Source organism: Phasianus colchicus, chromosome 11 (genome assembly GCF_987193195.1).
Source record: "Phasianus colchicus chromosome 11, bPhaCol1.hap1.1, whole genome shotgun sequence".
Classification (NCBI taxonomy): Eukaryota; Metazoa; Chordata; class Aves; order Galliformes; family Phasianidae; genus Phasianus; species Phasianus colchicus.
Window position 1 is genome coordinate 15,834,371 of NC_143446.1, and position 242,225 is coordinate 16,076,595.

Here is a 242,225-nt window from a genome sequence, read left to right on the forward strand (position 1 = left end):
TGCACATCTGCAAGCAGAATTTGATAGCTGAGTATTTTGCTGTCAGTAGTAAAGTGTATGTGAAGGTGTTTGCACTTACTCTCCTCTGTGGATTCATAACTCCCGTTACTCCTTCCACCTTTCTTTGGCATCATGTCATTTTTCAGCAATAATGTATTTTAAAATTTAACAAAGCTAAAATATGCCTGGCAGGTTATTAATTTATTTTTGCTCATCCTTTAGGCTGCATTTTTTTTACCTTTTTGCAAGAAGATCCTTACATATCTTTGGACCAAAAATATATAGTAGGGAAGTTTATACAGTAAGAAAGTTTATGGCCACTTCGTTTTGCAAGGGGATTTTACCTGTGCCTCGGGTAGGGACAAATAAACAACTGTGTTCACTATAATATCACTCCGTGCAACTTTCTCTTGCCACTAGTTAGGCCTTAATACGCTTAGAAGGTTGCTCTTCTAATTTGAACTGTGTGAGACTTTGGCTGGAGGCTACTTCTGTGTCCCAGTGATAAAAGAAGACATAAAACAAGCTGGTGCCTGATCATTCTCCCTGGCTGTCAGTGAATCATGTTTAATAGCATCTCCATTGCAGTTTTGGCCAATTTGCTTGCAATGGCATCCTTTTCCATGGGCTTACTGCTCAGTAGGCCCTGAAGCAATCTATGAATAACTTCCCAACAGATGCTGTTTATGAATTGAAGCAAATGGCTTCCCTGTTTCTCTTTTTTCTCACTTCAATAATTTTCAGTTACATTACGATGAATATTTATAGTCCTATAGCAGTGCATAAAAATGGGAACAAGCAGACCCGTGCATTGTTTCATACGTGAGTGCTGTTCTAATGGGTTTTGGCTCAATGGTTTTAATAATGTTGTGTTGATGGACTGAAAAGAGAATGCAAATTGTAGATCAGTCACTTCCATTCACTGTTTTAGCAGACCGGGCATTGATGGAAGACTATATTAGGAACATGTATAGTGTATCTTATCTTCTGGAAATAATACACCCCCTAATACAAGCCTACAATACCTTTCTGCTCAGCTTTATCCCCAGTGAGTGATCCCAGCCACACTGCTAAACACAGGATCCTTTGCTACCACAGCTGGTGCTTACTAGATTTATCAGACTCTGGATAAAATGTCATGTGATTTATGGTAAAATTATGTTCAGAGGTAGGAATAGTCAGTGTTACATCATTCCTACAAAGTAAGATGGAAAAACTGATTTGTAATCAACCATCTTTCTTTAGCAGAACAGCTCAAAATTCTTGTTCAATCCTGAAAAGGCCACTTTCCAACATTTTATAGTTCTGTAACAGTTCTTTAATGTTGTTTTGCCAAGAAAAGTGAGAGATTTACAACTGTGTATGCTTATTGAGTTTTTTCCAAGAGAACAGTTCTCAGCATTGCTTCATTCATCTTCAAGTGTCTGATCTACTTTGTCATTTCTATTAAACAATGAAGGCTAAAGAAATAATGCTTTTACTATTGCAGTAATTCCAGGATTAATAAACCCATTAAATTACTGGATACACTTGTACAAGCATACTTTGCAGACACATATACCATATGCAAACTTAAATACAGAATGTGTTAAAATATTTCATTATCCATTGCTTTATAATAAATTCATTTATGCTATACAAGTAACAGGAAATACGAATGACCACATGCACTATTCTCACTACACATCTTTAACACAGCGTTTTATTCTCTGGTACAGAAGTTGGAAGCAGGAAACAGAATGACCAATTTCTTGTAAGCTAATGTGATGGCACACATGTGATTTAAAAATCCGTCGTTAATAGGGCACACTAAAAAAATACGACTATTGCGCCTATGAAACTCAGACCATGTGGTTTCATCACTTTGGACTCCCCATAAATGAATGAAAAGCATTTACCGTGTTAACTTATATTGTCAATTGCCATCTCAGGAAAGTAAACTCAGACATGCACTGAGTCCTGAGTTCTAGGTCATTAAGTAGCAAAATAAACTACTACTTCTTTAATATTCTGAAGTCTCTTGTAAAAGGCACTGATAGCTGACGGTTGGCATTTCTAATTCACAGGATACTGTGACATTTTAAAATGTGTACTTGTTCCATTTCTCATAAAATCAATACCTTGGCAAGCTGTCAGATGGGGTCATTCAGGTTTCCAGATTTGGATGTCAGGGTGAGGTCAGGCTCCCTGCCCTGGGTGATGGGCTCAGTCTTGTGGCTCCAGCCTTATCTCTTCAGCTCCTGACCAGCTCTCCAGGCTGTGCCATGTCCTGCTTTATAAGTTATTGGCACTTTCTTTCTGCTCCTTTTGAACCATGACAGTGCAATGTGTGTCCTTCTCACATCTTTGTTTTTTCTGGCCTTCTCTATGTGACACCCTACATACTGTATAGAATCATAAATGAGTCTTCCCTTGAGATTAGATCTAATGAAGAAATATACAAAGCCCACAGTAATACAAAGGCCTAATTTGAATGTTCCAGCATCTTTTAAAAATAAAAAAAAAAAAGTCATTAAAATGTTGACCAGGTATTTACAGAAATGCCTTCTCGCCATCAATCATACAAAATACTTTTTTATTTAATTACTCAATATAACTTATCTTCCTCTATAGCTCATTTCCACAGCTCCCTGCATCTTGGACAGGTTATTGATCAGAAGCGTACAGAGAGGATCTTTTAAAAGCGGTCTTTTAATAATAATCACCTATGCACATAATCAAGGAGCTGTCTAATGTAAGCACCGGTAGAAATCCGATCAATGTGAGCATTACAGCATTAGGCATTAAATAAATTGTTTCAGCTTATAATTTTGGTAGCTTTGACATCATTTCAATATCTGTTCTTTTTGGAGTTCTGTCGTGGAGGAAATGCTATCTTCATACATCACTGTCAGCTAAGAAATTTTGCTGGGGAAGGAAGTAAAGTAAGCGGAGTAAACAGTTTTCCTCTGGAAGCTGGAGACTGAGCTAAATCCCAGCCCTAGTTTCCAGCTCCCATAACAGTGATTTAATACCTCTAAAGTCCCCAGAGAAAGCAGTGAAAAAGATCCGCCCCAAACATTTGACAGAGAAAGCTGATAGCACGTTACAGAAGCGTCAGTCAACCGGGCGGCAGGAAGCAGCAATTAGCTGTGCTCAAAACAAAGATTGGGGCTGTATCTGAGATGTGTATTTTTCAGTTTCACCAAACAGATTTTGAATGCTAAAAATATTGCTACTAGTCAAGTTTTCATTTTAATAAAGAAGTCTTGTATATTTTTTAACCAAGGAACAAAGACCAGTGCTCTAGAGCCAATGCCTGTCCTTGTGAACCTCAGCTAGGAGTGGTAAACAAACACTTTCTCAGGTTAATCATAAAGAATTGATTTTTTTTTTTTTTTTTTTTTTTTCAGTACAAACACCCAAAGCAGCATCTTGACAATGAACTGCTGGGGTTGGGCACGAGTGACATTCAGATCACCCAGCAGGCATCCTCCTGGCTCTCCCAATGACCACCCCTGCTGCCTGCAAGCATCCCTGTGATGGGAAGAATGGGGCCCACAGAGATGCAAGGGAGAAGGGTGCTCTTCCCCAGAGAGGATACCCATATAAATGCACGTTTATTCCTTCAAAGGGATTTAATGGTTTGCATGCAGTTGTGAACAGCTTTAAAGCTTAGTTTTTCTAATGAGTTGTTTATTACTGTGGACCTTCAATTTGCCACACACTGAGCAGGCTATAAATATTGCTCCTCTATAAATTATTGATAAAATCAACCTCTTTTATCACTTTCTTGCCTGATGTAAACTATTTTGAGCTTTATGGCCTACAGATGCTTTTAACCACTTCTGCTACCCTTGCACACACAAACCAAATATTTGCTTTTATGCTACTGTGGAAATGATTTTGCTGTGGCTACAGTAAATTTCCTCTGATTTTTTACAGTGGATACCAATAACCAATACCAAAGTAGCTTTGTTATTGCCTAACAAAAGGCTAGCATGCTTTAGCTTTAAAAATCATCTCTCTCCTATTGTTCTTTTCATCTCAGGCTTGTTTTCTTCTGTAGTTAATTATTTTCTAATAGACAAAATAAACCCCATTAGTACTAACAAGAGAGAGTCAGATTAAGGGCTCACAAAGGCTTGCATCTCAATGTTAACATTATTGTGTGAGCAGAAATTTATCAATTTGGAATTAAAAATTAATCACCAAAAGTCTTTTAGCAGCATGATTCACAGTCAAACCAAAATACCAGAGTGTTTATTTTATTCCATAGAGAAGACAGATGTCTTTATCTTAATTCTGTGGGAATTACACTGGATAATAGAAAGGAGTGTGACTTTAACAAAGCTAAATTTGAACCATCACATGTGATCATTTTATCCCTTTTTATTTCTTTCTTCTTTTTGCCTTTCTCGGTGTGACATGACTCAGACAAAAATAGCAGGATAATGTCACAGATGGATTTTACACCAATCACCAGCTATTGCTTATCCAAATGATGTTTTAATACAAACACAGATCTACTCATTCTGTTTTATCACTGTCAAATTTTGTTTCAAATTTAATAAATGGAGAGGTGTGAGCAGATGTGTCATTGACAGCTTGCTTCCTTTGCTGGGTTCTGTGGCAAGCCAGAGGATGTCAGTCACACCTGCTTTTAGAATATCTAGTTCTGCATCTTTTTCACCCAGTCTGGTGCTCTGTGAGCTGTTAAGTCTGGCACAAACTGGCACAACTCTTGTTACTGTCCCAGCTGTGCTCTGGTAAAGCCCATGTGTAAGACTGATTGCCAAAATTGGATCAATGGGAGCCTGCAGCTTCTGGGATGTCTGAGCCACCAAAGAAAGTGAATTTCTTGTTGGATGGAGGCATATCAAGCATATTGCTGTACAGAGGGATTTGGATAGGAAGGGTGGTTAGATCTGAGCAGGGATCCTGCTGAATTGGGTAGTTTATGTCTGTGGGAACCAGGCTGAGAGAAATCCCAGGGAAGAAACCATGTTTGTATAATAACAGCAGAGGCCACAAAACACTGTGAAATAAATAAATTCATAAACATAAAGTGAAAAAAATACTCTCTCAATCACAGTTTTTATATGATTTATGTCTTTAATTTATTTAAATCAGTGACCCTTCAAATGCAGACACAAAATTAGAAGCTCAGCAAAAAATTCAATTGCCATAAGGAAATACTGAGCTATTATTTTCTCCTCCTGTGGCTCACGCTCCATGTTGCATGAATTTATCTCAAAATGAAGCACAACGAGGGCTCATCTAGCTAGAGTATTATTGGTCTGTGTTTTGGGTACCAGGCTCAACACACTGTAGACACAGATGTGAAAGAGACAATTTTCTCCCTCTCTCCCCCAGTCTTTTCAGAGAGTATTTGGTTTCAGATACATAAATCTGTAAGCATTTCATAGCAATTTTGTGACCAAATATACGCTCCATATTACTTAGGAGATTTTTCAGTAAACCAGGAATGAGTCAGTGTCCTTGTATTAATCAGATGGTCATGGTTTCAAAGCTGCTGATATCCGTGTCACATGGCCCAAAGGGCTCCACAAACAGCAAGCCTGCTCTGCAAGGAACTGAAACGAAGGTTTTTTTCTGTAGTTTTTTTTTCCCCATTGGTTACAGTGGGATTTGGTTCAAGCTCAATAAATTCAACAACAAGCACTGGATCTTCAGCTGGTATAAATTTCACACGTTGCTACAAAAGCAGCCGCTGCCTTTCACAGTGGGAATTTTCCTGGTATCTTGGGTATACACATTTCACAAGCGATGAAGTTGAAGTGTCCACCTCTATAACTTTGAAAAAGATGCTTTGCTTATTTCCATGCTTTGCTGGTGTCCGCACTCAGAGAAGCAGTTTTCTCCTCCTTTTTACTGTCCTTGTCATTGACTGGTAAAATTATTATTTGTGCAGACATTTTCCAGAAATATGTGACCAAATTGTGCCCGCAGCACAATGAGAAAAACATGTTCCATGTGTCAGGATGAGGCAAAAAATGCACAGCATGAGATGTACTTGATTTTCTTTTAGGAAATTATAGTATTTTTAACAATCTGGCCCTCCTTGCCAAAATAATCCAACCCTCTTTCAATGTTTGTCAGGAAAGCTACACCAATATATCAATCTTTAATTATGGAAAACTGTGTTTGAGTACAGAAAAAAAGAGAACATTTAATTCTCTTTAAGACACTGGTTTCTTTTGCAGTCTCTAGGAATTAGATCAACCTGCTGGCTCCAAAGTGGCCACTTACTCAGAATACAGGTGGTGCAGGAAAAACTTGATGGGGTACAGTTTACCTGTGGGAGTATGGTGCAAATGAAACTCTTCCATCAGTGACTGCCTTAACAGAGAGCCAGCTCACCTTCACAGATTTGGAGTTATGCAAGCACTCATCAGAAAAAATCTTTTATCTCAGATAGAATGGGGTTTGTTCAACTCACAAGCATATTTACTCCTTAGGAAGGTATCTTTAGGATTAGACTCTTTGAAGAGCAGCAAAAACAAGTCGTGCTTTCTAAAGACATTTTATATTGTATGTAAAAACTCCTTCTGAAATTTGGCCCTTTAAATTATTTTATAAGAGAGATTGTTGGTTTGTTTGTTTTTATTCTTTATTGCCTCAGAAACTTTTCTGCATTTTCCTTCTGAAGATGCAACATTTCTAGGCTTTCTGACTGCTTGATCCTGCTCCACTGCCTGCTGCCATGCTGCTGTGTGACAGCTCCTTCAGAGCTTTGATAGTGATGGACGACAAGCACGGCACCCAGCTGTTTCTCTAGGAGTGTTTCAGCTGCGTTTAGATGCAGACTTGATCTGCTTTAGGCATGGACACTCACCACATTTGTGTCTCATTGACAGAATCCCCTAACAGAGAGCTTGTGCCAGGTTTTTCTGGGCCCTTAGAAGACAAATAATGCCAGAATGACCACCAATGCAGCATATTATGAGAGAGAGGGACTCATGGTCTACTACTCATGGCAAAATCAAGTCCCACTCAGCCTTTCTAAAGCAAGTATGAGTCGGTAGAATGATTTTATACAAGGTCAACTCATTACATTTTGCAGCTGTGACTTAATAGTAGGATTTCAGAAGCTGCATTTACAATACCATCATCAAACCACAACTCCAAGAGGAGTCTATAATCCTTTCCCACTATCATCTCCATTGATCTCAAAAGGAAACACCCTCTTGCCATACTCCGTGGATTATGGAGCCCTCTAATGTTAGGAAGCTGCACTGGGTGAAATGTGTCAGCTCCACTAAAACGTAGGATAGTTTATGAATGAAGGATGTGCATTATGTACGCTAGCCCTGTATGCACACTTTCAAATTGTACTCCTGTTTACACTCTGAAATCCGCTGACTCCAGAGGTACATAATCAAGACAGAGCTCAGCACTGTATCTTTAGGAGACTCATATTTTTCTTATCATAAATGTTCTTGCTGCAGCACTGACATACATTGTTCCATCAACTTCTGATTAGAAAATGAGGTAAATAAGCACTCTACATTGCATTACAGTTTTCTTCAGAATAGACGCAAAGCAGATTTCTGGAAAAGGACAGTGAGTTAAAGTTAAAAATGAAATCCTTGCATTAAAGCTGCGCGAAATATGTGGTTTCCAAAGAAACCAACAATGCAGAAAGAGAGCCATGTCACCAAGCTTCAAACATTGCCCACTTGCTAAAAGTCAAAGCTACGCTAACAGTAAAGAGCTTAGCGTGTAGCAATGAAGAAATCTGTATTAAAAGGCATAAAAAGCTGCTCTAATTTTCCATGGCCCTACATAAGCCTAGTAATACTCATTAGCGTCTAAATAAATTTGTTAAACCTTCTCAGCATTGAGAAAATATGACTTCTTTTAATTTGGATTTGTTTGCAGCTAAAGCTTTCATATGCTCTAACTTTCATGGGAGTGACAATAACCTATACTTGAGGATTAAGGAAACACATATATTCCACATCTAATCAAAGTCACTGATACTGTAATCTACCACCTTTCTCAAAGCAATCAAATGGACAAATCTGTGTCCCTTAGGTAAACAAGTTTGCCTGTGACAGCCACATCCTGGATTTCATAATTAAGTGAAAAATTAGATGAACCCAAGTGAAGTTGTGAGTTGATGCAGCTCGATTGTAACAACAAGGCCATTAATAGTTATTAATGATAACTGGGATAAACTGTCAGATATCATCCATGTGTAACCAGGTAGACATGAACGGATGATTAATAAATGTGTCCTAAAGAAAAGGAATCCTCGGCTGAGACTTCGGTGAACTTGCAAGCTGTGAGAGCAGATAGAACAAAATGCAGAAACAGGTCGTTTGTTTTAATTCTGGATATACTCTATTTTAACACAGACCCCAGCATCACACAGTGCAGTGCCATAGAAACAGCAAAGTTACCGGTTTTAGAAGTAAGTAACAATGAAACGTCCCTCTTGGCTCAGAAGCCTTTATTCACCCCTGACTAATTTCATTACACTGCTCAAGCTGACATACTGATTAAAAGAAAGTCATTCCATTTACTGTTCCTTTTAATCATTAGGTAAACATAATAGGCAGCGCTGGGTACATTTGGTAAATACGGAGTAGTTCAGTTATTGCTCCTCAGGTGCTGATAGCACTATCACACTGGATTATCTCCCCTGTTATCAGCACCCCATTCCGCCATATAGCAACTTCTTGAAATTGCAACGTTGTAAACAGGAGGCCTTTGGGTGTTTGCTTTCTCTTTTTCAAATATACATAACTGCTCAGTAATACCAGGATGGTTAAATTATCCATACAGCTAAATGACTTTGAATTAGATTTTTTCCTTAACTACACCAATGCCCCGTATCCACTGATATCTGTAGAACAAAGACACCATTTTTTTTTTTTTTTCTATTGAATTTGCAGGCTAAGGTGAATCTAACAGTGTTTGCAGAGCACACTCTTCTTCTGGTGAAGGGCTGGCCCAGTCTCCCCACATGGCCACCCATTTGGTGGCTGCCAAAGAGTCCTCTCCTGAATCACTGCTGTCAACCCTTCTGAAGCTTAACGCGTTCAAATGACCTGCATGACACTGTTTTCAAGGCTGGTGAAGGCATTGCCACAGCAGGGTGGGGCTTGCAGAGCACTGATACAGATCTAGTTCTTCTCAAGCCATGGGAGCTTTATGATTGTTTTACATGAGAATGGAATTAGAGAGCACTTCTCCAAACCTCTTCTGTGCAAAAAACTGCAGAACATGTTTTAAACAATAGGAATGATGTAATGTGGATAGGCAAAGCCTAGCTGGAGCCTGATGGGCCTCCTTCCTTCTACCCTTCTTTTGGCCATGCAGAACCACTCCTTTTCTTGCCTTTGCCCTATCAATAACTGAACCTGCAAACTCAGGAACAGCAGTGCACAGAGATGGGAAGGCCTTATAGCAAGCTGCAGTTTTCCATAGGTGCCCATCCTTTCCCTCAGATCCACAGAAATACAGAGCCATGCTATGGTGCCTTATAGGGTACTACACAGAAAGACATATGTCTAATTCCTGGTTAACTCCACTAACAAGGCTGTCCTGTCACTCTGCAAGAAACAGCCTTCAAATGTCCTTCAGGTAGGAGTCTCAAAAAGCTCCAAATTTACAATTATTGGGTTTTTTTTTCAGTCAGTTCCTGTCATATTTGTTATCACAATTACTATTATTGGCATTTTGGCCATAGCTGCTCACTCATTTTTCACAGAGCGAGGGTAAAATTGGAACCCAATTAATTTTTCCAGTTGTAGTCTCGCAACTCTGAAAACAAAAGAATCCAGAAGTTGTCACCAGCCTGCCCATTATTTTGTTTGCTGCACAGCTCTTTCCCTCCTGAGCAGTTGCATCAAGATGAGCTTATATCTGATGCCTTGTTGTCATTTCTCTTTGTTTCCTCTTTGCGAGACGCTGATGGCTCATTGCAGATTGGAGAAGGCTCCCGGCACGGCAGCTGTCTGGACAAGCTGCAGGAACAGGTTAGCAGGAATAAAACCTCCCCGAGACACAGGCTTAATACGGTTTGCATGGCTTTCACTCTTTGGCTTGCAATCACTCTGACATCAAAGAAGTGTTTTACGAGATCTTACATTCAGAGCGTTGTAGAGAAAAGTATTTGTTCCCTTCAGCTACTCCCAGGAACAGCCTGACAACAGTTGGTACAGGGGAGGCGTTTTACCCTTCTGAGTCCCTTAAAGCAGCAACATCTTGCAAGACTGGAGTACAATTATAGGTGCCACAATTTTTTTTGCTATCATCCTCCCTGGCCTGTCTATTCCAGTTTAATACACGTCCTCACCACTGTGATTTTCCATGGGCATAATTAATATTTTGCCTTCTGAATGCAGCAAGAGGCATTTGTTGGTCTGTTGAGAGGCTGAGCCAGAACACACTGCTTCTCTCTTGGTAACATTTTAATATTCTCAGGGAACGCTGATCTATTTGTTACAGTTTTGTTCAAATAACACATCAGTCAAAACCAATATGAGTGTTTTCATATGAATCTTTCCAATGTCCTTGTTTTAGGCGTGGATTTTCTTCAGTAGCTTTTTCTTTACTTATTCATGTATTATCAAGGACATTGCAGATGGAGAAGAATAAAGTCAAGCAGGCAAACCTGCAGGTTGCTGAGAGGCTCTCATCCTAATAGCAATTTACAGTGAGATGCAGAAACTGAGGATAAAAATCTGGCCATGAGCAATGACCAAACTCGCAGTCTCCAGGACATCAGCATTTCCTCCAGTGGCTCTCTTGTAAGAGCAGAGGTTCACTTTTATTTTTGTCTAAGTCTTGTTTCCAATTAATTCTTTATCAACTCTTTCAACCTTACTAAGAACTTTATCCACTTTTTCTCTCCCCCTAAAGAATGAAACTTCATTAAGACTGACTATGAATTCTACAGAAATATCCTGATTTAAACAAAACCTCTGCTGGATAGCTTTTTTCTTTTGTTTTTTGGGTTTTTTTTTTTTTGTTTGTTTGTTTGTTTGTTTGTTTGTTTGTTTTGTTTTGTTTTGTTTTGTTTTCTGTACAGAAGACAGTAAGCACTGCTTTTATATCAGTGCTGACAAAATGTAGCCTTCAGGCCCATATCTGAGTCTCCTTTTGCTTGATTTATTACAGATTTTTCTCTTATCAGGTGAATAGCTTCATCATTTGATTTCATTGTTGGTTTCTTTCCAGGTGCCAAAAGTAGTGAGTATTTAAATATATATCTGAAGTGCAGCAGGAAATTGAAAATTGATTCTCTACAGCATTTATTTGAGTTGTGGTTCAAGTTCTTGCTTCAGGTTAGTGAGAGCAGAGCTAAAACAGTCTCAGTGGAATGCCAGCTAGGCAGACAGTCTGGAGTTGTTTTGGTGGCATCTTTGAAGAGAAATTCAGAAACTGCATTTTTTAAAGAAGTTTCTTGTTTACTGCTGGCACTTCTAAATAAGCAAGGAAGGTAAAAAGAGACCTAGAAGGATTCTGAATTACTTGTGTAATGTGCAGGCACCTTTCAGTGGAAGCAGAGGTGATAAGTTGGCAAATATGATTGATGATCAGATTACAACTCCTAATGGTTTTCTTTAGCTTAGTGCTGTGGAGCGACTGCAGGTTCTGACACAGGTCAGAATTCTTTTGTTTGATTTCATACACATAGACATAAAGCAAGTGTCTTCTGCCCAAAGCACACACCTACAAAAACTGCAACAGGAGTTAGTCTGGTGAGGACAAAAAGCCAAGATGTCACAAGATGGCAGTCCGTTAGTGAAGCCTGAACATCCACCAGCCAGGCAGACAGTATGGCTGCTCCCACAAGCATCCATTCACTGCTAACCCATGTTGGAGTCTTGTGGCTCAGTCTCTGCCATGAAAGTGAATTTACTCTCCTTCAGCTTTCCAAACAATTCCCCAGGCTGCTAAGTACAGCTGCAGCACACGAGTGCGCTCCAGGAAGCTAAGTGCCTCCAATGAAAGTAAGTGGCAAGACATAAAGTCATATTTACACCAATGTTTCCATCAATCTGATATACTAACAGCAATGTACTTACTCAAAATGGTAACCTTTGTCACTCTATCAGTGAGTGGTTGGAGCTGCACTTGGGTGTCACACACTTTAGTGATGATATTCACAGCAAAACCAATGAAACTGGTCTTGAGTAAAACGCTTGCAAGTTAGACCATTCTCGGCCTCTGTTTGAGTTCTCTAGAGCAGCACGTCCAGTGGTGGCCCATAAAATGCTGCTCAGACTCCAGGACTGTGAGATGTGAGACAGCTCTAACCACCTTTATGCTCTGGCAGGAAAGAGAGTACAATAATGATTCACTGTTACAGGCCAATTCAATACAGATTGATTTGGGTTCTGTTCCATTTTGTTTAAAATGTATTTCCACACAAATGAGTTTGGTATGTTCCAACTTCCTAAATAATAACTCCACCAAAATTTTGTAATAAATAATTTTAAATTGCCCTCAAAAATCTACTGGAATTAGAAACAAATCAGCAGATTCTCTGTTCAGCAGGAGCAATAAATCCTTTGACTATCACAGCGTACAGTGTTTACATTTGCCTAGGGGCTCTAAAACATTATGAGATGAAATGATTTTCCTGTTCCTTGGTGTCTGGCTGCCATAGAATTTAAGTGTTTCATGAATTTAATTGTGAAGAGAACAGTTTAACATTTTTCAGCCCCCTGTGGGAAGTGGAAGGAGGAGCCAAATGGATATTATGCTGCCTGGGAAATGATTCATATTTAACATCTTGCTATGGCGACTCTATCAGCTGAGATTGAGAAGGCCAGCAAATGACCCCAACTCCGTTAAAGCAATGTAAACTGTCAGAAGGCAGTTTTGGTACTGTAAGTAGGGCTTAGTTTTCTACTCATGGTGAAATTTCATTCCAGGTTGCATAAATATCTTTATTTATGCAACATTAAGCTAATTTTCAGCATTTTCCTGAAAGTCTATTAGTCGCTTTCAGGCTCTCTGAAAGGTATCATACTTCATGGTGTGAGAATTCATCTGTCATACTTTGGAGAGAGAGTTTATGCCTCTAGCAGCCAAAAGCTTGTAAAAAAAGGGCTGCAGTCTTTTGCTGGTGCACAGATAGAAGAAACAAAAACTACCACTTTTGCTTAGATGTAAATTTAAATTTTTTTCATAGAAAAGATTTTTCTGATTTACTCTCATTACTAGAACCAAGGGAAACATATAACCTAAGTCTGCCATACCGTTTTTGTATAATGAAGAATATGGGGGAGAATCACTGCAAGCACTGGGGGAAAAAAGCAGACCTACTAGGTAAGCTTCCTTTAAACACATATCTGTTTATATTTTCATTTTCCGATCTCTGTTTTCTTACCTTGACCCTCTCTATTCATGTTCATGTTTTGCAAGCAACATGGAAAGATTTCTGTGCCATTATGTATGCTCATTTGTTCTGACTTCTCTACTTGCCGCACAGAATTCAGTATGACATGAACAACAATTTGATGTACAGAGCCTACAATGCCAACAAAATGTAGTATTTTATTCAGAAGCAAATGACAACAAAATCTTTGAAAACCTGAAAAGAAGGTGAGGTAGTAAAAGGGATGTGTGGGAGAAGAGGAATATAAAAAAGGATCAAAGCAGATAAATTTCAGCTAGCAAGTGATAACATACTCCTCAGTTTCCTAGAGTTAAATTTGTAGTTTCCACTATATTTTAGTGACAGATCCCGCGTAGCACATTTAGCCAAAATTGTCCCTTATAAATTTGTTTCCAAACAAACAAACAAACAAAAATAGAATTAAATATCTTATAAATTTTACAGTTGTGCTTGGGAGTGAAACAAAATCAGCTGTCAGATGAGGAGTTCTATTGACAATTTCAGTGAAGAACAAAATCAGTGGAGTGTAATGTTAATAATTCCTTCTTTGCTATGATAATTCAATCCCAGCATTCTGCACTGTGACATGCATGGCTTGCTTTGTTCATGATGTTACACACATTAATTCTTTGGACATAGTCATCTTCCTTTGCCACCAACACCGTACATGCTTTTTAGTATATACATGTGCTGAAAACGAGTGCTTCAAAGCTTCCTGATCAGCCCCACACCGCTCCACATGCATACCAAATGACATGGAGACAAATGAATTTGCTTCCAGGGACACAATTGCATGAAGCGTTTCTTTGGTTCATTAAAACGACTGCCTGGATACCCGCTCAATAAACGTTCTTTATCACTGAAAATTAGCAGTGATGTGAATGTGTCTCTTGAACTTCATTACTACAGTCGGGGTTACGAATGGCACAGGCTGAGTGTTGGGAATTGGAAGAAATAAAAGAGTAAATCTGAAAACAGAACAGACTGGAGGCTGGAGCACTCCTGCATCTCTCTTAGGGTGGAACTGCGCATTAGCAGATGGCAGCCTAAAAACAATATGTGCTGAGAGAGCTTGAGATGTATGGCAAGATTTTCAACACCTACGCAAACATTCAAAAGAGTATTGTCTGTCAGGAGTGGTGGAACAATTTACAAGTTGCTTTTGTGTGGATTTCTGAAGCTATTATCTACATAGGATCAGCTAGGAAATGTTGGAGGCAAATTCAAGGCAAATTTTTGCAGAATGGAATACGATAACTAGTCACAATATTAATCCATATGTTTTGATGTGAGTATTGTAAAACTCACACAAAGCAGCCCAGGCCCTTCCTATTGGCAGATCATGTAGCTAGGTTGTTTGTGCGAGGCAGCAGAAAATTGCAACTGAAGAGCAAATCGTGATCTTGCCATCTGCCTGGAAGGAATTATTATATAGGGTTGGCTGTCAATCAACCAACCTGTTTTGAAGCAAAAGCAGAACAGTATATGATTTTTTTCCATGTTCATTTCACGCACTAATTTCATATCTGGCAGCTCTTCTTTTCCAGCAGCAGTTCAGCAAACAGGGCTCTGGCCACAGCACTCTGCCCAGCCCTGCAAACAAGTAGATGAGCTGTGGAAGGGAATGCCTGGAGCATTTTTCTTAAATAATGGCAAGGCTGGTGGCAGTGACAGGGAGTTAAATCTTAAGGTATTGTGTTCTTCCAAGCGATGGCATCAGGGATCCGTTGGCTCCTGTATATCACATAGTCGTGTTGATTCTCACTTTCTTTTTTTGTTCCGTTGGAAGAATTTTCCCCAACTTCTTGTTTCCACCTCTTTAAGGGAGACTTTTGTGTTACTTTCCAACGCTGGTTTTTTTTCTTCTCAGTTTTACCATTTCTTTACCTTTTTCTCTTCCCCATCTCCCTCCCTGCCTTCTTTATCTTTTCAAGTCTACTGTATCTCATGCTAATATCATACTTAATTATAATCAGAATTGCCTTACAGAACACCTCTAATCCATGGTGCTCCAAGCATGCTAAAATAGAGGTGCGGAAGCCACACCAGCAAAACCCAGGACATTTTTTAAGAAATAAAGTGAAACATATTTTAAGATCACATTGTGAATCCATTATAAGAGCTGGCTTACAGGGTGCAGGCAGCAAAGAACCCTCTGAAATTGCTAACTGTTTTCCACCATCGGTTTACTTTGTGGTGAAGTGGAAGAAACACACAAGTTTGCAAACTAGTTGTTTGGTTAAATGCCCAGGTGCAGCACCAGGGCTGGTACCCCTCTGCAGCTGAGACCAATGTAGAGTAAATTGACTTCTAAGTGTTCAGAGTAGCACCTGCAGTTATGGAGCTTGCAAGTGATAGGCTGAAGAGCAGAACTGGCTCTTTGGATTTGTCTTTTGCATATCTACCAAGCACAGTTCTGTCTGTGAAATGAACTCTTTCTGAGGATGGGTTCTGAGTTGGGCAGAGATGAGCACTCTGTATACACTGGAGCACACAGAGATGGGACCTGGAGGCATCTCAGAGCAGAAAAGGGCACTGAGCTCATAGACAGAGTGGCTTCATTTGGGGTTCCCTATCACACAGCACAACCACCCTGGTGCACTTTCCAAATCACACTGATCGCATGTTATCACAGGGTTTTATTCTATCTGAAGAAATTTTGTGTGATGGCTTTTTGTTTGGTTGGGTTTTTTTGGTTTTTTTTTGGAGCTATTAGAGCACCTGGACCCAGTGCCAGACAGTGGCCCATTAGCAGCTGAGGTGTTTGGGCTCACAAAGCTTCCCTTGACCCAGCTGGGGTGCAGCTGCTGGGAATGAGGGCTGAGCTGATGAGTTTGCTTCAGGACTGAGGTAAAGAAACACGCTCACAAATTTACAGAAAGAAATTTCAGAGTTAGGGGGAGTCAGAAACAACACCTAAGCCAGCTTGAGAGCTCAGACCTCTGTATTTTAAGGTTGGTGATCTAGTTTTCTGGGGCTGGAGGAACAAGTTCTGGGTACTGCTGAAAATGTGTGCTTTTAGCTTTTGTGATGAGCTGGGGAAGATCCTCCTCACTCTGCGATCTTCTGGGAGGAACTGGGGGTGACCAGGGATGGGCCATGTGGTCAGCATGGTACCTGCCTGCCTCTCCTGCTGCTCTCAGTGGTCTGTCTTGCTGTAGCTGGGTGGGACAATGGAGACCTATTGTTTGTTAAGCTTTATTTAAAGTTAGCAATGTAGCGAAGCTGAAGGGAACAAAAGCACCCCAGTGACCGTGGCTGAACTCTCTGTGCTCTTTGCCTACCAGCATATAGCAATTGCTTTGTTCTGGTTGAATTGCTCTTATTTATGTTTTGAATTTAGAAGTTACTTACACCTTCCTGTAAAACTTGACTTTTAAGCAGTAAAAGTAAGCCCTAAACTTGTGCTTGGAGACTGCTATTTGATCCCTTGAAGCTGGCTAACCCACTACCAAGTGTTTTCTCTGACTACAGATGCACTAATTTTCAGTCCATGTACCCTGGCCCCTGATTTGGCTGCTGTATCTGGACCTTCATGGAACGTTCTAGTTGATCTGGAGGGGAACCTGCAGGCTAATTCTAGAAAGAGTTCTTTCCTAGAAATTGGTTATTTCTATAGTGCTTCATTTAATGGATTCAACTGGCTAATGTAAGAATGCAGGGGCTGAAGGATCTTGAGTTTATGCCATGGAGACATTGAGAATCAATGAGAGTGAGAGATTCTGAATGTTTCAGATCAACATGATCTCTCAGCTGCTGGATAGCTGGTAAAAAATAAAAATATTGTTACTTGACAGGTTCACTATGATCAGCGTCTCTCTAGGGCTGCTTTAACTTAGATTTTGTTATTGGGTTTTTTTTTTCTTTCTTGAAATTTTCTGAACTGAAACAAAATAACTGAAACAAAAATCTTATTATAAGGTAATTATGTTCACCTGCAATAGTGTGATGAACCTGATTGTGTTTTGGTGGTTGTGTTTACAATATACTATGTGCTATTTTTTTTGCTTATTTCGTTGCTTATCGATAATGTACTACATAGTTAATTCCTCTTAAATACTGATCTTGTTGGCTAAAGGCAAGTTATAGATAAGCATAGCAGAGATACAAAGTCATGAACCAGTGTTTGAGCACCTGATGAGAAGGCAGGGGAGCTCAGGTGCATGCAATGTACCTGAGTGATGGAAGGGATGGAGCCAGGATCCACCCCTTCCCAGACCTCATTTAGGGGTTGGCAGTGGAGGTAAGGAAGTTACTTGCTGTAGGTCGCTGCATACCTGAGGCCTTCTAAAGGTAAGCAGCTTCTTTCCTTTTTTTGGTACCTACAGCTGTTGCATTTGAATAAATCCTCACTTGCTGCAGCTTGGAGCCTTACTGCTCTGATGTCATTGCTGTGCTTTCCATTGCATTATGATAGGGGTTTTGATTTTGTGCATTGTTCTATATACTTTAAAAATAACTGGGATGCAGACTTCTTGATATAAATTTCCTTGACAAAGATAGATTCACTTCTTTTCTTTCTTTTTTATCTTAAGCTGGCACAAGACGTAAGAAGCAGAATCTTTGCCTTCCATGCATAGGAACTGTGAAAACTAGGCCTCTTCTTAACAAGGAAAAGTAGCACCTTAAAGGTAGGCTGAGGAAAAACAACTCTGAGAGTGTTCCTTTTGTGCTCTGCTCTCAGTTCTTCTCCCCCTTCCATCGCTATTTGCACTGGATTTTTAATTCTTTGTTGCTCTTCATTGAAAGTGACTTGCAGTGCTCCTGTGTTTGCTTTCTAATGGCTCCAGCTGTGTCATCTTGTTGGTTGAATCTTTTCTTTGTGTTTCAGAGAGGCTGAAAAACAATTTCTACTAAGCATGGCTGCTATGGCTGAGGAACAAGGAGGGGTGATACAAGGATGTGGTACAGACAGGATGATGGGAAGGAGCCACAAGGTATTCCTATACTTAGCAGAGCTTCTCCATTGAGCGCTGTGCCCTGATCTTAATGTATGCTTGAGCATGCCCCTATGCCTACATAGGTGGATTGGGAACAGAGCAGAATTCCTGGCATGCTGTATATGATGTGGTATGATAACATGTCAATCAGTTCCTGAGCTCACACAGGTAATGGTTTCCCTGCACATGCTGTTGTTCAGCTCTGCTTCTGCAGGCTTTGGGTGTGTGCAGTCTCATTGTTTGGCCAGTAGAGGCTGTGGTCACAGCCAGACAAATCACCAAACCTTTCTTTGATGTTCTTCCTTCATGAAAAATAGTGTAGCTTTCTAGCTGAGATTTTCATGCTCAGCATGGATACGCATGAGCAAAATCACTGCATCTTCTTTTCACTGGAAAAGCTAAAAGAGAAGAAAACCTGTCAATACAAACTAAATAATTTAATACTATCGCAGAAGACATGAGAAGGAAATGCATTCAGTTCAGACATCAAGATTAGAGCAGGCCCCTCACAAAAGAGGAATGAAAATAGTGGGGGCTTAAAAAGGAAAGTGCCTGGACAAAGTGTGGAGGTGAGGTTTTTTGGGGAGGGCTTATAGAAAGTACTGGAAAGGAAGTGAAGTACCACTGTGAGCATCTAACTGACTGCAAAGAGTTTGCATGTAACATCAAACATTGCTGCAGGCACTCGTGTTAAACAGAACTTATTCACATCTTTTTTTCTTGGCAAAGCTGTGTTTGCAGATGAGTTTTAGGAAGTCCCTAGGTCTCATCTTTTCCCTGCAAGAATCCTGCTTTAGTGTCTGTGTTCCCTGTTCTCCTGTGGGAAGAGGCCAAGAGCAAGAAATGCCCTGGCTGAGGGTTGCTTCTTAGCTGTTTTAACTCAGAGCTCATGGCTGCTTTTTCAGACTATTACATATGTGCATACTGATCATCATATGCCCAATTATTTCTTCATGTGGGCTGGCTTTCCTTGGAAGCTGCTGTGGTGATGAGGTGGGATAGGAAAACTTCTGTTCTGTTGGATTTTAAAGATAACTTCCATAATTGGAAGTGTCCACAAGGACATGAGAAAATAGTCTGCCATTTTCCTGCTAGTGAAGATAAGATAAAATGTACTGTTAGACTGCCTTGGCTCACCTGGAGTAGGAACATGTAGGTACTCATGAGCTGCAATGTGCACTGCTTGTCACCCGGGCAGCAGATGACACTTAGTTTGGTGTATAGGAAAGAGCTTTGTAGGGTGGGTGGAAGCAGCTGGGTGAGATGGAGAACACAATCTGTGAAAACCAAAGCTTCATTGTCCCAGGAGAACTAGAACTAATGAGCTTTGCATTTCAAAGGTGCTGAGCCTTCTTCAAACCCTGTAAAATAAGCTCTTGGGATTTGTTGTGTTAAATCTCTACATGGGGCAAAGGCGTCTGTGGAGGAGGAGAGGAACAGAGATGGCAGCATGAGAAAATAGAGGCCAGAGGCCCTTGTTTGGGTGCAAGTCCCAATCTGCTGTCTGTGTGAGTCTGCCCAAGTTGCATATGCTCTCCTTTTCTGTCTGCATGGAAACTTGTGATAAATAGAGGCTCGGGGAGTGAAGAGCATTTATTTTTATTTGCCTATTTTTGTCGTCCGCTTGGCATCTTTAGATGAATGGTGGAACCAGGAGGAAAAGGCTATTCTTCTTGTGAATACAATCATTGTTTGTGTAAGGCAGCCTGTCTCAAAGGCAGTTTGATGCCTGCTGACCCTTTGCAACCTACTTTCACCTTGGAAATATCGCCTGAGTGCAACAGTCTGCTTTTGGCAGCCCTGCTGGCAACCCCATGGAGTTTTTCAATCAGAGTAGTGGATAGGTAGTTTTCCATTGCTCTTTGTTTAGGGTAGCTCAAAACTCCTGGTCTCTGTTCTTTTTTTCTGTTTGCCATCAGGTGTCATAGTGGAGGTGGATGGGCCAAATGGGGGGGGAAGACCAGGCCAATGTGAGAAGAGCATTCACTGTAAATAGCATAAGTTAAAAACTGCACTGTCACCTTCATTGTCCCTGGCCTCTTCCATACCTAAAAAGCCTTTCTTCGTTCTGAGCTGAGCAGATGGCAAGCTTCTCCAAATGTCTGGAAGGAGATGGGGCAAGAATGCGTTTAGAACACCCTGCTTCCCTGTACTCCCACTTACAAGACGCTTTGGGACAAACAATATCTTGTTTATAGATCGATGCCTCTGGGTGAGCAACCTGCAATTCTCCCTGACCTGTGTTTGCTTTTTGCCATTTCCCCTCCCAGGCAGACACCATGCAACCCAGGGGCTGGTCTCCTCACTGCAGGTCCTGGGTCCATCCTATTGCAGTGCTGGATGGAGCTGCCATTATACTGGATGGATAGTGCAGCCTTTTGTTGCCTCTTCCTTCTAGAAAGGAATTTCCTTCAGCCTTTCTTTGTTATGACAAAGGATTTCGAAATGTGCAGACCGTTGACTCCTATCTTATTTTCCTGCATATTTTCTGTTTCTGGCCTTGTCAGTGTTAGCATCTCCAAATTCAATACACTATCCCATGGGTGCTTGTAAGGAAGCATCCCCTTCCTGTCAAAGTCAGTGATGCTTGATGCAAGGAGGCAAAAGTAAAGCCCCACAGTCCCAGGTGAAGAAGACAGTGTGCCCAGCTGAAGACAGAATAAGAGAAGCTTTTTCTTGTCTTACTGGTCCACTGAAAGTTAAAACTGGCAGCAAGAACACCAAAACAGGTGTGAGGATGCTACTGCAAGATTTGCCAAGGCTGCCCCTGTTCCCAGCTAATGCTGTTAGCCAGGGTGGGGAAGAGACTGTGCAACCTGTTTAATATTCTCTTCTGTTCCTCTGATCTCCCTCCTTCCCCACAAAAGCAACATGTCCCATGTTTCTGCAGAGCTTGTCCTGAGCAATAGCAGCATCTGTCAGGGGTTATGGTGGCATTAGCCTCATGGTGCTGGGAGTTAGCAGTGCCTGGCAGAGTGACAGTTCTGCTGTACCTTATGTAAATCTGTATCTTGCATAAATCTGTCTCTGCCTCCTCTGCCAAGGTGTGTGGTAACAATTTGTCTGATTCCTCCTGCTGTCCAGGGGGTCTTTTACTTTCCTAGAAGATCTTCTTGAGGCCCCGCTCCTGCCTCTTGCCTCACACCTCCCCATTCTATACCCTTCATCACCTTTCCAAGAAGGAATGCATCTTGGTAAATAGGTGCTTTTTTAAAATAAACTCCCATCACCTGCCCCTCAGGTACTGCAGAAAGCTTCCATCTTCCTGTAGAAAGAGGGAAGGTACTGAGCCTCCCTGTGGCTTTAGCAGCAAACCAGGGCTGCTGCAACCACCAGCTCTCTGCCCATCACCTCCTGCTGTGGTCTGGCCCAGGTTGGTTCTTTGGACATCAGTAATCAATGTGTCTTGGTTGCTTCTCTTAGCAGCAGCTTTTGGAAATATCTAGACCTTTCTGAAGCCAGCAACTGCTCCAGATCTTGGCCTTCTTCCAGTATCTAAGGAAATTCTTGGGGAAGATGAGAAAATATTTATTGAGGAGAATATTGTGTACCCAACCAAACCAGAGTTGTATATTTCCACACAAAAGTACCAGAAAGCATCTCTGGCCATTGTAGGGCTTGCCATAAGTGACCTACCAGGAGTTTTGTGGCAGTGGCAGCCTGGGGCGTTTCCCTCCTGTGTCACTTCATCCCACATCACTGTTGCTTTATTGTGGCAAAGCTGCTCTGAGCACTGTGCTGGAGACCTGTGGAAAGCAGTGCTGGTGGGGCCAAACTCTCAGTGCTTATTACCTAATGACACAGGGGCTCCAGGGGAGCGTGTGCACCACCGGGTAAACTTGTCACACCTCTCAGCAAGCGTCTCCACGGAGACATCTGTCCTTGGTGCAGAGAGTGAGGTGCTTGAGAAGAAAGGCACTTATTGCTGTTACTTGCTATTGTTGGTGTCAGGAGCGGGTAAGCAGTGAAGGTAGTAAAGCTTTTCTACAATAGGTTAAGTTGGAGGGAAAAAAAAAAAAAACAGTGTTGTATTACAGTGTGCATGCAGAGCTCTTAAAATGGAAGTTTGTTCTGTCTCCTTACCTTCCTCCTTTTGTAGACGGGCTTGAGAGGTATAAAGCAGAGTGAATGGCATTGAGGATGTAGAGTGGCTCTTTAAGAAATAATTACACATGGTACAAGAAGGAGAGGAAACCACGCCGTTCCTGTAAATGGCTGCTTCAGATGTGGACAATAAATAAAGTGTAACAAATAATTGTCACAAAAAACAGCTTCATCAAAGCAAGGCTCCTTCCTATTGTCCGCGAGGTACAGGGGCAGTGCTGGAAGAAAAAACTTCCCCTCCTCCCCACCCCCATCCCCCCCCACTTACAGCGAGGTGTAGCAAAGCTCTGCAAGCGTGCAGAGCTCACGCGCGTGTGTCAGAGGAGTGGCTGCTTCAGGGCTGCGACGCTGTCACCAACAAGTGTGGGGGGACGCCTGGGGACAGCGCAGCCCCAGCACTGTGCTGGGCGATCTGGAGCTGTGTCACTTTAAGGCATGTGATACTTTCCTGAGCAGGGATGCACTGAAATAGGCTCCGGTACTTCCAGCATCCTGTAGCAGTGTACGTACAGCTGCCCGACTCTGCACTGCCTGCACTGGAGTGAAGCTGCTCCGTCTTTAAATGCAAACTGCTCCTCGTCTTTAAGTAGCCTGGAAGCTGCAAATTGTCTCAAGATCGCTTCAGAGGTCTCATCAAGCAGAGGGTGATGCTAGGAGATGATTTAAAGGTGAAAATGAGAAGGTTTCCACCCGTCAAACCTCGGCCACTTTTCTGACGGCAGTGCCCGAGAGCTCAGATGTCGTCTTTACTCTGGGAACAGGATTTGTAACGAGATTTTTTTTTTTTTTTTCCCTTGTAATCCTGATAAAGAAGATTATTGGGAAGCTATTAGAAATCCCTTATTGTGGTGCAGATGGATTTTAAAAAGTGTTAGACCTTTCCAATGAACACTAATAGAGTGCTCTGCTCTTGGCTGGATTACTCAGGTAAGGAGCTTCTTTAGGATTTAGGATTCAGAAAGCAGATCTGAAACTCATCAGATAATAACAGGAGGAATACTTGCTGCTGTGTTTCTTAATAACGAGGAGATGATCTGTGCATAGAACTGTGTGTGTCATAAGTGCTGACAAATGAGAGTAAGAAGAAAGATTTATAGGAAATGCTGGGGCTTCAGCAAAGGTAGTGTATAGTAGAACAGTTTGGTAAAGGTTTGAAAAAGGTAGAGATGGAAAGCACCGAAAAAGAGAGTGGGTTAAGGAAGTCTGCTGTCCATGTGGTTTGGAACATGATAGCTGAAGGCTGACACGAGCATTTAGCAGACTGTGGAAGTTTGGCTTTGTTTTTTGTCCAGGATTTCAGAAGTTTGGTTTAAATAACCTAAATGCCTGAAACATTCCTGTGTGCATCCCTGTGATCTCTCCCTCGTGTAAAAAGCATGGGAGCACCAAATGTGGCATAAAGGCATTAATTCCTGCAGGCATGGGGAGCCTGCTGGGAGCACCCTGAGCTCAGGGGACAGAATGTGTTTTGCAAGGGAAGTGGGTCTGAGGAGAGGAGCAGAGTTCGCTGTATGCTGGAAGTAAATTGTCAGCAGTGGAACCAATTATATGCTGAGTAGTGCTTCAGATACTCCGAATGGGGGAAGGAAGAGTCTCATGCTGATCAAAACAATGTTTTGCTGTTTGCTATTAATTAGATTTGTCAGTTTATGTGGCTCTCTCCTGACAGTTAGTCTTAAAGCTACCCAGAGGCTATGTCTACTCCTTCAAAATTTGGGGGAAAAAATTTTCTTGCGTATATTTCATAGATGTTGAGTTTCTCTTTTCATGCTGCTGATTTTCCTGCTGCAGAACCCCCCAACAGAACACACAGAATTCTTACTTTCACCTTTATTTGTAAAGGCACGGTTTTTCTATGCGAGAGATTTTATCTCTAAGTCTTTCTTCCCCTGTGAAAACGATGTTCAGCTGATTGGATTATTAGACAGAAAATGGCATCGTGTCATTGGCTGAATAAGGAGAGTGCCTCAAGTTTGATTAATTTAGCAATATGAAATGCAGCAGAAGGTGTTGTTAAGGGAACTGGACGATGTGTAGCGTAGCTGAGCCTTGCAAGCCTTCAGATCCTTGCAGGCGTTGGGGAAGAGCTGAAGTTGAAAAGTCAGAGGAAAATTCAGGCAGCTAGTACAATAGTGAATACAGTGTAGAAATGCTTGATTGCCTGTTCTGGATGCCCAAGTATGTCAGCGCTGGGAGACAGAAACAAAGTGCTCTTTGCCTTGCCTGTAAGAGTTTCTGTAAAATTTTGACACACCTGCCTTGTGAAAAAGAGCAAAGCTTTTACAGAGAATGTATGAAATGCAGGATACAGCCAGGCTGTGCACACGCTGGTCAAACAAAAGAAAGCTGGTTGTACTTGGGGGTTAGAGGATAATTCTGAGAAACGGTTACTTTCTTTAGCAGACAGCATCATAATTAAGAATTAATGCTCGCAAAAGTAAAAAACAATAATCTGTTACCTTCTGGGGCAGAACGAACCTCCCAGTCTTCAGGGTGGAACGTTTTTGAAATGCTTTGATGCCTGATAACATCACATGCCTATCTATTAGGCATTTATATTAGTTTTGATGTTGTCTGGATATCAGTGTTTTTAACTGATTTTTCCTACAACTGTGAATTAGGTTTTGGACCAGCATGGGGAAAATTTCCCAGCCTTATTGTTGTGGGTTTTTTTTTTCCCCTGGTCCTCAGATCATTACAGTTTCATTTTTGTTACTGAATTATTAAAGTTCTCCTGGCTCCTGAATAGTGTTACAGCAACTGTCCTTTTTTGGACATGACCTTTGTTGTATGACAATTGCATCCTGCAGGGGGGGGGAATAGGCAGGCAACAAAAGATTTTGAACAAAAGAAGTAGAAAAGTAACAATACTGTTGTAATGGAAGCTGACTATTCTATGTGCTGCAAGGCAATGGATAATAATGTCTGTCTAATATTTTGTTTAGAGAATGGCAGTGGTCTCTGCAATGTCCTGGGTCCTGTATTTGTGGATAAGTGCCTGTGCAATGCTGCTCTGTCAGGGATCCCTCCATCACACTTTCCAGCAGCATCACCTGCACAGACCAGGTAGGACTGACAGCATTCCACAGATGATCCAAGATTGCAGGCTTTCTGCCATGCTCGTGTCTATCTTGATGAATGACTGAATAATCATAAAAACCCATTTTGTCATTTAACTTTTCTAGGTTGACTGCCTTTATGTTACAGAGCATGATTATTTTTTTTTTTTGGTCAAACATGTGTTGCACTTTGCCAATCTGTCAGAATATTTATTTTAAACGCTGTTTTCTAACAACTTCCCAACGTGGGAATCTCCTTTTGGAGAACAGTTTAGTTTCTGTCCTTATTTCTATCTCCTTCTCATGCAGTTCTGGAGTGAGCGTATAACTCAAAAAGGCATAGTGACAGTAGTTTTGGGTAACTTTATTTGCAGTATCAAACCCAAACAGAACAAGGTTTTGCTATTTGGAATGCTGGTACCCCATTTCCTCAGTCTCTATTGCTCACCAGAGGTTGTTTAAGAGAGAGCTTTTCTAAGATTCTCAAATTTATCTCTCAAAATCAATGGGGATGTGCAGCTCAGAAAAGAGTTTGGGCTTGTCTTCCCATGGAGTTAAACACATGTAAGGTTGGAGTTAGTCCCACAGGTCTGCGTTGAAGAGCTCAGACACATTTAGCACCGTGATCCACAGAGGCTGCACATTAGTTTTATTGCACTTCTGTTTTTTATTGGTAGAAATTGATCGTTAATTTTTCAACTGTTAGTTGTGCTTTGGAGAGAATGAGCCGTGTTTAAAAATTGAGGAGTTGGCATATTCTAGAGCAGTGTTATCTGGTTGAATTTAGATGGGCTCAGAGTGGTGTATTACTAATCCAGATCCACAGAATGGAGAGCTCTTAAGAGCTTAAGAAATTGAAGATGGCAAATGTTAACTTGCGATGATTCATCATTTAATATTTAATAAAGAAAATTTTGATTTTTTTTTTTAATCTTTCTTAATCTAATGACCTACCTTCAAAGAGAGCATGTCTTGAACTGCAGATTTTTAGCAACCCAAAGTTTTCCTGGCTATTTCCCTTGTGTAAGAGTCATAGATCATCCTTCTTGGCATAGTCCAGTTTGCCTGCAATAAAATATGCATAGTACAGAAGACTAGACATAAGTCTTCGATAGGTCAGTTCTGATAGTACTAGTTCATCTAATACCACCATCTTTACCAGCTGCCTTTGAAGTCTGAGTGGCACTTACAGAGAAATGATAGAAATATTTGTTATGACTCAATTGTGAGTATTACTCCTGGTTATTTGAATCTGTCCTCCAGCGAAGGCAATAAGAAAAAAGGGTGCAGCTAAGCAGATAGGTAAAGGGAAAATGTAATCTTGTTTTGCAAAATTGGTTGAAACAAAGTGACATTATGAGAAAAAATGAGCTGGACAGATTCAGAACTCTGCAACATTTGCCTAAGCTTGAAAAATCACCTCCTTTATGAGGCAAGAACAGTGAGACGTTGAGTGCATACCAAGCGTTGGGGAAATGCGAAATATGACAAAATCTTTCACTCAGAGATGAGATGCAGATAGAGTGAAGGTTTTACAGCTGCCTCATCACCTACTTAGAAACAGCCCAGCTTTCCCTCTTGCGAGCCTTTCTCAGCAGCATCTCCGCGCCCTACGTGAACAAGATTGATGGTGTTCTGATCCCAGGCAGCCAATTTCAGTCTCTCAAGAAATAATCCACTACACTGACAGATGAGTGGAATTTGACATGATGTTCACCTCTGATTCAGACTATGTGGCACCTGGGAAGTACCAGCAAGCAGGCGTCCTTTAGGGAAACTCTTCCAGATTTTGGGCAATTTCCGCTGTCACAACAGAAAATCAAGGGAGTGTTTTTTATAAGGCAGTGAATTTGCAGTCTATCAACTGAATGGAAAAGGTTGTATGTAAAAGGGATGGAAATATGTTAATTAGCAAACAGAGTGATTTTAATGTATTCAACTGCAGTCCCTGAGCACCCCCTATTTTTCATATTTATAATATTAGGAATGCGTCATTTACTTTTAGTTAGTCACTGTGTAAGTAAGATTAAAATGTTCAGCTAAATAAAAGTGAGTAAAAAATGGATGCAGATGAACCAATACATAATTTCAGTAATTTAATATTTGGTACATGAAATTTCAACTTATTGAATCAGCAAATATAGCTGTAATCAATAGCGTGCTCAGCATACCTTTTCCTTCAGCTTGTGATCTTCCATAGATAATGAGAAGCTCTAAAACAAGAACAGTTCAGAGCTGTTCAGCTCCATTGTGGGGTTACTTCGGTACAAGATGATGAAAAAGGTAAATTCCAGCCAGTCATGTGCTTCTCATACTTGATGAATAGAAGTCTCACTGAGCACAAGAAGGTGCAGTTAAAAGATAAAATCCTCATGGAGTGGATTTAGCATAATAAACTTGAACTGAACTCAGTGGATTAATGCAGTGACTACACCTATCTGTAGCGCTGCGGTCAATTCCATTTTGAAACACTGGAAATCAAGGGCAATATAGTTTACAATCAGATATTTCTGCTCTTTTCTATTCCCTTCCTGAAACTTTCTTAAGCAAGCATCCGAATGGATTGAAATAAATGTCTACGCACAATGTGCAATCATAGAAGTTTAAATCTTCCTTTCAGTCTAGAATGCAGTTTTATAATTCAGGTCTTTTATTCGGTTAGATGACTTGGCAGAAGGTACAAACCTGAAAACAAATGTGATAAACCATTTTACGTGGCGGTGTTGGTAATTGACTGGAGCTGTATTTTCTGTGAGATGTTGGCAGGAGAGCACAGGTAGTAAGAGGACAGTAAATATTGCTCGATGTTAAGATGGATTTTTCTGTGTTGTCTGTACCTGTCCCTGGATTCCTTCTTGTCTCATTAACAAAAAGTTTCAGTGCTCCTGTTAAGTACTTCAACTCATGGTGTTCCTTCTTAGTTGAGACAAAAGAGGGGGGCAGGGTGGGTTTTTGGGTTTTTCCAGCAGAATGTGAGGATCTTACTTGGAGTAAGCTAACTGAACACCTTTGCAGTGTGATTCCCCCTGGGTAATACACATCACTGTCTGCAGTGTTTTAATACATTTTTTTCATTTTCATGAAAACTGTTAGACAAAGGATGTACGAAAGCGTTCATGGGAAATATAACTTTGTGGGGGGGGGAAAAACCTTCATTTTTTTTAGAAGCATGTCATTTCTGTGTGATTTAATAAGAACTGGCAGTAATGAGAAGAATTCCACATTGGCCATTTTCAGCTGTAAGATGCAGACGGTTGTAGAGCTGTTGAATTGGCCTGAGGATTAGAGTGGACAGGTTGTGATTTGCAGAGTTAGCCAAGTGCCTGTGATAGTCCATTGATCATCTGATTGACAGTATTGACTCTGCCCCAGAGGCAGAGAGTAGATGCTGGCATTTGGCAGGAAAATGAGATATTTAAAAAGCAAAGGGGCTCAGGTTTTTTTTCCTAAATTAAAAATAATAATTTAAAAACCTGTATAGTGTGCAGTTCTTAGTGGATTTTCTGGCTTTGTTCCATAAATGAGGGATGTCTTGCACCCAGCGAGGCCCGTTAGCTGGCACTGAATCACAGTGGGCAATACTGGCCATGTGTTGCTTAAAAACACAGGAAAGCACACTGGAGCCTGTAAGTTCATGCAAGATAATTAGCTACATATAAAGGATGCTGGGTTAGTCTTGCATACAGCATAAAGATGTAAAGCAAACACAGGCAGAAACATGTACTTACTATAGCAGTGCTGACATTTGCAAATATGTTAATTAAAAATAAGTTTATTCCGAGGAAGAAGTCACAGACTGAATCAAGGATGGCTAGAATCTATATCTACTAAATATAAAAATATCTTTATTGTGGCAGTTATTAATGATGTACCCATTAGAAATAATCTCAAGGAATGTCTATACCACATATTGTGAGGAAGAAAATCTGATCTATCAAAGCAATTCTGCACAAGTTAACAACCAACATCAACCTAAGTGTTCTGAGCATCTTTCTTAGTAGACAGCATTTTATGGAAACTTGAGTTTGTGACAGTGAGCAGAAAATCTTTGTTCTGATCTTGGCCTTCCCACTGTTTTTTATGGCCTCTGGAGGAAACTGCATATTTTCCCATTTCGAAAGACTACTACTTTCATATGCTCTAAATATGTGGCTATTCAGTTCAAAACAGCCTGGGAAGAATGTTGGTCTGAATCTCATTCCCCAGCAAAGTGTAAATAGATTATTTTCTGCTTGCCAAATGAGATATGGAGGATGGATTTAACAGGGGTTTTTTGCTCTTGGTGTTGATAGAAGCAGATGTAGAACTAGGTAGTTAATGCATAGAAGTATATGGTTTGTGAGAATCATATTCCCACCATATGATTAATGGAATGCAAATTGTTGCCTTTATTATACAGTGTCCATAATGGCGTGCAATGACTCCACCTGTGTGCAGTAGATCAGCTCATGGATGTGAAATTTGGCAACTGGTGCTTCATGCTGTGTTAATTGGGAGAGACAAACTGATAGCTTTAACACCTGATTCAGTTCTCATTTATGTCAGTAAATGGGCTTAACGCTGTGTGTTTGTATACATCTTGCTTTGTTCAGAATCAGACAATCCCAAATACCCAGCTTGATATCCCACAGGTGCTTGTTGGAATTCTTTCTCTTTCAATGCTTTTCTGTTGTACACCTCTGGTCTTCACAATTTGTTCTAGAAAACGTGAAATTACCTACTGCAGTGTAAAGCAATCCGGCCTGGAGGTACTGACTGCATTTCCTGGTCCCACACAATATATTTGGATATAAGTGGATGAACACGCTTGTGGTTTGTGTAGGCAGAGAACTGATGTAATGAAGCCAGTGCCTCAGGCTGAGGTAGGGCTGCTGCCAGCATGATAACGCTGAGTTGCCTGCAAATCTTGTGCAATGCACTTCTTGACAGCAGCAGGCTGTATTAGAGGTGTTGCACTCTGATTTTTGAGGAGTCAAACATCCAAATAAGAGAAACATGGCTATAGGGGGTGTTTGCATCCAGAGACTTGGCTTTGTTTTTCTAGGGCCACTGAGCTGTTACTTTAATGGTCTTCTGTCCCTCAGATGGAGGAGAGAGTCTGCATCACTGCCGATGAGTATACAGCCCTTGATGGAAGGTGGATGGCAGGAAAGTGCCTCTCTCCTTCACCTGAGATGGGTGCATGGCTTGTTTGCAGGTGGAGGAAAGCTGTCACCGGTCACACTGCTGAGCTGCCTCGTTACTTCTGATCCAGGGAGGCAACACGGGCTGTGGGGAGCAGGTGTTGCAGCTCGATGGGCTGTGAAGAACAGCGTGACCAAGGCGCGTTGATGGCACTGGATACCCACTGTGCACAGTGTGGCTCCACGAGCTGCTGTGAGCATTGCTGTCCTGTTGTGTGACAGCAGGAGCCCAGGGTGCTGACAGTGGTATTGTAAGAGCAGAGCTGTCTCTTACAGGTGCAACTGATGCAGTTTCTCTGTGCTCAGGTTTGGTACCCCCTGCTCATGCAACCTCAAGTCCCCCCTCAGGCTTCTCTATGGGCGGTCATGCGGGCAGTAGTGTGGCACATCCCTCTGCAGGGCTGGAGCTGCCCCTCTGAATGCAGTACCTTCCTATTCTAGAGCTGCCCTGGGGCTCCATGAATCACAGAGGGGACTTCTTGAAGCTTTGTGCTATTTGTAGCTTGCTGTCACAGTTTTAAAGACCGTGAGAATTCATACTGTGGTGGTTGAGCTCTAAGGAAAAGTTGGCACCTACAAATATAACCCCCAAAGGCAATACAGTTTGCTCTGCACAGAAGTGTTTCTGCTGATAACATCAGAAGCTTGCCTTTAATGATTAGCCTACTTAAATCCAAGACTCATTTATATTTTAAAAGGCAATATCCAAGTGCATTTCCCCATAAGATAGGCGTCTCTTCTCCCATTACATTTCATATTGTTTTATCCTATCCTTCTTACAATCTTTGGATTTCTTTGCATGTTTTCTTTTCTGCACTGCTGTGAAATCAACCTTTGCTGCGAGCAAGATCTATTTTCCTGATGGGAATCAGCTTTTTTTGCCATTTCCAGATGCTCTGTATAGAACAGCTCACTCCAGCTGGAATTATTTTTTTTGCATGGTAGCAGTGCTGGAGACTTTTTCTCATTGTGCTCTAGGTAGGCACTGTTACGACTGCAGCACTGTTGGACTCCAAATTTATTAGACTCAGTCAATGATGCACAATGGAGAATTGGGGGTGTAAATTAAGCTGAATGAAGTCACAAAGCCCCCATGTATGTATTTGTGACTCATATTTCTATGCTCTATTTAGAAGATTATCTGACATCTCTCTCTCACGTTCTGTATTCCTTTCAGAACAGGAGTCTTTCTCTTTTCCTTTGCATTCAGTGAAAAAACAAGTCTTGCTGTCCTTGAAGGTCACTTCTCCAGTGATAAGATCACTGTGGCTACTATTTGATGATAATTGTTCATAGTATTCCATAATAATCCTTTTTTTCCTTTGTTAGGGTGAAAAAAACAAACAAACAAGAAAGCCAAAAACTAGATGTGCTTGGGAAGTGAGTTGGTGGCACAAAAGAAGGACCTTGCTAGTGTTTTGGTTAATGTGAATAAATCAGGATTTTAAGAATCAACTCCTAAATGCTTGCTGTGATCCCAGCACCTTGCACTCCAGTGGTAGACACCCATCTGCTCCTGAGCATTTCTGGAATTCAGTGCACTCTTATGGCTTAATCAGTAAAGGTTCTGCACTACCCAAGGGGCAGTGTTCTTCCAAGGCTTGGAACTCGCTCATTCCTTCAGAATCATCAAGTGAAGCAGGACATAATTTCTTCAATTATTTTCTAATTGTGGTCTCTTGACTTTGAACCTGGGAGAAGGCTGATCTACACCAGCAGTTCCCACTGAAGGTCATTCAGACTGAACTTATTGTAGAAATCGAGTCTTAATATTTTTCCCACAAGCTGTTGTATGTTATGCAATAGGCAGTTAAAACACATTAAATGGTAACCCTTGTTTTTAGGAGAGCTGCTGGTTCCAGTAAAAATGTTTGATCTGTCATTTGATGTGATCCAACACAACCCTATTGGATCAATAGTTCAGATTCTGTAGGCGACAAATCAAGAGCTTTCACTGTAAATCTACTAGATACAAGAGAGATTTTAACTAATTGTTAGTTAACTTGCAACTGAGTGAAAGCCATACAGATGGAGGACTTGATTGGGAAACACCTCAGATCACACACGATGCTTTGTTGGAAAGTGAGGAACTGGGCCTTTCAAGTTCTGGTGTACTGTTGATAACTTTTTTTTTTCAGTGACCTCATTAATGCTATTAAAAATGCCACTAAGTATTTTTGTCAAGCAAAGCTTCAGTGTAATTTTACTGTATTGTTAGGGATTTATTAATTATAATCTTTTCTCATGGAGTCTATTTATTTGATCGTGACATTAATTGGCTGCCAAAACAAACAAGAGTTAATTGTGTTTAATTAAGTGTTTGGGAGCAAGCAAGAATGGTTTATTTGGAAAATCAGTTTCATTGATTAGTATGTTTATTTTTTAATAAGACAAGAATAAATGAAGGGAACTTATTGTTTAGCACCTTTTTCCCCTAAATGCTGAAGAAAAATCATCAATAACAGCTATGACTTCAGACAGATTCAATACCAAAGCAAACTCAAAGAAGTTCTCATATGTTCCAGATGATACCACTCTTGTTTTAGTATGCAGAATCACTGAACATAAAGGAGGACTTCTGTTCCAAGAAATTGCTCTTATTTTTTTTTCTTAAATCAGCTTTCTCAGTCTGCTGTTGCAATAGAGGCCAGTAGTACTGGTCTTTACTAAAATCTTGCTTAAATCTATAAGCCAGTAGGTCTACACCAAAGCTCTTCACTGTGAGTGTCATAAACTCATGAAGAACTTTTTGGCTGCTTCCATGGGCTGCTTTTAAATTTGAGTGGTCAGTCACCTAAGAGGGCACCATCGTGCACAAAAATGAGAACTGAAGAGATGAGTTGAAGATAATGGAGGTCTACAAATGAGTTTGTAATTGGTTTCAGTGTGCCAGTGCATGATTTGACAAAGAATGATTGCATCTAAGCAGCTCTCACATCTGTAGTACAATTATTTCTGTAGTAATATTGTATTTTTGTGAGGCTTTAATGACCTGGGGAAAAAAGCTGTGTTTTAGAAACTGGCTTTCCATGGCTGAAACCTCAACCCTTTCTCTGCAAATTCAGCTGCCCAGGTGGTGTTTATCTTAAGTTTTTTTTGAGTTTCTCCAAAAATATGCAACTCCTTTAGTTTTAATTTAGCTTCTCTTGGTATTTCTATTATCTTTCTAGTTGGCAGGCAAGAAAATCCAATGTGCATCAAATGAAACCATTTGTCATGGATTAGTGCATGCAAATGCCTCGATGACAGCAATAGACAAAAGCCTGAGTGTGTCTGAATGCAACTTTGGAAGAGAAAATTAATGAGGCCCAAACACCACAGATAGCAGTCCCTAAATGAGTTGATTCAATGCCTAAGTGTAAGGCAACACGCAACGCTCTTCTGTTCATTTCCATAAGATTAAAAAAAAAACTGAGGAAACTTTAAGATGTTTGGTGTTCCCTATCTAATTGGAAAGGTGTCCATGGGGGCCTTCTGGTTTTCCCAAGGCTACACAATGGCAGAATGTTTACGGTCTGTTAATGCCCATCTGTACCTGCAATGGGAAAGAGGTATGGGTCTCATGGTGAAGCAGACACACAGAAGCCCTGTCAGTGATGCTCCACCATGTGCATCCCTGTTTGTCACAACAGGTTGAGTGCAGGTCAGCAGCTGAGTAGGGCACTGCAGTGACTCCAGAGGTGGCATTATTCTTCCTCTTCTTGACTGGAAACTTTCTGTATTTCCTTTATCCCTGAGAATAAAGTAATTGTTTAATGCTGGTGTTCCATTGATAACTGTCAACTCATTCAATTCTGTAAGTTATTAGATCTTTATATCCTGCTTGTATTTGTTACTCGAACTTCATTACGAGCCTACACTAGAATCTGTAGAGTGCTAAAAGATAAATGTGAGCTTTGCCAAGGCTTCTGCTTAAAGAATGGTATGAGGAAGTGTTGGGGAACACAATTGTTGAAAAGGGAATCTGAAGATGCCTGATTGGGTGCAGGCTGTGAACAGTGGGCATGTGGTGTTATCACCCCTAGGAGAGCACCAGGCAGAGAGGCAGTAACTCAGTGGAAGGTCCTGAGTGTAGCCAGACCAGCTGCTGTTCTCTAAGTTTTTAACCACATTCATTTTCCACCCACCCCCTCAATTCATTCTCTCTCTAAACGTCTCCATTTGAATCAGTTTCTTTTATGCATGCTCTTAAGGTGCTCACTTTCCTAGAAGGCTCTGTAAAATCTTCAGAGCTAATGCAGCTGGATGAGAGGTATGAGTAACAAAATAACACTTGAATCCATCCCAGTTAGAACAACATATGTATTTATCAAATAGTCTTAACCATTTTTATTTGGGGAAAAAAGATTTGACGTGAAAGATACTTTTTCATTTTCTGACATTGATACCAAATTTTGTTAACTGTATTTTCTAACGCAGGAAAATATGATCTATAACTTTTTTCACCCACAGGAAAGACTCTTTCTGTGAATCAGATTTTCCGATGGGGTAAGTTACATATTTTGTTCTTGTTCCTACAGCAGACTATATACAAAGGAAATTTACTATTGCAGCAGTTTATAGCTTTTGTTTGTATTTTTCCTTCTGTGTTTGGATTTGTGTATTAGTGCAGGAACCAGACCTTCATCCTTTACATCCCCAATTTTTTCTGTTGTTTTGATGTTGTATTAAGATCAAGACACCTCACTGAGGTCATGATATTGCCATAGAAATAAGCGTGCTGGTCAGGTTGGGTGAAGCAGGCTCTGGAAATCAACAAATGCTGGGGATAAAAATAGGCACAAATTAAAGGGAAAGGGATTTCTGTTTTCAACGTGAGTCATTTGATGGTTTCCCCTGGTAAAAGAGTTCCTTGACTTTTTAGATTGGATTTGAATTAGCTTTGAGCTGCAGTGTTTCATGATGATGTGCTTTGTACATGCAGTAGGGTATCAAGTGGTTTCTTTTTCAGTCATGCTCTTCTTCTGAGGCTCGGGTTGTGTAAGTCCCCCTTGAACTAAGTTCTTATGTAAATTGAATTATTCGCTTATGTTCTTGTTTTTTTTTCTAATCTTTTAGAGAAATAAGAGAGTCTATAGAGTCTAGAGATGGAAACAAACTACAAAGTAGCATCACAGTTATTCTGCAGTTCTTCTGATAAGGATTATGACTTTAGAGTGCTGCCCCCTGCCTCTGAGGGGCTGTGCACTTTAACAGGTGAGAAGGGGTAATCCCTTCGTCCTGGCAGAACATATGAATCAAAGTCTGTTTGTGATTTCATTTCAACTCTATATGCTTTCAAATTTAAATAGAACAAAAGTGTTTTCTCTGTTTAGGTACTAACTACATAGCACACTTTTATTAAAGTTTTGGAGGTCCTTCTGTAAGCTGTATCCTCCCTGCTTTTAAGGAAGGGCTTTAATGTCTGTGTTTCACATCAGAACCAAGTATATAAACAAAATTCTTATGTACTATATGGAAGAAAATCCATACGTTGACAGCACACGTAGATCTCCAGAGCATCAATGTTTGCTGTGGAGAGAGCACCCAAAGCAGCACCTGCTTTTGTTTGAGGTATTTCTTTCCCCTCTTGCCCAACCATGGGGCGGCTAAACCTCATGTGCAGGACTTCCGTAACATCTAGCATTGCATCACATGAGGATACTGAGAGATCTCCATCATGGATGTATTTTTGGTAGTGGAGGCACTGTTCTGTTCCTTAAGCAAGCTTCTGGTAATGTCTGGTGGCTGCAGGAGAGTCTGTCCTCCCAGCTGGTGCCCATCGCAGGCATACTGTCCCTGGGCATCCTCAGCATGGCTTGGTGAGCAAGTGCAAGCATTGCTATGAGCTCAGTGAGGATCATGGAGGCTTTTTGCTTTTTCTTTTCATGAAATCAAGTGTTTTAGTGTAAGCCAACTTCACAGCAGCTTAAACTTTCATGGTGGTTAAGCTATAATCTATCTGACTGCCCCAGCTGTGAGGTGTAAAGAGCCTTCACGTTCACTTACTCTAGCTCAATTGACAAACAAGTTGTAAAATGCAGTGAATTTTTTTCCTTGTGTTCCTGTTCTCAGCTGAAAAAGAGGCTCAGCACGTGCAGATGGGCAGTGTTCTATTTGCTTCCATGTGCAACTCTCCACTTTTTGCTTAACTGCTTCTTTCAGGAGATGAGTAGGCTGAGCTTGTCTTTGGACAAAAAGATTTGTTTTAAGTGTATTTATCTCTCTCCATGGCTGTGCTTTCTACCAGAGTGCAATGCTTCCAATCTCCTGCAGGCAGTGTAACACTGATTCTGCATAACTTAGAGTGTATTTTTATAACACGTCTGACTTGCAAATCTTGTTAACTGCATGCTGTTATCTCAAAATGCTTGCAGGCTGGCTACAGCAGCATAAAAACCTGTGGCAAGATAAATCTTATTTAAAAAAAAAAAAAAAAAAAGGAGGGAAAGAATCAGCCTACTTGCTGCAAGTAAACTTTACTCTCTTGGTTGCTTCCAAAGACATGGATTGCTCGGAGTTCAGGCTTGGAAGGTCCTCCCCAAGAGAATGATGCTGTAGAGGCTCCTACTTGGAAGATCACTAACAAAGGCTGGAGGTGTGGTGGGGACTACTGCTGAATGTCTTTTGACCAGTGTTACATTTCCTGGAAGGGTTTTGTACTGTCACAGAAGCATAGCAGGAATCCCACATCCCAGCTCATGTTGGGTTGGCCTGGGCTCTTCCACTGGATCTTTTTTCTCTCATACAGGATGGCAGCCAAGCTCCAGCTGATGGCTGCTACCTGGCTTGCAGAAGGTATTTAGAGGCTTCTGTTAGATCTTGAAAATCAAACTTGGACTTGATTTCATCTGTACTTCTGCATTAATGCAAAAGTAATTATTTTTAACATCTTGTGATTATGAGCTTCTGTGTGCATAAGGAATTGTAGCAGACTTTCATTTCTATTGTGACAATTGTTTATTTTCCTAGGCAGGAGGAATACATAGGGTAACACTGCATTTTGCAAACCAATATTTCCTTTGTGTGACTAAAGCAGTGTAAATAATTGAATTTTTTTATGTGACAGCCAAAGCAAGATATCAAATGCTGATTTGGCACAGTATTTACGTTCTGAAATTAGTTTAGAGCAATTTAATTGTTTTCCTTGCTAACTGGAAAAGAAAAAGAAAACAAAACCTGAAATAATTTGTCCAATTTCTAAACACGGAAAGAAAAGCAAAGAACAGCCAGATTAAATTATTATTTTTTTATGGAAAAAGAGAAGTCTAGAGCAGAAGGTTCTGCTTCTTTCCTTAAATTGTGTTTTGTATTGTATCTGATTCTAGATGCTCTTATTTTTATTGGTTTCCTTCTCTTCTTTCTCTCAAGAAGGAGTGCTGTTGTCTCACAACACAAACTCTGTGTGAGGTGGACATAGTTTCAGCTGTTCTGCTTCTGCACTGGGACATCAGGGTCTGAACTGTGGAAACTTAGGGGATGTTTAGATTGGATATCAGGAGGAAGTTCTTCACGGAAAGCGTGGTCAGGCATCAGAACAGGCTGTTCAGGATGGTGGTAGAACAGCCATCCTTGCAGGTATTTAGCAGACATGTGGACATGGTGCTTAGGGACGTGGTTAGTTAGACTTGCATGAGGCTGATTGTTGGACCTGATGACCTTGAAGATCTTTTCCAGCCTCAGTGATTCCATTCTACAATTTTGCTGTGGCTACTTTTGTAGGAGGCAAGAGCTGTGCCTTAGAGCCCTACTCCTGGCCTCTGCACTTCCACTTAGAACAGAAGCAGGAGCCAGTAGGGAGTGAAGGCACAGCTTGGGCAGGTTGATGTCTGTGATGCTATTGCAGTATTTAGCTGACTTCTGTCATCTCCAGACCTCTGCTAATTTAATGAGCTGGTTTCACTTGTCAGAGTGATGTAGTTATTTGTGCCTGAGATCAGTGCTCCTTCTTTACCAAACATATACCTGTAGCACTTATTTGGTGTCCTCAAAGAAATGCAAACTGGATTCTCACTTTAAGAGGTGGTGCTCCAGAGTTTTTATTTTTAGCTGAGGCTTTGTATTAGAAATGTCTTTCTCTAAGTGGTAGCATTGACTTTTTTCATTTTTATATAAACTCAACTTTGCTTTGCAAAGCACCACTGCTTTTCTTTTCAGGAGAAAATATGATTATCAGCACTGATGTTGTCTGTGCTATAATATTAATCACTGGATACAACAGTTGTTTAAACTGTACCTACTTAAGTTTATTTCACAAACATTTCTTGGGGGATGAGTGGAGGGTTGTGCGAGACGTAAGTGTCTACAGTGTATTTTAGATAAGAACCTCTGCAGTAGTTTAGTTAGGGACCATGTGCCACCTTCAGAGGAATTCCTGATTTTTGTCAAGAAAAAATAATCCCATTTTCATCAGGATCCAAATTTTGATACATCTAAATGAAAAGATCACTCAGTGTCTTTGTCAAGAATATCATGGTTAATGTTGTGGTTTGGACATATCTCTGGAAGCTGAGGGCTTCAGACTGAGGGCTGGAATCTATCTTTCACTGGGCTGTGGACTTTGTGTTTTTCATTTCCAAAGAAGAAAACCCACCTGTTCAGCACACGTAGAGCCAGCAGTTTGGCTGGGCAGCAGTACCAAGGGTAACATTTCTGTAGCTGTATGGCTTTGGAATGATACCTGGCTAGTTGTGCATAATGTGTGTTTGTGCTGCTACCCAGATCAATGGCAAGCCAATGTCAAATAGAGAATGTAGATTGGTTTCATAGGTAATTTATGTTTGTTAGAAAACAAAATGTCTGAGTGTTGGTTTGCTGCTTTTTATCATTATGTATGACTTGTATTTTCACACCGTTCTTGTATCATGACAAATTGAGATTAAGCAACAAACAGCCCTTGAAATCTGTCCATCTTTTTTTTTTTTTCTTCCAGTGATTTACAAAGGATGATAAATTATAGAGGATAGTGGATATTTAAACGAGCAAATACTTTGTTTGCAATTCAGTTTTGCAAAATATCTGTATGTGCAGTAGGTAATGGTGCCATCCTACTAAAACCCTGCTTAACACAGGACAGTAAGCCATGATGCAGAGGTGCAGATTCTTAATGTTGTCTTAGCATTTGTGACATGAAAGCGTGAGTCTTTATGCTGGACTGCATGTATTTCTTTTCTTGTTCCTTTTCTGTGGCATGTAAATGTCAGAAGAACAAAAATATGCATCTTGTAACGGGAAAAAGATGAGAAATTTCCATTTTGCTCTAGTGCTCTGAATACTTTGATATCTGTAACATAACTATTTCTCAGTAAACAACTGACCCAGTTTTGGATACCCTCTTCTCTCTGAAGTCTCTCTCCCTTCTCTAGCTGGAACTTGTGGAAAGATGCAGACTTTGTTCTGTTGCAAAGCCTCCTTATCCACGGCTATTCCAATCTCTTTTAATTTTAATTTCTTTACCTTTAAGCTCAGCTGGTTAGTTAGATATCAGTGCTCTCAAGGGCTGTGTTTTCTAAATGAAGCACTTAAAATTGTAAAGGATAAATGCATGAGGCGTGGAGCAATATGAGTTGTCTTGCTTTTCTTCTCACTTCTCAATAAATACTTTTCTTATTAAATCTTGAGTTATGGTTCCTGTAAGAACTTGTAAAATAGATATCAGTGCAACTGGAAAAAATGCCTAACGTGTGCTATGGCTGTTTCTATCAATATTTAGATATTTGGGTAAGTGCACGTTATGTTGTAAATGAAGCTTTGGTATATTGGTGGAAGGTAGTTGAGGTGTTTTAGTGTATGTACATATCCATACCTTAGCTATAAGCCAACTCACTTTCTGCTTTGTGCTCACTGCTATCACCTAGATTTCTTTTGTGGGTTTTTGGTGAGCTATACACTTAATATATATGGTAAGATCCAGAAGCCTCGAAACTATACAATCAATCCCCCCGGTGATATGCTGCTCAATGACACTCAGGAGGGTGCAGTTGCCCAGATGGTAGTCATGTGTGCAACAGCATCAAGAGGATGCTCAGTGCTCCTGGTGCTGTGCATCTGCCCTGCACTGTGCTTTTGGGTGCGGTGCAAAGATGTGCTATTCAGCAGCGAGTGAGGATTTGAGGTAGTAGCAGGTTTTCTTTACAGTAAGCTTGCCAAACATTTTGGTTTCATCACACTTCCTCTGGCAGTGATGGATGTATTAATTAGCATTTTTCTCATGTCGTTGTCTATAGCCTGAAAATGTCAAACTGCGAGCACATTTGTAGATTAAACTATTAGTGCTTTTCCAGGAATTATATATAGATGTGTATTGCCAATAAATGAATAATAATATTAAATCATTGTAGTTGGAGAACTATACATCTGCTCTTCATTCATTTTTCCCCTGCCACCAAGGCACACGCAGACAGTGCAGCGTCTCACCCAGCTGTCAGCATCTGAAGATGTGTTCTCATTTTGAAGTCTTTTTTTATAGGTATATAATGTGGGGGAGTGGAGGATATAAAGGTTCCATCAGTATGTGCTTCTGTAGCTTAATTTACATTTATTATTTTTCTTGGGGAAGGAAACTTCCACACCTGTGAGGAGAAAATGAGTTAGACTATAAAACATTATTTTTAATGGCAGCAGTGAAGATGTTCAGTGATTTGGGATGTTAGAGCAAGTCTGCTGGGAAGGGGCTTAGAAGGCCAGGAAGGGATATTGTGATCAAGGTGCGTAGTAAATTAATTTACCTCACACTCCTGCAATTTATGATGTAGATATCACCTCTACACACGAACAGATATGAGTATGGATGCGATATTGCTCTAGTGCTTATATCTTATTCCAGAACTTAAATAATTCAACACTCCTGCTTTAACCTTATTGAAATATTAAAACCTTGAGATCCTTTAGATTTGCTTTTGTTACAACTGTAACATTACATTTTCATGTCATCGTGACATTGGTTCATAATTGCAGCCCAGACAGATCTTTGGACATTTGGAGAGAAAGCAAAACTGGCTTTGACTGGTAAGCACGGAGAAATTTCAGCATGAGCACGGATACATATTGTAGAAATGCAGGAATTACGGATTCATGGATATCAGGAGGCTTTCCTCAAAACTAATTTGCTTGCTTATCCTTGCAACTCACATTCTGACTTTGTCACTTCCCATCTATGTAACAGTTCACAGTGGGTTTTTTTTTTCCAGAGCTGCAGCAGTTACACTTCACAATTAGATTTGACTGAGAAACAATTAAAAATAGCTGCTTTAAAGTATAATGAAAAGTCTGTCAGAGTTTTGATGGAGAGTGGAACAAATTAAAGATCCATCAATTGTTGTAGAAGGGGCTCTGTGTTGGAGGAGGTGGTGCAGGAAAGCAGAGCATGGAAAAGGCAGAGTTAGGTCCTAACATGGGCTGTGGGGCTGAGTGCTGATCTGCTGCATGTGATCTGGGGCAGTGCCCTGACAGGGCTGCTCTGGTCAGTCTGTATCTTAGGCTGAGAGCTGCCCTGACCCTCAGCAACTCCTTCCTATTAAAATCACTGCTGAACAGCTTCAGCGCTGTTAGGTTTTAAATATTGTTACCTCAAAAATAATCCTAATAAAAAAATTCCAATTAACATTAGTCACTGTGCTTAACTCAATTAAGCTGAGCTGATCCCCTCTGCTCGTGGGGCTGGTAAGCCCAGCATCACAGAGGAGAAGGCTCACTCTTCCTGGTGTCTCACATCCTTCTTGCAATCACTGCACAGCCATCAGCTTCTGGAGCTGGAGTCCCTTCGTTGCCTGCATTCTTCTAATTAAATACTTATCTCCAGGTCTTTTAAAAATTTCATAATTGGTGTATGTAGCTGGTTGTTTCCCCTAACGTCTGAAACCATTTTATGTACAACTTATCTGAATGTACAATCAGCTAAATTGATGCTAATTACCATTTGTGAGACTCCCATGAATTGTTCATTTTCTGAAGGGAGAGAAGTTCTCTTGACTGCTTTTTATGGGTAGAGGTCATGAATATCATTGTGCTAATCTTTTTTTGATTACAAGAACCTGATGACTTGGATTTCTTCTTCCTAAAGTATGGGCACAGGGCCTTTACCTGCAGTGTGACAATACAGTGCACACCAGGATGGCAGGGTCAATGTGCTAGAGTGATGCCAGATGAACAGTGCTTGTGGGAAGCAATTCTAGGCTCTCCTGATGTGTGAGAAGGAGACTGATTCCAGGAGCCAAGATAGGCTGCAGGGGGTGGTGGGGGAGAACAGTTGATGCTGTGAGGGTGGCAGTGCTTCTGAAAGCTGCTAAATGATGCAAACTTTAAAGCTCAGACTCCAAAACTGGCAAGGAAAAGGTGATGGAAGAAGTTGCTACTCCTGTAGAGAAGACAGAACTCCTTCCAAAACAGGCACTTGGCACTCTGTTGAGTTTTCATCGTAGTGTTACTCCATCAGCAAACATAGGTGCCAAGTAAGACGGCACTTTTTACAAGCCTTGCCCAGAAATCTGAGGGGCAGTGGAGAACTGTTTTCTGGGATTATAATATAAATGTGCGTAGAACTTCTTACAAAGTGAGTTTTACTCGTTGCTCTTATGAAAGATTTCATATGAGCTAAGTGATCCGTCACAGAAAGGAGTGAATGGTTAATAGAGGCACTTGATCTTAACCACTGCAAAATTAACCTCTTCCACTGAGGCAGAAAATCTGTATCAGGACAACCATTGTTCAGTGCCACGAGGGCGGCTGATACATAACTGTGTCTGCAGGCAGCAAAGAGGTGTCTGTCTAGTCAAGAACAGAAGGAAGAGGCAGCAGTTTTCCTCAATAAAGGAGGCCAAAACTACCGAACCACCTCACAGTGCAATATTCTAACCACAAATCAACCACAATCTGGGATTTAGCAGACTAGAGGCTTCAAATGACTAATGAAAACATCTGCAGATGTGCTGCTTTCTGTTTACAGTCCTTGTTTTAACAATGTAATTGTATTCACCACTTCATTTTGTCCGTAATGCAAATTTCAATCATGCCTGCACAAAAATCTGCTCCCACCTCTGCTATCTTTTGTCCATATCTTTTGGCTTTTGATGCTGACCACTGTATCCAGAGCGCTGTATTTTACTGAAGCTGAACTCGCTGTGCCAAATCTCACTTTTCAGTATCATCCCCTGAACAGCTCCATCCTCCCTATAGCAGTAGTGTCACTTTCAGCTCCTCAGCTGTGTCACCTAGACCACCTCTCTGTCATGCTGCATGGGCTGCCTGAGGTGTGATCATTCCAGCTTACGTGCTCAGTCAGAAGTTTACACTCTTGTCTCATGCTCTGATTGTTTCTACCTTTACACACCTGCTCTTCATGTTTTTATTCTGTCCTGATGTCTGTCTGTAAAGATGAAACAAGGACTCTCCTTAGTCTGTATCTTCTTGCTGTTCTTGAATTCTCTATTATGTCAACCATAAACTCCTTGTTTTCATTTTAATAGCCTTTTTGGTCTGTCCTCAGCAGATTTATTCCCTGCTTATTGTGTTGTGCGTGTTTTCATGTGTGTCTCATTGCTCAGGCTTTCATGCGGTTCATTCACATAGTGCTTTGTGCTCCCTTTTAAAGTACTAAGCCAGTTCAGTGTTGTTGTTGGGATACGGGATTAGATGTAACAATCAGTTTGGTATGCTAGAATAGTTTCTCTGATAGCGTACAGAAGGCTTTCTTTAGAAACTAACTGCAAATATCCGTAGTTTGGATAAGAGATTTTTCTTGAACTCGAGAGACTGTGTCTGATATATAAGGACCCCTCCTGGGACACTGGTTTAGATTTTTTATTAGGCACCTACTGTGAAAAAGTTTAAAAGATCAGGTGCATAAGGCTTTTATTTCAATGGGCCTTAGTCCTATGAATATCCTTTCATAAAAAGATAATTCTGGGCATATCCACACACTGCAAAAGACGACAGAGATGTCCTTGTTGGACCCTGTACAGGTTCCAGAGCCAAGATTGTTGCAGCAGAAGATATTAGCTAGATCTGATTGCTGTGTGTGTTTGGTGTCCTGCTGCCCTACCTGGGCTTCTATCTGTGTTGCTCCAGCATCACATCTGGGTTCTTTGCAATTCTACGTTTTGTGTTCTGTTGTTTAGTGTAGGCTGGTTTTAAGATGTGCTTGTTTTGAATACTTTTAATAATTAAAAGTTAATCAAAGATCATCTTAAAATCACGTGTGTGTTATGTGTTTCTCAGACTTTGATTAATAATTATTTAAAAAAAAAAGCTATTAAAATGTGTAGGTAATATTAAATTAACCAATATTAAGTTTTAACTTATACATACGAGTATGCAAAATGTGGAACAGCCCTGTTGTGTTAATGTGAGCCAAACTATGCTGCTCTGCAAGAAGGAAGGTGTTATTAAAATGAGGAATATGTGTATGGCTGGGCTATCAGCTTACAAACTGCAGCAGTAAACCTGAGGCTTGTGAGCTCTCAAAAATATTCTCTACAGAGAAGTGCATATATGTATTTGTTTATAATAATAGTCAGACTTAGGACGAGATGTCTGCTAGAGCTGCAGCCAGCGAGCACTTAATTAGCATCTAAGCCCTATGTTAGGGCCTTAAGGGTGACCTTCAGTAGAGGGGAGCAATCAGACACTTAATTTCCTAATTAGTGAGCGGGGCTAATGGATGCATGGCGACATCAATTCCACAAAAACTATTCTTGTTCCTCTTGAGTTCCTCAGACTCCTTTGCTTGTATTGATTGTATCTCTGCCCTGAAAAATGTATAGGCAGTGTGAAAGAAAGCTATTTTGGCTTGAGATGCTGTGAGATCAACACTGCTATAGTATAAAAAACTGATTTAAGTGATGTTCCAAAAAGAGGGCAAGACACTGTAGCTCATCTCTGCTGAAATATGTTGCTAATAACTATGTTCTGTTTAAAAATAATACTAATTAAAATGTGGAGCAGGGAATTCCCTCTGAGTTGGGAGGCTTAAATTACTGCAATCAATAGTACACATAATACTATCAGTAATACTTATTAAAGACAACTCTCTGAAAAGGAGAAACTCACATTTTTAATATCTGTGGTGACTAATCTATGTACATGTGCAGCATGCTCACAAAGCATCCCTTATTTGCCAAGGGTTGCTGGTGCTATGGCTCAGTGAGATGTGCTGGATTCAGTGGCCACAGGGAAATTATTTCCTTTGCAGCAGTGGGATACAGGGACCTGCTTTTCCTCCTTTCTAGCTTTCTGTTCCCTTTAGTAGCATAGCTCAAGTTTGTGTAGTGACCCAGAGCTAAGCAATTACCATGCATAAAAGTCCATGCATAGTCTTGCTAGAGTAAAATACTGGTGAGTGTGCCATGTAGGCATGTAATAAAGTGACATGATTATGAAATCAATTTGGTATGTGGCATCTTTTAGAACCCTTCACTCGTTTTTTTTACTGTGAAGAATGGTAAGTAAATCTCTGCTTGATCTTTCCATGTCATTAGCTACTTATGCTTTCCTGTGTCCATCCCCTTTGTTTGTACTTGCTGGAAATTAAGTGTTTAAATCTTTGTTCATTACCCTTGATTATTCCTGGTCCTCTTACTGCTCTCTCTCTCTATCCCATGTTATTCCCACTTTGCCTTTTTCAGAGTGAGGATCCTAAATTTTGTACTTCTAAAATTTATTTCTTCTCTAAAATATCTGTTTCCAAGATATTATTTTTCTAGCTCCCAATTCATATAACATTATGTCTGAACTCTAATTTTCCAAATTGATGCTATGTGCTTTAGAAGTATCATGGAGAAGACAGATCTGGCCATTGCAGTTTGAAATGGGATTGCATCAATTTCGTTAACTCTTGTTTAATTTAATGATTTTTTTCCTTCTTAAAAACAAAACAACAACAAAAACTGAAAAAAAAGTCAATTGAAATGCTGTTCAACAAATTAAAATAACAATTAACGTTGACCTTCAAAGTGAGGAAGGGAGAGTCGATGCCAGTATTCCCTCAGAGCCCCAGTGCTGTTTTTCTTCCTTTGATAATACCACCCAAGTGGAAGCAGCTTGGGCAGATTTGTGTGGGGAGGTGTAAAAGTTGTGGGAGTGTGGAAATAGAAAAATAAATTTATCTTCATCCTACTGCAATGTGTCATTGCAGCTGTTTATTTCAATAGCCGTTCCACATAAAATACTGACACAGAGCCAGCTTCTCCACTGCTCAGACTGGCAGGTAACAGGCCAATAAGCAACAGCAGCCCAAAAGCTGTCTGTATGGTCACATGTGGCTTAGCTGGATGCAAGTCCTGCTTAATTAGTTGACAAAAAGCCACTTCCTGTAAGGAGCACAAAATATGAAGGCACCTGCAAAGGAGCTTGAGGTGAGAGGATGTTCTTGACTCTCAAATGCAGGAGCATCCTCCCCCCACCCCCCCCTTTTTTTTTTCTTTTTCCATCTCCTCATCTCATTCCTGATGGAGCTGTGGGAGAAATGTTGAAAAGGATTCTCCTCTTCCTTGGCCATCTTCTCCATCTCAACTGCTTCTAGGAGCTACTTAGAAAAACAAAAGGTGAACTTCTCAGGTCTTTGCTTCTGCTACTGACTGTATGGAGGGTGACCTCCAACACTACCCTGACAAGCTAGCATCTCTGCCCTTGTAGGGTTGTCTGTTTTGGCTCTGATATAAATTAAAGCCATTAGTTCATTCCCAGGCCTCCTATGGCACCTGTGAGTTGTCACGCTGGAAAGCGACCTCGCCATCTGCTCCCAGCTTCCCTATCCCTGACCAAAGACTTCTAGCAGAGGTGTGTCTTTGGGCAGAAGGGTAAGAAAAGACTTTGGACAACTTCAAACCTTTTCATTATTTAAACGTGGATTCTTTAGTATTTATTAAAACATAGTAACTGTCAAATTTAAATAGAAAAATAGCTGTTGCAAATGCAAATTATTTCTAAAGTTCAACTGCTGCTAAATGAGATTCTGTTGCTCCTATACTTAGAAATGCTTAACATAAATTATGACCTAATTAACATTTGCATGGTAATCTAGACTTCCTACAGCTTATTCTGCTAATTAACACATGACAAATGATCAGAAATTAATATTTCATTGAAACATAACTTGTCCAAGAGAGCCCATTAATGTTGCAGAGAACATTTCATTTTCTTACAGTTTTATACCTGCAAAGTGTTTTCTTATAGTTAAGACTATTACATAATATTTGTCATTAAAATTATTTGTTATTAACAAAATAGGTGTGATAAGGATAACTGAAGGTGTTTCATCAAATTCTTCTCAGGTCTATTAAAAAGAAGTGCATGTCCTGATCACCTGGGTTAATTAGGATCTGGGGTAGCTAGGATTCTTCTGTAGTACCCTGCTGGACTTCAAACAGTCAGCTTCAAACAGATTGAAACAAGTGCAAAACCCATGTGCTGTTTTTCAGTTTTTGTTTATTTGTAATGTGGTAGCACCAAGGCATAGTATCCATTCTGTGCAAGGCAGCGTTATGAACAGATCTGCAGGTTAGCTCCAAGCAAGCCAATATCAGTACAGAGCACAGAGCAGTGCCACACAGAGATACCAGCTTGGCTCCTCGGCTGTTCCTGTATTTGCTGCTCACGTTATTTTTCCCTTTTTAATGCTTCAAAGCATCCTTGTGCTCATTGCTGCTGCAGCGGGGCCGTGTTTCCATCACCGCAGTGGGACCTGTGTCTTTCTCCTCACCTTTCTGGGGAGATAGTTGGCTCTCTGCAGGACACAGGGCTGGGAACTCCTGCTTTGAGGAGTTTCTCATCTGAAATGGGTGACGAAGTAGAAATTATGGCTAAAACGGGGAGAGGTCACTCTCCAGAAAGTTTATTTCCTTTTCCAGTGGATATAAAGAAAAGAGCCCAAAGATTTCAGAAATTAGTATAGGCTAAGGATAATTAACACTTACATAATAATTAGCTGCTAACTCATATGCCCAAGAAACTGAAGTTTTACATCAGGGCTGTAATTGGGATTACACAATCAATGCAGCACAAAAACCCAATGAGTTAGTTCCTTGAGTTCAAAGTGATTAAGTACTGGCCATTCCTACCATGTTTTGTCAAGCATTTCTACTTCTAAGCGCTGCTTACTCCGAATGTGAATAAGGACGTGTCTCCTTGGGCTAAAATACTAAGCTTGATTACCCTTTAAAAAAAAAAAAAAAAAAGTTAAATGGAAGCAGGTTGTTTCCTTCCTCGTGTATTCCTCTGCAAATAATACCAGTTAAAATGATAGATATGCTTTTGCAGGAATGTATGTCTCATCTTCAGTGTCTGATCATCAGACACATCCCTACAGACACCACTTGCTCCATTTCTTTTAGATAATACATCATTTGTTCACTAGGCAATAAATCCTTAGTGATTAATCAATCAAAATGCTTATTGGCTTCAGAAAGGAATCTCAGCTGCTTGCAAAAATGCAGGACCTGCTCTCTCAGGGAAGAGCAGAAACACATGTGCACATTAGACTAACATTTGCTTAGTTTAAAGTCAAATTAATTTAGCCTTGCCTGAAGCTCAGACAGAACTTAATCATATACAGAGGGCCTGTAATAAATCCTGCGTGACACCTGGTGTTTTCCAGTGAGCTCTGAAATGAGGGGGCACAGCAGACACGTGGGTCATGGACAAAGGCCTGGTGTTTATCAAGGACCAGTTGAACTCCAGTGTTTTGTATTTGCTTTTCTGCTCTTGCAGTGCATGCCCTTGTTGGAAGGAGTTCCTCGCTCGGTTCTGTTGCACATGGCTGCTTGTCACTGTGCTCAGACACAAGCACAGTGCAGAAACGTATCTGAAAACTGTTTCATAGGTATTTCTCAGCCAGCTGGTCTCCAGTGTATAACGTCACTGTCTAAGGCTTGAGCTTTATGGATATCATTTTATAGCAGCCCCAAATTAAGAGTGAATTTCTCAGAAGACCACAAAGAATTGGGGCTGTTTGTTTCTCCCTACAAACCACAAAATGCAGTGCGAGATAATGGGAGTTTCTGGGCAAGAGGAGGATGACTGGATGTCTGTCTGAATGGTGGCATTGTGTAGCACGGTTTGATTAACCAATCAGTGCTGCAATGCTGATGATCCCTACGCAGATTTTCTCCCTCTGCTTCCTTAGGTCAAACCTTAGTGAGTACTAGCTATAACCTATTGTGTAATTAACCATTATGGCTTTAGTATTGTAATGTTCTGGGTGTTAGCAGAGCCGTATCTTTGAAATCTTTTTTTTGTAAGGGTAACTGTTAGAAGAATTTCCTTCTTCCACAGATGGAAGTGCAGTCAGAGATTGGTAATATTGATCTGCCAGCAGTAATATATATTTTACAACAGAGCCTGCAAGATATCATCCCTTTGAAGTTCTTATTCTTGTTTAACTATTTTTCCTTTGTTCTCTTCTGTGTTCTGGCATTGATGCCCACAATGTAAGGGAGCTGAAAGAAAAGCCTGTCAGGAGTGTAGCAGTCAGTGCCTGTTTACGATTTTCTGTTCTGCATTAGGAACTCAAACACATTTGACCCTGAAGAAGACTTCCTTTAAGGCTTTTGATTCACCATGACAGGTTACTTGTGTCTGCATTATGCAGGTGGCATCATGGCATTTGCCCTCTACTATAGAGCTGGAGGAGAAAGTAATGGCGTAAAATTTCACGTCAATCACTTCAACTGCAGGTGGCCTTTCATTGCTTCAAAACCCTGAAGTGCATAATTTTCAGCGTTTCATGGAAAGCACTAAAAGGTTTCTAGTACATGACTTGTGCTTAATAGAAAATATAGTGACAGGTTGTATGTTGTCTTAAACTAATTAATAAACTGATTCTTTCAAGTTTGGGGACTCTCTGGGTCAATGCTGAAGCTACAGATATGATGCTCTTTCTTCAGAGAAACCTTGAGGAATTTGATTAAAATCAAGGTTTTCTTGGGATCTTGAATCTGTAACAGCCACTGAGTCTTTGTGATTTTCAATTTGGATTATGTTTTAGTGTTCTTCCAGGAAGGAGCAGCACCTGCCTCAGGTGCAGGATACATCCCTCTGATCTCTGGACTGCCTTGTAACCAAGGCAGAGTAGACACTGTTGAATGTCTTATAGGCCGATAATGTTCTCTATTTGGAAGTTGTGTTTTGGATAAATCCGTGTTTATCCAGGCTTATGTTGCACTGAGTAATTGAAACAATCTGATTCGTGCAAGTAATTGACACTAAAAGTCGGTGCCTCCCGTCTTTAAAATAATGGGAATATAAAAGAAATTATCTCGGATGTCTTCAATCTATGACAAAAGGTAAAGTTTGAGATGCAGGAGATATGGCGCATCGCTCATGGATCTGGGGATGGCAGATATGTCAGTCAGGCTCCTGCTTGCTTTACAGAAACAGCAAGTTCTTATCTCCAGTGGTCCTACATCCTCCAAATGTAGAGCTCACATGCTTCTATCCATCTCCAAAGTTTTTCCTTTGAAATTCTGAAGGACAACAGCATCTTGGGCTGCAGACTGAAGTGAATCTTTAGCCATCAGCTCTTGATTCACAATAATCACATAAACAGAAAAGATGCTCCAAGTTGGCTGCCTAACTTTGGTACTGTGGAGTTTGGGGACCTGTTCTTTTTGACATAGTTATTTCTTTTACCTGATAAATGCTTAGGAATTAACAGGAATGTTTAATTATTATTTTGGCTCCTTTAGGTGTGCAGGTAAGCACACACCTGCTTTGGGAAAGGCTTTTCTTCTTTCCAATTGTTTGAAGCAAAAAATACCTCCAGATAAACAGCAAGTCATTACCAGTTGTCTTTAAGAAGCACTGGTCAGTGTAGTAAGGAATGAGCTGCCCTTCCAATTCGGCTGTTTAAATGCAATTAAATGCTGTAACAAACTGCTAAATTGTCACAGTCATCTGCTAAAGGAGACACCTCTGGTTATTGAGGGCACTGCTCGTCTCCTCCTCCTCCCAGATAAAGGATCTTCCGACTGTCAGGTGTCAGTGATGCTGCTGATACTGGGCTGGGCAGAGAGTAGCACACTTTTTGTTATGTGTTTTTCTGTATTTTTCTACTTGAATTTGCTGCTCTGGGGTGTATTTTGTGTTTTCAGCTTCCTAAAGGAGGGCTTCAGCTTGTAACAGGTGAAGTGCTTCTACTCTGGGTCTGGCTGCGTGAACTTGCAGTCAGAAAGGTTTTGTTTTCTCTGCTCAAACTCACGCTTTGTTCTGAATGTCTCTGGTCACAGATCATTGCAGTCAGAGATAGTTAGACTGAGAGAGTGGGAAAAGTGTCTGTTTTGGTGATTTCAAAGTGAATTCATTATGGGATAGGATTTTCTCGCTGAGAATAGAGGTCATGCTACCTGAATTTGGTCTGTCTCTAGTACTGGACTATCTATTACTCTAAGTCAATTGATATTTTTGCTTCTTGTTTTGCTTCTGAAATGGAAAGAGCACACCTGAGTATGTTTCCAGCATTAATTCCTGTCACTAATTAGAGATGCTGAAGAAAGCCGTGATGGCTGTGATATTCTAGTTTGGGCTACTGCCTCTATTATTGATGTTAATTTTTCATCATGTACCAATTTAGTTGGGGGGGAAGTGTCCCTTTTCTGGATGGATGTTATCGAGCTCTTTTCTGTCTCCTCTCCAAAGCATCTGGGGCTCATGGAACATCTGCCTGCATTCTAGGCTGTTGCCAAATGAAAGTGGCTGTGCGCTGAATCACACGTTGAACGCTTTCTGACTTGTCTAGCTATATTGATGCTGGAAGGCAATGTTTTGGCCGCTGGGGCTGGTATCTACATTTAAAGCTGAAATGTCTGCTTCTCTGCTTGGAGATGAGGTTGTCCATCCACAGGAACTATGTGAGCATCAGAGAGCCCCTTGGGCCGTAATGAGCAGGGAGCATTGCTTTGCAGCGGGTCCCCTGGATACATAACCCAAACATCCTGCTGCAGTGCCCTGAAACGCAAATCTCATCCAACAGATTGTTGCAGAGCAGCCATGTGTATTAACTCTATTTATCAGATAATTAATTTTGGTCACAGAGAGCAGGGATGACCATAGTTTACAAAGTAGTTCAGGGCACATGGGAAAAGAATGATGCTGCAGTGTTGTGGGTTGCAAATGGGCAAGGCAAGTATGCTATAGTGTCTCAGTGGATGTACTAAATACATTAGGGAACCTGAAGGTCATCCTTATGGAAGCAAGAGAGTCCAGCTCACTTCCTTCTGAGTGCCTTTCTGCTATATTTTTTTGTTTTGATTTAATTTAGTGTTGCACAGCTCACTAAGAGATGTTATTGGCTCTCTGGCGGCAGTCATCTTTTAATAATCTTAACCAATGGGATCTTTATAGGCCAGCAAATGATTTTATAATAGTTTTAAGCCACAAATGCTGATTAGACCATGGGGTGTAGAACCCTATAAATATATAATCAGTCCCAGTGCTATTTCCTGTCTGAGTTTTGCTGCTGACTTCACTGCTGTCTCCCTGCTCCTTACTAGCTGAAGAGGAGCAAACACCAGCTGTGCCTTCCCCAGAGCCTTGAGAGTGCTGCTTTCTACCCTTCAGCAGCAGTGTGGGTGCAAGGCATGTGGGGCACAAGTACCATGATCCTGTTGCTCCCTATTCCCTCAGTATATCTTCAGGCTCAAGGTTATCCTTTTTGACAAAATGTGTACAGCATGCATAGCTTTGTCTAATTTTTTGTCACGGGAGTGCCTTCTGTTTATCAACAGCTTGATGATTACTGATATTACATTTCCTGCAGAACGTGTAGTGTCTCTTTAAATTTATTCTCCTTCCTTACAGTTTTTCTTCATTTTCTACAACGTTTGGCTAGAGGGAAGAGAAGGAGAATGAGCATTCACTTTTATTTTCCAGTTCAGGATCCCTTTCATTCCTGCCAGCAAAATACAAGTCACATTGCAAGCACTAGATAAATAGCTCCAGTTTTACCTCAGCACCAAGTGCAACTCTTTGCTCAGTTTTTTGCTGTTACAATGTTTGCTGTTATTCCAGTCCAATGAGGTCCTGCCATCTCTTCTCAGTAGATGCTTTCAAGAGGGTGAATTGTTATAGTAAGAGAGGGAAGGGACTGGTAACATTTCCTTCAGCACTGCTTAAGGTGCATTTGGAATGTGTTGTGTTGTTAACTTCCTTGCTTTGGTAGCTGAGATTGGTTGTACTGAGCATTGTGAGCAGTAGGGATGAGATGAGGTTTATGCTGACCATTGCTTAGCATGAGGAGCTTGATGTTGCTCTGAGGAATACATTCATCCAGGGAATGGCAGCCAAGGGGGATGCCCTGGGCAGGAGGAGTTGTGGCTCTGGCTGGAACAGTGTCCCTGCTGACTGTGACCTCCTGCCCTCTATGGATGGTGCATGACCACTCTCTGGCACTCCTTCCCAACAGGACATCAGGTTTTGGGCAAGGCTAGGAAATGGAACTTTCATTTGTTTTCATGCGAAGTTTCTTTTGTTCTCCCAGATTTTTGTATTCTATTTATTAATTTTGCAATGTCTTTTTACAAGTGAATAGTAGTTCAGTATTTCTGCTTCTCTTTCATGTTGTATCTCCTTTCATGTTCTTTTGAAAGTTGGTATTGGTTTGCATTGATCAAATCGCAGTTCCCTTTATTTAGAGCAAAATGTCTGCTTTGAGATGCAATGAAGGGTAAGTCTGACACTTGTACAAACATCATACATTAAGGCATGTCAATAGAAATGTAGTGCAGGATGTTGCTATCATCGTGTTGCAAAATGTGAAATACATCAAATGCATTTCAATACACAACATCTAAATATGTCTCTAAGTTTTCATTTTAAGAAGTATCTTATTGGAGTACTTTATATTCCACAATATCTTTGTTGAAGTTTTTATTGAAGTCAACAGAATCTGCAGAACAATATCAATTTTGACAAAGACTGGCACTTGGATACAAGAGCCGACAAACAATTTATGATGGGGGGGTGGAGAAAGGCCCTTTATGACACCATATTCCTTGCCAGAATCTCCAGTAGATTGGTGCTAAACACCCTTTTTATGCTTGGGAGCTCTTTCTCAATCAGCCTCTATTGTGGGAGGGAGGAAAAGGAAGAGTTATTCTTTCAATAAGCCCTTTTCTGATGGTCTGAAATCTCAGACACAATCAAGTCTTTATGTACCACAGAACTGACTGGTAGATGTCAACCTAAATAGGTTAGATGAATTATTAATGTACCTATTTCCTAGATTGACAATAATCAGTTGAAGAAGACAACTCTATTTTGATAAGTAGAGTGCTCCCTGACACAGCACCAAATCGAGGGTCTGTGCTGGGGTCCTTTAGTTTGGAGGGGAGAAGGCTGAGAGGCACGTGGCTGTGGGTTATCAGATGGCAAAAGACAAGAGACGCTGTTCACCAAACCCTTCAAATTAGGGGTGCCCAGTGAACCAGCATGATTTTTAAAAACATTTAATCTTGAACTTCTTCAGTGTTGGGCTGGAGATGCTGGGGAAGCACAAGGAAGTGGGATGGCATGAAGCAGTCACGACTTGTGCTCCCATCAAACAGCACCTTACTTTTCTGTTTCTGTGGGAGAGGAAACATCCGCCCCCAGGGCACTTCTTTTGGTAGTATGCCAATTTCTAAAAAGTCTTTTTTTAATTATTATTATTTTCCTGCCTTTTCCTCGTACATCCTGGCAGGCAGAGAGTATATGACTTTGAGCTGAGAAAGGATGCTTTGGCTGTTTCCCCACATTGGTGAATGTGCCTCTGTAATGATAGTTTGTATGAGAAAACCTTATCCCACTTTTCTAACTCTTCTCATTTTCTCACCTGCTAACAACAACACAGACTCAGCTCTGGTCATCACCTGGAGGCAGATTGCTGCTTTTGAAGAACTGAATGAAATCTTGGTGATACGGACAAATACTTTTGAGATTAGTTTGCAACTTGCTTAATTTGTTTCCCGAGTAGATTCGGCTCAGATTGTCCAATATGAAATATTAATCTTCTGCTTAGTCCTCTTCTTATCCGATGTCCAAGCTTGTGCAAGGTAGGCAGCTTTCTAGGGTGTAATACTATCAGGCCACTGCATGCATAATGCATTAAACCTATTTGTAAACAAACACAGGATGATGTTTACCAACATTTGCTACGTATACAAGCCAATCTTTACAGCTCAATTTATATTGATTATTTTAGTCTGATTTCCGCCTTTCCTATGAGATGTTTTTGAACTGATGCCCTTAATTTTGTCCTTTGGAGCTATAAGAATGACAGAAATGATGCTATTTTGTTGCTCCTCACATAGTCGATGGTGGCAGTGGCAGCTTTCACTTCAAGTCCCCAGAAATCTTAGTGTGTGACTGATATTCCTATGTTATTTTCATCTCTCAGGTCAATTCTGAAAAAAAGGAAAAACTAATCCAAAAGCTGTGCAATTCTATCACCTCCAGAAGAGAGTACAGTGGAGGTATTAACAGTTGGTACAGCAAACACCTCTGCTGCCCTTTAGAGCCTCTTTTAAATGACACAGAAACAACAGCTTTGCTTTCCAATCAGGCACAGGAGGTTAAAATTTAATGATTGAACACTATCCCACTTGTAAGGTTGTCATGAATTTTGTCTGCAGCCTGCAGAATGAAAAGGAGTCTCCTTGACAAGATACCACCCAAATCCCATGGCTGAGCTCTCTTTCTAGAGGTGGAATTCTCTGTTGTTTGCGTGTTTTCCAATTTGGCATTTGTGACTTTAAGAACTATATGAAATATTTATGTGTTTTGCAAATGGCACTGCTTAGTTACTATTGGATACCTGTTGTGGTACAAGGCTTGAATTAGAATTATGCTAAGTGTGAATTGCAGGATGCAAAAGGACCTCCCAGAACAACTCCATTTTGTTGAAAGAAGCTGATCCTTCAGTGTGAGGCTAAAAGAGATTCCAAATTCTTCCCATTTGCAAAGGGATTCTGCTTTTGTCTGAATTTGTTGAATCAGGAGAGAGATAAATGCTTCCCTTTACGTGTTTTGTGAGAACAATAAAGATTTTTTTTAGCCACCGTATTCTATATGCTTAGATCTACAACATAGGGAAGAACAAGTCGAATTGACCAGCCTGCTGCTTCAAGCCATGTCTCTCACCTTGTGGTTATCAGTTAACAGATCAAGAGCTACGGTCAGAAAGATGCAACGTCTTAATTTTTTTTTTTAAGGCATAATTAGTATTTCTCCCCAGGAGCTGAAAACACTGAGCATCTAGCACACTATGGTCAGTGCTTTACAGGACTGGTTCTGAAGGTGATGCTATTAGGGCTAATTTTGGAGGTAAGGATCTGTGGAGAGGGTGATAAAAATCATTCCTTGAAGTGATAGGTTCAGCACTGAAGCTGTCATGCAGTATCTGCTTAGTCCTGCTTAGCTTCTTGGCGTTCTGTGGTCCTTGGGAACAGGGCTACAGCTACACACAGCTACACAGGTACCTGAAGATGCAGGAGGATGCTACCAAAAATCCCCCTGAAGGTGTCTGTCCCTGTTAGTGAATGTTTTACTTTCGTGGATCTGGTCCTTGACTTGTGACTTCTTCCTGAGCTTTTTCAAAGCCTAAAATCTGTTTTTAGTGTTTTGAGTTTGAATTCAGATCTGTTTCTTCTTCAGAACTATTCAGGCTGGGCCATCATGGGGTATTTATCCCTTTGGAACCCTAAAAGATTGACAGGCTTCTTTTTTGGTAGATGTGTACAGCTGTTGGTGCCATTTGCTTATTATGGGGTGAAGAGACTTTTAATACAGGTAAATAGTTGATGACATCAGTTCTTAATCTGAAATTTAAAATCTTGTGAAAGTTTTTACATGCTCTCAAATTGTGTTCATTTCACGCCTTTGTTCTTCCTTCCACAAGCTAGAATGTTAGCAGCCATCCCCTCTGAGCCTGTTAGGTACAGAACCACAGTTGTTCCACTTTAAAGTCATTAGAATGGAAACACAAAGATTGTCAGAGCATGTGTCTAAAGACCTGTTTTCACTTATATTACTTAGGGATTCTAATCTTTGTTTCAACTGTAGCAACATGTTGATAATATGATACCTGAGTATGGATCTAAACCAAAATTAATGCGTGTAAATTTAATAACTCTTCCTCTTTAATCTGATGCATAAACATTTCTGTGGGAACTATTTGCATACAAAAATGATAGTCCTGCATACGTTGCAAAACCAATTAAGGTCTGATATTGTAACGTACATCTCTGGTAACCTCCCTGCTGTCTGCTCACAACAATCTCAGCCTCTCCTACCACGTTTTGAGAAAGGTAGAACTCTGGATACTGTGTGGAACACAAGTGGAATTGGATCTGATGCATTGTGCGGTATTTGTTGGTTCTGGATTTGATCTTGGGTCTGTTGTAGGGCTGAGATGGAATACAGTGATCATGTAAAATTAGCAGAGGGAATGGGCTCCCTCCTTCCTGAAATGAGAAGTCATCATGGAGTTCTGTGTTACCCACCTGGAAATAAACAACTCCTGTATGGAAAGTTTAGTGCAAAGTCATTTTCAGAAGTTTTCCAGGTGGGTGTAAATGTACCCCTGGTACTAAATTACTAGCTGAGAGAAAAGGGAAAATTACTACAATTAACTTTAAATGCTCTAATTTTATTTTTATTTTTTTAAATGTTCAAGTATATTGCACGTAGTATCATGGATTAAGGAACTCTCAGGAATTCACAAACATTTCTTTAGGTTAACCTTCATAAGTTCCCTGGGAGTTTGCTGTCTGCATTGGAGACGTTCTTGATAAGTGCCAATTAAATATTTATTCCAGACCATATTTTTGCATATATATATAGGGGCCACCATTAACATTTCAGAATTTGTTTACAGATGCTGCATTTTCACCACAGTTATTTGCTAATTCAGGCATATACACAAACAAACGGTGTCTCAAATAACTCTAACTGTGGGAGAAATACTAAATTTTTAATTGTGAGCACTGTGTATTCATGTGGTTCGTATTGTTATTTTAAATAATTGGGCTCAGAAGCCCCAGCTGAGAACAGCAGTCTATTGCACAAACTTGCATGAGAATGTGGCCAAATACCTTTGCAAAGGAAAAGAGCTGCCATGCAGAAGACCTTCTATTGTTGACTTAATGAAGGAAGCTGCTAATTGAAGGTAAACCAAGAGCATTCATTTGGACATCATGTCAGTGTAGCACATGAGGTTTGATCGCAGGGCCTCACGTTAAAATAGAAATAATGCAAGATGGAGGAGGTTCATATAAAACTCAGTGATGTATCCTTACAGAGTTTCTCCTCACTTTGGATTCGGATTTAAATGCAGTGTACAGTCCAGTGCTCATAGTGGAAATGATGTTTCTTTAAGCTGTAGTGATTCCTGTGCTTAAAGGGTACAGCTTAATAAAACACTGCTTCTCTTTGAAATATGAGTTGTCAAAATTAACACCCCAATTCTACAACAAACTTCAGATGAATTCATGATAGTTGGCACTGGTGTGTTGAATACAAAGCACGTTCCCATTGTAGGACTTGCTTCTCTTCATTTCAAAGTGGCTTATTCTGCACATTGAACATTTTCAGTTGTAAGCAAAATAAATGATGAATGAACTTGACAAGTAGCAAAAATTAAAGTGTACTTTTAAGTGTGCATTCATCATACTACTACTATGTAAACTTCGTTCAGAATGAATGCTCTCAGTTTGCTTATTTACTGAGCACTGATCAGATTCAAGATTTTTGGCTATCTTTTTTTTACATTTCTGGTCGATAGAGAGATCACATCCAACCTGGTAAGCTGCAGATACAGAGCCCCCATCCTTTTCTGCCTACCCGGAGATGGCACCACAGAAATACCTTCTACTTAAGTGTATGCATGTTAGCAGTGTGGCTTCTTAAATAATCTGTGCCTTTAAAAGCAGCAGCTTGTTAAATCTTTTCACTTGTAGAGCTTCAGAATATTTTGTTTAAAAGCCTCAAGCGCTGGACATCTGCAGTCACAGCTCCTGTAAGTTTTGTTTCACTGAGAGTAGTTCTTGGAGAGACTGCTGGATAAATGACGTGTCTTTGCTCAGAAGCTCTGCTCCGGGGTCACAAAGCTGAGAGTCAGGCACAGCTTTTCAGTGCATCCATCAGGAATGAGGCACTAATGATTCCAATTCAACTGGGCACACTGGGAGCAGGGGTATATTAGGAAGGGCAGACAATTTAGCACTAGGGATGCCATTCAGCACAAAACTTCCATCTGTGGGGTTTGAATATGGGAGATTTCTCAGCTTATTCATGCCTGGGAAATGCTGACTGGCAGTATGGAAGCCCAGAACAAGGCTTTAATTTGCCAGTGCCTTGGAATGACTTTGTATGCCCTTTTCATGTTTTGGATGTTCCAGAGGGCCATAGAGAGGCAGATACGTGGCAGAGTAATTGGCTTGTGGTGTGTGAATCCTTTGCACAGTGATATGGGCACCTCTGGGAGGTGAGGGATGCACCTCTATTGGCCCTGGTGCAGGTGATGAAGGCCCACACAGGGGTATCGACCAGCCGGTGCTGTACAGGGAACAGGCAGTCACACTGCCATTTCCTATGGTAAATCACTTGCTAAATGAGCAAGAAAGCAGGTGAGCAGGATTTATACACCGCTAGTATGTCATCCTTTTACACAAACAGGCACTTAAACTGCTTGGTGCAGTTATGTCTTGTTCCCTTGGGAGTCTGGAGTCATTCTGAGAGGGGGCAGTTTAGTTCTGCTCAGAGCAGGCTTATCTGTGCTCCTTATTTTATGTCACAGTGAAAGCTGGTGAGCTACACCAGCTTGTCCTTGCTCCCAAATGCTCCGTCTGTGCAGTACCTCTGTTCCCCTCAGCAACTCTGTTAATTCATTTAAATCTCTCCTAGGAAGTAACTTTTGCCATCTACCTTCAGGTGGGGAGTTGTAGGGGAATTACAAAATCAATATACATAATAAAGACAAACTAAATTTAGAGAGACCTCTGTCAAAACACCGCGTGTACGTCTGCCTTATTTAAGAAAGATTTACTTTTTGCATTGTTCCCTGCGTTCCTCCTCCATCTGTCTCTTGATCCTTCAGATCAAGATCAGAGTAGGGAAAAAAGCTGTAGATTCTGAGGTGTGAGTTTATGTGTGTATTTCGGTGTTTAATTGACTCATCTTTTTCATCTCGCCATTTTTTAGAAGTAGATCACAGTTTGTGCAGTCTATAAACACTGTGGTGCATTTGTATGGGTGTTTAAGAGGGGAGTACTTGGAAGAGGTGCATTCTGTCTGGCTGAGCACATCACTGAGTGGAGAGGCAAGCCCAAATCTGTCCAAGTTGCTCATCTGACTACAGCTGTTGTACCAGAATAGGGAAGTTCAAACCTGGTTTTAGTGATCACTAGAGTATGAAACCCTGAAATTTGGGGAAAAAATGATATTTGAGGGATGTACATTAAGTGCTTTGTGTTTGGCTCTAGATTAGAAAACATTGGCAATGAGATGAGAGGAGTTTCCCTACAGTGCTGAACTCCCACAGTATGCCCAGTTTGATTTTTTTTTTCAGCTCTTTAAATAAAACCCCCAGGACTCTGGCAGAGCACTGAAATTTCTTAGGAACTCAGGAAAATATGAAAAATAATGGCAACTAATAGGCATTAGCCTTTACTCAATTGGCACTAACCCTTAAGAAGCAAATCCTTTCCCTTTCCAGTTAGTGAGAGGAAGCCTCTTGGGTTGCAAGAGCTATTCTAGCCCAGACCTTCATGATGGCTGAATCGGAGCCAGGTTTTAAAAACATGGTAGGGACCTTCTCCTGCTGAGCAAACCCCAGGCCTCTTGATGTCCGTGTTTGCTTCCCAGACATTAGTGAGCTGTTTGCAAATGATGTTTGCAAACTCTTCCGACGTGAGTCACCACTGGAAGGAAAGCAGTTTGGGATGAGCTGGACTGGTCTCTGTCAGGGTAAAGCTGGGTTCTGTTCCTACATCTATCTGCAAGCCTAATGCCTGCAGTCTGCAGACACAGCAATTCTATATCTTTGTATATCTTGTGTATCTTCGCAGCCCAAGGCTGTCAGCCAAGGTTATCCATGAACCATGAGGATTCAAAAGAAAAATAAGATAAAACAGCTTTGATATTGTTATTTTGTTTTGGTTTGGAGTGGGTTTGTTTGTTTGGTTTTGAACTACCCTCACCAAACAGGATATAATTAGCATTAGTATACCCCAGGAAATGCTGTCATAATCAAATGGACACATTGGACACGTTTCCTGATTTCTGGCTTCCCAGCTGAAGCTGAGCACACAGCAGGCTCAGTCTTGTGTGTTTTCAGATCAGTGCTGATCTTAGCACTCCATACAGACAACCTCCACTTCAGGACAGGAATTTTTGCAGAGGACAGAAAGTTTTGCAATATTTACCCTCAGGAAAGAGCAGGCTTCTCATAAATTTCTTCTGTTCAGTCCATGGCACAAAAATGGATGACTGGTCCTCATTTTTTTCCTGTTTAACCAGACCCAAGTTTGTAGCACATGAGCTCCAACACACAGCCTACGTATTTTGTTGCCCCCCCTTGTCAATGGTTGTCAAGGTCCTGGCACCACCTCATTGTGTTGGTGATCTTTAGTCCCATGCTGCATTTCCGTTTGGTGGCTTTAAGTAGATGATGCTGTTTTATCTTTTCTTTCATGGCAGGATAAAAGCCACCATCCACTCTGTACTGCTTTGGGGGCAAGTGAAACTCTCCTTCTTTTTATCACTTGGAGTCAACTTATAAACTTTGCCAAGTTAATTGTTACTTGCTTAGAAATCTTGTTTTACTGTTAAATGTCCTTTTTCTCCTTATTATTAATCAACTGAATAATGACTGACATAAACCCAGTATTTAGAAACCCTTCTTTTTCATGGATCTTAACAAGCATCAATTTGAATTGCACAGCACTACTTTTGGGATGAACAAACAGCAGATAGCCTCTGTCTTGTAGTTATTTCTTTATTCAGAAATCATCAACAACACCTACCTGGCTATTTAATTAACCTTTCATTTTAATTACTTAGTTATTTATCTACCACAACCTCATTATTTAACATTAAGAGAACTGTTTTGCTTTCAGAAATCTCAGTGCTCTTTCTATCTGGTGCTGCTGTTCTATCTGGGAATTCTCATTACTGATTATTTTATGTATTTGTTTTTGCAATATATATGAGTTTAGTATTCAGCCCTGTGCTTACTGTGTCCTAGCTGTCCTCATAGATTTCTTTTAGAGTAGCAAGGGCAGGCTGTGTTTATAATTTGCTTCTCAGCAATTTTCCTGTGTTGACAAGCCCTAAAACAATTATTTTTGAGCCAAAGGTCTGAAAAAAAATTTTGACTACCCCGAAAGTGAAAACAGTCTTAAGGAAGAGGAAGATTCTGCACTGACTGCATCCAGTGTTGTTCTTCATATTCTCTATAGGGTTTTTGTGGGCTCACATCCACACTGCACCTGGAAACCTTTGGCTGTTTATTATGTAATATTGTTAACATCTGGTATGTATTTTCCTTCTCACCTTCTCCTTGGGAAGAGAAGTGTAAGCTGCACTGTGCCTGGGTGTTTTTGTTTGGTTTATGCAATATGCACGTTTCTCTGAGTTTGCTCAACTCAAGTGATTGTTGGTGGAAATGAGAGGTTTGAAGGGCACGCAGTTTCTATTTCAAATTGGGAAAGCTCATCATCTTGCACACGTGATCATAATCCTCATTGTAGCATTATTTATCCCAAAGCCATCCTGAAGCACAGTTTTCAAACCACTCACACCGTGTAGATTCAAAATTTGGTAGAGATGCACTTTACAAAATCTCTTAGCCTGGCTATTCAGAGAACTACATTTCAATGTTGATGGAGGTATTTCACTTATGGCTCAAGATTAGTTGAGTGAGTGCTGGGCACCATAGCTCTACACTCTAATGTTGTAGGCTGCAATTGGGATTCAGGCTGCTCAAGAAGAGCTTTGAATCTTTCTGAGGTTATTTACGTAGAGAACAGAAGAGTAGCCTGATTGACTTTCAGTTCCCATGAGCTACAAGGACTGCCCCAGGTTTCTGTGCTCCCTAGAGGTTCTCTGGGCAGCTCCTGTCCAACCCTCTGCACTAGGTGCAGATTTGCCTGAGTCACAGTGGGCTGGAAACAGGGTCCTCAGCTGCAGGGGACAGGGAGCAACCTCTGTGTGCATGCATGCTTCGTAGCCTCGGGCTTCTTCAGTCTTAACACCACTGTAAAACTCTTCTCAAGCCAGTAAGAACCTTGAATCCTATTTCAGCCACAAAAGAAAACTTCTAACAGATTCTGTTATTTCTTCACAAAGATTTGAATAGAGCTCATGTTAATTGCAACAGCACTTCAAATTTTCCATTAGTCTGTGCTGTATCATTTTTTCATGTCAGTGATTCTTTGTTTGGTCTGCATCACTGCAGGAATATATTAAGAATCTTTATAGCCCAGACATGCTTAGACATGATGATTTTTCATTTATTGTTGTAGGATGCACATTGCAGAGCAAGCAGAAGGCTAACCATTTAACACCAAGTGTCTTATTAATCAGCTTTTGTTTATTTAATAAGCAGCTTTTGACAGCTGTGAGAGTCTGGTCATAAATTTAATTTGAGCAGCACTTGGATCTTTGGAATGTTTGACATCAGCCTTCCTGATACTTCACAATTGCATGGCTTTAGATCTCGGATTTCTGTTTAGAAAGTTTGCCTGGCTTGCATGCCTTCTGGGGCTGAAAGGTTTACATGCTTTGTTCTAAAATACGGGAGGTATCTGTAAGCACACAATGTTCAAGGAACTGTTTGCTCCTTAGCATTAAACTTAGAGCAGCAAGCGCTAGATACTGCTGTGCGAATCCTCTCCTGGTGCTCTGGGAAGTCATGGCAGCTTCTTACCATCCTCCATTCTCCCTTCTTTCCTGACAAAAATATGCGTTTTTATATATCTATGTTCAAGCAAGTCTCATTTCGAGAGAGAGATGAGGATGAGAAATCACCTCTATAATTTCAGGGTTCTCTGGTTTAATATCCTCAGGTTTTCTCAGATGTTTATTCTTAGCATTTAAAATGCTGACGTGCCATGTGCTGCATTTCTGCACCTGGTGTTGCAGGCATCATCTCTTTAGGGATCTGGAGTGCAGGAGCTGGTTTTTGCTCTGATCCCACTCCTCAAAATTCCCTGGGACAAAGAAATAACAAATACCTCAGTGAAGCTTTTCTCTATTTCCATTTGTTTCACGTAATCAGCACATATTTATTAAGTAATTAATTGGTTTGTTTGTTTCTAAGCTAGAAGAATGCCATGTGGTTCTGTATCTTCCATTAGTTCAGTCACATCACATTAGTAGGGTGGGTTTGCATGAAATGCCTGTAGCTCCAGGCTCGGACCTTGTTGTATGGATCCAGCAGCTGAAGCTGGACTTGGCTGTAGCTAGGGAAAACTGAAGAATTCTCCTTGATGTCCACTGCAACATGACTCAATAAAATCTCGAGGAAAATGAGGACAAAATATTCCTGAAGGAAATTTACAGACATGTGAGTTCCAGGACGTTATTTTTCAAGCAAAAAAGGGATATAAAAAACCTTCTCCTACTCATGATAATCATATTTGTGCATTTTTACAGCACTAGATTGACGTGGAAACTGTGTATTAAATTGACTTTATAATATGCCTAATTCTAATTGCAGTGCTGTGGGCTATAGTACTGTGTCTTTAAAGATTGTTCAGGATTAAGTCTCAAACTTTATGATGCATTGCATAAATTGGTTTAAATACCATGTAGGGGTGGGGAAGGGATTTTCATAAAGAGGATAATTTCAATTGTTTTGTGAAATACATATTGACAGGGTTAATGTTAATTTCATAAACTATTAAATAAGAAACCACAAAAAAAAAAAAAAAAAAGAAAAACAACCTATTCATACTGTTGATGGTGCAGCTTTTGGCAGATCCTAATACAATCTGAGAAATACAAAGATTGGTACGTACCTGCAGAGTGCTACGTTTCCTTGGCTGCAAGTAGCCTCTTATGCCATTCTGATATTCACAGGTTGATATGTCAGGGCCAGTCATTTGGTGCTACAAAGCTATTAAAAATAAAGTAACTCTGTTAGAAAATTCATTGTGCTGTCTATTGTAAAATAATAACAAAAAAGAAATTCTATGCTTGGTAGAAAACCAAGGGCATGGCCAGATTTGAATTTCAGATAGGTGGGTATGCAACTAATTAACATAACAAAGCTTTTAAACCCAAATTAAAAGAAAAGAGTGAGGAAGAGTTTTGAAGCACATAATTCAGTTTCTCATTCAATTTGTTCCTGTGCCTTCATTGATTTTTAGGGGGCTGTTGAGTGGTTCTGTTGTAGTCATTAGGGCCCTAATTCTCTTAAGTACTTATTAAGCAGGAAATTGTTTGCTTATGCCAGATCTTAGTAATTCATTGCCCCGAAACAAGAAAGAGATACAGCAAAGATTGACATAGGAACTGTTATTTTTCCTAGTGTTATCAGGCAGAAAAGTAAGATTGGCTTTTTCCAACATTTTCCTCTCTGCCCTATAATTAGAATATAAGAGAACTCCAGAAACAAAGGTAGTGGTGTGCCTAAATGGGAATATTTACATTCTGTTCTGGTATTTCATCCTTCCAGGAATGCACTTCCACATAGAATTCTTGGTACCCAGCTCCCTCTGTTTCCAAATTTCCAGATGAATTGACCAACATGTTTAGGAGCAATTTAATGTTCCTTTATCCACTAAGAGTGGGACTTTCACCTTTCCAAGCAGGATCTGAAGCAAAGACTTCAGAAATAAATGTGAGAGAGACGGCTCTAAGAATGGATCATCTCACTTATTATGTTCAGTGGGTGTATGTGGACATCTAAAACATATTTCTGCTTCAAATAATGTCAAAAGGTCCGTAGGTTAATTATCTCTAAATGCTAAAGTTCCTGAGGGAGGTGTATGCCCAAAGCCAAATGATGCTGTGAGCATTAGATGCATTAATATGGCAGTAATATTTTTTGGCACAGATAATGCTGAAAGTGGAAGGAAGCCTACTGCCAGGCTTTGAGTTCCTTGGCTCTCCTCAAAAAAAAAACCTATCCCTCTGAAAATCAGTCTGTGAGAGTTGTGTGCTCTAATGGGATGGCTGATGTGCAGGAGCTCACTGAGTGCTCTTTGACAGAAGAATTCTTAATGAAAGATGTCAAAGATGGTCCCTGGGGAAGGGGAGGGAGGTGAAATTAAAGTTTAAGTTGGAGGAGGAATCAGCTCCTTACAGCAAAAGGCTTTGCCATGTTCCCTGTATGGGAAAATGGGCAGCAACTCATCTTGAAATTGTCCAATATAGCCATTATCCAACCTAAAATGATGTAGGCATAAAGGAACTATTAGAGGACAGTGGAGGCAGAGGGAAGATACTCTTTTAAATGAGAAATAAGTCATTTGAAGAATGAGTTTGCTTGTATTTTTTTAATGTAATTGCTTTTCTCTCTATTAGCTAGATATCAGCTTTGAGACGTGCTATTCAGGCTTTGGGAATTCGTCAGCAGTATTTCCAGTTTGTTTCTGTCTATTGGTTTTATAGACTTGTCAGCAGAAAATCATGGGAGAACACAAATCAAGAGATCTTTAATTGGGTATAACTTACCAGTTCATTTCCATGTGTAGTTCTTGATACTCTTATTTCCACAGTAGTAATAAGTGTATGCATTTTATTTTCATTGTGGTTATTCATTGAAAAAAAATATATATCAATAGAAAAATGTTTTCCTAAATGCAATCTTGCTAGCGTTGTAATGTTATGTCTCTGGACTCTCATTTATGCCAGTGAGAGTATTTAGTACTGCCACTTTCAAAAATTAAGATGCAGGTTGCTCCTCCTTGTCTGTTTCTTGCATTTTTATATGGATTTAGGATTTTTAAAAAAGGAAAAAAGAAGAGAGGGTTGGGGAGAGAACATCATCCCTTTCCTTTTCCATGTTCCTGTACCTCACTCCTTTTGTAGGTGGTGTTTCACCCGCCTGGTGTGAGCATGCTCCTTCCCTTATACGCTGATGAAGGGGTTGCACCATCGTAGCGGTCAGAACTTGTAATATTGAAATGGGTTTTCTGATTGGCTTCCTCATGGCTTCCTTCTTTTGGCAAGAGCCAGGTGTCAGCAGAGGGGCTACATTGTGGATTTTAACTACACTGCTCTCCTCTGACACATCTTATTGCTGGTCGTCTTTAATCTCAATGGCCCACCTCAGCCCTCATTGTGTCTTTCTGAGTTTCTGGGTACTACTGAGGGCTCTTCTTTGGCAGCAGCCATGCCTTTAATACTCTGCAATTGTGTAAATCACTCTGATTTACCCAATCTTTATTGCTGTTGACAGAATGCATTGTCCTCATTTGTAATGATAAAATATACATTTGTATCCTCAGCTTTAGCTTTGCCTTTCCTGGCTGCAACTACGATTGTTTTCTTCTGCACCCCTCGGTGTGATGCAGAGAGAAACTGTGTTTTGTCTATAGCTCTGGTTAACTCTGGGGAATATAGAAAAGACTTCTGTGGCATTTGCTTCTTTGCAGAGGGATGGGCTATCCCAGCCACTGTCCATTTGCAGAGCCAAACAAATGGGTTTGATGCTTTCTTCAGAACTAAGCATTTACTGCTTCACTGATTTAACTGCTCTAAGGATTTTAAAATAAGAATCATTACCTTCAGCTTTATTTAATTAAGTTTTTTAATTGTGTACTCTCTTTGCTGCATGAGGTAATTTGGGTACTTCAAGAAAAAAAAAAAAAAAAAACAACTTATTCTTGTTACTGGGTTGTGATTTCCCTCAAAATGACACCCATCATATTAAAGCACATCAGGCTGTGGGAAAGCATCTGCCATGTACAATGTGAGAAAGAGTCCTGGGCAAATGGTGACGTGGCTGCTGGAGCAGGGCCTGACTTCTCAACAGCCCTCCAGTTGGTTATTGATGGATTTCATTCCACTGCCGGGAACCAATGCTTCTTTTAGGATTAGATCCCAGAATGAAAGCCATGGGTCATTTAAGCCTGATCCCAATTTTTAATGATTTTATCATTCCTCTGAAATGAATACTGGAGGAGAGAAATAGGCCCATTGGGTCTCAGGATCACAGGGTACGTACCACACTCCAATCCCTGTGTAGTCTGTTTAATAGAAGAAAACACAGCAGAAGGATCCGAATGAGTGGTTTTAAGATCATCAGCTCTCTAAGCATTGTCCTTATTTCCCAGCGAAATTTCATAAATGGTAATCACTGCTTTGGGAACAGCCCATTGAGTGTCTGAGGATATTTGGCAGCGCTCATAGCCCAGGGACTTAAGGGCTTTTCCACGTGGGGAAATTTACTGCCGTAATTACATCAGTGCAATTATACAGCTATAAATGTACCAACGTAAATATCCTGTGTCTTCCAGAATGAGGGTGACTTCTAGCTCATTGTGTTACTGTCGTGATATACTTTGTGCAAAAAGGAGCATACTTTGGCAGGCATGACTTGCCCTTACTATGGAGCTGGAGCTCTTGCTGTGCCAAGCTCTCCGTAGATGGACATCCCATCATCTCCCCAATGTGCGGCTTTGATGAGTGATGTCCCAGCACTACTGTAAAATGAAGAGGGCTGCACTGCACACCCCAGTGGGGTTACAATGACTGTGCCTAAGCCGCCATTCTATAGATTAAAGAACAGCTATCTAGCAGGAAGACATCTCTTTTGGTACCACAGATTCTGAAAAGGGATGGAGTGATGATCACATTCAGGTCCGGTAGTGTATTATTAAACATCCAAAGCATTGCTTTAGAGAAATGTAAGCAGCACACTCAGCAAGTGTTCCCTTCAGGACTGGGAGGAGAACGTTGCCAGGCTCAGGGCTTTGCTCCCAGGGTAAACTGAAGTGTAGGAGATGTCGTGCAGGTGAACCGGGAGTTAATTTACTGCAGTTTCCATGCAAGCTCCAGTTAAAAGCATTAGGAGTCTTATTTGCATAACCAGTGTTATTTGAAGAGACTGAACTAATTTTGGAGTTATTTCTGTTCAGGACAAAGAAATGTTGCTTCTTTCTGCCAGTCAGCATTAGTAGCCAGCTGGAACCAGCCTAAAAAAAGTTTCTCTTTAGATTTGCAATTATTATTTCTGATTAAATTAAAAAGAGGGACCTCATTTTGTTTTAAGCAGATATTCTGCTGTATTTCTGCTACTATGGAAAAGAGCACAGTATGCACTTAAAAAATAAATAATAATTACTGCTCATTAATTAGATTCTTTGATCCTCAGAGTGAGAACATCCCACCTGTGCTATAAGGTGACTTGCAGTGTCTTCTTCAGGAAAAAAAAGAGAATTTTGCTGAAAAAGCCTATCTTTTCTGCTGTGTTACGCAAACATTATATATTTTTTTTTCTTTTGGTAGGAGTTCAGTATGAGCTTTTTCTTTTCCTGGCTTGCTAAAAACGTGTGATAACAAGTTGACTTCAGTGGGAGTTTTACATGGGTAAAAGCTGAAGGATCAATCCCCATATTGTATGTGATTTTTGCCCTAGTAATTATTCTTCAGTGGAAAAATTTCTCCATGGCAACTGCTTCAAATAAGTCTTGTGTCTTCACCTATTTTTAAAAAAGGACATATTAAGATGTGTGTTTAAAATTTTTTTCACCCTAGAAATGGAGGGATGGGAAGGACCAGACAAAAGCAGAAGTGTATAGGAGGCTTTAGCCAAAGATGCCCTTTCCTCCATTCACATCCCTATTTTCCTCTGTTCCAGCAGGTTAAATATATATATAGTTTTAAATAAATTGTCTACCTTGTCCTTTCACATCCCCTTCCTGAGTCTCAGACATTACAACACTGATTTGATCAATCATCCCACATCCACCCCGACGTTTCCTTAACACCAACTTTCTTCTCCCCACTTTTTCAGCCACAGTCTGCTTTCTGTCTGGCAATTAATTGTCCTACTTCTGTTCTCAGAACCGCCTTCTCATCAGCTGAAGGTCAGGGCTTGCTAGCTGCTTTGTTTTGCACCTTCATCCCATAAACTAGAGGGAGGAACATATTTTGTGACTGGATTATTCTTTCGTATTGGACTCATCTCACTGGGTTATCAGTGATGCCTCCACATGCTGTTCTGCTCCTAAAAAGGGGGACTGTCTACTTTTTTTGCCAAGGACCAGAAAACACATCCATTGTCAGCTATACAATAGTCACCAAAAAAATCCAATTATTTTAGACTTAATTTCCTCTTTTCATTTTAGTAAGGCAAGTGTGGTTTCCAACAGAAATCCAAGAGCAAGGGTTTCATTAGAAATCAGCTTCTCTTTATGGTTTTCTATTGTTAGAGACCGCTATCTTTGGGAATAATGCATTCTTTTGGAAGGTCTTTTTCCTTGATTCATTTCCAAATGCAGGGTTATTGTTGTATGCTGGATGTACTATTTTGTGTTCAATTCCTAATGGGGTAAAATGGGGCCCCCTCCTTTCTGCTGAACACATGAATATGCAAAATGGTGGATAAGTTCACCTGTCCTGGTGACATGAATTTGAAATGCTGCTCTCTGACAGTTTTGCTGGCAGGTTTTCACCCGTGGCTTTTTAAAGCTGATACATAAAGCCACATTACATCTGTTTCACCTGAAAACCCACGTAGTGTGACATACAAAAGTCATTATCTAATAGGTTTCAGCAAGGCTACATACAATGTGAGAGCTCTTTTGTCACTTTTAAGGTTGCTTCTGGAAGTTTTTGCAGGTTATGTCTAATTTTAAAATCATCACTCTTCTTTGTGAGAACCATTGAATGCTGACTTTTAGCAAATCCAGAATGACTGATGCTGGCCCAGTCTTGCTTTCTCTATCTGCTCAACTGTTATAAAGGGTGGTGAGGCACTGGCACAGTGCTGGGGAGGAGGTGGAGTCACCGTTCCTGGAGGTGTTGAAGAACCATGGAGATGTGGCACTGAGGGATGTGGTTAGTGGGCATAGTGGGGTGGTTTGGGGTTGGACTTAGTGATCTTAGAGGTCTTTTCTAACCTTAATGACAGTATGCTGCTCTGCAATAGACATCACTTTTGGAAATCCAATCTATGTTATGACCCAATGAAGAGCTTAGTATGCAGAACGAAGATGTCAACAAAGGGTCAGCACAGGCTGGTATGCTATAGAACAGTGCTTTTTGCTGTTTTACAGCAGTCAAAACAGAGAGAGAGTGGTTAATAAAGCTAAACTAGTATTATTCAGTTAAAATATTGGCAGCCTCTATAGAAATGCTGTTTTAGCCCTGATATTTTGGGAAACAAGCTAACAATTAACCTTGTAGTGGGAAGTTTAACTTTTTACCAGTTCTGATGATTACCAAAACAAAAAAAACTCACGAGATCTAGCAGCAGTATCTCAGGTGGACTGGACAACAGGCTCTGAAGAGCAGCTGTCGTGTTTGATACAGTGCCATTCAATAGAAGAAACTCTACCTGAATTTTAAACAAGATGCATCTATTGAGTTTTTGTTACACATATTTGTCTTGAACAGTTAAAACACCAACTGAATTGTCTTTTGGCATTAAGAAATTAATCAGCAGTATAAAAAGTGAAATAAACAGAAGGAGGAGTGAAAATCTAGGATTTTTTAAAATATATCTTGGCAAAAATAGTGATGAAACAGAATAATGTCAGCCATATTGGAAGAATAATTTGACTCTAGAAAGCTGTGAGACAAAGCTTGTTACCCTTGCTTCTGCGCTGCCTATTCTGTCACTTAGCCGAACATTAATTAATTCCAAAGAGCTATCTTGAAAAACAAATAGCCCAGGATTCCTGCTGAAAATGACAGCGATGAATCCACAGGGAGAACAAAAGATAAACAATAGTTAATTCTTATCACAGAAATATGGACTCTTCTGCTTCATTGAGAAGTATCCAAACTCTCAAAGTACTCTCTGAATAGAAAATTCATATACATTTTACATGGTTAAAATGGGTGTGATTTGATACTACACATCAGTGCCTGTACAGGTCCTTCAGAAAACAAACTAAAAAACTGTAGAGGACTCTGCTTTGTTAGCCTTATTGCAAAGCTTTTAATAATAATTGAAACAATTAAAGCATTTCATGGCTTAATATGTTTCCACAGAGCACTGTGAGTTGCTTACTGGTGTCTTGTGGGCAACCAAAGGGAGCTGGGGCAGCACATGGGATCCACGATGCAATCCATGAACAGCCCTTGCTGAGAATGCAGAATTTCCACGGGCAATACATTTCAATCAGCACCAGTTTTCCCATGTGGCAAAGAGAAATATTTTTTGCAGTAGCAATAAAATGATTGATGCTGTTGTTTTTTATTATAGCTAAGTCTTAAAGCATCCATTTATCCCGTTCTTCCGTACCATGCAGATTTTAAACAAAGTGACATCTTTTCCATGAGTCTCCTGAGCTTGTTCCTCTCCCTGAGGCACAGCTCCTTCAGTCTTTGTATTTTCCTCAGGACGCCCATCTCCTTGCTTGTATAAGTAGGATAGTGAATGAAGTATTCTTTGGTGAGGAATTCAGCAAGTTTATTGTTTCGTTTATTGCTGGATCTGGATTTTGAGCAAAGGCTGAAGCAGTGGGACTGTGCATTGAATGCTGAAGGGAAAAATAAATGTTGCACAGTCTGCATTGCCAGCTGAACTACATACTGATTTGGGCATGGTCCTGAGGAGCAGGGAGTTATATACAATCCGTGCTGATGACAAATTCAGCTGATGACTATATCATGTGGCTATCCAAATAATGAAGAAATGAATGTGTCAAACCTAGACATGGGAGGAGAAGAGAACTTGATTTCCATGATTGCAAGAAAATTTGTCATATCTGCCTTGCTCTTAGTTAATGATTTTCACCACCTTTTCTATAGAACCCCATAGGTTGGTTTTCCTTTCTTTCCCCAAAAAGAAAAACTGTCATAAACAGTCTATTGAAAGGGAGTATTGCTTAAAATAAGATGACAAATGCATCTCTTGGTGGTTCCACTGGCAAGAGATGTTGTAAACAAGGCAGCTAAAGTCCTTTTGTACCGTAGCATGCCATCTTGTTGTCACAATTATCATGTGGTGAGCTAGGTATTGGTTATCTCCTCCAATCAGAGCATCTTGGCTACTAATACAAATTAATGACACCAGAGCACCAGATTAGATGGGAAAAAAACTAATGTATCAGCAGTCCAGCTTACAATATTGAGACTTAAAGAACACAAAAGCGAAAGCAGGGGTTTGTATGTGTTAATATCCTGTGAACTTGAAAATGCCAGTAAAAAGCAGGAAGTCTAACATGTGCTCCTGTCAGATAGCATTTCTGGCTATGAAAAGTACATGAGTAGATTACAGCTTCATGTTTTTCTCAAGGCATGTTTGTTTAATCTCCATCACAATGTTACTGCAGGATCTGCTGTCTACATATGTTTTGTTATATTTGTATCCCATGCCCGGATTTAGGTAGCACACGAGTGAAATTTTGCCATTTATTAAGCAGTTAGAAGTGATCCTACTTTTCAAGTGTCTATTAGAATGCAGTAAAAGGAGTGACATTTATCTTGCAGACTCATGCTTTTGAAATCTAAATGCATATGGAATATCTAGTAAAGAAATTTGACTTGCTGAGCTGGATTTTCAGGTCACGCTGAATTTTGTGCAGTCTTTTCTGAGGAAGCAGCCTTTGCTTATATCTTTGAAGGAATGTGAGATAATGGACTTTTGCACTACGACGTTTGTTCTTCTAGAAAAGCTTTTCATGGCCAAGAGCAATGCCCAAGCAATTCCTTGGCTTTGATAAGATTAATTGGTGAAGAGGCATTCTGCATTTAATGAAAATGAGAAAAACATGTTTTGATGTCTTTAAGGACTCTCTTGTCTTTCTTAAAATGACCATTTGAGCCTGCTGAGGATGGAGATGCCTAATACATTGAAATAAATCACTGAGAAATACATTAGCAGGCAGACAATGTAGTTTTGGATGTAATATAAATTATATGGCTGTGATTATAGATATGGAGGAGAAATCCATGAGGTGAATTCTGCATGTAACTGTGCTTGTAAGCTAAGCCTTTGCAAAATAATAGCAAAAGGAATAGTGAATGTTGTGAGGTTGGACTTGAATGATCTTTCTGCAAGCTGCCTCCTTTTTATTTAACGAAGATAGAGGAATCTTTGTAACACAGGGAAAATTCGGACTCTATAATGTGTTGATTATCCTTCCACTAAACGTTATTCTGACATAGAAATGGAATATAAGTTATCTTTATAGGGGAAATATTGACTAGACAGGCTGGAAACGTAGAGATTGATTTTATTATTTAGGAAGGCAGAATATTAGGATACATGAGCGTTTCTTTTTTTAACTAAAATGCTCGGCTGTCAGTGGTGAAATATTACTGCAGGAGAGTTTTCTTTTTATACACAGTGGTAAGAAGTATGGCTTCCTTTCTCGGCACTTCAGCCACAGATGCTATCAGCTAAACCATCTGTGGTGACAGATTTGTGTTATATCACTTAAAAACTAAGCGAAGCTGGTAGAGCCTCCTACTACAGGATATAAGTAGCTCCTGCTAAGGCTGCGATGTATTCCAATTCTTTCTTATTTCAGGGGGCAGAGGAGTGGGAGGGCTGTGTGGATAGGAACCCACAATAGCTTTCAGTCGTGTCTTCGCTGGGTCTTAAAATGCTGGTGCAGATCTGCTGGGGCAGTGTCCATACAAAGCTCCTTTCTTGCTGTCCCCACAGAGAGAAGTCTGGGTCAGTCTTGCTCCTTGTGAGCTGCTGGTATGCCTGGCTCACATGCAGAGGTCATGGAGAAATCTGGGGAGCACTGACTTCCAAGGAAGTCTATGGAAGGTGGTACATACCAGGCTCTTGTGTGGTCTGGGCTTGTCTATAAGAATGAATCTGCAGAGAGGAGGATGTTTCCTCAGACGTACATTGTCTTAAAGATGGTGTCACTTGGGGTAATGTTTGGTTTCTCCTGCCCAATTATTGTCATGATTTCTTTCTGCTGCTCTTCACAGTTAGCAAGTCCTGACCATGGGCAGCAGCTGAGTGCTGCTAGGACTGAAACTGCTCCACCACACATGCAAAGCTGACCATGCCAGGGGCAGATTCTCAGCCATGACTGCTCAAGAAAAGGGTGTGAATGTCATATAGTGTCTCACAACATTTCTGTGCAGTGAGATGTGGCAGTTGTTTTGGAAAAATGCTGAACAAAGCTTTGCTGAGCCACGAATGGAAACTTTCAATCTTTGCATTTGTGACTGTCCAGTTGAAGGTATGTGGAGCCATGTTCATCTGGAAAAAATACATATGTCTCCATAAGTGTTAAAGAAGCGTGTATTTAGACTCTGAAACAATTTTTTTGCTTCTGAGAACATTGTGATGTCATTCTACATACGTCCAGAATACTCAGACACCAAATAAGCACAATTGAATTTAAGTATGATAGCTCTCCAAGTATTTTGTGTTGAGAATTTTGGGCTTTTCACCCCATAATGCTGTCAGCTCATTCTCTATTTCAAATTCTAGCAAGTAATGACAGCTAAAAGTGTTGAGCACCTTTATGGGAGTTGGCATTTCACGATCTCAGGCTCCCCACTTACAAAACAGAGACCATCTTTTTGGTCACGTAGAGAAGTGGCCTTGATTGCTTTCAATAATAGAATGCATAAAACAACCAAAAATAAAACTATGTCATTTTAGCAAATCTAAGTTATAACAAACACCTACTTGTCAGTATAAATTTTCAAAATTGTTCTTCCTTTTTTAAAAAATAACGTCCTACCAATAACTTATCTTTAAATCCAGCAAAGAGACTTTCAAACAGATCATCTCAGGAAAATGATTTTTGTCTTTAGGAGACTGGGCTTGCTATACCTCACCCACAGTATCTTTACAGAGGAAAATCAGAGCAGTGGTTCCTTGGGTACCTAATTCTGTTGGGATATAGTGCTAAAATGCTTTGGAGGATTTCAATAAAACTGCTTAGTATAATAAAAAGATAAGATCTGCCATTGTGTCAAAGAGAAACTTTTGAAATTGTTTCCTTTCTGTCTCTGATTTCCAGAAATTACTATTTTTTGCCTTTAAAAATGTAAGCTGTCTATCATCTATTTTAAAGCAAAACGAAGCCCAGCAACAAAGGGTGATGCATTTAATTTTTGTGATTTTTTTTACATATCAAAATATTGCAGATAATGGATATGTATTATTAAAAGAGAGAAGAAATGGTGATTGGTTTTACTATGAGATTTACTAGTGGTGTCTCTTGAACTGGGTTTTTTTCTTTATCAGGTGTTTCTCAGGAAGGTTTGTTGTATGTATTTGTATGGTAGCATTAAACTAAACTGAGCAACATTTATTCATTTTGCAGGTTTTCATGTTTATCAGGTGTGCTTATTTTGCAGTCTTCAATGCCTTTAACTTGCTGCTTGCTAACTTTCTGCCCCGCTGGCCTTGTTTTAGCCGAGGGAGCTTCATGGTGTCTTTGCAGTGTCTTGGAGCTCTAGGAACACCCATGCAACAAAATCAAGTCAGACTTCTTGGTCTGTGGGGAGTTTTTTCATGAAGGACCCCAAGTTCTTAGGCACTTTCTTGATGCTGTCATCTGAAGTCCTGCCTTAGGAGAGGTTCCTTGGTGTCTGCGCTTGTCTGGAGTGCTGCTGACTGGACAACACTTGGCTCTGACAAAATATTGCTGAAGGGGATATTATAAAGGACTACACTCTGACAACCATGGGCTCTTGTCAGTGGGGAGACACCTCTGAGCATCACCCAGTCTAACCTACTGTCATGTCCTTGAAGCCAGGAAATCCATCTGCCGGGTAGCGTGGGTCAGGACTAGGTTCTGCTACAGGGATGTGATGAGTCTTGTGTAAAGAAGAATACTTTATTAACAATATGTTTAAGTTATGTCAACTGTCAGCCATTCATGAATTTATTGACAGTTGGATGGAGCCTGAATGACTTGAGTTTTGGCTGTCATTCAAAGGTGCTTTTGCTTTCAGGTCTATCTTAACCTGAAAGCATGTAATTTATTTCATTTGTGGTGCTGCATAGGAAATGAACCCAGGTCTCTAGTGCTCAAAGGCAAATGTAGTAATCATCTGCATGACTTGATTCCTTATTCTGGTAATATGAAAATTGTCAATTATGGATGAATTATGGGTGCTACTGATACCTGTAATTTGGTTCTGCAGTTTTGTAAACATGCAGCTGTATTTAATTGTATTTTGCTAGTCATGTAATTCATTAAGGTGCACCTGCAGTCACCTAAGATACAGATATTAATGAAGTGAAGAGCTGTATTTCGTTGTCTACTATTTATATTGACTTTTCTTACAAGTGTTTGCATTTAATCACATCTGTGTATCTGAGTTGCTGATTAAAAAAATCATGAGATAAACAGAGAACAGAGTTAACTGCTATATTTTAAGTTTCTGAAAGTACCGTTTAAATAATTAATTTAAATAATTGCCTTTCCATGCAAAGCCCAAGACTTCGCAAAGAGGTAAAGCTAGAATTGATTTTTGCAACTGTTGGCAAAGATGAATCAGTAGATAACTGATTTCAGGGATGTGAGCTAGTCAGGGCCTTGCTCTTTATCTCCATGGTTGACCGATGATGGATGCTGTTCAGCCCTGCACAAGTACAGTACCTTTACCTTTCAGTGTTGAATACAGCTAGTAGAAGTTATTGGGAGCATACATTTAAAATAGATTTGTTATGCTCTGCACAAACACTTTAAATATGCACAACCTGTCCCTCCTATGCTTCTAGATATTCCTACCATTTTGGTTTAAAAACATAGAAATGAAAAAAAAAGCGGGTAGCTTTATTATAACCCAGTCTTGGGTTCAGTGCATTTTGCAGAATATACAGGTAGAGCACTGAGACTCCAATCATACAAATAACATCATGGCTTTCTTTTTTTTCCTATTATTTTTCAGTATGTCTCATTTGGCCTGTTATTATGGGGATAAAATCTGGTCTTACGGTTTCAGCAGGTCTGGAGTAAACACTTGCTCCACAGGGAACTGTCATAACATTATTGCATAGCATAAAGATGGAAGAGAAGGTGACACAGAGAGCTGCTGTTCCCGTCTGTGTCCCGGGGAACACTGCTCTGTGGCTGCTGTCTATATGAGAGCACCCAGCAAAGAGTGATGAGCCCATTAGATGCAAGCTGCTTAGGTGAAGCTCAAACCTTTCCATCAGCGCAGCAGAAACACTCTGATCTCCTCTCTCAGTGTTAGTGTCTGCCTGTTTCTGCTCTCTGTATGAGCTGCCTCTCGTCTCTGACCAGGTGTGATTCTCAGGCACATTTGTCTTGTCATTTCTGTCTCCTTGGGCAGAGCATCACTCTTCTTCTTTCCCTCAACTCGACCTCAAAGGATTGTCCTCATTCACACTGTTATATATGAAAAAAGCCACACCACTGAAGTTAAATAGCACAGAGGCTGAACAGAATAAAATGACTGAGTCTGGGAGAGAGGTGGAGTCACCATAATTTGAATACAAATGTACTGTGTTTCTTGAAAAAATCTCTTCTCTCCAAAAAAAAACAAAAAACAAACTAAAAAAAACAACTGTTGGTTGCTTGAGGATCTTTTCTAGAAACTTGCTGTGTATTCCATGTTCACTGAATTTTCTATTTTTTTTTTCAGGAATGTTCTTGCAGCTCTAGCTAATAGAATACACTTTCTGCCTCAAATAAAGTTGGTCTTCTGCCTTGTAATGTGGGCCCTGGGGCAAAAATAGATTGAATCCTTTCCATACATCTTGACATGTTCAGAGACGTGTAAAATGTTTGTCACAAGTTTTGGAGGGGAGGAGGGGGGAGGAGGGTTAAGTCAGTGTTTCAGAAGTTTCTGTGCTCTAAGAGAGTATGAGAACATAGTGAAAGATATTTTCTGGCCTTACCATGAGATTCTGTGATAGGTGCTTTTGTAACCACAAAGTTGCAATATTTCTCACCAAACAGACTAACCTCATCATCGGGTAATGGACTTTGTGGTTTGGCCATGCAATGACGATGTTTATTGTAAGTGTAAGCTAAATATTCTTCATCTTCATCTAGGATTGTAAGTATACTACTAAGTATCACACCTTCATTTTTTGTAGTGCTTGGCAGGTACAGTTTCCAGCTGGGAAACTGTCAGGAAAGGAGATGAGTTGGAATCAGAGCAGCAAGTCTTATATAAGGGGACACGGGGATATGAGGTGAAAGAAGCAGATACCAGGACAGGTGCCTTCAACTGGAAGAAATTGAAATTTAATGTTGTAAATAACTTCAACTATATATATATAAATATATATAGGAGATGCTAGAATGAATAATCAGATGATTTCTGTAAATACATCTGTAAAAATACTGGAGTGCCCAATGGTGGGACATCTGCATGGGAACAAGAAAAGTACTCATGTTCTTGTTATCCTGGAGTCTAAAAACAGAACCTTGTGTCTTCTGGTTTTCTTGTTTGTTTGTTTTGTCATGCTCATTAAGAACAGGGAGACAAGTGAAGGAAAAATTAAAGTTAAAAGAACAAGAAACTTCCAATGTTCTGAAAATTCCTGAAAAATGAGGAAATGTGAATGGGAGTTTTGTGATTCTGTTCTACTGACTGTATTAAAATGAGGTATTAAAGAACAAACGAAATACAGAAAAATGTTAACAGTAGGCTACATTTTCCAATTTTCTTTTTTTCCAGCTGTTATTTCCGGGGAAGTATAGGATAGATGAAGCACAGTTCCAATAAATTATTGCCTCTGGTGGATCATTTTAGTGTCTTCTTTCTGCATAAGACCAGGCCAGGTTTTGTAGAGATGATGAGATGACCAAATCCCACATATTGGTCCATCTACTGGGCCTAGCATTTAAGCCAATTCCAGTTAGGGTCATTTTCTTGCTTGGGCTCAAATAGTTTCCTCCAAAGTCTGATCTTCACTCGTCTATGGATTCAGTCTTTGCACTACTGATATCTCATCAACTTCACTGGGTGAAGGAAAAAGATTTAACTCCTATCTCTGGTTATTAACATCATTTGAAGTTGTCTTTGAATAAGATGCTTTACTAAGCCACCTAGATTGAACTACCACAGTCACTAAATGCTTCCTTGTTGTTGCTGCAAATCATGCAGTGTTGGAGAATAACTCAATTAGTTTTGAGTTTGCAGACCTATTGATTTCCTCTGCCTTTCCCCCTCTGCCAAGCAATGAACACTACTTATGACAGCACCTATCTCTTATTTTTATGAGAAAGTTCCACACACAGCAACAAACTTCAGAAATTAATGGCTTTATGACAAACTTGCAAACGTTTATGATTGTGTTTACTCTGATCATTGCTGTGTCTGAAGTGTTAGAAGAGAGGTGCATCCAACTCTCAGCTGACCACATCTAACCGAATCTTTTGTGCCAAGTGGAAACTGAGTTTTCTTGGCTCAGGAAAAGGTTCCTATTGCTGGCCTTCGCTAGAATTTAAAGCTCTTCTCTTCATGCTGGCAATTGCCATAGCCACATAGTACTGTCATTTGCTTTTTGCTGTTGATCCCTAAGTATGCTGAACTAATGAACTTTAGCTTAAAATCTTAATGCTTGTTTGTATAATTGGTTCTTGCTGCATTGAACATTTACTCTTATATCGCAGATCTTTTATTGCTGATCTCCACTCAAATACTTCAGTGTTGTAAACTTATCCAGGCCACAGAATTGTTCGATACACAATCTGGGTAATTCAATGGTTGGTTTCCTGCTGCAACATATGTCAAGGATAGTTACCTTAAATTCAGTTTGTCCTGAATAAGGACAGAACTATTATTTTTTGCATCAATAGAAGTCCAAGGGCCAGAAAATAGAATCATTTTCTTTTTTTTAACAATATTGGCAATTTCAGGATGCTGCAAGATGCAACCTTTGCTAACGTTCAGCTTCCTGCTGTCCATTGATGCTTTCTGAAAGGATCTCAGAGCAGAACTCACAGTATGATGCACACAGTAGCTGTGCAGTAAACACAGCTTTAATTTGAAAATAAGCGTGGGATAGTTTGTAGTTTAATTGCTTTGTGACTCCATCTATCTAAGTAAGGTAAGAAGAGGGTATATGAACCATCCTCCGTTCTGCAGCTTGCTTAAACCGCCAGTCCCAGTGAGAGGACTGGGAGCTGGTAGGCAGCTCCAGGAGCTGGGTAACACCTTGGCTCAGTCCTCCCACTCCCTGGGTCAAAATAATCGAGCCGGCACCCACGTACGGGAGGTAATAACCCAGTCCTGTTATAGGCCAGTGGTAAATTGCTAGCTACACTTTCTCTCCCACGGGAGTAGGTGACTGTGATTCAGAGATGCATCTCTGAGTCAGGTGGCTTTCTGCTGCTCATCATGGGCTGCTCACTCTTGGTTTAGTGTGCAGCAATGCACGAGAGTCAATGCTCATTGGAAGGGGCTAATTTGAGGAGAAAGTATCAGGAACTGATTTGCTTTTTCGGTTCCTACTATACCAGTCTCCCATCAAGCCTTCAGTGATAGATAGTGGTTTAGCATCCTGAAGCTGAAATTTTACATCCAGTTTCTCGATGTGCCTGTTATAAAGCATAGGAACATAATCATACTAAAGACTGTGTGCCTGCTGAGATGTGCTCTTCTCATATATGCATTTCAGAAGACAGCGCTACTGAAGACAGAAGAAGAATTTGAAATAGTTTAGGCAGCAGGAATTTTTTGGCAAATGATTTGAAATTTGTAAAGATCAGAAGTGTTGAGGTTGTAGTGTATGCAACACTGCATGAGTCTGCTGTGGTGGAAGAAACATTTCCTTTGCATATTGCTTTTGGATTAGGGTTCATTCTAGAAACAAACTATTTCTGAGATTCTTTGAAAGGTAAAGGCATACTCTGAAGCTTCTGCTCCAACATGAGCAAACATGCAGGAATAATATGGTGCATAGAGAGATCACCCAAATATCCAGGAAACATCTGGTTTCTTCTCTGCTGGGCCCAGTTGCTCACTAATTATTCCTAGACAGTCCAATTTTGTCTCACACAAGGGGGACAAGAAAGTTATTATTTGTAAATCTATTACTAGTCAACAATTGATTAGCTGAAAGTGTGCACAAAAACCTTCCTTAGACAGGAAAGCAAATGACAGAAAAGGAGAAATTCAGGGTTTTGACATGTTGTAACAGTAAGTGCCTCAAAACCATACAAGGTGCCTTTTATTCCTGTCTTTTGTGCACAATGCTGCTCATGTCTTTTTCTCTCTGTAAAGCAGCTGTGGTACTTGTGAAAAGGCTGTCATCAGTCCCAGAGAGAGAAATACTGCATGAAAAGTGGCAGTAGAAGATTTTCTGCTCCACAAGTGTCCTTGCCTTGATTTTCTTAGGAGCTGTGTAGTAGATTAAAGGTAGTATCTCAGCCATTATAACCATTCAAAGAAAACTAGCTACAAATATCTCTGCTCAGTTGGTAATCTCTTCCCCATACATCGTTTAGTAACATCTCTGCCACATGCCAGAGGGAGGGCTGTTCTCCAGAGCAATGCTTCCCCATGGGGCTGGGAATTTGGCCTCTCTTTCCATTACTCTTCAAGACTCTGGGTGGGAACCATGACTGCATTCATCTAATAGTGTCTCAGAAAGGGTATCTTGCACCTTGGAAATGATCTGATTGTTGATCCAGCGACCTCACTGTTAGCTGCTGGTGTTGTTATGGAGAACTGGTTGTTGTTCCATGGCTGAAACAGGACAGCAGATTGCTCAAATGGTGCTGCAAGGGATCCATGCATCCCTTTTAGTGATTGTTTGCTGAGTACTTCCAGATTTCCTCACTCCTGTTACCTTTGAGTGAGTCCTCTAGCTCTAATCTTGAAATCCAGGCTGAACAGTAGACTAACATTTCACATTAATGCAGTTGTTCCATATTAGATGATCCCAGTTCATAAAAGTGCCTTCTCATGGTCTGGAAATAATGTTATAAAATAAGACCAGAAACACTGACGCATCACCATCTCCAGAACTGTGTTATCTGAAAAATACTTGAAGTGCCTTTTTCTTTGCACTCTGTCCAGAATCAAAATGAGGAAAGACAAATTTTTAAGATAAATTGGTTTGTGAAAAATTTATGTGCACTTTACTAGTGCAGGCAGGATGTAATGTGTTTTGTATTGAATCTGCTTGAAAAAAAATAAAGCACAATGATAATGAGATTATTTTAAAGGCACTTTTAAATTCATGCTGGCAAAAGACAAATAGTCATGACTTTTAATTTCTATAAACTTAACAGCTGGAGACAAAATAAGCATTATTAACTTAAAGGGTGTAAGGAAGTTGCTTTTGTTTCAAGAACAAAATAAGAGTTTCTATTTTCAGTGTTATTCATCCAGGCTGTCCATCTGATCTTTCTGCTGATATAGCCAGGCCAGTGAGTGGTTTTATTTACACTGCTTTTATCGTTAGTTGTGAGAGAAGAGGGGCCACAAACATGTCCTGCCATCCCCATGTAGCCCAGCCCAGTACTGCTTGGAAGAGCTCTGCATATTAAGGAACAGTGCTGCAGGAACAACTTGCTTTGCTACTAAATAGTATGTTGCCCATATTCGATACATAAAATGTATTACCAAATAGTAAGGAGCTTCTTAACCTTGTTTTATTGTTTAGAAATATATTTTTTGTCTTTTCTATCATGACAGCTGTTAATGGTAAGATGTTTCTCATTGCCAAACTGAGTTCTAACACTGCTTTTAATTACATTAAGTGCACTTTACTGTTATCAGAAGATAGGTTATGTTGCTTTATCACTGTGTGTTTTATATTCCAACAAGAGTTAATCTGATTTACTTTTTTTTTTTTTTTTCATTTTGATTAGAAATTTAATGATAATTCTAATGCCAGCCATGGTTTCCTGTTCTTATGTACCTGCTGATTCTTTTGACTGATATATCCAATTCTATTTCAATCAATGGTATCTTTTTCTAGCAAATATATTTCTTAGCCACTTGCAGGCTCCTCCTGTGTTTTCCCAAACCTCACCATAGTAGAAGTGATAGAGTATATTTATTAACAGTAAACCACAAGTTCATGTTTATGTACCATGGGGTTTCCCTTGAGTCCCAAGTCTTTACTAACGGATTTGTCATAGAGGAGAAGATCACAAACTCTTTGTTTAGGAAATCAATAGCAGCTGCCACTTCTATTAAGGAATGTTGGCTGAAGCTCTTCTATCTTTGTGTGTTGCACTGCTGTCTGTATTTGCTCATGGTCTGAAGCTAAAAATGGGACAGAACAAAAAGAGTAGATGGTTTTTCACAAATAAGTGCATCTTCTCCCCAGAGTTGGGAAGGGCTGATCTGAATATGGCTTGAGGAAAAGGGAAGGCAGAAAAATTGATTGATCTTGAAGAACAACCATTGTTTCAAGTAAGTGTAAGTGTGGTAATAGCAAAGAGCCGCATGACAAGAGCAGCTGTACATGCTGTTGTTATTTAAGTACTGAATCAGTGCTTGACCCAAGGGCTGTGGACCTTTACTGGGACCTGTGTTGCTGTCCTTTCTATCACTTCACATCATCTAGGTGCATTTTGTGGCTGGCTTATCTCTGAAGTGCAGAAATGCACGAGTGCACCAGCACGACACTGTCATTACAAAATCAACTCACCTCACTACATTCTGGGTAGAAAGTGGGCTGAAGCCATCCATAAATACTCCTGAAGTCAGCATGTGCAATTATGAAACGTGTTTCGTGATTTCAGCTCAGTGCATCCCAATTGGTGCTAACAAATGAGAGAGTCATTTAACGATCATACTGCATGTGCTAAGGATAAACTCTCCTCCTCCCACTTTGCTGCTTATGGGTTAGGGCCTGAAGTTGGAGCACCCAGGCCTGGAGCAACCCAGCCATGGTGGTGTTCAGGTGGGCTACAGGAAAACTTGCTTGCCCTACTTTTGGTTTGTCATCTTGCTGCCTGCTGTGGTACTGTGTGTAGGTCGTATTCTTTCTCCAGTGCATTTCAAATACTGAGCTTTTATATACTGACCTGAAACAGAATGATGCCACTGCTGAATGTTCCATTTGCAGGTGGGATACTCTTATGGAACAAGCATTTCTATGAAAACTATTAGAAGAGACAACTGATAGAAGTGTTTCTGTTAAGGCTTATTAAACACTATCAATTTTATCCTCTATTTTCAGGGATTTCTAATTTTGCAGTAAGAATTCACTCAGCCTTGAAACTTGGCACCCATGGTTTCATTTTAGAAGAGATTTTTTAAGACACAAAAGCAAAAATATTCTGGTAATGGCTTAAATGGATAATAACTTTCAGTGCTGTGCACAGCATACTGGAAAGTTTTGGAAAGGCTTTACTGTAAGCTAAAAAAAAAAAAAAAAGTATACTTAGATTATCCATAGAAATATTTGCTACTTTGTCTATTTAATGTGATGTGGTATAAATTGAGGATTGCTGTACAGTTTGTGCAAATGCTGAGATGCACAGATAGCTCTGTGCTGTACTTCTAGCAGAAGCTGGAGCCACATGCTCTTAGGAGGTCCCGTGAAGGAAGGGTGTGGTAGGGAGGATGTCCAACAATGGGCAGTTCTGAAAGCACTGTGAACTATCTTGCAAGAGAGTTTTAGCTTTGAGATGTAATAAATCCTGCATTACTCAAGTACTTAGGACTCTCAAAGGAGGCTGTAGTGAGGTGCAGGTAACTGTGATGGGAGGAGAGGTGATGGCCTCATGTTGCACCAGGGGAAGTTCAGGTTGGATGCTAGGAAAAAGTTCTTCTCAAAAAGAGTGGTGATGCAGTGGAGCAGGCTGCCTGGGGAGGTGGTTGAGTCACCATCCCTGGAGGTGTTCAAGAACCATGGAGATGTGGCACTGAGAGACGTAAGTGGGCACGGTGGGGGCGGATTGACAGTTGGACTTCATGATCTTAGTGGTCGTTTCCAACATTTATGATTATATGACTTGGCAGTGGGCAAAATTGCACTGAGTTTCAGTACTCCTTAGACTTAACTGGAGACAGGAAACAATCTTTCTAGGTGTTAAATCTTGGAACAGTTTCTGTAGGGCTGCACTGAATTTCCATCATCAGACTTCAAACAGGACAGGCAAAGCATGTGTCAGTAATGGTCAGAGGGAGGGATGGACTCACATCCTTCAGGCCATTTTTCACTCATTTTTCACTATAATGTTCTTTATATACTTTGTCATTGGTGCTGCTTATCCCTTTCCCTGTTTCACAAGGCAAGTCCTTTATAGTCATCTTAAGTGGGTTCTTATTTCTTAATGCAGAGCAGAGTTTTATGCTCTCAGTAGAGGTCTCCATTTTCCTGTCCTTTTACCTAACACATCTGAGCCTGGTGTCGTCTTGATTTCATTGGCATTTAAACTGCTTGACATCTTTAGCCCTCAAGGATGCTCTGAGCTGTAAAGACTCCTTGCTGAAACTGCTGTTCTGGAGTAATAGGTGATTCACGATTGGTTGGCTGCTTTGTGCGCTAAAGGAATCAGGCAGCATGTAGCTTCTCCCATTAAAAATTAACACTCTGCAGCAGGCTGTAAAGACCTTTAAATGTTTTGTTGTTAAGGAGCAAATAATGGAAAAACACCACCTTCTTGTTAAAGAGTGAAGGACGCTTCAAGTAGGGAGCTCTTTCCTGCTGCGTGACGTTTGCTGCATTGAAGCTGGTGGTAAAGAGAAATGGCCAGCAATGTGATTGTGTGCGTGGGGTGTTTGGGTGTTATTCCACCATTAATAATCTTACTGCTTCTACCTGAAATGGCCAATGTGTGTATGCAATATGTTAAGAGATGGATAAGTACCTGTGTGATTTGATAGTATTTTGGGTATCCATTCACATACTTCATGTGCACGTAAAGCCTCACCAGGCTGCAGATGGCTAATTTGAAAAGAGACCTGTGGGAAATTTGGCATAGAGCGTGTTTGCTAATGCAAATAACAATAATTCACGTGGGAAAGAGTGAAAGGATCATTTAAATGGAGCACTGATTCCACAACTTCCCAGACATCCATGGATATTCTGGGTGAAGGGGCTAAGCCTGTGCTGGGGGAGCCAGGGACTTGATAATCATTCAGGGCTGTGGGAAGATGAATTGTGGGATGTCAGTATTCATGTCTATTCTGCACACTCAATTTACAACAGGAGATTTGCCCGGTGCACGGGGCCCTTTTGCCTTGTTGCAGCTGTCTCAAGCTGTTCTTCACTCTGCAAAACAGTGATGAGTGGAAGTCTGAGATATCCGCAGAGTGGGATGCGGTGATTAGAGCTGACCTGTGGACAGCAGGCACGTTTCCTCTGCCTGCCTGCAACAGCATAATGTTTTTGGCAAGGGACACAGTGAGAGAAATGAGAAGGGGCATTCTGTCCAGCCAACTGTCACTGCTCATGTCCACTTCCCCTCCACCTCACTGGTGCTTCAGTCCTGGTTCAGTTGCACCATCTAAATGCTAAATAGCAGGGCTGCTCCATGTCTGCAGCTAGGAAGCACTCCTCTGTGATGCTCTATGCTGCTACCAGATGACGGAAGAAAAACAGTTACCATGTAATCAAAGATATCAGAGAACTGTAAAGCAATGCCATGCAAATAGGAGAAGTCACGCTATAAGAATTAATTGTTGAGTTTGTTTGTGGTTTTTCTTGAAGCTCTCTGGAGTAATGTAATGTGAGGCCTCACCATTTAACAGGGTTGCAGCAGAGGGGTCCTTCTGCTCATCTGCATGGTGATGGGCTTCACTAGGTATATAAGCCAGTGCTTACAATGTCTGATTGAGAATAATTGCAGTAAACTGCTGATATAACACAGAGGAGTTGGAATAAATGCTATTAATGACAGTAACTCTCGTGTTCATGCTAACAGGATGATTGGTGGGTACTGCTGAGTAATTGCTAGCTTTAATTTGAATTTCACAGAAGAAATTACCTATTGTCAGCCACTTGTCCAGTACAATGTGAAGAAAAAGCTAAGACAGATAGATGCCTGTATTCAGGCTCCACTGGCTGCCTTACCCAAGTTGCACCGTGCTTCCCTTTAAAGCCTGCCCACAGCCTCCAATGCACAACCTTTGTGGAATGAGAACTACAATGTGACTTTGAGACAGATCCACAGGGTTTAGACCAACTTTCCATTTCCTCAGTTAATTACCAACATAATCTCTAGATAATCTCTTCTCAAGTCTATGAAGATTGGCTGCCTTTGAATTCAGAGGACACTTGGTCTGTTTGGATCCCAGCCATAGATTAAACTTCTTCAGAGCAGAGATAGCTGTACTCTCCCGCTGTTGATTGAAACACGCTGCTGAACGCTTCTGAAGTTGGATAACTCCTCCAGAAATGCAAACAATTGCTGGCCTCCCCGTGTCCTCCCACCTCAGAGGTGCCAAATCCCATTATAACTCATTCTGTGCAGACAGTCAATCACAGCCCTGTTGTTCAATGTCAGAGTTATGCTAGGAAATGACAGTCAGAGTTATCAGTTGGAAATTACAGATTATCAAAGAGCCATTCCCACCAAACTTGCAAAATGATGTCTATAATGTCTTTATTTTTACATTTCGTTTCTTTTTTTTTTTTCCATCGCTCTTAAAGGGAATGTTTCTTTACTATGAGAGTGGTGAGGTGCTGGAACAGCTGCCCAGAGAGGTTGTGGATGCCCCATTCCTAGAGGTGTTCAAGGCCAGATTGGATGGGGCCCTGGGCAGCCTGGTCTAGGATTGAATGTGGAGGTTGGTGGCCCTGCCTGTGGCAGGGGGTTGGAGATTCATGATCCTTGAGGTCCCTTCCACCCCGGTCCATTCTGTGATTCTGTGAATGTTATAATTTTTTTTTCTCTTAACTATTCTCCTTGCAACCTAATTCTTACGTATCCCATGTAAGGAGAGACCTCCTATCTGCAGCAGACTACCACTGTCATTTCCACACCTCTGCTGCCTTCTGTCCAAGCCATTTTGGCATGCTCTGCAGAGAGCATCTGCCTCCAGAAACACTCTGAGTTTATCTGACATCGCCTCTGAGAGTTTTGCAGAAGATCGGAGAATTGTCAGAGAAAAATGAAACATTTTCCTGCGGAGGGCCAATTTTTCTTTCTTTCTTTCTTTCATTTTTTTTATTTTTTTTTGTAAATAAACAATTGTGCACTCTCTCCCTCTGTACGTGTGCAGGTGTACAGATCATCTAAGGACTCATTTACTCATTGCCTGTCTACGGCTGGGGTGCAGACTTGCAGAAATCTATCTGGTTTCTTGTGAGCCCCATGAACTGTTCTCGCTGGTGCTGGGCAGCCCTTCAGCAGGCTGTAAGGCCATGTCTGGCTCTGTCCTTCCAGCAATACACTTCTAATCTTAATGGGCTCACTTAAAAATGCTGGCAGCTGAGAGCCTATATCCTTGTATGTCACTGTTGGGGAATAAAAGTACTAATTTTAAAAAAAAAATATTTAGTAACTTATGATACAGCAAGAGAATCAGATGCTTAATATCTTCTTCTTTCCTGTAGGGCATCATTTTAAATTAAATTTTGCTTGTCAGTGGGTCTTATGCTTCCAAGCTATTTTACATCCAAAATATGCAGAGAGATACCTGGTCAGTGGGCTTTGTGTCTGTTTTCAAATGGTGTCCCTGGCAGCAGACTGTGACTTAATTTGTTGATATTTGTTTACCGACTAAACCCTACCCTTATCTGTAGGTAACTCAGGGAATGTCCACATGCTTCCAACAGGAGATGTCCCACCATTCTGACAGATATCCATAGAGTAATTTCCCCCGAGCTCGCAGGAAATCATTCCATCTCCCAGAGGACCTCCAGCAGCATTTCCTATCATACTCATATTTTCTTTGCTTTCAAGTATTTCACTTCTACCCCCCAGCCCACCACATGCACAGGCATTCTGGTTTCTGGTAGTAAGTTTTTGATCAGATTTGCTTTGTACTCTTGGTCTTTTTTGAAAGCTTACCATTGGATACAAATTTCCATTTCATCCTCACATAGCCTTCTCCTCCCCTTTTCCTCTGGAAACACCTGAAATTGGTAAGGAAGAAAGTTGCAGACAGTTTGCTTGTTTAGTTTGAAGGTGTAAACTCTCCCCAGTGAAAGAAAAAAATAATAAAAAGGCTGTTTTTATCTTGTGACATTAAAATCTGAAATTTCTACTTATAAAGACTAAGACAGCTCTTTCCTTCACCAGCTGTATATTTTTACAAATGTCAGGCTTGGTTTTGAATGAATGAATGCATGCAAATATAGCTGCATGCTTAAACATGGTGCCATAAAGGCTTCACAATAGGCAGAGATGGAGTTGGCACGCTGTGGGTGGGAGGAACAGTGCAGTGTTCTCTTCTGTCCTGTCTGATATTTTGGATGTTATCTGCAAAACACAACAGCTGATGAGTTTGCTAATCAAATCCTGCTCTCTACCAAAGCACTGATGCCATGACTGAAATGTTTGTCTGTATGAAATGTTGAGAAGTGAGAAAAGTGGGTGAGAAATAGCTTTTAGAGAATGACAGTGATTTTAGTTTAAGCTGTAGCAAACTCTGGCTTGGCTTTCTATCGGGAAATGAGTAGAAGATGAACTTAAAGCCACTGATGTAGCAGGCAGCAGTCTGCATGTTAAGAACTGTTGGGCAGGTGATCTCTGCACATCATCCCTCTGCCATTTCAGCCCTGCTCAGGCCACAGCTTGCTCCCACCATGCCATCCTGCTTTATCTCTACCCGTGGCAGAAGCTCTTTCCGCACAACTTTCCTGTACAAAATACTTAGAAAGGCAGTAAACAGGTTCCCCTTAGTCATCTGTCCTGCCCTTCCTAACACTCCATGGATCAACAGGGACCATGGGGCAAATTGGATGAAACATTATTTCAGTAACATGCTGCCTGTAGTGTTGTATTTTCCCTTTCTCCCTGCAACACTTTTATTTTTCAAAGCCAATGAGCAGCATCCAAAAACCCTACTAACTGCTCCTGTTTATTGAGGCCTGATGCTGAGTCCAGAAAGGATAAAAGTAGGAAGAAAAGGACTTGTCAATTGGGACTTATTTTACAACTGCATATGCATGTATATAAATGTGCACACAAACCCTTCAAAATCTATGAATGACCTCTGATTGTTGGTTAGTGTGGGATAAAAGGACCCTACTCAACCTGGTAAGTGAATGTAACACCATACTGTGAGCCAGGCTCCCACTGGTGCAATGTGATGTAGTCTCAACAACACCAAGAGAGAACCAAGAATTCAGTCTGCTCAGTCAATAAGTTTCAGAAATAAGCTATTAATCCACGTTACTCTTAGAATGTTTTGTGGGGCAGGATACTTGCAGACAGCAAAAATAAACAGCTCCCAGACTTGCTAATATAGAAAAGATTTGAATGCTGCTAAAAGGTGTTGTTTTACTGAATGCAGCTTATTACTTGTATAATTGGCATAAAATAGAAAGCAGTTCATGACAATGGTATTGTTCACACTTCTATAATTAAGATTGTATCGATGTTTCAAGGGCATAATACCCATTTAGAAAAACGTATGCAATTAGAGCATTAATTCCTTGGGAAGTAGATCTTTAGCTAATTTTTATGGGAAAAACACTGCTTTGGTCAGTGACCAGGTAGAAGATTCCAAAGAAAATGATTTTGCATTCCAGCATGCCATCAGGTGTTTTGCATTGCTCACATAATTAATATAGAAGAGATGCCTTAACAGACTTAACCAGCAGAAATGCAAATATTAGACCAACTTAGTATGTTCCACTTTTACAATGTATTAATTGCTGTAAATATGCAAAGGTATGCAATTAAAAGAGAGAACGAGTATTTCTAATTAGGATGGAACAGTAGCACATTTAATCAAAGTAGGACACAGTGTGCTACTTAACAGTGTATATGTTTTTGCCAATTAGTCAACAAGGAATTCTCCTATGAACAATTGAGCCTTATATAATTGGAAAACGAGCGCTGAAGCACTGAAGTCCAAAAACAACATTTATGTGACCCTGTAATGCAACAGGGTATTTCTGGCCACCTTGACAACTGGGGAAGGGGATGATTCATTGACAGAGCCAAAGGAAACACTGCGTGTGGGTCTGGGGACCTGCATCCTTCCCAGCTCCCTGAGCAGCCCATGGCTGATCTTCAGTCCCTTTCCCCCTTTTGGATAAAGTTCTGTTGTGTTGTGAGGATTTAGAATCTAGGTTGTGCATTCACCAAGTTTAGAGTTCATTTGAGAGGAGGAAAAGCCATTTCTCTCTTGTGTAATAACACAAATAAATTTAGATACAGGCTCTACTTAAAGAACTGACTGACAGCCACTGTGATGGATGAAATAGAATGTTCTGGGGTTGCAGAAGCAAATAATGTAATTCCTACTGTACCGGGCAGCCTTCTGCCCTGCGCCCTGACCCCTCAGCAGATATTCCTCCCATAACCTCCTGAAATATTCCCAGAGCTTCTTTCATGGTGAAAGGTAGCTTGCTTAGTGCTTCTCCTACGCTCAGAAGGCACTGGCCTGTAGCTATAAATAATTACTGACTGCTTGCACTGCCTAGTACAAAGTTCGGGTTTGAACTTTCATTCAGGTACCTCTGTGGCTGTTCGTGCTCGCTGTACGTGGTAAAAGTTGCATTTTTTACATCTACCCTGTTCGTTCCAAGTTAAAGCGATTCTGTCATCTGGTTGAGGTGCTCAGACTGAGAATTAATTTGGTTTTTTTTTCTTTTTCCTGAGGAAAGTTTCTGATACCTTTCCAAAAGAAAGAAGGAAGATGGCAATCTAACTCTGGATTGTTCCCATCTGAGTCTGTTACTCCTTTGTGCTCCACTGTGAAGTGCAACCAAAAGGCTTTGGTTTGCCCTACAGCTGCCTCTAACAACTGTCCTGAGGAAGTGGAGAGGGGATATCTTCTGTATGGGGGATATCTTTGGTCACCTGCCAGCTCTGAATGCACTAAAAACAAATGCCAATATATTTTTTGCTGCTCCTTCCTGCAAAGCCCCAAGTTAAATCAGATTTATCTGTGCTTGCCTGATCTGGATGCACCTCTGTGCAACCTTTGTTGGGTCATCTAAGGAAGGGGAAAGGATTCAAGGATATTCACATGGAAATTAGCAGCAGTTAAGGGAAAAGCATACTGTAGCAAAGGGGCAGTGTGTCACCAGCCCAAGCTTTGTTCTTAGCAGGTGAACACCAGGTAGGTTTGTAACCTACCTTGCAGAGGAGAGCTGCTCACTGGGGAACCATCTGCTCTGCATGACCATACCCAGAGAGCTGTGGATGCTCCATCCCTGCAGGGTTCAAGGCCAAGTTGGATGGGACCCTGGGCAGCTTGATCTGATAGGTGGCAACCAGCCTACAGCAGGGTTGGAACTGGGTAGGCTTTACAGTCCCTCCCAACCCAAGCCATTGCATGATTCGAGGATACCATAGAGGCAGCTCTGGGTAAAGGTATGGAGAGCCACAGTACTTGTGCAAGTTTATCTGACCTTCCCTCAATGCACTGTCAGCAGTTATCAGTCCCAGAAAATGCAAATCTAATGTGTAAACAGAGCTGGATGCATTCATGGATGAGGAAGACTTCACCAAAGCTGGCAAGCTGGGAGGTGACTTCCAGCCCTCACATTGTTGGTGGGGATGAGTGGATGAAACTGGAGAACACTTACAGGTCCCTCATTCCTGAGAGCCTCCAAGTCCTGTCAGCTGCCCTGAGGTGGAACACTGCCCCTCAGGCCATCGTTGCAGCTGGTGAAGCCTTGGTGGCCCAGCCCCATGGCACCCTTCTGGCTGGAAGAAGGGTCCCCAGTACTGATGTTCACTAGGCATGCGCCAGCTCTCCCACTGTGGCTGAGTCTGACAAGTGGATAGCTTTGCTCACAGACAATACTTCAGTGGAAAAAGCAGTCGTCTTCAGCTTCCAGCAAACTCCAAGTCGTTTTGCATCCATATTTTTTTTTCATGCTGTTATTTTGACAAACCTCCTACCCAACATGCTTTGCATCACTCAAGCTTGCCAGATACTGAGCTTTGTATTTGAAGGAAAGTAACTTTCCTGATGTATTGAAGGTGTTTAGTACTTTCATTTGACCTTAGCTTTAACTTGCTCATATTTGTCACTGGAAAGAAAGGTGATTAGGAAGATCTATGGCACCCCATACTGATTGCAGACAGTGGATATGTGGTGCTGTCAGAGTGGGCAACTGCTGATAGAACTGTTTCAAGTGCTGTGCAGTTGGGATCTTAGGCTCACGTCTCTGTCAGCTCTATTTGAATATCTCCTAGCACAATTTCAATATTTACTTCATGTAGAATAGAGAACATCTGGGATTTATGTGGCTGCTCACAGGAATAAAGAAAAAAGAAGTGATTCTGGGGCTTTGCTGACAAAAGCTTCAACTTTCTGAGCGAAGCTAAATGGTGTTTGGCATTGCTACAGTGGAAAATTAGAATGAAAATAGTAGAAAGGCTTCTGTTAGCACCAAAAGAACTTGTACTTCTGGAGAATTTGGCATAACAGCATCGTGCGTTCCCAGAACTCTCCCTACATATTCAGAAATAATGAAGTGAAAGCAAATTGGGTTTGTGGAGTGCATTATAGGTGCCAGCAGTCTTGTTTGTGTGTGTCTGAGATAAATGTGCTTGTGGCTGTGTTTGTGTGGGGTAATTGTTATCTGCTAAGTGGTGTGTGATTCCCCTCCCCCCTGGACTTACATCACTGCTCTATGTTGCGGATATCAAAGAAATACTGCCTGGATGCTACCATTTCTATGGCCAGACTCTGTTTCTATGGAAAGAGGCATATGAGGATATTTTTAATCCCTTTTTGCTTTTAATTGCCGTTTTCCCTGCTTCATCCTTTCCATTATTGCCATTTAGTCCTTGCTAAACTGAAGAAGTGGCTTTTATAGAACGTTCTGTAGTTATTGAGATATTTGATTATTAAAGGTACACACTGTCTCCACTGCCTTCTGTAGCAGAAATTTGCACGTGGGAGTAGCAGTGAGGGCTGTGCTGACAGGTGGCCGGAGCCTTAGGAAACCCACTGACATGAAAGTGCTGCTCTGCTGTGCGCTGGGGCAGGATCTGTGTCACCTCTGTCCTCTCAAGGGTGGTGATTTTGCCAACAAAATAGGGGTTCCCTACAGTGTCAGGGCTCTATTATCCCAGAGAAAGCCAGCTGAATTTCAGGGCAGTGCAGTATCTTCCCAGATGTTTGATGCTGTGATAATATGCACTTTATTGATAGGCTGCTAAATCTTTGCTCTCTAAATTAAGAGCCTAGCGTCCTGCAGTAATGGCACAGTGATTCCCTTCCTGCAATGCTCTTTTTATTCCACAAGTCCCAGTTCCTTACTTAGCTTAGAATAAAAATAACTTGCACTGGGCCTTGCCTGAGCTAACTGATCTTTATGAGGTTAAGGCACTCAGGGCAAGGGCTCTTGCAAGAAGTCGCAGCCCTTTGCTGCTAACTCAGAACTGCTGATACTGTCAAATTCTAAATGTTACTTCCTACCCTATCTCATAAATATATATATACATGGTGAGTCAAATTTGAAGGCACCATATGTCTGGGGTTTTCTGTACTGGTGTTCCTTTGCAATGCTATCCTTTTTTTCTAAGTGAAAATTGCCCTGTATATGTAATGTTTTTCAGCTATAGAATAGTCTTTATTGCACTGGATGTCATGGTCAGGGGCACTGCAGGAATGCAGAAACCTTCTTGCTCAGGAGAAACCTTATGGCCCTCTTACAACTCCCTGAAAGGAGGTTGTTGTGAGGTGAAGGTTGGTCTCTGTTTCCAGATACAGTGATAGGACAAGAAGGACTTTAAGCAGGGGAGGTTCAGGTTGGATATTAGGAAAAATTCCTTCTCTGGAGGAGCGGTGATGCAGGCTGCTCAGGGAGGTGGGGGGGTCACCATCCCTGGAGATGCTCCAGTACTGTGGAGATGTGGCACTGAGGGATGTGGTCACTGGGCATGGTGGGGGTGGGTTGGCAGACAGAGTTGATGATTTTAGTGGTCTTTTCCAACTCTTACAGTCTTATTAAAGTCAAACTAACTCTGGTGTTCTAGGAGAGAGAGCATGGGCTTTGTTGGAGCACGTGGCTCATGGCTCTGTGGTATGGTGTATCTCTATGCTGGTCCCTTTTTCAGAGTGAGCCTTCCTAAAGGGAGACTAGACAAGTCTGAATATGGACTGATCACCTGGAGGTTATAAAATTGCTGGGGAGAAAAAAGAGGTACGTGACTGACTGGGGAAAAAAGTGGATAATCACAAAGGAAAATTACTTCTGCTTGGCAGTTCTCTATAAAATGCATCGTTATACTTGAAAGTTTGCTAACATCTCTGTAATTGCTTAGTCACTGTGTCTCATATCACAGTGGAGCAATTCTGCATGTGTAGGTGCATATAATATGCAGAGATGGTTTTATTCATCTCAGAGGGACATCAAAAGTCTAAACTGTATCTAAGCACTGGCATATATTAGTTAAATGAATCTTGGTTTGCACTGACTTCTATATGTGGATTTCAGCATTAATTTCACCATCAGACAGCTACAGGTTGTCACTGTGCCAAGTCTAGGTATATTATTGCCGTATCATTTTTGCATGGATGTGTTGATATTTATGCATACACAAATAAAACCAATAAAGCACATATCTAGTGCATATTTTATTACTAATGTAGCATTTACAGCACTTTATTTTTAACATAAAATAACCATGTAATGATGGTACACATATAAAAAGCAAATGTTTCAGCATAAATCACTCTAAATGCTCAACCAGCATGACCATCTCCTATAATGTTTCCATTTATCCATCAATATGTCAACATGCCCTGGCGCATCAGATGAAAATTATTATCTGAGGTATCTTAAACTCCTCAAAACGTCATCCATTGATCTGAACTCAGTCAAGTTCACCTTTTAACTTTTTCCCCAAGATGCTTACTGTCCATCAAGTGTGTGAAGAAGGTCATAAGTTAATGATTCTTAATTGGACATCATTATGTGCTAATATAGCACCTTGACTCCCTAATTATACTCAAATATTGAAGAACAATGTCATAACATTAGGATGTAATGAACTGCATGCCATGCATTATCATGCACTGTAGCACTTCATGACTTGATATGGCTCTCTGAATTGTCTCCAGTGAGGTATAAAGCTTGGTGCATATTAATGCAGTCAGATTTCAGATCTGAACATTATTTGAAACACATTTTTATTTGATGAATTGTGATTGAATGAATTATGTTGTAAGGCAAGACCGGTACTATGTAACTTCTATTATTTCTGTAGGCTGTTGTTCTTTGTGATATTTGAATGGGAATTGTATCCTTTCACCTCAGGTAGGATAAATCAAGCTGAAAAAAATCCTTCATTCAATATCTCCCAAATTGTATGGTGCACATTTACCATATATTAATTTTCAGGTCTTATTTGAGAGCAAAGAATTAAAGTAGTTCATTAAGTAATAAAAGTGTTTTACTCAGAGATGGAATTAGGCTGTATCCTTTTCAGTTTCTATGCGGAGGATTGCATGCCATGAGTAGCAAATAACTGTACTTTGTTTCATAGGTCAAAAAGTCTGCTTTTAGGCTAATGTTTAGTAACTGAAGTATGGAAGATATCAGTGAAGTTAGAGCACTGCAAGATCAGAATACAAGGAAACAATAATATTTGGGGTACATTGTAAGTGCCACTGTATATACATGCATTTGTTTCCAAAACTTCTGTAATCTGCAACATTTTGCCAATTATTTTACAGTTGTCATTCATACAGTCCGTCCTCTGATTTGAAACAGGAGCCAGGTGCAATGTCTTGTTGCTAGAAAACATACTCGGTGAATAAAAGTTGTAGTAGAGAGATTCATAGAGCTGCGTAAATAATTGATAGATCTGTTTGCCAGCTGAGCTGTTTTGTTCTTTTGTTTGTTTGTTTGTTTTCTTGCTTTTCCTTTTGTTATTGGTGCCAGTCTCTGCTCCTGGGATCCCAGACAGGACGTATGGGGATGGCATGGAGCCAGCACTGGAACAGGCTTCCCAGAGACTGCTGCCCCATGTCTGGCAGTATTTAAGAGGTGTTTGGATAATGCCTTCAATAATATGCTTTAGCATTTGGTTGCAGGTTGGACTTCTTGATCTTTGAAGGTCCTTTCCAAAGGAACTATTCCATTCTTCTGGTCAAAGTTCTTTATGGATTATGCATTACAAATGCAATTGTCCTTGTGTAAACTATTCACTTTTCAAATTTTTCAATTTTTAGGTCATTCATTTTAGAATGAATTTTTTCTTGTCACCTTCAGAGGTATTTCCTTGCCAGGCAAAACCCAACCATCATCTCTTCTAACATATACTTTGGTGAAATCTTTCTTAATGATATGGGAACTCATTTTTAAAAACAAGATGAAAAACAGTAGGGCAACTTTGAATATCACTGCAGAGAGAGAGAGAACTTTAGTTTGGCTTACATAAGAAATGTGCTGATTTTCCCCTGATGTTGTAAATGGCAACTAATTTAAAGTTGTTTTTATAAACAAATGCTTCTCAGTCAGCAAAGGAGCACCCCCATTTCTAAGCTAGAAATGGTAATTTTCTTAAGGACTTTCAGTTCTTATGAAAGGAAACCTCATTATACTCTACTGTCTATACCATCAGGTGTCCTGCGCTGAATCCAATAACCGAATCCAACAGCCTCAAAAGGGTATTAAACATCAATATCCTTTCCTCAGCGAGAACTAATCAGTTCCATCTCTCTAGCTTTCAGGATGAAATGAGGCTGCCTGGTTGCTGCAGGATTTACAATATTTATAGTTGCATTTTACATTCTCTGTTTCCGTTTCCTTGTTTCCATCGCCCTCGTTCTCTGTATTTACATAGGAGATGCGTAAGCTGAGCGTAGCGCCGCAAATTGCTCCGAGCGACCAAACAGTGGGGTGTCTGCCTTAGGAACAGCTACGTTATTTTGCTCCACGAACCAGTGCATATATCAGGTGTATGTTTTTATTATTTCCAGTCTAGAAGAACAACCCCCAGGGCTAAATAACCACTGGGGGAACTCTTTGGATATAACCATGGCCAAGCAGTCTTTGTCTCCATGGATTTGCCCACATCTCCTAGGAGCTGGACTGCAGGGGGGTGCAAACGCCTTCAGCCTGTTGCAGTGTTTGATGTGATAGGATGTTTGGGGATGGCAGGCAGGGGGATTTCTGTTACCACTAAATGCATCATCACGTATTGCCTCCATTCCGCCGAAAAGAAATTTTCTTTGAAAACAAAGGAAAAAAGCATACAGGCATAAATGGTCTTTGAAAGCATATCTGACCCCCTAATAATTTTTCGCCCATTAAAATACATTTCCCTAGAGCATAACACATAACTACTCTCTTTAAAATGTGAAACAAATACAAATAACCACTGGCAGTGAGGGATAAACATTTAGATAGGGTTCATCTGGTGGTATTCTTTCACATTTTGATAGATTTCTGACAGTTCACTTACAAGTACAACAGTCACGCACGCATGCTCCATACCCGCAGGGACAATACAGATTCCAGGAAACACAATGAGCATTCCAGCAGCAATCACTATTCAGGACAACAGTGTCTTCAGTCTGGATATCAGTGGCAGCATCTAATTATAAAGAAGAAAACGTCAATGCTTTTCCTTTATTACTAGCATTGTAGCTGCATTAAATCTAACTTTATTTGACAGAGACTACTCAAAATTATCTCCTACAGAAATGTGCTATCAGACAGCAAGTGTATATCTATGTCAAAACAGCAAGCAGTAGCTGCTGTTAAGCAATTTAGCAAATATGGATCCTTCAGGCACATATACTATATTTCATTCCACATTTACTGATATGACAATTAGCCTTCAGTGTCAAGATAAAAAAGATTATGGATGCAAATATGGCTATTCCTTTTCTTTCAGTTGATTGTATCTGATCACAGCCAGATACTACTTCTTGGAGTGATGAGTTGAAATATATTCTACTCTTTCCTTAATGAAAAAAGAAGGAAAAAAAAGGAAATTGACAGCAGAGTACTTTAATGCTGAGATTCATATGTTCAATTTATGTATATATGAAATGTAATTCAAGTAGCTGCAAACATTGACTAATCCAAGACTTCAAGCTTATTTGAGTTTTCTGAAGAGAAGCTTAGATTAGATCAACTTGATGAGTTCTTTTCAGTTGTGTATTACAACGTCCTAAAGCCGATCTAACTGTATTCACACCAAATCCAAGCTGGGCTCCTACTCTCAGAACAGAAACAGAATTTGCATTTTCTCTTCAACTGAAGCAAATCTGCTTTTTGATTATGGGAGGAGTTATGCAGATTATCTCATTCTGAAGCAGCAAAATGACATGAAAAATCCTTATTGTAGAGTCAGTCTGCATATATGAATTTTCTAATTGTCATTTTCTAACCATGAGCTACGCTTCAGATTTGCAGCCTGGAGGTGGCTAAAACGTGTTCAAGAAATTCAGAGAAAAAGTTGTAAAAAAAAAAAAATTCCATAAAATTAACCAGAAATATGAAAATGCATAGTTAAAGTTAGTCACTTCTACATGGCATGGAGAAGGCACGTGGAAAAGTCTGTGATGGGATCATCTATCGCATAGCCAGGCATGGAGGAGCTCAACTGAAGGACTGGCACAGGTTGGGCTTGACCTGGTGCTTTAGGTGAACACAGAGGGCTCGTTTCCACTCCAGGCTCTGCCACCAGCATGTGGTAATGGGGACACAGAGGTTGCTGTGGGCACTCTGGAGCAAACTCCTGGGCTCTTAAGAACAGAGACCTTTTCCTTAGAATCTATCCCCCCAAAAAAAGAGTTATGCTTTTTATATTTGTTGGTTGGTTGGACTTTTTTTCAGCATATTGCCTGAAAAACAGTCATAACAATGCAAGGAGTGTGTGTGTTAAAGAGATGGAGCTAAACAGAACAATAAAGGCTGCTGAGATTATGTTGTTGGCAAAAGAGTTGGATGCAGGTAAAAATCCAGCAGATCAGCTCAATAAGATGAAATTCATTGAATGGTGCTAGGAAATAATCAGAAGAATGTGCTCAAGCCACAACAAAAACTGAAAAGAAAACACGGAGATGGCCACAGCAGGTGCACTTTGTACTGCCAGCACTCCAGAGATCTGCCAGAGAACATTGCAGGCATGTGGCAGCAGAGCGTTTGAGTATAAAAGGAGCATAAAGTTGCCTTGGCATTCACATCCGATACAAAAGAAAAGCACTGCTTGGATACATAGAAAATGTGTATCTTCCAAATATTTCATACGGAGATTGCGGTGCTTATGCAGCTCTAATCAAGAGGACATTCATGGAAGAAACCAGCAAACAGCAGGCTTGAACAAATGCTTTCCCGGCTCCAAAGTAGGAATTATTTTTAATCATAAGACATAAAGCATCTATTGCAGTAAACCCCTGATCTGTATCTTGTTGTCATGCAAGTTGTTTCATTGATTTCAATGGAGCTATTAAAGATAAGCATGTACTTAAGTGCTTGGCTGTGTTGAACGATAAAGCAGGTAAGCGTTTTTTGCAAAGATACCTGACAAAATCTGCACTCATTTGCAAATTAACTCCCATTTCACAGTTCTGTCCTTTAAGGAAACATTAGCTTCACTGAGAAGAAAGGAGCCAGAGACCCACGCTGTACCAAAACAGAGAGAGAATGTTTTCCCTGCAGAAATTTTAGCAATGTGCAATGACCTCCAACAACTTAATTAAAGAGAAAATGCATACAAAACAGTACAAAGATATAACTAGGGCTAACAATTTTGCTCTGCATCAAAAGTCAGTAAATCATTGTGTTTCATGAAAAGCAATTGTCAGTCTTTGGCTAACTATAAAACATACTGCGATGCACTGAAACACAATGAAACTTTTGCTGACTACTTAAAAACGGGCATGCAGCTTTTAACTGCCCAAGGGAATTAATTAATTGGGAATGAATAAACATCACAAAGGCAAAGTCCATTGGGGAGTTAATTGCAAGTATCTGCTCCCAAGCTCACCTGCTGCTTTGGCTGTTGCTCCCCAGAACTGTCATTGTTAGCCACTGCTGACCTCACCCTGTGAGGTTATTCTACAGGCTTGCCTAAAATCGAGGTGCTGTAACCCTGGGCAGCATTCACACTGTAAAAGACATGATTGAAGCTTGGACTTTTACCTATAACTAGCTAAGCAATGTAACAATACACATTACTAAAACCTCCTAATACAAATCAGACTTGATAGTTTTTCTACAAGGCCACTTGTACGTAGCTTTGCAAATGGAGATGGAGAGAGTCACTGAGAATTAGAGCAGGTAACCAGCAAGACTCGCTGTACTCTTTGTACTTTCTTTTGCACAAACACCAAATTATTTTCCTTATTGCAGTGTCTCACTCCCATACTCCCAGCATTATTACAGAATCCATGACTGAAACTGACTAGCCTGGTATTTGAGCTTTTAATGTGTGTGTGTAGATTAGAATTTACAAATGAAAACATCAAGGAAATGCTTCTGTTTCTCCTGAGTAAAACCCACTAGATTGCATTCTAATGTCAAATTTAAGTTCTAGGTTCAAGTAATAGGTGTTCAAAATTGAACTCATTGACTCCTGCTTCATTGGTAGGCATGGTGAACTGGAGGAAGGTACTCTGGCTGTTAGTATGACATCTGTAGTAGTGCAGGCAGACGTCTTGTAGAAGTGTGTGTTTCATCTGAACTGTACCATTTAGCAAATAAAAGCCATTTAGTAAGATACAGTAGACGGATGCTGAAATTGGCCTATTAAAGATGCTTTAACAAATGGTGTAAAGAAATTCTCTGCAGCTGAGATGCTAGGCTTAATATGACTCAGAATAGATAAAGCAAATAGTGACTAAAAGTAAAAGCACTTTATAGGAGATAATTATCATTTAAGTAAGGTACTTTGCAGTTGTGAGGAAATTCTGCAATGCGCTTGTATTTCTGCTAGCATTAAAGGTAGTTTCCTCTCAGAAGTGACTCAATGTGGAGCAATTTGTTTCATAATTTGGTAGTTTAAGACGTAGTTTGAAGGTTTGCTAAAATATCTCAGACTCTTCATTTTCTGGTGGTTAGAAATAAGCTGTGTATTTATGAATGATTTCCCCCCGAGTCTTTATTAACTAACAACCACAAGCCCCCTCATCCTCCAACACAAACTCCTGAGTAGATTTTCTTGCTGTCTGTGATATTTTCATATACCGCAAAGAGCAATGTGCTGCAGGGATACTCTGGTGAAATTCTGATTAACAAGCCTTTTAATTTAAGGTCACGTTTCAAATGCATATTGGAGCAATCCCTTTTTTCTGGTTACATATCATAGTTACATAAGTGTATGGGGCCTGTCTGGGTTATAAAGATGCATCCGTATTACAAATATATCTATCTGTTTCTGCTGTGTTATAAGCAGGATTTCAATACCTCCTTCAGATATCGGTTCTCTATGAAACACTTTGATTTCCAGAATCTAGACCATAGTTTTTGCTCTTTGTCTCAGATAAAGGCACTGGGAGCAGGGAGGTTGAAGATGGATTTCCATCATGGGTTGGCGATCTTCTTTATGTACATCTTATGTTGCAGTCCCGCAGGATGGTTAAGTTAGGAACTTAACAGCAAATAACTGGACGTGCACATTTTTTTCTTTGGAAATAGGTCCTTTTTTGCATGTTCAAGTCTCCAGATTCAGGCTCAACTTTGGGAGCCATGTTCATTTTCTTTGTGTTTATGCTTGCACATTTAAACCTTCAGTATTACTGTTCAGCACAGATCTTTTGGAAGCGTTGCCTAAACACTTGTGAAAACCTGTTCTGCTTTTTCCAAGTCTTCCAATATTGTTCATAGAAGCAATGCAAACACCTGTTATCCTGCCACTCTTGTTTGCTTCACCTCCTCACTATTGCTTCAGTCATCAAAGTAAAAGCCCTGGGTGAAATACTGGCTTTACCCACACTCTAAACAAAGCTTAACAGTGATTTTTTTTTTTTTTTTGCCATTACCTCCAGTGATTGTACATGGTTGGAGAATGGTGTCAATTAGCCCGAAATAATTCTTAAAGTATTGGTGGGATGTGAGTCCATTCAACCATTGAAGTTCTAAATTTTAAAACTAAGTAATATTAATTGCTATGCTATGGCTACTAAAAATGGCCTTCATAAAATACAATTAATAATAACTTAAGGGTAACGTCAACAAATCAGGAAGTGAACAGTAATTTTTCTTCTCGCTGGTGTGTGTTCAAATCTGACTTTATCTTCAGGCATTAATGAGTCTTTAAACATATCTTTAGATAGCAGTCAACTAAAGGTAAAGAGAAAGGCTGTCTGGATCAAACATGATCCATGTGATTTGACAGAGATGCTTCATGAGCTGTTTTTCCATCCCTTGCAGTCCTTGTTTTCTTCTGGGCAGAGTGACTGCTCGTGGGTTGAGTTCTTGGCAGAGCAAGCCTCCCTGGATGAGGTGGAGAAGGTTGACAGACAAATGATTTTACCAGCTTAAGATGTCTTCTGAGATATGATTCCTGAATCACTTTTTAAGTAGGTGACTGACTTGATTAATTCAATTTCTGCAATATGTGTTATTCATAAACAGTTAGGAAGCGTTTGCACTTCATCACAAAGCACTTTTATTTCACCAGGCGTTATATTTATTTAATGTGCAATCTATTCAGCAACTGATTGCAGTGCCCCATACAAGATTTTTATGGCTGTTGCTGTATGTTTTAGTAGTCCAGGTCGTTATTGTAAGGTTTAATGTTTGCAGTATTTCTGAAACAAATGACTTGCCAGTGTCTTTAATATTTGTAACCTATCAGGAGCGAGCTAATATTTGAATACAGGACAAGTTTTATGTGACACAGCAGAAAAACAGTATTACCATACCATTACATTCTCATTTTGTATTAAAGATGTGACTGAGAATGACTTCTAAAACAAAACTGAGCCATGTATCCCTGTATAAAGAATGGCCTGAGAAGGAAATGCTGCCGTTATGATGAGGATAAATGGAGTTTTGCCCTTAGATAAAAATCTCTTCTTTTAAATACCTTTCCCCATCTGTAGATTAGAGCATGTCCATGTTGTTTAGTCTTGGCCCATGGAGGTACAGCAGCAGCCCCTCTCCCATTCATTTAATTCCTCAGGCTGAACCCCATGGTGTGGTCACTCAGGTGTTCTCTTACCCAACCCTTTCCCATGCATCTGGCATGGCTGTACACATCTCTCCTGTGCCTTTCTGCCTTGGAAGGGCTCCACAACCTGTGCCGTGAGCACTGCAGATTAGATTTAGGGTCAGGTAAATGATTTCAGGGATGAAGCTATTCACACACGCAGGTTAGAGCTAGCCCATAATGCCTCACTGAGAAGTTAAAATCAAATTTGCTGAATAAAATATTTCAGGGTAAATCCAATCAGAGACTTGGGCTACCTGCGCACAAGGAAAATTTCTTCCCTCACTTCTTTTTGCACTGCACTGCCTCCAAAGCCAGCCGTGTCCTGGTCTGTGTTGGCACACCTGGTTTACCTTTCTATGTCATAGCAATTTGCACTTCTCTGGATTTCCTTTTCTTGGTTTCAGTCCATTTCCCCAATTTATCAAGATCGTTTTTCTAAGCCTGTCCCCAGGAGACCTTCCTGACTCTTCCAACCTCTTGTCGTGGGCACGTTTCAGAAGTGGCTCTCTTTTCTAATTACTCACTGTGTAAAAAGCAGTACTGCTGCCGCTGATAAAGACTGGTAATCATTTCTTTGCAGCCTGCAGAATTTAATGAGTGCTACACTGCTGCTCTATGAGGCTATAAATGGGCTTAAAACTCTCCAGAAGATGTATAATTATTTATTTAAATGTAGCGGGTTTATCGATTCCTGTGGAATCTGTTTCATTTCATCCCTGTTAAAGCCCAGGTGACTACAGAAGGTAGCCTCTTTGATAAATTAGTGATTGGACATAATGAATTATTAATCACGTCTCTTGTTCTTCCTCCGGTGGCGCGAGGTGCAAAGACCCCAATTAATTCCCTCCACCCCCTATTTCATTCATTGAGTTTCCACACCAAATTCATTCCAAATCTAACAGAATTATCTTAAGTCTGTTCTTTGCCTCTTGTGTTGGTAGAATGAACTGCATATTTGCAGTGTCTGAAACTTAATGAAGTTATTTCGGTTTTCTTGTATTAGTATTTTAAACATACATGTCTACTCCTCACCAGAAGCTATTGAATTCCTCAAGTGCATGCTGTGCTTGGGTGGAAACGTGCACTCCTTCACCTCCAAATTATGGATCAAAACTGCAAGTGCTCTAAAACAATTATTGAAATTATAAATCATATGTTCACGCGGCATAAACACCCTGTGAAACAAAGAGCCTGAGGATTAGGTCTTGAACCTTGTGCAGAGCAGTAAGTGGAAATCATTTGTGGTACAAGAAAAATTGGTTTAAGGAAGCCCTGTCTGTGCTGTGGGAGAAATCGGCCAAATGTACTGCACTCTGCTATTTGCTTCCATTTCAAAATCACTGTTTGCTCTGAAGACCCCATTTACTGCAGCTGCACACATCACTTTTTCTCATGATCTTGACTTATCTTCTTATTGACCTAATGGGGGAGAACTCGATATTTTCTCTAGAAGATGGGATTGCAGACAGCACTGAACAAATGATCTCTCCTTTTCTCATCACGGCCTCAGCTACATGGTGGCTCACTGGCCCAGTGACCAGCAAATCTGCTGCTCAGCATCACCCTCAGGAAGCAGCAGCTCTGCAAAGCGTCCTTGATCTCACTGAAGGATTTTTAAGTAGCACTACCTCATTTCCAGAGGTTTTATTTTTCCCTGAATCATTTTAAAGCAAGATATTCTCTAAAAGGATTTATAACTTACCATTAGAAATCCTCTTCATTGCTTTTTATCCCTTTAGGATTTTGTCAGGATTACTATCGGGATTTTTATCTCTAGGGAAATATGGCTTCAAACCTCATATTTTAAAAAAAATACATCTGCAGTATAGACTGTCAATGAAGCAGCCAATGCATTTATATTCCTCTCTAGAATTGCTTGCCTTGTAAACCAGAATACTCTTAGCAAGGTGTTTTAATTTTTTGCATGTTAGCATAAAGCAAAGTTCTTCCTGAGGAAGACTATCCCTACAGATGACAGCTAGAACCCCCTGGTTTACCATTTTGCTACCATATATGTTACAAATGCTTCACCTTTTTTTGCTATAGCTACACTCTCACTCACCCTGCTCCCGTATTTAAATATATTCTTAAGTCTATCTCTGCTCTGCCATTCACTCGGGACTATAAGCATGTACATAAGTAAATCAAACAGCCTCTCAAGTGCTTTCCTGCATCAAGGCCTCTCTCATGTGCCAAGGAGGAGCGAAGAAAGAATTAGGGACATTCGTTCCCTCTACTCTAGACCCAGGAGGCATTGTAGGGTAAAAAGCATTCAAGCTGTCCTGTAAATTTTTCTGTGGGCGTAACAATCAGAAAATACACATGGGGTAAAAACTGAGCAGGCTCGACTGCAGGTGTGAGCTCTATATGTGATGTTGTTGAATGGCTTTTCTACCCAGGCTTCTTATCCTGACTTAAAGCAGTCTTCCCACCTAGAGGAAAGGCAATCAGCAGGTTTTGCATCCGCAGCCTCCCGCTTATGCACGGTGAACTCCCTGAACGAGTTATGGAGGCAGCTCAGCAGCAGCGCTTTGTCAGAGACCTGTTCATGGCCTCAGTGTTACACCTAGTGCATCTATAGCTGGGGAGCAGCAGGCAAGTGAGAAATGAAGCTGGCCTGCAGAAATGCTCCATCATAGGAGAGAGTTTGTTCTGTCCCCGTTGCCTTCCTCCTGGTGCAAGCGGTTGATCTGCAGCAGGCATGGCTGGGTGGCTTTTCTGGTGGTTCCAGATCAGAGCTGGGGAAGGCCCTTAAAACAGGAGGTGGCAACTCTGTCTCTCGAAGCGTTTTCCACGTCTTGGTTGTGCCTGGAAGGTTGGTTCCCATGGTGGGGCTGTGTGCTCCAGGGCTACTGAGGCTCTGAATGTTGTTATTGTAAATCAGTTAAAATGGTTATTGAAGTAACTGCTTTTTTTTTTTTTAGAAAATCCTTGTTGTTTTTGTTTGTTCGTTTGTTTGTTTTTATCATATCTCATTTTGCTTTTCTGATCGATTAAGAGAATTTATTGGTAAATAAGCCATCCAGCAGGCTGACTGACACTGAGTTAATTGGATAAAATGCATGACACTGCAGAGGTTAGTGGGTCACATATATCTTTTACAGCCAGTAACTCTGTGATTTGAAAAAAAATTACTTAAAATTGTGTGTCTGAGGAGGCACTATCACAGCTATCTTAATTTCACATCCAGTATTATTATTTAAATAGGCTCTAATCTATTATCTCCTAGTCTAAAATGCAACTAATAGGAATGAAATGTTGTGGTTACAACATTTCTAGCCACTGCCTAGATTACATTCAGGAATTCTTCAATGCTTTGGAGTTCCTTCTGAGGTATTTTTATGTTTGACTTCTGAAAACTTTATGGAACACTTACAATGTGTCTAGATCCATTAACAAGAAGAGTAAGATACAGAAATGATAGAAGGTGTGATAGAAAATCCAAACAATAATTAGCATGATCCATCCACATCTGTGTGCTGAGGGATTTGCCAAGCTGTGGCCATCCGATGTCCATGAGCTGCATTCTGATCTTCCATTTACAGCAGTATTTAGGATGTTCTCTGGCTCCTCATCGTTTTCCTGAAGAGTATGAAAAGGTTTTGTGTTAAAAAGCTCTCAATAAAATGCCATTAACTTTTAAACTGTTGAGTACAGTTCTCACAGCTGGTAGCTCTATGTATTTACAGCAGGAATTATCTATTTGTATTTACAACAGGCCAGGTAGTGACTAATGGAGGCAGCTTTCCTCACCAGGCTCTGCCACCACTGAGGTCCACCAACAGAGTCCTTTTCCCCATGCCTCAAACAGCCCACATCACCTTTGCCCGAATGCAAACTCTAAGTTCTGCTTCTGCTCCACTGAATTATGTAAGTCAAAACTCATGCAATTGGTTTAAATGTGTGTGATCTTTAAAAAGAAGCCTGTGTCAGGTAACTTTTATTTCCATCCTTGGCTTTGACCCTTCAGGCTTTAATCTGCTTTCATTTTCAAGTTCATCTTTGAACCCACGAAAGCTCTCTTGTCAAAGGCGAGATATTGTATCTAATCACTTGACTTCAAGAGCTGGGCTTTAAAATTAAAATACCAGATAGTCAAGTTCACAGTAAGGACAGGAGAAGTCATCCCTAAAACCGAAGTTAGCAAGATTTCTTTTTTAATCTTCCACGCCACCTCCAAACTGCCAGCACAGCCCCACAGATGGAGCCAGCCCTCGGAGGTGCACGGTGAGGGTAGGGGCACAGCAACCACAGAAATTCTCAAATGTCACAAATACCCAACTTGGCAGCTCGCCTTACACACGTGGTTTGTTTTAGCAGGAGAGCAAACAGTTTAATTACTTAGATTCCAGGCCCTGACATCAACTAACCTTAATTAATTAATTAGATATCGGCACAAGTCATCAAGGCAGTAGGTGAGCAGAGAAAAAAGCTTCTATTTTAAGAGCTGCTCTAGGACCTTTTTGTTTGTCTTTGCCAGAGGAGAGGAGTGAGAAAAGTGCTTTCAATCGCTTTTAAAGCAAGATCTGGAGAGGCTTGGATGGGTGTGAGGTGAGCAACAGCAGGGCATGACTTGGGGCTCTTCTCCATGGCCCATCATGCAGGAGTTCACGGGGCTCCTGTCACCCCAGGGTGGATGATGTCCATGCCCAAGCTTAACTGCTTCTGATCAGCTGAATCTATTTTATAGGAACCGAATATACATCAGGGCAGGACTGCTATGGCTGGAATGGATGTTAGACTCTATCTCATAAATAGATTGAGCACATTTAAAGACTCCAACCTCATGGCAAGTCTATATCACAGATAATATCCAACATGCTGATCTCTGAGCTGAGGTCAAGCAGCAGAATTAACCCTTCTCCCAGCACCTGCTGACATGACCATGCTCCTGCTGGGACCCAGCCAGCTCCCTGCGCTGCACTCAGGGGAACAGAAATCCCAGTGCTCTGACCATCCCCACCAGGCAGAAGGTCTCACAGACCTTCTAGCACAAAAGTGCAGTAGGGCTGGTAGTAAGCTTTCCAACAAAGATTTGGTGATTACAGGGCAGTCTCATTTCCAGGTAGCAGATCTTAAGTCCAGATAGACTCTTTGGATAGCGAAGAGAAATAGAACCATCAAACAGGCAGGTTGAAGAGAGGACTCAACTGGTGAAACTCCGTTCCTTAACACAAGCCCCTGAGCTTCCTCCTGGGAGCAGCTGCCTCCATGAATATTTCCAAGGATGCCAGGAGGAAGGTGGTATCAGCAATAGCTCTCCTACAGCTTTGGATGGCTCTAACTCAGCAGGACACACGCATGTTTGTGTGCAGCCTCAGATTTGGGATGTGAATGCTTCCTTTGGAAAGGGAAACAGAACTGCCCTGAATAATTCATGCCTTTTTCTTAATTACTCAATAATAGGTGCCCATTCTTCTGTACTGAGATCCTAGATTAAATGCCAACAGTATATTATGTCTCTAAATCTCATTTTCAGGAGTAGTTTGAGGCCAAATTTTCAAGGTTATAAAAACATCTTAAGATAGAGATAGCAATTTTCAAGACCAGTAATTAAGCTGGGCATCCAATTCCCTAGGAGCACAGCCACTGTAGTCATTCCTGTAAATGTATCTTTTGGCACCTAATGACCTTGGCATCCCTCTCAAGAACAGAGGACTGATGGAGTTTGGATGACTTCCTATGGTTAAATTGCTGTGTAAGCTTTTGTTAAATAGGAAATGCAAAAACGGTCTTTTAGCATGTTTATTTGGTTAGCTGCTCACTTATAATATAGCAGAAAAGACAGGTCTTGTAAATAGCTGAAGTGACAAGTGAACTAGTCTTGTCATTTGAGGGGAGAAAAAATAAATCATGTCATGTTTTTCTTCTAGTTCATCTTAGATTTTATATCCGAGGCCATGGTATCAACTTTATATGGCATCCTTGGAACACATGTATTTAAATTAATTTCACACTATGAATTTCTTAGAAAGTCTGAAGTCTTCTAAGCTTGGCCTTCCCAGCTGCACGCCACTGCTATTTGCTTTCACAGAATACCAGCATGGCTATGGGTCCTTTCTGCTTCTGTCCTCAACATGTTTTCTGGATCACAGCTTTTGTCAAGCAGAGAGTGTGTGAGTGTCACGTATAACAGCTTCAATCATTAGGAAGAACTTGAACCAGAGTAACTCACTAATCCTGCACTGGCTGTGGCAGCAGTACATTTGTTTTGGTCAGCTGAGATTCTGGTCTGTTTAAGAATAAAATATTAAATTTAGCTGAATGTTTTAATGTGTTTAATTGAGGTGTTTGGTTGTTTGCTTTTTGTGTATGTGATCTCTTTTATAGTGAAATACTGCTTTTCTTTACAGATTGATACGTGTATCTTTATGGTCAGTTAAATTAATAACAGCAACTGGAACAACAGAATGGAATAACAGAAACAGAAGAAAGAACAGAAAGTAGTGAAATCTGTAGAGCATTGATTTTCATTCAATTGGAGCCTCAGCCTTCCCTGCTCCACAGTGCAGGAGGAGCTCCATAAAGTCCCTGCTCTGCCTGGTGGGGATGGTCAGGGCACTGGGATTTCTGCTCCCCTGAGTGCAGTGCTGCCAGCAGGAGCATGGCCATGTCAGCAGGCGCTGGCAGCAGGGTTAATTCTGCTGCTTGACCTCAGCTTGGAGATCAGCATGTTGGATATTATCTATGATATAGACTTGCCGTGAGGTTGGAGTCTTTAAATGTGTTTAAAAACCGAAATATGCAAGTGATTCCTGGTAGGCTTGCCCAAGGTCAAAGATGAGAGCTGAGTGGGGAAGCAGCAGAATCTGTAACCCTTTGTAATCCCCACAAAAACAAACAAACAAACAAAAACAAACGGAACATTTGTGGGAACAGTGAAGTGTGTTGGGCAGTGCTAGAACTCAGAGGAAAGCATTTAGTTTGGAAAAATGAGCATAACACTGATAGGAAGATTGCCCAGCCCCTGCTGAACACATGCTAACCTCATCCCCTCTATCTTCTGGTACTCTTGAAGTTCCTCCTTTAGTAATAAACTAAATAACAAAAAAAAAAAAAAAAAAAAAAAAAGCATGGTAAATGACAGTGCACAACAAATATATTTGGTTGAAGGATAATCTTGCAAATAATTCACAAAGAGGAAACGGAGAGGGGCTTCATATCTTCATGTCCCTTCTTGCCATCTGAATTAACTTGGATTAAGGTGGCTGTGTCTTTTGTCTCTGTTTTACTGCACGTTTCTAGAAAGTCAGCTGAGAAGGCATGCCTCAACTCAGCAACTATCCTATGTTTGTATGATTCAGTTAATATTTTGTGGATATTCAGAAGTAATATTACAGCATGTAGGTTGTATACATTATTATGTCACTAGCTAATGCAACAGTAATGCAGTAGAAGAAATAGTGAGCAACATCAAAGCCCCATGCAGGTCAGGAGCCATGTAGTCTTGTGATACCAAATAGGTTTATAGTAAACTTAGGGATTTTTAGGCTTTAAGTAAATACATTGACCAAACTGTCTATGACTTTTTATATTACTGTGAATGTAGAGCTATGGTGATTTTTCCCATCCTGAAAATCCAGACACACTGTTTTAAAATTGCTTTTCTGACTTTTTATAAACTTCAAAAGGAAGAAGCCTATGATGAGAGGCCCAGCTTTGAAAATGCAGCAGCGTTCCTTTCCTGTGGTAGCTAGGGAACAGGCTTGAAAGTCAAGCTTATACATATATGCGTGTATATATGTGTGCTTATTTGAAATGTGTATATCAGTATTTTTGAAGCCTTTAAATATACATATTCACAGATACACATATATTTACATATGTAAAAATAATCGATTGATGCTAAGTCTCATATGATTCTTAAACGAAGAACCAAAGTTTTCTTCCTTGCCCAAGAGATGCAATCCAGATAGCGTGCCAAGCAAAATACCAGTTTGTGTGCCAAGGTACTGGGGGTTTTGCCTATTTAAGAAACTGATTTCAGAGATGTTGTTTAACGAAAATGCTTGCTTTCTTTCACACTGGCGCTGTTTATTTTTGTCTAACTGTGGCTGGTTTATTAAATATCACTAAATGATATTTACAAGTTTGCAATGCTCCCACGGACCAGGTGCAAGAATTCTTATGCATCTATCTATCTATATGTTCCATATATATATTCCTGATAATGCGTAACTGAAAGGAGAAATTAATGGCAATTTCCCACCTACCAATCGTTGGGAATGCTACTGCCTAAATATCGTATCATTTTATCTCTTTTCAGTTTCATGCTCAGAGAAATGGATCAGACTTTATAGCCAAAAAGACTGAATGTCAGCTAGTTGTCAATGAAACTTTAGAGCAGATAAAGGCTTGAATACCTCTCTCATGGACTCATGCCCTTATTTTATCAGAAACTTCATCCGAATTCCCTTACAAATCCCACAGCTGCTCTGTTAGAATATCCTCCTCTCTACAGCCCTGGCCATCTGGAAAAACCCATATATGTATCTACTCCAGGAGCTCTCCATCTATTTTCAAATATTGGCCATAAATATCTTCTCCCCCTTGTACACGACCCTTAATTTCTTTCACCATCTGCAGCCACATTTGAAGTGTTGCTTTTGCTGTTTGCATTTTGGGATGCAAATTGCCCCCCCAGTCATTGGGCTACATCTGTGGGTGCCTGCACAGGGAGCACCCAAGGGAAGGAGCACAGATGCCAAGAAAGGAGTCCCTGTGACCTAGTCATAATCCCATTGACCTCAGCTTCTGGCCATGGGGAAGGTCAGCACTGTAGGTCCTTTCAGTATGACAGCAAGTTTTGATCCACAGATGGTTTTTTGCGATTATTTGGGTGCTTTCTTTAAGTACATCTGAAGAAAACTGATTTCATTCCATTTCCTTGGTTGTCTTTAATTATAAAGAGCAATTTCTTTTTTTCCCCAAGTTATTTCTAAACTTTTTTGCAAAACTGATGTACGCCTAAGTTGAATTGACTGCAGGATTGCAACAGCCAAACGCTTATCTTAAAACCTTGTCAGGTGCCAAATAGAGCACACATAGCCACAAACTATTTTACCCTTTACTTCTGTATGAACTGTATGGGTGATGCTAACTGGTACATCAATCTCTGCTGCCCAGGTTCATAGTACACAGGTAAGTCTTCACCTGTGTTTACGTATTAGGAAAGTTGCTACATCCTTTATGGTGGTCATTGCCACCTCACAGTATCTTTGAACTCTTCTGTAGGTCTGTTGGGTCTGTAGTCAAATTTTTCTGCTTAATTCTATGGCATTTTGGATGACCCAAAGAACAGTGTGTTCAATCAGGGAAAAAATCCCTGATTCTTGCCTGGAAATGCAGTTCACCTGTCACATGCTGAAGGTAAATTTATGACAGTGATTCTAATTCAAGCCACACTCTGGAGTTCAGCCCACCTGAGCACAAAGAGAGACTGTTTGATTGATAGAAAAAATATGTGATCTGCCTGTCTCTAGGGTGCCATCTTTTCCCATTGTCCTTTTGAGCTCTCAATTCTGACACAACTGAAAACAAGGGGTCAGGTTCCTGCTCAAAATGGAATGATTTTATGCCACTTACTAATGCGATTTCCTTGTAGGCCAGCCAAAAATATGGAAGAATTTGACATGCCTTTATGCTCCCTGAAATGTGGTTTTGAAGACCATATTAGCATACGCATATTTGTTCCATCTTTTTCTTCTAATACGTTCTAAGCTCAATCTGAAGGAGGTTGCTCGCGGAGTAGGAATATGCTTATTTGAAAGATTTCTTACATTGATTTTTTTACATAAAATCTGAGCTGTATTTACATTTAACTATTGATAGACAAATAACTTCCCTACTGCTTTAACTTCCTGTTATTTTCACATTTTGCTGGTAATTGTCACTGGTGAGTCCTGAAAATTAGCAAGATAGAATCATCTGATACAAACAGAATACTCTGAATATTGAGATACTGAGGTGGAATGCAAAAACATCCACAGCGATTTTCCTGCATTTTTTTTTTTTTTTCCCATAATCGCTTTGGGGTGGGTGTTTATGTTTCAGAAACAGCAATTTATTCTGCATAGATCCTTTCATGCAGAAGAAATGGACTACAAGGTGCTTTATAGACTGTGGTAATTTAACTTACAGCAGTAATATAGGCACAACATGGCACACAGGCCTTCTAACTGGCAGAGCACTTAATTCCCGCTGAACATTAAGCACCTCGGTAGTCCCATGATGAAATCCACTTTGAGACTGCTGACAGGCCGTTTTAATGTTAATCACATGCTTACAACCTTTGCCATATCAAGGACTTAATTTATCAACACTTGAACAGTATGCAGCCAAAGAAGGAAAAAATAGGGAAGATTTTAAGAAATGATTCCCAGATAGAAAGCACTGCACTTCAAAAGTCGCTGAAATGCTCACACTCTCAGAAATGTTACTTGACTTAATGACACCATATTGTACATTCTTCCTATCCAGACCATGGATGAAAGATTGTCTTTAATTTCAGAGAGATTAATTCATTGGTTTTGGCAGTTGAATTTAATGGCCTTGTCATTTTCTTACTTGCTTCTTTTTAATGTAAATATATACCTTTGTAAAGATACATAGATTAATCTGTTTGGGATCCAAAAATAAAATATTTATCTTACAATTATTAATATCTAATATTCTAAATGGAATCTCACACAAAATGAAAGATGGAGAGATGTGTGCTGTCTGTGCTGACAGCAATAAAACCTTCCTCAACATACGTCACTAGAACTATTTTATTGCAGCTGGAAATAACAAGAACTGTGAAAACTAATCATTAGAGACAATAAAAAGTGTTGTTGTTGTTTTTTCCTCCACGTAGGTAAATCACTTTTTGAGAGGTAATTGTTAAACTAATGCTACACAGCCAGCTGTAAATACACCATCGATTCCAAGGATGAAATATATACTATCTTCAGTCATAATCCTAAACCTCCATCAAAGATCTAATTTCCTCCCTTCAGCAGGAAAAAATACAAGCCTTTATCAAACAGTAATCCTTTTAACAGAGATGCCAATTAAAACTACCCTTTTCTTTCTAGTGTACGGTTCTTACCATCTGTCTTGCAGCTCAGTACTGTAAATAAGAAGGGAAATAAGAGGATTCTCAGTTTATTATAGCTTTAACTGTAGGAAACAAAATTCGAGCATTCCCTTGATGTCAACAAATATCTCTCTTGGCACCCAGCGAAAACATGATTGTACTCTTGCACTTCTAGTTGAATTAATGAGTTTGAGTTTAATGCTTGGGGTGTAGGGCTGGGAGCCAGGGGCTTGTAACCTGTAATCCAGGGCTGGAGAGGCTTTCCTTCACCAAGGGTGAGCAAACCTTTGAAATGCCTTTGGCAGACCATACAGCAACTCCTAACCAGAGTAGCAGTCAGTCTGGAGAATTCACTACAAAACTGAGGATGGGGAGAATGCAAATTGCAACGTGACATAGATGTGTGGTGTTGGTGCTATTAATAGTACTCTGTACCATCAATTAAAACTTCTTGGGGACAAATCAATAATCTCTGTTGAGCAATGTAAGGACCATAACATCTCATTTAGAGATGTCTCTTCAGGGTATGAAAGCTAGAAGTCTTCTGCACTTTTCTACAAAGCTGTGGGCTGAGTGAGAGCAATGTCCTGTTTCACATTTGGAAGTAACTTCTACCCCTCTCTCCTTTCTCCATTGTGCCTACATAGATAAATATCTCAGCTGCTCAAAATTAGAAAATCATAGAATCATTGAATCATTAAGATTAGAAAAGACCTCCAAGACCATCTAGTCCAACTCTCCACCTATCACCATTATTTCCCCACAAAACTATGTCCTTTACTACAACATCTTAACATTTTTTGAGCACCTCCCTGAGCAACTCATTTCAGTTGCTGACCTGACCACTCCTTCAGAGAAGAAATTTTTCCTAATATCCAACCTGAATTTCTCCCGGAGCAACTTGGGGCCATTCCCTCTAGGCATCCGTACTCATCTAAACCATTAGCAGTTTAAAATCACAACAGGAGTCAGTACTTCTTGATTTTGCAAGGTATTTCAGAATACTGCAACACTTTGAGACGTTCAAGAATTTTTTCATGTATAGGCCTATTTTAAGTATTCCATGACCCTTTTTCTCTCATTTTTAGTAAATGATTAACAGGTTTATTCCATGTCCTCTGAGACCGATGTCCTCAAAGCCTTTTCTGATCAGTTAGGCAGAGGAATTTATCTGTGTGCAGAAAAGCAGGAGACCTCCAAATGTGGCTGAACTCTAAATTGGTTACTAAAAACAGCACAGGAAAATGCAATACAGAGTACAGAGATTTGTTTTTCTTCTTCTTTATGTTAGTTCTGTCTCTGAGAAGTTTCCCTGTTGTCTGGCAGTGACACACAGTAGTTTGGCAGTAGAGGGACTATGGGACAATGTGAGAGTGGGTGCCCAACATTAGTGTTGGTTTTGATAGTCTTATCCGGTGGACTCTGTGGTCTGAAGCATTCAGCAGCTTATTTCAGTGCAGAAAATGTTTGTTTCAATACGCACTAAACTGAATGGCAAAGTATATATTTTTTTCCTCCTGTGTATAACAAAGGACATGGCTCCTCCAACACCTTTTTCTGGTTACAATTAATTATGTGCTTATTAGTGTTTTAATTTTTTTTTCATTGATCTTTCCTGTTTTTTCAGCTTTGTCTCCACTGGGCTCATATTAATTCTGCTTCAGATATACCTTGCATAAGCCTAACTGTATGTTTCTCCAAATTCCTTTAAAGCTTCCCCTCTGAGACCAGAGTAGCAGTGCTTTAATTCCCCTTTGCATTCAGGAAATACACTGCAATGCTTGCTGCCAGCCTACTTCCTATCCTTTTAATAACTCCTTTAACTCTCCCATCTCCAGTTTGATGGCTCGTGTTTTATTGCAAAGTGAGCTTTCCTCTTAAAGATAATGACACCCTTTGGTTCCTAAGTACCTAATAAACTGGTCCCATGGTGTCTTATGACTTTGACTTGTTGAAACATCCACCCCATTCATTGTACAGCTTCTCTCTTGTAAAAAGTTCTTTACCCACTTTGTGGCAGTGATGGAGTTTCCATGTTGCGCCATTGGTTATGTGATTATTGATTAATCATCTGCACATCTGTGATGTTGGGATGTGGTTGCTGCCATATGTACACACACAGAGCTCCAATCATGGTGTGTACACTAACACAGACATACGTTTTGTTAACAGAAAATACATTATATGCAACGTAGAAATTACTGGTTTAATTATTGGCTTCATTGTTAAATTTTCTTGCCCCAAAAATTCTAAGAAATGAGAGACAAAATAAGCTGTTCTACATTGAGAGCAATGTTCTCAAAGGAAAGATTTCTATTACATCAGACTTGTTTTTTTTCTACAGAAGCCCAGATCTTACTATGAGCCATATTTCATCTGTTTTTCAGACAAAATTGGTCAGATTTAATTGTGCTTCCTTGGAACTTGATGGTGGACAAGGATAAATGTCAGATGTGATCCCAGGTGGCAGTAAATGTTGGGATATTCCTAAGCCACAATTTGTGAATATGTAACAAAAGATAACCAAAACTATGCTGTATTTGTCTCAGGAGAATACAAAGGACTTCAGTTACATTTCCAGCAATGTGTATTTCTAGAGAGCACTAACCAGTTGTGCAAAGTGGGAACCCTATCATCCTAGAATGGCCCTATCACAAATATTCAGGAGACTATAAAGACAAATTCAATACTTCCTATGGAAAATTTAAGACAACTCAGGAACAGACAGAAAAGCAAATAGCACCACTGGAATACTCTATTCTTGTGCAGGACATACAGCTTTCATTTACCTAAGGGTTTCATAACAATTGCTACAGATGTGAATATACTTCAGGCTAATGAAAATTGGAAATCCTTTGCGAGGATGTGAGCAATGGTGGGCATTGCTACTGCCTGTATGGCAAATTTCACCACATTGATTAGCACTCTGCATACATGGTAATTAATTAGATTAATTTGCTATGTAAAATGGAAAATGGCTTTCTTGTGAACCAATTCATAATGAATACAAGTAATACCCCACGAGGACTGTGTCATTTTTTCCCCAGCACCCCTTTCTGAATAGTTTCCTCTGACTGACCCGCTGGGCCTGCCATTCTCATGGCTTTTGAAGTACAACAATCCTCCTTATGTGAACGCTCAGTGTAATTACTAAGGCCACTGCTTAAATAACTCTGCTGGAGTCACTCCATCTGTGAACTGTGTGAACCTACATAAAATAATTCACTGCCCATGTAAGAAAGAGGGAGATACATACAGGAAAATTGCAGATAGCCCCAGGGCTTAGCGGCAGGTCTGCTACAATTAAATAAAAGATTTCCTGAAGGTGACCTTGCGGATGCTCATTTCTTACTCTTGTCAACAGTGGACCATGATGACAAGGCAGGCAGAAGGTAGTAATGAGACAGTTTGATTGATCAGTGAATGTCAAATTAATTCAGCGGGAAGCTTGCCAGAGCAAAACACAAAACTGCATGGTGCAATAAACAGGAGAGTGGATTTGATGCTTTGGTTAGAGCAATGCTCTGAAGCCATTGAAGAGATAGCTCGGGCATGGAAAGGTAAAAAAAAAAAAAAAAAATGTATTCTGTAATGAATTACTTGTCATTCAAAACAAATTTGGTTTTACAACGGGAGATAAAAACTACACACAAATCTTAACATCTTTGCCAAAAGAAGCAATACGTTAGAAAAATGTTACTGGAACAGATGACGAATATTCATTTATCTTTAGGCAATCTGCAAATTCAGCCTCTTAGATTAAATCAAAGGCACCAGTCTGGAGAATTCTGTAATTTAAAGCACGAAGGAAAAAAGCCTGGTTTTCTGCTTTCTTTTATATGTGCAAGCACGTATCTCTTTATAGAGCTTCTTGAGAATCAATCTTGAGAAGATTGGTCTATTAAATATATTTATTTGGATTTGATTGCAATCATTTATGAGATGTTTATGGTCTGCTGTATACACAGAGGGAAACCCCGACCTGCTGATTCAATGGCAAAGGTTCCCTGCCTTCAATAGGTGCTGGGTATTCCTGCTGTGTGTACAAGGAAAAATTGCTCCTCCTGAAACCACGTTTTATCTGATAACCAAATATAGTGGCTATTTTTAAGCTTACCTAATTTGACACTCATTTCCCTTCTATTAGCATGAAAAATAACATCCAGCTCTTTAATTATATTGCTCCTTGGAAAAAAAAAAAAAATCACATAAGTTATGTCTGCAGATAATATACTGTACAGCTCTGTTCCTTGCAATGTGGTTGCAGTTCCAAAAAGGCTTCTTGCTGCTGAATGTGGTTGTTCTGATACAGCAGAGCTGGGAGGAAGAGAAGTGATGGGGTTGTGGAAGGGACAGGGCAAGCTACAGGGGAGCAAGAGGTGGGAGCACCTCCGGCATAGCCCTGTCAGCTGGATCACCCCATCCTGCTCTTCCCCAGGGCTGTTTTGAGATGTCCATGCTGTTGACAGGTGCTGTCTTTGCAACCACAGTGTTGTTTTGTTTTGAAATACTAAAAATCTGGAACAATGAATGTGAATTGTACACCATGGAAATGTCAGCATACAAGTTGTGTCAGCTGACGGCAGTCTGTAACTACAGAACTGCATGTTGCTAAACGCTCTCTTTTTCATTAAAAGAAAAAAGAAATCATTGTCCTGTATAGACTGCAAAGATACTTATATCAACTTTGTGATGTGAACATATGGCATGAAGTGGGAATTTGCTAGTTTCACACAGAACAGTTATTTATGCCACAATTGTAAGACCTGCATTTTTCAGGGTAGAAAGACATCTAGCTGGGCTTCATTATCAGCCCTGTGTGTGAATGCCATTATACTGGACGTGGAAGAATTTTTCTTCCATGTGTAACGCTGATGTTGAAAACACTGAAAGAGCTATGACAACTGGAGTCAATTCAATTGCTCAATGTTTCCTGGGAATACTCATTCTGTCATACTTGTAAATTAATTTCCTTTGGCCATTCTGTGCCCTACCTGTGTTAATTTTCTACGAATATTCCTGTAAGATGGTTGTATCAATACAAATACTCATAGAATGATTATGTCAAGGCCAAGCTATGTTTGCAAGGGCTACTCCTGGTGCTCACTCATGCTTGTATTGAAGGAAAGCTCTTGCATCGTTTGTAAGGAATTGTTTTTTTAAATGCTTGCTGAAAACAACAACAGCTTAGACAAGCAGTTTTCCTCCTGTATTAACTGAGTTCTAGTGCTGCAAGTATAATTTGTTGAATGCCAGGAAAGGCTGATAGTAAAGTTCCTCTGCATTACCACATCTCCATTTCCTTGTCGGATTGTTCTGTAAATCTGGTTTTGTAACAGAAAGAATGAAAGCAAATTCCTCAGTATGAGCTGCCTATGTTTGTGCCCATTAGTACCTGCAGGCTTGATTTTGCAAGAGCTCAGATGCTGGGAGCTTATTCTGCACATTGTAAAGGGACCAAGGCATGAGCACACAGTGGTAGGGCCTGGGTCCTCTGGGTTTTCCCCACAGGAAAATTCCATGATGCTGGCACACTTGTTCTAACCCAACATCAGGATTGCTGTGAGCACATCTGGGTCTCAGGGCACAGATTGGATGGTGGGTAGAAATAAGACATGGGAGTTTTGCCACCAGCATCAGCGGGAAACAGTTCGAGCCCAAGGTGTTGTCTTTTTTATGCATTTATCTGCAATGATTAATTTTGCAGGGAGCCAGGGGCAGCCAGCTGCCACTAAGCTATCTGTTCCTAGGCTCCAACTGCTCAATAACTTCCCAGATGGAGAAGCCTTTGTCCCCACCTCATCTCTTTTTCGGTCGCTCATATTATCACACTTGATAAATATCTCATGACACGATGCTCTGTTTTACCCAGACCTGTACCTCAGAGACTTCCCTGCAGCTTCTACCATCTCAGCCCCAGGAATGTAACGCATCAATAAAAAAAGTGACGGCTTGATGTGACACGGAGAGAGACCTAAAATACCCCTGATACTCCACATTAGGTACATTTCAAACCTTTGCGGGCTGCAGGGTTTAGCAGCTTACTGCAGTTCTGTTGGAAAACTTTACTTTTTTTTAATTCAAGTAGAAATTTGAAATTTGTCATATACAGATGGATGGTTAGATGGACAGCAGAGTCTTTTGATTCATTCTGTACATGATGCCTATTCTCAGCTCATTCTTTTCCTGTGAGTGTATTGAAATACTTGTTTGGGCACTGTTTGTCCAATGTGAAAACCACTTATTTTAGTAGAGGTCAACACAGCTTGTTATGCAGCTTATGAAAGAGAAAACTCCAATGTGAAACTTGAGGTACCTGATTTCAGTGCTCTGAATTAGGCTCCCGAATTAGGAGCCTTCTTTCCCTAAGCTTGGTGTGAACAAGGAGATGAAACTGGCCACTGATGAGCAGAACTACCTGCAGGAACTGCCAGTTTGTTTCCACTCAAGTAAAGCTCCTGGATCATGGGCCTGCTTGAGTAAAGTGTCTTAAATACCTCTGCAGAGGGCCAACATTTCAAAGTCATCTCTACAGCTGCACAGGTCATCTTTCTTCCAGGAACATTGGGAAGTGTCAGTTGACTTTATTGCAGTGCAGGAACCGTCTTTTGGTTTTAGTAATGTAGATTTCTTACCAGTGCAGGAAAAAGCACAGTCCTGCATGTCTAGGATTATCTTATTTCAAGCATTTCCACTGGAAAAAAGAAAAGAAGAAAAAAAAAAAAAAAGATTCCTTGGAATTTCTGCATTTCAAGGCAGGAAACTTACTGCTTTTCAAAGGAATCCTCTTCTTGGTCTGCCATTGACTTCAGTGAGAAAGATGTCAACAGTATCTGACAACCCAGGCCTGAAATTCCAACTATTCTTTCTTGAAATATTAAGAATTAATTTTTTTTCTCCATTGTGTTAATGCGGTTTACCATTCTAGTTCATATAAAATAATGTCTCCTAATATTTATTGTACGTGTAGGAAACTTGATCTTCATTTCCCAATAACATCTGTGTGTCACAATGATAACATTTTGATTTTCCAGCTGATGTACATTCCTCAGTAATGAAGTACTTGAATGCACAGCCAGAGCTCTGACCTTTAAAGAGGTATTTTAGGACTGGGATTAACAGAAACATAGTTGAAAAGTCTCTCTTATCTTAAAACAATATACACACCAAAAAAAATCAAGTGTAAAGTATTCAACTGATTAAGGATTATTTAGCATCCTTGAATAGTTTTCCAAAAGTAAAACTCCATACATGTAAAACTTCGTCACATTTCTGTAAACCTGAATGAGTGTTTCTGACATGGCTTTTATTAATGGTAAATGAAGGAAAATGTTTTAGATTTTTTTTTTCCCAAAGGAAATGCCAGGTTTTAATGTGATGAAGAGGACAACCATCATTTGCTGAGATTTCTGTTGCTATGATTCATTTTCTCATCCTACTCTTTTAGTAATTAACTTAGACTTGCTCCCTTTCTGCATCTGGCATTTCTGAACATCTGAGGGGAATCCTGGTGTTTCCCATTTCCATCAGCTGAAATTAGAGGTCCTGGGTCACTTCTGAACATGCACTCTGGCACTGTGCTCTGCTGGCTTCATGATCCTCCTTGACTCTGATACTAATTACAGTGCTGTGTAAGAGCAGTCGGTGTGCTGGTGTTGGACAGGTGGCATCTCAGAAGTGTCGCCTCTGGGGAGGGAAATGTAAAACCTGTGGGAAGGAAAGGCTACCTGGGAGGTTCTCGGTGCCTTGAGTTTGTAAACCGGTGTGTAGATATGACATTGCTGCAGTGGGGATTTTTTCCTTCTTCCTAAAATCCCTTACTGTGTTTTGTAGTACAATGCATTCTTTAAGTGGAGAGAGAGGGAAAGTAGAGAAGTGCTAAAGATAAGGATTTTATTATGGGAAGTGACCAGCCTTAGAGCCAACCAGCATGAGAAGATTGAGGTGGAAGTGCAGAGACGGATTTTTGATGTGGATAATTTAACTTGAGACCATGACTATCACTCACAGCTTTACACATTGTAATGAAGGCAGACATGCGGCAAGAACAGTTTGGGAGCATCTGATACGTGAAAGCATGAATATGATATTAGGCACTTCTAATTGCTTGACTTTCGGTGTCTCATGCTTTTTTCATCATTTCCATTGTTGCTTTTCTTTCTAAAGAAGCCATAAGTGTGTTCCTTAGATTTACAGAGAGAATTGGACACGGAAATGTTGAAACCAATTGAATTGTTTCTATACTTTATGCTTGTAAGTGATTATTTTGAATGAGAGCAGCTTTTGCGATGCATCTCCCTAATTAAGCTACTTCAAGAACCCTTCCAAGTGCAGTGTATATTGGCCCAGACTCAAGATCTGCTTGCTGCAGGGGAGAGGTTCCAGGGAGCCGATTACGGGTCTCAGACTTGCAAAGCCCATCTGCTCCAGCCTTGATTTCAATTAGAGCATCTGAAGGGGTGGCTCCAAGTTGCCCCCAGTTGTTCTGTGGCCTCAGAGATGCTCAGCTAACTGGGAACTGAGAAAAGGGAGATTTTTAATCATTGTAATAATTGTGACTGGGTCAGTGGCAGCCGAATGTGCACCCAGCTGGGACCATACTATGCTGATGTCTCTGCTATTGGTTGGGATGAGGGGGAGAAAATGTGGACTTAGTATAATATGACTTTGCCATTTTAACCATCTTCTGCCAGCAATGCCTGCTATTCTCCTACATCCTCTATGAAGAAATATTGTTCTCACCAGGCCTCCACGCTTGCAACAGAGTAATTAGGAAGGATATGAAAATTTAGTCACAATCCACAGAAGTTTCCTTGGGATATTCTTTTCAAGGTATTCTCTTTCCTAAAAAGCAGAGGTAGTGGCATAGCCTCACTGAATTCACTCAGATCTTTGATGTATCGTGGTATAATTCTGTCAAAAACATAAATTAAGCTGTAACTGTCTTTACCAAAATAATATCTGATCTGCTGCCCTGGGGCAGCAGATACTGATACTGAGACTGGGGGGGGAAGATGCAAGTATTGAACAAATGCTCATAAAAATTATTCATAGTTGTAAGTGTGGTCAGTATCTGCAAATGCCATATTAACTTTAAGAAAAAGAGAGAGATTCTGTCATCCTTGATTAACTGAAATCAAGTGGTTGTAGGGTGCCCTTTTGTAACACACTCGCTGACATTTGAGACATTTAAACTCATCTACAAAGGATCCTTGCCAGAAGTGGTGTTGTACTTGAGCAGCTCTGAGACTAAATTATGAAACTGTAAAATTACTAAAAGAAAATCTTCCTGCTGTATGAGTCAAGGACAAGCCTAAGGTTATAGGGAATTGAACCAGAATTTTCTTTAAATGATTCTGCCGGGCTATTTAAGAAGAAGGTTTTACAGATATGAGAATTTCTGAGATGGCTGCTGCATGTTTGTTTACATTTTTATGACTTGTTCAGGGGTTCAGAACTTGTATCTAGTTTAACAACATAAATTATGGGAGCACCTGAGGAAGGTGCTGAAAGGCCACTGGGGAGAGTGCAGCAGCAATGGATCCCTGTACAATGAGCAGCTCTGCTGGCATGGAAACTTTCAAGTAAATGGCTCTTTCTGATCTACAGAAGTCTTCTTTTGGGTAGAGCTCCCAAGGGTCTCTTGGTAGATTTCCCCAGTAGACTGAAGCAGAAATATCTAGGTGTTGCTTGGAGTTTGTTCTCTAAATACTGACAGAATATCCTTGCCAGAGACACCGTACATCTGAGCTTGAAGAAAACAACCTACATCAAAATGTTCTTTTTTTTTTTTTTTTTTTTTTTCATTCTTACATAAAGTGAATGAATGGTTTTTGCAGAAAAATAAATCACCAGGAGGAGATGCTTTGAGCGCTACACGACCCAGTTCTCTACCATCAATATCCACAGGATGATATTCAGGTCCAATATATAGATATTAATGAAAACAAGGATCTTAATAAAAGCGTGTTTTTCGTATTTATTTTTTCTAGTTGCAGAGCTATTACTTCACAAGAGCCATTACAAGACTCCTCTAACTGTGCTCCCTGTTGGAGAAGGATGTCACGTCTTAAAATGTTGTCACCTTCAGAATACTGTGAAAGTCAGGGGCAAGTTATTTTAATACAGCAGTGCTGGAAGCTGTGGATAGAATAACAATGGAAAACTGTTTTCCTTTCTATGGCCAAGGCAATAGTCTCAGATTCTCTGTGTAGGTGCTAGAAATTGTGTGGAAGGTGAGATTTGATTCTGAAGGTTTTAGTTGTGAGAACAGTTACCACGCTGGCTTTGTAATACATTAGAAATACTTAACATTTCTGAGTTACCTCGCCCCTCTCTTTATAGATTTGTTGTACCCAAGCCTTCTTTATTGCAGTTGGCTCTGGCTACCTTGAGAGATGGAGAAATAGGAAGGCTTTCTGAAGGGAGTGATTGATTGGGCTGAGATAGGGCTCCCGCAGGAGGCGATTGAAGCTACCTGGCTCATGCCTTGGAAAATGCAGCTGAACAACAGCATGACTTTTATGAAGAAAGAGATTTTCTAGAACAGGAGGGATGTTGTGTTGTACAGGAAGAGTCTTGGTGACTCTCAGAGGAAGGGTTAATAGGAGAGGAGTTTTGTAGTCGACATAAAATTCAGCTTGCATTGATGACTTCTTCACTTGGAGAGCTCTTACTTCCTGCAGGGGAAGTCACAATAGGGAATAAAGGAGATTTCTTACCCATTCTCCTCTGACTGACCCCAGGCCTCGCAATTTATGCATCCTGCTCTTTTCTGTCCCTCAATCCATCAGCTGCCTCCACCAACTCTGATGCCAATAGTTAAACTGCTTCCAGTTTGGGTTTTCCACAGCTTTTGTTTTAAAGTTTCATCTCACTCTTGGAGGCTCCCATCCCAGATTCCCCGCACTTATTTATTTATGCACAAAAGCTGCTTCTCAGCAGAAGTACATATCTGGGCAGGAGACACAGTGACATGTCTAATGTTTCTGCTGTCTAATAGAGGATTGCTGGAAGGGTCAAGCCAGCACCTCAGAAACAACACGCTTCACGCAGAGCCCAGGCAATGCAGAGGGGAGCTCTGTTCAGCCTTGGATTTGTTTGTAGCCTCAGATTAACAACGTTTCCACCCCACGTCTCCTGCTGTGCTGCACTTTGCTTGCTTGCCTGCTACTCACTGAGACCCAGAGAGCACTGTGCACTCGCACAGCCTTGGTAATTATCCCAGCTACTTTGCCTCTTTCCTCTCCAGCCAAGGCTGCCAATCTCTGTTCTATTGCTGACCAACCAGATTTACCCTGCAAGTCTTCTTAATTGGCTTTTGGGATAACTGAAGTTTACCTATTCTGCCTGGCCGATTTGCTAACAAGGCTCAGTTGCCTTTCCCAAACCTTCATAGGCTGGAGAAGGATTTTCAGGGCTTGCCAAGACTCAGAGACTATGGAGCAGTTGCCGGTGATACCTGGGGGTGGCTTGCATTTCTCCTATGAGAGGGTCGTTGTGCATGTCCAAAACAAGGATTTTTCTTGTTAAAAAAAAAAAAAAAAAAGGTGAGCTGCCTACCTCCAGTGCTCCTTCACCAACCCCTAAATGTCCTCTTTTCCTCCTCTTCTCACAGAGCTATACAAGTGCTGTGTGCCAAGGAAAATAATGAACCTGTGTGTGGTGTTTTACTGCGACTTGCTATCTGTGTATACTGTGTCAGGTATATTGAAAGTAATTGGATTTATAACACTATTATAGTTCTGATAGTTGGCCATATCTACGGCTAATCTTGTTTTTCTCTGAGCTCCACTGTCCTTTGTTGCACTCTGATTTGATTTTTTTGAATGTAGTGATATCAATCTCTAGGAGGCAATGTTCTGTCACAATCAGAGTTATTAGATGGCACTGTATATAAAAAGAGGCCAAAGTGACTTGATAGTTTTGTTGTTGTTGGGTTTTGTGTTTTTTTTTTTTTTTTTTGTAGCTATAGACTCATTAGAAGAGACTCAGCCACTTGTGGCAGGCAGACCAGAGCACACCTCATTAGTGTTTAGGATGAGAAAATCCTGGCATGTGGCACCAAAGGTTAGTTACAGATGTGTTTCATGATAGATCTAAAGCTCTCCATTGTAACACTATCTCTAAAGTAAAGCTACTGAACCATGCCTCTGTATTACAGTACATTAAAATGCAGTGATAATTACCCTCATTAGGAAAATGTCTCCTCATAGCTCTTGTAATACTTGCTTCAAAATTGTATTAAGGAGGAGTACACCTGGGAGTCAATTCACAGAAGAGGGATGAACACTAAGAAAGCGAAAGCACAGGTAGACAAGAGCAACGGTGAAGAGATGTCCCAGCCTGGCAGCAGAGCCTGCTGCAAAATGCTCTCTGTCAGCAAGGCTGTGTGCTTATGTGTGCAGTCACAAACCAGAGGTTTCCACAAGCTCTGGAGACAGCACTTGGTCTGCGTGAGACAAACAGTGTCTGGTAGGGGTCTGCGTGAGGACTGACCAAAGTCAAGAGTGCTGTGTACAAGGGTGCTCATCCATACCCTTGGATGGATGAACTGTGGCTTTCTGTAGTTTGAGATGACAGAGTGAAAGGTGTCATAGCTGAAATCAGAACTCATTAAAAGTTAGGCTTTTGTTTCCAGCCTCTCCATGCTCACAGGTGGAAAAGCAGTCATTGTGCGTAGTATGTAACCCACAGGATTTGGTTTAAAGAGCTGCATTAGCCAGGAGACAAAGAGGGAAACCTTAATTTGGAGAAAAATAAGCAGGCTCTCAACACCCCTGAATTCGGTGGGATACAGGAGAGGCCTTGCAGTAAAAAAGCCCCTTGATCTGTCAGGTTTCCACCAGTATCGCTGCCTAGAAAAGCTTTTATATTGAGTAAAAGGACAAAAGTAGGATTTATCTGCCCATACCAAGCAGTGGTAAGGCTTTCTGTGGTGTTTCTCTTAGCAGGGGGACAGCAGTCTGATAAGGATCAGCATCTGATCCTTACCGTTTTGTGCAAAACCTTGCTGATGTACGATGCCTTGTTGCTTGTTTGTAGCCTGCAGGAGGAACAGGAGCAGAAAACCACTCAGTTGGGCAATTGTAGTAATTAAAAGAGATGTAAACTCCAAAGTAGCTGACACTTAGTCACTACACCAAACTGTCATGCTTGAATGAGCTAACGTTAATTCCAATATCCATTCATATCTAGCTGATATCAGTTTAAAAGGTAGCTGATGTATTTCTTCATCAACTTGAAGCTGTGGCATTGATTGCAGTGCACATCTGACAGACCTGAGATGTGTTTAAGAGAAAATGTGCCACAGATATTCTTTTGCTTAAACTGTTCAATGCTTTGTGGACTCCAAGCATACCTGAATTTCAACTCTAACATACTGTGGAATCTGCCTGAGAGGTGCAAGGATGAGACGATAACTTCTTTCAGGTTGCATTTTTAGCTTCTTTGCTTCTTTAGTCTTTTTGATTTTAGTATGTGAAGACAGAGGTGGCATCCAATGGGAGAAAAAGCAGGTCTTTAGCCACCACCACCATTTGCCTTGAGACTTCACCATGTACTCACTTACAGATCTCTGCCAAAGCGGAGCAGTCTAATTGACACTAGCAGCCTTTGATGCAGGGGATGAGTGCAGCAGTTTTTTATTTCTAGGGAATTACCTCCATATTTAAGAGTCATTTTATCTTGTCTTTCTTGCTGCTATCAAACTGTTTTCCTAGTAGTGAATTATTCGTTTTAAGACCTAGTTAGATTTCTCTGAATACTAAAACCCCAGCACACAGAAACTGCTGGGAGCCATAAAGGAGCTATGGAGAAACTCTCCCTTCTAGGACATAAACTCTATGGAAGTGGTGAGCTGGGCTGCTCACAGCAGACCTTGCTCTCATGAATGTCCAATGGACATGAAGCTTTCTTGTTCAATTTTTAAATGATGTCTGTTTTCCTCTTCCGCAAAGTATCCCAGCCTTTGTTATGCTGTGAGTTAAACAACCCTCCATTAGACATTACATTTTTAATTTCTTCTTTGTTTCTGCATGCAGTTTTGAATCAGTCCAAATGTCTGGACTGAAGCATGAGAAAAATGCTGACAAATGTTCTTAAATAAGAAAACATAAGAAAAAAAAAAATCATTTCCCTTAAAAAAAAAAATCTGGAAATTAAAAAGATAGTAATAATAAAAAAAGAAAAAGGCAATGACTTTTGTCTTTCTTTAAAGTCATATGCTGGTGCATAGCAAGGCAGGAAAAAAGAAATCAGGAGCAGACCCTCAAACGTACATGAGAAATGGGAATTGCAAAATGAAATGGCAAAAGAATTATTCATAGATTTATTTCTCTGGCCAAAAAAACTGGTGACTCTGAGGACTTTCACAGAGACAGGCGTGCTAGCATTATGAGAAAAAAAGGCCAAAGTTCACCCCTAGCTAAAGATTCAAAAGCTGTCATCAGATCAATGTTTGCCTTCCAGTGTTGCTTGCAAAAATCGTTTCTCAGCTAATATCCTCAAGGACAAGATATAGTTTGATTTGGCTCTTCCAGGAGGTATTCTTGATTGCTTTGGAAAGCAATATTTTAAAATGGGGACAAGGGAGGGAGGATGGTGTAGAGTTTTATTTTTAAAGTTCAGGAAAATCACAACATAAATCAGCCGTGAGGATGGAGACACTGTTTCTTTCTTCACAAAATGAATCTTGACTCTTCTATTTTATGCCTAATTGGGAATTGTTTTAATGAGTTTACAAAAATCAGTCTGCCTTCCAATATGTTTCAGAGGTTGTTTATGTTTGGGTTGGTGACTTATTCTGCTTGTTGTTTCCTGCACTGCAATACGAAGGGACCTTTGATTTATTTACTTATTTATTAACAACCTTTGCATTTGATTCATTTGTGGATAAATGCTCAACTCTCTAGAACCAGACTGGATGACAAATTTTATCAAATGTTGCATAGAAAAATGCTGGAGACAGTAATCCAGTAACTCAGAGGCATTATGGAGACCAACAATTCAACTTTTTTGATTTTTGCTTTTTGTTCCTTTTCAGAAAGATGATTGACACAGAAAATGAACGTGGTAAATAAATGTTCATGCTACGTTTATTTAAAGAGGTGCGCTGGCTTTTGGTGTGCATCCCACAGGTTATTTAATAAGATTTGTGCACAAGGCTCCCACACCGTGCTTACCACCTGATGAGCAAATATGCATGCTGCATGGCCACTTTTTAAATGTGGGAGCCTAAGAGGCCTAATTCCTATTTCTTTATTCAGTCGGCAACGCTATTATTGCTATGGGGAAAAAGAAATCTTGTACTTTCAAAAGCGCCGATATTCCCCCCAGCATTACTCTGGCAGCAATGAATCACACACACGTGAGGAATAACTGATGTAGAAATACCAGCTGTAAAATTTCTCTGGAAAAGGCTTTTGCAGAGGTGTTTTTGCACAGGAGAACTTACAGGGATCTCTAATGTTAGAGGGTGTGATCACAGGTCAGAGTTCTCTTTATGTTAGTTTTGGTGTGGTGGTATATCTGCACAGTGGCCAGTCTCATTCCTGAAGCTAAGCACTAAAAGTTTCAGGGCCTGGTGGACCCAACTGTGGCACAAAACATGACGAGATCCCTGGAATTTCTATTAAAAAGAGTTTTGTGGCATATGCCCTCTGAGTTACATCTGCAGAGCTGTCGTTTCCCTGGCTCACTGCAAGGTGGCTGGAACTTAATGATCTTGAAGGTCCTTTCCAATCCAAGCCGTTCTATGATAGTATGGTGTGCAGACTAAAGGAAACAATGGGAAAATGCTTTTCCCCTCTCTTCATCTGGGTCACTATATGACCTATCATGGCACATATCACCCTTGACTTCTCCGTCTTTATACTGAAGTGGCTTTCATCTATCTTTGGTAAGATGAAGAAATGCCTAAATTCTCAAAGTGTCTTAATTAGCATCAGAAATATATCTGTGAGAAAACAAGGAACTTCTTCCCAATGGCTTTGCTTCACGTAGAATACAGAGAGGTGTTCTCTGTTCTGGCAGTGTTGCATATCATGTCTCCATGGAAGTGAGCCAGTATCGCTGATGTTGTCCCGTTAATTCATCCTGCTGTTTACCAAGACTCTGGCACTGTTTCTGCCCATCTATCGCCAGGTTTGCCCCAGGTGGAGCCACAGTGCCTTTGGTTATAGGAATAGCAATTCCAAGGCCAGGCTGGATGGGGCTCTGGGTGGTTTGATCTGGTGGGTGGCAAGCATGTCCATGGCATGGGGGCTGGAACAACCTAAGCCATCTGTGATTCTATGAACTTGGCTACCAGCTTGAAGGTGAAAGTTACTGAGAAGCAGAAAATTTGCAACATGATGTTTTTTTTCAGCTACTTCCTTGAGTGCAGCTTCCTTGCATTGATTTAATGGACGTGTTTGTTCTCCAGAGCCTGGTGCTTTTATCATTTACTGAGAGTTGAAATCCAGATTAAATAAAACTCAATAAGTTGAACAAAGATGTAATCAACTATTAAAAAAAAAAAAAAAAAAAAGCAACCTTAAAGACATGGGAATCATTTCATTTAGTGTCCTGTGCAATGATACTGGGCTGGTAGTTGTAACTGTTTATCACTCTAACATAATCAATACTGTAGCTAACTGCAGCTCTCTCTTTCAATACCATTGATTGCAGCAGCCCCGACCGGCAGTCGCTCCGTGTACACTACATCTGTAGCAACATATTAACATGACTTCTGAACGGCTGGGGAGATTTAGACTCAAAGGATGCTGTTGTACACTGATTTACAGCCCTTGCAATATTCCTGAGCATACGTGGAATGTAAATCAATGGAGAACTTGGCCTTGATGATGAGCTATTCCATTACAGAGAAACGTTATTTCCATTTTGGTGTATTTACAGTATAAAGCACTTGGTATTACCTCTAAGATGAAGTAGGGCCGCAATGTTGGGATGTAAAATTAAAAATAAAAGTAAATTGGGGGAAAAAAAAAAAAAAGAACTAATTGTTCTTTGAACACATTTGCTTACAAAGTTATTACTAGCACTTTTCATAGTTTTTGAGTCAGCAGAAGTGCACAAACATTAGAAATGCATTCCTGGCAAACTCCCTTTGATCTGACAGCAGTTCATTGCACCTATCTAACTTTTACACTCTGCTTTGCTTCCTTGTGCTGCGAGGGCTGTTAACATGGGTGAGCTGTGAGCTTCCCTGGGCAGGCAGTGTCCCTCTGCAGGAGGGTGCAGAAACACCAGGAAGATCCCAGGGCAGGACAGGGCCAGCAGGTGTGCCCAGGTCCCTGCAGGCAGCCAGTTCTGTGCTGGTGCTCAGTTTGGTGCAGGCACTGTGGCAGGAATTTATGTTTGCAGATGACTGAAGTGGCTTTATTGCACTGAGGGCCAACCCAGCCCCAGACAGCCTCGGGATCTGGGAGCAGACAGCATTTTTCAACATTTATTTCTCCAGGGATCACAACAGAGTCGCGTTCTGGCAGCTTAAAAGTTTAGTCTTTGATTTTGTCTCTGACAATAAGTATAAAAAGTGGAAGGTAATTCCCTGTCAAGACAAAGCTACCATTACACTCTCCTCCAAGCCCTGGCCATTAACTGAGCTGAACAAATTGATGGCACTGCTTCAGTTTCTTATTGACAGCTTTTAGACTTCCCTCGGTTTTCAAAGGCTGTTTATCTGGGTGCAGGGGTCTGTTAAGCAATCTATTAATACTTCAGGCTATTGAAAGACCACCTTGAAATGCTTAAATTACATTCACTGGTGTTGGTTGAAAATAAAAAGGCTATTAGAGTTCAGAGGGAGAAAAGTGTCCCCTCTTCTCCCAATCCCCTCTTTAGTGTGAGTGCTAATGCAGTCATGATTTCTTTCTGCTGCATGCTGGTCCATGTGGAAGCAAAAGCCACCATACACAGTGGCACAGAGCATGAAAAAAAAAAAGCATCTGGCCTACATAAAATAAGTTCTGTTTATACTTTTCTTTTCTTTACTCTTCTTGCCTCCTCAAATCGCTAATCACAGGCACAGAGGCGAAATCTGTATCTCTAGACTCCCACTGACTTGCAGGGAGAGATTATAGAGAGGTACCTGAGGCTAGAAGGGTTTGCCTGAGCTTTACTTTTCATTCTGGGAAAAGGAAAAAAGAAAGGCAAAAAAAGAGCAAGGAACAAGTTGGAGCTCAGAATTGGAAATTAAAGACCCCAAGTAAATTATTTCTGTGCACCTACATCTCGAAAACAGGTTGTTTTCCTGCTTCTATTGTGCTGGTGTCTCACATGCTGATTGCCTTATTAACGAGCTGACATGCTCTCTATTGCTGAATAGCTGAGCAAATGAGGATATTGCTACATGTGTGTTTCTTGAAGGGCATGCTTCAGCTGGGATTTCCTTCAGCATCTTGTATTTGTGCAAGCCTAATGTAACTGCTTTGTATTTAGTGCTCATGATGGTGCCTCTGACCTTCTAAGCTTCCCTTCTCTTCTTAGACAGGGCACCTGCATTTTTGACTGACTTACCATGCATGTAAATCACTCTAAGGGGCAAAATGATGACTTCTGATTCAATGCAGGGTACTAAGAATTGTGCTTTTGTTCCCTACACTACTGAATATAAGAGTTGGCTAACTATGCATACTGTGAGAGCTATTGTATCACGCTGTTAAAAGCTAAGGACCTTTTTATTGGACTTTCATGCTAAATAACCTTAAAGGTACCGCCTGGTGTTTTTATATAAATTATAAATGTTTTAAAAATGCATCAGAAAAAATACTTTAATAGCACAGTTTTCTACTGCAGAGCCTCATGCTACGTAAACTTTCGATTATGACTATTTCTCCCTTCCCCCAGTAAAGACGGTTGGTTTCACAGGACTCGATTATAGCTATTTATTCATCTTGAATAAAAGAATTCTCCACATCTTTCATTCATCTTTATTTTGTAGGCAGGTAGGAAACAAAATGTTTGGGATTTCTTGGAAACGCCCACAAATCTGATTTCTGCTTTAGTCCCTCAACAGCGGTTGTTTGTGAAAGATGACATAAAGACCATCGTAAGAGAGAAGCAGCTGCTCTTTCCAAGAGGAACACGGAGTTTTCATTATGTTGCTCCTACCCTGGTGCTCAGAGCTGCACCAGCACCAGGAGTGCGATCTTGCAGCAGCTCTGGAATGTTCTGCAGGCAATGGGCCATTTTCCCACTGCAAGAAAAACCCAGTGTAACTCTGTACAGCCTCTGCGGCAAACATGACTTCTCCTGAACACCATTTCCTAATGGTGGAGGAGAAGCCGTGCTGGCTGGTGGTTGCCGTGGGCAAGAAGTGTGTGTAGGCGGCTGGTGCAGCTCCACAGACCTGCTGGAACTTGTTAAGCTGCAGCAACTCAACTGTGAGTCTGAAATGCAAGCCACTGGTGCTTCTCGGCGATAAAAGAAATATCCTGGGGTCATGGAGTGTTTCCTATTTCCCTTTCATGTGGGGGATTTGCTTGTTATCCTTCTGCTAAGGATTGTTTCGGAGCTGCCTGTGATAACTCCTAGGACGAGAGAAGCTGAAAAACTTCTGCTCCAGGCAAAGGTGGCAAGTGAGCCCCAGCCAAACCCCAGCCTGGCTCTGCTCCTCATGGAGCGAGACCCTGAATGTGGATGAGAAAGAGCAGCTCTGCTCCCCTCTGTACTGCCGGCACAGGAAAGCAATTTATATTTAAGGTTCTGTGTGAAGCTGCACTGTTCTAAGATGAGCATTCATGTTGGCACCTGTGGAAATGGTGAAGAGAAAAGCAGGCTGACAAAATGCATAGGTTGTGCTCGTAAGAGATGTATAACGGGCTGTGCCCTGGGAGCTGTACTGCGAGGATAAAGCTCCCCACTGAGAGAGGCTGCACAGGGACAACGTTCAGTGTCCCCCCTCTTAAATGGCAGAAGCCATTCGTTTTTTTAACTTATTTTATCTAGGCAATTTTTCTCCCTCTACTTTTCTGCCTTTCCCATTAACATTGACTTCAGAAGAACCCCTTGTATCCCATCTGATGAATCCCATCGAGCTTTAGTACAACAGACTTCCTGCCTGCCACCACACTTGTATTCAGTCAGCTGCAGTGAGTGATGGAGCACCAGCAGGGAAGGGTCCATGCTGAATCCACTGGATCTGCTGTGGTCCACAGTTCCCGGGAGGAAAGTGGCTGGGGAGAGGTTGGATCTTTTCTGTCCTATTCCCAGCTGAATCTGGTGGTGAGTTAAATGATGAGCAGTGATAAAACTGTAGGGCAGAAACAGGCTTGCTCCCAAAAATGTGGGTATCACCAGCTTAGAGATGATTTATCAATAACCTAAATGAGCAAAGTAGCTCATTTGTATCAAAATCAGATTGTTTCCTTAAGTACGTAGTTCCTTTCTGTATGTAACTCTCGTAACCATCAGCTGTGCTTATACTACAGATCACAGTATTATTTTTGAAGGCCTCAGAACTGCTGTCTGGAGTGAGATATTATCTGCAAATGATGCATTATAACTGTTGACAGAGGAAAATTGTGTTTTGCAATCTAGTACAGCAAAAATAAATTAAAAAGGAAAATGCAGAACTTGCAAGCATTACAATCCTACGAATATTATTTCTTTTTGCCTTCCTATTTATTCATACATTTGTAAGTGCCAAAATGTCTTTTATCTGCCCTTTCACAAGGGCAGTTCCCTAGTGTCATAGTAATTGAAAATTAAGAATTTACAGTATCATAATTAAATTCTACCCTTTGAACTCTTGTAGACTATAGCTGCATATTAACAACATCCCACTCAGATCATGAGTGGCAAGAAGTATTTTGAACGCCAACTGCTTCAAGATAACATAACAAGCTCTGACAGTTCCCTAATTACCAGACTACCCACTAGTTAAAAACTCTTTAATATTGTAGCAATTCTCTTCTTTGCACATAAGTCAAAAGGTATAACTAATTTGTCCTTTAATTGATATCTATATTGCTGTTTAAATAAAAGACATATATTCCCCCAGTATACTTAAGCATTAATTTATAACCTATGAACCAAATTTAGAAAATAATTAGAATGACTATAAAGCCTCTTTTTCATTGGCTTTTATTATTTCACCAGGAAATTTTACCTCTGATTTGATCAGTAGTTATGATAAGTGACCATCATTGCTAACCTAAGCAATGCCAAAGATAAAATGCATCTGTACCTTTAAAATATTCCTACTGCATCATTTCTCCATACTTACGGCTAAGTTACAAACTAATGAATAAATAAACAAAGGCTGCAGAGTCAGTGCATCACCTGAACCAAGTCCTGCCTGCTGTAAGACCCTTCATTTGTAGTCTACAACCCAGCGGGATTAAATGGGGGCTCATTAGCAGTTTGCTAATGAGGGGTGAGTGACTGCACTGCTGAACTCAGCTGCTCCAAACCCCCTGACCAGTATCTTCTGCCCTCAGCTGATAGCCATTCCTATCTCTCTGCTTTTGCTCTCAGTGGCTATAATTTGGGAGGAATAAGAAGGGACCCAAATGGTTTGCCAGTTGGAAAATAAATGTGGGAAGGTGATATGGAAGCTGCTGAAAGTGTATTGTCAGCGCATACATGAAGAATAAATTCTAGAGGGATACAAAAGTGGAAGAGGGTAAAACCAGGGTGTTCTGCTCACAGGAGCATAGTTATTTCTATGAGAAATGAGGACTTCCAGAAGATGTGACCAGGGTGCCTGTGGCTTCTCTGAAGGAGGCAGCTTGCAGAGATCGATGCGTGCATCTGCCTAAAAAGCTGCTAGAGAAATGCACACCTCTCTTGGGGCTACTAATGAATATGCCGTAGATTTCTTAACAACTTCTGGCTCTGTGTTCTTTGGCACATTGTGAGTATGTCATGATTGAAGCCTCTCCTTAAATTGCAGCCAGGGGAGGTGGGAGACCACTAATGAGGCTGGTTTTGGGACGTTCCTCATGCTGTGTAAATACCCCTCTGAGACTGTACTATACGGGAAGATAGTAAATATGAGTTTCATTTTTGCTTTTCTCTTTTGTTCAATACCTGGCATGAGTTTAATAGAAATGCTGCCTCCAGTGCAAATAAATGCAGTGTGATGTTTTGATTATGACTAAGGTTATTCACGTTATTTAAGTAGCTGAAGATGCAGACAAGCTGTTCTGTGAGCATCACTCAGTGCCTTGCTCTCATGGAGGATCCACCAACAACAGAGGTTCAAATAACCCCACATGTCCTGGCTGTACATTGGGGTGTCTTTGTGACTTTAAACCCACTTCATCCTTCTCTTCTGCCCTTCTAGATAAAGAAAACAGACCCAATGTGTTTATTTGAATCTTCTGCCTTTAGCATTGCCATATCCTTTCCATATATATTTTTATTGTATTGCTGCTGAATTCAAACTGCTTGCATTCAGCCAGTGAATGGCACAACAGATCTATGCCCTTACAGAACATCTAGAAATAGGAGTTCTCTGTTGCGTGCAAAAAAGGCTCAAAACATTTTTAAAAACTTTTATTTGTGTTTTGGTTCCTCAAAATGGCAGGGCAGGACATAATTGATCTAGCTGAAAAATGCCTCCTGTAATATAAAAACAGCAAGCAGCTTACCCACAAGAAGATGGTGACCTATTTCCAAATTATTTCAGTGAATCATTAGTAAAACTTTATTTTGGCAATCATTTTTCCCTTGTAGGACTTTCTGGGTCATGTTTTTAATTTGGTCCAAAGCGGAGTCTGAACTGATTGCAACATGTGATTGACACAGTGAGGAAAGTGTAAGTTAGAAGAACACATGATGATACAAAATAATAATAACAATAATAATAACATTGTGGCTGTATGTAGTATTTGTCATTAAAATATTCTGAACCAGTTGCATTTGCATTACTAGAAAGGAATATCTTTGTACATTTACTTTTCTCCTGCAAATAGATAGAAAATACCAGTGCAATTTAGCAGAAGAATGACTGAGTAAATATTGAGTAAATACTCACATGTGCCAATGCACAAAAAGCCCCAAATGTTGGTTCATGAGAAGCCCAAAGCTGAAGTATGGATGTGGCACAGATGACGTTGCAGAGAGGAAGAGTAGATGCTCACTCAATGTGTATGCACAAATTGTAGGATGAGTGTTATCCCAAAGTGGCTCTGAATATAGAAATGCATGTTCCAGTTATGTGTGATGTATCATATGTGATGTATGCATGGGTCTGATGGTCTAATCTCAGAAAATCTAATGGAAGTGGCATCTCCCAAAAGAAAGAATGTTATATAGTTTATTGCACAAAGTTTGTGTCCATTTGGTTTCTCCACTACTTCCATGTTTCCTTGAGGACCTTTCAATGACCTTTTCCTTCTCCATGCCACTGTGGGCCGTGTGGAGCTCCTTACATGCACTGTCTGAATACCTTTGTGGTGGGACAAATTATGGCAAAATGATTCTTACCAGAACAAAAACTGTAGAACCAGGTTGAGGAAGGCAAGTGAGGAGACACCACTACTTTAAAAAAAATCCCAAGTCTCTTTGATTTTATGGATACAACCACCTGGCTTTTTGTGCCAGCTTTGAAATGTGCTATAATCATGTAAAAGGGATCTGTAGGCAGAAATCTATTTTTTGTTCCTCTTCGCCTTTGTATTAAGTGAGCTCTATTTTGATGTTGCTTTTTATATCCTATAATCATAGTAATTATGTTTTGTTGAATCTTTCACAGTAGTCTAACATTTAGTAACATTTATCTCACTGTGCTGGGACTTGAAATCTTCCCTGCCATCAGATGCTAATACGGTTATATTATTGTGGCAATATGGGAGCTGAGCCTAAGTACAGTTGTTACTTGTTACCATTGTTACCTTCAGCAAATTACTCCTGGTTATTACGAGTAGCTGAAATCAGAAGGTCAGTGTTAAGCAAACTGTGAAGTTATAAGCAATAAATATGTTTAAATATCCACACAAAGCTCAGAGTTCAGATTTCTAATGCACTGGTCAGCATCCAGCAGTCAGCGATACTTGCTTTCAGTGCTGCGCTCACTGCAACAATCATTTCTTGCTGAAGATCCCTTCATGTGTTTTTTCAACAGAATGCACGTGTGGTCAGTTAATTCATCCAGACAAATTCTCCTAAATGCCAATATTAGTATAGCCATGCCAGCTTATTGCTATAAATGCTGGGCTACATAACTTCCTTCATCAGATCAGACTAAGGATGTATCTGAAAGGAAAGAATTGTAAAGAATACTTTAGTTCCTGTTATTTCTTCTGAAAAAAAGCGTATCCCTTACTCTTTCTGTCACCTGTTCACTCGTTCTCCCACTTAATAACAAACATCATACTCTGTTCTGTAAACAATCACCATTCAACTCAATGGAGCCACTCCCAATCAACAGCAGAACTTACACCTCCTGTTTGTTTCTCAATATATTCCTCCAATCTGATCTGCTGTCATCGTTCCAAGGCAAGATCCTCAGCTGGAGAAAATCAGCTGAGTAAATCTGTATCAGTTAGGAGGTACCCTGTGATAAATGTACTGTCTATGAGATGTGTAGAAGGTTGACAGGTGTTTGGGCTGGATGTTTGGAAGTGATAGATCCTGGACCAGCAGTGGGAGAGGCATCATCCACCCCAGCTCATATCTGCTACTGTCAGCTCTGTAAGTTACAGTGTGGACTTTAATAGTTTTATGCACATATTGAGCTTGAATAAGATTGATCAAACGGCTGATATTTAACTAAAAGCATTTCTCTGCTCCTTTTTTTCTTCCTCGTACAGCCTTTTCTCAGATACTCATTAGCTAGGAAATGTAGTCACTACAGTTTCTGCCCTGAGGCAAATCCTGTGATATACCCTGTGCACTTAACAGAGAGATACTGCTTTAGTGAGAGAGAATACTTCTGCCTTTAAATAGGATGACACAACAGTGTTTCAGAACAGTAAAATTCTGAGCTTTTGTGTTTTGTGTGTGACAGAACTGAAAACCCTTTGAGATCCTGTATCTGTTTCCATGTGGACCCAGTGAGCACACAGTGGCCAGCGGGTAGCATCTCTCCACCATGCAGAACAGGGCTGCCTGACATGCAGAGCAACACAAAGGCTTGGAGGGTTGACCTGACATCTCGTGTAGCTGTGAATAATATTTAAAAAGCTGTAAAGAACATCTTGTGTAATTGTAAATGATATTTAGAGTGCTGTAAAGGCAAATGGATTTCAATGAAGACAGGTTGCCACGGGTGGCACACGTCATGTCATGAGTGGTTAGGAGTGAGAACCAGAGGAGGAATTTCTCATCTTCTCCTGCCTCTCCTCCCAGGCATCGATTGGTCTCTCTTTGCCAAGAGGTTCCCCCTCCTCCAGGTTTCTTTGAACTTGTCATCCTTTCTGTCTGGAGGCACTAACACTTCTCCCTGTAGGTTGTGGTTTTGACTCAGCAAGGAGAAGGAGAGCAAACTTTGTGTTCCCTGCAGCAACCATGGGAGCATGGGAAATGGTGACATGCCAGCAACAAGACGATTTTTGCAGCAGAGCTCTAAGGAAATACAAAGCAAGCACTGAGATGCAGTGTAACCATAGCAGTTGTTTAGATGGCCTTGTTGCTGTTGATTTCTAGAAGGGGCTGGTGGCGCTTTGGGAAATGTAACTTTCTTTTCTCTAGAGCAAACTGCTTAGCACCAAATCTCCCAGTGCTCTATGTGCCAGTAGATTCCCCGTGCCTTCAGATTTAAAAAAAAAAGAATAATGATACATGCAGCATCCAATTACAGGGCTTTGTGTTGCAACAAACTTGTAATATAAGAAAAGTCATTATTGATTTGTAGTGCTATTAGAGTTTCTTTGCCCTCCCACCACTCTGCTTCAATGCCTCTGACAAGCAATTGGCTCTCAGGTCCTGGAACAGGAACAAGCAAGACAAATCCAATAAAGGATTTAAGCATCACTGTAAGGCTTGGGCAGAATTCAGTTTCCTGTGTCTGAAATTGTGACTGTGGAAGCTCAAGCGGCTACCTGCTTCTGGGGGTACCTGAATTCCTTGGTTTAACAGCATGCCTTGAGTGATTGGATAAAACATGTCAGTATTCCTGGAAGTGGGGTCCAGCATCCAGTGCTGTTACCTTCCCAGAGGTAGTGATCAGCTCTCCTCTTATCTCTCCTACCCAGCAGCACAGGGCTGCTCTGCCTGTCATTTAGGACCAAAGTGCTCAGTAGAGGTGGATGATGAGGACACCTGAATCTGTTTTGCTGGCTGAATGCTCAAGCTACAAAATTGCTTTCCAATAGAATGGAAAGCTCCAACACTGGCAACTACATTTAAAAGCCAGAAGACTGATCAGAGCCCATGTTTTCAAAGAGAGGACATGGCTGCATGTATTCAGAGAAGGGCTTGGGTGGGACCTTCTCAAAGAAATGAGCTAAAAGTAGGGCTTTTGTTAAGTGGCACTTCGAGGCACTTTATAAAAGAAATAGATATAGCAACAGCCTTTGCTAGGTCTGCTCAGACAAGTAAAATATTCTTACCATATTTTATCTGTCCATGCTTTCTAATTGTACTGTCTAAAACATCTGACATACGTAAACTATATATATCAATGAAGAAGAAATGCAAGTGGTAGCATTAGCCACATCTATTTGCTTGTTTTGCATGGTATGCCATATTTTAAGCCAGTTTTGCACATTTTAAAATGCCTTTCATGCCAAATCACCCATGGAACGTACAAATCATCTCAATTGTTAAATTCATTAACCTAACAAACTGTAGACTAAAAGGCACATTTAAAACATGCGTCCTAAATAGTATTCTCATTATGTGAAATCAGATTAATCCCTAATCAAATTTGACTTGGAGCTTGGACCAAAAAGTAATAGAGTATGACCCCTGATGTAAAACAAGGATAGATGAAGTAAGTATCTAGCACCACAATGTCTCAGTTTTATTGTATGCCAACTAATTCCATCCTTTCTGATCAATTTCATCGTTTTGTAAACAGACTTGTGCTTGTTAGCTCCTTACCTGCTAAGATACTCATGATATTCTTCCCAGCAGCTTGATGCTTGTGTATCTGTAGTAAGAAGAAAAACATGGTATGCATTTGCATATTAAAAATGAAGAAAAGAATGGTTAATAATTCTTCTAAAAACATCCCTCTGGTATCCAGAAGCCCAAAGAAGGACTGTCAGCTCTCTGGAAATCAAGAGACAAATACTTTTCAAAGTGTGGTCAAGGACATGAGGTGAGGTTACTGCAAAGCAATTTAGCAGATAAGAAGGTGCACGGTGGTGCCGAGGTCATTGCAAGCTGCTCATGTGCTGGTAGCAGGCTGATTTGTGATGGGTTTTAGACACCTCATATTTGTTGCTGTCTGTTTGCAGCATCTAGTGCTCTGTCACAGTCCTGTACGTATTGCCCTGCAGTAGGGTAACATGCAGTTCCTTCTCCTCCCTGCTTGCTGTAATAGGCTTTTTTGAGGGTGTGAATATCTATTTATGAGTTTGCAAGTACTCTTTCTTTTTTCCTTTTTACATTTTCATATGAAACAGATTACCTGAACATATAAACAAACCCATTAAAAAAACTCATTAGTCTGGAGGCAGCATGCATTATTTAATCAGATCTGCAGTCCTGGTTGCAATTGTATGGCACTAAAATCCTTCTCAGAGTGAAGTTTGACAGGTTTTGGTGTGCAAAATCAGGGTGCAAAGCCATCAGTGGTAATCTGAAACAGATAGCAGCCCTTCCTAGTGAAATGGTAAGGACCAAGTTAGTACAAATTACAATGATTCTTCATAACTTGCAGTTTTGATTGTTGACTTCAATAATGTCTGTCTTTCTCATTCTTGAGGAAAACACAGTTGTAAAATGTGAAGTATATCAAAACCTTTCTTCCTGCTGAAATAAAATAACTTGGTGCTGCCTTTTTAGCAATTACTCTCACATTGTCTTTCTGCTGACTTCTGGGGTGCTATTTGATGTCAACAGCTGGACTACAATTTGGCTGCAATAAATCACTTCAGATTGAAAACTGGAACACAACATGAGTATTGAAAAACAGTAGGGGTAAAAAACATAGGGGGAAAAAAAAAAACAAGCAAGCGTACCTCAGTAGGTACTCTGTGGCTTGTAACACAGCTTCTGTGTGAAGTCCAGGTTGGAATGTTTGATTTGGTTCAGTTAACCTATCTGCAGAAGCATCAGTGGCTTCTTTACCCTGAGCCCTTTGTCTTTGGGTATAGAATAGAAATGTGGCCATTTCCACCCAAGTTGTCAACTAGTGAACAAGTCTCCATTTAAATGCACAGAAATTCCTAGGAAGAATTTAGTTGCTAAGGGGGATGCACAGCTCCAATTCCCTACACCAGCATCCAGGGATCCTGCAGCATCATCCTGGAGGACAGCAGAGCACTGCTGTGATTTCATAGCAGGCACTTGGGCTTCAATACCTGTGTTGGACATAAGAATCAAAGAAGAGAAAGCTGTGATTTGAAGATAGGGTAGGTCTGTTGTGAGGGTCCTTTCTTAGGAAATCTTTTGAAAAATAGAAGTGCAGTAAGGACTTCCTGTGGTTCTTCTTTTTCTGAAGTTTTAAAGAGTTATTTTACTGCTTCCTCTTGATAACTAAACTGATGCCACCTTTAGATCTGGGCACTACTTTACTGGACAACTAATAAATTAGTTGAAAAATAGGAGCTAGCTGGGAAGAAAAGAATGTGGGTCAAATTCTATAAATAGCTCCTGATGAAACATATAGGAACAAGAAAGAATTCTAAACCTCTTCATGGCAAGTACCAGAATGTTTCATTTCAGTGCTTTAATGATCCAACTCCTGAGCTTTTTGCTTCAAATCATTTTTTATTTTTTTTTTTTTTTGGCTTAAAAGAGAGATCTAGGTACTAAAAAAAGGGGAAGCAATTCTTTGTTGAGGAGTTAAATCAAAACACAATAAAATACTTTATTTTAGATTAAATGAAGCATTTCATCTTGTCCATATTCTACATGGAGAGATTTTGTTGATAATGAAAACCACGTGTTTTTTCAACTGAACCAATTTTGTTCTCAATCTCAGAACAGACTGAGAAACTGACGAAGCTGTTCTTTTCTCTCTTTCTCCCTGTTCCAGCATTCCTGAAGTATTACATTTCTTTAGAAGACTTTTCTGAGAGAGGATAGGTTTTCATGGAAGCAAATCTCTCCATCTGTGAATAGCACAATCACATTTTCTGCTGAAGCATTTTGCATGTGTGTTCTTTCTGAGGCAGACTGTGTTGCTCCACAATGCTTTGTGGAGTACTTTCCTTGGCCTTGCACTCAATGAGTAGTTATTCTGAGTTTATTTGTGTTGAAGCTTTGGTTATTATGGCAAATTTAGGTTTTTAGATTCCTGTAAAAGGAACCTGGCAGCAGTGACGATGTATCCATTGCTGCCTTTCTCGAAGACTTAAGGGTCAAATGATGGAACTTTGCTAAGCACTGAAGCTCTCAGGTTAGCACCTGTTAGTCAGGGTTACCGCAATCCCTTTTTTTTTTTTTTTTTCCAGTTAGGCTCTCTCCTGGCTGGAAAATACACCTCTAAAAGCTGCACTGACATGTTCAATGATGTCCAAATGATATAAAGTTTAGTGCTGCACTTTGGCATCCTTATCTCTCACTCTGGTGTCCTTATCTCTTTCAGTAATGTTGAAAAACACTTCAGGAGTGTGAAGAGTTGCACAGGCAGAGAATATAAAACTGAATATTGCTCAGGACTCAGCTGTTGAAGTGGGTGTCACACATCTATTGCTTTGTCTGGAACAAAGCAGCTCCTGTCCTCTTTTCTGTTCTCTGTAACTTGAATGCCATGCAAACAGAGAAAAATCCATGCATATCTAGCACCCCTTTTGTGGTCCTCCTATTGTGAGTGCTCAGAGGAGGTGATAGAGGGGAAGGACAGACAACCAAGACAGCAGCTGCAGTTGTCTCGATACTCACTATATTTGCCTTTTAAATTTCCCATAGCACAGGATCTGGGTGTACACGGGATGTGATGCAGTCACTGGGGTCCAGCATTGAGCTCACAACCAGCCCTGCTCATGTGCAGGGCATATAGTGATGAGTTTACCCAGAAACCCTAATCAATGTCCATGAAGCTCTTTCTGCAGCTCTTGCCTGGAATTTCTAATATACAGTCCAAATCACACTGAAGTGGCTCTACAGTGAGTCTTCATGCACATTCATAGAATCATGGAATCATAGAATGGCCTGTGTTGAAAAGGACCACAGTGCTCATCTGGTTTCAACCCCCTGCTATGTGCAGGGTCGCCAACCAGCAGACCAGGCTGCCCAGAGCCACATCCAGCCTGGCCTTGAATGCCTCCAGGGATGGGGCATCCACAACCTCCTTGAGTGACCTGTCCCTCTGTGTCACCATCATTAAATTACTGGAGTGGAAAAGACCTCTGAGATGACCAAGTCCAACCATTAATCCATCACTACCATGCCCACTAACCATGTCACTCAGTGCCATGGACACATACTTTCAAAGCACAGGGTTTCTTTTAATTGTCTTAGCACTATCTTCCCATTTTTCTGTTTGGGAAAGAGAGAGCTCCTTAGATGAAATCAGACTTCTGCCTGCTCTTTGCAGCTCTGCTGTGATTATGTGTATAGGGAAGAAGAAAGAGGAGAGAAAATTTAGGCTCTTGCAATGTTATGGGACAAAGAAATAGAGAAAATGTTCATGAGGAAAAAAAAAACAATTTGTGCAGATTTACTGTAACTTAGAGCAAAACATTTCCTAGATATATGAATGTTATTATCTAGATGAAGAGTATTATTTGGAAATATCATTTCAGGCCTGAGTCCCAGTTTGATTTTCACTAAGTCAATTGAAAAGATTGCGATGTGTTCAATGGAAGTGAGATGCAGGCCTATAAACGATGCTTTCTTCTCACAGGGGATGTTTCTTTCCTATTTGTACTCTTTGTTTCTTAGGAACGTCTCTCAGAGGTACTCCCTCTTTCATTTCTCTTGTCAGAAACATGTGATTAATGATTTCTTTTTAAGCTTTATTATTCAATTCAGCTCACTAATCCGGTACACATGTGCATAGTTCTGAAAACCTGAATTGTCACCACATTCAGCCACACTGGTATGCATACACTTACAACTATCCCAGAATCTGACAAATCAAATCATTTTAATGAACCACAGCAAACAGTTCATGTTGAAACAGCTGTAAGCACAATATGCAAATCATGTTTACTGGTAGCTTATGCTCCAGAGAAATAATCTTTATATGACTGCTTTATTATTTACAGTAGTTCCAAAATTTAATTTTAGTCAACATTGACAGATGCCATCCATGCTAATACTTGGACTGCTATATGTGGAAAATGCTAAACATATGCAGAGATCTCATGTTTGTGAGTTGATAATGTGGTTGACAAATGGGTTTAACAATATCCACTCATTTTGGAGCAGTCAGCTAAAATTCACCTGAGGTCTGTGGTAACAGAGTGAAGAGGAAGGTCAAGGAATATGAATGAAGAAGAAATAAAGGAATGACTCCAGAGAGCAGTGAGTATAATAAAAGCATGACAGAGGATGATTAATTATATTTTAGAGTCAGATAATTCCCAGAGAATACGTGTGCATGATAAAACTTTCTAACCTTTCCAGTTGTAATTAAATGAGAGATACACTAATATGACCAAATGGAGACTATTCTCTCCCTATAACAGTGCTAATGCACATATTAAAAATGTGTTATTTTAAATAAGCAATCTTACCTGAAATGAATAAAGACAGAGATATTAAATTCAAAAGACAGAACTGAGAATAAAACTGCCAAATTAGAACAAAAAATAGAGATTGTTTGAGTTGTGAATTGTAATTTGTGCATGTGTAAGATGCGTGGAACAGAAATAGCTGCAACATCTGTTGCTGGAAGTTTAGTATTGAAACCCTCTAAAATTCTTATCTATTTTTCATCCCAATCCCTTCTGCTTTGTTTTGAGATTGCCCATTTACCTCTTTGGATACTTGCTGTCAGTGACTTTGGTGGCTCTAGTAGAAGTAAATGGTTTTCTGCTCAGGTCCTGAGTGGCTGGCAGGCTGATTTAGACAAAAATGTATGTGTATTCCATAAAATAAAACATGGATAGAAGAGAGGAGGGCTTCTCCTCTGTTACTGTTCAGTACCATTCAGTAGTATCAAATACTGAGGAACCCCCGGTACAAAACCAGAGTGCCTTAATTCTTAATTCACTCAAAGAGAAGAGCTTAAGGACAATGAGCCATGTCTCCCTGTTTATTGAACTTAATTTTGATAGCAGTTGGTATGTTCAATTATAGCTACTGCTACAAGAGATGTACAGTTATGACCCTTGCTATCCTCCTTTGCTTATAAACACGTTGTAAACATGTTGTAAACCACATCTGCAGTGTGTTGGACTTATTAAGCAGGTCTGGATCCTGAAACACATCACTTGTTCCTTAAATAAGGCTGGTTCCACATTTCATACTGTCTACTAGACTTCGTGCTGATTTTTGAGGAGAGAAATTGATCACGTTGTTCTGAGATGGGTGATAGAGCAGTCCTTGGCCTGCCTTCATATAAAGATGTCTATTGCCTTTCTCTGTTGGCTGAAAATCGGCAAGGAATATTGATTACAGCCACTGTCTCTGGTATTTCATTTGCTCTTTCCCGCTGATTTGTTAGGAGTTCTTGAGAGAGGAGCACCCATAAGAGCTCATATTTCCACACTTTTCCTCCAGCTGATCCTGGAGCTGTTCCCATTCCTGGCTGTGGTTTCCTCACGGCTTCCATCCCAAGGCCAGGTTGGATGGGGCTCTGGGCAGCCTGGTCTGGTATTGAATGTGGAGGTTGGTGGCACTGCATGCAGCAGGGGAGTTGGAGCTTAATGATCCATGAGGTTCCTTCCAACCCAAGCCATTCTATGATTCCACCCCCATTCCCAGCATGTCTTGCTGTGCACTATTCTTGTTGGAGAATGCTCCTTCTCTTCTCTTTCACATAGTTTTGTTCATCTTCGTGGCCAGACTTCCTGAGAATCCAAAGCTGTTCCATCCCTGCTTTGCAGGTACAATGGTAGATCAAATAAAGCAGAGATCCTCCTAAGATATTTGCAAGAGGTGCAGGTTATTACTGTGGGCTTTTCTTCTTAAAATTCCTTGGGTTTCTTTGTCATGAATTAGGGTGACTTCTGGAAGTAATTCTACATAGTGGTTAGGAGCTCTAACCAAATAAGTGGGAAAACTATGTCAGGTCCTCCCTTTCTCTTAGAAAATATTAAAATACTCATTTGCTATCCATGCATAAATATGGAGCATTTTATTGAGGTGACTGGTCACACAGTGGGAAAAAAAAATGACCAGATCAAGATGGATTTGAGAAAAAGATTTTCTTTTTAATAGACCTAAATGTATCAGAAGCATTACCGTACAGCAAACCTTTAGATTCATGGTCCACTTAGCAGAAGCCTATCATTTGGCATTAAAATCTGAATCTGTAAAACAGTTAAGCACATGTTTAATCATAATGGATTGTGGACCTGCTCATGTATGTCAATTCCCACATTTTTTCAGTTTTCCTTAAGTTCTAGAATAGTAATGCGGTGAATTATGCTGATTTCACCCCGATTTCACATTTTTTAATATTGCAGGCTTGATCAGCAAGTTTCAAATCGAAGCATTTCCTGTGGCTTCGTAGATTAAAGTCAAAAAACACAGCTCAGCTGTTTATATACAAACATGCAGCAGTTATAATGAAAGAATTACCCACGACACCAGTGTAACTATAGTAACCTGCATTCATAAAGATCTACTTTTTGAGGTGGTTAAAGCCAAACACATATTTGTTTCACACAGACAATACCTTTTTTGCAGTGGAACACAGCAAAAGCATAGAAGCTATAAATAAAAAATCTAATCTTTATACAAACAGAAGAGCAAAAAATCTAAAAGAAGCTATCTTTTGCATTTTCTTTTGAACATGGCACCTGTGGAGAGCAGACATATAAGTCAGATGCTGGAGTTCAGTGGGTTTGGTTGTAAACATGAGCGTAACGTACACATTTAAATACCTCAACATTCACAGTCTGCTAAATTAAATATTCAGCAATATTTAAGTTGTCTGTTCAACGCTGCTTTTTCTATTGCCTATGGATAAAAACAGAAGATGTGGAGTATCCTAGGAAAGAGACCATACCTCTGCTTTTGCTAGCAGCGTGCAACCTCCCAGTGTGCTTCAAGCATGTCAAAAGATGAAGTCATTCATAGGCTTATTTCAGCACAAAAGCTGAAAATCAGTTTGTCCAAACCCTCGTCCACAATAGTGTCCACTGCACAGAGTGGTGGTGACTTCAGCAGGATCATGCAGGGCTGAGGTGATCCCTACCCCACGTGGTTGGGTGTTTGGCCATGGCAGAGTTGTTAGTGATTCCAAGTGGTTGACAAAGAAAGGTGGGGAAAAAAAAAAAAACAAAAGAACAAGTGGAAGGCAAATGGAGGAAATAAAATAACACGTGGATGTACGGCACAGTCAAAAGATCCTCTGTAGTTTGTATAAGCTTTGAAGGATTATGTTTTGATACACTTTATGATGATGCTCTGTTAAAGAGAGGTGGTTTTTTTCAACTCTGCTTTTGATTACAAGCAAGAGTAACAGCTGATCAATACATTCGTCCACTGGGAATGGAGCATTGCCTGGAAACGTTAGCAAATCTATCTGGTGTATTGCCTTGCAGGTTTATGCAACTACATCTTCACAGTTCTTTTGGTTCTTGAATGAAGAAAAGTCAGGGTTGGCCTAACTCCATCTTTGCAGACTGATAATTTCATGTTGAAACAGTTTCTTTAGCTGGAAGATTGTGGTGGCTGTGTCCTTCTCCCTGCTGCCAGGAGACATTATCTGCCCCAGAACTGCATCCACACTGTCTGCAGCTTTGACATATAAAGCAACATAAAACAGCTTGAAATTAGCTGCATTTTGTTATGGCTGAAAACAAGAACATAATTTCAAGTGAGCAGCACAGAGTTGTCAGCTGCTGCTTTCTTTACATCTAAAAGTTTAATGCAATTTGTTGTATGTGAGGAAAGAGGAAAGGAAGTGTGGGTATGTGGAGCAAAGGCCAGCAGGCAGCAGGTAGAGTGGTTCATCAGTAGAACATGCCCATCAGATCTGAAATAAAACTGAGAAAGTGAGTAAAAATGTAAATTATTTCTATAAATAGAAGGATAGATGAAAATAGAAAGCAGGGAACAGCACAGCTGGGATATAATCTTCGTAACGACACCTTAACATAGGACAAAAGTTAAAAATCTTGCTCCTAAATCAGTAAAGAAAAGATGACGTAATTTACTCCAGTCACATAGCTTTTTGAATATGCATTTCAAATAAAGTGAGAGTAGGTTGCCATGACTACTGAGTGTTATTGAATGTCTTCATATCTGTATAATTGCCGAATATTTGTAGACAAACAGTTAAAATGCATCTTTCATTTTCTCTTGAAAACCTGGAAGATGACTAGTTGTTGATGTGAGTCCCCTGGTGTCTCCATGAATAATTGGCTCAACATTAAGCTACAATTAGCCCTACACTGACAAAAAGACAGATATTCAAACAACCTTCACACACACATACATCAGGCCCAGATATCATTATGTGTTAACATACTGTGTGTCTTAATCCTGCAGAGCTTTCCCCGTTTGGATAAATCAAGAGCTGCTAAAGTGGTGGATGTGATTTTATGAAGCTTGCCTTTGAGCTGTTTGATCTTTGCCTCCAAAACTTGATAGCTATTCAGAGAGGGGTGGATCCCTTGGCATAGCTGCAGAGGTCCTGAGTGTGAGAGCTGACAGCTGTCTTGGGGTAATTTTATATGGCGTTAGATAGTGTTTGTCCACAGTGCCTCTTTTCAAATGGTAGATAGGAGATCATCTCTAACAGGCACTGCTCATGTTGTGTTTTTTGTTTTTTTTTCATTTAAGCTGTTCATATGCAAAATGAGATTTGAAACTTCCAGTCTTCATATATTATGCATACATACTTTATTCCATTTGCCTGCTAAATGCAGCACTTCCCACTGTCATTGAGCTAATTGATGTTTAGTCCTGGGTAAGCAAGAATTGCCCCCACTGAGGCTATGCTCATAGCTTTCACTGATGTTACTAACCTCAAATTTTGATTAATGTGTAATCATTTGGAAGTTATCAGTGCAGTTCTTGTGATCATAGAAAGCTGAGCTAAAACTGGAAGGAAAATAGTTGAGGAAAAAAATAATCATGAATCATTTCCCTGTTTTTCATCCAATTTAGAAATATAATTAAGTATTGGACAAACTGAAGGGCCTGCTACTTCCATTTCGCTTTTGATTAGAGCCTGCTCTGGTTCTGCTGCATTTAGGCTTTTCTCTCTTGTAGTTGGTTTAATTGTAGGAGTGGTATTTCTTTCCTCCTTGAACAGTTTTTGAAGATCCACACCACTATTTTGTTGCTTCTTTGACTGTAGTTTTCCACTCTTCCTATTTTGGAAACTCTTCTCTTTTGCTGTCAAGCCCACCTGTGCCTCCTGTGTGAGGCAAATTATTCTTGTTGTGAAAAATATATATACATATAGAAATAAAGTTATTGTTAATTTTTCTCTAGTTTCTTCATAGTCATGGATTTTTCCCCATCACTCCTCAAAAAGCAGCTTGGGTTGCTCCATATGTAAGCATGAATTCCAATACAAAAAAAAATTTATATACTTTTCTCCTTTTTTTCATAATAAATGTCTTCTGCTAAATCATTTTAATGAGTATAATTAATGCAATTTTGAAGTTTTTCATTACATTATATATTAACTCCAGTGAATTATGTGGAGGCTTAATTATGTCAAATTCTAGACTCAGTCTCCTACGTATCTGACCATCTAAAATTTCAAAAGCTAAAAAAAGCTTAAAAAGGAAATAAACTGAATTAATCCTTTCAAGGTTCATGGGATCAGCATTTCAAAAGTGTGTGAAACTTCTTTTTCTAGTATTTCATTGACTCAAAGATTTTTAAGGTCAGAAAGTGTCATTGGAATTATGTATTCCATTCTCTTGTGCAATGCAGGTCACTTCATCCAGCTGTTTCAGTGCTGGGCCCTGCACACTCTGTTGAATAAGCATATTTACCAAGCCAGAAGTCAATGAACTGGAGACATTAATCGAGTTCTTTTCATCTTCTCCCAAAATGGCAAAATCCCCACTTGCCTCTCTGTTTTCAATCAAGATGCCAATCTTTTTCTAAAAATTTATTTCCACATATACTGGTGCTTATTTTTTTTAGAACAGCTAATGTGTTCCTCATAGTAAAGCAGACACATGTGATATACTCTTTTTAATACCCATGCACACACACACGTTAGTCTTTATTTCATAAAGTCTCCCTGAGAATAAATTATCTTAGATCTGCAAACATTTGTAATCCGTCTGCCATGATCACTTCTACATCTGTAATCCGTTTCTTTTAGACAATGGGAACTCTTCAGAAACTTCACAAAAGCTTTACAGATGAAATTTACAAAGTGGAGAAAATTCTGCCTCACAGAAGCGATGCTTCTGGAATGAAGATGAAAAATGTGTGTTTTGTGCTTGTTTGTTTAATTTTCCGCTAACAAACCTTCAGTGATCTGCTTATGGCATCTGCAGCCTGAATGACTGCAGTCAAATTCAAAGGGGAAGGAATGACTCAGTAATTAAGTTGAGCTTCCAACCTGGTAGAAAAAAATGTCCCTATTGAAGCTGCTGCACGCTGGTTTGTCACTACTATTCCCCAGACACCACAGATGATCAGACGTCCTCTGGGTGCCTGCTGGCCCTCATTGCTGCCCAGGACACCAGTGGCCAACCTGATGCTTTCCAGAAGGGTGAAAAAGGAGCTGAGGTGCAGTCCTCCCAGCCCATCTTATGTCAGGAAAATAGCTGGGATTCATTATCCTGCAGGCTGCGGTTGGAATGACGAGTGGCTGAGGGAACTGAGATTGTTCAGTCTGAGGAAGAAGAGGCTCAGGAGGGACCTTATCACTCTCTACAGCTCCCTGAAAGGAGGCTGTAGTGAGGTAAAGGCAATAGAATGAGAGGTAATAGCTTCAAATTATTCCAGGGGAGGTTCAGGTTGGATATTAGGAAAAAAATTATTCTCTGAAAGAATGGTAATGCATTGGCACAGGATGCCAAGGAGGTGTCCCTTGAGGTATTCAGAAACAATGGAGATGTGGCACTGAGGGATGTGCTTAGTGGGCATGGTGGGGATGGAGTGATGGTTGGACTTGGGGATCTTAGAGGTCTTTTCCAACCTTAATGCCTATGACTCTCCAGTGGTGGATGAGACATTTTTTTGTAACCAAACCAAGTGGAAGCTCAAATCTGGCTGTACTGTGGCCAGTAAGGTGCTGCTACAGGGAAACATGAAACAGAGTGTTGTTTAGCCCTGATGCATATGGAGTGAGAGACAACTTGAAAAATGCAGCATATCAGCTGTACTGCAGAATGTACTTATTCATGGTGAATCTTAAGGGGGGAAAAAATCTCCCCTCCCTCAACTTAAAACCATTTCCCCTTGTCCTGCAGTTATCTACCCTTTCAAAGAGTTGATTCCCCTCCTGTTTGCAGGCTCCCTTTAGGTATTGAAATGCTGCAATGAGGTCACCCCGCAGCCTTCTTTTCTCCAGGCTGAACAAGTCCAGCTCTCTCAGCCTGTCTTCATAGGGGAGGTGCTCCAGTCCCCTGATCATCTTCGTGGCCCTCCTCTGGACCCTCTCCAACAGCTCCCTGTCTTTTTTGTTCTGGGGGCTCCACACTTGGACGCAGGGGGCTCCACACTTGGACCACACCACATAATGTTACACCTCTGCATGTAATTCTGAGAGGATGGAGGATACATCCAGTGATACAGGAAGGATGGAGGATATATCCAGTGATACAGGAACCATGACCAGTCCTCCCATGCTAACTCTCCCTGAGTTGCAGGCAGTGGCCACAACAAGCAGCTGTGCATGAGCGCCAAGTAGGGGCCAAGCAGGATCAGGCCCCTCCAGTGCCTAATGGCACATTTCTCCACTGAGCAGGCTGCATTAGGCAAAGGGGGGAAGGGGGGTGCAGATCACTGCACGCACAGGCTGAAGTCCAGATACTGCTGGAAAAACTGACGTCAAGGCAAAGTGCCACTTAAAAAAAAAATTCTTCTCTTGTGTTAAGCATAAAATCTCATTGAAAATAAGATTTTCCATGTCTTAATTGTAATACAGAGAGTGTCTTTTATTCTTCCTATGCCTGAGATGGCAAGGTAATTTCAGAACTGAAACTGATTGTCTCAGACATTCACGACTCAAATATTTAATCTAAAGGGGAAAATTCCCAGAGTACTTCTCTCATCATTCCTCAGTTCTATAGAGAATAAAAGCTTCAGCTTTATATGATCTGATATTATTTCCATTATTGGTATTATGCTGGAGGCAAATATCCTTCAAAAGGCAAAAATCCACTTCCCCAGTGCTCAGTACGTTACGCATCACAAAGGCCCAATCTCTCCTCTGCAGTGTGTTCTGGAGATGCCTTGTAATCTGCCGAGAATTTAATAACAATTATTTCACTTCTTGTAGTGTAGAGCCTTTAAGATGTAATATAAAATATTCATCTGAAATCTGCTGTATCCAAATTTCAGGGACAATTTAGGATTGAAGAATGAATTTTTCCAGCTAACTTGAGAGTTTTAATAGTAGTATGCATCTGTGCATGTGCAGCTGTGTACCTCTCCATGGGGTGTGCAAGGACTTTTTCTGATACCACTCTGGTTTTACTGTTCTGATAGCTAAAAAGACTGCAATGAATAATAGCTTAATCTTAAGTAGTTCCTACATTTTCAGAGCTCCACCTCTGGAGCCAAGAATATAAGTAAGCAAAAGCATCTTTGGGGGATTTTTTTCCAGCAACACCTCAATATTTTTTTTCCCTTTAATAACACCTCAAAGATTTTCATATGATAGATCCGAGTTCAATTTCTTCCACATAGAAATGTTAAGAGCTGCGAGGTAAGGATTTCTAACTGCATGTAGTATAATATGACAAACTAAAGTATTCTGCAATTGAAAACAGTGGGTAATAGAATGCACTTTACTTGTAATATGGAAAGAAACTGTTAATGATATCAAACAAATTCCCGATCTCTTTTTTTTCAGCTGTTACTAAGTAGAAATCCCATTGACTTTATCACCTCAGTGGGGAGGGATTTTATCCATTCTGCTTGATACCATAACAACATGTATATGGATTGATTTCTATATTTATTGTAATGCAAGTGAATATGCTTTGTAATTATGCATAACAAGGTTTGTAAGGCTATGAGCTGTGTATGTCTATCTGCACATTAACCACAGACATGCAAGCAGGAGATGGATACAGTTTCTCTATTATTGATCATTTCTAAATACAGAACAAGATGGCTGGGAAGATTGCTTAATGCTTCTGCACAAAGCAGTTACTGCATCTACAGAAGGAGCTCATGCAAATAAGCGTGAGGAGAATAAATGCATGAGAATTCAGGAACACATTGGTGATAATTGCATGATGGTACATACACAGAACAGCAAGATCAAAGACTAGACAGAAATATTGAGGCAGACAAATGTCCTGCATCACCAAATCCTGTTGCGTTCTGTGTTTGGGATATTGTTGGAAGACATGATTTACTGTTCTTAGTTGTCGCATCAGATTTGGAGATGACACGGTTGGGCTTTGGTCAAACAATGAAATAATGGAATCACAGACTAAGAATAAAGAATTGTGACTCAGAGTTGTGTAATAGACTGAGAAAAGCGCGGTCACAACCTGAGCCAAAAAGTAAGTATATTAATTATGTGCTTAGTCTGAATTTCCATAACCGTACAAACTAGGAAAAGTGAAGAATCCACCCTGGATTCCTAAATAGAAACCAAATGGTGCTAGAAAATGCAATCATTTAATAGGAGATGCTGCAGGCAGCTCATGGTGATGGTAGCTTTATGAAACTGATTTTAATTAATTGAAGCATTATCAGCTAGTCATATCAAGCCATAATAGCTATCATAATCCATATAAGTTATGGATCTATTTCAAGATTCCAATTTTGGTATTTTTTAAATATGAGAGAACAGAAAAACAAACCAATGAGTTATTAAACGTGATAAAGTTAATTACCATAATAGATCATCCTTTCTCCCTCCCATCTGGGTGTATATGGAGTTGGTATTCATTGGTTGAACTGGAGTTGTCACCAAATTGTGACATTATATTGTAGAAAAGGATATGTATGTTCAATTTCTTACCTAACTTGTGAATAGCTAGTAAATGTCAGAATATGCCAGATGACATTAAGAAAGTTATTCAAGCAAAGCTATCTTAAAACACTTGCTAGTGCCTGTGGTGTTTTTAGATAGAAGTAGAAGACATCAGTCAGCTCCCTCTTGTTTTGGTAATAACAGCAGGTAAAGGCAGAACAGTTGTTCCAATGTACCTCGAGCTATCTGCTAACAGCACGTATCTTTCAAGACAGTCACAGACTTCTGAGGAATATACAATTGAATTTAAAAGTCTGAGCTAACTGAACCTTTATGCATATATATGTTTAAAAATGAATATGTTTATAGGCATGTACATAGATTATAGAAATATTCCCTCCATGTGCAAATACATCCTTAAATGGCAGTGTGATCTCCACGTAAGTAGAGAATGTGCTCTGCTTCAATTGACTGATAACATTTCTCTTATTCTCCTTTATTTGCTTTCCCCCCCCCCCCCCCCCAAAGATCACAAGAGTGAACTTGCACTCAGACTTGATTTTTATAGGTAAAAACAGATAGTATCATTTAGCATTAATTGATGACACTTTTTTAATCTTCTCTTGCTTGGTCTCTAGAACAAACAAAATAACAAAATGCAGCTTACTGGAGCATGAAAGCTGTACTAATAATTACTGTCTGGTGACTTGTAACAGGTTTCCTCACCTTTAGTAGAGCTGGTATTTCTCAGATGGTTATGTGATTGAGAGTTTTATTTTGCATTTTTAGCAGCTACTTGCTGCACTATCTGTCCTTCTGAGGGACCATGGTCTCTAGGAGACATCAGTATTCAGGAACAGTGTGAAGATTAAAAAAGAATTAGAGGAGCAGCAAGAAAACAACAGAGAAATAATAAGAGACAGTCACTCAGAAAATGGGAGTACCACCTGGGTTGGGAAAAATGACAACCAAATGAAGAACTCATTCACTATCTTAACAATTTGCATCACTGCCCAATTCCTGTAGTAAGAGCAGGAAAATCTCAGACATACACGCTGACAAGTGCAGGAATCCCAGAATCATATCATTTCTGAAACGATATTTTCTTTCCAAAATATAACAAGCTGCCAAGTAACTTCCAGTTATTCTTGCCGTGGCAGTAACCTTTCTCAAATAAATCAATGGCAGTGTTATTTTATTAACTCATCCATGTGGAAAACTGTCTCCAGCCAGGCAAACAACAGCTCTTTTAAGAAAATGCAATGAATTTAAGCATGTAACGGGGAGATACTTGGTGCTATGATGGCCTCAGTAGATCACCAGGATGAGGTGATACAGTAGTTCATAGAGCACATAGTTCAGGGTTAGTGTGGGACTTGCACTGCTAAAGATGTTCCTCCCTTACAGTGATCACCATTACGGACATAATAGCATTCCTCATTGAGGAGTGAGTGTGGTTCTCCTGCTATGTCAAAGCTTGATGGTTATACAGCACTGTTTCTAATGAAAATCAGACTTTCATTAGAATCTCATGTAGTCTAATGAGGAAATGTCCTGGTTGTTCTTGACATGTTACTCAAAAAAAAGGCTGGGAATTATGGTTGTATAGTTTTGTCCAACTATGTAAATATATTACTCAGAACCAAGAAGTTTCAACATTTTATTTTGCTGATGTCTATGAGTTTTCTCAGGAAAACCATGTTCTGGATGGAAATATTTCAATATTCTGCAACATTTTCAGCAGACTCCATAAAGCAGGTGTTAGGATATATAGATAATGTTCTTTACACTCATCCATACTTTCCTGTAATTGTATAAGTTTTGTAAGGTGTGTTGCAGTGGAAATTATGAAGGTGTTTGGATGCTATTTGAATACAAATAAGGCAATCCTTGACGATGTTTTTGTACATGATTGTCTGCAATGCTTTAGTTGTTCCATAGGAAAGTAGGAGGATAGAAAAGCAAACATCAGATCTTATGAAGTACTCATATGAATGCTTAATATACCTTACCTGAGAACACGTACGTGGTCAGGTGCTGAGCTGATTGCTGCCTGCTTAACTTCTGCTTTTTACTTCGTTCCAGCTGTAAGTGACAGGACTCATTATTTATTGGATCTCAGTGGTATTATTGTCATGGCTAATTTAAGAATTAATATCAATAACGAGATGCCTACTTGCACTGCCACCTAATAAATGCTGACAGACAAAAGGGTCAGAGGATGGAAGATATAGGACCAAATTTGCTTTTTTATTTACTCAGTAGATATGCCATTTTATATGATTTTTATTACAAAGGCTCATTCAGCAGCTTGAAAATTTGCTAATTTCTTATTGCTAATATTGTTCTAGTTAGTCACTTGAAATACAGCCTATACAAATAAATATGACATATGCTTCCATTTAAATTCACAGCTTTGCATCCTGCTAAGACACAAAGATGTTTAAAAGTGATTTGTTTGGAAATCCTACTCTTTCATGCTGAACAAGAATCTATGCATTCAAATGTTAATATAACGAGAGAAGGAGGAAAAAGTTTCATCACACATCAGTGAAAACAATTGTGTATTTATTTCTGTGTTTCCATAGGTTTGGACAACATTATACTTTTTAAATCATATGATTGGAAGTTTATAAAATAATCACAGTGGTGTTTCTGTTATTCCTGCATAACTTTTCAATTATGAAGGCAGAAATACATGACATAAATGAAATTCAAATGTTATGGGAGGAGACATGGCAATATAACATGGTTTTATTCATTTTGCCCATGTTCCTAGTTAAGTTAGGCACCAAATTTAATCCAGATAAAATATGAATATAACTAGGAGTAAAGCCTCATTGTCTATTCCACTCAAGCAAAAACTATCAGAGCGTAATTCAAATGATATTTTATCTCCCAGTTAACACTTTCGATATTAAAATAGAAGCATCTGCAAAGGTCATACAAATACTTCAGGTTTAGTGAAGTTTTCAGGAAGCACTAATTCATATCAGTTTGGGGATTTGCTTTAGTAGAAGGATGCAGCACTGCCTCTGCTAGAGTAGGCTTTTTGGCTGGATCCCTTCAGCCCCAGCACATTGATGTTGCATGTTCCTTTGAATGTTTCATTTCATCCTTTCTTCCTTTAAGTGTTTTGGGAGGAAAAAAAAAAAAAATGAAAACAATAAATCTGGGAGGTTAAAAATGACTTAAGAAGGGCTTGGATTCTTGGGGAAAAGTGCAAAACTTAAGAGGCATTTTGAAGGTGTCAAAGTAATTGAATCATTTGCAGCCCAGAACAGTGGAGGAAGGAACAATTTCACAAAATGAGCTTTTAAGTTCCACTTAACCTCTTGCATTTAGAGGTTGGAATCCCTTATCAGAGTCAGGAAAAAAGGCTGTGCAGATGAAATTAAGGCAGATTGATTTAATGCTGTCCACATCTCATAAATAAAGCAGATTGTAGTTTCAATAATTAAGCAGATAGAGAGAAGTCATGCCCGAATTTGGCACTTTCTTCACTGGGACCAGGACTTTGCCTTGAGATTCTGTGGGTCCAAATCTCTAGTCAACTTTAAGAGATGTCTTGACAATTTATGTTTCTTTTTTACAGGTACTTCTGTAGATTTTGTTACCTATTATCAGAACAGGTATGGAAATTTAAAGTGACAAAAGGGAGCTTATCCAGAAGTAGAAATGTTTATATTCTTTTGATATTACAGATTCTGAACTTCACCTTTCACATTTTTTTCTTTCTCCACTTTCTTCTATACATTATACTATCTGGTTACTTAATTATTGCTACCAGCTCCACTGTATTACCATACAGATAACTGTTCCCCTGTGTTTCACTCGGGCCTGAGCATGGGGGCATTAACGTGTTAGCTTAATTGGGAAAGCAAATCAACATCTCTTATCCACAATCTAAAGCATGCTAGTAAGAAAAAAAAAAACAACCATATATGAGGTAACAGCATTTTACCTTTTCTCCATTTGCTCTTTACTGATTGGTGTCACGAATCAAAAGGCTTTGACAGATCCCTTAGGGATGATACCTTTGAGACATGGATGGTATTCAGCAGAACTGGCTTTCCATGGATAAAATTCCCACATTTCTGCACAAAACCCCTGATGGCAAATATCCAGCAATGGCCTCAGCCCCAGCTCTGTCTGAAATATCGTCACTGTGGTGATTAAGTTTGTGAAGCTCATAGCTGTAACAGTAAAACACAAAATACGCAGTGTGTAGTGTTCAGTATTGCTTAGCAATGCAGTGAGAATAGCCTAGTGGAATTATATACATTTGTGCATGTTCGTGTATGTATTTAATGAACTGAGCTAAAAATATATTGAGCAACATATTTTACTGTGCTCAAAAATACAGAAAAATGTACTGCTCGTCCCTAATGAACACAAATTTTCTGTAATAGGCCCTGTGAGTATAACATGCAAAACCCTGCAGATCTGCATGCCAACCACAGCCAGGCATGCTCAGTACTGACGGCTGCAGGCCTGGATGGGTGCTGATTTGCACAGTTGCCCACTCCATGCATGCACAGCCAGAGTTTTCACAGGCTGATGTGCACAACCTCAGCTAAAATATTTGCATCAGTCCACGTTCCCTACTGTAACATGAAACCCTCTTGTGCTGTGTTCAGACCAGTCTTAAAATTAAGACCCCCTTCTTTTTCAGCAGCCAAGACAAACTAAAGGAAAATGATGTTCTTGTTACAGACTGTGTACAGTATGGGGTGAGGGTGTGTGTGTGCAAACAATGAAATTACCTCCAGTGCTGTCCTTAATGTGCTAACACTATTTTCATGAATTTCCAGAGCTATGTAGGAATATTTGTTAGTTTTATCTTATTTTTAATGCTTATTAATTAGCACTAAGAATGTGTTTATACTAAATTAGGTTAGAGGAAAGGCTTGGGCAACAATCTGACAAATATAGAAAAGCATGTTAAAATCTCTTCTTTTTTTCTGTAATAGAAAGAGAGACTTAGAAAGACTGATAAAGCTGATAGACTTTGTGACAGCACGGCAGAGAGTTTCACATGGACTAAGAAAACTAAATGAATGGGTAGCATAAGGTCAGGTTGTTTTCTGTGTTGATGAAATCAGAAAAAAAAATGAAAGGAAAAATGCATACATAGGGAAAAAAATCACAAAGGCTCATTTTAGCCTTGGGGCATTATCCTGCCTTTATACTCAGTGGAAAGAGATAGGCATTTAAATTGCCACCTAAATGACCATGTCTGGGCTAAAGCTAGTCCTTGTGCATGTCCCCCACAGTACTGTAATTAAATAATAGCTATTCAATTCAAAGACCTGGTTAATTGCTTAAGTAGAACATCTGCTCACTGTACACTATGGTTAACATGATGCAGTGTGTGATGTGGTTAGCAACATTGTTCTCAGGAAATGAATAATAGATTCATGAAGGATCGTATAAGTGAAGAACCAGGGAAGGTGATGTTATCAAGATGTAAACTGCAGAGAGAGAAGAGCACCCAGGGGAATGTGTGGGGAATTGTTTCCAGTCGCTAGCAGAGGGGCCAGAGACTGCAGAATAGAGTGACAGGAGTTCAAGCCCAAAAGGACAGGAAGGAAATAGAGAAAGAGGCTGAGAATCATTAGAAAGAAAAGCTAGGGAAGTCTTCAGGGTGGTTCACCTGCGGTCACCTACTGCTCCGGTGGTGGTGAGAGAGCCATTGGTCATCTGCTGCTGCTGCAGAGGAGCTGCTGTGAAAGAACTGGCTATTGAAAACAACAGTGTCAGAGTGAAAAAGGCTCAAATGGAGACTGCGGAAATTCTTGCTTTAGCACACTGCTATAAAATGAGGTGGGAAATACCAGGGTGAATGCTGAATTCTTGAATGTTTTAATGGGAATCAAAGTCTGATGGGTTCACATCTCCCCTTCCATCACCAGATCTAAAGCAGCTTTAGTTTTAGAAAACTAAAAAAGGACCTGCATCATAGATTTGAGACACAAGGAAGTAGGTCTGTGTGAGCAAAAATTGATGTGTTTGTGAGGTACAATACAGGAAAATCTCACGAGGAGGCATGAAATAGAACTGCAGAATAGCAGCTAAAATTTGCAGCTCTCTTAATGAGTGCAGTCAAAATATTTATGAAACTGATGTACAGAATCAGGATTAAGGTTCTTATTTATAGTGCACAATATATATGAAATACACAGGATACCATTACAGCCAGAGACATAAAATAATATGGATATTTTGTCTGATCAGTTGAGCATCATGTCTTTGTATAGGATTAAAATGCTTCAGAAGGAATGGGAGCTCTTACTGCTTCTGATATAAGTATATAAGCAAGCTGTATTGTAATTGTCCCATTTATGAGCTTCTGTGATGCTCTTTTGAAGCCCTCATTTTTTACTATGTCAGAAAGAGGGCAGAGCAGATGATGGACAATTGTTCTGATCTAGTTTGGCAGTGTTTATGTTCCACATTTGTAAATGTTTAAGGGCCATTTAGCAGTGAACCTGGGATGGTCTGAGGATTTCTGGGATGCGCTGGAGATACAACCTGCATTTGAAGCCTAAGTAGAAAGGCATGGCTATCAGAAAAAAAAAAAACAAAAAATAGGAGGGTTCTGGGAAATGTGCATGAGCACTTTGACATTTCCTTCCTTGTTCTGTCCTGTAGCAGTGATGCTGGACGAGGCTGTGCAAGGCAGGCTGTCAGATGGTAAATAAAATAGATGAAACTTTGAGTGTGTACTTCTGATGGCATTTCATAGCACAAGTTCTTCTTTTGAGAAAGCATGTCAAAACTGATGTCATTGGAGTACAAAGAGAATATAGGAAACGTGATGGTTTGCTCTGAATAAGAACAGAAATAACGGCAATACAAATCCTGCAAAGGTATATCAAATTCCCAATGTATGATTTATGTAAGGAATACATGTCCTAAATAAAACTTTGCAGCAGGTTACTATTTTTGGATGATTAGAAGAATGACCTCTGGGATATAATAATCCTTGAAGGAGTTTTCCCCATTTGCTTCTCCAACCACTTTGCGAACCCATGGAAAACTATTACCTCATGTGCTGTGTGAGAAAGTCTCTTATTTGGCTGAACCTTCAGCTGCAGTCGGCCGTACCTCCTGGGGGCTGGAAGAGAGTGAGAATTCCTATTGCCATGACTTTTAGTAGCACACTGATCAAACGCCATTTCGGAAACGCATCACTTGTTCAGCATTCCTATAAGAGTCTTCTTCCAGACACTCATCTATTTTTTTGGTTCAAAAACATTCAGATTTGATTCTGAGCTGACATTGGTCACTGAGATAAGTTTTACAGTTTTTACAGTATTTTACAGTTGGGCAGCTCTACTCAGTTCTGGGCTTTGGAGGTTACTGCGCTGAGGAACACTTGACCTCTTTGTCCTCTTCTATTCACTTAATTGTTATATTGCTGAGTTTTGTTAGCTTTTTTTTTTTTCCTTGCTTTATTATGAATAAATTCATACCTAAGGTAAACATTTTCCAGAATACCAAATGATTGTAGGGCTCTGTTTCAACTGAAAATTCCTAAATGCTGCCTGATTTGCAGCTTATTAATCTTTAACCTTTTCCAGCACTCGTGTGTCTTAGCACATTTTCGAGCAGACACCCCAAATCAATAGCTGCTGCAGAGTTAGGTATTCCCTTAGCTCTTGGGGTCAGTGAAGAGCTGTTTTGTTCACAGAAGTTGAGTGCTTACTCCAGTCTGCAGGCAGAGAGGTGTGGAGCTGCTGCTAGGAGTGGGATCAGGTGTTCCAAGGACTGTCCCATGCAGGAGCTGCCCTAATAGCTGTCATTTACTGCTCCACAGAGGCTAAAAGCACAGCCACAAGTCTTTCAGAAACAGAAGTACACACATTCCTTTGATGATATACATGTACTTTCTTGCAGTTTATATTTTTTCTGTGTGAATTCTGAACAAATTTCAAGCTCTTTATTTTTCTCCGGTAGCACCTTTCATACTAAAAATTTGAATAAGTATGAGAGAAAGAGTGAGAAAACATTCTGTTTATATAAATCCATTAATTTCAGAGAAATCACACAAGGCTGTGCTGGGTCCATTTGCTGGGTGAACTCCATAAGAGGTGTTCTAACTCGTGCAAAGAAGAAAGAAATGTATAATGCCATCTTGAATCACACTGTGGTGCAGTCTTCTCTGGGGTGGGACATGAGGACATAAAGCTGAACTACATTCAATTCCAGGAGTAAAGAAATGGGTATATTTGTTTGGAACTATGTCATGAATTTATGTGCAATGCAATTATCCAGGTCAGAATTCTGCCCCTATTCCTACACCTTTTATTTGCCTTCAGCATCGTAGTTTTTAAGCATCTCCCACGAGTGAAAGACACATTAATGTTGCTATATTCTTTGCCTAATGGAAATAAGATATTTCTATTTTATTCTTCATTGTAATTCTTACAGCATACAGAAGAGTATGAGGGTTATCTGGTTTAGCTTTACAGAGGGAAACCAGGTAGAGAGATTGGTTCTCCTATGGCTGAATATTCCTAGTTCATCTGGCAATATGATTCAGCTGTTCAAAGCTCATGTTTCCTTTCACACACACGCATCAAATCCACCTCATGTCAGGAGGTGACAAATAAGACTATAATGAGTGTCATGGAATGATGTCTGGGTGAGGCAATCCATAATTCTGTGCAGGACTTTCAAAAATCTGTGGGGCAACCATAAACCTGACTGTCTTGTAGGACTGGTAGAGCGGATGATACTTCCCAGAAAATAATCCTGATGAGATGATATCTGCTACTTTGTGGAATTACTGGTTTTTCTTGGGATACTGTTTCATTCCTATCTGTAGGGAATTTGGCCAAAACAAAAGTAGATTTCATCTTGTATTGCTTGCATCTTTTGCAATGATGAAAGCCATTATCTTTTGTAAAAATGACTTCTTTTTTTCTTTTTAATAATCTACAGCCAAGAATATCTATGAGTTTAGTGTTAAACATCCACGTTAACAAAACCTATATTCCTTCAAGCAGCGCAGTTTTACACTTCTTGTTTTGTTCTTTGTTTTTATGTCAGAGTCCCTGCTCTGCCTCTGGAGAATCAGAAACAAAGCCATAAACCCTAAAGCAGTTGACTGGGAGGCCCAGTAAGTTAGATAAGTGGCAAGAAGGGAGCAGAGATATCATCAGTCCATCATACTGATGACCATCTGATGAAATTCACAGCATGATGAAAGTGAGGGTCGGTGAGTGAGCAGCAAGAGCTAAAAGCTTGTTTGTCTGGGGACATTGATCAGTGCATATTTTCAATCTTCTTAAATATCATCTCTTTTGAAGCAGTCACAGCTAGTAATTTATTTAGGACACAAAACCTTTAACAGGAAGAGGGATTAATCTTGGAAGAAAACTAACAGAGACAACAGCTTTGTGCCATTTCTTTTGTTTGTATAATTAATGTTCGACATTAAGCGTCCACTCAGCAGATACATGCATGGTACCAGCAAAGTAAATTCATTCAAATGCAAACAGTTTCTCTTGTATTGTGTTTGGAACTGTATGGTACATTTGTTCAGCTCCCTGGTAATACTTTAAAAGCTAATTACTTTGAAAAGTAAACAAGTATGCAAATATACATCAAGAAATGCCATTTGGTTGTTTTTGAGGTTGGGGTCTGAAATAAACCAAAAAAGCGAGAACCATGAGTTTGCTGAATTCCTGACAGAGCTGTATTTTCTGTTTTCTGCTGTAGCTCTCTGCAGTAGTTTTTTCTATTGTCAGTCTCCACGACACTTTCTTTATCCAACCCAGTTTAAAAAAAAATCAGAATCAATGCTTCAAGATCGTGCATATTTTCAGCTGAAGCAAGTCAACAAAACTAACAGTGGGAAGGAAGAAGACCACAAACACCTGGGAGATTTGATCTGTTTGCAGTATTTATTCATAAATTGAGTGGACCTCACAGATAGCTTACCTGTTGGCTGGGAATGATAGGTTTTGAATCACTGCAATAAAAACATGAAGAAACAGAGCAGGAAAGGAGAATGGGAAATTTGGGGTAGCTGTGTCCTGCTGTGCTGAGATGAAAGGTCTCAGGCTTAAGGATTCCCTCCCTAACATTGCCACTGCTGAAGCTCAGGATCATAGGTGTTACAAGCATGTGTGCTTTCTGCTCCATGCCCTCTGCACTGACACTGTTATCTTAGATGTAAATGAGAGGGAAGAGATATAGGTTTGCATTTCATTGGTTTCTAGTGATGCCAAGCATCCTAATTGCTAAGATGATGGCAGTGAATCATATGTGTTCATGTATCCTCACTGTTCCTGCCTGGATCTGAGAGGCCACCTGCTCAGCTTTGCTCCTCACAGGTCCCCATCAGGAAAAAGAGAACTGCAGTTGCCCCCCAGTGCCACACTCAGTGGTGTTGCATGATGTTCCCCATGCATAATCAGCAAATAGGAGGACAAAATTTAATCCTTATAGATCAGGGCCTTAGATTTTCCGATGATAAAACCATGTCTGTAATACTTAGATACTCACCAGGCAAAGTCAAGTGGCTTCACAAAGGCAGATAAAACAAATAGTTAATAACCTTGATAAATGGAAACCCCTAGTCCATGTTCTTGTGTGATTATTAAATACCTCACTCAAAACCTGGGGCAAGCAGCCTTACATCTTCTGACAAAACAATTATTTAGGACCTAGTGCTATCTCACCAAGATAGGAAAGTTCTCACAAGAAAGGCCATCTCTTGGTTTGAGAAACAGCAGCCATTAGATTTCCATTCCAGAACCATTAATTCTCTGGAATGCCCTTGGTATGAAACTGTGATTGCAGATCAGTCGCTCAGAACTGTTATTAAGTCTACAATTTCAGTATGGCTAAACGTTAGTAACTGCTGTGAAAAGTATCTGATCCTGAAAGTATTAATACATATATCCAGGCATTGTACAGGTAAGTTGTCCCACAGAGTGAATTATGCTTTCTAAATAAGAGAAGGGCTAAGATCAAAGATGGAAATGGCATAAATGAACTTTATAATGATTTCAATAGCTTACCTCCTCCAGAAAATATGTAAATTACTGTAATGTATTTAGACAAAATTTGTATTTTTTCTGGATAGACTAGTATATAAGAACAAGGTTTTCCTGGATGTTTTCTGTGGGCTTCGTTCTGTGGTGTTTGAAATAAGACCCACGTCCTAAAGCTATTATTGTAGCAACATGGATTTTCTGGCTGCATTACTTGTTCACAGATGGTTAGCCTTTGACATGGCAATGAGATTGTTCACTTCTGCAAGATGTTAGCACAGATCAATAAGAAAACTGTCTTACAGCAAGAACACCTGTTTGTCAACCAAGCCTGCCTTTAAGGTATTACTGATATTACATTTTTGTTTGTTCAGTGGAGAGCCAGTAGCTTCCTGGCTGCGAGGTTAAAAATCCCTCTTTGCTGGTGAGGTGTTTGTTAGCAGTAAGGAGAAAACTCTCTTTGGAAAAAGATACAAACCCACATCTCTGTGTTGTTGGATATCAGAGTAGGTTAGGCTGAAAACTCTGCTCCCCTTACTCCATTTTGAGCCACAGGGGTAGTACAGGTGCTAGTTCTGAGCCAAGCAAGAAAATGCCTTCATCTTTTGAGTTTTAAAATAAATATTTGGGAACTACTTTATCCAGACTGTGGCTTGTTGGAAACAAGGCCTCAGCCCATCTATCTGTCATGTTTAAATATGTTTTGTGACAGATGAGTCATAATAAAAAGGATCCGAAAAATTTGAAAAACAGGCCCAGAAAATAGTACAAGTGGAACTCAAAAAATGTGAGCTAATAAAGCTGGGGAAGAGGAGTGTTCAGCTATTGATGCTGGAAAATTGTTAGCTGTTACAATGGAGAAGAAAAAGCTGGAATGTGATGGTGTTTTGTCAAAGAGCAGGGATGGCTTCCTGGTTGTGAGCACTGCTGGAAGGCACAGAGCACCATTTCAATTAGATATGGTATTCCTCTTCCACCCTCAGACTGTTGGCTAGTTTTTTTCTATTACAGAGCATCTGTCTCTGTTTCTATTGCTTGTTTTCCGTTCCTTGTCTGTCTCCATTCAGCCTAAGCAGTAACAGATAAAGGCCTGTGTAAATTTCAGTTTATACGCTGATGCACAAATATTTTTGAAAGTTGATTAACTCATGTTTGTTGTCTGTGTTTAGCTAACAATACTGTACTGAAGAACAGACTAGAGATAAATGCTAGGTTGGGAAAAGAGGGCAGATTGCCTGTCTTAAAAGGAGATAATAATACTCCTCAACTTAAGAGCGCGGAATTTTTATTACTGCTAATAATAATGTTATTAATATATAGTAGAATCCTAAGACCATCAGTACCAGTGATGTCAATGATGCAGAGAAGAGCTATAGACATAATTAAGGTGATGGAGGCAGGCTTATGAAGAAAGATGAAGAGAAGCAGCAAATGCACAGCTTGGCTAAGTGGTGATAATGATGATGGGGTATGTGATGACCATCTAAAATGTATCTGACATCTGTAAACATAGAATGGGGAGTAGTGGTGTTCAGTTGGTCATAGCATTACAATTAGAGTTAATGAGCAATACAGAGCAAAAGAAAACACAGAATATTTTTTTTTTTCGCTTCTCAGCCCAATAGTAGATCACATTAAATGCTGGAATGTTGTCTTCCGAGGATCCCTTGTTGCACCAGCAGAAGCCCAATTGCTTAAATAATGTGAAAATAAATAGAGCAAGATGCTCATGAGTCTGCAGAGCGAAGCATTTTGTTACTGAGAAAGGAATGGGCAACATGACCTCTTCTGCTTATAATTTTTAAACCTTTATTAGAAAGAGTTGGCAGAGATTGTAGTATTGTAGTATGCAGGGTTTTTTTTTGTTATTTCCAATGTCAGCCCATTTAAATTAAATGCTACCCAAAATTTTCAAGATTGGAAATGCAGGTGAGAAGGGAAAGGGGAAGCTGAACTGAGAATGGAGAGAATGAAACTGCCCAGAATGGTGAAGTTTCCCAATTCTGAGGACCATCCAACACAGTTTAAGTAGTTGATGCTCCAGTTTCCTTGTTTGGCCTTCAGCCTACAGGATACTCTCCCCTTTTTGATGAAGATATGAGTATTTCATAAGGTTTTCTGGATGTGGTGCTATATAGGAAAGAAACTGGAAGCCATTCACTAAAAAGAAATGAACTGTTTGAATAATAATCCCTTTGAGACATAGGGATTTTTTTGGATTTGAAATTTATTGATGTTTGCCAATGGAGCGTCAATATTTTTCGCAGGGTTTTAGTTAAAAAAAAAAATCCATTTAAAAGGCAACTATTAATTAAGAAAAAGCCTACCTCAAACTCTCAGAGATAGTATTTGGATGAATACTGATCATTACCATGGGTAAACAGGAGAAAGAAAAACACTCACATATTCTGCCTGCCCTCTTTGGTTCTGTGCTCTCAGCACACTGCTGCTGTTTAACTAATAAAAAAATAAATTAATATGAATTTCAAGCCAACACTGTAATGTATCACACATTGCTTTGAAAGTAGGAAATTATGTGCTCACTAGACTTCATGTATTTCCACTCAAGTATGCAGCCCTTTGTATTTGTATTATAAGGGAATGGGGTGAATTGAATTGCACATGTATTCAAAGAAGCAGTACAAATCTGAACAGGAGCCAGATGATCAATTATCAGGAGGTAGTATTGTATTGTGTTGTTCTCCAGGAGCTTCAAGAGAGACGAGAAAGAAATTGTCAAAGAGAGAAACATTCAATGCAGTTACAAAAAAGGTAAAAAGAGAGAACCAGAATAAATCATGGTTTGAATTGTGTGCTGAGAGCTGGAGCGGAAAGACAGAGCAAATCAAGGTGACAGGAAATAAAATATTGCTCATCAACAGCAACAGAAAGGAGAGAGACATCAAAACATGGAGACTTGAGATAAAAGGCAGCTCGAGGTAGAGACTACTCAAAAATGTACGGGAAAAGAGTGCTTAGGAGTGACTGAATCAGTTTGAGAAATGAGAAAAATCTATCAGACTTGTTTTGTTTGAAATTAACGTCACTGAAACAAAGCAAAAAGAAGCAAATACAAGGAAGCAAATGTTATAATGAGACAAAATATTGCCTCAAAATAGTCTTCATCTTCAAAACATTTTTGAGGAGGAGGCAACCACCTTTCCACTAAGGCTTCTCATGGAAGTAGCCAAATGAAGAAATGAAAATTGAGAGGAGAAAAGGCTGAATCCCATATCATCTTCTGCACCTCTCCCTAATACTCAGACCTGTTTTGGTACAGATTAGACATTAAACAGTTAAGTTATGCTTTAATTTGGATTAAATAGATTATTCTGACAAAGAAATTTTTAAAACTCATCAATTTATAACCCTAGTACATTAGCCTGAAAATTAAAATATTACTCTTCACGTATCCAGCCTGTAACATTTCCTTAAGTATTTAACTAAATACAGTTCAGTAATGAATGTGCTATAAATTCCTTAGGCTGCAGAATATAAGGTTCATCTGCTACAGATAATACATATGGTGTAAAACACTTTCCAATGCAAAACCAGCTGATTGCTTCTAGTCCTTCACTTCCACCCTCTGTCTCTGAGTGCCATTGCACAGTCACTTCCTGGAAAAGGGATCGTTTTCTACTCAAGTGTGAGACCAGCTGCTGGTCCAAACAATATGAATGGCTCTAGGAATATATGGGATGGAATAATGTGCACACTCATGCACTGAGAAATGACTGCTTGACATCGTGTGGCTGCAACGGAGTATAGAATTTACTGCTACTGCTCATGTCACACAGCACCTGTGCAATGACATTTTCATTACATATGCCATAACTTACGGACCTTTGTTTTGTTATTCATGTATTTTCTAGCAGGTGGTCAACCCCACTGACAAAAAAAAGTTACTGCCACTATAGCAAAACAACCTATCTATAAGAGATTTCCATTTAAGATGTCTAATCTTTGATGCCACTCTACCATCCCAGTTTTACATGTTGGTCAAAATCTCTCAGTCCTGTTCCTCATTGTTATTTTATTTATTGCCATTCTGTGGAAGATTAATGCAGCTTCTGCACTGGTAATAATTCTCTATATCAGTTTGTCCTGAGTATCTATACATTCCTGGCTCTCCATCACTGTACATTCTTTATGGTTCACATTACTTTCACCACCCCTTATCTAACTACTTCATAAAAACCATCTCGCACATTTTTAAAGCATGACAAGAACATCACCATAAACTATGCTACTCTGCTCAGTAAACACATCATAGTCTCTCCATAGGCTAATCACCTTAGTGGATAAAATTATCTGGGGATGAATTTATTTACAGCAATCATGTCAAAAGACAAACTGTGTAGAATCGCATGGTTCTGCTTTTTGACGAGTTTAAGGACCCTGCATCATTTTGTTTCCACTGAAAATTTGGATTTTAAAATTGGTTATTGATGATCTTTTAAATTGCTCTATATCATTATCAATGTTTTCACAAATTCCTAAGTGAGAGATTTTCTAGCGTTATATGAAACATGCAAAGGATAAATTATGAACAGCAATTTGGAGTCTCTTTTGAGATGGATGGGAAAAGGATTTCTGTTTACTGGTTTGAAAAATAGGCTGAAGCTGCAAGCATTGAATAAAAGGGTTGGTCATTTTGAAGATCTGGTAACACCATAGGCATAGAATAACATCTCAAAACTTTTTCAGCAACTGCTTTTCATGCATATTCCCATGTTCATCTCTCAACATCTGCGCCTCACTCGTGTATTTCTTACAAGCTTAATTATTCCATCTGAAAAGAGTATCATCCTATCTTTCACTGTGTCCGTTTACTACGACTCATTCCATTTGACATCCATTCTTTGGATTGCTTTGCAATGTCCTGTGGTTCACCTCAATTTTTCTGTTAGGACATTTTCAAGCCAAATTCCAGTATGGATTTTGTCTGCACTCTGTCAAGGAATTGGAGATGGCAATAGCAGGATAGTTCATTTCTCCACAGCTTTGTTAGCACCATAGGTCTTTTCTATCTCTAGCTTACACTGCTGGCTGCAGTTTAAGTTATGGAAGGAGCATTGCCTGAATGCGGGTGTAGTACATCTATTTTCCCCATATTATATTTTCAGATCCTCTCTGAAGAATCAAATATTAAACTCTACAAACCACTCAAGCGACAAAGGACAAGATTTCTGTAAAGATTCAAGATTTTCTGCTCATCTTGTCCAGGCTGACATCACTTAGTCAAAGAAATCCCATTTACAAGTGATACAGAAATTCAGTGACAATTCGAGTCATGGTGCCTATTACTTATTTTTGTATCAAACTTAATTTTTCTCAAAAATAATATCCTTCTCTTTCTGAGCTGTCAAAGTCCTGTCTCTTCAGATACGTCTCTTAATGTCACTCAGGAGCTGTAAATTTTGCCAAAACTTCTAATTTCTAGCCTTCATTTCTTGAAGTTGCTGTAAGCTGATCTCCCTTTGAAGTAGAAAAATCTCATTAAAAGACTGAAGATCCCCACTAAGAAGACGTTGGATTCTTGGCTGCCTCGTGGGTTACATCTCTGCCTTTTGTAGTTCATCTATACAAGAATGCTAATAGTACCTATTACAATTCACTTTCAACACTCCCTGTGACAAAAAAGCAATCAGACATACAGGATATGTGCATGGCCCTCTGCAGGCAGCGCTGCCTGATAGCTTGCACTCTGCTGCCTATCAGGAACAGCACACGTGCACAATAGGTGGGATTTTCTCCTAAATTCTGTCATTTAGACATGAGCATACAGTACACAGGCATGCAAAATCATAATCAAGTCTACCAACAACTTTATTTAAAAGCTAGAAGCTCCTCATCAGCATTCCTCCCCAGCCCCTCTTGCCCCATTGTCCCGCTGCACCCAGCACTGGTCATTGCGCTGCCATTTGAAATGCAGTGTGCCAGAGGCAGGAGCTGCTGCAATCCTGCCTTGTTTTCCTGGATACCATTTTTCCTTTGATTCATCTTTAAGAAATTTCTTTTCTTTTTTTTTCTTTTTTCTTTTCTTTTTTTTTTTAATATGCATAAGAATAAGGTCCTGTGCGAATTTCTCAGGAGATCAATTTGCAAGGCTCTTTAGTAGAAAGACCTATTCTCTAGTGTGTATATTGGTTTGATATGGAAATCCATAAGCCTGCCCTAGATCCTCCCACATCTTATACACTGGTGTGCTCTGCGTTTTCTTTGTGAATTCGAGAGTAGAATCCATACTGTATCTCCTTTTCAAAAAATACTTATTTTTAATTTCTGTGAATAAACCAGCTATTGTGGATCAGAGTCTATTCTGACTGTAAGTATAAGAATCTGTAAATCTCCCAGATAAAAAGTCTCCTGTGGCTGATGGGAGAGCATTAGTAGAAAATTATAAAAGGCTACAAATCCATGTGTTAATTAGAGCTTTGCGTATCCCTGCTTTCACTATTATACTGAATGGGAAATAAAATACAACTGCAAAAAAAAAAAAAAAAAAAAAGCCATGAGTTAGTATTCAAATGAAATATTAACATTCCTTTGAACAAAATACTTTAAAGACAGTGTTTTCTTCTCATTGTTATGGATTATTTTTATTTTTTGTAGAAAAGTTTGATTTCATGGAAACGGCCCTTTCTGTCAAAAAGGGTCTCAGAAAATTAACTTTGAGCACAGTAAATAATCAGAGATGTCTTTGCTGAATGCACATTGCCCCTCTTAGGTTTTGAATTCTCACTCTAAAATCAGCCAAAACTTTTACCTCCAATGCAGTTTGTTCCAGCTGTAGAGGACCTGCTTTGCCCAGCAGTTCATGCCCAGACTCAGATCACGTGTGTCACAGGTCAGTGTGAACCAAGAAGATTATAGTCTGATGAGAAATTAGGATCATCGTATCAGTGATACAGGAATTAGGGCCCTGAACCAAGAAGACAAATTGCACCACCCACCAGGAAAGCTCAACTGTGATCTCCACAAGCATTCTTTAAATGATCAGACATCGTAAGAAGCTTCAGTAGCAGCTTGAAATGAGCCGGGATCATAGGATCATTAAGGCTGGAAAAGACCACTAAGATCACCAAGTCCAACCCCAACCCATCACTACCATCACTACCCATCACTACCACTACCACAGCCCACTGACCACGTCCTTCAGTGCCACATCTCCATGACTATGGAACACCTCCAAGGATGGTGACCCCACCACTCCCTGGGCAGCCTGTGCTACTGCCTCACATCTCTTTCTTGGAAGGTTTTTTTCCCGTATCCAACCTGATGATGCGAATCTGTCAGAAACCAAATTTTGTTACTTCCTTGTGGAAATACTTGTTCTGATCTTTTGCAAACAAATAGCATTTTCATTGCAGGAGACACCCTCTGTCTCCAGAACTCCCTCATAGCAACAACATTCACAAAAATAATATCCCAACCTAAAACTTAATGATTCACAGTGGGAATCGTGTGTGTTGCATGGAGTGCTCCACACTGAAAATGGTATATGTTCCACATAATGACAAAGAAAATACTGAATATTAATGAAAATGTAAATATGAATTTAGGAAACAGAACACTGCAGCCTATTCTGATCCCCAGGGCAAAAGCAATGCTGTGTATAACCAGAAGGCACACAGAACACGTGCAGTGAGTTACAAATACCACCCATACTTCCACGCTGCATATAATTAGTAGCCCATGAATCTATTTATGTCAGTTATCGTAATGGGAAAGAATTTAATATGAATTAGAAACCTGGGTTCTGGCTTACCACTACCATTTTATACTGTCACTCATTTTTATTTTTATTTTTGAGGGTACCTTTGTGGTATTAAATGTTCATGGGCCCAATTCAACTGTTCTGTAACTTGGTGAGCTGCAGTTATCCTCCCTCACCAAAATGAATAGCAACCCTGAGTCCCGCTTGCTCTGCAGCCATTCTGACTTAATGTGAAGAAATGTGTCCTGTAAACTTGAGCCTACTCTTTCTGGAGCAGAAACAGTATGTCAGAGGATGACATGTAAAATAAAAATGGGAGTATAATTGCAGTGGGGGCTATGATGAGTTTTTTATTTGTTCACCGATGAAGTGGCTCATGGAGTAGCATGGGGACTTCGTTTTTCCATTTGTATGCGAATTGCTGTTAGAAGCAGAAATGTTCCTTTGTAGGTAATAGAGTAGTGGCTTATTATTTCTTAGAGTAAAGTAAAATATGATATTTTCCCCTGAGCGCAGTGTAGTCTGTGGTTCTGGCACATTAGCTGGCATAAACATTTTGATTAAAGCGTATGAATGTATTAATTACACCTGGGAAGTTTCCAAAGCTTATTCAAACTACAAACTTCAAACTGCTGCCCCCAAATCTGAATCCTTTTTAGAAAGCATCACAGCATTACCTTTTCCTTCTCTAGCATGTTTGTATAACGGCATGATGTGGCAAATGTGCAATTTTTTTATCCTGTGGTTTCTGTAAGCACTTGTGCAGTTTATCTGTAAGCATCTGAAGAATTTTTGCTGTCATGTTATTGGTTTTTTTCACTCTAAAGAACTTAAATTCTGTTTAAACTTTTCTGTGACCGCCCCTAGGTGTAGCAGTATCTGCATATACTTAAGCACTTTTCAGAATAATGTCACTGGGTGTATGATTTCAAATAGGATGACAGCACTGGAACACAGACCTAACTGAGGCTGTATAAATAAGTACAGCTATCAAATCTGGTCATATTTCTAGTAAGATGTCTGGAAATGTTGTTAGGATTCGGTCCATAATGATCTCCTTTGTTCATTTTCCTATAGTTACTATATATGGTGTAACAGGGCGCAGAATCTGACCAGCAGAGCATATCAAATTGTCTGGGTATCACTGTTTTTCTGCAAGAAACAAAAAATTCCTCATAACAACCTTCAGCTGAATCAGGCTGCGTGATGCATTGAAGATGAGATAGAAACAAATGCAACAGAGGGTCTGAATTCTAAAATCACTGGGCATATGACCCCAAAAAGAAAGGCTTATCTTATCTATCAGCTGCCTGTGCCTCTGCCAAACAACCCAAGAAGTCTCACCGAAGTGCTGCTTTGCTCATGCATTCATGCACACACGCATTCATTATGACTGACCTGCCCTAGGAAGGTCCATTAAATGGAGCTCATTTCAAGCACAGATGGTCCTGAATAGCTTAATGTCTGCCTGGTGGCCAGAATAAGTGAATTCTTGATGGTCTTAGACTTCTCATCACATACATGCAGCCAAGGAGGAAATGAAAACATGTTTATCATTTTGATAAACAACCTTTCTCATTGCTGCAGGATGCTCAGTGTAACTCAGTAGAGTCAAATACTATTAAATTGTCATCACTGTCAAAGAGAGAACGTATAAGTTTTGCTACCTGAGTCATAGTTAATGACTTCCACAATGTATAACACAAATCAGTAGTGCTGTTTTTCCTTTTTTATGTTTGTTTACTGATAAGTTCAGGCTCTGCTAGAATTCAGAGGCAAGTTATAATTTTGAAGTGCAAAATATGCTTTTATTATTACCTCTCAGCTGGAGATATAAAGAACAGAGATGACTAGAAGATGGCTTCTTGGCTTCTGCCAGGCATGCACTCAGTGCCTGTAGCTGATTAGGTGTTTTAAATCACAGCCATCCACTGTAGGTTCGTACTTACAATAAAATATTTCACTCTGCGGTGTGTAAACTCAAGGTGGCTTTATAACTGAGCTAAAAAATGAATGTGTTTTCAGGAGTTAGGTGTCCTCCAATTAGAATTAATCCATTTGCAGGCAGTAGCAAACAGTCGTCCCTGTCCTACAGTAAGAATGATAGGCAATTTCTACACTTTAATATTTAAACTTATGCAGAATAAAGACTTCCCAGAAGCTAGGACATAGAAAGATGGTCGTCATGCCATGGACAGTTGCAATCCTTGGCAGTCCATATTCCTTTCCAGAATTTGATTCTGTCCCTCTTGCTTAGATAGGTAGCAAATTCCCAAATTTCAGGGCATCCTGAACTGAGTGCTTAGAAGGAATCATCTGCTCTTCTTATCAAGTCCTGCTAATGACTGTTGTCAAAAAGATGTAAGTCATGATAGGACATTTCTGTTCATTTCCAAAGTTTCTTGAAGAAAAAGCAAAACTGCTCCTGATTTGTGAGTTCCTATGCATTTCTAATCTTCCCATTTTCCTGCAAGAGGGGAAATAGCAAATAAGCAACCAAACAAAGCTATTTTTCTTGCCTTCTTACCTAAGCAACCACCTCATGGCATGTAGCTGTCAGCAAGACATTCATAGCACTCTTAACTGAGATGCGTTTAGGGTGCTTTCCTCTCCTTTTAAAATCAATGGAAAATCCCCTATTGACTTAAATGAGTTGGATAAGGCCATTATTGTAGAAACAAAGCCAGAAGACACATTAGCTCATCAGACCATGAATTGTTAAAAAAAAAAAAAGTATCAAGCATGTTATTTGTGACAAAGATTCAAACTTCCACTGCACTCAGCCTATCAGGTCAATAATCCGCACTGTTATTTAAATTCCTAAGTATTCCTTTGTAACAGAAGTTTGCAGTCAATAATCCATGTTCTTTAAAAGTCCATCAATTTTGAAACACATTTATGCAATATATGTATTTTTCTGTCTACCATCCAGGTCAATCCTAGTAGGCACTACAAAATGTCTCTGAGTATTGTTTCCTCTCTTTTTTAAACAAACAAGTTGGTAAACCTCTGAGATGTATATTTTTATGTATAATATGAGCACTGAGCATATTGCTGTGATTTGTCAGAGATCTGCTGATGACGACTGGAAAGACAATAAAAAATAATGTTCTCTGGAATCTCTTCTCATTTCCATGACAATAATGGAACCGAGGAGAGAATATTCCAGTTTCCAAATTTCAAATTTCAACCCCTGAGGGTTGAAATCCATACATACTTAGCCAACAGGATTAGAGATGTCATTTTTGACTGGACACCAGTTTTGTTTCAATAAAATTTACTCCTCATGTGAGGAGATCTTTAGTAATCAGTGTCAAGCCCTAGGCAGGTGAACAAAATGTATTGACTCTCGAAATGCAATGCTTCTTGTGAACAACATCTTTTTTTCTTCCCTTTTAACTGAAAGTTGACATATGTAATTTCAACACTGAAACAGCAAACAGCATCAAGAGAGAACAAATGTCATCATGCACCTGCACTGCACAAACAATCTTTGTGTTCTGCGGCATGAAGTCCAAAATGTTCTCTGTGCACTGTTTAAGTAGTAGTTTTATTAACAATTCACCTCTTGGCAGTGCATTAAGGTTGCTACTTCCATGCTACATCTCCCATGGAATGGTTTCAGTGGAATTAATCTTTGATATTAAACCTGAGAAGCTCAAGCAACTAGAGAAATGGAAGTAAGGGGAAAATATTTTTCTTTTGCTCAAGGAAAATATTTCCAGCTATGGTTCTGCTTATGTTTCCATCCAAGAAACAGACACTGCAGAGAAAACTTCATAATGCGTTGCATAATCTTTAGTGCTAGCAGTAGCATTACTGTGGGTATATTCTTATATTTTTATAGTTGGAACAATTAAAAGTTCCAATTAATGTACATAACTATCCAGTGGTAACAAAAGGGTTTTTGCACTGCTTTTATAGTTTTGTTGTTTTCTTACTCCTATGCAGCTACACACTTCTAGTTAAATTCTTTACTGCTGCAACAACTTGAGCTTTCGCATTACAATTAAAGGTGTTATAAAGCTCATCAACCACGACCCATTATTTTGAACAGATAATCAAATGAGAAAGACTAGCTCATGTGGTTATTAGTACTCATACAGGAAATTAATAGAGAAAATGAAGCTTTTAGTTTATTCACAGATATTTACCAGACAGTATACATAATCTAAAATTAGAAATACTTATTACCACGTACATTATTTTTATTGTTGTATGTGCAATCAATAAAATCACAAATCCTTCTTCTCTTAGGACATGACCATAAGATGAGTCAAACCAGTGTGAATGTTTTTATGGCTTTCAATATGATTTGGATGAGGGAACAGGGAGTTTATGTGAAGAACTATTTCTTAGAAAAACACAAGGATTTGGGGCTGAGTTGATTGTCACAATTCCTCTTACTCCTAAGAGACAACTAAATGACCTTTTGTCATATAATGGCTTTCTGAATTGTTGGGATCTCTCTTCTGTGGTACCTATTGGCTTTCAAAAATCCCATGTCAGCAGACCAAATGCACCTAACAAGTACTACATGCAGCAGCATTTCTTTCCAGATGAGGCAGTTATTTTCTGCAGTCTTGTCTCAAGCCTGCAGACTCATCAGTGCTTAACTCCAAGTCCATGCAACCCAAGCTCATGTACTTTAATGGATGTTCACAAGCTTTGAGGCCAGATTCCTTCTTCACGTCCAGATGTGGGCCAGCATCTGCACATGCTCACTAGCTCTCAAAGCTTTTTCGGTAAAAGAGTGAATGCCAAAGTGCTTGCACTATATTGCTAAGGTGAATGGGAATGGCACATGTGACAGTTCACTTCTGTGTGTAGCATACGCCACAGACACCAGGGATTCGTGAACGCTATGAGTTCATTTCTCTGCCTATCACTCCATCCAAACAGATCACTGCAAATAATCATAAGGGGCAATGAAGGAGAGGACAAATTAATCCTTGCCCATGATGACAATGTTTTCTGGCTTTAAATTGCCCATTTTGTGAGTGGGGTAGCAGAGGGAAATGCTGTTGCACCATTCTGTAGTTTGGAGAGGCCGATTATCACCCACTATGGACAGTGAGTTGGCTTAGAATCAAATACTTGGAGAAAAGGTTTCTTTCTAGATGGATGCCTATAACTCCTTTCTTTGTACAGAATATTTGTACAGAGAATATTTGGGAGAAAGATCTTCCAGTATTGCAAGCATAAAATCATCCCAAAATTATTTCATTTATGCATGCAGCATAGGTAGTATATCAACTACATTTCTTCAGGCCCAGACTGTGACTTACTTCATTTTCTTAGTTCAAAAGTCTACAGATGTCAGAGAAGCTTTTAATACATGACAGGCAAAAAATATCTGCTCTAGGGGGACATTAATCTGCATTTCCTATAAGAAGTATATCAACATCTGTCTTAGTAAGGGTCACATACAATGGGAGAAAAATAGCACTGTAGTAGTGGCTGTATAGAAGCCATGCAGAGAAAAGGACAGTAGCACACCAAGTGCTTTGATTAACCACTTCTGCTCTTCCTAATCAGAAAGTCAATATTGTCTCTCTTTCTTTTTTCCCTTTTTTTTCTTTTTCTGCCAGAAGGAGGAACGTGTGAAGTTATAGCAGCACACAGATGCTGTAATAAGAATCGAATTGAGGAAAGATCACAAACAGTAAAATGTTCCTGTCTACCTGGGAAAGTGGCTGGGACTACACGAAACAGACCTTCCTGTGTTGATGGCAAGTAGCTTCTCTTGTATATATGTCTATGTATCTGTACCATCCAGTAAATAGGTTCAAGTCTATAGATTTCACGTAGGAACTTTGCTGTGTTGTCTGTTCAACTCAACAGGAAAGCCATATTGAGCACATGGATCACACCAAGGTTTATTCACAAAAATATGAGTAAAGCATTCAGTACAGCCACTCAGATCAGTGTAAAAGATATTGTGGCAGAATCAAGCTCTTAATAAATAACTGGATGAAATTATTCCTTGCATCACTTCAAGGGTACCTGAAGTGAGACTGAAGAATCAGTGGGTAACGTAGACTGGAGGACTTTGTAGACAAAGCTTAGAGGTTTTTACATTCAGTATTAAGAAGGTGAAAGACTGGGAGTACCTTCAAGAGATGAGAACCTAATGTTTTCTCAGCAAGTATTTGTGTTAAAGACTAAAAGAAAATATTGAATGATTTCAGAAAGGCTTTCAAAGTCTTAAGTGATGAGGCAGTAATCTTTACCTTGTTAGGCTGGGAATGCCATTCAGCTTCTGAACTCATAACTAAAAATGCACTATGAATGGACCTCTGAATGACTGCAGTTTAATCCACATACTGTCATTTTGTTATTGCTTAATTAACTCAATAAAAAGAAACTTTTCTGCAGAGCACACTCAAAAAAAAAACAACCAAAAAACAAAAAACAACAGCAACAAAAACAACCATAGGTGAAATCTACCACTGCTCTTAACCAAAGATCAGCTGTACAAGCCTTGAAAGGTTTCATGTTCTTCAGTGGATCGTGAGAAAGAGAGGCACTGGGTAGAGCAGACACCATTAATTCAGATCTCATAATTCTGCTCAGAGGACAGGAGCTCAAAGAGTGCTGTGTTAAGAAAGCTGGGTGCAGGTGTGGACTGGAGCCTAATTGCTTTGTCAGGATTACAATAAAAAGAAACGTTTTTGTCTGGAATTTTGAAAGGAGTTAAGGATAAAACAATGACTAATATAAAAGTGCAAAGTTAGTTCCATTGAAGTCACTGGTAAGATTCATGGTGACTTCAAAGCCCAAAAATGTGAACTACAAAGGAATGTCTTCCCTTTTCAAGTTTAGTTGTTGCAGTAAGACCATTGCTTCTTTTGAGGATGGCTAGTGAACAGTTCAAAAGCCCAACGTGTTGCTTGTAAAAATTAATAGAATGGGCATTTCCTTTGGCCTTTGTTTTATCCCAGACTTTGCTTTGTGACTTTTGACATACTGAACGGTGTTAAGTCAGATCTTTGACCTGTTTGGTGCAAAAAACTTCCTGTCAGAGATCTGTAGATGGCAATACTTTAACTCACATGAAGATCTGGAGTTTGCTGTCTCTTTTTTACATGTGGACATTTACAAAGGTCGTGTACAACTTGTTACCTTGTTCACCTACTGCAGTGAAATGATGGAGACCTTTTAGCCACACTGGGTTTTACAGTGTGGACGATTTCCAACCACAATCCATCATTCAGAAAGCTTATCTATCCCCATTACTGGGGACATTCAGGAACAGCAGTATACTATCAGCCAAACAGGTCAAACACTTTTGAGGTAGATACCATGTCAGCAGTCTGACTCATATGGGTAGTGATGATTTCAGCTGTGTGTATAAAAAAACTTGAATCTCAGTCTTGCCCTGTTTGTACCATTAGCCAAACTGTGACTTAATGGGATCCGAAGAAAACTTCTGGAGTTTCTCAGTCCAGTAGCATCAGAAAACACATCAAGGCCAATGCTTGATTGTTTATTGCAATCAGAATTGCTCCACACACACAAAAAAAGGCTTTTTTTATTTTGCTTTTGCTTTGTTACTTCTCAAAACACTTCTTTAAAACACATGGCTGAGAGCTGCTTGAGTTTTGGTGATTCTACCAGATATTAGCATTGTTTGAGGTCTGATAACTTCAGACAGGCAAACAAATAACTTTGTTACAACAGCATCAAACGTGAAGGTTATACCAGCACTATCACATTTGAATCAGGACTGTAACGTCCACCCATCATTCTTCTTTGACCTAATCTTCATGCAAAATTGATGTCACCTTTCTGAATAGGATAAGATTTTCTTTTGTAGCACAAATTAAGCTGGCTGGGTGAACCAGAGAGCAGCAATGAGCAAGTGACAGCAGGGAACTGATTTGTACAATCAACTCATGTCTTTTTCTTTTTCCTTCCCTTTCCCATTCCCATTCCCATTCTTTTTCCCTTTCCCTTTCCCTTTCCCTTTCGCTTTCCCTTTCAACTGTCTACACATGACTTGCAGTTTTCTTCAGTTGCCTCCATTAGCAAAGCAGCAGTGTGGTCACTTTTTTGTTGCAAGCAGAGATTGTTTTTGGAAGCAATCGTACTACACTTTAGTACTCAGTATACCCAGCATGAGTGTTTGATCAGACACAGGTATAGAACACCTTTTCTACGCTGATGTAGCTTGGTCACAAACTACAAATGTGGGCACAGAGGCCAAGTGACCCCCTGGGGTTCCTGTGTAAGTATTAAAAGAAGAGCTTTAGAAATATTCTCACAGCTCAAATAATTCACATCACTGCTCTAAAAACGTAACAGGAATACAAAACATTCGTAATTTTAGTACTGTCACTTTCATACAGCAAATAATGTGCATGTTACCATATCATTTACAGAGGTATTGAGCCATTCTATACACTCAGCAGGTGGTTATGCCCATGTGTTCTTCAATGCCTTGAATAATACATAATTTGTTCAACAGTACTGAAGTTTACTGTGTTATGGTTAATGATGCTCTCAGACACGTATTTTTGTAATGCTTGAATTCCCTGTTCCCTTCTCTTTACTCTTCCTCCACTCTCTTTCAAACTGTCAGAGCCAGTCAGCATCTTTTACACAATTCTCTGTGAAATTGATTGGACCACAGAGCATGCAATCAAAGAAAAGCACATGCACTGGCTTTAGAAATTGGTCAAGAAGGGACCATCACACAGGCTGTGCATGTTGGCTTTTAGGAAATCAGAGCTTTTAGCACCGGTCAAAATCAGTGAGAAAGGAGGAAGGCATTACTACAACTATTCCCAGTTTCTGTGCATTATCTCTCTCTCCAAGTTGTTCCTCTAGGAAATGTCACGGCCGAGGTCTAAGCGATCCCCCTCCATGTTGTCAGCAATACAGGATTTAAAGTGTCAGCTCCCATGGAACAGGACCAGTGTGCTAGCTCCCCATACCTGCTGCTGGCCTGCTTTAAACCAGCTATGCATCAGGGCAGAGGGAAATCACTCACTGATATGAACTATAAAATGAAATGAACCCAGAGTTTCCCATTCTCCTAGCCTGGCCTTGGAGCACATCAGCTTTCAAATCATTCTGTAATATATGAAATATTCACTCGCATGTACATACTTCAGGTTTCTATTAGTTTGAGGACCATCCATCACTAGCCACCATGCAGCCCTTTGAATTTACATCAGACTTTGTCAGGACAGTGCTAACAAACTCAACACAAGTCTTAATGACTCTTGGGAGCACCACGACTTTTAATGCTGCTCTGGGCCAGCACCTCACAACTCTCTTTGTGCTACTGATCGTAGATACTGCACATTATTCATCCCTGTGCATTGTTAGGAGCAGGAAGAGTATAGCATCCATCAACACTTGGGCTCTTTGCTGGCATCTGCCCTCCAACTAAAAAGGTCACGGCCCATAGGTCACTCCTTGGGCAGGCAGTACTTGCAGCCACGCTGTTGACAAGAGCTTAAGCTATTTTATTTTTAAATTATGGACAGGTTGCCGGATGTAAAGTGAGCATTCATAATTAAAGGGCTGTGGTCCTGCACCAGAAGAGGCTCAGCTCACCCCCTGCAGGAGCCTGAGCTGGCTCCTGTCCACACACCCTGCCCCAGCTCATGCCAGCAGGAGGTGGGCACAGAAAATATGGAAAGCTCGCAGAGTGAGAGCAAGATTTGAGCCCTGCAGAGTCAGACGAAAGACTCCTATTGACTTTGAGTCAGATCCTTAGCAAATACTTTGTTAGATATAATCCTGTATCTATCAGCACTTACATCGAGTGAAAATGGCTCACCGTCACAAAGCCAATGGTTTTCTATTTATCTTGTGTGTACTTTAGGTGGTATCACCAAAAAGCCTTCCCCCCCCCCCCCACTCTGTGAAAATACTTTCAATCAATTTTTATTTCTTGAAGAAAAAAGGAGAAAAAACCATGCTTTTATGCAATGGAAGGAGTCAGATTCTCATCCCTCTAGCTGTGCTTCAGCCTAGATGAGAGGAGATCTCAGGGTCCCACATTATTAATGCACTGTCTGTATGAATAACGAGCAGGCTTGGTGAATTATTTCACACTCCTGGGAAAATCTATAGCCCTGTCCTTCTGCAGCACCACGGAACCGAGCGGGAGTCTCGTATTTTTTGATTTGGTGAATTCAGATGACTTCATTTGTGAAGAGGAAAAAAATGTATCTGCTCCCTGCTGACACCCATTTAGTAAGCTAAAAAAAAAAAAAAAAATCACAGCGTATCGCATACACTATTAAATAGAAGCAAGCAAAGAAAGAAGCCTAACTTTGTGCTGGAATATTTTCAGACTTTGCTTCTGTCTGGAAACACGTCTTCTTGAAATGTCCTTGGAGCTGCCCTGCCATTGCAATCAGTACAGAGGAGCTGACCTTATGGAGGGTCATCCTCCCCATCGTAGCACCCAGTGCTGTTTGGAAGTGTAGGCATGTTCTGGTGGCTGAGGCATACTATGGGAGGATATTCAGGGGTTGAATTTGTAGCCAACATGGGATGAAGTTCCCATTTGTGCTGTGTGTGCTGCCTGCAGACCTCAGCCCCGCACTGGGGAGAAGCAGATGGATGAGCTTGCCTCTCTGGAGTGAGGATAGTGCTGTTATTGAGATCACCTGAGCACATCTTCATCTCTGCTATAATTTACCTCCCTACCCACATCTTATATTTCTTTCTTTTCTGACTGACACTGTGGTTTCCTGCAAAGCAAACCAATCACCCCTCTAATACCATGCCCAAAGAGCTGACTAATCCACCCCTGATGGAGTATTGAAGTGTGCAGAGCACACACTTCAATCCCAATTATTTTCTTCTGCAGGAAAAACATTTTTTGTTCCAATTCTGTTGTCGCTTTTCTTTTTTAAGACAGGAAAAAGTCATCAGCGTGGCTGTACCTCCACCTGCACAGGGTGAGCAGGCACTTTCCACACCCCAGCTGGCAGCCTCAGTGCCCACACGAGGGAGGAGAACCCTTGCAGCCACCAAGGTGCACAAGCAGCCACTTTACAATGAAATTAGAGCCCAGCATGGCTGCGTAGCTGCGGGAAGGCACATGGGAACATACAGAGGAAAGTAACGTTTCTCTGAAATACTTCTCATAAGCCAGTCAGAGGCTAAATGGAAAAACAGTAGGAGTTTTCTTGTCCTAAAGGTGGAATTAAGTGTTAATCATAATATTGGAAAGGGGGTTTTGGAGGCAGAGGTAGCAAGCTGACTGGAGAAAGAGCTTTGTTACCAAGCACTATGTGTGTATGGAGCAATCTTGCCAGCTGAAATAGGATATGTGGCAGCTCAGGAAGTACAGGTTTATACATTTACACTCTGCTTTTAAATAAACACTGAGGTTATCTGTGTCATGGGACATGGCACCCATGTGTGGTATCAGTACGACAACAAAAATGCATCCAGAAAGCACTGGACAACCAGAACCAGCTTTTCAGCTGTGGAAATCCAGAGAGAGCCACTGGTTTCTGCCAAATGAGGACATGGTTTGTTGAGTTTTGGAAAATGAAGAGAATGGTGACTGTCTATTAATCCTTCCTATGGTGCTTAGGGAATGTCAAGAGCCAACATTCAGCTAACCAGTGGCCAAGAGGAGCTTAGAGAAACACTGAGGTCGGGTTAGCATCTGTACTACATCTCCTTGCACCAAACCTCTGCAGTAATTCAGATGGTAATTTATCTTTGTCAGGAGGGACCACATTTCTCAGTGGCTAATTCTGCATAGGGTCACGTCGTACATCTTTTCTGCATCAGATACTGTGTTTTCAGTGTGCCAGGGCTGTGAAATGCTGCTTGCCTACAGGCGTCTCAAACGTGGGGGAGAAAATGCATGATTGGAGTATTGCAGAACATTAAGATTTTTTCTTTGCTTTCACAGCTACTTTGCATCTGTAAACAAGGAGCTAGTTCATGAGGCTGGAATGTGTTTTGTAGGATTAGGATATGAACACAAAGGAAATGGGTGATTAAGTAAAAGTAGAAAACATTGCTCTTCAGGAGACAAGAACCTGAAGCTATTACAGAATGCAGTTTTAAAGAGACAATGACCAAACCGTTGTAAGAGGAATACAAGTCATTAATTCTTTTTACCGATGCAGTTAGTTCCAATGAGAGTCACTAATTTAGGAGTGAGGATTGTCCACTGTGTTGAACTCCATGGATTAATCTGGCCACTGCAGCTAGAGGCAGACAAGTTAGCAGGTGTTTTATTGATTTCAGAGAATTGATAATCAGTAAAATTGATCTCACACGTTTCCTGTCTCTCCTTCCAGAGCACAGCAGATAGCTGTAGGACCTGATGTCTGTCTGCCCATAAGCTCTTTTTGGGTGATTTTCATGCACTGACATCACAGAATTGCCTTACATTTAGGAATCAAGTAAGCACATTTTAAGCAAAAGCTTTATTTCAAATCAGATTTTTTGCCAAGTTTCCTACTCAGCAGGTACATACCCTGCAGATTTTGAAACAGGTCTCCATCCATATTTGTCAGAAAGCAGTTTGCTAATCTGCTATCCCAGAAAAGCATTATTCCTCTTTGGCAGTTAATGTTTCCATGAAACACCCAGTTCACTGCAATAACTGCTCAAGGTTAAGCAAGCACAAGCACTGATGTAGTATGGCAAAATGCAATAATATTTTAAAAGTGCTGCCTTTCCTTTTTGTAACTATCATGCAAAAGACAGTGGAGTGGAAAGAAGCTGTGCTATACACATTTAAGCATTCTGCCCTGAATAATCCTCTGAAATACTGCTTGCAAGTTCTGTGTGCAAAAACAGCACTTGCAAAAACAGCAGTTGCAAACACACAAATTAAGTAAATAACAGCATTCCTGTCTGACTTGCGCTCTTCAAATGATCCCTGGTGCCCACAAATGAGGATCCCTAACAAAAAGCATTGGTTTGAGTTCACAGATTTCCCAGCTGAGCTTCTCAGTAGCACACAGCAAGATGGGGACTGTGATCAGAAGTGATCTGTAATTACAGTGGATGCAGTCTATGTGTATTGCATACAATTACGATTTCTAAATGAAATGAATAAGGGAGGTTTCAAAGTTCCTAAAATTCAAACTCAATTATGTACCATCACGGCCTCTCATTGGCTGTTGCCTGGTGCTGGAAGCAGTTTGAAAGGTGATAGTTTCTTGATAAAAAGAATAAATTGACAACATGGATTAGAAAGCTTTAACTCTGAATGTAGTGACCCTTACGTACAGATCTTTAGTGAAAATGTCTGCATGTGTACCCTGCATTGAATCAGTATATTTCTGAAGGAATCAGGAACACTCAATTACAACAAGGTTTGGGTGAGACCCTTTCCACGTGACCCACTTTAATTTTTTTAAACCCATTATTTATGGTAAGCACAGCTACACTCTTCATGCATTTCACTTATTCAATTTTTCAAGCCAAAATATGGGAACTGCATTATCTCCAGCACTCTCAGCAGGTAATCAGCATCCTGCAATATCAAGCCTTATGTCACCAGCAGTAATGGGCTGAAATAGTCAGAGCCCCATAAGGACTCTTCCTGCCCAGTTCCTATTAAAATTAATGGGGACTAGGCATCCATTCCCTTTAGGCAACTTTGAAAATATCAGCCAAAATGTAGTTGTAAGTATTAACCTTTAGGAAGTTAGTGTTGGCAGCTTCCCACTGCTCTGTAGCTGTTTCCAAAATCAGTGATTAGGCAGGAGCCCTGTGTGGGAGCTCCCACACAGGTTTAATGAGGTCTTCCTTTAGGGTAGAGAGGAGGAGCAGCTGTGGGCACTTTGCACCTTGGGGCTTTGTTGGCCAAGCAGGTAGTAGAGAGGCTGAAAGTTAAATGTGAGGGGTTGGGTGCTGTTTGTATAGGAGTACGAGCTTTTTTTTCTTTCTTCCTTCTTCTTTTTCCTGGACTTCAGTGGTGAGGAAGTTGGTCCTGCAAAGGTAAGGAGAAATGGTATGAAAGGTCTGTGTGTATCTGCATGTGATGCAGTGTGATGGTCTGGGGCAGAAATGCTAATAATATTGCAGCCTAATTGTTAAAAAATGTATTTGGTGTAGAAGAAAAACTGCCTGTGAGTGCTTTTATAATTTAAACCCAGTAAGGAGCTTCTACCCTACTGATTTAACCTTCTTTAATTAGGGTTTTTTTTTCCTTTCCTCTCTGTATTCATAAAGAAAAGTAGCCTGCTATTTAGAAAGAAAATGGGGATTAGAATCACTTATTATTGGATTACTATTAAACCAATAGAAATAGCAATAGAAATTCTTGCTTTTAAAAACCTCTGAGGTCTCAGATCTAATCCATACATACGACCTGTGAGGAAGCAGTACTTCAGGAGTACATTGGTGGTGGTTTAAAACAAAGGGCTTCAGCCCAGCTAATAAACTGGCAGTAGTGCATGTCTGAAATGCTTCCATGAGAGCTGGAAAGCAAAATGTCCTCTTGGAAATTTTCACCTGATAGTTCTAAAAGAACCAAAGGGTAATCAATGCCCTCAGTGAGCAGACTGTTCATGGATGGAAGATGCATTCCTAAATCAAATAAACTGTTAACTGTGAAGCATTAGCTAGGCTCTGCTTTACGTGGCGTGAGATAAGATGCAAATACAACACATGGGTCTCTGTTACTTGCTGCTGCTGAAAATGGAAAGTGATAAATGCACTTTCTTGATTTCAACAGTGCATCATGTAAGAACCAACTGGATCTTAATGACCTGTTCTGCTGCATTTTCACCACCGTTGTGAGTGCTAGCTCTGTGGTTTTTTGTTTGGCTGGGTTTGCTGAAGTGGATATCTACACCTTAGTAGGGAGTACTAATTGCATTTGGCAGGATTTTTATTCTGGTATTGATACTTTTTTACTTTCCTTATGACTGTTTGGTGGTCATGAATCTGGAAGAAATATGTAGCCAGGAGCTTAGCACTGCTGGCAAGTCCCAAAAGAAGCAAGAAGGCCTTCCAGAGAGCAGCCTGGTTCTGCTGAGCCTGCAGGTTTGAGCAGAGTTATGGGCAAGGCTTTATGTGATATCCCTGTGCTTAGGATGTGGATTGTGAGCTTGTTCTGCTGGCTTTCCCTGAAATATTAGATCTTGCTAACTCTAGCTTTCCGTGGACTATAAATCAGCCGTGTAAGAGAGGTGTCCTGCCTGTACAACATATTTGGTTGTCTACCCCTATACTCACTCACTTTGTGGCATAGTGCCGTATATCAAGGAATGTAGATGCTGCTGCTTTTTACCACGTTTTTCAGCTACAGTGACAGGTGCCTGAAATTATTACAGTAATTTTTTTGTTTGTTTGTTTTCTCTAAGAGAACAGCCCCATACATGCTGCGAAGTTCTTGCCAGGAGTTTTGCAGGGACCAAGAGGTCTATGCTTGGTTTCTTTTCCCCAGCAGGGGACCATAATCTTTCTTTCTTAGAAATGCTTCTGTGCCATATCTAAATATAGTAAAACCATACAACTGTTGCTGTATCTGTGAAGGATGAGATAAACACATATAGAAGGGCGAGGGGCAGACCGACAGAGTCCTGTTTTACGCTCCATTTTAGGTAGCCCTAAGGTAAAAGGAGATACTCCCACAGCCTGCTTTCCATTCCCATCCAAAAATGTTTTTCCTTCTAATTTTTCTTGGGTGTCAAAATAAATGAAAATGTTTCACAGTGATTAATGGTGCTCTGGTTACGCAGTGAGTGCTGGTAGAGATACAGCCAATCAAGGAAGAGACTATTTTGAGAAAGCCTCATCCTGTTTTGTTTTGACTTTATGCTGATATGTTGAATTTAAAAAAAAAAAAAAAAAAAAAAAGTGATGAAATTCAGCCAGCTACCTCAGCATGCATGTGTGCACATAGACACATACTTGGAGAGAGATGATAGATGGTTTTGCTGCTGGCTGGAGGTCTTTCTCAAAAGAAAAGCTCCATCGCTTGACACTTGCTGTACTGCTGGTCATTATTTCCTACTGGATTGTTTGCTTCAGGGATTAGTTGTGCAGGATGGGATGGCAGAAGAGTCCCTATGGTCACCAAGGCCACCCAGTGCTTTGTGGAGCTACAGGGCAGGAGATGAGGGGATACCCAGAAGTTGGATGAGGGGTGGGTAAGCCTCTAGCTCTCATCTGCCACCTTTGGAAATAGAGGAGGTGCTGAGTGCTGGCCCATCCCTGTTTTCTTTAATGTTATAGTGCATTTAAAAATGCTTGCTGAGTTTTGGAGAGAGGTCCTACACCTCATCGTTCTGATGTCAGTCAACTCAGAACTTCTATTTGGTTTTGACAGCGCTCATTCTACATTAAATCTACACGGTGTTTGTTCACCTGGAGACCTTAACTGCTATGTACAAAAGAAACTGCAGCACAATACTGTTTCTTTCACTGCTATTGATCTTTAGTTTCACATTGCAGTTTTGCCCTCTAGATTAAGGTGTTTGGGTTGTTTGTTTCTCTCGCGCTGCTCTGTATGTGAGCTGTTTAAAACTCATTTGATATTTTGACTTCCAGAGGGTTCTGCAGGGCTAAGGTTGTAGCTTATCCAATATTTTGACAAAGTCCAAGCTCTGTGTTGAAAATATCGATATAGTTTTAAGCTGTTTTTTCACCACAACTGTGAATAATCCAATTTTTAATTATCTTATACATTATTTTTTTAATGTCTTTTTTGATTAAAAGTTACTTGTTTGTCATTATAATAATTTTAATGGAAGGGATGCTGGAGGAACCAAGGGATGCTGAAATAGATTGTTATCTAGTGCAATGTATCGATCAGGTCAGGTGGTAAATTAACAGGAGCAGAACACCATTAAATTTTGAACTTAATTGCCTTCTACTCTTAATTTCCATTGAATATAATCAATAGGTGTCAGAGGAAAGTTAAAAGAGTTATTTAGCAAGCCACTATTTCCTGCAGCATAGTGGAAAACTACTGTTTCATCCTTAGTTGATGCAAATAATTTGCAGTTCAAGTGGCCACTTAAGTATTTTATCAAAGACACACTTCTAGTTCCGTCTTGATTAATCTTCATCCTGACAGAAAGGTGATTTAGTGATGCAATCTGTTTTGGTTTAGCTGTCCTGTTAGTCTTTCACTTACACTGGTGTTGCAACACTGTGTTAACGTCATGTTAGTCATTTTGTTTGAAAAGAAAATGTTACAGCCAATGGAAATGAAGATCGTAGCCTCGTTCTTGACTTCTTGGTTCTTCCACTAGCTTGTTTGGGCAAGTTTCTCTCTTCTTCCGTTTTCTTTGCTTGCAAAATACTGACTTAATTGCCTTTTCCAAGGTCTAGCATTAAACTGACGTGTTGCACTCTCTTCTAGAACTCCCTGTGCTGATGATGCATCTTGTTCTGATTTCCAGCTTGCTGCTTGGTTGTTAGCTCCTTGCGTTTCACATTTCTCTCTCCAGTAATAATTCAAATACTGTTTTTGTTATTCGCTGTCAGCCTTTAAGTATTGCTTATGCTGCTGTAAACTAAAACCAGTTCCTTATAAATCAATATCTCAATGCTATTATTATTTTACACCTCCGTGAACACTCTTTCTATTACCTAGTCTTTTCCTAATAAAATGTTGCAAAGGAAACACCATATTTCAGGTGGCCTTCTGCCAAAACTCAATGTCCAGTATCGCTGCCCTCTGGAATCACAGAGACATTAAAAAGCCACTGAATGTAGGATAGACATTTGATGCAAATTAGGGAATTACTGCAAACCTTGGTAGGCCTTGGAAGCTGTATTACTGAAGCAGCACATAGAATAAAATAGACCAAGGTAAGCATTCCTCATATTTCACAATAGTGTCAGTTCTGTGCCAGTGGTGCTATTCCATATTTATAACCTTATATTGGCATGAGGCAATTCACATTCAAGCTAATGGGAGTTTTCCAGGAGTGTTGATTCAGGTTCTTGACAAGAAATGAGTATAGCCTCTTTTGCACAGCTTTAGAGCAGAAATAGCATTTAGAGTAGAGAAGAGTCTGCTCGAGATTTTTATGAAGTGGCGCATAATGATGGATCACCAAATGGACAGACCTTCATAGAAGTTTCATTTTCTAAGAGATCTGATCTATACACTCTCTGAAAACCAAATATCTTTAGAGAGTGGCAAGTTACCCAGCTCAGAATTGTCAATACCTACAGCAAGATTTGCTCTGAAATTCTGACCTACATTTGTCCACAGCTCTCTCCATTGTGAAATGTCATTAATGGGTATTTTACTGGGAATTCTTTTGATTTTATTCAAGCCTGGTATATATGGAGATGAAAAAAATAAATAACCAGTGCTTGCTGTCTGCAAATTTCAAATCTGTCAAATCATCAAAAGAGCTAAACATGGATTTGTCACAGTTATTCCTTTTCACATAATTTTGGATAGGAGGGAATTTGTCATGGGGAGAAGAAAATAAAAGCATCTTGACAGTTATGAGGAATTTACTGCACTTACAGTGCGTTCCTGCTCTGTATAATTAAGGGTGTGGCCATGAATGAAGTTTTCTAAAGATGCCCCAAGAAGTGAAATACAGATAAAATACAACTCAAGGCTGGATTTTACTGGGATTCTCTTTCCTGCTTAGAAAATGCTGCCTTAGCAGATTGGAGGAAGGAAAAGGGAGATTTTTAGATGTTGAAAACAGTTAGGAGCTAATCACATTTATTCATGCTTTGTTGACACTGTTATATATCTTTGGGTCCATGCTGAGACTTCATGAGCCTCCATGGCCCAGTGTGTATTCCAGCTTCATGCAGAATGTAAATCTGATCAGAAGTTGTAAAATGTTTTATTCTCCTCTCACTGAAGTACAGAACACAAGAGGTCACCTATTCTTATCTCCTGACTTAGAGGCAGAATTAAATATACTTGCACTCCATTCCAGGCAAATACTGATCTGACCTTCCAAATCACCAGTAACAGGTATTCCACAGTATCTGTATTCCAGTGGCTAGTAGCTCTTGCAGTTGGGAATGGTTTCTTGTCTTTTTATAGTCAAAGATTCCATATTTCATCTGAATTAGAAGAAAATAATCATTTATTGTGAAAGAATAAAAGGTACTGGTATGGGCTTTCCAGGGCAGTCATGCACCAAGCAGCCCAAATTTGCATTTGGACTGTGCTGTCAGACATGGGATTTGAATTCTGTGTGATCCTGTCCGGAGTCAGGAATTGCACTTGATGGTCTTTGTGAGTCCCTTCCAACTTGGGATGTTCTGTGGAATATATTTTCCAAGGGAAGGATGGAGAGCAGAGTTTTGTGGTGAAGCTGTACTGTTAACAGGACTGCCTCTGCGAAGTGGTGACTTATTGGTCTGTATTACAGAACACAATGAATTGTGCAAGTCTGACAATCCCAGCCTGAGGATAGACTGAAATTCTCTGGTTCTTAGGTGTTGTGCCTACCTGTACTCATCCTCACGTTATGAACAGACAGAGATGAGCTGGTGTTTTGCATACAATATGTGTAGGGAATTGAATCACAAAGCAGGGCGTGCAGAAGCCTACAGTCAAAAAGTGAGTTGGTTAATTGAATATCTATCTCTGGCCAGGGTGGTGTCAGCAGTCAGAATAGCATTTGACGTTTCCTGTGGAGAAGAGCTTCTCTTGTGTTTCACCCTTCTGCCAATAAAAGCATAAAAGGAACTTCTGTTGCTAGGAGAATCAACAAGTCTCATTCAAATTATACTGATTCTAAGGCACTAAATTAGTCTCTCTATGATATCCCATTGACATTGTTCCTAGATTAACACGTAGCTGACTTTCTTCTTTCATCATCAACTGCTATAAGCAGAGGCTAACTTGCGTGATAGTTTTCTGCCACTATCTGCTGCCATAGAAAAACTCTACAGGAACAATTCAGCGTGCATGTACTGCTCACTGAGCAAGCAGAGATTTGTTGTGCATTGGGGTGAGCTTTCACCCTTCACTTGCTTCAGAAGAAGGCTCTGGAGGAAATGCTTCAAGCAGCAAAGAGAGGCAGCTGAGATGAGGTTTAACACTGATCATCTTTTCAAGCTGTCCTGACTTCTTCGATGCCTTTTGAAAGGAAAGGATCTGCTTGCGCTATGCAGCAGCCTATGGCAATCCATACTTCTCTATGGTATAGACATCTGCAAAGATCCCTGGCTGATTAGATGAGGGTAAAAGGACAACATTTATGTTAAGGATGATGATGAGAATGGTTTGGCTCAGTTAAGTTCTCTCTCTGGGTTGTTGTCATCATAGGAACCTTGAGAACTATAACTTACAGCATTATAGGTGCACAGCAATGGCAGATAAGGTAGGAAATTTGAGACACGCATGAATTAGGATTAAATGGAGCAAACTAATTCTTAATCATATCTAGTCACCACTAAAAAGAAGAAGATAGAAAGAGACAGAATCCAAATTAGCAGGATAACAGATTGCATATCTTGTTAGAAAGAAGTCCTGCGTTGTGAAGTGCTTGTGGATTTAATGTTTGATTCTACCCTTGTTTGTCATGCACATTGTAAAGCATATTTACAGTCATCGCCTTCTAGGTGAATTAGGGCAGTGAGTTTTTTGGTATTTTTAGAATATTTTATAGCTTAGGGCTTTGGCTGAAGTCCATCTGCTGTAATACTGAAGATTCATACCATTGTCAGGCTGGAGACTGCAATTGTTGCTTTTCTCTCCATACTCCACTGTGCTTGTAAGCGGATCAGAGCTGTGAATTTTCCCACATCCAGAAGTGGATCTGCATCATTTTTTATCCCTAGAAAGTTATCTTCCACTTGCAGTTTAGGTTTCCTGAGAAATGGTCAGATGGCATATGGAAAGCAGGCTTATCGTGAGCCGCTGGTATTTAAGAAATTAGATAAGACAGTAATTCTAGTTATGACCAAAAGTAAATTAATAAATATTAATTAAAGGAAAAATAAATCCAGCTCTGTGTGAGCCTGAATGCTGGGAGTTTAGCTAAAGAATGTAATTTTTACATAACTGTTCAAATTAGATAAGTTGACGCTATACACAAATCATTTTCAACTCGATCTTGTTATTCAGTCTAAAGGGTTTTTCAATAGCACTTTTGTGGAGTTTCTCAAAACTCTGCTTCTGCCAGCTTTGAGAAGACCTGCATCAGCTGAAGGGAAACTTCTGCTTCTGAAGGGGATTTTGTCAATAATTTCATGGCCAGTAGAACAGACAAATAACAGCTACAGGAAAGGTGTATAAGATGCTGCAAATGGGAAGTTCTTTATATAGCATCACTGGAAATGCAATATGAGTATTGTACCCAATACCCATTTTTCCATATGCACATTTTCAGCAAAATGAGCAGATTACAGTCTCTCTGTCTTGAATACTAAGTGCATTTTATAAAGACATGCTCAACATTCATATAAATAATAGTTTCTTTTCATCTTTGCAAGCCACCATCAGAGAGTGAATGCATCTTTGCTTCTTCATTCTTTCCCTTTGTCTTCCCATGTAGCCATAGATGCATGCATGCATTTCAGACTTGCAATTTAAATGTCAAGTCTTCAGTCTTACTCCAGTACACTCAGACCTTCTTTTGCATACAGCATGGCTGACTTCTCTTAGGTTTCTTAGAAATGGTAGAAGATGCATCTATGGTTCTTTCTGGTAGTTCCATCTGTTACTCTGTTCTTCCTGAACAAACACATAATACAGCATGCTGCACTGAGAGATCAATCACACCTAATCCCTTTGGGTTATCAAATGTATATTGTCTCTTTGGTGCTGATCTGCCTCCCCTTTGCTTCACAATATAGCGAGATCTTACTGAGCTGCTGCTGGAGTTTAGCCTCTCTGCAATACAAGCAGGTGTTTTTTGATGTGGTCCTACAAAGGGAGATGAAGTTTCAGAGGTGTGTCCTTATTGCCCATCTCTTTCAGCATCCTGAAACAGAGACAAAATGGTACAGATAATGTATTATACTGTATATGTGTAGTCCATTTCACAGCTGTTTGTCAAGATTGCTGTGGTGGGTTTTTCCCCCTCCCCTTGGTGTGTCTCCTAAATTCCACAGCTGGACCTACATGACTTGGCCTCAATGCTTGTCTGAATTAAGAATTACAATTTCTTAAAAAAAAACAAAACAAAACACTAACAACCATACAATATTTTCTCAATTTTTCTCCACCTGAAACTAATAGGAAATACAGTGACTTTAAAAAAAATAATTTTATATAGCTCCTTAGCTTTCAAAGAGTTTTCTTATCAACCCATATGATAATAAATATACATGTGTGCCTTTAGAGGTTTCTCTTGGGTCCAATTTATTTAGTCTTAGGGAAACCTGTTTTTATAGCTATATAAAAGGTTACGACCATTCCCAAACAATTAATCAGAGCCTTTTTATTCAACTGCCTGTAGAAACTGGAAGGAAACTTTCCACTTCTCTCTCTCCCCAGCAAGACAAATATAACCCAATATTTTTCCCAAATATTTGGTACCCCTTCTGCCTATGTTTTCTGGAGCAGCCTGTAGGGATGGGAACGCTTTTGCTTCCATTGTTGCAGGATTACCATGTCAAGGCAGAGCTTGGAATCTTTGAAATCCTGGTGGAAGAAGTGCTGAGGACAACTATGGTGTCACGATGCACTGACTTTGCTGTGCCGTGAGCCTCCCCATTACCTACTGAAAGGAGTAGTCAAAAGCCATCCTAACTTGTCTATTTCTACCTGCTTTTTAAATGAACAAATGCTATTTGGCTAATTAATTTCTATTCAAATATGAAATCCTGAAGCAGCCACTAAAGGAGGCACTGCTTTGCAGGAAAATTCCTGCATTTCTCTACTTGGATCGCTGCTCCCTGTGAGGCAGAGCTGGAGATGTCCCCATGAGCTCCAACTGCAGAACTGAGCTTCGGATGCTCAATGGCACCAACTGAGCCTCTGAATGCACACAGGCTGAATATTCATCTTGTCCATTCTTTAAAAAAAATAAATACTTTCAATGTAAAGTACAAGAATAGCTCCGTTCATAAGCCGCAATGTGAGACAAGGCTCTGTCACTGGTGCCGTATCTGCATTTCTTAATAAGAAGCGAACAAAGCCAATGTATTACCACATATAAAAATGAGGAGAAAAGATATGCAGGGAGAGAAATTACCTTTTTGTCGCGAAGTGATGTGGGTTGATTATAAGCATAGGTATTATTTCTCTTTGTTGTTCACCTCATTGTGTGGTGCAGGAGAAGAAGGGAGCAGCGTGCACCAGCTGCACGGCCAGATGAAATTAGGGTTTCAACATTTGGAACAGTGGATACTTAGGGTAAAACTTTCCCTGATTTGAGCTGTCATTAATCTTACATGCAGAGCCAGGCTTTTCATATTTCAAAATCTGTGGAGAGGCTGCTTTTTAATCTGAATTTGCTGCTTCTTTTTTTTCCCCTCTGAGATTGGTTTCTCTTTGCATATAATGCTGTGGTAGTTTCCATTTAAACCTGAAATAAAATAGTTGAATATGAAACCTTTGCAGAGAGAAAGGAAAGAATTATTTTGAATTATTATAATATTTTTTTATTCCAAGAGGTAAAATCTTCAATGACAGCACGCCTGGCTGACAGAATTGGCATGTATTTCAACTTCTGTTTCAAGCAATGGATTATCTTAATTACAGCAAGAGGGCATATGCTCCTGGATGGGACCATAAGCTCAATTAATCTCAGTAGTAATTCTCCATGCAATTCATATTAATATAAAACAGTACCCTGAAGTAAGTAGCCACATTGGAGCAGCTGGAGCTGGGTGAAGATGGGAGGAAAAGGCAGAAGCTGCTGTGAGCTGCTGGCTCTCATCTCCTGCAGCAGCCTGGGGAGGAGGCAGACCTGGGGCTGCTGCTGGGAACCTAGGCAGGAAAATGAAGGAACAAGAAAGGAAAATGTCAGGAAAAAGAGGAGAAAAGGCAAGATGGATGTTAGCATAGCAACCAACAGGGTTTAAGGCCTGAGCTGCTGCTGAAAGTACACGAATGGCAGCAGCTCCAGGTAAGAAAGTATTTCTATCAAAAGTTTCTGGTGACCACGGGCAAACTTTTAAGTGGTTTGCATATCTCTCTGAGCACTGAGGTGATAACAGCTGGCTGCTCCTTATTTTGCTGGTCATTTATACAGCTCATTTTCTAAACCCTTCTCTGTGCTTCAGATCTCAAGAAAGGATTTCATTGAAATCCCAAACTGCTTACCATTTTGCAGAGCTCAGTCTGGATGCGTAACATTTAGGATTCAGCAATGTGTGTCACTATGGGAGCTGTTTCTCCCACTATTCAGCCTCGGGATGGCACTGGGAGTGTTCTGACACTTACTTATGGGTATTTGTGTGTGTGTGTGTGTACGAATGTGTACGAATCCACCAGGCACATGCACACATAAGCATTCAAATGCACATATATGTAAAATTTTACAATTAAGCATTAGCATTGCTCTGCTCCACCATTTCTTCTTATTTTGCTTCATTTAGCATAGATTAGCAGCGTAGTAAGCCTAACAACCAGTCAATTACCAAATTCCTTTTTAAAGAAAGGAAAAAGGAAGATTATGAAACTCATCAAACTAGCATAAATCACCATATCTTCACCACCTGAGGACCTGACCTGCTAACCGTAGTTTCTTCCTCATCGAGGTAATTATTCTATTAAAATTAATAGTAAAATGAATACTGCTGTGAATGAATTACATGGGATAAGCATGAAATACTGTGATCTTTTCTGCTGCGAATTAGTAATTATTGTGCACCTGGTGAAATTTGCATTCTTTCCTCTTCTTCCCTGGTATCATCCTTGGTTTATTTGCTACATTTCTCTCTGGAGTTGGAGATTACTAGTGCTTTCCTCTGGTGCAGCAAAGAGGAGGTGTTCCTTGAGCACAATACCCTTGGTTTTAAGCTAGCAGAAGTTACAAGATAAGCAGGGATTTGTTTGATGTTTGAATTATCTGTGATCACCTTTCTAAATGTGGTGCTTATATAAGCTTTGCCTTGTGCTTGCATATGTAAGATGAGGGGGGGAAAAAAGGAGAAAAACCATTCTGCCTTCTTTCCTTTCTACCTGTTGGTTTTGTGTTTGACTTTGTGATGTGACTTTGAGCTCACCCTGCCTGGAGTAGGGAGGGCAGTTGGTATCTCCAAGGGATGGCACTCAGAGTAAGAGAGACTTGGGTTCATGTGGGGGCTCACAGACCTACTGTGGCTCTATTTTGGGGGTATTTGTGCTCACCTGCATGCACTGAGTGGCACATGGAAAACTTAAAGTTGACTTAGAGGAGGGTAAATGATAACAAGACAGAAGGTGACTCTTCCCACACATGTATTGAGAGATATGCCTCAATAAGTAATTGCTATTGTTGGCTCAACTAGTAGATGGAGTGAAACAATAGTTTTCAGGTTCTGTATGGATGTAGGGCAGAAGTAGAGCATCAAACCCAGTCTAGCTTCTGAGAACTGGAGAGAGAGCCCAGCACTGGCAGGGAACTTCTGCCTTGCAGCCACTCTGTGCTGGGATCTGAGCTCATCTCAGCACTGTGGGCTCCTTGCATCAGGATTAACCTAACAGAAAGGGACAGATGGGAGATAGAGTGAGAGCTGTTCTTCTTTGGCCTGGGCTAGTCTGAATCTGAAATCCTTGTGGATGTCCTACAAGAGCCATGTGCTCAACTTGGCTTCTGAGACAGAAGAAGAAAACTCCTGCTGCCTGGGCAGCTTGGGAAGGTCCTCGCTGGTTGGCTTCCTGTTAAGTAATTTCTTTTGCTTAATAGGATTTTATTGCTACTAACTATATTAAGATGGTTGCAAGCTGGCTTCGATAGATTAAGTTTGAATAAATAATGACCTGATGAAGTAATAAAGGCAGGCGTGTCCTACGGAATTAAAATCTTGTTCTCTTTCTTGAGAATTGTTTGCAACCACAATTACTCAACCACCTCCTTCCCCCCCTCCCCCCCTTTCCCCCCCACCCCCCAAAAAAATCCACACACTTAATGCTCAATTAATACAGTATATTTTGTTTCTTTGGATAAACCTTGATCTTGATAGTCCTCAGGCTTATAGAAAACCTTCTCTTGTTCTTCCTACAATAGTCTGCAGCATACAGCTTAACCATGTAACCAGATTAATAGAAGCTCTTTTTCACCCCAAGAAAGCAACTTTCGACAACTTAGAAAAAGGTCATATCAACTTTAGATGCAAGGCACTATTTTTAATTAATGTAGTCTATCTGTAGCTGCTAGCACCTGAACAGTCCTTCCTGAAAATTACATTCGTTTTGTGAATATAAACAGTTTATTAAAACTCATGTATTAATTATTTAAATGAGGTTATAAATATTTGAGGAAGCCCATGCAAAAGGCACTCACAATAAATTATCATATTCTACCTTTATTGAAAGTTAAATTACAAAACTCTGAAGATAGCTGCTGTGACATCTGCTGCTGCCATCACAAGGTCCAAGGTAAGAGCGTTATCTCCAGGTAGCATCAAATAAAAGAACAACAGTACCTGATATTTAAATGGAAATATCAACACTTCAGTCTTAGAGTGGTTGTAATAAATGTGGCACACAATCAAGAATGAGAGTATATAATTGTACTCGCTGTTTTTTTGGAGGAGCCATTGTTGTCCAGCCTTGAGTTGGAGATCGCTGGTGTAGAGACTGAATTAATGAGCAGAAGAGGAGATAGGGGTAGAGGGGAGAAGGCTGGAATAATTGAAACAAGATCAACTGAATGAGTGAGAGGTCAGACACTGTAAGTGCAGGGAAGAACATCAATTGCACAACTGTATGGTAGATAACTCCATTGCAATTTTCAGGTTTTCTTATCTGAGGGGATGGAAAATAAAAAAGAGCAAAAAAAAAAAAAAGGTAGGAACCTAACTGCCACATTAGGAGATTCACTTGTCAATTACATTTCCTATTCAATTACAAGCATTTGTGAAGGTGACTGTTCAGAGAGAAAACCCAACTATTTCAACCTTGAGTAGTTTAAAAACGATTAACAAAAATATTCTAAAACTTCACCTAAAACATATTCCTATTTTGTTTGTTAGTCACTATTGCACTTTTGTTTAGCTATTCACCTTTGGAGGGCTTCTGCTTGCAGACATTTTGCAACTGGCAGAGCTGAACACATTCTGCAAATTATTTCATTCATGCTCAAATTTGTAAAAAGTACTGGTGCTGGGCATGCTCAGGCTCCATTTACATGCATTTTGTAAGAGCATTAATGAAATCAAGTAGAGTAAGGATAGATGTTTGTGAAAAATAAAGCATTAAACTTGTATTTATGGTGATGAGAAAAAAGCTAGTGGCTTTCTAGCTAAGCATCGTCTGACCAGAGCATGCATGAGATTCCTGGAGTAGCTGGAGTCCAACACTCACAGCTCCTTCCCTCTGGTTATTTTTTCAAGAACGCATCTTGTGTATTACAAATGTAGGAGATAATGATCCTTGCATAAATTCACCCCAAGGAAAACAGAGTATGGTCATCATATAAATTATCTATCTGTAGGAAGGAGTGAGTTAGTGCATTCCAGGGACTCTTCCAAGGTTACAACAACAACAAAACATTGTAAGTGGTAGTGAATTATAATCTTTTAAAATAATATAATTTAGAATTACATTGAATGGAGGTAAAAAGACATGAGCTGTGCCAGTACTGTGACGGCCATGAAATTTCAAGTGCCCATTCCCAGAGTTCTCATCTCTGTAAAATGCTTCAGAATAAATAAGTATTATAAGCACTGGAGGAAAACATAATTTCAAAGAAAAGCTTGTCAGTTGAGGTCAGTTTAATATCCACTCATGAATTGCACTGGTTTTAAGTCTTGCCGATAAGTTTTTATGATTTAGTTACTTCTCTTATTCAAGCATATTGAAGCAGTAATTAAGCTATGATATGAGCTACAAAGTATTGTGTGCTCAATTCATCAATTTTTCCTCAGTCTCGCAGTTCTTGTTCTGATTGCACTGGCATTGTTGAGATGAAATATCTCCAAATCTATCGTGTCAAGATTATGCATGATGTAATTTGTAATAGTAGCTAGGGATTTGTTTACAAAAAACAAATGTTCCTTTAATCTTTAATACAAAATTAGACTTGTCTTACATAGCAGAACAAAGAGATTTGCATGAATACTGCACTTTTAATAAATGAGTAATTACCTTGTGGAGTGGCAGTTGGCTCATTTAATGTAACCTTTGAAAACAGCTTTTTTTCCATTCAGATTTTAAACAATGCCCTTCTGAGAGCTGGCCTGGGGAGGTTTAGGGGCTCTGTGGGTCTATTATTTATACCACAGCATCCCCCATTTCAAAGAAGAGAATTTGGACCATGTCTTCCCTTCACAGTAGAAGAATTGCAAGTTACCTAAACTACTTCAAAGAGATTTGCAGGCTCTGCCTTTCGGTACCACCATGATTAAAGTTGTCCACCCTGTGCAAGTCCACAGTAAAACCTGCTTTTGTTTATCACTGAAATTGACTCACTCTTATCCTGAAAGCATGGGCACCTGACCCTAGTTTACAGCGTGAGTTTGTGAGTTGGTGTAAGTTCAAATAACACCAGCTCTAATCCAGTCCATTATAAACATATTTCTGTGACTGCAATGGACTGAAAATTACCAGTGAGTACAGGAAAAACTAAAGGGATGCGCTCCCATTCTTTCCTAGAGCCCTCAGGGTCACCCATGGGTTACATCTGTATGGGCTTTGCTCCACACAACTTTACCTTGAAAATCAGCCAGCAACACACCAATAGGAAACTAATGAAGGCTGCTTAAGTGTCCTGGCAAAGAGTTCTATGCATTTTTTTATTAAGCTGTAAGACAGCAGGCATAATATTTGGGAGTAAAGAGAATAGACCAAGAAGGTATTATGAGGCATTAGGTCAAGAGCAGATGAACTTCAATTACCAGAGAAGAGTTTCAATCACCAGTTAGGCAGCTTTCCTGCAATTCGAAAGATAAAAGCCACCTACTTGATGGGTGTTTTGCATGACTGCACTGAACTGATGCTTGCGCTGGAGAGGACAAGTAGGGCCTTTGGGAACCATGTCCTGCTGCCATGCTGATGCCAGCACATTGCTGCTCCCACTCTGGCCCCGTTTGCACACGGTAGGGTCAGCCTGTGCGAAAGGATGAGATTTTAGGCACAACTAAACACTAAAGCAATAGCTCAAATTCATTTTTAATTGCACTCATCAACATATTGTTAGATCTGCCAACATTTCTCAACCCAGCAAGAGATCCGGTCCAACAGTGATACTTCTAGGACTTCCAATTCTTTTAAAGACCTCAAAATTATGGGGTGATTTGATTCAGGAATTTTCCAGCTTGGATTGTTAAGCCATTCCAATCCTTTTTAGGAGAAGAGTGGAAGATGGTTTAATGTTCTTCACACTTTTTTTAGCAGTCTCTTTTTCAAAAATTCCTTGAAATCCAGATTATAAGAGAAACATTAACCCTTTCTCTACTCACATGATATCTGGCCACTATGTTGTGGGGTTTTTTTTCCTTTTTTTTTTTCCCTTTTCCTTTTGCCACTTCTCTTATCCTCACACACTTTCTTCACCAGCAGGTACCCACATGATAACCCTCACTGTTACAAAAAGAGATTCTGTATCCCCAGACATGTCAGCCTTTTCAAAGTTTAGGGGTTCATCCTTCTGGGCAATGGAGCACAAAATAATTAGGATTTGATGTGACAATACAATTAAAAAGAAAATAATCATCATTTTTTCCCTGGAAAAACATATGCAAAGTTTAAGATAAAAGTATTTCTCATTGATTAGAAGCACATAATTGCTTTGCACGTTATTACTTTCTAGAAATTCAATGGAAGTTATTTCCATATCTATTTATTTGTTTAGAGGAATCTCACACACAGAGTGGAAACAACTTGAATCAAATACTTGTAGGAGCACACCAGATCTTAATTTCATAACTGATAATCATCCAATGCATTATGCATGTTTTGTTATGCCTAATGAATGCATTACATTTATATAATTTATTCATTTCCAATGTTCTTTCATAGCTTTACTGCTAAGCTACGTTTCTGGCACTTCATTCAGACAAAAAATTCATTATAGACTTTCACTCTTTGGCCCCCATCTTGCAGCTTTTCCCTTCCACTTCACTAAACCCAAGGACGCAGGGAATTCACATGTGAGCAAACATCAGGTTTGACAAACACCAGATTTGGTTCAAAAGCCTACAGCTGTGAAGGAGGACCTTTTCCCTGTTTCTGTTTTTTTTCTGTAAGCATTGCTTCAGACCCTAAACAGGGATCATTGGTTTCTAATGCAAAGACTATAATTGCTCCTCTTGGGCGCTCAGTACCACAGTCACAAAGGACAAAGTCATAGCAATCATATCTCTGGTTCAACATTGCCATTTCCTGGCATCAACAGCCATGTGAGCAACCATTTGCACAGCAGAGGCAGGCCATGACAATTCACCAGCAATATATGTATGTATATGTACATAAGAGGCATAGCAATGAAAGGCCACCCACCGACCTCAGGTATCCCCATTATCTTCATCTCACAACTAGGATCTCCTCACTCTCCATTTTTACTCATCCATTTGCTCTATTAATTATTACTAATGAAAAATTAACATTGCAGGAAGGCATTTTTCTCCTTTGACAGCACGCCAGTCCTCAGCCCTGATCTGAAAAGTGTGAATATTTATGAGCAGCTTCCTATTGTCTCTCCAAAAATGTATAATTATGCTGCAGTTCATAGGCATTTCATTAAATATATAACAATAAGATTAAGCATTCACTAGGCTATTGAGAAGCAGTTCAAATAGGATATAAATAACACTGCTAAACTGCACAAATATTTTACCAGCATGCTCTCAGCTTTGTCCTGCAGCAAGGTTCAGCTTCAGTTCCAAACTTAGTGGTGACTGCAACAAGGGATCTCCCTGACCTACAGATCAGTTTTCCTCATGCAGGTTGGGAGTGGATCCTCAGTCACATGTAAAGAGCTGGAAGACATGCATGTAAGAGTTTTGTGTTTTCATTAATCTCATTAGCACTCATTGACAGCAGGTTGCTCTGAAGTGATCCACACCCTCTGCAGTAGGTTGTTAATCACTGATAAGCTTACATGCTTAAAACTGTAAATAAAGGTAGGTGGATCCATACTTGCATTAGATGCGTGTTGCTGTGCGTGATGTTAAGAATTCCCAAGAAATACAAACACTTGAGAGCACCTACACGAAACAAATTTTACTTCCTGAAGCCTAAAAGACAAAAGGTTCAGTGCAATATCTCTCAGATTTACTTCATTCAAAAGATGTCATACAAATTCTACTGCTCTCCTTACAACCTGGGTGTATTTATATCTAGCTGACAAAAGAGTCTTTCCCTCTGAACAGCTGTACTCATTTTCTAAGTACTCAGAGGAGTTGAGTGCTGTCATTATTAATGCACTCATGGAAGTGAAGATGCACATTCACTCACCATGAAGGTGCCACCCATGAGAGACTGCAGTCCTGCGTCTGTTACAGATGCCTCTTGGCCATATGTTCAAGTAGCATTCATTTCCAAAGGTGCAAAGAGGGGCACACAGATAAAAATGACAGAGCTGCAGCACCCAACCTTCCCAAACTGAGCAGCATGAGGGCTAGAAATTCCCTTGCAAGCTCTGAGCTATTTTGGTTGAAATCTGCTCTTTACCAGAGCATCTCTATTCAGCAGAAAGTAACGTACGTGCTTAAAAACCTCCTGGCAGCAGATGGACATCGCAGAATTTTAATGTTATTATTGGTTACCATAGTATCTGGAGTATCTCATTATTGCCTGGGACACCGTTCTCCTAAATGTGCAAATGAGGAGAAAAAAAAAAAAAAAAAGGGTCGGTCCCAAAGTGCTGCAATACAGCATCAAAACTCAACAGGTCAGTAAATACAGAAAGGACCACGTAGGGAAACAGTGCAAAACTCTCTCTTCAAGTAAATAATATTACAGATGAAAAACTGCAACAGGATGATTTAACTGTAGTAATAGAAGAAGTCAGAAGCAGAGCTAGGATTAAAGGAGCCTCAGGAGTTTCTGGTTCCCAGGCCATTAGCCAATGCTGTCTCTGTTAGACATATTGTTGTGAGAGAGAAGTATACAACACACTCGTGTTATTTTTTCCAATTTACCTACTGGTATGCCAACTGTTAGAAAATGGCAATGTAAGTGTTTTTTCACTACTGAGTCTTCTCCCGCTGTTGAATTTTTGCTGGCTTATGCAGATCTTAAATGGAAATTGTTCAGGGATTCTCTGCATCTAATCTACCCTTTCATATTTTATGGGTGTATTTTAATGCAGCCTGCAGAGTTCTTTAGACACATATTACACCCTTAAAAAATATCCTGCTCTGGCCGCTGAATACATTACAATGAAAAGGCAAGAATTCTGGATGGAAAGGGAAAAAATGTAAAACCTTAAATCCTCTATAAAAGAGGAGAATTAATAAGGCATTGTTGAAGAACCTGGGGAGTAGATTGGGAAGTTCTAAAAGAAAGAAATATCTTTTTTTTTTTTTTTTTAAACATCTACTACAATAAAACATTAAATTCACTTCACAAGACTAGCTCCATGGTAATTAGGAATAAGAGACATCGCTTGCCTCACTGATGACACTGTTATAAACCAGAGAAATGTCAGTGTTATTAAAGGTCTGTTATCAAAGTCTGCCAAGTATTAGACTGAGTGAGCATTAGATTGATGCTTCTAAAATGGAGTAAGATTGAATTAAAGCAGATTGATGGACTCCCAGTAGGAAAAAATCTGTATTTCTCCTAGACAATATTATTCAACCTAAAATTTTCAGTTTTGGATTTCTATTCTTTAACTTATCAGACTGCTGCTTTACAACTCCCAGAGTAAATGGTACCTTGCTCTGTTTATGAAATACGTAACCCTTCAAATGACATGTTCTTTCTCTTTCTCTCTAGCTTTCTCACCCTCCTGGTGTTCCCTTCCCTGTAATTCATTCTGCACCCCATGACATCCCAATAAAATAGGAGAAACGACATCTCATTCAATTCTCTGAGATTTTGTTTTCTAAAGCATATGAGCACAGGGTACAGATACAAACAGTCCTATTCTTGCTTATATCAGATTTCTTTTTCTGAAAGGCAAAAAAAAAAGGCCTGAAAGATTTTACCTCAGTGTTATATCTATTGCCAAAAGTCTCCATCAGTACAAGAGTCTCTCACAGGGAGTTTGAACTTTCCTTTAATCTAATCCATTTAGAAAATGACTCACAATTTATTGAATAAAGTGGAGAAAATTGATATCTTTTCATTAGACTGACAAAGTCTTTTTCACTGCTGGCATCTGTGAAATGTGTTCTCTATTTAAATTTTATTTATATCAATCTTCTCTGGTAGAAACTAGATTAAATGGAATGCTTTACACTTACAGTAAAAACCTTCCCATCCCCAATGAGCGTCATACTGGCTCTGCAAGCCATCTCTGCTCATTATTCCTTGGATACCTATGATCAGGAGGAAGCACAATCTAATATCTCTCTTCCTTTGTATTCTATCTGTAAATAACCCAAATGTGTATACTTTATCACAGGCAAAAAGAGATAGTGGCTGTGGCTTTCTAATGGCAAATGCAGAAGTAATCCTGGAACGCTTTCATACATAGCATGCTTCTTCTGAGCTGCTGAAAAATGCATGATGAGACTTTGCTCTGTTTCCGTACTTCAGGGCTTTCCACAAGGATGAATTTTAGTTATATATAACAATATGACAATACAGAGTCATACTGCTATATACCTATTTATCCTCATTGTCATACATGCTTTGTTACATCGTTAAAACTATTTCCTAAATACAGATGTAAAAAAGTTAAAGGAGCGTTGCATGCCCCAAGAAGAGATTTGCATTTTGCTTTAAAGGGCTCAGTAGCTACAATTTAATGCAAGAATTTGAAGACTGGAAAAGGTGAAAACATATTTAGGAGTTTCAGGAAGTAAGGAAGTTTTAATCAAATGCATTCACTTTATTCTAAATAACATTTGAATCAAGTGGAAGGTAGTTGAATGTCTAATAGCTCTATGTTGATTTGATTGCAGTGTAGATGTAGGTGTTTGAGGGAGTGCAAGTGTGTTTCTACTGCATCACTGTAACAGAACAGTTTGTCTCTGAAATTCAAGGGGAAAACATCTCCAGCCAGCTCTCTTCATGCACCCAACCTTTGTGCTCCAGATGGTGCACGAGGAGACAAAAAGCCATCACTGCATGCTGAAGCCCATTGAGTTCAGTCTAAACTAAGTTCCCTACAGCCATCTAGGAGTTTGGGTGCTACGTTTGGGAACAAATCACAGAATCACTAAGGTTGGAAAAGACCTATAAGATCATCCAGTCCAACCATCCACCTATCACCAATGGTTCTCACTAAACCATATCCCTCAACACAACATCCAAACGTTCCTTGAACACCTCCAGGGAAGGGGATTCCACCACCTCCCTGGGCAGCCCATTCCAGTGCCTGACCACCCTTTCAGAGAAGTAGTATTTCCTAATATCCAGCCTGAGCATTTCAAAATGCAGTAGGGTCATGTAAACGTCAACAAACATAAGCTATGGTCTTGCTCTTTCCCTATACACAGTCTGATTATCAGATCGTTTATCTGTTGTTTTATTCCTCTGATGGTACACGTGATTAGAAAATGACATTTCAAGCAAGTGCTTTTTTGTCTGCTAATTCATGCAGATTAAAGCCATCCAAAGTTAAATATTTTGCTAAAAAAAAAAAAAAATTCTATAGCTTTACAAAGGTGGTAGAAGTCCAGTGTGAATTGAAGTGGAAAAAAAATTTTTTTGAAGAAAGTTCCTTTTTTCCCCAGCTCCATTAGTTATGTGCTCGGAGTTTAATATTCTCATAAAAGATGCGTTTTATTGAAAAGAACTCAGATAGAAGCAATCCCTTATTTACGCTAGCAGGAGCTGGGGAAAAATATCACAAACGAAGCAGGAGCCGTCAAGTCTCTTTTAAATCACATCCCCTTTCACTCCCTGTGGCTGAGGGTATCTGTCTCAGTCAAATCAGCTTTGCATGGGAAAATAAAAAAAAAATCTCCACTTCATGTATTCCCCAGACAGTGAGAGAGAACACAGTGAAAGCTGCTCCAAAATGTTACAGGCATCTCATTCAGCTCATACAGGCATCTCAGTTGTGTGAGCACTCACAGTAGTGGCTGTGGGGAGCCTGTAATTCTCACCTGGTTTTAGCACCTCAGGCTCAGAGAGGAGCTGAGGTTCCTCATTATCCTGGAGCTCTCCAATATAAACCATCCCAAGGGAAAGCACCTTAATTTCAACACTTCTCTCACACAGCTGCCTCAGCACATGTCAAAGCAACATCACCTGAACAGATCGAACCTGGATTGTGGTCTTCAGCGTGAGATTTTTTTAATTTTTTATTTAATTCCTTTCCCTATACAAGTGTACTTAAGCTCAAACACAGCCAACTGTGCTTCATTTTGAAGCTTTTGCCTCCTCCTTTGAACAGAGCTGCAGGTGTAAAACTTTGAAATTGAGCAGACCTCAAAGGATCAGCAGTGCCCAGGAAAGATAGCTGGTCCTAGAGATTCAAAAGCTCTTAATAGAAGTGGAAATCTATAAACACAAGACTCAAAGGAAATAATTTTCATTGGGCTCTGGATGCCCCTGCCACAGCATGGGGCTGAGGACAAGACAGCAGGGAGCTCTGTAGTACTTCAGACTTCCAAAGACTGTGCCCACATAAACGTTAGAGACAAACAGGTGCTCTTCATCTAAATGACCTTAGTTTCCCCTTTACAAAAAAAAAAAAAACCACAACCTTTTCCTCAGCCCAGCTGTATTGATAAGGGACCAGGAACGAGGGCTACTGCTGACTGCAACTGCACTGTGATCACAAAAAATGGACACATACACTAAAAGCTGCACGTTGTTAGATGAAAGGGTTGACATCACAGTTCAGCATTCACTTTGTGTTTGACTTTTTTCGGTGTCAATACCCAAAATACTTGGGCTGTCTTGAGGAACAACATCAATGAGTAGCTAAGACCATTTTAATTGCAATAAACAGCATTGCTTTCCTATGCTCCCTTTAGCCTGTATTAAATCACATCACTGTCTTACACTACAGGCTCCCTGTGCCAGTACATTTTGTGTTGTGAATTTTAGCACCTAGCATCTTAGGATCCTTCTCCATGGTTAGTTATTGCTAAAGCATTAACACTAACAAATAAATATGATCATCAGTTTTGATTCCATGTCATCAGATTGTCCTCACGCACTCTGAGAATGCCCTGCTCAGATGCTTGCAGTAAAGAGCAGCATTTAGAAGGACACGGTCTGCAGTTTGCCCATTGCACAATGTGTTATTAGAGTGCAGATTCACCACCATGTGCCTTTTCACACATAGCAAAGAGAGATTCTTTTCTCCACTGTTAGCAGCATTAATGATACCCTTCAGAAAGTGATGTGTGAATAGCATAATTACACTGCCTTGCAAGCACAGGTGTAAAGGCTTTTGTGTGCAGTACATATAGAGAAATGGTATATCACATGATATAAATAAGGCAAAAGCTGTGAGGAAAAAATAGGAGAGAGAAAACAGAGAGCTTAACTTATTTGTTCCAACTTGCTGACCTCTTCTTTAAGACCAAAGGAGCTTTTCACATCAAGATGTTTACTGTGTGTGTGAAAAATGTGTTCTTACTGGGACAGCTATTCAGCTTGTGGACAAAGCTCTCCTACAGCCTCACTTAAGTACCTGTGAATTGAGGTGATAGATACAATGAGCAGCACATGTCTTTGAGCATTTCGTTTGGACTCTGTAAGCATAAGAAGATCTCTGCTAGATAAGAAATAAATCAATAATTTAATTATAAATTCTGAGATGCACTTAAATCAGTACATGCACAAAAGGGCATTTTCCAGAGCTGAAAGGTGTGACATGAGTCACACTACTGCATCAAAGAAGTTATGCAGGTTTGAAGAAGTAATGAGTGGAGGTAGAAAAGAGTTAAGCCTCTATCTGAGTGTAGGAGAAGCCTTAACAGTCAGACTTCAGGAGCACAACCAAGAAATTAATTGTTGCCAGGGAAAACAAGCCACAAACAGAGCCACTCAATCCTCAACTAGCTGCAGTTTGCAAGATCAGCTAAAGTTTATCAAAATCCCCAGACAAAAATTGTCATTAAGATACAGCTAAGGTTATAGGAAGATACCAATTCCCAGGCAAAAAAAAAAAAAAACTTCCATTAAGATACCCTCAAGGTTGTAAACATACATGCCAATTAAGTTCAAACAACAAGACCCAAACTCTACAATTACTTAGAATGCTAAACGCTTAGAAATTAAAGGCAACTGCTAGTGATAATGTGGTTTCCATAAAACTCATAATCACATTTCAACAAAAAGAACTTGTGCAATTCAGTATTAACTTACCTTCTATTTCCAGTTGAGTCGCAGTACTCCCTGCAACAGGATATTGCAGAGGTTAAAAGGCTGCCTGGGTTCACACAATTAGGCACAGGTGTGGGGAAGAAAAGACCAGCTGTGGGTACTCAAGGCAAATCACCTACCAGTGATTCTGGAGATCCTCAAACCACAAGTCCTGAAGACCTGTAGAATTTCTAGTTCAACTCTTTCTTCTTACGTGTTCATAAAGACCAGACTGGCTACTCAGAGCGGAGGGCTGTTAGGGTGGATGGTTCTTTGCTCTGAAATAATATTGCTGTCATCACAGCATCATAGTAGACTAGATCTCATGTATAAGAAAGCTATGGCAAGAAATGCAATGTTTTGGATGGGCAATATTTGATGAAAAACTAGTACAAATGTAAGTTCCTTGCAAGTAAACCTGAGATGAAAGGTTTCACCTCTTAAATACAGCGTTGGCTTCTTGAGGTATTATTTACTATTCTTTTCATTACAACATAACAGTGGATATTGTCTTTCTTCCTTTAGCTTCAATAGTGATTGGGAAATGGTGGTGTGAGATGGAGCCCTGCCTAGAAGGAGAGGAATGTAAGACGTTGCCTGATAATTCTGGATGGATGTGTGCGACTGGCAATAAAATCAAGACCACCAGAGTAAGTTGTCTTTCTGTCCATAGCTGTGAGTTTTTAATAGGGACGAGAGTCAACAACTGTAGCACACCCACATCATTTCCAGCATCATGTCTGCTGTAAATATCCCAAAGTTTGCTGCACGCCTCCCAAGCCAGCCAGTGCTTCTGGCTACAGCTTAGTGAGATACAGATGCAGATCGAGAAAGTAGAATGTCAACTGGCTGAGCTTCTCCCATTATGAAATTACCTCCAAAAAAAAAAAGTCTCTTTCAAAAGTATATTTTTTTACATTGACCAAATATTCCATAAATATTTTCATAAAGCTGCCATCTATAGCTGTATTCAACAATTTTAATCAGATTGTTTTCATACCACAATTGAATTTTTTTTATGCAGTTGTCAACTCAAAACATTTTTTTTTATGAACACATCTTGATTTTCAGTGAAGTGAAAAATACCTTCTGAAACCTGTTAAGTGGAAGAAGCAAAATACTCAATATTTTTTTTCCTTTTTATTAAAAAGCACAGCATGCTCATACCTGGATTCTAACTCACAGAAAGTTCACAGTCATCATTTTCTGGCTTCTCCCTTTTCTTGTGATCCCAACTCTGGTCATTTTTAATATCTTCCATGCCTTTTACTGAAGGATATCTTACTCCAGCTGAGCAGCATGGCTCCTGAATTCTTTTCTTTCCCTCCATGTGATTTATCCCAGGAAGAACAATTTGTATAGCAGCCTCATCTTCTCCTGGCATGGCTATTTTCACCACCACTTAAAGTTATGCTGCTTCTTTATATTCTTACAACAAACAAAAAAACCTAACAAACCACTATATGACCTTTTCAGTGAGACAACAGCTTTCTTGCAAAATTAGGAATTTAAAATGGAAAAAAGGGATATTAAAGAAGTAATGAACAGTATGAAGAACTACATTGTACTTTTCTATTGAAATTACAATAATATAGTAGCTCTGCAGTCTCTCTGCAAGTTACGTAATTTAGGTTCTGTGAACTTATCCTACCCTTAACTCTCCCAACCATCATCAGATAAACTCATTTTAGGCAAGTCTGCATCTAGAGGTGATTGCTAGAAATTTAGCAGCTTCATTAATATGCAGATGTATGGTCCAATCTATTCAGTATGCATTATTGTATTTCATTTAAATTAAATACTTAGAGAGTGAGTGCTCATAGCTGAAGAAATATTTCTGTCATTTACCCACAGGAGTTATTTTAATTAGCTTGTGAGGGGAGTACCTTATGGTACTGCTTCCAGTAGAATTTTGCTTTGTTGCTTTAAAGTATCGTTACAGAGCCCAACTGACAAAGGCAACATGACATGATGAGTTTAGCAACTGTCTCTTGCAGTTTCCAAGCAAAAACCCTACTTTATAATCCCTGAAACTTTGCTTGAGTCTGTACTTCTGTGTCAAGTCTAGCAACATAAATATAAACTAATGGAAGCAATCAGATCCTGAAACAGGCATTTTTTTTCCTTTGTTTTGTCATTTCAGATGGCATCAGAGAAAGAGATTACGCTATAATCTGTATTGACCCCAATCTGGGCTGCAAGATTGGGCCATGTGTGTCTAATTTATGTAGTTAAGGAAGCCAAGAAAGCAGAAGCAGCAACACAAATCACTCAACATCCTAGATATATCTGTAGTGATTAGCCAGAAAAGCTAGAGCAAGTCACCACAGGCTGTAAACTATTTTAATGAAGGCTTTTCCTTACACAAAATACGTTTATGTTAGGCTGCTTCTGTCCTGACAAGGGAAACATTCAGGTTTATGACTCAAAGTATTAAAAAAACCTATTTATGTTGTCTTTGAGGCCTGCAGTGTATCACATATAAGCATGTATATGTTTGTATGTATATATATAGTGTGTGCAGTTTTACAGTGTATTATTCATACTTGGTTCTCAGGAGTGATTAATAAGTAATTAGTGTCAGAAGGTGGACAGCAAATCCAGTGAAGACTTTGCCAGCATGGCCTCCACCCCTTCTTTTTCATTTATTTATTCCTGGGCTTAGTCCTTTAGTACAGCTCACTAATTAAGTTGTTAAAGTCAAAGATATAGAGCTCACAGCCTCTGTAAATTGATCTGTTTTCTATTGCTAGTTAGAGCAGGTGACAAACACTGGAAAGAAATCATTTTGTAATTCAATGTTTGGACTAGTTTCAACCCCTTTTTGAGTCCCTATTCACTCCTATTTTTATTTTTTTATTTTATTATTTTTTTTAAGAATGTAAATTTCAAAGCTTTCTTTGAAAATGTGGTGGGTTATTTTTGGAGTGGTACCAGGACCTGGTTGGAAATTACACTGTGACATTTCAGGAGAGCAGTCGGGACAGGGAGGAGAGGAACACGTGGTCTCAGCCTTGACGTTGGGAGATGGTGCACCAAGCAGACAATAAACACCACTGAGAACCAGACTTGTTGATAAACACAAAACCACAGCTCCCAGCCTCAGGCTGCTGTCTATACCTGACCTTCAGGGCACCGCTTTGCATGGCCCCTAAGGGTTCTCCTCCCAGGGCTTTGTGCCCATCCTGTGTGCACTGCCAAACGCTCTTCAGTAATCTGCACTAATAGCACCTGACATTCACATAGCAGCCCTCTGAGTACTTCAACAAGCTGTTTTTCTGCTGATACCGTGGAGAATGGAAATTAAAGCCTTCAGCACTTGGGGACTGGCACAGCAGCTCCGCTTGGAGCAGCTCTCTAGTTTCACAGCCTGCACCCTCCATTGCAGCCCACTGGTTTACAGCACACGTTTTGCCATTGGAGAAATGCATCTTTACAGTGACCTGAACAGCATGTTTCACAGCAGTCATGGCTCATCTCATGCTGCAGCAAATGGCACCTGAAGTGCTGGTGGCCCCTTGGCACTCCCTCCTCCTTCACCAACCATGCACATCCATTTAGCAGGGCACAACAAGGCAAGGATGCGTGCATCCCTGGGAAAGATAATCCCATTTGTCAGCAACAAACCAGGAGAGCGGAGTAAGGCAACAGGGAAGGAAAATAAATGGGAAATGAAACAAATCGTTTTTGTTTTGCTCTTTTCTTTTTTTCCTAAGTTGTCCAACTAGGTTAATATCAGATGATTTTCACACTGCATTTTTCTTTAAAGAAAAAAAAGAAGAAATCACTCTATTTTTGCAATAACTGTCTATGTAATTAGAAGCCAGTTCAAAGCAGTAGAGCACAAAATAGCAAATATCTCTTGCTATAAGAATGACTGTGGCATTTGATGATATCAGCTGGTGCATAGCTGACAACTTTTAGCCCTAATTTAATGCCCAGTCCAGCTCATATTCAAGTCACCTGGCTTTTCCTTGATGACCTAGCAAAGTATTGGACTCTCTTCTGCCATTCATCTAGAGTGGCAGTGTTTGTCATGGAGAGAGATGATTCCATGGACTGTGGTACTATGCAGGTGGAGTTATCTCACCTGAGGTGAGCAGATGAACTCAGACTGAGTTATGGGTCCTCTCTCATACCCAGCCTCTGCAAGTGAGCTCGCGGACCCATCCACCCACCCTTCCTTGCAGGAGCTAGGAGAAGGTAGACAGCTTTTGGATTCATGCCCAAAGCACAAAACATAAAACTGAGATTTGAGCTCAGATGTACAGTGAGCAGGGCAACACACCAAAAAGCCTAGCTCTTTCCTTCTTCCCTCCCTTAACATTTTTAATGTAACTGACTCTCACACTTTCACCCTGCAGATCCACCCGAGGACCTAACAGAACCTGCATGGAGGCAGTGAAAGCCCAGCTGATTTATGAGGACAAAGTATCGAAAGTTGAAAACCATCTCAGCATTTACAAGCCAAATGGATTTCTTATTTGCACTCTGACTGTTTACCAGATGACAACAGTGGCTTTACTGTGTGAAAGAGAGCGTTCTGCGGAAATAATGCCCCTGGTTTTTGACAGCTGAAAAGAAAAATGAAGAAAAATGGTTCCTTTGCTAAAGTTTCTGAGATTACAAAGTACAAACAACACTATAAGTTTGGATCTACAATTTACTTTATACCGTTTAAAGTATATATATAGAAATATATATATATTAATATATGATATTTTGAAATAAAAGCCTCGCTCTTCAAGAAATTAAATAGTACCACACTTTGCTGCAGCTGCTGTAATTTTTTTTCTTTATTGTAATGGTCTGGAAGATCCCTACCTGTTTCAGAGAGAAATGTGGCAGTGAAGAGGCAAAGCAAACCTGCTGCAGTACAAGGACGCCTAAGAGTTACACGGATCCTACCGATATGGCATCCAGAGCTTCCCGTTCCCTTCGGCAGAATTTTGAGGGCATTTCATTGTTTCACTTTGTGTTCTGGAGGCTTTTCCCCTTGTGCAATACTAGCATGCTGGCTTTGCTTCATAAACATACTTGATACTCAATTGATATATAACAATGATCATTCTATCCTCTTCCAAGAAAATATTTTTAGAGCTGTTAGATATTCCATGGAGAAGAAATGGACAACTGCTGAGTGAAGTACAGTATGTATTAAAAGTTTATTTGGCAGAGTTTGGTAGACTGTGAGCTCCCTTCTTATTAAAGATGTACCGTATGTACAATGTCTTCAGACTTTGTATAGCTCGTAGAGACTACAGTAAAGTCCCAATAACCAACTCCAAAGCTTTGCGTTGTTGGCTCACTAATTCTTTGAAACAACAACAAAGCTCTTTCTTTCTAGACTAACATGGAAGAGGGCTTTTGCATATGGTTTCTTCTCTTATGAGCCAATTTGCAGTTGGGCTGAGATGAGATGCTCTTCAGCAGGGACATGGCAGAGCCGTTTGCCTCCTAGCAGCGAATGGTCTGAGTTCACATTTCTAGCTCAGCTATTGCTGTTCACTGTTCAGCCTGGCCCTTGTGTTACTGAGGAAAGATCAAATCTGAGGGTTCAAACGCTCAAGCCTAGATCACGCTGCCAGGCACTTCTGTGAGCAGTTCAGTTAGTTTCAGGGGGTTATTCATGTGGAAGGCATCCTGCTGTCACGCATAAGTCTGAACAGCCCACCCTTCAGCACACCTGATGCTACCAAATCAAAGAGGAATTTAAAAGTGTAGAGCTCGTTTTATCCAGTCCAGGTTCATTTTTTTAATATTTCCAATTTCCTTTCACCCTGCTTACCTGTCTCTCACAGGACCCCTTTGGCCACACTAATCACTTTTAATCCAATGCAAAGAAAGTGCTGCACTTTCCAACCCAGAGTTGGTCAAAATTCTCCCACTAACTTTCTTTCTCCTTCAGGGCAACCACTTCAGCCCCTGATGTTCCAAGAAGCAGAAATTTGTCACTGTAATTACACTGCACATTAAAGCAACTACACGACATGTCACGCAAAACTCCATGAAGGCTTCCCATGCTGGTCTTAGCCTGATTCTCACAGCAGAGAGAGAGACGCTTCTTCCAAGTAGTTCTATTATTTCCCTTTTAAAAACAAATCAGAATGGAAAGGTCCATGAGAACATTTTTTCTTTTCTTTGAACAGAAACACTGAATAGGAGCACGAGCCTCACAAGCAGACCCACTGGTGACCCAGCTGGACAGGCTGTGCATGTCTGGACACAGACATCTGCCTAAACCACAGAAGATCCCTGGGCCTTAGGCTGTTCTAGAAGAGGTCTACCATGAACATATGTCCCTAGTCCCATCCTCTTAGTTTGGCAGGGACTACTGCATGCCTCATCACCCACAGACAGAGGCGTTCGCAAAATGAACTCTTCACACCAACTCCAAGTTTAACTAGCAGAAATAAGAGGGAACTTTTCCCAAATAAATCCTTAGCATTCTCCATTTTTATTAAAGCAGCACTTAAAAAAAAAAACAACAAAAAACAAAAAAAAAAACAGCCAAAAACAGGACTCTCTAAAGCAAGGAAACACTAACAGATAGACCTTGCTACAAATATCAGAGGGGATTAAAACATAAGGAGTCGTCGTCATCCCTTTACTAGTGGTATCAGAGGCACACATAGCTAAATTGTCATTCAAAATCCCTTTGGCAGGCTATAGGAAACAGCAAAAATTGATCCTAAGGTTCCTTATTCCCAATCTAGTGATGATCTGAAACCCTACTTGCACACAACAAACTAGCCCCCATGGCCTCTTGCCACATTCCAAGGTACCACCACTGAGCAGCATTTAACCCACAGCAATGTATCTGACGTGGCTCAGAATGTGAGCAGACAGCAACACTTACATCTGTGTCTATGAAATACGCCTGTTAAGACTGGGAAATATTAGACTTGCTAAAATATAAGAAGGAAGTGTTGTCATTTCCACAGCAAAGTTTCTTAAAGATGTTTATGAATCCTTTCTTTGCCAGTGGGCAGCCTCAAATATCACCACACCAAATTCCGTAAACATCTGCGTCTCTTTGAAGTTCCTGCAAAATCTGCTCATGAAGCGCAGCACTCAGAAACAGCTTTTAATTGTTTTAATTAAAATGTTTTAAAGGGGAATTAGGATCTTTGCAGAAATGACGGCTAATAAAACATGAAGTTGAATTAAGAGCTGGATGCAGCTAACAGTCATTGTTTAAGTGAACAAAAATAAAAATCTCCAACCAGCCTGAAGTCACGATGATCATGTATCTCAGTGATATGAGCAGCAATGCAGAGTATGGAGGGAAGATGTCAGAGCTGTCTTTTCACCTACACAACCCTGTGTGTTTCAGTGGTGGAGTGAAAGGTACCCCCATCCTTGTGCAGGAGAGCCTGAATAGTGTGAAAGGTTATTTACTTTAACAGAAGAGAACGTTAATGTTTCTTGTTTCAGGCAGAAGATGAAACAGAGATAACAGGAAAAACAAAGTCAAATATTTGTAAATGTCTCAAAGATAAACTTAGTTATATCAGTGTTTCTTCTTCAGATGTGTGAAAACAAGTTAAGTCTGAAGTGTACCAGCTGAAGAAATACTGAAAAACAAAGTAGTTACCATCTGCCTATTGATTCAGAGAATCTAGATTATATGTTTCTGTCCAAAAGTTTCTAGTAATAAAGAGCTCAGTGTGGTATGATTTGATATTGCCTTGAATGTGCTTCATGCTGTATTTAAAGAAAAATGTTCCATTGAGAAAGTCCAATGCTATGGCCAATGACTTTGAACGGGATGATGTGCACGAAAACCTGGCATTACACACAGAAAGACCTGTGGAAAAATACTGAAGGTGACTGATGCAGTTTATGATGAGTGATGTTCCTATCAGACCTATTGATCCACCATTAACAGAGCGTGCAGACACTTGCAGTGGTGTATTGCTTGTATATTTTTCTATTCTGAAATGATTTGTTATGTTTCAAGCTCTCCTCGCTCGCCAGTGGTATTGCATTTCTCATGGTCACTTTGTCAGAGTAAAGCAGTGCTTTTCTGATTCACTGTATGGTCTAAATATAATTACAGATGATAGAGAAGCTGTGGAGGAGATAAAGCTACCTTAGCTTGGAAGCATATCCATCTCATCTGAAGGTGGCAGCCTTTGTCTCTTTTTAGTGGCAGGATGAATGCTGTGTCCTAATATGAGCTCTTTTTGTATCACTGCCTCACTCACATCCCTGCACACAGGGCTTAAAGCTTGCCTGAAAAGAAATGGGTCATGCTCCTTTGCTTGGTATTCTGCCTTTTTTTTTTTTTTTTTGTCAGAGAAAGATAGAAATACATTCCACAAATGATCTTTCAGGTAGACAGACGGGGAGAACGGGGCAGTTGGTTTAAGGCTGTCAACACTTTTTCTAGTTCACCAGTTTGAATTCAGATCATAGTCCTGACACATATTTATAGTTTCTCATCTGAAACACTCATACAGTCAAAACACTTAACTGCAAGTATTTATACTATATAAAACTCTGCCACTCTGAGGAAAAGCAACTGAATCCTCTGCTCTGTAGCTAGGGAACCAAGCCTCAGAAGACTTGAGACCTGCCCAAGTTACACCAGTTTGCAGAGCTAGCAGTGGAATTGAGGACTTCCAGTCAGCACCACAGATGGTTCATCTAAAGGTCACATCAGTGTGACTGCACTGACAGCAGACCTCAACTTTCAGCTTGGGACACAGGGAGCAAAATCAGGATGCCTGCAGCCAAGTGTGGACAACAGTGTGCAAGCATAAAGCTTGCTCACCTCTCTTCAAATGAGATTTGCAAACTACTGATGCATGGAAGACCACCACTTGACCTGGTCCAACATCTGCTACCACAAGGACAATGACCCAGTCCCATCCTGGTTTCTCCACATTGCTCCTGAATGGAAGCTACTCTGATCAAACTAAAGATGAGAAAAGGCACAGAAGCTGCTTTTGCTCGACACATTTGGGTTGTAAGTAAATAACCCAGCATAGCCAGAAGTCCTGCTCTTGGAGGGTCACCATTCTTCAGAAATGCTCAGCTGATAGAATAACTTTCATATACGTGTTGACTTGGAGCAGAGAAAGCACACATTCCCTAACTCAGAAAGGGCCTGAAGCAGCCAACAGGAGACACAATGAATTTGTATTCATCTGAGGAATGTGAGCATCACTACTGCAGGAGAGAATACTACACAGAGTAACTAAGGAGTGAAAAAAACGTCTGAAATTTTAAAGAACATTCACCTGTTGAACATTTGGAAGATCTCTGGGGAAAAACAAAACCCATTAGTTGCTTGACAAGCGCTCCTAATTCTGGAGTACAGAGGTCTTTCCCATACCTCAGGCCTGGATATCACAGAATGGCCAGGGTTGGAAGGGACCTCAAGGATCATGAATCTCCAGCCCTCCTGCTACATTCAGGGCCACCAACCTCCACATTTAATACTAGACCAGGTTGCCCAGGGCCCCCTCCAATATGATGTCTTTTCATGCAACATTCATTGTCAGCTAACTTGCATTTTGCCACCATGCAGCAACGCCATCAAATTTGTGTGACCAGAAAACATCGCACATATTGAAGCATCGGGTTACTGACCTGCTTCCAATTATTTCTCATCTGCTTTCTTTGTCAGATGGCTGTCCTTGATTCAGTTAGAAATGAGCCAGAGGCCCACCTAGATGTGAAGTAAACTACTCATAACCTAAAATATTGCTGAGGGGGAATATGCAATTTCTTCCTCCCACCTGGCATTCCTCTTCATTTCCTATTTCATTTCATTTTCATTTCTTCTCATCCCCTCTTTTCACACCACCTAATTATTTTCATCCATCTCTATTAGTCCTTTATCCCACTACTACCCCACAAACTAACAAAAAGCAGCTGCACTGTCAAGACCCAATTCAGAGAGCTGTTCCCCCAGCAGCAGTGATTTATGTGATCATCTTTCTTTTCCTTTTTCTTGTGTACTTTGGAAGACGAGAGCCTGACCTTGCTGCTGCTGCCGTGCCAGCAGCTCCAATATTTGCACTGCACACACCAGCAATCCTCAGCTCAAGGCCACAGGGTCCACCTCAGCTGTGTCCTTTTGTATACCAAGCAGCTGCTGCTGATTCTTTGCAGCAGAGGATTAAATTGCCAGCTCTTTCACCTGTCCCCTTTGTTGCATCACCTACAGTCTTTTACACCCTGACCAGCACCAAGAACTCAGCACAGTGATCACTGCAGGGCTGCCATTTCTTTATGCCTCTGCAAAAGGAAAATTTATCACTACTGATTTGTTCGGACTGTTCTTGGACTTGATATCTAAAGTTGGGAGCAGCCTGAGTTGCTATCAAATACAGAGATGCTAGTTTTTGTCTGGGTTTTTTTCCCCCTGCTACTCTTTCATTTTCTTTTTATTTCAAGAAGACTCTCCAGCCAGATTTGTAGAGGAAATAGATAAAGCCCCATTAGCATCTCATCCACATCAATGTGAAATGGAGCAACAGTTAGGAAATGTTACAGGTTGAAGCCAATGGTCCGTGTTAGTTTCCTTCAAATAAACTTTCCTGAAAGTATCTTTGAGACAGTACTTGGACCTTCAAATAATTCTGCATCCTGAAGAACCTCACTACTAAATTAATGCTGAATATCAGCTAAAAATCCTGAGGGACAAAACTGACTCAGCTCTTAGCGAATTCAAACCCATGGTCAAATCTTCCATTAGTTTTCTCCTGGAGCAGTAACTGATGCGTCACCCTGAGACTTGTTAAAAATCTTTGTAATGAATGTAAGCAGGGAAGGAGACCTCTCAGAGACATCTCTGCCTCTCTCAGTGCTACCTCCAGGCACCCTCCAGCCTTTCTTCAACTTTGCCAACAGCAAGTCCAACATTTACAACACCAAGTACTTGCTACCAAAGGACTGCACCGGATCTGCTGTAAGCAGGTTTGTTTCTCCATACAATTTGCTGATCTAAGTCTAGCCTGAATTTGATTGATGTATGTGTGATAATTGCACTTACAGCTTTGCCACAGAGTACAAGAATCTAAATAAAGCTTTCCTCCAGAAGAAGGCACGCAACCTTGTTATAACTTCCTGCTTTTTTATCAGAGAGTGGGATGCATCTTCAAAGCTGCTTGAGAGGAACAATCAGGTGGTGATGCTTTTCCTTAAGCAGCTTGGTGATTTTCCTCCATTCATCTTGGCCACTAGACTCTCAAAGACATAAAAAACTAAGCAGCACCTGCTAGTGCAACAACAACAACAAAAGTCTCACAGTCTGCATGTATGCCTTGAAGAGCTAGCTTTAATGAATGCTTGATTCGTGTTGCTTCATTTTCTTCTGACCTTGACTCCTAAGAACTGGCAGGCTCAAAACAGCAACTACATAGAAAAAAAAAAAAAAAAAAAAAGGAGGATAAAAACAGTCACCTTAATTGGTATGCCCTTACAACTCTTTCTCATGAGCTAACACAAGAGAAGATTTAGAAAAGCAAGGCAGGGGTCATGGGTAGAAAACTCCAGTACCTGAAGCCCTAGAAGTGTTACACGCCTAGACTGGCCTTTCCTGCCCATCTGTGCAGAAATGTGATTATTACAAGAATTTCACAATCTCTGTAAGCTTTTCTATTCCCTCAACAGCTGATTTCTGAATATTTTTATAGACCTATCTCCTTTTCAGCCTATTTTTGCTCTGCTTTTGTTGTAGGTAGCAAAAAATTATATTCTGCTTACACAAAAGCCTATTCTTTTACTTGACATACAAAACAAGGCAGATGATAAGAGCCCACTGGTTTTATTCAGCAAAACTAATCTCATCATTTGCTGCACCATGAGCTTATAACGAGTATTCCACTCCACCCTCATAACTGAAAAGTCTTTTTGTAGATCCCATCTTTTTCCTCTTTATGTCAGACAACTTTGATTTGTTTACAGCTCCAGCCTCTACAACCCTTTTCTAATTATTTGCGTTGAGAAGATGGAATATCATTTCAAACTGGCAGACCCCAACTTACCATTTTTCTCTGTAGAGCTTGCATCTGTGTACCCTACAGTTTCTACCTTAGAATGCTCTCCCAGTAAGAATTTTGTTCCACGTTTATCATCCCTGGGCAATGCAGAAGAAACAACCAACCCCGAACTTATAATCCAGACATTCAATTTTACAAATTGAATTACATCTTAGATGGTTTAATATTTACTGTTAGTATTTTTACTTTTGTCACTCACCTCAACTGAAGGCACAGCAAAACTTAACCAACTCAAATACACCTGTTTCCCTCAAAAAAGGATTCGACCTACAGTGTTTTCTTGTTTACAGTATTGCTTTGCAGCTCCACTCTTGAGTTAGAAGTACCTTTTTTCCTCAATAATTATTTGTATTCTGGTTGTTAAGACTGCCTGTTAGGTATGATCTATGAGACATTTGAATTGGGGACAAACCTCAAGAGCTCTCAAATCTGCCACATCTTTTCTCAATATCAGCACCTCAATAGTGTCTCTAATGGCATCCTACAAAAATACTTATACGTCTCCTACCCCATTACATCCCTTTCTCTACCACAGAATAAAGCTACACAGAAAAAAAATACAGATAACAGGATTTCTTATAGTCAGTGCTATTCAAGATTTATTGGCAAAACAACAAAGAGCAACCCAAAGCTTTGAAAAGAGCTTAGCACACCTTTGTAATTGATTATTAGCCCCTATGATCCTTCCTCCCCACGCCAACCTGGGCTCTATAGTAACTCCACTATGAAGCACCTACTATTGGTACATCATCCACAGTCCTGACACAGCAAAGGAGACCCAGAAAACCAACTACACCTCACAAAGCACGTGTAGCCCCAGTCCATGCATTGATGCCTTCAGTTTACATTTTTCCACTACTGCCCTTATGCTCCCAAAAGAATTTGATTAGAATAGCTATGGGAGGCTTGTTCTCTATATACTGCTGCGAGGCATGAAAGCTATCCGTGCCTGAATAATTAAAGTACTCAACTCTACCGAAAGTCTATTGCTTGCTATATTCCTCATTAACCTGCAGTAGCCCTATTTAAACTGATCTAATTAGTGCTTTACAATCAAAGGCAGCGGTTTGGGGTAGAAGAGCTGAAAAATATAGGTTCGCAACAAGAAAAGCTATTGATCAGGATTTTATCACTTTGCAGATCAAAACCAAAGTTTTCATTATGAGAATTGCTAGGAAGATATTGTCTATTATATACGAAAATTATTTGTACATCGCTGATTGACCCCCATCTTTCTTAGGCCCTTTCTTACAGACACCCAGAATCAGGATTTCCGAGCACACACAAGCCTAACATTAAGTTAAATGAAAATTGAAGAACTGACCTGAAAGCAAAGATTACCAACCTTAACTTTCAATTTATCGGAACCTCGCCATGATTGAAAAGCTGGCTGCTCTGCTGAAATACAGAAGGGTTTCACCTGCAGCTCTTGATTTTCTGCACTGCTCTACAACACCCAGGCTGAACTGAGTGTAAAACCCACCCAAAATACCCTCCTTGCCTCAGTGGTAATGCTTCTCAGCTGTTAGCAGCAAGATGCCAGTGACACAGGTGAGCCACTCAACATGATCCAGCACTGATGTGAATGATACTATTCAGTTTCAAGTTTGTGTAATAAAGAGGTAAAAACATACAGGAGGAACAAATTGGTATCAAAACTAGTGTCTGGACAGCTGAAGATCTACATCTCACAGATGATTTACGAATAAAGAGAGCATATACAATGGTTATGCTGATCATTTCTTTAGGATTTAGAGAAATGAGCAACTTTAGCTTTACAGGCTTCATGGTTGCTTGATCTCACTACAGTAAACAGCTCCATATTTTTCCTTTTCATGTTTTATCCTGAAGCAACAGAGCATTACATTAATTGACTTGTCTTATTAATTCAATAAGCTGCTTCCAAGATGAAATGCTTAGCTATGCTTGCTTGTTTTTGGCACTTTTTGGTTGTTGGAAGAAAAGCTTTAAGGCTAGAATTGCTCTGATGTTTTCCACAGTTCACTGAATAATTTTATGCACTACTGAAGATTTGCCACATTTGGAATTACTGCAAACTGCTACTTTTTCATCATATTATAATTTAATTCACACTTTTAGTATGATAAGAAAACATTTAACAGTTTGCACATTAGAGAAGTGTATTTGTTCAGCAATATAGTTGTGGTTAAGAATTCATTATAGGTCACTCCTTTCTAGGACTTATAATTTGGACATAAGATGCATTTATAAGATTAAAGATGACATAGAAGCCACTCCATTCAAATGAATTATATGCAAGAAAATTCAGGGAGAAAAAAAATTGACCTTGCTGTAAATATATAGCAAAAACTATTTACTGGAAACTTGAATAAGATGATTGAGATTTTATTTTTATTTTTATTTTTTTTTACTATTGCAGTAACTTATTGGAGGGGAGGAGAACATATTTTAAGGTGTAATAAACTTACATCCCTACAAAGATTTCCTATATTTCTTAAGGGCAGATACTTATATAACTATGTGGATTTCTTACATTTCAACTTCTCTAGGAAATATAAGCTTCAGATTTGCCTTTCAACTGTTAAAAACCTGATTTTTTTTTGTCTGTGAATTGGGTGAAAAGTTATTTGTTTACTGAGCTTGTTCTATTTCAAGAAGGTTGTCCAAGGGCTGTCAGTGCTTTGAGAACTGCACTTCTCTGCTCCAAGGCTGATGCCTGGCCCAGGCTGGGTTGCTCCCAGGGAGCAAGGGTGAGACACAAATGGATTGAAAATCAGAAAGATACAAGAAAGGAGTCTGTCCCTGGGTAATCAGGTCAGTTCTTAGGGCTCCTAATTAGTATGTCTACGAAAACTGTCTTTCCCATCTTCTTTTGCAGCAAGCCATGAGTCTGGCAGCTTTATGCTCAGAGGAAATGTTGGGGGTCCTGGTATGGGTTGGAGCAATGGCTGCAAAACTTTCTCTCACCATAGAGACAGTTACAGTCACTGCTGCAGCAAAACCAATCAGGTGATCTCTGGGCTTTGAGTCAAAATGCCGACTTCGCCATCACTGAGGTCTTATTTTTAGATGAAAGTTATTGATCAGCTTGCTGGCCTTGAGAAAAGAAATCAAAACATAATTTATAGATCAGAGTGACCCATAAGCTTTTTGCACTACGATTAATACCCACAGTTATGGTAATGCAGCTGGACACTCTGCAATAGATCTTTTCCTGCAGTGTTTTACTCTTACAGCCACCGCATCTAACTCTTCATTATGTCTCCCCATACTCTTTGCATTTTAAAATTATTGTAGTGAGCAAAGCTCAGTGCACTGTTTAAAAGAGGAAGGAACATCTGGTAAACGGAGACTGCTGGGACTCTGCGGACAGATAAAGTCATAGCACTTTTCCTCTGTATATGGAAATGCATTGTAAATTAAAGCTAGGAATCCTATGAAAAAGCACAGGTCAGAAAGGAGGTGGGGAAGGGACATCACCGTGCCAAGGTCAAAATCAGTGTGGTGCAGCATAAAGTCACAGCAATGGCATGCACTTGGTCAGGATGGATCGTGGTTGATATCCTCTAAAACATGACAAAATGTCTGCATACAAAAATATTCTGTTCCTCCTCACACCATTTTTGTTTAAAATTAAAAAAAAAAGTGAGATAATACTGAAATCCCAATGCGGGGCTGCCTGAGACGGAGCTGCTGCCTGCCTGCCACCTTATTTTTTTTTAGACAAGGAACAAGTTGTGCAGTAGGCCATCTGCCGTGAGACACAAATGTCTTGTAACAGCAATGAGCTGAGAGCCACGAACCATTCAGCCCGAGGGGAAGATGTTTCAGCAGGATAAGCAGCGAGGAAGGCCTCGCAGGGATGAGGTGATGCTCTCTCTCAGCTCCGGCTGCCTCTACAAACCTGCTCCCTGCAGCTTGCTCAGGCTGAGGCTTCTTGCTTCCTCACCTCTGCTACCAAAACCCAGGAAAATACCTTTTATTTTGCATTCATCTGTAGCTCAGGAACATACCTTACAAGCACAGCCCAAATGTCAAATGGGATTAATAGGAACCAGTAGGACAATAGAAACTGTTTATGCTGAAACAGAACTAATAACGAAAGACAAGCAGCATTCAGCACGATGTAGGGTTAGCTCAGGTCACAGCAGCTATGTAGTGTCATTTTAAAACCCTGAAGGGGAAATTTAACAAAATCTCTTTCAGAAAAATCCCTGCTTTTGCTATTGGTCTCAAGAACAGGCAGCAGAAATGTGGTACCTTTGTCCTGTCAGAGTACAAATGGCACTAAGTATATGAGAAAAGTGAGTGCTAATTGTTTATAAGGTGATGAGTAATATTCCCAGCTGGATACAAAGGAAGAGATGGAAAGGAGATAAACAATCTTTTGGATTTCTCCTTTCAAGAAATTGTTTAAACAAAGACAGGAATGAGAGGAGTGGCAGGAGTGAATCTGCAGATGGTTTTGATGTCAGGGAGCATTCATCTTAAGGCCAATAAAAATGTGACAACGTGCTGTTTCCCAAGGCATTTAAATTCATCTTGGTGAGATGAATTTAGAGATAAGATAATAACTATGTAGCAGAGCATCCTTTTGAGTGCAGCACTATGGGATATGGCACATGGGGCTGATGGGCTCTGAGGAAGGCATAAGTCAATAAGAAATGCCCACCTCATCACCCACTGTGCAAATTTTCCTTGAAAATCAGCCTTTCATCACTTATGGAGCACCCCAGCTCTAATGCTGAAGGACATGGTGAGCAGATCCACATTGGCAGCATCTCCCACTGATTTGGTAACCCATGGCCACGTCCCCCCTCAGCCTTCTTCCCTCCAAATGCAGTGGCCCTATCCCAGACCCTCAAATTAGTGCTGTGTCTGACCTGTTTTAAGTCACAGCCCCAAAGCCCACCTGACGACACTCCTCACGTTTGCAGCCACATATTTCTCAGCTTCTGCCCCAGCTCAGGAGACCTTTTATCTCTCTGGAGAAGACGTGCTACGTTCCCCACATACAGGTCTGTGACTTCATTCAACAAAGCAGGGCTAAGAGCAGCTGAGAAGAAATGAAGGCAACGACATCCCATATCTGAGCAAAACACACCTTCTGGTTCAGGATAGCCTGACATTAGTTTTGTACAAGCTGAGGGCTGCAAAGGACAGAGCAGAATCACTCTGACAGTTCCCTTATATGAGATTATCTGATGTAGTTGATATTAATCGATGCCCAAGGGCAGAGTGACTGGTATTAACCCAGAAAACCTCTCAATGCCATGAAAAATAAGTCCATCCTTGGTGTACTCCCAGGAGAAGGAAATAAAGCTGGAAACAAAGTGTTTAAAAACCTGCATTTGTCAGACTGATCCTGCTTAATTAAACAGGAAATTGCAGGGCAACTAAATCAATCTCTACAAAGAAAAGCTGTTTGTCTGTTTACTGAAGAAGAATTTGTGGTGATTTATCTTAAAGAACATAATTGCCTAATGATTAATACTGACCAGAGACAGTCAAAGGGAGGAAATGCAAAGCAGGAGTGATGTCTTGGTGCATATTTGAAGCACGGCAGAGCTACATGCCACTTCCACAGTTAGAGACTCAATGCACTAACCAGAAACAAGTCTTGTTTACCTAAAAACAAACAGGAATTAATATTTGAGGGATACTTGGCCTCCTGACAAATCTATCATCTTGCTTAAAAGGACAGCCTGTTCTTTACAAAACAAGATCATGGTCTTTTTGCAGACATTCATCTCAAGATACACTCAAAAATACAGATCAGTGGTGACAGGCTAGACAAATGAGCATGTCAGGGTTATTTTTTTCATTATTTTTATTTATTTATGTGTGAAGTTCTTCAGCCTGAGAAAAGCAGTAGGAGTAGACACTGGAATTATTTGATTGTCCAGAGAACAGCTAGTTCCTGGACAGCTTCTCAAAAAGCTACTTTGTTTTACTACTAATACAGCACAGCTTTCCATTTTAGAGATCCTCAGCACCTCGTGAGGTGTCATTATAACTTGCAGTCCTACAGAACCACACAGGGTGCTGACTTGGTACTAGGAAGCCTTGAATGTTCTCTGTGTATTTCCAGGAAAAACATGTAAATTTCTCAGGAGAGAAATAAACCTGGAGCTCCTTTCTCCCTAGGCTGAAAAGTTAGGCTCTGTGTTGCTTATTCCCTTTTCATGACCCCATTGATTTTCTTTCTTAACTCCCCAGCAGGAGGCTGAGCACCCAAGTGAGCATCACAGTGGAACGATGCAGCATACATCTGCAGCATACATCTGCAAACTCCCCCTGGAGTTTGTGCTCAAAAACCTGCCCTGACTTCTAGACCCCTGCAGTGGAGGCAGGAACTGAACACAGCCTAGCTGCATCCCAGTGCAAAACTTCAAGCACTAAATACTCCTTTCCCTTCCAAAACATGTCTGTTCATGGCTTTACAGGAGATAAATCAGATTTGCTGCTCACCGCTGATGGTTAGCAGGGCTTAGAAATGTGGATTTCTCACCCAGACAATAACAGCATGAATGCAGAGCACCGTTAGGATGGCCAGGCATCCCCCCCCCACTTCTAGGATTTCATTCACCCATTTATCAAAGCAATATCATTGAATTTAAACAGGCAATATAAGCTGAATTTTGAGTGAAATCTGCCAGAGTAGACTCAAAAAAAGGCCAAAGTTGGGCAGGTAGGGTTATCATGGACCTTTCCTCTCCACCTGTGGTGGGGGCACAGTGGGCTTCATGGCTCAGAAGAGCAGCCCAGCATGCAGCTGTGCTTCCTGAAAGCCACTGGGAATAAGGCTTTGCTCACCTGCCTGCACGAAATGCAGACTGAAAGCACACAACTGCTCTGCTGTAGGACTGACTGAATGACCCGGAGTTTGATGAATTGTGATTCAATTCAACAGCTCCTGACAAGGTCAGAGGCAGCATCCTCTGCAGCCACAGAGAGGAATGCCACTGCTGTCCCTCTCCCCGCACCAAGTGGATTAGCAGGTGGAGACAACTCCTATGCACTTTTAACTGGCAAGGGTAAGGCTAAGACTGTAACTTTTTAAAAAACCTGCAGTTTTTTGATTATTTATGATAGATACAGAAAACTCAGGCTGAGGTCTTGTAAAAAAAGTTAGAAACCTGTCACTAAAACCTCATGCTTTAAGCAAATGAGGAACGCTTATTGGTACTCTAAGTTGACTTGCACTGAGCTGAAATTTTGCCTCCCTCTGAAGGGAGGGTCCTGAGTTTAGAGTCCTAAGCTCAGCCAACATGGGAGCACTGCACTGGTACTACATGTGTTTTGCTATTTTTCTGCTGTAGCTGAAATAAAGCAATACAGTGCTTGTTTTCCAGCTCAATCATGTTTCATCCACACCTCCAGCATGAAAGTTCTGATCCTGAGAGTTAATGCTCCTTCCTTGGGAAAGCGCTTTGCCAGCATTTCAGCCCCTTACATTAAAACAAGCATTATACTTCCAGCAACACTTCTTAGCCTATTCTCTCTAAATGACTCAAGGAAAAATCTGCTCTTGGTTTGTTGCAGAAAGGAATCCATCTGGTTCTACCCCATAACTTCTCAGTGCACCAGTGACCTAAAACCTTGCTTCTTATAAGGCAGATTCACAGTCTAGAGCATCTTTCTCCATAATTTAGGGGTGGTCATAAAGCACAGTGCAAGCATATCTTTCCCGTAGATCATTCACTGATTATTTATAGGCAGCATCGTAACTACTTGTTTAATGAGTGTTTTCATTACTATGCCCCCATATGAAATCACTCTGCTAGTCTAATATCCACAGATTGCAGTGTGAATTCCCTATTAAGCCCTAACCTTTGTAATTACTCGATCCTAAATATTCTCATTTCTTCCTCTGTAGGTTCCAGAAATATCTGGCACACGAGGATCCCACAGCCACCCTCATCGATCCCCTGCCACCAGTTAATTGAATTATAACACCATAAATAATCTGGAGGGTATCTCAGAGGTACCCCATAAAATTTTCAGGGATGCTGCCTGGCAGGTGACCTATTTGGAGAGGTGCAGACAGGTTTCTTGGGATTTTCTTCAAACTCATTATCTCAGTATTTCCTGATGTGTCTTTACTGCAAAAGCATTAACCATTAAAAAAAAAGTATTAAGCTATTTAATTTATGAACAGCTAGTCCCAAACCAAATTCCTGAAGAGGGGAGATATTGATCAGATAAACTTCAGGAACTGAAAGCTCCAAGGCAGCAAAGTCTTTTCAGATGTGGATCTGAATTTTGCAGCTGAAGACCATCTCCTGACAGTGAATGGATTAAGGAGATTGTTCAGGGAGCCAAATGAAGAAGGCACTTATTGCCAAGTACCTTCTGGCATCCACAGACATAATCTCCTGAAAAAGATTTTCACCACAAAGAGATGCTTCACATATGCATTCAGAAACACAATTGCTTATCTGAATTAAAAATTCCGGGGCATTAAGGCTAATCTATTGGCAGCACTGGACCTGCACTTCAGATAGATGGAGTGCTTGTGCTGTATTGTACTCCTGCATCCACTCAGCAGAAGGCATTCAGAGAACTGCTCTTCTTTTTGCTCGCCCAGCTGTGGAGTGTATGCCTGCCCTGCTTGGGGGACAATAGATGAGGCTGGAGCAGACTGTATGCCAGCCGAATGCCGAGTGCTATTGTATTAAGCAGAGCTCTGCAAAGCACATGCAGTCTCATGAGAGGTGAGAGCTGAGCTTCATCCTCACCCACCTTCAATTAATGGCACTGTGAGTGCCAGCACTGCACTAAAGCCCAGTGCAGGTGGTGGCAACAGGTCCCCAGGAGCCAGCTAACACTAAGAAAACAAATGCAAAGAAACCCAAAACAACCCTCTGAGGCCAAAGTTCTGATTAAATACCACTGAAGGTTCTCATGTAAACAGTTCCACACCAAGGCACGAGGGAGGTGTGCAGAGCACCAGGAGATCCCAGTTGAAGTGTGACTGAGAGTACTCTGCACTCAGCAAGGAGAAGGGAAGAAGAGTTCCCACAGGAATGACTATGACAGGACAAGGCAACCAAACACAGGACAGCTTAGAAGAAGATAGAGCTTGCAGTGGCAATGCCCATCATTCATCCTGATCCCCAACTCATGGATTCCTGCTTGTCTCCAAATTTCTGCTAGGTCTCCACTGAAGCTTCATCACTGGGAGACCTGAAGTATTCATCCACCATAAGACTGCAGAATCATTTGAGTTGGAAGGGATCTTTAATGGTTATCTAGTGCAACTCCTCTGCAACAAACCAGGACAGCTACAGTTACCTCACGTTGCCCAGAGCCTGATCCAGCCTGACCTTGGTTGTCTCCAGAGACAGTGAATCCACCACTTCTCTGGACAATCTGTTCCACCATGCATGGAGCTCCCATCAAGCCATCAGAAGCCAAACCCAGGACCAGAGCTACGTGCCTCAGAGCCATGTGCAGATGCAGCTCAGCATTTTCAGTTCCAAAGATTTTTCTGTTGTAATATAGGACAGAGTGAACAGTGATTTAAGCTTGTTAACTGATCCCAGGCTGCTTTATCTACTCTAAAGTTGCAATTTCAGGTGTCTAGTTAACCTCTATACCATGGCAGGGTTTGTAGCAGACAAAATCTTCCTTTCCAAAGCTTCAGCAGCTCCTGGCACATGACAGGGGCTCATTATAGGACTGACCTGCACAGAGAGAAGATATCTCCAAGTACAAATTCCACCTATTCAATTATCCCCCATCCTACAGCAAGCCATGCTGCAGGAGGAGGATGCAGGGGGATGCACGGTGCTCTGGGTACCTCACTGTCTTTGAAGACATCTGAATGTGCTCAGCACCTCCTCAGGGTAGTGAAATCCCATTGCTGCCTCTGTGCTCTGCATCACCAAATTCCCAATAGCAACTGGGTCAGCACCATCTGTCCCAGAAAGGAGAACATAAACTAGGTTACAAGTGGGAAAAAAAAATACAGTCACCCTATTAAAGAAAGTAAGTAAACATCCTCCACTGAGTGATTGATGCGTTAGAAAGTCTCACAGCCTAATGAAGAGCACTATGAGCTGCTGGCATTATTATATTTGCTGTGACCTTAAAAAAGAATAGCTCCAGTGGTCTCTAGAGTACAGCAGTGTATGTTCTTGGATTTCTAATACTAGTGGGAGCTCAAAATCCAGCACTGATTAAAATCATAGAAGCTATTGCTTCTACAGTGAGGAAGGGGTGAGAATGGATTGTATTACAGGCATTTTGACAGAAAAAATATTTGCTTTCTCAGTGGGAGATATAATGTGTCAGTCATCTAGTCAAATAGCAGACAGGCTCACTTCCACTCTAATGTAGTTTCAGCAAAGCCTGGTTTTACTCTATTCCATGTTGCACAGTGCATGAGCCCAAGCCCTGTGCAAACATACCCAAGAAGCTCCTTTTCAGTCTTCCTGGTGCCAGTGGAATTGGCTGCCCAGTTGAGAGGCATGGCAGCAGAGATGTGCCACAGCAAGCAGCTGTGCACAAGGCTGCCATGCTGCAGCTGCATCACCCGCAGAGCTGTGGGCCAGTAAGGGCTGCAGAGGACACCCTTTGTGTGTTTTTCACTTCCAGTCAGTTACCATCTCCACTCTGTCCCAAGGGGCAGAAATAAGATTGAAAGGAGCCTCCCGTAACACCAACTCTCAGTCTACACCAATCCAACTACCTGACATACGTCTCAGAAATACCAGTAGAGGTTTGTTGTGACTCAGCACACCGTAAACACTGGCAACAAAGCCAGCACATCAGGTAACCTCCATGGTCTAAGAACATTCAGCAACAGGATTGTAATGAAAATAAACCAGCTTCAGAGATAGCAGTGAATTCCAATTGCATTTTCATTTCTGTACAGAGGCTGATGGTGAGTTTTGTTCCATCTAACACAACATTCAACAATATGACTAATTGCACCAGAAAACAAAACAACATGAATACATTTCCAACTTCATTGGCTTCCAGTTGGAACCTTATTAAACAAAAAAAATGGAAATAAAAATGAAGTCTGTCTCTTTGAGATTGAAGTAGAAGATTTAAACACATACTTTCAGACTTTATACCACTCTTTCATATTTAATCTTTCTTTTTCAGGTGCAGTTGTGAGCCTTCAAGTGAACAGAATGCCTTATGCTTAAGACATTCATTTATTTTGGAAATTATATTGGAAGATTTCAGAGAAGAGAAAGTTAAGTTTCACCTGCTTTGAGAGTGCATGAGAAGGGGAATACAATGTTTTAATTAAACGTATTCATAGAACAGAGTCTGGCAGAGCGTATTTCTCCTGTTGTTGAGAAAACAATGGCATTCTCCCCTCTTTTGTTATACTACCTATGAAAATGAATAATTTCCTTTATCCATTGTTTTAATAAAATATTTATATTTTTATCAATACGAAACGTCAGATCAAACCACGCAGCCATTTGCTTTGGAGTAATCATAATATTACCCACAGCTGTATTCAAAGCACAAAAGAACATAATAGTGTTAACTATAATTAGATTATTTTTCCAGAGAGTTGGAGCGATTCATTGCAGTACCAGAGGTCTTCACAAAGAGCTGCTTTGCTGAAAACCTCAAATACCTCTACACGAAATGGACTTGGAGAATTCACTTGCCTTTGTGCCTGGGTTTTAATTATCGTCTTTTTTTTTTTTTTTCCTAGGTAATGCACAGATTCTAATTATCATGTTTTAATGATATAATAGATGATTTAATAGTCAAACATGGTCTCAGAGTACTGCATTACCTTATCCCATTCTGCTCTGAACCTCCTGGATCTGCAGCACATAGCACAATGATTCTTGAATACCACTATTATCTTCTATGTGGCCAACGTACATTTCCTCCAGAGAAAATTTCCTTTCCACGCCATGTTCAGCATCATTCCCAACACTGTTCCAGGCAGAATTCAGACAGGCGTTTAACTCCTACCCTCCAAACAGATGGCAGAATACTCTTGCTCAAATAGCTACCTGTTAGCACAACACTACAGGGTTAAAAGCATTGAATCCGACATTTCAAGGCTACATCTTCCTGCCTCAAAACAGGCAGGCTATCACAACAAATCATATCACTGATTTTATCAGTTATTTCTAAGCAAGCAGGTATCATGGCTTAAATCACTTCTACTTCAGAAGGTCTCTGCAGTGTTTGTTGTCTTTTTTCACACCTGAGGTCTGTGTCCTAACGGATGTTTCATGGATGACTCATCTGGCATCTGAAGCAGAGAATGAAGCCTTTATTGACCTTTTTGGTAGGAAGTCAGCGCTGATCATCATTGTATCTGACAAGTTTTAAGAAATCCCAGATAAATGGATGTTGATAAACTACTTGCTGTTATACACCTGGCACTTTTGGATGTACAGGATTTATAGCAGCTGCTTCACCTCCAGTTTCTTGGAAATTAAAAGAAACTTAGGAAATCTTAAAGTACAAGGTAACTTCAACAGTAATTTAAAGGACACTGCACAGTTCAAAGGCCATTTTGCTATGGATGTGAAACCCTTTTTGGAAACAATATTGACTTCTAGTCATAAAGACCTTTTCATTTCCTAGGACGTACACTAAGTGCTAGTTAACTAAACTGCTCTACTAATCAATGTAGTTCTGTACAGCTGACCTGGAGAGCTGTACTGGTTTACTTCTTTCCATGTCTTCATGGATGTTTAGTTGAATCAAACAGTTTTTAGTATTAACCTTGGTCTCAAAATTAATTTCTTTTCAGTTCTACTGGGTTCCTGTGTGTTTTCACTCTCTGTGAACACCGAAAGGATCAAGCTCACATCTTAATGTCTGCAGGAAGGGAATTTTAAGCATCAGCTAGTGAGCAATAGGGTTCCCCATCCAGCTAGGAAGAACAGAGCAGTTCCTGGATATAACTGTGCCTAATTCCTTTTGGAGACTCATCAACACATGGTACAGCCTTGGCCTCCAGCAACATAACAGTAGCCCTGAAAGGTCTGTGGGGGAAAAAGCCCCTACCAGGCTGTTAGAAATCACTATCACACACCAACTATTAAGAGACCTTTCAATCTCTCTTCAATAAATTGATAACAAGCATATTTATGAATGCCCCTTCTTTTGGAAGAATTCCTCAGTAGTCTCTACTGGCTTATTTTCATGTGTCTTCCTAGAAATGACCTCTCCCAGTGCAGAGGAACCTGACATGAGAACCAATGGAACAGCACTGATCAGAACAGTGCCAATTGATTGAATTATATGGTTGATTTTTATCCATAAACTGAATTGTTCTTGGAAGTCTTCCATTTACAATGGACATGGCCCAAATTATCTTACCTTGCAAGACTTCTATCCAAATTTCTGTGGCTTTGGCTGTAGGAACATATTGTTTCAGAGAGAGCCAAGCAGGAACCATAGCAAGGCTACTGCTGGCAGCAAGTGAGATTTTGTGTATCGGCACTGGGGCTTCACAGACAGTAGCACTGGCTGTGCAAATCACATTATTAACTCCAACTAAACAGAGCTTAAGCCATTACAAAGTCAGTGGGAGGTTCTAATTGACCTCTGTATGCTTTGGATCAAGTCCCAGGAAGAATATGACTAAACTGGGCAGTGTTATTGCAACATGCTGGTCCTAGAAGACTGCTTCACCCATAAGAACGCTTGAGGTTAGTGGACAGCTTTCTAATAGAGAGCTTGGGCTACTAAGGGAGGTTGGTTGGTTTTTGAGGGTAATTTCCTGTTGGCTGCTACAGACAAGTGCTGGATAAGGAACAGCCTCGTTTAGCCCAGTGTTCCTTTTCCTGCAATATACTCATCCCTAGATGTTACTAAGCACATTTGTTCACAGTCACTTCTTTCTCTTAAAGTCTGTAGGTAGAGCTTTAGGAGAATGGAGACCTGGGGGGTGTTTTTGGGCTCCTCGCTGCCATCCCTGACAAAGCAGAGCATGATGACACACATTATGAACAAAAACTGCCACCCAAACCTTGAGACAGCTATTTCTTTTGGAGAAAAGGAATAAATATACTGAATACATAAACGTGGAACCTTGGCTACTTTTTTCCAGACATGTTGTTAAACTGGTAAAAATTGTTTTAGGGGCACCAGAATCTCTCACTCCTAATAGTACACAGAAATGGGAAGGAAGGCAGGGTCCATAGCATGCCATTAAATGTCTGTCATGATTACTTGTTGTTAGAAGGGAGCAGCAGCTATGCTAATACAGTGTGCTCACTACAAAGAACCCTGTAATTGGGACAAAGCAGTTGCAAAGCTTCCCACAGCTGGCAGGAACTGCGACTGTTCTCTTTGGTTTTAATCATGGTTTTTAAAGCAGATCAGTAACAGCAACAATTAGCCTTTTAGATGGGTCTCAGAAATTACCATTTTTAAAATATGGTGACTCTGCAGGCACAAAACCAAAAGCTCTGAGCTCTGCATAAAACAAGCAGCCAAACACTCTGGGCTTGTTTGTCACCAGCATGGTTTCTCCTTTGTTTCTGCTGAATTGTAATTCTGAAAAGCAGACAGGAACTTGCACAGTCAGAAGGAAATATCCTTAGTCACTTCCCTTTCCTCTCAAAACCTACCCTTGGAAACAGCTTCAGCTCTGAAGAACTAAATGCCTGGCATTCCAGCTGTGTAAGGAGGCACAGCCACAAGGTTATACAGAATAGCTTGCTGGTTCTACATCAGCAGAATGACTTTGAACCTTCCCTCATTGGACAAGTCTGAAAAACAGCCATTTGGGATACAGAAACAGTGGAAAAGGAATCAGGGGGGAATATTCAGCCTAGCAGAGAACCCCTGGGAGAAGACAAAAAGCAGTGCAACAGTAATAAACTCAAAATCCTCACCAGAGCAGATGTCACCATCACACTGCAGTTGAGAGGGTCCTCTGCAGCATCTCCATGCCTTACAGTGAGGTCTCAGCCTGGCTCACAGAGCTGGATGGAGCTTGATCTGCTCAGACCTGCCTCTGCTTGGCCATTCGGAAATGTTTGCCTGTGCAGCAAGGTTATTCAGTGACCAAACAGCTTTTATGCAGCCTCTCTTTTATCCATGTAAGTCCTGGTGTACAAATACCTATTTTAAAACTCTCTTGCTCCTCTGTGTGGCATTACCTATGCTTCATTCCTTCTAGGAGTTTGCCAGCATAGCAACACAAAGGAGCTTTTTCAAGTACAGATCTGGCCTTTGTGCCTCAGGGCTTAATTCTCTGAAGCTAGGACTTCTTTGTACCACTCTGGCTTGCAGTCTTTAAAGTACAAGTGTAAGTGCACTTCCATGTATCTACATGTCAGGTGGTAACAGGACATTTCTTGCCTACCTCAAAGAGTGGGTAGGAACCAACACCTCCACCAGGCTTTGATTTCTCTCAAGAAAGCACTTACATTGACACTCATTTCTCAGTCTGATTGAAGCCTGCTGCAAATCCCACATGTGAGCTTCAGGATATGATGTCCCTGCCAGGCTGTCATGCCAGCTGCTGTCCAAAATCTTGAGTTCCCAAACTTATTTTCCTGTCCCAGTTGTGCATGTGCCTCATGCTGCAGAGAGCTGGGATTCCTGGTCGGGACTGAAGGCCACCAGTCTTCACAAATAGTTCGTTAGTTTGGCTGGCATTGCACTTATACACCATTAACAGCAGTAACGTGATTGGCATGGATGTATAAATAACATACCTGCACATAGAAGTAACATCAAAGCATGGCAGCACTGGTTTAGAAAACAACACTGGCATTAGAACTATAGGCACTGGATTCCAAGGAGACATTTTGAGTGGTTTCTGCAGATACCTGTGCTACTATTACAACTGGGTACCCTTGTTTGTAATCCTGTTCCTGCTGACAACCAGCACAGATGATAATTTTATTTTAAATCTCTCTCTCATTAGAG

The 242,225-nt window shown here is 40.2% G+C and overlaps 1 protein-coding gene and 1 long non-coding RNA gene across 5 annotated transcripts; one reads left to right on the forward strand and one right to left on the reverse strand.

The window, feature by feature from the left end:
• The first annotated feature begins 16,125 nt into the window (after positions 1–16,125).
• Positions 16,126–218,944, forward strand: TAFA1 (TAFA chemokine like family member 1). 4 transcript variants are annotated; one of them, XM_090148408.1, is made up of 8 exons: positions 16,126–16,213; positions 17,899–17,994; positions 18,195–18,300; positions 25,353–25,473; positions 35,102–35,137; positions 182,504–182,644; positions 214,864–214,988; positions 218,703–218,944. In XM_090148408.1, exons 3-8 carry the CDS (start codon positions 18,223–18,225, stop codon positions 218,718–218,720), a joined length of 519 nt encoding a protein of 172 aa, XP_090004534.1. In that variant the 5' UTR covers positions 16,126–16,213; positions 17,899–17,994; positions 18,195–18,222; the 3' UTR covers positions 218,721–218,944. The 4 variants fall into 4 exon arrangements, with proteins under 4 accessions (XP_090004534.1, XP_090004535.1, XP_090004538.1 ...); XM_090148409.1 differs by lacking the exons at positions 16,126–16,213; positions 17,899–17,994; positions 18,195–18,300 and adding an exon at positions 22,690–23,334 and having other exon boundaries at positions 218,703–218,942; XM_090148412.1 differs by lacking the exons at positions 16,126–16,213; positions 17,899–17,994; positions 18,195–18,300; positions 35,102–35,137 and adding an exon at positions 22,690–23,334 and having other exon boundaries at positions 182,507–182,644; positions 218,703–218,939.
• On the reverse strand, positions 99,614–102,705 carry LOC149916457 (uncharacterized). Its single transcript, XR_016469952.1, has 3 exons — positions 102,682–102,705; positions 100,147–100,278; positions 99,614–99,911 (listed from the first exon to the last, which is right to left on the reverse strand). It is a non-coding gene; the product is annotated as an uncharacterized LOC149916457 (long non-coding RNA).
• Positions 218,945–242,225: the final 23,281 nt, after the last annotated feature.

Excerpts from the sequence above, each read along its gene's own strand:
- TAFA1 (XM_090148408.1), top strand. The coding sequence starts at position 18,223 with ATGGCTGCTATGGCTGAGGAACAAGGAGGGGTGATACAAGGATGTGGT. Across the intron at positions 25,474-35,101 it reads GCATCACCTGCACAGACCAG|GAAAGACTCTTTCTGTGAAT; the intron begins GTAGGACTGACA and ends TTTCACCCACAG. Across the intron at positions 35,138-182,503 it reads GAATCAGATTTTCCGATGGG|AAGGAGGAACGTGTGAAGTT; the intron begins GTAAGTTACATA and ends TTTTTCTGCCAG.